Source organism: Bombyx mandarina, chromosome 20 (genome assembly GCF_030267445.1).
Source record: "Bombyx mandarina strain Sakado chromosome 20, ASM3026744v2".
Taxonomy (NCBI): domain Eukaryota; kingdom Metazoa; phylum Arthropoda; class Insecta; order Lepidoptera; family Bombycidae; genus Bombyx; species Bombyx mandarina.
The window spans coordinates 569,845-858,202 of NC_143226.1; the positions used below are offsets into that span (position 1 = coordinate 569,845).

The 288,358-nt window shown below is 37.1% G+C and overlaps 15 protein-coding genes, 1 long non-coding RNA gene and 1 other non-coding gene across 24 annotated transcripts; 8 read left to right on the top strand and 9 right to left on the bottom strand.

Moving 5' to 3' along the window:
- Positions 1-49,522: 49,522 nt before the first annotated feature.
- TfAP-2 (transcription factor AP-2) lies at positions 49,523-148,249 on the top strand. 4 transcript variants are annotated; one of them, XM_028177026.2, is made up of 11 exons: positions 49,523-49,794; positions 76,770-76,884; positions 122,355-122,501; positions 122,864-123,022; positions 126,422-126,535; positions 129,871-129,925; positions 133,872-134,061; positions 143,034-143,152; positions 144,535-144,677; positions 145,352-145,519; positions 146,368-148,249. In XM_028177026.2, the coding sequence occupies exons 2-11, from the start codon at positions 76,831-76,833 to the stop codon at positions 146,473-146,475; spliced, it is 1,257 nt and encodes a 418-aa protein (XP_028032827.1). In that variant the 5' UTR covers positions 49,523-49,794; positions 76,770-76,830; the 3' UTR covers positions 146,476-148,249. The 4 variants fall into 4 exon arrangements, with proteins under 4 accessions (XP_028032827.1, XP_089591803.1, XP_089591802.1 ...); XM_089735676.1 differs by lacking the exons at positions 49,523-49,794; positions 76,770-76,884 and adding exons at positions 81,424-81,842; positions 82,071-82,875; XM_089735677.1 differs by lacking the exon at positions 49,523-49,794 and having other exon boundaries at positions 76,765-76,884.
- On the bottom strand, positions 111,425-111,496 carry TRNAD-GUC (transfer RNA aspartic acid (anticodon GUC)). Its single transcript has one exon. It is a non-coding gene; the product is annotated as a tRNA-Asp (tRNA).
- Positions 148,250-152,488: 4,239 nt separating the features above from the next.
- Positions 152,489-155,328, top strand: LOC114245045 (uncharacterized). Of its 2 annotated transcripts, none has more exons than XM_028177047.2 (2): positions 152,489-154,713; positions 155,113-155,328. In XM_028177047.2, the coding sequence occupies exons 1-2, from the start codon at positions 152,638-152,640 to the stop codon at positions 155,215-155,217; spliced, it is 2,181 nt and encodes a 726-aa protein (XP_028032848.2). In that variant the 5' UTR covers positions 152,489-152,637; the 3' UTR covers positions 155,218-155,328. The 2 variants fall into 2 exon arrangements, with proteins under 2 accessions (XP_028032848.2, XP_028032849.2); XM_028177048.2 differs by having other exon boundaries at positions 152,489-154,086.
- Positions 155,329-156,895: 1,567 nt separating this feature from the next.
- On the bottom strand, positions 156,896-160,759 carry RpL7 (ribosomal protein L7). Of its 2 annotated transcripts, none has more exons than XM_028177049.2 (7): positions 160,606-160,759; positions 159,783-159,951; positions 159,307-159,426; positions 158,923-159,012; positions 158,182-158,325; positions 157,382-157,531; positions 156,896-157,057 (listed from the first exon to the last, which is right to left on the bottom strand). In XM_028177049.2, exons 2-7 carry the CDS (start codon positions 159,945-159,947, stop codon positions 156,917-156,919), a joined length of 810 nt encoding a protein of 269 aa, XP_028032850.1. In that variant the 5' UTR covers positions 159,948-159,951; positions 160,606-160,759; the 3' UTR covers positions 156,896-156,916. The 2 variants fall into 2 exon arrangements, with proteins under 2 accessions (XP_028032850.1, XP_089592248.1); XM_089736122.1 differs by having other exon boundaries at positions 160,511-160,654.
- Positions 160,760-161,733: 974 nt separating this feature from the next.
- Positions 161,734-169,746, top strand: Zmynd10 (zinc finger MYND-type containing 10). Its single transcript, XM_028177080.2, has 10 exons — positions 161,734-161,940; positions 162,254-162,362; positions 163,075-163,188; positions 163,663-163,802; positions 164,708-164,830; positions 165,534-165,688; positions 166,163-166,314; positions 167,968-168,129; positions 168,933-169,171; positions 169,487-169,746. The coding sequence occupies exons 1-10, from the start codon at positions 161,837-161,839 to the stop codon at positions 169,554-169,556; spliced, it is 1,368 nt and encodes a 455-aa protein (XP_028032881.2). The 5' UTR covers positions 161,734-161,836; the 3' UTR covers positions 169,557-169,746.
- On the bottom strand, positions 169,628-174,842 carry RpS12 (ribosomal protein S12). The gene is made up of 6 exons (XM_028177081.2): positions 174,717-174,842; positions 174,546-174,583; positions 173,911-174,045; positions 172,683-172,785; positions 171,489-171,590; positions 169,628-169,748 (listed from the first exon to the last, which is right to left on the bottom strand). Exons 2-6 carry the CDS (start codon positions 174,560-174,562, stop codon positions 169,686-169,688), a joined length of 420 nt encoding a protein of 139 aa, XP_028032882.1. The 5' UTR covers positions 174,563-174,583; positions 174,717-174,842; the 3' UTR covers positions 169,628-169,685.
- On the top strand, positions 174,834-187,453 carry LOC114245041 (uncharacterized). Its single transcript, XM_089735743.1, has 15 exons — positions 174,834-175,508; positions 176,061-176,236; positions 177,005-177,146; positions 177,513-177,642; positions 177,812-177,937; positions 178,560-178,612; positions 178,719-178,906; positions 179,922-180,012; positions 180,102-180,228; positions 180,307-180,390; positions 180,506-180,656; positions 180,943-181,134; positions 184,882-185,036; positions 187,024-187,091; positions 187,302-187,453. The coding sequence occupies exons 1-15, from the start codon at positions 175,132-175,134 to the stop codon at positions 187,342-187,344; spliced, it is 2,103 nt and encodes a 700-aa protein (XP_089591869.1). The 5' UTR covers positions 174,834-175,131; the 3' UTR covers positions 187,345-187,453.
- On the top strand, positions 181,298-183,093 carry LOC114245053 (NADH dehydrogenase [ubiquinone] 1 alpha subcomplex assembly factor 4). The gene has a single exon (XM_028177055.2). The coding sequence runs from the start codon at positions 181,432-181,434 to the stop codon at positions 182,077-182,079; it is 648 nt and encodes a 215-aa protein (XP_028032856.2). The 5' UTR covers positions 181,298-181,431; the 3' UTR covers positions 182,080-183,093.
- Positions 187,454-188,579: 1,126 nt separating the features above from the next.
- On the bottom strand, positions 188,580-203,507 carry Mettl3 (methyltransferase like 3). Its single transcript, XM_089736123.1, has 13 exons — positions 203,005-203,507; positions 202,553-202,739; positions 202,024-202,154; positions 201,675-201,766; positions 200,913-201,039; positions 200,620-200,815; positions 199,921-200,003; positions 194,744-194,848; positions 193,545-193,689; positions 192,723-192,870; positions 191,446-191,557; positions 190,494-190,560; positions 188,580-189,964 (listed from the first exon to the last, which is right to left on the bottom strand). Exons 1-13 carry the CDS (start codon positions 203,186-203,188, stop codon positions 189,838-189,840), a joined length of 1,704 nt encoding a protein of 567 aa, XP_089592249.1. The 5' UTR covers positions 203,189-203,507; the 3' UTR covers positions 188,580-189,837.
- Positions 203,508-204,349: 842 nt separating this feature from the next.
- LOC114245101 (NADH dehydrogenase [ubiquinone] 1 beta subcomplex subunit 9) lies at positions 204,350-206,644 on the top strand. Its single transcript, XM_028177111.2, has 3 exons — positions 204,350-204,467; positions 205,889-206,034; positions 206,464-206,644. Exons 1-3 carry the CDS (start codon positions 204,373-204,375, stop codon positions 206,640-206,642), a joined length of 420 nt encoding a protein of 139 aa, XP_028032912.1. The 5' UTR covers positions 204,350-204,372; the 3' UTR covers positions 206,643-206,644.
- Positions 206,645-207,378: 734 nt separating this feature from the next.
- Dpit47 (DNA polymerase interacting tpr containing protein of 47kD) lies at positions 207,379-210,652 on the top strand. Its single transcript, XM_028177042.2, has 4 exons — positions 207,379-208,208; positions 208,576-208,766; positions 208,996-209,293; positions 210,076-210,652. Exons 1-4 carry the CDS (start codon positions 208,056-208,058, stop codon positions 210,586-210,588), a joined length of 1,155 nt encoding a protein of 384 aa, XP_028032843.2. The 5' UTR covers positions 207,379-208,055; the 3' UTR covers positions 210,589-210,652.
- A 625-nt stretch (positions 210,653-211,277) lies between these two features.
- LOC114245096 (uncharacterized) lies at positions 211,278-219,803 on the bottom strand. Its single transcript, XM_028177106.2, has 10 exons — positions 219,655-219,803; positions 219,112-219,279; positions 218,604-218,681; positions 217,817-217,949; positions 216,642-216,873; positions 214,891-215,080; positions 213,677-213,776; positions 212,715-212,828; positions 212,166-212,287; positions 211,278-211,465 (listed from the first exon to the last, which is right to left on the bottom strand). The coding sequence occupies exons 1-10, from the start codon at positions 219,715-219,717 to the stop codon at positions 211,325-211,327; spliced, it is 1,341 nt and encodes a 446-aa protein (XP_028032907.2). The 5' UTR covers positions 219,718-219,803; the 3' UTR covers positions 211,278-211,324.
- A 2,195-nt stretch (positions 219,804-221,998) lies between these two features.
- Positions 221,999-226,999, bottom strand: VGAT (vesicular GABA transporter). The gene is made up of 4 exons (XM_028177056.2): positions 226,317-226,999; positions 224,726-224,891; positions 224,471-224,600; positions 221,999-224,387 (listed from the first exon to the last, which is right to left on the bottom strand). Exons 1-4 carry the CDS (start codon positions 226,453-226,455, stop codon positions 223,203-223,205), a joined length of 1,620 nt encoding a protein of 539 aa, XP_028032857.2. The 5' UTR covers positions 226,456-226,999; the 3' UTR covers positions 221,999-223,202.
- Positions 227,000-229,190: 2,191 nt separating this feature from the next.
- On the top strand, positions 229,191-241,914 carry LOC114245103 (uncharacterized). 2 transcript variants are annotated; one of them, XM_089735950.1, is made up of 9 exons: positions 229,191-229,529; positions 230,253-230,330; positions 232,223-232,364; positions 234,160-234,391; positions 236,975-237,164; positions 237,850-237,949; positions 238,858-238,983; positions 240,330-240,451; positions 241,729-241,914. In XM_089735950.1, the coding sequence occupies exons 1-9, from the start codon at positions 229,422-229,424 to the stop codon at positions 241,882-241,884; spliced, it is 1,254 nt and encodes a 417-aa protein (XP_089592076.1). In that variant the 5' UTR covers positions 229,191-229,421; the 3' UTR covers positions 241,885-241,914. The 2 variants fall into 2 exon arrangements, with proteins under 2 accessions (XP_089592076.1, XP_089592077.1); XM_089735951.1 differs by lacking the exon at positions 230,253-230,330.
- On the bottom strand, positions 235,002-236,219 carry LOC149500571 (uncharacterized). Its single transcript, XM_089736018.1, has one exon. It carries the CDS (start codon positions 235,888-235,890, stop codon positions 235,006-235,008), a length of 885 nt encoding a protein of 294 aa, XP_089592144.1. The 5' UTR covers positions 235,891-236,219; the 3' UTR covers positions 235,002-235,005.
- Positions 241,915-247,865: 5,951 nt separating the features above from the next.
- Positions 247,866-259,095, bottom strand: LOC114245075 (BSD domain-containing protein 1-B). Its single transcript, XM_028177079.2, has 9 exons — positions 258,670-259,095; positions 257,634-257,736; positions 256,384-256,500; positions 254,546-254,603; positions 253,627-253,724; positions 252,545-252,759; positions 249,966-250,085; positions 249,485-249,579; positions 247,866-249,210 (listed from the first exon to the last, which is right to left on the bottom strand). The coding sequence occupies exons 1-9, from the start codon at positions 258,678-258,680 to the stop codon at positions 248,837-248,839; spliced, it is 1,191 nt and encodes a 396-aa protein (XP_028032880.2). The 5' UTR covers positions 258,681-259,095; the 3' UTR covers positions 247,866-248,836.
- Positions 259,096-270,093: 10,998 nt separating this feature from the next.
- Positions 270,094-273,855, bottom strand: LOC149500572 (uncharacterized). Of its 2 annotated transcripts, XR_016324781.1 has the most exons (3): positions 272,871-273,855; positions 272,733-272,781; positions 270,094-271,622 (listed from the first exon to the last, which is right to left on the bottom strand). It is a non-coding gene; the product is annotated as an uncharacterized LOC149500572 (long non-coding RNA). The 2 variants fall into 2 exon arrangements; XR_016324780.1 differs by having other exon boundaries at positions 272,733-273,855.
- Positions 273,856-288,358: the final 14,503 nt, after the last annotated feature.

The window sequence follows — 288,358 nt, forward strand, 5'->3', positions numbered from 1 at the left end:
GTTTATATTGTGGTAAGTGTATTTATACCTAATATTTAATTGAACTACGTAATTTTTTATTCAGACAAAATTAATAAAGGATACTCAGGAAAAGATACTCGCTATATAACTTATTAACAAATATTTGTTAATAAGTTATATAGCGAGTATCAAAACGGTTTGACGAATTCTTAAATATTTTTACAGCTTCACATAAATTATATTGAATTTAATAAAAACAACTTTAAACGAAAAAGGAGGAGGAGATGTCTGATAGTTTAAAATTTATTTTTAAAGCTTACGTGAAATATATTCACGGATGCTCACGAGTGCTCACGGTTTTGAGTAATGTATTTATTACAATTGTTATTTTACTAAAAGCATCTGCCAATGTAGATTATTAATGATAAATTACAAATATATTTTGACAGTTTGATGACCGACTGGTGGTAGGACCTCTTGTGAGTCCGCACGGGTAGGTACCACCACCCTGCCTATTTCTGCCGTAAAGCAGTAATGCGTTTCGGTTTGAAGGGTGGGGCAGCCGTTGTAACTATACTTGAGACCTTAGAACTTATATCTCAAGGTGGGTGGCGCATTTACGTTGTAGATGTCTATGGGCTCCAGTAACCACTTAACACCCGGTGGGCTGTGAGCTCGTCCACCCATCTAAGCAATAAAAAAAGTTTAATGTTAACGAACAAACAAAACATCGTTGATACGTTTGAACCTTATGTTATTATTAGTTAACCTAAACAAAGAGTTATTATTTCTATTAAAATCTCACAAAAATATAATTATGTACCTAAATTCGGAGGCAGACAAGCCGAAAATCTTTAGTCTTCTTTGAAAAAAGTAAAAGCAATAAAGAGTTTTTACCCCATTATTCGCGAGACTTATAGCCGGCGGCAAGACCGAGAGCTTTTCGCTCAGGGCGGGGCGCGCACACAAACGCAATTCTCCTATTACTATACTATATATAATATAACTATATACTAGTATACGTTTGTATTATGTACGATAATCTAGTTCCTCGAGTTGAGGCAAAGAAAATAAAATTTCGTGTAGGTATCTCAAAGCCGGGGATTGAGCAATCTTCGGGGTGATTGGCAAATTGCACGTGTCTCTCTGTCTAATCATAGATTGACAGTTAAGCTAATCTGTGACGATGATCTTGGCGGGAAATCTCTAGTTGTCTAATTTTAGTGTAGATATGATTTCGTTGCTTCAAATTCACGGACTAAAATAGATTACTGAAATTGAATTACGAAAAATCCGAGTTTGAAACTGAACACTTAAGTATCTATAAATTAATACGTGAAGCAAAAACTTTGTACCCCTTTTTACGAAAATTGCGCGGACGGAGAAATATGAAATTTCCCACACTTATCGACAATATAGGGAAGGAGTGCAGAATGCTAATATATTTTTAAAGTTATGCATTAATAATACATTAAATCAATAAAAAACATTACACACACTACAATATATTTGACACACTCACGTATGCATACTATTTGTTTATTGTCAAACTTTTGTTATTGCGTAAAATCTGCCCGCCCTTGCTTCGCTTCGGAAACATTAAATTTTATTATTGATAGCCGAGTCCCGCGATGCTACCCGTGATTATTGTCGTACCGCGGGTGAAGCAGCGGGGCGATGCCAGTCTAAAAAAAGTAGCCTAAGTTACTCCTTATATCATCAGCTACCTATCAGTGAAAGTCCCGTTAAAATCGGTCTAGCCGTTCCAGAGATTAGCCGGAACAAACAGACAGACATACAAAAATTGTAAAAAAAATATAATTTTGGTGTATGTACCGTATATATATTTATCTGTATGTCGTATAAAGCGGTTATTTCAGTATTACAAACAGACACTCCAATTTTATTTAAATGTATAGATTGTTTCCCGTGTATGAATGTCAATGACCTTAGATATTCGTTACCGATCGCGTTGTAGCTGAATGACTTGCACAAACTATATTAGATATGAACAGAATGTAATATTTTAGTCTTTTCAAGTTGACTACTAGATATATTCCAGAGAGTATTTAATTTTGATTTAAACAAGTCATTTCGTAAAGTGAATAAATATTCAAACTTTTCAATTAATCTGGCTGTTTGTAAAACAAAGCTTCAGCCGCAGAGCTCATTAAAATATTATGTAAAAAAAAAAAACAAAAGGCAAAAGGTAATCATCATTTCGCGTAATCTTGTTACTGGAATATTTGCCAAAAATAAAGGAGCTTAATTATTTAAAAAATTCAAGTAACAAAGGGAAGCCCCACCCTCGTGGGGCGGTGAAAGGGCCCCCTTTGTAATTATTTTTCTTGAAAACTTTCCTGGTTCGAGTTTTGTTTCTGCGTTGTAAGAAAAAATTACACTAGAGCTAACATGGATGTACCTGCATTAAGTAGTAGGTGTGTCTAAGTTAAAAATTTACAGCTCAATAATAAATTGTTACTAGACGATGATACACAGAATGATGATAATAATAATACACGCCAACGATACCTTCGGCAATATACCTATATCTTAGTAATTGTTTCCACTTGGCTTGGCTGTATCCTTTGCACTGCCGATGTCTATGAGCGACGTTAGCCGCTCACCATCGATGGATCGTATCCTCGTAGAAAAGCGAATTCTATTGATTGCTTATTTCTTAAAAATAATAAAAGATAATCAGAATCAGATTTTCCAATACCAATTCGTCAATACAACCAAAGAGACAGCCGTTCACTCGTTTTACTTATAAAAAAAAAAACTAACATAACGTCTAAGGTTTCTCCAAGCGCACCGTCCAGAAATGGAACATCCACAGAAACCGAACGTCAACACGAAAACGTCTTGTAACAAAAAAAAGTTTGAAACAAATACACGGTCGCTGGCATAGCTTAGGTTTTATAAAAATAAATAAATAAATAAAACAATTTCATTCTGTTTACTTTAATAACTTTATGAGTAAACTAGCCGTACTCGCCCGCTTCGCTGCGTATTAACATTATTATTTATTGTCATTATTAGCCTATCCATTAAGTACCTGTATTTTCTACATGGATATCAAGTTTCAAGTCAATCGGATGCATGTTCAGTGTTATAGCGGAACATCCGTAAAAACCACTGTAGATTTATATATTAGTATAGATACGCTGTTTTCTTATGGACATGTTATGTAGAGTTACTGTCCGACCACCAAATTAATTAGATCGATCCAATATGAATTTAGAATTCTCATCTCTAGTTGACACAGTGGTTTATTTTTAAGCGATGTTGTAGAGCATTCAAGCAACATTTTTTTTTAAATCATAAACTGACTCTTATATCTGCTTCAGAAATAAATATCTATTTTAAAAAACTTTATTCGCTGTTTAGTTCTATTATACACAAAATAAGTGTAATACTTAAGATTACTTAAGGAAAGTCGTGAACTAAAGAATAAGACGCCCTGTGGGTTCGTATCGAGCGATGCGGCTGTGCCGGTGTTCGAATTCAGCAAGCGAGTATCGTTTTTTTTAAATGAAATACGTAGATACTTGAAATATGTTCTCAAACGAATTCCATGATGTAGAAACCATACCCGATTCTATGACCGAATGCTAAATAGTCGACGTCGCCCTAAACACGTCATTACGGATCCTCCCGATCTATTAACGATGCTTTTAGGTACCTCAAGCATTGGTCACCGTCCTCGTCGAACCGACGAAATCGACGAGTAAATTAACACATAAACGCAGGTCTTAGAACTCATATCTCAAGGTGGGTGGCGGCATTTGCGCTGTAGATGTCGATGGGCTTCGGTAACCACTTAACCGAGCGAGATTCAATCCTATATTTAATTAAAAGCGGAACATCCGTGTGCTTCACGACAGAAATTTAGGAAAGTGTCACCTACCCGGCCTAGTAAATTGTAACCGCCAAAAAAACTACTAATACAATAGGCAACATAAACTTAATTCTCAATTTAAAAGCTCTCACATCCCACAAAAGCTTAAATAAACCTTCCTCAAGCACCCAGGGCCGCGGTAAAGTGAATTTGTCGAGACGGAAGCGGCGGAGCAAACTAAATAGTGGCGCCACCTGTCCAACCGGAAATGCGCTTTATTGGCGGAAATGGAGCGCCCGACCGGATACGGCAATTTACACGGCTTTCCTCCGTTACTCTCAGGAAATAGGAGAATTTCTTTATTTGCGGTTTAGCGGGAGACTTTCGAGGCTTTCACACATTGAGTTACGTTAAAAGTAAAAGCAATTGAAAAAAAATTTATTAAAACATGAAAATTCGGCAAGTTTTTCACAAATCTTTCTTATACGTTTTAATTCGATAAAATACATTTTCACATAAATTTCCAGTGCAACTCCTTTGCCTATGGAGATTTTTCACTTCAAAATTAATCTCCTGTCTTTCTCCCAGTGACTTGGGGTTGGCGCAACATGTTTTCTCTTTCCATACTCCTCTATCACATTATACTATACCATTTCTCTCACTCCACTCTTACACATATCGTCTACCATCGCACCGCCCGCCACCGGAGTAGAGTTCATCCATACTACTTGGAGCCACTGCGGTCATCCACAGTGCGTTTCCATAGGTCTTTTTTGCCACGTACCATCCGGCTATGGAATGAGGTCCCCTCTACGGTGTTTCCCGAGCGCAGTGACATGTCCTTCTTCAAACAAGGCTTGTGGAGAGTATTAAGCGGCCCCTGGCATTGCTGAAGTCCATGGGCGACGGTAACCACTCACCATCAGGTGGTCCGTATGCTCGTCTGTCTGCAAGGGTAATAAATAATTAAAAAAAAACTTCCTCTAAGACCTTCCACATTCATAGTTAAGACTCTCGCCACCTCCAACCTCATTGTCATTTCGTCTCATCACAAATTTGAATTTTATTATATTTTTTACTTCATACGTACTAAAAAAATCATACGTACATTTCTCCTAATACGTAATACGTAAGTAATAAAACATAGAAACTTAAACAATGAAATGTTCATAATTCACGGAACGACATTAAAACCTTTATCGGCGCGAACTAAATAATTCTATTACTCGAATGAAATCACTCGCCCTGTGCTCCTAGTTTCCAAGTTTTCTCATCACAAACTTGCGAAGACTTTATAGAATCAATTTAGTAATAACAATGTTACGACACTAGAGTTTTCCATCTACGCGGCTAACAGGCGTGAATGATGTCCTTAGAGATAAACGAACGGCTTGGTACGTTTAAAGAATGGGGGGGTTTCGTGTTTTGGGCCATGTTATTGGAAACATGAAGGCTTTTTTTATTGCTTAGATTGGTGGACGAGCTCACAGCCCACCTGTTGTTACTAGGTTACTGGAGCCCATAGACATCTACGACATAAACGTGCCACCCACCTTGAGATATCAGTTCTAAGGTCTCAATTATAGTTACAACGGCTGCCCCGCCCTTCAAGCCGAAACGCATCATTGCTTCACGGCCGAAATAAGCAGGGTGGTGGTACCTATCCGCGCGGACTCACAACAGGTCCTACCAGTAAAAAAAACAAGTATAAAAAAAAAACAATGCAGGATTAAATTGATTTTGCGCTGTGAAATGGTTTTACAGCTATAAGAAACTAGGGGTTATTGGATCGGGATTTGATATGCTTTTGAATTATCTAATTTCCATTGTTTGTTTTATTTTCGCTTAGGTGACGTGCCTACGAACGACCTCATTTATCTGGTTTAAAATGGATACCCGATTCATCAGGTATTAACGCGACTACTGCCGTCCATCTTGAGAAGATCCCATCGTTCAAAGTGAAATGTATGAAGGCTATCCCAGCAAAATAATCAGGGTTATGATAGTATTTGCTATATAACATTACAGCAAATACTTTATTTAATGTTACTTAATTTTGTATTGTTAACGCATTTGTTTCCTATGCAATTTTTGATTGAATAAATTAATGTTCTAATTTAACATAATTTCAAACTCGAAGATGCCAATCCCCGCGAGGATCCTCTTGTATTATAGTGACAGCTATCTATACTAATATATAAATCTACAGTGGTTTTTACGGATGTTCCGTTGTAACTACTGAACCATGCATCCGATTGACTTGAAACTTGGTATGCGTGTAGAAAATGCATGTATTATTAATGGATAGTCTAATGTTTATATGAGTGTTGGACTCCCTAATGATAATGACAATAAATAATAATGTTAATTTTAAATGCCAAGCGAAGCAGACGGGTATAGCTAGTAACTCTATAAATTTCGCATCCATGTAACGCGGCCCGTAACGGTTAAATATTTGATCATAAAAGTCAATGACAACAGACAGACATTATGTTAATGAACAATGTTTTTTATACACTTGGCGACTCCTTTCTCCGTGTATTTTCGGCGTGAGCAGTCGTCTTACTTTGGTTCACTTGCCCCGTAACCATGGCAACGAGTCAACAAGATCAATACAATCTCGCTCACGGAATAATAACCGTCCTTATTCAGCGCACACTGTTTTCATCCGATTAACGAATTTACGGACAGTACAAACATAATCTCGCGTTTGTATTAATATTTTTCTCAATTGCATAAAGGTTACTGGAAGTTAAGATATTGTTGCAAAGAAAAGTATACTTTGAAATAAATACATATAATGTATTATTTTCTTTACATCAAAATACAGTTTAGCCTAGTAAAACTCTAGCACAGATTGAGTTGATCTATAAAGAGAAATAACATTTAAAGCTATTGTTTCACCACTTTTTCATGTTTTTTAATTTCAATATTCCAAAATTTTTTTATATTTTTATTGTTCCTTCTTCTAATATTTCAATATTCAAAATTCAATTTATGTCATCTTTATAACATATTAATCTCTTTTAAGCACTCTTTTAATATAAATCGTAAAGAGGTTACATATATTTCGAATATTACAATACAATAAAAATATGTTTTTATAATATATACTATTAGTGCCTCACAGTAGTTTTAATCGTATCGACGCTTGAAAAGCAAACGTGACTAAGCCACAATAACTGCTTTGTACATAAATGATAGGCAATAACCATATTTGATGCGCAAAAAAAATATATTTCTAGGTCTATTAAAATCATTTCAATCCTACAGCTACTAGCTAGATTCTACTACAGCTAGTTTCGTTAAAATAAATTTTGTTTTCAGGTATTTCAACTTTAAATTAGTCTACTGTAAAATTCACGCATTGTCGCTTAGTCACGTTTGCCTTTCAAGCGTCGGTATGTTTGTAGTATTTCTTTAAAGATTTTCCTATGACATCGAATCATGATTTTTCTTAGGAAGGTAGGTAAAACAGAGTTTGTAGGACGTAAATTTTTAGCATTTTCTTCGGTGTTCGTGAATCGTAAACATTATTAAAACTAACTAAAATTCGCGTTTTAATCTGTGTAATCTATATAATAATCATCTTAACTTCAATAGAGAATATGGTCGATGCTTATCGAACACCTAGGATCTTGTTAAGTATGGAAAGTAGTCGACGTCGCCCAAAACACGTCATTTCGGATCCTCCCGATCCACTAACGGTGCTTTTAGGTAGGTACTTCAAGCACCGGTCACCGTTCTCGTCGAACCCGTCGCTTGCGACGAAGGGCTCGACGAATAAATTAACCCTCAGACACAGCCCACTGAGTTTCTCGCCGGATCTTCTCAGTGGGTCGCGTTTCCGATCCGGTGGTAGAGTGGTAGATTCTGCGAAGCACGGCTCTTGCTAGGGTTCGTGTTAGCAACGTCGTCAGGTTTGAGCCCCGTGAGCTCACCTACTAGTTAAGGTTACGCTGGAATAGCCTCTCAAGGCTACCAGCTTAGGTAGGAAAAAAAAGGATCCTGTTATCGTGAAGATCAAGAGCCAATTCAAACGAAATGTCAAAACTCAAAATACTATTGATTCGTTCTGTATGTAATGAAACGTAAAATTAAGTAATAGAAAAATAGACGGACGTTCGCACAATACTCGTGTGTCGACTTATAATACCTTAGTTAGATCACGGGACCAGGAAAGCTGTAGTATTCAAATCGAATTACTGGTAGTAGGACCTTTTGCGAGTTTGTACGGGTAGGTACCACCACCCTGACTATTTCGGCCGTGAAGCAGTAACGCGTTTCGGTCTGAAATGTGAAGCGGCCGTTGTACTATAAAAACCGAGACCTTAGAACTCATATCTCAAGGTAGGTGGCGGCATTTACGTTGTAGATGTCTAGTTGGTTGTCTGTTGGTTCCAGTAACCCCTTAACACCAAATGGACCGTGAGCTCCCCACCCACCTAAGCAATAAAAAAACCTATAATCAATTGTGCAAATAGGTACGCCAAAAAAACTCTAATTATCATTAAAGATCTTTTGCGTCATTGCATGCCATGGTCTATGTGCCATTTCGAGGGGCTATTCTGGCTTTACACTGATTAATGGGCGAGCTCACGGGGCTCAGCGTCAATTTGCTAAGATCTGCTATAGCGAGAACAGTGAGAAGATCCGGCGAGAAACTCAGTGGGTTGTGTCTATGGGTTAAGATGCTCGTCGAAGTCTCAATCGACAAGTTCGTCGAGAGCTATATTCTTGACTGGAAACTTGACGGATTGCTCATCCTTCACTAACCTTCGCATTAAATAGAGATAGAGAATCGTGCCGAACCAATCCGTAGACCGGAATAATATTCGCCCTGACACAATTTGGGTCTTCAGTCAATACTGACAATTATAATAGAGCCTTTGATCAATGCTCACACCTATGACGTTACAATTGACGTCCAAAAATACCTACACACACTGTACGCACGTCTGTTACGTGGTACACTGGAGAGATTTAAAAATTTGAATATGTATTTTTGAATGTGCCTCAGTGTACGGTATGGTACAACGCAGGATCGAAGCCCCCGGCTACGGGACCAGCTGCCGCGCCGGTAATGGACGCAACCTGTGCTCCTGCCGCTTGGACAATACAGGGTGTGTTTTTGTTGAAATATATTAATATTTTTTTTTAGATTTGCGTTCTTGTGTCTATCTATCAGTAAGTACCTTGTGGACACACGTTATTACGGATCCTCCCGATCCATTAACGATGCTTTTAGGTATCACGAGCACCGGTCATCGTCCTCGTCGAACCTGTCGCTTGCGAGGAAGGGCTCGACGAGTAAATTAACCCATAGACACAGTCCACTGAATTTCTCGCTGGATCTTCTCAGTGGGTCGCGTTTCTGATCCGGTGGTAGATTCTGCGAAGCACTGCTCTTGCTATGGGCAGTGTTAGCAACACTCCCGGTTTGAGCCCCATGAGCTTACCTACACGTCAAGGAGAAGCTGAAATAGCCTCTCAAGGCTATCAGCATAGGTAGGGAAAAAAGTACCTCGTGGACATGTTCATGTGAGATCCTTCTTTATGTCGAATGATAGATGTCGAATGCGTTTAGGAATTGGTTTGATGTCTCACACACGGACTGGAGGAAGCTAGTAGTAGATAGCAGCAGGGATAAAGACAGATAAAGCTTGGCCCGTTTCTAAGGACGTCACTGCATTTATATTCAGCTTTTTAACTCTTAAAAATTTAACTTGAGAAATTTAGATCGATAAAACAGAAATCTTATACCTACCTTTAAACGAGCAATTCTTTTATATATGTCGGCGCAAATATGACTATTTACCTACTGATCATCAACTAATTACTCTGTGATAAGAAATTGATGTTAAACAGTTCCTTTTATTGTAATTTCAATACTTTAAAACGTGTTTGAAAAACGTGTAAACCCGCTCACGTGTTTGAAAAACGTGTAAACACGCTCACGTGTTTAAAACGTGTCAACACGCTCACGGGTACGAAGCCCCATACATACGGCCGTGCTGTCTAACACTGTAGGATTCATGTCCGAGCCGTTGTACTGTACGGATATCTCTGTAACGTTGTTATGCTTCTCGTGCAATATACGAAGTTCTCGTGAAGTTCTCGTGAAGTTCTCGTGAAGTTTTGTTTCGGAAACCCAAACATGAGTCATTCATCAAGAAAGTAATGACCGCGACGTCGGCGGTGCTGACGTCACTCTTTTTAAAAACAATACGGACGTCCTTACTCCGTCATCAGAAGCGGGATCACACGCCGCCTCCGCTCAGCAACAACCTGGTGACCAGATAACCGTATCGGCGGATAATGACTACCCTCCAGCATCAGCCGATAAGCCTGTACCGTCTGCTTCACAAACCAGCATGGTCGAGCGACGGAATCAACAATCAACTGATCAATGAATACAAAAGATAAGTTTTTATTTTTGATTACTAAAATTTCACCACAAAATTCATCTGCAGACCATGATATCCTTACACAACGAACAACACCTTACACATTCTTATCCCACCTTCAATAAATCTACGAGAACCTCCGAGAAATCTACGAGAACCTCCGAGAAATCTACGAAAACCTCCGAGAACCCTACAATAAAATCGCATTAATAGCCTCAAACTTACATAGTTACAAGTAACGCAAGTATAACAGATGCGCTACTCAGATAAACTTTTTATTCCTGCAGATCAATGGGAATCAAAGAAAACCTACGAGAATCAACGAGGCTGGTGCAGAGCGCGCACCGCCCAAGTGGGATCACATGCCGCCTCCGCTGAGCAACAACCTGGAGACCAGATAACCGTATCGGCGGAAGAAGACTACCCACCAGCATCAGCCGATGAACCTCTACCATCTACTTCACAAACCAGGATGGTCGAACAACAAAATCAACAATCGGCATGAGGATAAGTTTTTATTTTTGATTAATAAAATTACGCCACCATATGAGTACCACAGTGTACGCCACCACATGAGTACCACAGTGTACGCCACCACATGAGTACCACAGTGTACGCCACCACATGAGTACCACAGTGTACGCCACCACATGAGTACCACAGTGTACGCCACCACATGAGTACCACAGTGTACGCCACCACATGAGTACCACAGTGTACGCCACCACATGAGTACCACAGTGTACGCCCACTACATAAGTACCACAGTGTACGCCCACTACATAAGTACCACAGTGTACGCCCACTGCATAAGTACCACAGTGTACGTCCACTGCATAAGTACCACAGTGTACGTCCACTACATAAGTACCACAGTGTACGCCCACTACATAAGTACCACAGTGTACGTCCACTACATAAGTACCACAGTGTCCGTCTACTACATAAGTACCACAGTGTACGTCCACTACATAAGTACCACAGTGTACGTCCACTATATAAGTACCACAGTGTACGTCCACTACATAAGTACCACAGTGTGCGTCACAATATAAAACTACACAAAATAAGTTACTTTCAAAGTAACATAAAAAGGTACACAGATACCAATCTCAGAAACAGACATTCCATTGTTTCAGATGGACTCCAAGAACTCTCTGGTGATACACCATACATGGGCGGCTGGTGCAGAGCGCGCACCGCCTGTCAGTATGGCCGTGTCGGCGCAAATATGACTATTTACCTACTGATCATCAACTAATTACTCTGTGATAAGAAATTGATGTTAAACAGTTCCTTTTATTGTAATTTCAATACTTTAAAACGTGTTTGAAAAACGTGTAAACCCGCTCACGTGTTTGAAAAACGTGTAAACACGCTCACGTGTTTAAAACGTGTCAACACGCTCACGGGTACGAAGCCCCATACATACGGCCGTGCTGTCTAACACTGTAGGATTCATGTCCGAGCCGTTGTACTGTACGGATATCTCTGTAACGTTGTTATGCTTCTCGTGCAATATACGAAGTTCTCGTGAAGTTCTCGTGAAGTTTTGTTTCGGAAACCCAAACATGAGTCATTCGTCAAGAAAGTAATGACCGCGACGTCGGCGGTGCTGACGTCACTCTTTTTAAAAACAATACGGACGTCCTTACTCCGTCATATATATAATCTGAATCTCGGAAACGGCTCCAACGATTTTCATAAAATTTAGTATACATGGGATTTCGGGGGCGATAAATCGATCTAGCTAGATCGATTTATTTTCAGAAAATGTTGTTTTATTCGTGTTTTCAATAATCAACTCTTCGCGACATCTATTGGCGAATAATAATACTATTTTTCTTAATTGAGGGCAACTAACCGCTTTAAAGACACAACAAGATGGCGTTATTAAAAAAAAATCGGTCATCATCTAGTAAGAATAACGTAAACATCCTTTATACTGTTTATAATCTAGATTGAACATTGAATCGGAACGTTCTGTGCCCGGTATGTGCACATTAAGTATGCAGAACATAATAAATGTATCCGTTTAATTATTATTTTGAAAATATCCGCGCCCCGGGCACGAAGCGCCGTCGCTGTCCACAATAAGAATAGGACTGCAGCTGTATACCTGTGTCCGAAACATAATCTGAAAAGTCTTGTGATATTGTTTGGTGTAGGTATGCATTTTGAGGTTAGAACGCGATTTTGGCGCGTCGAGCGAACGTTAGAAGTGCGTAATGATGGTCGAGAATTGAGGTTCGTTTCTTTAATCTCTAATTATGTTAAATAATGATTTGTGGGTTCAAAATAGTAGTTGATTTAAGTAAGAAGTAAGATGCGGTCACATCTGACAGCCTAGTATATTTTTTATTTTTATTTAAATACGTACCTACGGACTTCCTATATTAAGAAATTTTCTTAATCGTTTCACTCTTGACAGAGTGGTGGTTGTGTAGCCTTGAAGGAGACATTGACGCATATTAGAACAATTAATATCATCAATATAAAAACATAATGATGATGATGAAAAACGAACTTATAAATTTTCTTGTGTTTCATTAGTGGCGGGTAAATAGAGACACGTGCCGGTGTGCACAATCAGACCTAATATTTATATGATGAAGCATCGTGTGTTCAGGTCTGAAATTGGCATTCGATATACAATAAAATTGAGGCTTATACGCCGTATCTATGATTACTTATCACCAAAAAAATCGTGAGTTTGTCCATATGTATCTTGAAATTAATGCCGGACTGATGTCGTTTATTAGAGAACTCCAAAGATCTTACTAGTTGCTACGTAATGAACAAGAATTCGTTATTACCGATAGGTAACTCGTAATAATACAGTTTTGTGTGGGCAGCGCGACACGCCGACACAATACTTCGGCTACAGCGAGAGGGATAGACAACCCTTTGATTACCACAGATCTAATAATGCCGGAGATTTCCTTAATTTGTTGAGCGAATACAATTATCGGAACGACATAATCACAAAATATAAATGTCGGTATAGGTACAATATTATCACGGTGTCTATTTCTATCTCTTCATAGCTCTTCATTCCTCATAGTGGTGGATTCAGTTCTCCTTATCATTCTCCTCCACTTCACTATTTCTTCAAGCTCATCGTCAGTTATATTACATTCGTTCTTGTCCTTCAGCACTATTCCACCTTGTCTTGGCTCTCCCTCTAGATCTCCGACAAGCAAGGTCGAGCAGCAACGCTGAATTTCCATACCATATTATCATGCTTGTAGTCTCTAATTGTAGGCCCAATGCAGGATTCCGGGTGAAAAAGTAATGTTTTTGATATTTAGAGTTTTACAATTGATCACAATATGCAAAATAAAGGTCAATTGTCATCAACTCAATAGCAAGGTAGAATCTGCTCGCCACTTTTGTTTAGTTCTACCCTACTTTTACTTTTCGACTCTGTATACACAATGTTGGTGTCTCGTTTAACAGTTTTACTCATTATCGGAATTCGACCGATAATTGAAACGAAATGATAAGAAGAATCGACTTAGTTCGATTAAATAAAGAGTGCTGTTTGAAATTTATAACCCGTGCTTAACGACTTCTTGCTTTTATGACCGCTGAGAAGCCCACTATCCAAATTATGATTGGTGAAGTATTGACGCGAGCAGTACCTATATTATTATGAATACCTACTATCCCGGAGCGATATTTTATAAATTTGAAACTTTATTTACTGTATATTTTGAGCTATATAAACTTTGCTGCCCATTCTCTATGCTATATAAACTTTAGCATTGCTGTCTATTTTTTTAAAAATCTCAAATGATTCAAGCAAACGTGAAATCCTCATGCTACTCCAATCAATGATTTAAAAAAAAAAACTACTTTTGCAGATCGTTTAAAAGGTGACATCCGATATATTTTGTTGGCTCTGTCTGGAGTTCACATTCGAAAATCAGAAAAAGTGCATTTCTATAATTTCATTGGTCTATGTGTGCGGTACGTAAGCCGGCGAGTCCTCCCTCTCGAGTCACGGGGGCTATTGTTGTCGATCAATAGATCCTCAACATTGAGCACAGAATACTCGCTTACCGTTCACGAATACAAGAAAATATCATAATGCAATTTTAAATTGAGCCACGGGTAATAATAAAATACAACCTTTATCCACATAATTAATATTCGACATGAATACTTATAAACATGATACGGCTCTTGAGTAATCGTGAGCAGAACTCATTTAAGAGCGCTATGACGTGTTCTTCTTTGAGCTTGTGAGCTCAGCCCAGACATTCGTGAATTCGTGATTTGTAATTTTCAAGATTATCTCGAAAACGTCAGTAATGCTATTCGTGTTATATTTTGCGATTGTCAATATGCTCTTTGTCTGGATTCAAGCAGCTACTTGTTGTTACTCAATTTTTATTTATTTATTGCTTAGATGGTTGGACGAGCTTACAGCCCACCTGGTGTTAAGTGTTTACTGGAGCCCATAGACATCTACAACGTGAATGCGCAACCCATCTTGAGATATAAGTTCTAAGGTCTCAGTATAGTTACAACGGCTGCCCCACCCTTCAAACCGAAACGCATTACTGCTTCGCGGCAGAAATGGGCGGGGTGGTGGTACCTACCCGTGCGGACTCACAAGAGATCCTACCAGTAAGGTGATGCTATTTGATACGATTCTGATGAAATTTTAATACTGCTTCACGGCAGAAATAGGCGGGGTGTTGTTGGTACAGTATTATTGTTATTGAAATGGAATAATACGTCTACGGTATACCTTATATCGTGGTAGTTCTAGACACAGATTACCACAAGGCGAACTGTAAACTAGTTCAAAACGTAAGGCAATTTATGCAGCGTAGAAAAAACAAAACTTATTTATTATAATAAAATTATTATTTATGTCATTAATAATGCATAATAATTATTACCATTACATTGTACTACGGCTTGAAATATCCAATTAAAACGAATTACAGCGTTCTTTATTACACGAATAAACAGCACTGAAACATTATATTCAATCCGTTTATTATATTTTCAATACGATAATCGACTCTATTGCCAGTCTCAATAAGGTTCTGCTGAAAATTTAAATTGATAAAACAATTTTATGTGAAGCAATTACGTAATTATACAAAGTTCAACATATGACATTCACGTCACGAATTTCCACTTAAGGCGTTTTAAGTGAAGAATTAATTTAAATTTATTGTTTTTATTATGTTGTTTACTTGTTTAATAAATACATAGAATGTAATAAGAATTTAATAAGTTTATGTAATATAGTAAAAAAATGGACAAGTGTTTTAGTTTTTTTAAAAGCCATGGTCGACTTGACTTTTTAGTCTTCGTTTTTCTGATACAGACGAATATATTCACACAATAGGTACATTAAGAAAATCTGGTGTTTTATTTTGCTGAGAAACCACCGTGGAAGCTATCATTGAGCTGTAGTTAAGCGAAAATGTAACAATAATTTGCATTAGACTTTTAATAGATTGACAGAACACTTTGAATTATCTATAACGCAGTAACATTGATATGGTGTCTGAACTTTTTGGCGGGAACGCGAGGAGTGAAGTTGTGTAATTAGTTTTATTTTGTCTATTTAGTGTTTCTTCAGGCTTAAATGTGTAATAACGGTGGTTTATTAAGTGTTTAATATCTGTGAAAGTGCACAAATGTTAAAAAATGAAACAAAGCCGCTGGACGTAACTTCTCGGGGTCCTCCAAAAAGTCCACTGAAAAAATGTAATTAAATGACCACCATTTTACTGAGATTATATTTCGTCCCATATCATCTCATTTCATTTAATTTCATCCCAGTTGATTAATGTTTCAAATTAGTCATCTTTATTTCATTTCACTCTATATTATCATTTTTCATAAAAATAAGAATATAAATGAAAATAAGACATGACTTAAAGGTCTTAGTTACCAGGTCATAAAATCCCTTAAAAAATATATTGTCTGTGATAAATAGGGCCATATTTAAACATATCGGTCGGCTACTTCTCTCTATAAGAGAACGTCTTGTTCGAGGTAAGGTTTGTCCGTATCGGATCGCGTCTGCAAGTCTAATCCGGGTTCTGTGAGTGCTGTTAGAAATTTATTAGGGAAATATCCTAAAGTTTAGTATTGAGTAATCAATGAATAGCGAGTTCTTGTGTTCAAAGAGAACGCGTAAAATTTGAGAGACTTCCCCCCTGGCCACAACCGGGAGCGGTGCTAAGAACGCACTTATTTCAAGGTAATATCGTGCCACTTTTGATAGGGACATTTGATTGGGCTCTCTAAATATATGTACCTCTGATGCCGCCGCCGTCGCAACTAGTCTAGCTGTGGCATACCCCCGCAAATCACGCCGCCCGCCGTGCCTTGCAACGAACCGCAAAACGCACCGCCAGTAGCTGTGGCCAGGCCCTTAGTCCGCTTCACTATGAAAGCGAAGAGCCGTTTCCGAAGGATAGCAACATTACAAAATGACTCGAAACATTCCCACAGATCATCATTGGTAGCATTCGTAAAAAATCGAGCTATTTGACGTAATTAAAGTCGGCACGTTGTTATGAGGTGAGTCGAAACGTCTACTGAACTGAACGCGGCTAATTGTGCATTATCGAACTCTGTCTTGGGGCGGTCATGAGCTAGCTCCGCGGTCCACACGACCGCCCGCCGGCGACCAGCCCATTCAAATACACGAGAAATAAATACATACTTAGATTACGGTATGTGAACCAACCTTAATGCAAGATTTTCAACGCTCTTTTATTAGCTTGTTATGTATGTTTGGTTATCTATCTATCTATATATATATATATAAAAATGAATTGCTGTTCGTTAGTCTCGCTAAAACTCGAGAGCGGCTGGATCGATTTGGCTAATTTTGGTCTTGAATTATTTGTGGAAGTCCAGAGAACGTTTAAAAGGTAGATAAATATTAAAATGCTCGGAATTAAATTAAAATAACAATTTTGTTTTCTCTTTGATGTGCCTCCGTCGGACGGATTCCTTTTGTTTGTTTTAAGTTTATTTTATACAAAAAGTTAGGTCTTTTATTTATCTATTGAGACACTACGGAGTCTGCCGGGTCAGCTAGTATATAATAAAATCTTTGAACCGATCATCGATGTCGATATAGTAATTTTGTAACTTGTAATTTTGCATTGATTAATTGTTTTGTTATTTCCGTTTGATATTTTCGCCTGTTTTTATTAAGTTCCAAAACTACACATATCTATTTAGGTTGGTAAAAAATAACAATTATGAATTTAAAATTAATATTGTTAGTCTAAATCGTGAGAAATTTAAAAACGAAATTATGATTAAAATTCTTGTGCTCATAAGCTCTGGTACCCAGGCCGCGTTTACCTATCTAAAAGAAAAATGATTAACGTGACATAACCATAGTGTGTTTACGAAAGAACTTTAAAAAGTACGTTACATTTAATTCGATGCGTGTACGAGAAATGCCATGAATTTCGTGTGCATATTTCGAGAATTTTCACTTTTTTTTTTTTCGTGTATTTTGGTACGTTTTAGTCCCTCGAGCGTTCTTTATGTGATTTTTAGGAATACAATTCACGTAATTTAAGTGTAACTGAAATTCGATGGGAAAAAAGTTAGCTTTCAAATTGTTTATGTAGTAGTTATGTGTGGACAACCGTTTTTTTTAAACCGGTGGTAGAGTTAACATTGTCTATACTTAATAATATTATAAAGAGGAAAGATTTGTTTGTTTGTTTGTTTCGAATAGGCTCCGAAACAACTGGACCGATTTGAAAAATTCTTTTTCCATTAGAAGCCGACATTGTCCCTGATGAACATAGGCTACTTTTTTTTATTTTTTTTTATTTTTATTTTTTGTTTCATGTGTGTTTTAATGTTTCCGAAGCGAAGCGAGGGCGGGTCGCTAGTTATTTATATTTTGACATTCAACAAGTGTGTCATACTGACATCTAAGTTGAAATAAATGATTTTGAATTTGAATTTGAATTTGCATATGCTATTTATGTAGCTTTTTTTTGCGTCACCCGACTTCAAATTGGAGATCAAAGATTCAACGGTACCTATGCTGTTGCTTAGACGGGTGGATGAGCTTACGGACAATTGCGTATTAAATAGTAATCAAAGCCTATAGACATCTACAACTACCTTCAGATTGCTTACCGAAGTTGGAAGCTATACGAGAACGCAGCAAATCCCGTAAAACAGTCGGCCTGATCCATCGAATTCTCCTTTTTTTTCCTATCTAACTTGATGGTCTAAATATCAGCGTAACCTTAACTAGTAGATGAGCTCACGGGGCTCAAACTTGACGATGTTGCTGACACGAACCCTAGCAAGGGCCATGCTTCGCAGGATCTACCACCGGATCGGTTACGCGACTCACTGAAAAGAGCCCTTCCTCGCAAGCGACGGGCTCGAACAGTAAATTAACCCACAGACACAGTCCACTGAGTTTCTCGCCGGATCCTCTCAGTGATTCTCAGTGATCCTCTCAGGTTGAGCCCGTGAGCTTACCCACCCTTCTGAGTGTAGCTGGAATAAGCCCCTTGAACTATCAGCGAATAGGTTGGGGAAAAAAAATCACTTTTCGTGAGCGAGTTACTTAAACTTCTTCTTACGATATAGTATCGCGTTTATATTGTGCTAACTATCTCCTGTTAATAGTTTAAAAAGTAATAGTAAAAAGTCGTCGTGACTTAAAGGATAAGCGTTAGCAACTTCGTCAGGTTCGAGCCCCGTGAGCTCACCTACTTATTAGGTTACGCTGATATAGCCTTTCAAGGGCTATAAGCTTAGGTAGGAAAAAAAATATCTAACAATATGTGTAATCTTGGTATTACAATCTAATTTTGTTATTTTGATACATGGAATAAAATGTAAAGCCGGTTTCCCTTCTCAAAAGCATGGGCACAATAATTTTCTGTTCCAAACACGCAACTTTGTGATTCGGTCAGTTTTATTGTGACGGCTATTGTTTGAGTTAAGCGTGAACGTGGCGAGGGTCATCATTTTTTTAAATCGTACTCATAAAGTTTTTGGATGTACGTACCTACCCATAATAAATTTTCGTTTTATTTCAAAATACTGGGCTACTTGGGATTTCGATTTAGAACAGTTGTTCCTTTTCGTATGTTACTATTACCCCTACTACTTTTAAGGGAAACTCATTTTACCCCCAAATGACGTTTGGATACATAGGGGTTTTTATGCTCGATCCTATAGGTATCTATGTTTCAGGGAGTGCTGTAAGTAAATATTTTAAATGATTCCAGCATGTGTTTGGAAACAAATTTCTCTCTCTCTCTCTGTCGTTCTCTCTCTCTCTCGTTCTCCCTCTCTCTCTCATTCTCTCTCTCTCTCCCTCTCTCGTTCTCTCTCCCTGACTCATTATTTTACCATTGCATCACCCAGAACAGCTTTAGAACAGACGGGAACAGATTTTTCTTTACTACACTCTGTGAAGACACTGTTCAAAGTAATCAGGTCCGGGGAGTACTTGACGCAGGATCGCGTCACCGCGTTGCCGGTGTGCGCGGTGCCAACAAAGGGTGTGTGTGTCTGCTGTGTACCCCATGACAGATCAAAGAGCAGGGGCCGCATCCAATATGCCGGTGCACTGACGCGATAATAGTGACGCGCTGGAGATATATTTCGATTGGTGTTGTTTTTTTTTTCGAAAAACTAAAACTATGACATTAAATGAACATAAATGCTTAACCGAAATATTACCTTTCTAAATCCAAAAAATATTTTTTTAATAGCTGCTAAATTTATTTGAATAGGTACAACATTAAGACCACTTTCAGTTTTTTTGTGATATTGCGTGTAGCCTGTAGATTTAACACTGGAAGCAGCTTAATAAATTATTTGAAGTACTATTCATTCACTAAATAATTTTATTTTTGAATATAATTCGGTAGTGAAAACTACTATAGACAATTCATTGTATCGACTTTAAGTCACATCACTACGAATTAAGTGAATGCATTCAGAATTTCGTTTTTAATCGACCTCAAATTGGGCGCGAAATGAGTTCTTAATAGTGTGACCCGGTCCCCATGCGCCGCCATTTACGAATATCTTCATTTCAATTACGAATTCCAAAATTCATCATAGGTTCAGTTGTTTAATTAATTCGCGATTTATGAGGCTCGGTATTACAGGTTTTTTTTTGAATTTTAAGTCACATGTGTTAAATTTTGTTTTTAAAAAACCCAGCCGCCATTTTGAAATTTCGAGTACTAAAGTATATGAATATACAATAATATAACAACGCCGGATTTAACTGACCCTATCATTATCGTTTACACATTATTTTGGTTTGTTTTTTTAAATCCACGAAACATTTCTTAGGTTATAAGTATTTGTTACAAAATGCTTGAAAGGGAATGATGGATATATGTACATATACATATTAATAACAGAATATTTGCGCAACAGATCCATTGAAATTATTTCCTATTTAATAGTCAAAAAAGATCCGATCACATCGTACTTATAAACTACATGTTACATAAACAAACAATTATCTACGTATACTCGTAAAATAAACTATTCTTACCGCGTAATTTTTCACAACCTAACCATTTGATAATCGACTGTTTCCCTCCGAAATCTGACAGCTCAATTACAATCACCGTGACGGGTGACATTTGTTCAAATTGCTTGTTTTTTATGAACATTAATACGATCTTTAGCTAATCCGAAACGCTCTTAGCTCGTTGGTATAAAAACTAAATTCGCATTCAATACAAAATGAAGGTCGCAAAACCTGTAAAACAACCTTATAACGTAGATATTGAGTTCTAATTCGTACAAACGATTTATATTGTTGACAAGTAGTATATTTATTTTCAATAATTTTAACATACAAACTCTTTTAGTAGCATTATAATAAAATTGTGTTTCGTTTAACACAGCTAATGTTGACGGCAAGTTATTTTGTTTAAAATGACGCTTTATTCGCTCCATTTCGCGTTTAATACGCGTGTAAATGAGTTCTTTATCGCGGCGTGCTTTAAGCATTCTGTTTGTATAGTTTCATTCGTTGTGGGGTGAATAAATTAAAGCAATAAAAAAAAAACGTTAATTAGGCGTTTCGCTTTCGGATTCGCTATGGCGATTTATGAATTTAGTTTCATCTGTTGTTTCGGGTGATTCACAGGCGTATCTACGGAACACGAATTTTAAGGTTCAAAATGCTCTGTTATAATGTTATAAACCACCGATATATTATTATATCTATATATTAATACGTGAAGCAAAAACTTTGTATCCCTTTTTACGAAAATTGCGCGGACGGAGGACTATGAAATTTTCCACACTTATAGAGAACATAGAGAAAAAGTGCACAATGCTAACATTTTTTTTTTTAGAATAATGCATAAAAGATACATTAAATCAATAAAGAAAACATTACAGACACTACCATATATTTGACACAACACATATATATAAATGTACTCTTTGTTTATTGTCAATTGTCAAACTTTTGTTAGTGTTTAAAGTCTGTGGTCAAATTGAGAATAGATGAATATTATTTGTCTTTATTATTATTTTACTGGTGGTAGGACCTCTTGTGAGTCCGCGCAGGTGGGTACCACCACCCTGCCTATTTCTGCCGTGAAGCAGTAATGCGTTTCGGTTCGAAGGGTGGGGCAGCCGTTGTAACTATACTTGAGACCTTAGAACTTATATCTCGAGGTGGGTGACGCATTTACGTCGTAAATGTCTATGGGCTCCAGTAACCACTTAACACCAGGTGGACTGCGAGCTCGTCCACCCATCTAGCAATAAAAAATGTATAGTGTAGTTTTGGCGAAATCTGTGATTATATTAAATAAGTATTTGACAATAGAACCATAATAATGCTTAAACATCAAATTTCAATTGATTAAAGTCGAATTTCGACTACTGCGCGACTACTAATATTAATGATATCTTGATTTGAATAGTGAAATAAATTTCTATTATTCAAATTTATTTTGCGCGCTCACAAACAATGAATAACACTTAAATTGTCATTTATTTGCGATACGTACCCCGCTGTACATAATATATTATATTTTACATAAAGACGTTTCTCATTCAATGCACCTGCCCCTCAAATCACGCCTACAGTACTTAAAGCACGCATAATGCCCTCAAGTTGTGTATTACGTTAAGCATTAATAATCTTTATAGCAACGTGGTAAAGACGAAACTGGTGTGAAGTGTATTATCTGTACTAAGAAAAGGCATCTGCCATCTGAAAGTCTTGGTCAAAGAATTTGAAAGTGACAGAATGTTTTTTACATTTTGTGGATGCCTTGAATTTTTCTCAGCTAAAATTACTTAGTACCGTTTCGGAGAAGACTACGCTTGTCAGGGTCACGTTTGGTATTTTTTTTCCCCTACCTATTAGCTGGTAGCCTAAGGGGCTATTCCAGCTACGTCCGGACGGGTAGGTAAGCTCACGGGCTCAACCTGAGAGAATTTCCTAACACTAGCCCTAGCAAGAGCAGTGCTTCGCAGAGTCTAGCACCGGATCGGAATTGCGACCCACTGAGAAGATCCGGCAAGAAACTCAGGGGGCTGTGTCTATGGGTTAATTTACTTCCTTAGCCCTTTGTCATAGGCGACGGGTTCGGCGAGGATGGTGACCGATGCTTGAGAAGCCTAAAAGAACTTAGAGTGAATCTGAGGGATCCGACAACACATGTTATAATTACCTAATTAGTGAACTTAATAGTCAAAGTAGTATTCGTGATATTAATAGTATTAAATGCACCAGTGGATAGCCGAGTTTACAATCCATCTAATATTAGGCGGCCATTGCAATAGCCAAACAACCAAAGCCAAACCATCAAAAGAGTCTAACTCGCTATCATGCCACATAGTCTTTTGGCCATGTATTTCATGCGATACCCACACTAAAGAGCTACGTCCATTGTACTATTTGAACGTATGATATAAATAACCCAATTTTTTTCGTTGCGAAAGTACTCCTTCTATGTGGGAAGGTACTGCGCTCACCTGTGTCGTACAGTTAGCGTAGTGGCGGATCGTAAGCTGCCGCCCCGAGCTATCACGACCGACTGCGCCTTTACACGCGCGCACACTCCACATGTAGGTACCAACATCTAAATAAGATGTAAAAAAAAAATTTTTTTTTTAAATTTCATCGATGTGATTGGCCACTTTTAACTCACCATCACAGAAACTTTTAGTTTCACTATCCGAAATATATTAAAATTTTGATTGTCAGATTTGGTTTATAATTTACTAGATCATCCTTGTTGCACTTTTTAAATATTTGATTCTTTGAAAAATCTTTGCGCGTCGTTCATCGTAAATTGTTGTGAATGTGAAATTAACATAAATCTTTCCGGACGTGCCAAGAATCTCAGTAGAATATTAAATGCTAGTGCACAAAAGACGTCCGAACCTATGCAATAAAACACTAGACAAATCTTTTATTATCTGATGACATTAAAGTTGAACTTTCGTCAATCGAACTTCTTGAGTAAAATACCATAGATAATATAATTAAATGACAAATGGTTTCCAGTCGCGAATCGTGAATAAGCATGGCATTATTATTTTTCAGAAATTATACCAACGTATTCAAAACTAAAAGGCTTTCATGTCATTGTGAATTTAACCAGTGATTGTATAACACGCTTCCGAATTAAAGTCCCGGATACCGATTCCGTATTCTTTGCTCAAAGCATTTGGCATTTGGAATCAACATTCTCCTGCCCTTCTCCCAGTCACCTGGGGTCGGCGCAACATGTTTTCTCCTTCTATACTCCTCTATCATATATCATTTCTTCGCTCACTCCCCTCTTATACATATCGTCTTTCACGCAATCCATCCATTGCTTCTTAGGTCTACCTCTTCCTCTGTATTTCATAATATACTCTGTGCTATTATTCCTATTTATCGCAATACTATTTATATGTTAACAGACATTTACATGTTCCGTAATAAGTGACTTTGAAGTTTAAAATTTTATAAAAATGTTTTTGCAAATCCGTAATTGTGAAACACGTTTTTTTTTTGTTTTTTTTTAATATGTAAATTGTGAATGTTACAATTTTTCTTATTATTTTTATTAACTGGATAGTGGAAGGGCGCCTTTCGAGCCCAAATAGATAAGTATAACCACTCTACCTATCTCTGCGTTGCACTGTAAAACTGAGACATAGAACATACATAGGTCTCGAGGTGATTGAAGTTGTAGATGTCTACAGGCTCCGGTGACCATTTAACACCAGGTGGGCTAATAGTTCGTTCAAGCCTTAAAAAAAACCTAATAATAAAAAACTATGGTTTTAGCAATGTTGACAACCAATGTATACAGATATAAGACTAAATTTAGAAAATAAATGTAGGATTGGTAAGAACGGAACGTATGAAAACAGCGTGGAATGGAACGTTAAGATGTGAGTGAGAGATAACGGTAAGAAAGGGAAAAGAGAATGACAGAGAAAAGCAAGATGGCGAAGACGATTGAATGAGCAAGGCGTAAAAAAGCTGTCAGCTAATTTTTTATTTTAACGGAATAGATTTTGGAAGCAATCAATACAAGTGCAACAATAGAATAGCTTTATTTCATGCTCCACAATCTTAATTCTACATACATGTACTGAACAATTTTCATATTTACGGCACCCGCGTCATAGGGGTTATTTCAAGCTGGAGATCCTTTGAGGTTTTATTAAATACAGTTTTTAACCAGCCAGTGCTAATGGATGTGAGTTGACCGCCGTCTGTCATTACCATGGCGCCTGCCGCTAATTGTGCCTCTAATATTATTATCGTTTAGGATTTCTGTCATTCACTCGTCTCGAATATGCACAGGTTCCACTGTTAAGACAATCGAGAAACTTCTACGTACATTCCGTTGATTTTCAACAGACGTAATTTCTGCAGTTACCTTACAGTTAATTGCTATTATATAGATGTAGATAATTAATTACAATATCAAGTATTTCAACCAAATAAATATGTTTACTTAACTTTGAGAAGAATACCTCTGCTTCGATTATGTAAAGTAATGTTTTAAATTTTACGGCTTCAGGAAGTGCTTCTTTGACTTTTGCTATACCTAATCGACAATATTTACTAATTTCTTGAAACAAATTTATGAAGAAAAGAAAAACATAAAAGTGACATTGTAAATTGTTATATCGAAAAAAAAAAAAAAAACTTTCAATGTTAGTAAACTTTACACGTCACAAAATTATAAGCCTCCAGCAGTTCGCGACTAAAAATACGAGTTTCCTTTTTTCTTTTTCTTTATTCATTTACAAATAAATACGTAAATATATTATTATGTTGAGGCGCTTCGAACTGAGTCCCTTCTTTATTTCAAGTGAAAGTCGTGTTTTTCGTTCAACTTTTAATTAACACCACAGACGACGTAACAGCAGCTTTATTTTGCAGCGGTTTACATGGATAAGGTTCTTTTCATTTTTGGCGGTAATTTTTTTTTTTAAGGGTTTTTGTGACCTGGTAACTAAGATGTTTAAGTCATATCTTATTTTATGATTTTTTTTTTATGAAAAATGACGAAATGAAACGAAATGAAGATGATTAATTGGCGGCAATTATAGGTAATAATGTTACAGACTATCGCCCTACGAACATGTCATGCGTTCCGGATCACGCATCATAAAAAGGTAGGGTTCTTAAACGACACTTGCAGTTACCTGAAGAAGCAATTGTGAATCGATTTCGCAATAATGCATTTCCTACCTATGCTGACAGCCTTGAGAGGCTATTTCAGCTTTTCTTTGACGTGTAGGCGAGCTCACGGGGCTCAAACCGGGAGTGTTTCTAGCACTGGCCCTAGCAAGAGCAGTGCTTCGCAGAATCTACCCCCAGATCGGAAACGCGACCCACTGAGAAGATCCGGCGAGAAACTCAGTGGGCTAAAATAATGTATACACACACAATCGAAGAATACGCATCCGATACTAACGTGGCGTGTAAGACTACAATATACGAAGGCAACAGATGAAAGGCTCGGTTTAAAAAATAAAAACAAGTAAAGATCATAAAGAACAAAAAGCGTTATCATGGATGTAGGGAGTCGAGGCCGCGTATGGGCGGCGCGGCCCGGTCGTTTATCGTGACGGCCCGGGGCGCGTGCCTGCGCACTGACACTCGCCCAGTAGTGTCCCGACTGCGTATCCGAACAGCCCGAAGTATCCGCAGAAGACGGATATTACGTTACCATATAAGCGAAGTATCCGCACAAGTCGGATATTACGTTATACTCGACGGCAGATAGGGGCAATCGGCGTGGAATAATCCGGAACAGACTTTAGTTTCGAAGAGGTGGTCATGACCCTCAGTATTGAGGAAACCGAAGCGGGAAGAAGAAGAATAAGCAAAGTATCCGCAGAAGTCGGATATTACGTTAACAAACCTAATTAGATTTAGAACGCACGAACTAAGCCGTCACCGTTAAAAGCAAAGCTGTTTAATCCGTTATTATCGTCGAGTGATGAACAGATTTGTTTGAAGTTTAATTTCCTTGTATGTACTTATTTTAAAGGTATAGATGATTTGGAAATACGTGACTTTCTAATGGTTATGCCTAAAATTTTATTTCTTTCGGATATGTAGAAAATATCCGATCAGTCACGGATCTACCAGAACAGTGGACCGTCGTGATCTGACCATAACACCGCACTATATTACCTTATAAGAAAATACTATTCACTATTTACTTAATGATATTGATAATTTGACTTCATTATTTAATATTGTCTAATGTTTTTTTATTTATTATGTCCTACATTCTGGCGAAACGTACGTTCAATGTAAAGTTATCGGACAACATCGCAAATCACTTAAAAAGGCTAGGTACTAATATGAATACTCGAAAAAAAATCTCGTGTCTATGACTCACTAACAACGCAAAAAACGTACGAAATTATTGAAACCAAAACTCAAATAACTAAGCCTAAACTTAACAAACCTCAGTCGGCTAGAAACACCCAAAAGATTCCCGAAAATAAAATAAAAATCATGAATAAATTCAACGAAACAAAAAACGAAGCGAAACTTATCGAGACTTTGAGACAACTAGCTAAAAAATGAGGGTTCCCCGGACCCCTATATTATATCGACTATAACCAGAGCGTACCCTATCGTTTATATAGTATCGGCCACAAATCTAATATGAATAATGACAACGTTTGATGCAGCCTAAAAGATCTATTTAGTAGGACGGACTTGCACTGTGTCATGCTGGTGATTTATTAAAAAAAAAATGTTTAAAAAAAACGCATCAAAGTTGATGGCCGATTTTATAGTTATTCTTTCAGTCTTCTTTAAAAAAACATTCTGTCGAATGATTTGAAATCTATATACTAATACGTGAAGCAAAAACTTTGTATCCCTTTTTACGAAAATTGCGCGGACGGAGCAGTATGAAATTTTCCACACTTATAGAGAATTTAGAGAAGAAGTGCACAACGCTAATATTTTTTTTAAATAATGCATAGAAGATACATTAAATCGATAAAGAAAACATTACACACGCATGCATACTATTTATTGTCAAACTTTTGTTCTTGACGTCTGTGGTCAAATTGAGAATAGATTAAATATTATTTGTCTTTGTTAATATTTTTTATAGTGTAGTCTTGGCGAAATTTGTGATTATAGAAGTATAAAATACAATCATAATAGTGTACAAACTTACAATTCCAATTAATTAAAGTCGAATTTCGACTATTACGGGACCTCTAGAATAAATATGGCACTAACTTAAAAAAAAAAGCAACATTAAATAAGTTTCGTATGTTTCGATGGCACATCAAGATTGCAATTACGAATCGATTGAATCGAAAATCGATTTTATTAAATTAAAACACACATAATTTACGCCTACACTATTACTGTTAAAGTACGGGACGTGTTTTTTTAAATAGATCTCAAACTAACATTTTGATTTTAGATCGCATTTGACTTTCTAGTCACAACACTTCAAGGCGCGTTAAAATTATAATATGTCCGACAAAAAATAACTGAAAAAATAAATAAAAAAAACTAATCAAACTACAATTTATGCTACTATTTAGTAAACTGAACTTCAAAACTTTTGGCGCTAAACTTGTAGAATATTCCCTGCGTTCTGCCTATTTCTACTATCTAAATTGTTTTATGGTAAAATTTGAAGAATAGGAGATCATTTATTTCACGTCTTTGTATGTATATACGCTAAAAGTCGTCGTGGCCCAAAGGATAACACGTCCGGTGCATTCGTATGTAGCGATGCAACGGTGTTTGAATCCCGCAGGCTGGTAGGTACCAATTTTTCTAATGAAATAGGTACGTACTTAACAAATGTTCACGATTTATTTCCACGGTGAAGGAATCGTGTAATAAAAATCAAACCCGTAAAATTATAATTTGCGTAATTACTAATGATAGGACCTCTTGCGAGTTCGCACGGGTAGGTACCACCACCCTGCCTAATTCTGCCGTGAAGCAGTAATGCATTTCGGTTTGAAGGGTGGGGCAGCCGTTGTAACTATACTGAGGCTCCAGTAACCACTTAACACCCGGTGGGCTGTGAGCTCGTCCTCCCATCTAAGCAACATTTTTTTTTATCAAAAACTAAAACAGCATCTTGCGAAAACACGTAAAGCATCTTAGGACCATCTTAAACCATCTAATTCCGTATTGAATTGAATTAATGAAATGATTACACCATATTAGTTAATAAGTCATTTATAAAATCACACATCGAAGACAGGTACTCCTGTGTGAGGAGTCAGCACACAGCATGCACGCTGTGACTCACCGCGGGACGCCGACTCACCGATGCTTACGTAACTGACCTAAAAAATACAAAGAGTTTTTTTTTGGAGAGATTTTATGACCTGGTAACTAAGACCTTTAAGTCATGTCTTATTTCAATTTATATTCTTATTTTTACGAAAAATGATAATATGAAATGAAATGAAGATTTTTAATTTCAGACATTAATCAACTGGGATGAAATGAAATTAAATGAGATGAGATGATATGAGATGAAATATAATCTCAGTAAAATGGTGCTCATTTACTGAGACTTTTTCAGTGGAATTTTTGGAGGATCCTGAGAAGTTCCGTTCAGCGGCTTTGTTTCATTTTCCCACATTTGTGCACTTTCACAGATATTAAACAGTTAGTAAACTACCGTTATTACACATTTAAACCTGAAGAAAGACTAAATGGACAAAATAAAATAAATCACACAACTTCACTCCTCACGTTCCCGCCAAAAAGTCATACAAAGAGTTAAGGATCTTATAATACAGTATTACTAAATTGTAATTGTGAACCTAAAAAATGGATCGATTCTTGGATAGCCCCAAAAGACACATCGTTTTTCCGACGCAGAATTCACATACTGCGAGAAAGATGGGAGAAAGTAGTCGCTAGAGTAGTAGTCGCTTTGTTCCTTATAAATTTAAATAAACCTTTTATTTTGAAAAAGAAACAGCGAGAACTTATTCAAGGTCTTAATAAGATATTCATTATTGAATACTCTATAATGGAGAAATATAGACCGGATTAATAGGTTCCGTTGGGGCTAAATTCCACAAATATCAGATACACAGTCCAGACTGAGATACGAGATGACAGATGATGTGATGATGATGGTACATGATGATACGAAATAAGCAACATAGTAACTACATACTGGCAACCCTATGGCCTCAGAATAAGCCCTACTATAACAAACTATATTTGTAAAAAAAGGAGGAAGCTATGTAATGTTTATTCATCCTTCTCATTCAGTCGCGACTCCGATCCGGTGGTAGATTCAGCAAAGCACTGCTCTTGCTAAGGGAGATGCTAGCCACGTTATTCAGGCTGAGGTCCGTGAGTTGGTCCTCCAGTCACGACGAAGCCAGAACAGACGCTCGAGGCTAATGGCAGGAAAAACGCAAAAAAAAAAATATCGGATTTTTTTTATTGCTTAGTTGGGTGGATGAGCTCACAGCCCACCTGGTGTTAAGTGGTTACTGGAGCCCGTAGACGTCTACAACGTAAATGCGCCACCCACCTTGAGATATAAGTTCTAAGGTCTCAGTATAGTTACAACGGCTGCCCCACCCTTCAAACCGAAACGCATTACTGCTTCACGGCAGAAATAGGCGGGGTGGTGGTACCTACCCGTGCGGACTCACAAGAGGTCCTACCACCAGTAGAAATTCCTTTAGACGTTCGTTTGATCGTGATGAAACTCAGTGACGAAGATATTTTTTTATAGTGTCACAGCCACGTTGATGTCAGTATGTTGCGAAAAACATTGACGAAAACATTTCGAAAAAAAAAAAAAACTTACGCCTTTTTTTACCGGTATCCCTGTGGTATTATTTACGATTTTATTACCCACGCTAATTAACGAAACTCCTTATAGCGCAGTAATGTATGGAACATGTCAGAATTAATAAACTGCCAATATCAAGTGTCAGCACGCGTCATAAAATGAGCTGGATGTTTTTTATATGTAGCCACCCCCTAATGTGTGGCGCGTGCACGAGAGAGTATTGTGCACGCGCCTTAATGTCGAGTGGTCGAGGGAAAACATAGTAATTTTATTAATAGAAAAATTGGTAAAACGCATAATAACAATGAGGTATTGAAATTCGAACCTTGATTAGGTGCGTTTTTGTGATTGATCTTATTTTTACATTAGTGGACCGTGGCTTGGTTTTATTTTTATTTTTTATTGCTTAGGTTTGTGGACAAGCTCATGACGCACCTGCTATTAAGTGGTTACCGGAACCCATAGACATCTACAACGTAAATGCCACCACCCACGTTGAGAAATGAGTTCTAAGGTCTCAGTATAGTTACAACGGCTGCCTCACTCTTCAAACCGAAACGCATTACTGCTTCACGGCCGAAATAGGCAGGGTGCCGTGCGGACTCACAAGAAGTCCTACCACTAGTAATAAAGCTATCCATGTAACGTAGATTTTTCCATAAGGATAATAGTACATTTGATTTTCCCGCCAAGAAGTAAAATTCGATGCAAATATGCATAAGGCACGCGCGACTGCCGCCAGTTCGAATTTGAATTTGAAATTCGAATGCGTTCGAAAGTTCTCTGTAATGCGATTTGTGGCGTATGAGCGCTCGCGAGCGACGGAGGGTTCTATTACGGAATCGATCCTTGAGATTACATTCAATCGGCATTTTATTCCGATTTCGAATCTTTTGATGTTTTTGTTTGAAAAAAAAAAGAAACATGGAATATTGGAATGAAGTTCCCTTTTTTTTTTTCATTTCATTTGTAAGTTAACGTGCTTATACGTTTTACGCTTTACGTAACGTGAAGAGTGAAAAAAACGACTTTAATTAAATAATCTAGTCTTAAATGAAAATAGTGATACTTCATGACTTACGAAAAAAAAAAAAATACACGCTATAGCTTTATACTTGCGTTACTATCTCTGAATTAAATTAAAAAAAAAAAATCTCGATAACAAGTCGACAGTATTCTAGGCTGTTTGTGGTATTAACATAAAATAAATTCAACATCTCAATTTTATATCATTTAATTTTAATTAACTAGAGATTGGTGGATGACATTAATTTATAAATTCTATTAAGAAATATAGATTACATGTAATATGATTTGTTAATTTATTCCGGCTATGATGATGATATTAGTCGTAAATGTCATTTTTTAAATGAGTTCGTAACTTCTAGAATTCAATTAAATTCAAAATTGACATATATTCGAATATGTCATTTTGGCGTGACCAAGTAAAATATATATTTTTAAATAATTTAAACTGTTTCATCGACTCTTTAATTTTTTCAATTATTTTTTATTGCTTAGATGGGTGGACGAGCTTACAGCCCACCTGGTGTTAAGTTGTTACTGGAGCCCATAGACATCTACGACGTAAATGTGCCACCCACCTTGAGATATAAGTTCTAAGGTCTCAAGTATAATTACAACGGCTGCCCCAACCTTCAAACCGAAACGCATTACTGCTTCACGGCAGAAATAGGCGGGGTGGTGGTACCTACCCGCGCGGACTCACAAGAGGTCCTACCACCAGTAATAAGTAATTTATGAACGAGTTACAATTTGTATTAAAACAATAGTTACATTAAGCACTACTTTTATAGGCGTAGGTATAATTATTATTGTAAATAGCACCTTAATACTTTTCGAAATATTCTAATATTAATTAATCATATTTAATTCATAAATGGGCAGTGTAATGGAAATTCTCATAACTGAATCTCTTGGTCAAATGTTATATCAGCTTTCATTGTCTCATGTCCCTCGGGAAAGGGAGGAGAGACTCAATATTCATTTTCCTAGGCCTATTGTCTTTTGGTTTAATTCGTTGCAAGATATAAGACAAATTAAATTTCACTCACGTAACCTGAATTTTGTCTTCAGAGCATTATCGTGAGGTTTCGCTGTGGATCCTGGCTACAGAGCAGTTGCAGTGATCGAAGCCCTAAGTACGTCATTAGGGATCCTCCCGATCCACTAACGGTGCTTTTAGGTACCTCAAGCACCAGTCACCCTCTTTGCCGAACCGGCGACGAAGGGCTCGACGAGCGAATTAACCCATAGACAGCCCACTAAGTTTCTCGCCGGATCTTCTCAGTGGGTCGCGTTTCCGATCCGTTGGTAGATTTTGCGAAGCACTGCTCTTGCTAGGGCTGGTGCTAGCAACACTCCGGTTTGAGCCCCGTGAGCTCACCTAAACGCGCTCGCTGAAATAGCTTCTAAATGCTATCCAGCATAGGCAGGAAAAAAAAAGTGATCGAAGTGGACGGCGAGAAAGAAAACCGACCGAATGATCATTGTTCTATGCTCTTCGTATATACTGTGTTACTTATAATATTTTGTATTCAAGTTTAACAATATTCGCTATGTGTATGTGCATTACTATAATTCTCATGTTGTATTTGTTATTTTAGCTGATCTACACACACTCATCACTTTTAATTATTATTCTCATAATCCTCTCGCAGGTCTGCTGGAAGAGATTTCTTAAAGAAATAAGCAGTGCAGTAATTTTCCTATTACTCTGTACTATGTCTTCTTTTTTGCGTATATGTTACCGGAAATGTATGAAATCAAGGAATTGTATACAAATCCTAGGAAATGTGTACAATTCCGATACTATTTAGGAAATGTATAAAATATTGTTTGAAAAACTATTTAATGCATAGATATCCTAGGAAATGTATAAATTTCCTCGGAATTGTATATAATTCCAATATCGTATTAGGAAATGTATAAAGTAAATGCTTTCTGTAATAAAACACGTTGTTAATAATATTTTTTTATTATAACACTTATTGAGACAATCGGGTAACAGTCATACCGTAAAATAATAATAATATATTCATATTATCTTACTAATTAAAACTTCTAAAATCAACTATCTATTAACTTTTAACGTATCACAAAATCAACTTATATTTATTCTTATTATATCAAATTTTCATTTGGCAAGTAATCAGTCTGATAATTAAGTAATTATAAATGTCAAAGTATAAAAGTAATCTTTATATTATAATACTTTATCAGTCCATATAGCTATTTATTTTTGCAGGGTAAGCTCGAATGGCATTTGGAAGTACATAATACTTTATTTTTAAAACACAGACATCTTGATGTAGCACAGTTTTTTTTGCAAAAGCACTTCTTAAATCCCTGGCCGGTTCCAGTGGATTGCAAGTTGGCAACTGACCGTAGTGCAAGACTCGTCCCGCTGTCCCCGCGTACCCATCAATATCTTAAATGTTTTACATTTCCGATTGCTATTTAGGAAATGTATAGATTTCCTAGGAAATGTGTAATGTGTAGATAAGTATAATATAATTTATTTCACACATTTCCGTGCGATTTTAGGAATTACATACATTTCCTAGGAATTGTATACAATGACGGATTACATACATTTCCGTTAACATATACATAAATAAATAAATAAAAATAAACATTTGACAGCGATACGTATACTACATGTAAATGTATGGATATGTATTTCGGGCATAATTCACGAAATTCGTGCCAATAAATCACCGGTTTAATGTCGAGCGCAAATCAACCTAATCGTCCTACGTTTAGATCGGCTCGCTTGCTTTAGGCCGGCGCACACATAGTTAGCGACGATATTTAGCTAAGTAGCACCGTCAAAATTACGTGCTTAAATTTATATTTACGCACGGGCACTAAGAAGTTTCTTTATAGACGCTACAGACGCAAAAGCATTTTGAAATCGAATTAAATCTGTCGAAGTTATCATCTTATGGAATCCCCGAAGGACTTTGCTAGTGGACCGTTAGCTTTTTGGATAGGCGAAGCATCACAGTCGTCATAGACGGCTGCTGCTCCGATACCATGACCATTAACCCTGGTATTCCACAAGGTGCTCTCCCCCACGCTTTTCGTCCTTTTTTATGTTTAGAGATTACTGTTGGCCCGAAGGCCTTTCCCGTTTCACTAGGACAGGTGGGCGAGCAAAGGCTCAGGCAGGTCTCGTCGGATCTTCTCAGTGGGTCGCGTTTCCGATCCGGTGGTAGATTCTGCGAAGCATGGCTCTTGCTAGGGTTCGTGTTAGCTACGTCGCCAAGTTTGAGACCCGTGAGCTCACCTACTAGTTAAAGCTACGCTGATATAGCATGGGAGAATCGCAGTATATCTATCGGCCATTAGACTATTCCTGGAAGCGTGGTGCAAGAAAGACGATCAAAACTTATGTCTGAAGGGAAGAGCTTGGGCGACTCTTCGGGTGGGGTGAATTGAACTTAGCTCAATTGTTATTATTTAACATAATTCTATTAGCTTATAGTTTGTGTGCACAGGCTTCGTTTTGGTCCGCGAAGCGCACGATAAATCAATTTGGGGTAAATATTTTTAAATTGTTCAACATTATGTTATTTAGAGTTCGCGTTAATTTCGTAATGTAATTGTGCATCTATCATTTATCCGCTCGAAGGCACATCGCTAAGTTCTCGTTCTGTTTCTATTTCTTCTTCTTGCTTTTATCCTACATTATGTAGGATCTACACAGCATGCTCTCATATCATTTTGTACAGGGGCGACCGGCCACCTGTCTGACATCAACCATCCTTGGGTTATATCTTCAGATATCCTTTGCAACGTGTCACAAGGGACTATTCTATTACTCCTTTAGTGCTTCTTTTATTTCTACCATTTTCGGTTCTGTGCACTCGCATTTCATTATTATAACCAATTACACTATAATATAATTTTTAAATACTAATAATATAATAGCAAATTACATTTGTATTCGTTTTTCTGTATTATGATTGAATAAAAAAAAAAACTTGTTTCTTAATTTGTTTGATTCGATTCTTTTAAATAGGGGTCTTTCCATGAAATCAACGAAGAAGGTTTTGATTGATCGGATGTGATAAAAATGGATGCGTTAGATTTTTCGTAGTTGAATGAAAGCGGCTTAATATAAAATAGGAGTAGTAGAGTATGTTTTATTACGATCATAAATAAAATCCAAATAAATGAAAAACACTAAAGATAAAATGTCCAGTGGGTGAGTTTTATCGTTGGCGATCTCTTCCAGATAAACATTAGAACAAGAATCATCTAAGGAAAGAAATTAGTCGCTGTATAGAGACATTAAAAACCTAAATATCGGTAAATAACCACAATTTTACTAAAAAATAATTTTATCTCAAACTTGGTAATACATAGACTCAAATAAGTCAAGTTCTTAAGAACATGTAAGTATTTAAAAATACAAACAAACAATATGGCAAACACCGGCATCGCAAGAAGCCAATTTCCATATTTAAAAAAGGAAGAATGCTGAGATTGCCAGCTCTGGTAGGTATCCCGCATATGTCCTTAATATGTGTCCAAGCTTATCTTCTCAGCTATCCCAAAAAGTAGCACGTTTTATTGATTTATTACGTAACACATTCCTATTAAATACACATTTAAATCAAATCTTTACCGGCCCTATTATAAAAAAAATTATTTAAAAAAATCGATTTAAATTTTCTGAATAGGTATCGAAAAAGATTTAGTTCTTCGCGTGTTTTACTTTAACATTTTCCGTTTCACAGCGATCGATCAGTCAAATTATATTGTCTAGAACGTTCGAAAACGTCTCTGGTCCCGAAACCCGACTCCAATCTATATAATGCCACGATTAAATTGTTACAATCAATTTTTACACTAAACATGGAACCCTTTGTGAATTTAGCTTCGAAGAAAATAAAAATCTTTTATGTTACAACAACATATGGGCAATTTCGTATCGGACAAATCATAGAAGGAACTTCATTGGTAAGTTCTTCGAAATGTCACGATTGAAATTAATTTTTTTTTTTTTATATTAAACTTTGTGCACTGTTCTTTCACCATAAATATCACACATCAAAGTCTATTCAACTTCTTTTATACATTTTTTTCCACATTCAACATAACGGTAGGCAGCGGATTGTCTCTGCCCCTAGTATTGCTGACGTCCATGGGCGACGGTAATCACTCACCATCTCAGGTGGGCTGTACGCTCGTCGTCTACAAGGGCATTAAAAAAAACTTTTTTTTTTCTTATTTAAACACTGTTTTAGAAGGCACCACATTAGTTTTACGGATGATACGCTGACAACACTCGAAATATCTGGCTTTTCACCAATTGTTTTCGTCACCTTAAATTAACTGTACTAAAGTTTTCATACTATCACACGTTTGATACCTTTTTTAGTTAAAACTCCATTCAGCTGAGATTCTAAAACTTTTGTCTCATACAAATCATATATTTCGATACCTAAAAACATACCTAGTAAAAACAAAATACCTATCTGTGATTTCGATTTAATTCAAGGCTGCATGCAACGTATACCTGTGCTCAGAGTTTTCATAAAAAGTATGATCCACCATCGCGGCAAAAAACTCGTTCAATCACCCAATTATCGGATTACATCGGAATGATCCTCGTACGAAATTATAATAATTTACGTTAGCGCTACAACCCGTGTTTTACTTTAAATTACAAACTAATAAATTGTTTTAAGATTGTTCCTCAAATGTGTCGCTTTTCGAATTTGATTTTCGAATAAACGTTTTTTTTTTTTTTTATGATAAAGCTAAGGCATTACGAAAATAGTTTTGAAGTTGTTTCAGTTAGTTATCTGTCAAGTTAAGTTGTCTGTATATTCTCGCTACGCTAATTACGTCAAGCAGAATAAAACAATATAAATGTAATTTAAATAAATTGGCCACAAATAGGCAATAAAGCAACAGACTAGCAATAACAATAAGGTCTATTGTTCAAAGATATAACATGTTATAAACAAAAAAAACATGGTAAAGGGTTTTCTCGGATTTTGAAAATATTGGTTTTGCGAATTCCAAGTAACATGGTTATTAGAACAATTTACTGAAAAATTTACATAAACTTCAGTTATTTATACATCCCGTCCGGGTATTTGATTTTTTTTCTTAACATTTGAGAGAATTTGCTAACACTAGCCTTAGCAAGAGCAGTGCTTCGTACAATCTATAGTAACCGGCAAACATCGTGAGCAAATGACCTTGGCTGCGCAGAACCGAATTTTAGATCACTTTGGTGGTGAGGGTGAGGCGCGACGGCAGGGGAAATCGTATCGAGCGCGTTATTGGTAGATCAGTCGAACCTTGCGTAAAGTACGCTTGCGTACAGTGAAAAATCTATCGTTATTAATCGTTAAGTTATATTTTATTATAATTGCTTGTTGACTTTGTTGCCATTGCTATTTGTTGAGTGTTTGTTGATTTTTTATAAAAAATACACTATGCCGCGACAAACTGGTGGAGTATTCAAAAGAAAGAGTAGAAAAATTGTGTACGACGTATATTGCTTCATTATAAAACAGGGGAAGAATGATATTATGGAAAAAGTAAAACAGACTTCGGAAGCAACAAAAACATCAGTGAGTACTGTTAGGTGCATTATTAACGAAGCTAAAGGCTCTGGCTTGCTCATCGTGCTTGGGACTCCGGGTAAGAAAAGATCAGGGAAGAAGAAAGTTACCGGAATGGATAGTTTCGTTCAATCTGTAATAAAAAGGCTTCGAAAATTTTAAAGAAGATATACATTTTAATGGCTCGGAATGAAGTTTACGACGAATTATGAAAGAGCTAGGCTTCAGATGGAAAAAAAAAACAGAAAATAATCGGAAGCTGGTAATTGAAAAAAGTAACATTCGATTACTACGAATCGAATATCTTCAAAAAATAATTAATTATAGACAAAAAAGAAGATCGAACCGACCGAGTCGTAAACTACACCGATGAGCCCTATGTCGACTTAACACGATGATGGCGACTCGGGTGATGAAAACAGTGATGATGATAATGGTCAAGATTATGATAACGAAAAAAAAATTACAAATACCAGCTTCGCTTCAACTGAACGAAGACCTGGCAACAGCTCTAGTTTTGACTTATTAGAAGGAATATCTATTTTACCCCAAGATTAAATTATTACAATTATTAACCTACATTTTTTGTTGATGTTCTAATAAATATATAAATAAATACATATGTTGATTTTAATAATTTAATTGCATTATGACGCAGAGTAAATAATATTTTTGCACGTGAGTGTACCATGCGCAAACTTACCCCCACTACGTCAACAAATGCTCAAGAAGTTTGCCGGCTATTATACCACCAAATCGGAATCGCGACCCACTGAGAAGATCCGGCGAGTAACAGTGGGCTCAAGAGCGGCACAGTATTATTACCAGCAGTATTAATACATTTATTATAATTAGATCCTAAAATATTTTTTTTTTTTTTTTTATAGTTTAGATGGGCGGACGAGCTCACAGCTCACCTGATGTTAAGTGGTTACTGGAGCCGATAGACATCTACAACGTAAATGCGCCACCCACCTTGAGATATAAGTTCTAAGGTCTCAGTATAGTTACAACGGCTGCCCCACCCTTAAAACCGAAATGCGTTACTGCTTCACGGCAGCAATAGGCAGGGCGGTGGTACCTACCCGTCCGGACTCACAAGAGGTCCTACCACCAGTAATAACAGTAATCTAAATACAATAACATTGTTGTACACATTGATGAGTGCTAGTGGTCGCCCAGTAGTCGAAATTCGGCCATAAATAATTGAAACTATAAGTTTGAGCATTATTATGGTTCTATTGTCAAATAATATACTTCTGTAATCATCGATGTCGCCAAGGCAAATAATATTAAAAGCAAACAATATTAATCTACTCTCAATTTGACCGTAGACTTTAAACAATAACAAAAGAGTAAAAATGCGTGTGTGTGTGTCAAATATATGGTATTGTGGGTGTAATGCTATTTTATTGACTTAATGTATTTATTATGAATAATAATAAAAAATATTAGCATTCTGCACTCCTTCTCTATATTCGCTATAAGTGTGGGAAATTTCATATTCCTCCGTCCGCGCAATTTTAGTAAAAAGGGGTAATTACAAAGTTTTTGCTTCACGTATTAATATATAGATTCTACAGATATATAGATAAAGGTCTATGATAAAACAGAAGAAAAACAAAAATTTATTTCACAACATTAACATAGTTTGGTGTTTTTTCTAAGAAACACTCTTAGAATTATTTAATACACATGACCACAGGGTACGGGTCTAATGTCTCCCTTATAATTATGATGAGCCCAAACTTAAAGTTCGACGACCACTAAGCGTTTCAGGTTAGCGCAACGAAGTTTTATCATACCTACATTGTTATTTTTAAAAGCGAACTAAAACAAGCAATAACCCGAAATTCGACTTTGTTTTTACTGGTGGTAAGACTTCATTTAAAATGCTTTAATATGCCTATTCTTGTCTCAAAGCACTCATGCTTTTTGTTAACTTACGATAGTCTTTATACAACACAATGGAGATTTCGATCTCATGCTTCAAAGTGGGCGACATTCACGCTCTCATCAGCTTATAGCTTTCAATAACCAGCTGACTCGTATTGTTACAGTTGCTGTTAAAAAAGTAACTCATACGATTAATACAAATAACAAAAACCGTTGAGAATTTTTGTTTGAGATTGTCACTAAAATCATTGCCCTGATTAATCTAAAACAAAAACATATCTGACTATGTTCTTATTGTCTCCAATGCCACAAGGCTTCTTTCAAACGTTGTTTGAAAACGACGCTATGTGGGCGTCAGTACCCTATCGTATTGATGGACGCTATACCTTTACAGTTCAAGCACGATACCGATCTCGTAATATTAACATAATTTCATATTATAATACACTATAATTACAATGTACTATTCTTGAAATAATTTGAGATATATATTTTTTGCGTGTGACGCTGACATCATCATCGTGTCACAGCTTCACTCTTTTTTGAGGTGTCAATAATGAGTCAACACGTGAGACTAGCTTACGAGATGGCTCTGAATTACTAATATATTATACACAATTAGATGTGGTTACAGGCTATTATGGTCACATTCCCTGTGCCAGAACTGGATTAAATAAAAAGCCCAAAATAATAGAAACATACAGGAACTTTTCGTATTAACAAGATCGAATTTTGTGAGTCGGCAATGAAACGCGTAGTGGCCATCCCGCACTCCCTCGCGAGACTTGACCTCGCGTGTCAGTTCATATCAGATCATATTAAATTGCGTGTATATGTTTAACACACAATGCAAAGTCGATATTGGAATGTAACTTATCATTGCTGGTGTTTAGCGGTCTCCGAGATGTGAGGTCGAAACCAAAATACTGTATATTACCTGTCTCACTATCGATAAACTGGAATACTTCCCGGCAGAGCGTCAACCTATACTTAGGGGTCATTGAAAGCCTTGACTGTTGTATAAGTTTTTTTAATTTTTTTTTTTGCTTATATGGATGGACGAGCTCACAGCCCACCTGATGTTAAGTGGTTACTGGAGCCCATAGACATCTACAACGTAAATGCGTCACCCACCTTGAGATATAAGTTCTAAGGTCTCAGTATAGTTACAACGGCTACCCCACCCTTCGAACCGAAACGCATTACTGCTTCACGGCGGAAATAGGCGGGGTGGTGGTACCTACCCGTGCGGACTCACAAGAGGTCCTACCACCAGTGATTACGCAAATTATAATTTTGCGGGTTTGGTTTTTATTTCACGATGCTATTCCTTCACCGTGGAAGTCAATCGTGAACATTTGTTGAGTACGTATTTCATTCGAAAAATTGGTACCCGCCTGCGGGATTCGAACACCGGTACATCGCGTCATACGAATGCACCGGACGTCTTATCCTTTAGGCCACGACGACTTCAAAATATTTCTACAATCGTTGTGGAGACACCAAGCGGCTTGCAAAAAAAAGAAACGAACAAACAGAAAGTCTGTTACGATTTGTTTACAGTACCCGGCGATAAAAATCGCACATCGGTCTTCGGAAAGAGACCATCGGCTGATTCCGGCTTCGTAGAGCACTATCTTTTTCGATGCTTTAAGGCTCCGCCTTGGTTCGAGGCCTCATGAGGTTTTCTTGGGAAAATACACACCGGTTCCTGCGTTCTTCCACGTCAGTATTTTTGGAGATTTCGTTCTTCGAAGCCGCTGACGCCTTATTTGGGTCTGGCTAATGTGTCGTGACTACGAAAACTATAAAGCATTCAATTATTCCGAAACAATGTAATGACATTAAAAAACGCGATATTAAAACTATTAGTGGTCCCGCAGTAGTCGAAATTCGACTATAATTAATTGAAATTGTAAGCTTGTACACTATTATGATTGTATTTTCAAAGACTATTTCATAAATCACAAATTTCGCCAAGACTACACTATAGAAAAATATTAATAAAGACAAACAATATTTAATCTATTCTCAATTTGACAACAGACGTCAAGACAAAAGTTTGACAGTAAATAAATAGTATGCATGCGTGTGTGCGTCAAATACATGGTAGTGTGTGTAATGTTTTCTTTATTGATTTAATGTATCTTTTAGGCATTATTTAAAAAAAATATTAGCATTGTGCACTACTTCCCTATATTCTGTATAAGTGTGGGAAATTTCATACTCCTCCGTCCGCGCAATTTTCGTAAAAAGGGGTACAAAGTTTTTGCTTCACGTATTAATATATAGATTAAAGTAGTTTTGTTTCTAGCCGAAGATAACGATATATATGTAGTTCAACTATTATTTTACTCTTTATGTTTTCATCTATCAGCCCTTCTATTTGTACACAAAAAAAAGAAGCTCTAAACCACAATGGCACGCCTAACGAAACGCAACCCAACAATTATAAAATTAGAAAAACATAAATAAAATTAAAATAAATCTAATAAATAACAACAACAACAAAAAAATCGAAATCATTGTTTCCACAAACAATACCGGCATTTAGCCGACATAAAATAAAGAAAATTACTATGTTTGTGTCTACAATTAGGACGAGGCGTCGTTCTCGCTCGCGCTCGCCGCGGCACTAGGACGTGCGAACGAGACGGATGCTACATCTAACAACCATTTCGCTTGTGAAACTTGCAATTAAAAAACGTTTTGTGAATGTATCGCTAGTGTCAGGTCGGGTCAGAGATACGTTTTAATGTTATTTATAAGTTATCTTCACGCCTTCGAAACGTTAAGGGACGGTTAGATTTATGTTGTCTTTGCTTTAGAAAATTACCTAACACATTTGGAAGCGTACGAAGAGATGGAAAGTAAGTTGATTATGTGAAAGTCAAATTTCGTTTTGTTGCGTAAATTTTTAGTCGTTCTATTATTGATAATTCCCGATAATTAGTTTAGGAAATGTCATAAGTACTTTTTTCATGATAATTCCCGATAATTAGTTTAGGAAATGTCTTAAGTACTTATTTCATTAGAAAAATAGGTACCTCTTTCCGGGATTCGAACACCGGCACTGTCGCATCACTCGATACGAACGTACCGGGCGTATTATCTATAAGGCCACGACGACTTATTTCTTTACTTATTTGAAAAATCGCAACATTAACGACCAAGGTGTTGAGTGATTGATATAATTGAAATGAGACCACATGAAAAGCACCAGGTTTCAATTACGAAAGAGTCAATCAAAACCGGTTCACCAAAAAAGCGAATTGAAAACCTCTTGCTTTTTTAAAGTCGGTTAAAACTTAGCCGGTAGGTTCCTAGTAGCTGTTTGGTCCTTCGAACCGAATTCTACGCCTGTAACACGCAAGATCCCGCTTTGATTAATTTAAATCCGATCAATGTAGACTTATATTCAAAATGGTGCCTAACTATGATAGATTATACTACATAGATGTGGAATTAGGAGCATATCACATAATAGCATAATGGAGCTCATCGCGTGCTGACCGACTCAGAGATCCCAGTGAATGGAGATACAGTATTAAAAGTGTTCTAATTCACGAGTTATTGATTATTTTCGTCTGATTTTGCAAGTCGTAGACAATAAAACTACTTTTATTGCGTAGATGGGTTGCGGATTGCCCACCTGTTGTTAAGTGGTTACCGGAGTCCATAAACATCTACAGCATAATTGCCACCATTTTCTGGTGGATTATCAGGCGGGTACCAATTTTTGTAATGAAATACGTACTCAACAAATGTTCACGATTGACTTCCACGGTGAAGGAATAGCATCGTGTAATAAAAATCAAACCCGCAAAATTATAATTTGGATAATTACTGCTGGTAGGACCTCTTGTGAGTCCGCACGAGTAAGTACCACCACCCTGCCTATTTCAGCAGTAATGCGTTTCAGTTTGAAGGATGGGGCAGCCGTTGTACTGAACTGAGAACTTAGAACTCATGTCTCAAGGTGGGTGGCGGCATTTAGGTTTTAGATGTCTATGGCCTCCGGTAACCACTTAACACCAGGAGGGGCCGTGAGCTCGTCAACACACCTAAGCATTAAAAAAATTAATAAAATTAAAAGCTGTGACGCGACTTATAAGGGGGAACGAGGCAGTTGTTATATAATATACTCGAGACTCTGATACTTTGTCTAATGCTGGATGATATTCACGTTGTTCACGTCATATATCCCGATCACCACTTGAGACCAGCTGTCCTCGTCTGCCCATTGCAAAAATAACTTTAGAAGTTTAAAAAGCGCCATACTATTCTCCCTGTTTCTCGCGTCCAAAGAAGATTTGTCTCGTTCGAAATACCAAAGTAATTGCAGTGGACATAAATATAAGGTGAAATGCTTTGAATATTTCTCAAATTATACATTCTAGGAAATATTTCGTCGTAATTTAGATGCCTCGTTGTTACGTACGCTCTTAATGGCTTTTGGGCTATCTTGGACCGCGTGACGTATTGGATTCGTTCTTTTTTTTTGAAATAAAAACTTCTTTAACGCCATTGCGATTTGGACGTCGATGAAACAAAAAAAAAATTAAACTAAAAAGAGACAGACGTCTACAAGATTTAGCATGCGCGAGAATGAGATGGAATACTGCGAATGTGTTTGCGCGCAGTATACTTTATTTTTAACCGACTTCAAAAAAGGAGGAAGTTCTCAATTCGACTGTATGTTTTTTTAATTATATTTAAACTCTTTTACTGTTTTACATGTACTTTATCTCTATTTGTTTTTTTTATTGCTCTTATAGGCAGACGAGCATACGGCGGCCCACCTGATGGTGAGTGGTTACCGTCGCCCATGGACTGCAGCAATGCCAGGGGCAGAGCCAAGCCGCTGCCGCTGCTTTCCTCTCTTACGTTTCGGGTAACTAAATTTGCAGCAGCGGCATATTGCGGCAGCTTTGAAACGTGTGGCTCGCAGGAGTCAATCCGAGTCAAGATCAGGAGGTTAAGGATGATTTTTTATTAAACACTTGAGATTAAAATTACCCGCACAGGTTTGTAGCGTAATGCTATTTTAATCCATCGCGGAGGAATATGTGGCGGTAGCAATCATATATTAGAACACAAGATATTTGATAGATAGATGCTTGAATTTCGCTCTATAAACTCCGACCTTGATATAATTCAAAGGCAGCGCTGTGCTCATACCATTACTAACGCATGAGCGACGGTAGTCACTCACCATCACGGACCGTACTCTCTGTCTACACAGACCAAAAAAAGAACTCTCTGTCTACAGAGACAAAAAAGAACACGGGTTCTGATCCCAATAGTTCAGAATCTCCCGTGCTGAGCTGAAGAAACATTACTCTATGTCACACTCGATTGAGATAACAGTACAACGTTTCACTTAAATCCTTTAGACCTTTTTAAAAACCAAAGGACTAAAAGCCACGATAATTAAGAAATTTAATTTAAAAAAAAAAAAAACCTTCCCTTAATGTTATCTAACTGTAGATTTGCCAGCGTCACAAATCGATAGACAGCGGTTTGAAAAAAAAAACAAAAAGAAATTAATCAAACACGTTCAAAGTCCGACGACAGAGTAACGAATGAGGACTCAAAAATAAAATTATAGAACTTAACTGTTTTTTTAATAGAAATATTTTTTTTCGTAGCTTTCTTCGTCTGCAGAACCCGTAGGGGTGGGAAATCATAAAAATCCACCGTAGATTTTTTTTTTATTGCATTTTGAAAACTTTTTTTTTTTTTTTATTGCTTAGCTGTGTGGACGAGCTCACAGCCCACCTGATGTTAAGTGGTTACTGGAGCCCATATACATCTACAACGTAAATGCGCCACACTCCTTGAGATATAGTTCTAAGGTCTCAGTATAGTCACAACGGCTGCCCCACCCTTCAAACCGAAACGCATTACTGCTTCACGGCAGAAATAGGCGGGGCGGTGGTACCTACCCGTGCGGACTCACAAGAGGTCCTACCACCAGTAATTACGCAAATTATAATTTTGCGGGTTTCATTTTTATTACACGATGTTATTCCTTCACCGTGGAAGTCAATCGTGAACATTTGTCGAGTACGTATTTCATTAGAAAAATTGGTACCCGCCTGCGGGATTCGAACACCGGTGCATCGCTTCAACACGAATGCACCGGACGTCTTATCCGTTAGGCCACGATGACCACAAAACAAACTGACGAGCGCAAGACTCGACAGACGCTCATGGATATTAGCAATTCCAGAGCCGCTACAATTAGACTACCTGTACGATAGACTCTCTTTTTCTTCTACCTATTATTCTATTTCTGTGAAGTCGTCTAAAAGTCGTCGCGGCCTAAAGGATAAGACGACCGTTGCATTCGTATGTAGCGATGCACCGGTGTTCGAATCCCGCAGGCGGGTATCAATTTTTCTAATGAAATACGCACTTGACAAATGTTCACGATTGGCTTCCACGGTGAAGGAATAATATCGTGTAATAAAAATCAAACCCGCAATAATTATAATTTGTGTAATTACTGGTGGTAGGACCTCTTGTGAGTCCGCACGGGTAGGTGCCACCATCCTGCCTATTTCTGCCGTGAAGCAGTCATACGTTTCAGTTTGAAGGGTGTGACCGCCGTTGTAACTAGGTATACTGAGACCTTAGAACTCATATCTCAAGGTGAGTGACGCATTTACGCTGTAGATGTCTATGGACTCCGGTAACCACTTAGCATCAGGTGGGCCGTGAGCTCGGCCACCCATCTAAGCAATAAAAAAAACGCAATATATAATAAATATTCTCTACATTTCATATGGAATGAGTTCAGGGATGTAATTGGTACCGCTAATATTTTCTTTCCATCAGCGTAATTTACGATCAGTAAGAATGTAAAACTAAGAAACTCCCTTTTTTAAAGTCAGCTAAAGCAGCTTGAAATTCATCACACATCCGACATCGGGTCGTCACGGTTAATAATTCTAAATTAAAACGGACTAATTCATTATTGTTTTTTGTTACGAGTCATTTTTACTGTACCAATTTTCCGATTTGCTTTTGCAATTTTCAAGTGTGACTAATAAATACGTGTTTTGGATCGGAGTTAATTTATTTTATTGCTTCCATAACGAAACGCGTGCTAGCTTCCTTATGGATCGCCATCGTTAGGTGTTCAAACCGTACGTGTGCCATTTAATTTTGAATTTCAACAAATTGTGGTAAATTAATTAGACTTGTGTTAAAGAAATACCAAATGGTATCTTGGTAAAAGTCGCCGTCGCCCTAAACTCGTCATTTTGGATTCTCGTGAGTCACTAACAGTGCTTTTAGGTACCTCAAGCACCGGTCATCGTTCTCGTCGAACCCGTCGCTGGCGACGAAAGGTTCGGAGAGTAAATTAACCCTCTGTGTGTGGTTTAATTTTCGTTCTTTGGATATAAGTTGTCGTTTCAGGATTAAAAAAAGCAAATACATATTATACATAGGTACATTTTAGGTGCCTTAAGTTTTTGAAGTTACAACGCGAGTACTTGATTGTTTTTTTTTTTGTACCTACCTAAGCTGGTAACCGAGCGAGTAGATGAACTCACGGGGCTCTAACCTGAGTTGCTAACACTAGCCCTAGCAAGAGCAGTGCTTCGCAGAATCAACCACCGGATTGGAATCGCGACCCATTAAGAAGGCCTAACGAGAAACTCAGTGGGTTTTGTCTATGGATTAGTTCGCACGTCGAACTTTTTACGTCGGACGTTGATCGGTGCTTAAAGACCTTAAAAGCACCAAAAATTGTTACTATAGTTTTTCTTCATCGTCGAGTTCCAGTCGTGACCGGTAAAAAAAAGTTCATATTAAAGCATTTATTTTCACAGACTTGCGTTGTGTCTCTTTGGAATCGAGGTATAGTGGTCCAACAAAAACCTCACCTACACCCTGAGGGCTGTCAAACTGACATCTGTCAAAGCATTGTGTGTTCTCGTGAAATGTCGTGCGTTGTGGTGACAACACATCTCTACTCACAAAGGAGGATGTAATTTGACGTACCTAATTAATTTTATATTTTCGATGCATACATACCCTCGGGGTTTGACAGAAGGTAGACGAGAGGCCAAAAATTTTCCTTGACTTTTTTTTTCACTTTAAATAGAATGAAGTTGAAAGTTATGTATGTAAAGTTTTTTTTTAATAATCTTCATAAGCAAAGGAATATGGAAAAAAACTACACAAAACGTATGAAGGTTAGAAAATTAGTTTAGGTAATTCATTCTTACTAGTTTTAGGGCGTCTTGTGATGATGGGTAGGTACCATAACCCTGCATATTTCTGGCGTGAAACCAACTTGAAGTTCCACTTTGAAGGGCGAGGCAGCCATTGTTCGAAGTATTAAAAAATACTTAGCGAAGTATTAAAAAATTACCAGACTTAAAATTCATGGCTCAAGGTCGATGACGAAATTTACATATTATGTTGTTGTTGTTATTGTTGTTGTAGGTTCCGATAATTATTTAACATAAGGTCAACTGTGAGTTCGTTCACACTTCTAAGCAATAAAAAAGAAAGAAAAAAATCTTGAGCTTTCTCCCAGAAAATTCATAAAAGAGGATCCATTTATTCGGTATAATACGGTCAAAAGTGTTCAATCTTTTTTTTTTTTTCAAAAACATACGTCGCGTTTATAGAGTTTGCTGAGTTTTGTAGGTATATAGTTAGTAGTAAGCACGTACGTAGTAGTAATGTTTAGTAGTAGGTATATAGTAGTAAGCACGTCACTTCATGAAACAAAAATCGATACTTTCGATTTATTTGTCATCCAAATTGTTAACGTTGTTTAGTGTATTGCTGTTTTTTTGGCTGTATTCAATAAACTGTGTAATAAAAAAAACAATGTTGTTTAAAATAAACACCAAAAGGATTAAAATGAAACATTTTCAAACAAACTAAACAGGCATTCCGCGTTTACGCTGTAATCGAATTCTGAAAGAGATCATCGCCCTTTCGCAAAATGCTATTCAAAATACGAATCACGTTTTTATCGACTCCCGTCTATACCTTGTGACGTTTAAAGAAAACACTATGAACACAAAAAAAAAAAAAAAAAAACTAAAAAAAACATAAAGCATAAAGCATTACATCGAATGTGTTCCTTTGAGCCTCTTCAAATATCGACAAAAACTAACAACAGAACAATGAGATGCGCTCGCGCAAACCCGCCGCTCTACACGGAATAGGAACTCAAACATTAAACCATTTGAACGTCACATGTAACTGCTCACTTAACCCTACAATGGCCATAAAGAATTACAATTAATCGCTGCGACGAGAAATGCCACCGCGCGGGAAAAAACGTCAAAATATTGTCCGAGAATGCGACCGCGAGCCCCCGGTGGGGGCTACCGGGGAGCCAATGGGGAGGCGTCGCGGGGACCCGCTACCGCTTTTTGGCCAATGACGTTACCCCGGGGCGGAGCCTCGAGCTACGCAGCGCGTTTCGCCCCCAGCGAAAACCTTTTCGCCTGCAGTCGTTTACAGATAAGCCCGCGGGATGGTCGATTATTATTACATTTCGTACGCGTGATCCTGTGCTCTACGCGAACCGCCCGAGGCGTTTGTCGAATCGATAGCAATGCACAAAGCCGAGAGCCGGCCAATAAGTTCCGAATGTTTACAACCTTCGTCGTTTCTGTGATATGGGAGAGATATTTTGTGCTTTCTGTGATATATACGTTTGCCTTCGTTTAGATACATAGATTAGCGGCGGCATGAACTTATACATGCAGTGTCATCGTGAGGTAAGTTTGTTCCGTAATTTTCCTGTAGGTACCTATAGTTTCATTGACACTGTTATTAACTAAACTAAGAATACTTTTTTGAAATGTGTAATGTGACCTGTATTGTGCATTAAAGAGTGAAATGGAGATAAGCAAGTATTTCTTCAGTTAAATTAACAAATTTAATTAAAAAGTTTCATTATTGTGTCAAAAGTTATTAAATTATTTACTTTTTTTATATTTTTTGTATCAGAGTTGTAAGCTTACGATACAATGGAACTAGACATTCTAGAAGAAAAACGCTAAGAAATTTGAAACATCAAACTTAAGTCGACGACAATATCCGATTAAACCACATTAAATATTACACACTATAGTTTATAATTAATATTTTTTTATATAATTGAATCCGTCGCTACATTTTACGACATTAGCGTACCTACATGTTTTTTAATTAATAAGTATTGAATATCTAAGAAAAACAAACAACGACGGCTAGTGACTGTTATAGAAATAATTTTGTAATTAAAATCCTATAATATGTATTTCGGTTAATATTTTTAGTTTATATGTAACTTAAAAAAACTTACCTCCGAACAATACCCCTAGTATCAGACTTCGGTTCAGTAAGATGGACCTTGGGAGTTTTAGTAAAAAATATTTTATATTCTTAAATACTCTAGTAATCCATCTAAAACACACTGGTGGTAGGACGTCTTGTGAGCCCGCACGGGTAGCTACTAACCACCGTCCTGCCTATTTCTGCTGTGAAGCAGTAATGCGTTTCGGTTTGAAGGGCGGGGCAGCCGTTGTACCGTAAAAGCTGAGACTTAGAACTTATGTCTCAAGATGTTAACATGTTAATCGTTCCCACCAATTTGCGTAATAAATAAAAAAAACAACAAAAAAATTGTGGTTCTTAATATGCATAATATGACATTCTGTTAATTTTTTTTTTAAAGGCATTTTATGACCTGGTAACTAAGACCTTAGGTCCTTAGGTCATGTCTTATTTTAATTTTTAAGATAATTTTTATGAAACATGATATTATGGAGTGAAATGAAATGAAGATGATTAATTTGAGACATTAATCAACCGGGATGAAATGTAATCTCAGTAAAATGGTAGTCATTTACTGAACATTTTTCAGTGGACTTTTTGGTGGATCCCGAGAAGTTACGTCTAGCGGCTTTTTTTCATTTTCCCACATTTGTGCACTTTCACAGATACTAAGCAGTTAATAAACCACCGTTATTACACATTTAAACCTGAAGGAACACTAACTAGACAAAATAAAACAAATCACGCAACATCATTCCTCGCGTTCCCGCCAAAAAGTCTGGATGAAATATAAAAAAATAAAAACACCACAGATAATTCATAGACATTAAGATACATAAATTAATTACAGTGTTCGGTCTTTAAGAAATGAATTTAGCAAATTAAATAAATCTGTAGATAGTTACATTTGTTTGTCTAAGTTCGACCAACAACTCTATTTTGTTCTATTATCGGAATTTATCTGGTATACCATTAATAAGAGATCCCATTCCACGACGCCCTACATGCGGCCAATGATCGGAGGCGCTGGCGGGACATTACAAGGAGCAAAACCCTGTCGACATACAATGGTCACGACCCTCAGCAGTGAGGAAACGATGCGAAGAGAGAACATTAATAAAATACATATGAAAATATAAATGATGTTTTGTGTTACTAACATAGAAGTTACGTTCGGCTGAGTTGTGTTTAAGATTGAAAAATCAGCGTAAGTTTAAGACGACGATTTAGATACTCAATTATACAATTTATTTTTAAATCTCAAAGCTCGTGCATGATTGGAATTAATGCAGTTGTAATGTTTTTAATAATATTGATCGATCCAATCGACTAATTTTGTTCTAAAATCAAGAAAAAGTATTTGTAATCGACTCTTACACGATCAGATTGCCGCCATTTTTTATTTTTCATTCACAAATTTCAATAATAATCGTTAGCGCTCAATACAGTACGTGCGTATCGAGGTAGTTATTGTCAACGCTTTGAGCTGCTTTCAGATTACGCTATACTATAGTGCCATATAGTAATGCATAGTAAGCCGTATAGTAAGCCAATAATATATAGTACAGTGTGAACGTTGTTGTGCTATGATCTTTATACTATATGCTATTATAACTAGTCAGGTCATAAGTATTGTCACACAGTAAAAACTTTTCTTTTAGAATGCTGGCCACAAAAAAGTTTATTGAATTCGAATTTCCAATTGTTCATGATAATAAAAATGTATACTTTTAGAATTTTACTCATTTTTAAATATGGAGTGGACGCTTAAAGAAGACCGTGTTGCAGTTATTGCGTTGCATCGTTGCGGTTACGCGCCATTTCAAATTTTTAACATACTGAAAAATTTTAATATAATCAAAAGATTCGTTTATCGTACCATCAAACGATACAATGAAGACTCTAGTGTAGATGACAGGTCAAGAAGTGGTCGCCCTCGGTCTGTTAGGACTCCAGCAGTGATAAAAGCTGTGAAGGCGCGAATTCAAAGAAATCCCAAACGTAAGAAGAAACTGTTGGCCCTTCAGATGGGGTTAAGCAGAACCACGGTGAAAAGGGTGTTAAATGAAGACTTAGGGCTTCGGGCATATCGAAGAAAAACAGGACATCGTTTGAATGCTCGTCTAATGGACCTGAGACTGAAGAGATGCCGCGCTTTGTTGAAGCGGTACGCGGGAAAAAAATATCGGGAAATTCTTTTTTCGTATGAAAAAATGTTTACCGTAGAAGAGAGCTACAACAAACAAAATGATAAGGTGTACGCACACAGTAGTGAAGAAGCGAGCAACCGTATTCCGCGTGTCCAACGAGGTCATTTTCCATCCTCGCTCATGGTATGGTTGGGAGTTTCTTATTGGGGCTTAACAGAGGTACATTTTTGTGAGAAAGGTGTAAAAACGAAAGCAGTTGTGTATCAAAATACAGTCCTGACGAACCTTGTGGAACCTGTTTCTCATACCATGTTCAATAACAGGCACTAGGTATTTCAACAAGATTCGGCGCCAGCTCATAGAGCGAAGAGCACACAAGACTGGCTGGCGGCGCGCGAAATCAACTTCATCCGGCACGAAGACTGGCCCTCCTCCAGTCCAGATTTGAATCCGTTAGATTACAAGATATGGAACACTTGAAGGAAAAGGCGTGCTCAAAGCCTCATCCCAATTTGGAGTCACTCAAGACATCCTTGATTAAGGCAGCCGCCGATATTGACATGGACCTCGTTCGTGCTGCGATAGACGACAGGCCGCGCAGATTGAAGGCCTGTATTCAAAATCACGGAGGTCATTTTGAATAAACTTTAGTGTCATAAGAATCTATGTTTTGTTAAGTTCATTTTGGTATATGAATGGTTACATAATGAATAAACTTGTTTCAATTATTTTACTTTAAACATGTGACAGAATTTATGACCTGACTAGGTATTATAGCGTAGTCTGAAAGCAGCTTTAACATTAGCGTCGATTTTTATTAAACAACTAGCTGACCCGGCAGACTTCGTAGTGCCTCAATCGATAAATAAAAGACCTAAGCTTTTGTATAAAATAAACTTAAGATAAACAAAAAAAAACCGTCCGACGGGGGACACATCAAAGGGAAAACAAAATTGTTATATTTATTTAATTCCGAGCATTTTCATATTTATCTACCTTTTAAACCTTCTCTAGACTTCCACAAATAATTCAAGACCAAAATTAGCCAAATCGGTCCAGCCGTTCTCGAGTTTTAGCGAGACTAACGAACAGCAATTAATTTTTATATATATAGATATATAATTCTGGTTCCTTTATAATATTTGCCAAAATCAGCGGGGGCAAGTTGAACGCAACTGCCGACCCGATTCCAACTGAGATATCCCCTTCCCCTCGCCATCCTACATAACCGACCGTAGATGCTCTGAACCTAAAGGAATCTGTACCAATTGCCTATTTCTGCCGCGAATCTACAATTCGACTTCACAGCAGACTACACCACATGCCACCTTGAATCTATTTATAGATCTGCGATGTTATAAACGGTTTTTCAAATATTAACTTGAAGTCATTATTAATGTGTGCTCTAAATGTGTGGATTAATAATACTATTAAATGGATGTGATGGCATAACGTAAGAAACTTAGTTCGCTTCACTAAGCAAGCATAAATCGAGATGTCTTTTTTTATTGCTTAGATGGATGGACGAGTTCACAAATCGCGTGGCGTTAAGTGGTTACTGGAGCCCATAGAACGTCTACAACGTAAAAGCGCTACCCACCTTGAGATATAAGTTCTAAGTATAGTTCCAACAGAAATAGGCAGGATGGTGATACCTGCCCGTGTGGACTCACAAGAGGTCCTACCACCAGTAATTACGCATATTATAATTTTGCGAGTTTTATTACACGATGTTATTCCTTCACCGTGAAAGTCAATCGTACACATTTATTAAGTACGTATTTCATTAGAAAAATTTGTACCCGCTTGCGGGATTCGAACACCGGTACATCGCTAGATACGAATGCAGGACGTCTTATCCTTTAGGCCATGACGACTAGTAAAACTGACTGTCTATAGGATTACACATGTTTTCTCTTCTTGGTTGCTTGAATAATAAACAATTGACACCACACACTCTATATCTACCACGGTAATTCTCTTATATCCCATTACGATAGTGATTTTATGAATAAGGCCCTGAGGTGTCCTCCTGGCAGGGTCGCCATGAGGTGTGGGGCCTAGATGTTGTTGATTAAAACACGTATTGTCTGTGCGACGACTTTAATTATACTGAACTGACTTACACACTACAGCCCGATTTATGTGTATCGCAAGGCGTAGACACAATTAACCTTATAAGCGCGAACCGTCGATAGATCGACTCTCTACTAATGTTTATCAAGTGCGGAGCGTCGGTATACCGACTATTTGCGCGGTTTGATATATCGACCAGTTAAGTAAAGCATTGATTTTTGTTTTTCTTTTAAGCTTAAAGATTCTTTTAAGGTATCTACTACTTTTCATAAATGCTTTAGTGATTTCTGCAAAATATGTGAAAAAAAAACTCACCACTAAAAGGGTTAAAATTACTTTGCGATTTAATCATGCGTTTCTCATTGTCATCATTTTATTTCAAATGTTTCAAATACAGTTCTGACATTCGCCTTACCACAAGCTACTAATTGCTCCTTCTGTGTGAAATGAAACGTAAAAAAATCAAGGAGTTATTCTCCATGGAAAACCAGACGGTAGATCACACAATATCAAAATTACCACAAGAGCAGCTTTGTCATTCGCGACCATGAAAACTGTAAAGTAATCGAAATATCGGCAATATTGCCAAGATTGCAAAAAAAACGCAAGATTAAATCGTAAAAGGTACTTTTAAATATATTTTACTTACGGATCGTAAGCCTTTGGTATTTCGGTAATATACGTACCTACGCATATATTTCTTTGTGGAGGTTTCATTTTTTCCTACCTGTGCTGATAGCCTTGAGAGGCTATTTCAGCTTCACCCTAACGTATAGGTGAGCTCACGGGGCTCAAACCGGAGTGTTGCTAACACTGGCCCTAGCAAGAGCAGTGCTTCGCAGGATCTAGCACCGGATCGGAAACGCAACCACTGAGAAGATCCGGCGAGAAACTTAGTGGGCTGTGTCTATGGGTTAATTCCCTTCGTCGCAAGCAACGGGTTTGACGAGGAAGGTGACCGGGTTGTGGAGGTAATTCATGAACCAAGTACGTATTTCATTAGAAAAAAAAAATGTAGTACCCGCCTGCGAGATTCGAACACGCGCACTGTCACATCGATCGATATTAACGCACCTGACGTCTTATCCTTTAAGCCACGACCACATCCCAAAAAACTAATTATTAATATTAAATTTTGTGTCTACAATTGGCAACCTCCCTCAGATCCGGAATTATAAGAATCCTTCTGTAATTACTAGACCTGTTACTACAACTAGCGTTCTTAGAAGTGTCATTAAAACGAAAACCCGCCACACTGTTACAATGTGAAGTTCTGCTAAAATATGTATAAAACTGTAGGCTGTCATTAGGGATCCTTTTTATTACTCAAGTTGTTATTCGAAACCTTATAATTGACGGTTCACGACGATTATTATTACACTCTAGACATCTCTAAAGGGAGTTGAACAGAAACATGGCGTCACTTTGTGTTAATTAATACTTTTATTGAAATGTGGTCGGAAAACTCGTACCATTCAATATGAATGGTGTTTTCAATGTTATTAATTATGGTAAAACAAAGTTAATAAAAGAAGCAAGCGTATGGAAAAGTATGGCAGCTGTTGAACTATAGTAAAAATGAGACTTAGAACGGTACGAATTTTACTGGTGGTAGGACGTTTTGTGAGTCCGCGCAGGTATGTACCACCTCCCTGCGTATTTCTGCCGTGAACAAAAAACTCTCTGACTTTAGAACTCTAGTATCGAGGTGGATTGCGGCATTTACGTTGTAGATGTCACAATTGTTACATTGGTACGCTTAAGCCTGAAGTAACAGTGAATTAATAAAATAAAATAATTCACACAATTTCCCTTATAGTTTTTTCCCCCTAAATGACGGGTAGGTGAGCTCATTCTCTCAACATGAGAGAATTTGCTAACACTAGCCCTAACAAGAGCAGTGCTTCGCAGAGTCTACCACTGGATCGGAATTGCGACCCACTGAGAAGATCCGGCGAGAAACTCAATGGACTGCTCCTAGCGTTTCAGCCAAAAGTCCTAAAGATTCTCGTAAATATGAGTTAGCCAAGGATACAACATGATTTTCGTCTGTATAGTACCTTCAACATTTACAAAGTCCAAGCCTTTTCTTTTTGGGCCGGGGGCCGAACCTCCCACGAGGTCCCTGCGCCTATGAGGCACGCGGGGTATGTGGGACTTGACGATCTGCAGATGTTGGGAGCAGACCGCAGGCCCAACTATGTCTTAGGGCCTTAACGCGCTAAACGACTCCAAGGTCCAAGCACTGCACTATCGTTTAATATTGCACAATATTAGCTATAACAACTCTCTTTTCGAGATAAATCATGTAAATTACGCAGTTAGGCTTACGGTATTGAAGGCGATATTTTTTCTCTTACTTTTTCTATTGGTTTTTTTTTAATCATTTTGTTGCCTGACCCCACTGTTTTATTTGAGACAAAAGAGCGAAAGGTATTTTTGCAGGACAGTTATTGGAGTGGGAAAAAAAGAACATCGATATAGATGTTGCTTTTTTTGGTAGAAGTTTTCGTTTTCTATCGACAAAGGAAATTATTTGTTAGTTTCCGAAATTGAATATCCCGATCGGTGATGTTGTGGTGCAATTTTTTGATCAGTATTCAATGATGTTTAAGTCAACTTCAATTCGCGTCAATACAGCTTTGTTTGAAGTGGAGTCGTTTGGTGTGGAAGGGCCCTAAAACATCCGTGGGTTCTTGGTCTGCTCCTAATATAGTCGCGGGCACCTCAGAGGAGGTTCGAACACCGGAGTGAAAAAAAAGAGGGTTTGTTATGAGATGCGATGACATAATAGGTTGGGAAAAAAGTCTTTTCGCATTATAGTATGCGTGAACTTGTAATAAAATCTCTTTGGCCATACTAATTGTATCTGGCTGGTTTTGGTATCATTAAAAGTTTAAATTTTAAAGAAGATAATTCCAAATTCAAATTAGGAAAATGTGTGATTTTTATTTATTTTTCGTTCTGTCAAGATTAGTGAATCTAATTAGGAAATTCGATACATTTTAAAATTTTACTACAAATAAAGGTAAAAATGCTACCTAAATACTTTAGTTAAATGTAAATAAATTATATTAAAAAAACGTTGTGAATTTTCTTAAAAAATGCGAAGAAACTTTTCCCCAACCTATATGCGGGAGAAGGCACAGAGGCAGAAATTCAATGCGCTGGTCGGGCCAAATACGCTCCACTCTCAATACCTCAGTCCACGTTGCTATCCACACAGCCAAGGACAGGCAGGAATGGCGCAAGATGATGCAGGAGAAAGTTATTAGAGGAGGCCACGACCCTCAGCACTGAAGATTATCGACGCCGGGAGGAGGAGGAGGATATTTACAGAAGTTAAGTCAGTAAGAAATATGTATGTCCAGGGGTGAAAGGTTAAATTTTTTTTTATTGCCTAGATGCGTGTACGAGCTCACAGCCCACCTGGTGTTAAGTGGTTACTGGAACCCATAGGCATCTACAACGTAAATGAGCCACACACCTTGAGGTATAAGTTCTAAGGTCTCAGTATAGTTACAACGGCTGCCCCACCCTTCAAACCGAAACGCATTACTGCTTCACGGCAGAAATAGGCGGGGCGGTGGTACCTACCCGTGCGGACTCACAAGAGGTCCTACCACCAGTAATTACGCAAATTATAATTTTGCGGGTTTGATTTTTATTACACGATGTTATTCCTTCACCGTGGAAGTCAATCGTGAACAATTGTTAAGTACGTATTTCATTAGAAAAATTGGTACCCGCCTGCGGGATTCGAACACCGTTGCATCGCTATATATGAATGCACCGGACGTCTTATCCTTTAGGCCACGACGACTTCATAAAGTTGCAAATATGTCGCTTAAGCCAAAACTTTTCATCTGTCGATTTATATATATTTTAGTTTACCGTCTGTCACAGAACATCATTTGTTAAGAAATAAAGGGGCGAATCTCGGGTGTTAGATAAGCAAAAATTGATTTTCACTGAGGAACACACGAAAACAATCCAAATCGAAAATAAATTTCCAAAAATAAACTTTAAAAATAACGACAAATTCAAGTAATCTATAATAATAAACTCTAAATTAATTAAACGCGATCCGACGTAATAAAGGTTGGGGATAAAAAAAGAAACGAAGCCTCCTTGAAAAATGATAAAAGCAAAAATTGACTTAGAATAACTTTCTTTTAAAACAACCGATGCGATCCCATTAAAGCGCTGTCATCGTTCGCTTGATAAGATTTAAATTGGCCGCCAACAATAAACCTCCTGTCAAATCCGCCATTAATTTTCGAAGTGCGGATTTTGATTTTCGAACGGGAGTCCTCGTTGCCAGGCTTGAAAATTTAATTTGTATACATGCAAGAACCGTTCGTAGCTTAGTTCTTCGCAAATCTCTTTGTAAATAAAACTCTTTAACTAAATCGAATTATTATATCATAAATTAAATTTAAAAAAAAAAAACATTAAAAACGGGTGACTCTTCTTTGTGTGTGTTTTTTTTTATTTTTAGTCGATAGCCTCTTAATAGTATTTAATTTTCTCTGCCATAGGTCATTGACTTCAGTAATTGGCAATACTTTACTTATTTCAAGTGAGTTCAAATTGTTTGAGATAAAACTTTATATAAAAAGAAGTAACTATTGGAACATGTAACTAACTGATTTAAGGTAGAATCGTTTGGGCAGCAGATTTTTTTTTTATTACTAGTATCGGTGGACAAACTCACAGCCCACTTGCTATAATTGGAGCCCATAGACATCGACAACGTAGACGCCACCCACCTTGAGATATGAGTTCTAAGATCTCAGTATAGTTACAACGGCTGCCCCACCCTTCTAACTGAAGCGCATTACTGCTTCACGGCAGAAATAGACAGGGTGTTGGTACCTACCAGTGTGCAAATTAGAATTTTAGCGGGTTCGATTTTTATTATACGATGTAGTTTCTTCACCGTGCACGTCAGTAGTGAAGATTTGTTGAGTTTGTCTTTCATTAGAAAAATTGGTACCCGCCTGCGGGATTCGAACAGCGGCACCGAACGTCTTATCCTTTAGGCCACGGCAACTTTCTCTGTGAGAACTCATGCTTTTATGATATTTACAATAATTTCTATTGGTAGTAGGACCTCTTGTGAGTCAGCGCGGGTCCGTACCACCTTTTTTTTTTACCACCTGCCTGCCTATTTCTGCCGTGAAGCAGTAATATGTTTCTGTTTAAGGCTGGGGCAGCCGTTGTAACTATAGTACTGAGACCTTAGAACTCATTTGTCAAGGAATGAAAGGAAGCCGTATTGTAAGCATGTACGACTTGGTACCATTACCCAAAGCCAAAAACCATTTGTTATTCTTTTGAAGCGTTGAATAATCGTTAATACTACAATTAAAACACGCAACCTCTGTGAGCTTCGATAACCACTTACTGCCGGATAGTCCGAGAGCTCATCTATCCATCTGCATCAATAAAGAATTTATTCGACGAACAATAAAATCTATTGCACCGAAACCAGATCCGATCCATAAACAAGATCGGCCGAGTCTATGGTTAACCTAAAAAAAAAATTGAGAGCCAATTACGAATGCCGTGTGTTGTGTAATTAAAGAACATTAATTACAGAGCGCAACGTACAACGAACTGATTACATAATTACGATTCATAATAGATTTTGTCAAAAAGATTTAACGACATGTCACATCGCGTACCGCCCACGGCCGCCCGGGCAATCCATAACGTTACTGGCAACAAACCTAATTGGCTATTTCGGAATAACTTTTTTTCAATAACCATTGCCGATACTTTTAATAGGCATTAAGACCGAGGATTCGAAGACTTTTTTTATTATTATTTTTAAATAAAAGGCACGGGGTAATGAAATGTGAGTCCGTTTTTTTTTCTTTTTTATTATATTGATTTATAAGCAATGGATTTTTCGAATGTTAATGAAGCATTGAGGTTGCAATATCGGAAGTTCTTCGACAAATCACATAATATAGTTTTATCGATATCAAAATAACCAGACGAATCCTATTACTGAATTAGTGTTGAGCAAACCTAAGGATGTTGTAGTTTCAATTCCGAAGCCTACTTGGCGATAAATTTTGAAGTCATAATTGCGTTGGAACAAGGATTATTTTTACACAGCACACCGATGGTACTTACACTCCTAATTGTACCAGATCATTTTGGAAGAAAAAAAAAACTAACATTCTTACTTACAACGACAATAACTCTTGCTTTAGAAAATATCACAGATAACAGCTGATATACCGATACACGCTACCTGTTCTCGAATAAAATAATATCGTCACTAATTAGTGTTGCCCAGCGAATAACAGATGGCGTTAATTACGTTATGTAATGTGAAGTCAATTTTATATAAGCATTTCGTATGAAAGCTACACATGTCACCACACCACTGACCGAGAAGCCAGACTTAAATCGTCCAGAAAACGCTTTACAGTCCTAACATTTAGATTACGAGCTGTAAAATTATATTTAAATTCCCAATTTGCAGTTAATAATTATTGTATTGCTTCAAGAGTTATAAAACTTTACGATTGCGAGTGGTAAAGTGAAACGATTTCATATATCATATTATTGTTTCTACTGTTTGGAGTTGTTGTTGTAATTGGATGAGATTTAGCAGAATCATCTAAAGCTAAGTAGGTATTTTCATTGGAACGATGAGGGTTTGAAGAATTTGAGATGACCCGTTCATCTCCTTTTTATGAAGGCATCGGAGCAGAACTCTTCTTCGTTACTTGGAAGAGGCTAATTCGCGATCCGATACTAGGTATAATTTGTACCGCGTATTATCCGTCTTTCACACTTTTTATAGGACGTCCTCTTTGATGCCAGCGCCCTAGCCTTTCATAGCAATTTCAGGATGACGGTAACCATTTACTACCAGATAAAAAGTTTTCTGTACCGTTGATGGTAATAAAAGGATTATCGCCTATAGGAGTCATATTTTAGGCTGAATGTGCATAATTCCTTGAATAAAAATTATTAACGCGGTTCTTTGATCTGGTATCATTAAAAAAAAACAATTTAAGAAATATTATTTATATAATAATATTAGTTACCGAAAAAGTCTATAATACCATTTGAATAAACCAATAATCATTCAACAAAACGTACAACTAGACGAAAATCGAACGAAATACACACGATCCAATATTTCATCTCATCATTTTAAACGACTGTTACAAATATAAGGTATTGTGAGTCCACAGAGGTCGGAACCCGCAACCAAACAAATTTATACCCAACATTATTCATATTACGGACCTCGAGTTGTTTCCCCCTAATTAGAATCCATTCAACCGTAACCCATTAAAACTCGTCTAAAATAAAAAAATAATAATAATATCGAATAACTTACTAACTAGACGTATAAATCATGGAAAGACAATAAAATATATCGTCGAAGTCAACTCGAATGATGCAAAGGCGAAACTCAATAATGAACAACAATAAGGATTCGAAATAATTAAAATAAACTAATTTCTAAAACTGGCTGAACGTTTTATGAATGAATCCGTTCTCTTTTTTATTCTTAATCTGGTAACATTTCTCATTTGACGTCAGGCGCTCTGACAGTTCGGTTGTTTTTTTTTGTTTTTTGTTTTTTTTGTATGCGACCTCTCTGCAGGACGTGCATCCGTTGTGTATTCGAATTATAGCTTTTTTATTATTATTTTGTAATCAATACCGCGCTTTTGTCTTTTATTTAATTTTTTGTAATCGCTTAAAAATCGACACTTTATAATTTACAACTTGAGATCGAAGTGAGATCGGCTACCGCTAGAATTAATATTATTATGAGTCAACAATATAAATCTTTTTTGTAAATAATTGCACAATTGTTGGAAGGCTCAATTATTAGTAGATCTTATTTTAATCACAGTATCCTAAATAAATGTCGTATATCTACTGAACGAGACATCGCTTGGAAACTAGCAAGCTAATTTAAAGAATCCCCGTCATTAAGGATGTAAATAACATAGCCAATAGTCGTTTGCACTTGTATAATAATGATACTGTAGTCTCTTTTTAAAATGGCCGGCGTATCTAAGCAGAAAGGTAATTCAATTGAACTATATCCATCACGAAATTATTAAAATCTTCGCCTGCCTTCAGAAATAAAGTCTCACAAAGCATACTGTCCCTTCAAACTAGTTGTAGCTAATTGTAGCTGTTGCTAGAACTTAAGTAATCATTAGTACCTTAAAAACTGTTCAACTGTGAGTTTATAAGAAGTCTGAAATAAATAAATAAGCGCACTTCGCCGAAACGATTCAGAACGCAATCCGTCTAAACAAACTTTCTCACGCGAACACAAATGAATTTGAATTCAGACTGCACTCCCACGAATTAGAGAGTAAAACATTTTTTTATTTTTTATTTTTGGCAACATCAAATCGAGATCGGTAAATCGGCGATCATAATTACAACGTGCGTTTCGGAATTCGAGTAAAAGAATGGATCGAGCCGCGCACAGTAGCGCGGTAACTTACAATTTAAATGTTTCAAATATTGACGTGTCTGTTGTTGTTGTTGTGTTGTTTTTCACATTGTTCGGAATTTTTGGCGGGAACGCGAGGAGTAAAGTTGTGTGATTTGTTTTATTTTGTCTACTTAGTGTTTCTTTAGGTTAAAATGTGGAATTACGGTGGTTTAATATATTTGAAAGTGTACGTAATTTCTGGGGATCTTCGAAAAGTCAATTGAAAAATCTCAGTAAACCACCATTTTACTGAGATTCTATTTCATCTCATATCATCTAATCTCATTTCATTTAATTTCATTCTAGTTGATTAAAGTCTCAAATTAATCATTTTCATTTCATTTCATTTCACTCCATATTATGATTTATCATAAAAATAAGAATATAAATTAAAATAAGACATGACCTAAAGGTCTTAGTTACCAGGTCATAAAATATCTTACAAAAAAAAACATTGTTCGCTGCCTCTTTCACGCGAGCCCTTAGATGCTCCCGTTCATACTCTCTCTGCGCGTTAATAATCAATAGCATTCTTAAGTAATATTTACACATATCGTAAACATTATTAAAATTGTAGTTTAATTTCGCGTTTATTTTTCTTCGTGCAAAAAATGGCCCAAGTTTCACCTGAGGATTTTTTTTTTGAGAAGATCATCGTCTCGTTTTTCATCAACGTTATCTCGAACCGGTGCTTTCATCATCACAGTGCCTCACCAGTGATCTTCTTTGCTATGTGCTATCTTTGGGTTTTTCAATGAACTTCCCACTTCGATGTTTTCTGGATGCTATAACAAATAGGGTTTGCGGAGAGTCCTCTGCGGTAGACAACGACCTGGCTGCTCCTCTGGTATTGTCATCTCAGCCTGTCCACTGTCCACTGCTAAACATAGGCCTCTCCAATCAATGTCTCCAAGCAATGTGGATTGCAGTTTATATCGTTTCGGGGTGAGACCTGGTTCTACAGTGGAATGAGAGGTAGCAGCATATTGTATATCCTTTCGCAGGCCTCAAACTATTTCCGTATAGAATTTCGAGTTCAGAATTTGTTGGTTTGGGCGTAAAAACTTAAGACAAGGGTTAGCAAATGACAATAACTTTTTTGATAAATGTTACTTTTAATGTAACAGTTTTCTAGATTTTGTTTTCTTCTGATTCTGCTCTAATATAATCTATGACTACGTGTGAAAATTATATGAAATTCCATATAATAATTCCGGAGATGTGCCTTTACAAATAGACAAAGAGAAATTTCTGTATACATGTGTATATATATTTAAAGTCGTCGTCGGGAAGTGGTTGGACGCGGAAGGCGGAGGACCGCATTATGTGGAAGGCATTGGGGAAGGCTTATGTCCAGCAGTGGGCAGATAAAGGCTGATGATGATGATGATGATGTGGCCTAACGGATAAGACTCCGATGATCTATCTACTCGTACAGAGCGATGCTACTATGCTAGTGTTCGAATCTTAGGCATATACTTAGAACCTTAGAACTTAGAAACTTTAATATATGTAATGAAATGCTTAACTCGTATTCACGAATTTCTTCCACGATAACAATCAAACTGGTTCAAATCATAATTTACTTTATTACTGGCGGTAGGACGTCTTGTGAGTCCGCATGGGTAGGTACCACCACCCTGCCTATTTCTGCCGCGAAGCAGATGTGCGTTTTGGTTTGAAGGGTGGAGCAGCTGGTGTAACTATACTGAGATCTTAGAACTCACATCTCAAGGTGGGTAGCGCAATTTACGTTGTAGATGTCTATCGGCTCTCGTAATCTCTTAACACCACGCGTGGGTTCTCGTGCACACGTCTAAAAAACCATCTTTCTGTATCCGTTTCTCAATAAAAAAGCTCTTATTGTATCTCGCACCCACGAGTCCTAAACCACCATCGCCAGTCGCAGTACCGCCACCGTCTCACGCGTCACGTATCGAGAAATAACGAGCCGCCTATAAATTATAAGGTCTCGTACTCAACAATAACACGTTACATCCAACCTTTACTTTCATATTAGGAGAATTAATTTGAACGCTTCCTCGCGATTAAAATGAACGCACCTCTTTATTATTGTTTTTTAATGCCCTGACTCCTTGTCCTTTAGCCAAAACTAAATTTAGTATTATAATTTACTTCGATTACAAGAAAATGAATTAGATCGGAGTGAAATTATGTTGATTAATTCGTAATTAAATAATTTGTAAGAAAAATCTGAAGTTATTGTGACGTTAATAAAAATTTTTGGAGATCCCGCGAAGCCACGTTCATTGAACCCTATTTTATTTTCAAATGATTGTTAATGAGTCATCGTTATTACACATTTAAACCGGAAGAAACATTAGATTTTATAACAAAAAATAAATCGCCGCCTGATTTCCCGCCCAAAAAATATTTATGAATCGAAATGAATGTTGCCAGCTTATGGAATTTGCAATTTACTAATTGATGTTGATACACTCGGAGTTTTGGTTACATTAGGAGTCTAAAATTATAAGTTGTATTTTCAAGGCAATACGTACTTAATTTTGTCAAAGATAAACTCCCATAGAGTTTCTCGCCGGATCTTCTCGATAAGTCGCGATTCTGATCCGATGATAGATCTCAGGTTATGTCCCTGACCTAACTCACACATCCACGCGAACCTGGAATAGCCCTTAAAGCTACCAGTGCATAGGTGCAGAAAAAAAAAACAATATCCTATGCATGAGTAAAGCTATGTAAAAGAATTAATTGTTCGACTTTTTTATTGATAGCCACTAGAAGCCAAGGCACAGACAGTTTTTTTTTTCCTAAAATGGGTGGACGAGCTCACAGCCCACCTGGTGTTAAGTGGTTACTGGAACCCATAGACATTCACAACGTAAATGCGCCACCCACCTTGAGATATAAGTTCTAAGGTCTCAAGTATAGTTACAACGGCTGTCCCACCCTTCAAACCAAACGCATTACTGCTTCACGACAGAAATAGGCGGGCTGGTGGTACCCACCCGCGCGGACTCACAAGAGGTCCTTCCACCAGTATCCTATGCATGAGTAAAGTTATATAAAAGAATTAATTGTTCGACTTTTTTATTTATAGCCACCAGAAGCCAAGGCACAGACAGGGTCTTAAAACAAAACCCTACAAACGCTCGTAATTAATACACGAAATATGCAATCAATCAAAGAACGCCGACGATGAAACGTTTACACTATCCCCACCCCGTAACAGTCGAAAAATTTAAATTACTTTTTAATTTGAGCCCGACACAAGACGCCTTTGCCCGTAAAATAACAAGGTTTACGAACACACCGTGTTACGATAGAGGCGGGAACGACCACGAATCGAGCTACCGATTTTACCGATTTCATTTCATTACCGTCACGTATGCACGCAGCGATTTTAATAAGAAATCTATAACTATGTAGGGTATGTCAAAGAATAAATCAATGCTACCAACATAACAGTATTTCTAATACGAAAAGCATTGTACCAATTTTTTTATCTATCTATATATACTAGAGGTCCCGCAGTAGTCGAAATTCGACTATAATTAATTGGAATTGTAAGTTTGTACACTATTGTGATTGTATTTTATACTTCTATAATCACAAAATTCGCCAAGACTACACTATAAAAAATATTAACAAAGACAAACGATTTTTAATATATTCTCAATTTGACAACAGACGTCAAGATCAAAAGTTTGACAATAAATAGTATGCATGCGTGTGTGCGTCAAGTACATGGTATGTAGTGTGTGTAATGTTTTCTTTATTGATTTAATGTATATTTTATGCATTATTTAAAAAAAATATTAGCATTGTGCACTTCTTCTCTATATTCTCTATAAGTGTGGAAAATTGCATACTCCTCCGTCCGCGCAATTTTCGTAAAAAGGGATACAAAGTTTTTGCTTCACGTATTAATATATAGATAAAAATGAATTGCTGTTCGTTAGTCTCGCTAAAACTCGAGAACGGCTGGACCGATTTGGCTAATTTTGGTCTTGAATTATTCGTGGAAGTCCAGAGAAGGTTTAAAAGGTGAATAAATATGAAAATGCTCGGATTTATATAAAAACATACAATTTTGTTTTTCCTTTGATGTGTCCCCTTGATGTGTCTTTTATTTATCGATTGAGGCACTACGAAGTCTGCCGGGTCAGCTAGTATATTATAAAACTTTTAAATCTAAACGTCGGCTACAGAATCTACAATAACTATACTGTCTTTACTAGCCGCTGCCTCATCACAAAATTAACATATAAATAAATTAAAAAAACTGCGTAGATCTAAATTAATGTAATCTTTATAAATGCAGCATGTTTAATCTGTTCCCGTTGCCAAAAACATCTGAAAAAAAAAAGTCACGGCGTTATATGTATTATAATTAAAAAAAAAACATTGACAAGCCAACGGCCTCAACACGAGAATGTGTTGAAAAACCTTCAATAAATCTCGCTACACCTCCGCATTTCATTAACACAACCTCAAAGACTTAACTATAAAATATATTAAAAACTTAAATTTGCCTACCGATCTTGAATATTTAATCCACGCCATACCTTTTTTTTTTATTGCTTAGATGAGTGGACGAGCTCACAGCCCACCTGGTGTTAAGTGGTTACTGGAGCCCATAGAAATCTACAACGTAAATGCGCCACGCACCTTGAGATATAAGTTCTAAGGTCTCAGTATAGTTACAACGGCTGCCCCACCCTCCAAACCGAAACGCATTACTGCTTCACGGCTGAAATAGGCAGGGAGGTGGTACCTACCCGTGCGGACTCACAAGAGGTCCTACCACCAGTAAAACCTATTCTAAAATTAAAAGTTTAAAATGTATATTGTTACGCGCGTAGCTTTTATAATTTGACGGTTGATAATAGGTAGTCAAGATCCTTTTTACTCGTAAGTCGTATGTAGCTAGTACGACTTTTAATATAACGCGCGCGCCAACATCCATCATACAACCACGCCTCTAAAGCGAGCTATTAACCTACCAACATTTTTTATATATATATTTTTTAAATAGACAAAGGTCAGAAGATCTTGTACACATGTTAATAGTCTAACCAAAGTTGGATTATTAATCAGGTTACCATAGACTGCTCAAATTCGAAAGACAGGCAGACATTTTTTTTCTGTAGAAATTACAAATTAGAAATTACACGTTCACAAATGCCTTCCATAATGCAGCAATAATGTTGTGTAATTAAAAATTAAATTCGTATAAATTCTAATTCACGTGAATACTAATAGTAAAAAAGGTAGAATTGTGAGCCCGCACGGATAGCTACCACTATCCTATTATATTAATTATTTTTGTCACGATGCAGTTATATAATTGATACTTAGACTCATTGCTCAAGGTGTGTGACCATATCCAACGATATTCATAATAGGTTAACTATGGATATTCATAGTAGGATATCTCTGGATATCTAGTAGCAACTTACCGCGTTCGAGCACAGAAGAACAGAAAGCCTTTTATTTCCTACTAAATATTTTAACAGTTATTAACAAGTGTGACCATATAACTAATTTAATACACTTTGGCAGTTTTATGTAGAAACCCCATATTGGGCAAAGGCTTCCTCCAGAGATGCCCCATTGTCTCTGTCCTGTGCAATCTCTTTCCAATTTGGACCTGCCGTCTTTGTAATCTCATCTTCTCAAAGAGTCAATGCTCAACCTCTGTTAATTTTACCTAGTGGGCCTTTCCAAAACGGTACTTTTATGGTTCATATCTCATCCTGAAGCCTCGCGACGTGACCAATAACGTTCAGCCATACAAGTAGGTAGTAAATTCAATCAGTAGTTTATTCTTTTCTAATCTAACCTTAAATTAATTACTTAATACCTACCCCCCTTGGATTCGATGGACAGATCGGTCCGTCAAATATTTCAAAACCTATAATTCCCAACGAATGCACACGTCAGGGAGGTGGCTTGAAGGGCCTATAGTAAAATTGTCAGCTGAAGTTTCTTCCACAGAAATAAAACAGAACTAAGACCTTTAGGTCATGTCTTATTTTAATATATATTCTTATTTTTATGAAAAATTATAATATGGAGTGAAATAAAATGAAGATGATTAATTTGAGACATTAATCAACTGGGATGAAATTAACATAAGGGCAATAGAACTTATGCGACCCATAGTAACTCAATAACTATAAACATTATTTTTATTTCTTTATGGGTTGAGTTTGTAAAACTTAAACTGCAAAAAATATAGCAAATTTGATTCTAAAATGATTAATAGTAGTTGTCATCATCGAAATTCATATTTTTTTCCTTCAAAAAGCTCAACTAGCAGAATCAGATAAAAAAAATATTACAACGCCTACTGTCAAACCAAAGAATAGTTAATATGAATGAATTGTTTTTTTTTAAATACATAGGTACGTACGAAGGCTTCATTCACAAACTATGACCGTATTTTTTTTAAAATACACAGACCAACTATAAGAACTGGCAGGTAATAATAAAAATAAAAAAGAACACTAGCAATTTAAAAACCACCAGAATTAAAAAAGAAAAACAAGACAAATTGGAATGTTGAAACGTAACTGAGCTACCACTTTTTTAATTTGAATTAGTTTTTTGTTTTTTTCAAAAATCAACCCTATCCTGAATCGATAGATATGTTATTACTTTGACAGGACCATTGATGTGGTAAGGCTTTAGTTGATAAAAATATTGAGGAACTTCCGTTTTTACGTACACGTGTTTTAAATTCAATTTTTTTTTAATTATTGTAGGTAGATACACAATCGCGCTCTCCCCTTAGAATTGTTTAGTGTTTTAAATAAGGATTTAAACTGGAATTTAGTATTTGATTTGGAATGTTTTAAATAGGTCATTATGCAAAAATATTTCATTATTCATACATAATAAAATATCATAATATTATATCATTTATTTAAAATAATTATATTTTATTCTCCTTGTTCTTATCCTACATTATGTGGAGTCGTCGCAACCTAAGGAGGGATCCTTAGGTTATATCTCAATCGGGAGAGACTTTTCCATTTCTTCTTTTAATTCTCATTTTACTTCATCCGTTTTTGGTTCTATGATTTTCGTTGGCTCATTATAAACACTAGACGATGACCGTTAATTGCCCTCAATTAAGAAAAATAGTATTATTATTCGCCAATAGATGTCGGGAAGAGTTGATTATTGAAAACACGAATAAAACAACGTTTTCTGAAAATAAATCGTAGCTAGATCGATTTATCGCCCCCGAAATCCCCTGTATACTAAATTTTATGAAAATCGTTGGAGCCGTTTCCGAGATTCAGATTATACATAATAATATGTATATATTAATATACAAGAATTGCTCGTTTAAAGGTATACCTAAGATTAAAACTAAAATTTAGTTTATCAAACACCAAAAACATGATAAAATTAGATTTTTATTAATTTATACTAATATATAAATCTACAGTGGTTTTTACGGATGTTCCGTTATAACTACTGAACCATGCATCCGATTGACTTGAAACTTGGTATCCACGTAGGAAATACATGTACTTAATGGATAGGCTATAATAATATATAAATGAGTGTTGGACTCCCTAATAATAATGACTATAAATAATAATGTTAATTTTAAATGCCCAGCGATGCGGGCGAGTACGGCTTGTTTTCTATATAGTTGCAACTCTCAAATTACAATTATTTACATATAGATTTTATATATTCGTCGGCTTTTTACCGAAGCCAGTACCCACGGTCGTCAAATAAATTAATTACTTGTGAAATGTTAAATGATTGAGTTTGTTTGCGTATCGCTTTGGGCTATTGAATTATTTAATGGAAGCCTAGTTATCGTATAAAAATCGTCGGACTATTAATCTGATTTCTATATGGAGGGGTGAAAGGCTATGGTTATGTGTGGCTTCGTTTAATACGCGACATTTATATTTGTAATTAAAGGTGCGTTTTATTTGGTATTAGCATCAACAGTTCGATGTTTTTAATTGAACTTCAATTTTTCAAATTTTTACTGGTGGTAGGACCTCTTGTGAGTCCGCGCGGGTGGGTTTCACCGCCCCGCCTATTACTGTCGTGAAGCAGTAATGCGTTTCGGTTTGAAGGGCCGTTGTAACTATACTGAGACCTTAGAACTTATCTCAAGGTAGGGGGGCGCATTTACGTTGTAGATGCTTATGGGCTCCAGTAACCACTTAACATCAGATGGGCTGTGAGCTCGTCCACTCATCTAAGAAATAAAATAAAAAATTCTCCATTCAAATAGCTGAAGAGTTTTTTTTTTGTTATAATATTTTTTTCAAATTAAAACTTTAAATGGCTCGCCTGTAAAGATGCAAAAATGTCGCTTAGACCCAATAGCATTGCACACGTCGATATCAAGAGATTTCTACAGTGCTATACCAACATATACATAGGAGTGATTTGTAATCATCAATCATCATTCTCTTGCCCTTCTCCCAGTCACCCGGGGTCGGCGCAACATGTTTTCTCCTTCCATACTCCTCTATCATATACAATTTCCTCGCTCGCTCCCCTCTTACACATATCATCTTTATATCGTCATCATCACTATCATCATCATCATTCTCCTGCCCTTTTCCCTGTCACCTGGGGCCGGCACAACATGTGTTCTCCTTCCATACTCCTCTATCATATACCATTTCTTCGCTCACTCCCCTCATACACATACCGTCTTTAATGCAATCCATCCATTGCTTCTTAGGTCTACCTCTTCCTCTATCTATATGAGTAAGTTGCAATGTTGTGAGAGAATTATGTTAATATTTAATCCAGACTTTAGAACTTGACAATGGTAGCTGATATAGTGACGGGAATTATGGTGACTAGCTCCAATTGAAAAACGTCTTAAGTATTTCATGATTTTTATTTGTATCATCTCTCTTACCTCTCTCACCGCTCTATGTTTTTTCGGGAACTTTTTCTTGGTTCGTCTTGCAACACTCGTACGTGGGGCGATTAAGATTTGATAGTCTACTTAAAAATCACGCCGTATATCGTATGTATGTATTAGTGAGCCCGCGTATTGATTTATCGATGGTCACGCTGCGACAGGCTAATTGTTACCACTCACCATCTCGCACGTCAGCCCGCGCGGGACTAATCGAATTTTTTTCTTGATTTATTAATTTTTTATTCTTTATCTTTTAAATGTCGGAGACGGTCATTAGTTTGGTAGCTAAACGAAACGCAGCACGTTTCCCGAGAGATGGCAGCACGATCGCGGTATCATCGGAACTCGGCTGACTTCGTGCTACGACAGAGCCTAGCCGATGGAGGCGCGTAGATACTATCACACTTACCAACCAGCCTTCTTGAAGAGCGGTGCCTCCGTCTTAAGAACTGTCATACGTTTTCATTTGCTAACGTCAAGAGAGAGAGAGAGAGAGAGAGAGACAGAGAGTATTCTTTATTTTACACCAAAAATAAATAAACAATGCGATACATTAAATAAAAATAAAAAAACAATTGGCGGTCTTATCGCTAAGAGCAACATCTTCCAGACAACTATCAGGTGGACAAGAATCATTTGTAAACGAATTACGCGCGGTGTACCAATCCAGTGAAATATATACCTACATACATACCTACCTACACATAAACATACATATACCCGTAAGTATACACACAAATACACAGTGTAATGTATAATCTATATATTAATACGTGAAGCAAAAACTTTGTATCCCTTTTTACGAAAATTGCGCGGACGGAGGAGTATGAAATTTCCCACACTTATAGAGAATGTAGAGAAGAAGTGCACAATGATAATATTTTTTTTAAATAATGCATAAAATATACATTAAATCAATAAAGAAAACATTACACACACTACATACCATGTATTTGACGCACACACGCATGCATACTATTTATTGTCAAACTTTTGTTCTTGACGTCTGTTGTCAAATTGAGAATAGATTAAATATTGTTTGTCTTTGATAATACTATTTATAGTGTAGTCTTGGCGAAATTTGTGATTATAGAAGTATAAAATACAATCATAATAGTGTACAAACTTACAATTCCAATTAATTATAGTCGAATTTCGCCTACTGCGGGGCCTCTAGTTCTAATCTAAAACGTCTTCCTTTTCCTATCCTCCAACTCTTAGTACAGTTACATCCTAAAGATACGTTATAAAGAAGGCGCGTAGTCTATTGACAGGTAATTTGAACGTATGCCCCATTATTACATGCGATCCTAGTCAGATTTCAGACATGTATGCCTTAGACCGGTCGTACACAAACTACAGAACAGTACAGAAGGCTCAATTTGGGTGACTTAAAAAAAAAACCAATTTAATTTAGAATTATGACAGCAAAATTGAGTTTTAAATAACATTTTGAGCCTACACCGAATAGGGTCGTTCGTATTATCAGTAGTTCCGTTCTCGGGGCGCGTTTGGAGTATCTGGGTCTGCGGAGGAACTTTGGTTCTCTCTATGTTTTGTACAACGGACTATATACCATGGGAATTGCTGTGTGGAATTAGGAGGGTAAGCCGCTTCGTTACGTAACGCGTTATGGCGTCAGTCTCTCACGCATATGGTGGCGGTACTGAAAACGTATGTAACTCCTAACTAAATTTAGATTAGAAAGTAATCATGTTCATACACAACATTTTAACTAAGAATAAAGTATATAATACAATCAATAAAATATTTTATTAATAAATAACCTTTTTCCTTATATTATCATATTAATATACATAAAATTTAAGTAGTAACCTCAGCTTTTCTCAAGTATAACAATTTCAATATGAAATAGTTCAACCTAGATTAGTTTAAGTTGTCAATCTATACTAATATCATGAAGCTGAAGAGTTTGTTTGTTTGGTTGAACGCGCTAATCTCAGGAACTACTGGTCCGATTTGAAAAATTCTTACAGTGTTAGATAGCCCATTTGTTGAGGAAGGCTATAAAACATATATAGGGTATATAACATCACGCTAGACCAATACGAGCGGTGCACTAATACAGAATGTTAAAAAATCGGGGTGTTTTTTTCCTTTTGAGAGTTTCAGCTGAATGTGCTGCGGAAACGGCTAAAGTTTAAACTAAGTGTAAACTAAAATAATCTATGACAGAATTGTTTCTCTTTAAAGTTCTAAAAAAAGTTCGCGACAGCATTTGTCAATATTTTTAGGTTGGATATATGACCTATTTATACTAACCAAATTAATTCTAAAATAAAGCATTATTTGTGAAGGTGTTTTTATAAAGATGATATTAATCCTTATCGAAATAAATCCGTTATTCATTACAAATATCAAAAAGTCGTCGTCGTGGCCTAAAGGATAAGACGTCCGGTGCGTTCGTGTTGAAGCGATGCACCGGTGTTCGAATCCCGCAGGCGGGTACCAATTTTTCTAATGAAATATGTACTCAACAAATGTTCACGATTGACTTCCACGGTGAAGGAATAACATCGTGTAATAAAAATCAAACCCGCAAAATTATAATTTGCGTAATTACTGGTGGTAGGACCTCTTGTGAGTCCGCGCGGATAGGTACCACCGCCCTGCTTATTTCTGCCGTGAAGCAGTAATGCGTTTCGGTTTGAAGGGTGGGGTAGCCGTTGTAACTATACTGAGATTTTAGAACTTGTATCTCAAGGTGGGTGGCGCGTCTACGTTGTAGATGTCTATGGGCTCCAGTAACCACTTAACATCAGGTGGGCTGTGAGCTCGTCCACCCATCTACGCAATAAAAAAAAATAAAAAAAATATTTAATTTAAAGGAAAATCTCCCTTTACATCATGTGATTACAATGAGTGCCTTAGAATGTGTCGCATATTTTTAAAATAACATCGCAGCAAAATAATGATCAAGCGCGTAATAATGAAGCCAGCCGGTGCGCGACGGTACAGAATAAGAAGAATAACAAGAAACACCCAAATCATTTCAAGATAGTCTTTAAAAATTTTAGACTTTTCTCGATTTCTCCGGCATTCCATCATCGGATACTGATCCTGATGATTACAGGACCATTTGGGAAGTCTCTACTTTCGAATAAAAACAAAGAAAAAAGAATTATCAGAATCCACTGTACCCAAAGTAACTATTCCACGCGGACGAAGTTGCGGGAAAAACCTAGTAGATCATATTGTTGTATATTTATATTTAGTTATTCTAACTATAACTACGTATTTCATATTGTTTTTATTTTATTAAAACACGCTTGTATAATAAAAGCAGCTTAGAATATAATTATATTGTGGCACTCCAACCAAGTAAAAATTTTTGAAATTTAAGCACAAATAATGTAAGCCCATACAAGAAAAAAATATAAACTAAGTAATTCAAATCCGAGAACTCTGTACATGATTTTATGTTGTGACCGTCCGAGCGCGCGGCCCGTGCCACGCCTGAGGCGCTCATGCTCGGAATTCAACACAAAAATGTCACGAACAACACACTTTCTAAGTTACTGTTCTCATAATAAAGCCGAATTTCGTCTGACTGCAACTAATCCACACTGAACGATACATAGCACAGAACTTTCACTAGTATCATGTGGAAAATAAAGGTTAAAATAGCATAACATGTGATTTTAGTTTTTTTTTTGTTCGCTGACCAAAGATGAATTTATGCTTCATTGTTGTGTGATGTGGTATCATTACGATGTTTTTGAAGATTGGATCTGGGTTATTTTTGTTGGACAGTTTACATTTTTTAAGTTTTAAAACCTTCTGAACTGCAGTTTTATGGTCATAGTTGACCAAAATACAACCAATTGAATAAAATTATTTGTTATCAAATTTTAATACAAAAATTCGATTAGTCAATTTTGGTAGCTAGTAAATTTTATAGTAGTAATATTTAAAGGATTTCAATATTTTTTTTGCTTATATGGGTGGACGAGCTCACAGCCCACCTAGTCTTAAGTGGTTACTGGAGCCCATAGACATCTACAACGTAAATGCGCCACCCACCTTGAGATACAAGTTCTAAGGTCTCAGTATAGTTACAACGGCTGCCCTACCCTTCAAACCGAAACGCATTACTGCTTCACGACAGAAATAGGCAGGGTGGTGGTACCTACCTACCTGTGCGGACTTACAAGAGGTCCTACCACCAGTTTTGCCACGAGTTTTAATAATTTCATTCATAATTAAGAAACAATTAAAAACAAAGATTTTTTTATTACTAAACATCTTATTATTACCTGTTTCAAATGACTTTCTATTGTGTAAAAACTGGGCGAGTTTTTTGAGAGTATACGTGAATGAATTATTATTAGAACTGTTAATTAGAAATTAGAAATGTTTCCAGGTGAATTGTTTTTTTCTTCTTTTTCTTTATTTAATCTTTAGGAGTCTATCGGCCATTCCTACTACGCACGGACCGGGTGGTGAGGTCACGGTGTTCAACCTAGGAGGATGAATAGTGAATTTTATTCTTCACGTAATGCTATTTATGACCTTTGTGTGCTTAGTCTGAGTTTTTTAACGTTCTCGATAGCGTAAAAGTTAACTTGAATTTGTATGGGGAGTTGGTGCGTTTGCCTACGTTTGCCGCTAGGGGCGCTGTTCCAACTGCATACAAATTTGAGTTAACTTTTACGCTATCGAGAACTGTAAAAAATTCGCACTAAGAACACTGGACTTATCGCATTATCAACAAGTAACACACATATGCAAATGATAAATGTTTATTGTATCACTAAGTTTGTGTTTCGTTTTGTTCTAGGTAAGCTGTGACAAATAGACTGATTTTATACATTAGACAACACATGCTCAGAAATTTTCCAAAAAGATGACATTTCGATGTGTTCCTACATTTCAAACGAATGAAAGCAACGCCACCTGGGTAAGTTTTCTGACAACATTTATATTCACTATTTGACGATAGGTGGCAGAGTGAATCAAAAGTGTCTAAAAATTCTTGATATTCACAATTAATAAAACGCATCGTTTTTACGAACAAAAAGTAGTAGCGTGACATAGTTTATTTCATTTTGAAGTTCAATCATTAAAAATCTTTTAAAGCGCCATCTATACAATTTTCCGTGAATTATTTGGACCTTTATATTTTTAGCTTTGGTTCCGCTACTTCACAATAGAGTGCATTAATAAAAAGACAAAACCTATGTACAACGGGAAAAAAATTATCTGAAAAAATTAAACATAATGTGTTTTGTGATTTTGTGGTTAAAGAAAAAACTTAAGAAATCGATACAACTATACCGGGTCTATCATATGTAACGGATGCTGCTAATACGATCCATATAATAATGTGTATGCCTCTCATAGTGAAGTCGCTAGGTAGAGGCCATTAGTGTCGCGATTTCGATCCGGTAGTAGATTCTTTCGCGAAGTAATTGCTCTTAAGTTGTTAGGTCTCCTTCGGAGGCGCTCGGGCAGCTGTTAGCAAATTCCACCCCTCCTGCCTGAACCTGTGCTTGCCCACCTGTCCTAGTGAAACTGGAAAGGCCTCCGGGCCACCAGTAATCTTTCAATCATAAAATGTCTTAAAATTAACGCTAAGTCTAAGCTTAGTGTAAGCTAAGTAAGGTAGATGGAGTGTAATATTGTTTAGGCCTAGACATCGCTACTGACACGGGCGATAGTGTAAATCCCGAATAATTTTAATCAATATTTATAGAAAAAAATGTATTTGTGTTTCTCATGAAAATTCCCAAGCCATTCATCCGACTTTAATGAGACTTGGTATAGTTGCTGTTAGCGCTTCAGGGAAGCTTTTTGTCATAATACCAAAAACGTACCATAGGTGGTGCGCGACTAGTTTCCAATAATAATTAAATAGGAATTGGCATAGGTTTAGCTGGTGTCACTACTAATGTTATATTACGAGACGTAAACGTGTTGACCTGTGTGCTCAGTGCGAGTTTTGAACGTTCTCGATAGCGTAGAAGTTAACTCAAAGTTCTATGCAGTTGGAACAGCGCCCCTAGCGGCAAACGTAGGTAAACGTTTGGCAAGGCAACGCAAGGCTTCTCCCACGCTACAAATGCGACAGGCTTAGGTAGAGTAGAGTGGTAAAACCCGTCTGAGGTCACAGTACAGCTTATTTTACATTATTCGACGTTTTTTTTTATTGTCCTTGTAGGCACACGAGCATACGGCCTACCTGATGATGAGTGGTTACTGTCGCCCATGGACTTCAGCAATGCCAGGGGCAGAGCCAAACCGCTGCCTGCGAAATCATTCGTGAACACGTCGTTTTTTTTTATTATTGCTTAGATGGGTAGACGAGCTCACAGCCCACCTGGTGTTAAGTAGTTACTGGAGCCCATAGACATCCACAACGTAAATGCGCCACCCACCTTGAAATGGATGCAGGATGCGTGTTTTTTTTTTAGAAAAGCGGTAACTGCCAGCGAGGTTAGAGCTCTGATGTAGTACTTCTATCCCTCAAAACGAGCTCTCACCATTTCAACTTGAGACGATTGAAACTGCTAATTCGACATTTGCGAACTCCGAATTGCACACATTCTACTTCACATAAATACCTTCTCGGTGGATCGCGATTCCGATCCGGTAGTAGATTCAGTGAGGCACCGCTCTCGCTTTGGCAGCTATTAGCTAAACCTCTAATGCCGAGTCCCGTGACCACTAGTCCGGTGAAACCAGAATAACCCCGCGAAGCTCACCTAAAACCCGTAACTTAGGGTGACGAAAATCTGCTAATAATAATACCGCTAGCGCACAATAGATGGCGCTCGTTTAACTTAAACAAAATGTCTGTTTTTTATTCAGTAACAATACTGACAATGACAACGGCGCGCGGCCTGAATTCGCTGACATGTAACAAAAACATTACGTACTTGTAGGTATGTGCCGTCAAAACAATCAGATAATAACATTATAAACATTAAATGAACCATTACACTAATATTAATGATCGTTTGGAACAATCGGACCGCCCGCCTTGAGAATTTGACCTTTTACTTTTCGTAAGGTCTTTTATTTCTCCTACCTCTGCTGATAGCCTTGAGAGGCTATTTCAGCTTCACCCTAGTGTGTACGTGAGCTCACGAGCTCAAACTGAAGGTGTTCCTAACACTGGTACTAGCAAGAGCAGTGCTTCGCAGAATCTACCACCGGACCGGAAACGCGACCCACTGAGAAGATCCGGCGAGAAACTCAATGGGCTTAGTAAGCTCGCGAAAGCCCGTGGAACTACCTAAGTTACCGATGTCAAAAGGGAAGACCGGATTTAGTTCGGAGTAAAGATTTTACGACATACGACTTTGAAAAAAACGTCTACAGCACAGTCCGAAGTGGCTCTTCTAGAAGTCAGTTAAACGTCAATAAAAACAGTAACAAACAAACAGAACAATGTTCGTTTGTAATTCGTATGTCTATATGCATGAATATCATACAGTTAATTACTTATTCATATAGTTTATACTATAATACTTAAATAAGATTTAAATCCGCATGTTTATTTTTATTATTATCATTTTATTCCCGATGTTTCGAATTTTTAACAGATTAAGCCTTAAAAATAATATAAATTTTAATAAATATATTTACGACTCGCGACAACCGAAGGAATTACTATACTTATTCATAGTTATCAAATTCGCTTTATAATAAAAAAAATTTAGATACTTGCTAAGTCTTTTTCGGAATTTCTCTAGATCAAAACGGCTCTCTGGCAGAGATCATTATTAGCGATAAGACCGCTGATTGAACAATTATGGCTGCCTGTTGATTGTTTTTCAATGTTAATTGTGTTTTGGTGCGCAATAAAGTATCTACTATCCTAAGCGCTGGACTGGTCAAGTGAGAGATCTTACTAAAACCCCACTTAACGGGTGCGTGCGCCAAGCCTTAGTTCGTTAATTATAGAGAACAGCTGTCAAGACTTTGATAAACAATGATTCCACATGACCACGACTACTCTGCCTAGAGTAACAGACTATGATGATGAATGATTGAAGTCATCTTGGCCTAAAGGATAAGACGTCCGGTGCATTCGTATCTAGCGATGCAACAGTGTTCAAATCCCGCGGGCGGGGGTACTAATTAATACGTTTTTATTAGCTGCAGTCGTTTGTATGTAACAGAATCTTTGAACACGATTTTGACCCCCTTCAAAACGTCGGATTAATTCAAAATTTGGTATACTTATTAAGGACCGATGACAATTCAATATTAAAAAAGTATTGAAAAAATTAAAATTCAACTAAAAAATGAAAAATAAATAATAGTTTAAAAAAACTAACAAAATATGCTTTTTATACAAAATCCAACTAAATAGAAAAAAAAAATAAAAAAAATTGAATTAAAAATAGTGTAAGAAAAAATGAGAAAAATCTGCCGTGCCGACCCCACCTAGTGGGATAAGGCGGAGAGAAAAGAAGAGTTTCTATTTTACTTTTATTGCATAAGAAGTCATTGGAGGAAATCAACCACGTTATTACCGTCGCCCATATCGAGACACGAGTTCTAAGGTCTCAGTTTTTACAGTACAACTGCTGCCCCACCCTTCAAACTGCATTAAATTACTGCTTCACGGCTGAAATAGACAGGGTGGTACCTACCCGTGCGGACTCTTAAGATACCCTACCGCCGGTAATGATAGATAGATAGTGCACGACTTAAAAAAAATTGGTTATTTAGCCTCATTTGGGAAACTCCTAAATCAGTAGGTACTCTACTTAAAACCGGCGTTCGTTCTAGAATTTCTGATGTCAAACACAGCTCATAAAACTCACGAAAATATACCTTAAATCTATTTAATAAAGAAAAAGGAAATGAAATCGTTAGTTTGCTAAAATCATTAAGCGATCAAACCTTCTTTTAAATAACCGAAGATCATACGACACTCACACACGCGAAAACCCATGAATACTTACCGTCACGCACACAATCAAAGCTCACAATCAAACCTGATATGAGAAGAACAATGTTATAGATTCGCGCCGCGAAGCCGTTTGGGAGCTTTCTGTGTAGTATACTGAAGGCAAACAGATGCGACTAAGTACAAAGAAAATCATTAATAGGCAACAAGTCACACTTGAACGAGTGACACGAAACAAGGATCATCTTTACTGTTAAAATACATTTTAACGCTAAACATGCAGTCCTGGTTCAGGTCCAGTGTTACTGGTGGTAGGACGTTTTGTGAGTCCGCACGGGTAGGTACCACCACCCTGCCTATTTCTGCCGTGAAGCAGTAATGCATTTCGGTTTGAAGGGCAGAGCAGTCGTCGTCGAGAAACTCGGCGGGCTTGTGTCTATGGGTTAATTCACTCGTCGAGCCCTTCGGCACAAGCGACGGGTTCGGCGAGGACGGTGACCGGTGCTTGAGGTACCTAAAAGCACCGTTAATGGATCGCGAGGATCCGTAATGAAGGTTAAATGAATATTAATATCGCACTCAAAATAAAATTTACCAGTACGGATATTAATTTCACAAAAGAAACCAGCATGGCAGCAGTAAAACCTGTTTTGTAAATGGCATCTGTAAACTTAACGTATACTGCGAACTCCCCATCTTTTATCATGTCTGGAGGCTGCGAGGCGCGCGAGCACCCACTCCATGTGATAGCCTCGAGCGACGCGCGCTCGCTCACGTGGTCGCCGCAGTACTAACTAACCGCACGCGCCAAATTTAAATTACGGAATTAACTTTTTTTTTAATCATCTTTTTTTTTTCGATTTCGATTCTAACGTGCCAGCCAGTGTTCGCGTTATGTTAAATTCGTAGTTTCTATTCAAGAAGTTTCGATCGAAATTGAAACGTAACAGTGATGTGCAATTTTAGTGCTGATTCCGAGTTCTTTATTTAAAACAGTACGTATTGGCATTTCGGTAAAGATCTATGAATTTAGGTGTATTCGCGTCGTATATATGATTGCCCGATTAACACGTACGAAATAAAACAAAAAAAACGAATGAAGTTATTACATTTTGGTACATGATCGGTCCGAGATAATCACATATCGAATGTGAAGAGCATCAATTTCCTTACAGCCATCAATAATAACGGACCGAGTAAACAATAACATTATTTGTTGTCAGACAGTGACGGAAGCATACAAGAGAGCGAGACGTAACTACACTCATCGATCTAAGAAAATAGAATTCTCATACGAAATGTAATGGCGGTACGATAATCGTGTAAAAGTTCACGATAGTTGCCCAACGCTCTGCGGTAACAATACAACACGTCCGGCTCACGTGGAGCCCGGACAAATCGATTTACGAACGGGCCACAAGCGAAATTAGAGATCCAATTACGTCGGACGCTTAAATCGGTCATCTCGGCCAATAGATAATGATCTGTCGATGATTTACGCCGCGTTAAACCGACAATGCCACGAGATAACCTCGAGTCCGCCAGCACAATGCGACCAATTAGATAAGACGGGCTCCTCTCGGCAACATGACTAAAATGAACAGGACCGATATGAACGAACACGGTTTAAGCGTCGACGATATTTTCAGCGAGAACTACAACGCCAAACGAAAGAGGATCCAGTTGGAGGGCTTCGACGGGAAACAATTGACGAAAATCGATTCCGGCATCGAGAAGTCCGACGGACCGCCGCGAGAAGAACTAAAGGCGAAAACGAAAAGCTACGACGATACCGAATACGACATCGATAAGATCGTGCAAGCGAATATGATTATCGATAAAGAATCGAGTAAGACGATACGATTGGAGTTGAGGCAGCCCGGAGACGGCGGCACCTCAGATATTGACGTTCAGGCCGTTGAGAACTTAGACCCTAATAATTACACAGTTAAAACCGACAGCAGACTCGATACGGGAAATGAAAAGAACGTAGACTACAACATGAACGGATGCGAAAACGAGAATAGAGTAAGTATTTATTATAATAAAGATTTGAGTGACATTTGAAACTTAAACATTTGACGTATTAAGGCCGTTAACCCGAAACCATAGCCCGAAACTGCATTAGATGTCACATTTTACATTATTGTGACGTTAAAAGAAATGACATCTGGGTTTGTTTTGACGTAGAAAGAGGCAACGGTATCTTACGGAAACTATATAAAATACAAAATTCTTGAATTCGAATTCCAAGACGTCGTGGCCTAACGGATAAGATGCCTGGCGTATTCGTATCGAGCTAAGCGAGCTATTCGTTCCTACTGTGTCGGTGTTCGAATCCCGTAGGACAGTACCCTTTTCCTTAAGAAGCGTATTTAAAACTTATTCAGTGATGTCTCAAGGTAGATGGTGGAATTCATAGTTTATATCATATGGGCTTCGGTAGCGGTTTTACTGGTGGTAGGACCTCTTGTGAGTTCGCGCGGGTAGGTACCACCACCCTGCCTATTTCTGCCGTGAAGCAGTAATGCGTTTCGGTTTGAAGGTTTGCAGGGGCAGCCGTTGTAACTATACTTGAGACCTTAGAACTTATATCTCAAGGTGGGTTACGCATTTACGCTGTAGATGTCTATGGGCTCCAGTAACCACTTAACACCAGGTGGGCTGTGAGCTCGTCCACCCATCAAAGCAATAAAAAAAAGCTACTTAACACCAGATGGGTGAGCTCTTTCACCCATCGTTAAAAAAGAATTCCCTAATTTCTTTTTCATTAATAACCCAAATACAATGTACCTATACTGTGACATTTTCATTTTACGCATTTCAAATTTAATTAAAAATAATTTGATTCAAAACTAGATAACCTTTGGTTATCTTTATCGTGGATCGCTGAGTCCGTATAAAATAGCGTGAAAAACCAATGCAATTTAACTAACTGTGAACGTTAAGCTCACAAATACTCACGCTCGTATTGTTAACCTCCTAAAAGATATAACCATTATTTATATATTGAATTTTATTAAAAACTAGCTGACCCGGCACACTTCGTAGTGCCTCAATCGATAAATAAAATACCTAAACTTTTGTATAAAATAAACTTAAAACAAACAAAAGGAATTCGTCCGACGGGGGACACATCAAAGAAAAAACAAAATTGTTATTTTTATTTAATTCCGAGCATTTTCATATTTATCTATCCGTTAAACCTTCTCTGGACTTCCACAAATAATTCAAGACCAAAATTAGCAAAATCGGTCCAGCCGTTCCAGACTAACGAACAGCAATTCATTTCTATATATAAAGATAGATGTTCTACTAGTAAAAGAAAACTTTCCCGCCATCAACTTAATATAGGTTAAGAATTTTTTTATTTTATTTTCACGGATCATAAATATAATTAAAATAGCTTTTACTGTTAAACTGGCGTATTTTATTGTCATTACATATAAAATACACGATATATTGCCACAAAAACTAAAGAATTCTAAATGTCGCACATGATATAAGGACAATGCGAAATTAAACCGGAAATCTACTTTTGATATATATAAGTTAATATTAATACGTGAAGCAAAAACTTTGTATCCCTTTTTACGAAAATTGCGCGGACGGAGGAGTATGAAAATTTCCACACTTAAATTTATGGTACTCTAAACTACTGTAACAAGTTTCATCACTCCCTAACCTAAACATCAGCTCGCTGAGTTTCTCGCCGGATCTACTCATCGGGTCGCGATTCCGATCCGGTAGCAGATTCAATCGCGAAGCAGCTACCCCTGAGTTGTTAGGTCTCCTTTGGAGGCGCTTGGGCAGCTGTTAGCAAATCCCACCCCTCCTGGCTGAGCCCTTGTTCGCCCATCTGTCCTGGTAAAACTAGAAAGGCCCCCGGGCCACCAGTAGCCTCTCAAACATGAAAAAAAAATAGTTTCATCACAATCGGATGAACACACACAAATTACTAATAATACTTGGCATGTTTCGAGATGGGCCCTATGTAAGCTGTGATGTTTTGGCAAATTGTGAATTTATACTGAGACTAGCGACCCGCCCTCGCTTCGCTTCGGAAACTGTAATTTATTATTGATTTCTTCACTGTTTAATGGATGTTATTATACATATAAACCTTCCTCTTCAATCTATTGAAAAAAACCGCATCAAAATCCGTTGCGTAGTTTTAAAGATTTATGCATACATAGGGACAGAGAAAGCGACTTTGTTTTATACTATGTAGTGATTTCGACCTCAAAGCAGACATTGAGGTTGCAGTTATCAGAGGCACACACACGGGCGAGAGAAATGCTCTGTTATTTTAACTGTAATTTTCTGTTTCAATTTGTCTATTTAAGGTTTTCGGATCGCTTCGATAGCTGATGAACTAGGATGTTTGTAATTATTGACCATAATATTGACCTACATGTAATTAAAGCTATTAGGTGAAAGTCTTTCGCCTTATAGCATAGAAATATCAACTTGATGATTTTAAATTGTATACAATATAAACGTTAATTCAGCTTAACGTTTCAAGAAGTAGATATAGTTCGTATGAAGTTTCAATTGCATTGTACAAAAGTTATCCTTCATATCGGAAACCATCTACTTCGGAGAAGATAGCAGATCGGTGGAGTTTTGGAACCTGGCCAATGTGGCGGAAATTCCGCTCCCAAGGATGTCGGACATCAACGTACGGCAGTCTGTCACGTAACAACAGCTGGTACGGTTATTGTCTTTTTTTTTTATTGCCCTAAAGGCAGACGAGCATACGGCCCACCTGATGGTGAATGGTTACCGTCGCTCATGGACGTCAGCAATGGCAGAGGTAGAGCCAAGTCGCTGCCTACCGCTTAATACTCTCCACAAGCCTCGTTTGAAGGAGGACATGTCATAGCGCTCGGGAAACACCGTGGAGGGGAGCTCATTCCATAGCCGGATGGTACGTGGCAAAAAAGATCTGTGGAAACGCACTGTGGACGAACGTAGTGACTCCAGGTAGTATCGGTGAACTCTACTCCGGTGGCGGGCGGTGCGATAGTAAAAACGAGATGACGGTATCATCTCGAACAATTCCTCAGAGCGCTCTGGGAAAACCCTACTGAACCAAAACCAGTAGGTCAGAGCATCGCCACCCGGTTGCTCTTCCACGCAGTAGTTCCTGCAGCCACAACTGCTGGAACTGCGAAGAACTGCTGTCATGCAGCGCTCTAGAATACTGTCTGGTATCGCGCCGCGCGGCTTCGCCCCTTCAGGACAGTGAAACCTAACCATGCGGACTCATAATACGTATTTATTTATTATAGGTATATAATACTTTTTGTAACGTGCTAAATGTATATTTTTATAATCAAATATTATATTCAAATACAAAACCATCAGTGTATTCATCAAATGATCTGATGATGGAGCCGGAGGATTGGTTTCGAATCCATGAAGATTGAGGTCAATCGATTTCTCGTAACAAATATACTATTATTATTCATAAAGTCATTTCTTACGATGTTCTAAATAATGTTCTAAATTTTGCTTCTCTTATGGGAAAATAATTCGGAAGTTATTTTTAACAAGCGCCAAACTCATCTCGATGTAACACATAATTAATTTCTTCGTAAGCTTTGTGTATCAAGATCTCTAAGGCTATATTTACGTCATAATTTATGAGTTAAATTAAACATCAAAGAAATATTGTGAATGTTGAATTTCTAGATAATTCAATTTAACGACACAGAAGTATAACTTCTTACGTGCTTGTATAAAGGTATATGGATTTATTCATTGTGATTCGAAAAGATTTGTCTATACCAATACTAATATGAAGTCGTCGTGGCCTAAGCGATAAGACGTCCGGTGCATTCGTGTTGAGCGATGCGCCGGTGTTCGAATCTCAGGCGGGTACCAATTTTTCTAATGAAATATGTACTCGGCAAATGTTCACGATTGACTTCCACGGTGAAGGAATAACATCGTGTAATAAAATTGAAACCCGCAAAATTATAATTTGCGTAATTACTGGTGGTAGGACCTCTTGTGAGTCCGCACGGGTAGGTACCACCGCCCTGCCTATTTCTGCCGTGAAGCAGATATATACTAATACTAATATAATATATATAATATAATCTTATAAAGAGGAAAGATTTGTTTGTTTGTTTGTATTGAATAGGCTTCGAAACTACTGAACCGATTTGAAAAATTCTTTCACTGTTTGGAAGCTACACTATCCCTCAGTGACATAGGCTAATTTTTTTTTTTAATTATGGATCCTTGCTAAAACACCAATAACGTAACGCAATGTTTAAAAAAATTATCGAAAATAGTCCTTACATCGCGTGCGCTGCGAAAACTAGTTTTTAATAAAAGCATCAATCTCGATCTATCTCAGTCGAACTGGATTATTTTTTGTTTACTACGGGAAACGATTAGGCTATGGACTTTTTACTTTACTGGTGGTAGGACCTCTTGTGAGTCCGCGTGGGTAGGTACCACCACCCTGCCTATTTCTGCCGTGAAGCAGTAACGCGTTTCGGTTTGAAGGGTAGGGCAGCCGTTGTAACTATACTGAGACCTTAGAACTTATATCTCAAGGTGGGTGGCGCATTTACGTTGTAGACGTCTATGGGCTCCAGTAACCACTTAACACCTGGTGGGCTGTGAGCTCGTCCACCTACCTAAGCAATAAAAAAATAAAAAATAAAAAATGGACATGTGATGAGAGAAAATTCATGTGACTAGGAGACGTATGGAAATCGTAGTGCAAGGTAGAGGGGGAAGAGGTCGACCGAAGAAGACATGGATGGAGTGTGTGAATGACGATATGAGAAAGAGAGGAGTGAGTGTTGAGAGGACGGCTGATAGAAGAGAATGGAAGAGAAAAATTAGCTGTGCCGACCCCACTTAGTGGGATAAGGTGGAGAAAAAGAAGAAGAGAGATACGCGACAGAATCAGGCGGGTTAGTGGTGTTAACTCGTGCGATAGGAATATTGCCTATAAAAACCCTGTTTTTATTTATTGCTTAAGTGGGTGGACGAGCTCACGGCCCACATTATGTGAAATGGTCACCGGAGTCCATAGACATCTACAACGTAAATGCCGCCACCTACTTCAACATTTGAGTTCCAAGGTCTCAATTTTAACAGTACAACGGCTGCCCTACCCTTCAAACCGAAACGCATTACTGCTTCACCCGCACTTACCCGTGCAGACTCACAAGACGTCCTACCACCAGTAATTACGCAAACTACAATTTTGCTGGTTTGATTTTTATGATTTGGGGCCTTACGGCAGGCTTGGAGGAGATAGGGATTTTGCTGCGCGACCGAACTGAAAAAATGTGATAGTAAAACCGTAAAAAAAAGTCCGTGGAATAAAACCGTTAAATGAGACGTGCGCAGGCGCGACAGTCGTATACACAAGCGAGTAGTGTATAATACCTTTCTCTTTCTCCTTCTTTCTTTTCGTTCTCTCATCCCTTCTCTCTCTATTTTGTAATTATTTCTATTTCTATGTAATTTTATGTTGTCAAACAAAAATAAAGAGACATATTTTGTTATTTTAATTGAATTACGATTTTTTTTTTATTTTACGTAATTTATTATTTCCTAAAATCCTGAATTTCCTAAATACTTTCCTGTACTTAAATAAAAACTAATCAGCAAAATTTAAGAGAAAAATCAAGAAAACCAACATAAAATTGAGCACGATTTTTTTTTTGCAAATTGTGTCGATTCTACATTAGCCGAAGGAACTTCGTTCCTACCTGGTGACCCACGACACCACATCTTTTTTTTAATTACTTTTCGTTTGAAGTTTTGTGATAGCTATCCGTTAACCTATCGCAAACTCGGCCGGTTTCTTCGTTTGCCCAAACAATTAAGTTCGCATCTACGGTAAAATTTAAAGTAATCATTTGAACGGGCAACGTCCGAATTTGGCGAGAACTTAATTATGTCATTAACGGGATATCGCTAAATAAGGTAACAGTTTGATCACTTTGACCCATCGTTCTTCACATCTGTGACCCATACGAATGTTTACGTTGACTGAGATTAAGATTATTGTGAAAACAATACTGTTTTTTTTTTTATACTTATGTAGTACATAACTTATTCACATATCGCATAAATGTTACAGTCCAATATTTTAATTAGCGAATTAAAAATACGTACCGAAATCGAATGGTACTACTTCCTTAAACACAACCCACTGGGTTTCTCGCGCGATTCTGATCCGGTAGTAGATTTTGCGAAGCACTGCTCTTGCTAGGGCTAGTGTTAGCAAATTCTCTCAGGTTGAGTCCGTGGGCTCACCTATCCATCCGCGCGTAGCTGAAATAGCGTCTTAGGCGACCAGCGAACAGGTAGAGGAGAAAATTTCCATATGTACGTCCGAATTCATACTTAGGACCGCTACAATTTTACCTTCACGTCCTTACAGATCCACCCGATCCACTAAGGCAGATATTCCCCGCCCGGGCGTAGCTGGAATAGCACCTTATGCTACCAGCGAATAGGTACGGAAAAAGTTCTGATGTCTTTTGGCTCCGGTTACCTCTTAAAACCGGGTAAGCCGTTAGCTTATTCACTGGCCTAAGCAAAGAAAAGTTGAATCTAATAAAACAATTGCAATTGACTTGGAATCCAATCAGAATCGCTAGCTATCATCGCTGTTAAACGAATTTCTGTCCGAAATCCAGGATGCTGATGTGTTTGCCGATAGTTGGGGAATACTTTTTTTCCAAAATAATGTTATTTTTAGCATAATAATAATAATTAATAATTTTTATAAAGAGTCGGGCATTTTGGTGGAAAATGTAAGCCTGACTCTGTATTGAATGGAATAAATAAAATAAAATAAATAAATAGCATATCAGGTACAGATATGAACGGTGAATGCAGACATTATGAAAAAAGACAAAATCACAATTTCCCGGGTATGTGTGACCCGGGAAATTGTGATTTTGTCTTTTTTAGTTTACATGTACATTTAGTTTGATGTATAATACGACTCATGATTATATTAACAAAATCCAAATTTTAAGGCATCACCGCGACACGTTTTATGTTGTGAGTAAGGCCGTGGTTATTACCCGATTTTGTTTTAAAGTTTCGCGATGACATGATAATTTCTGTAAAGCCGTTTACGAACCGCACTAAAGTTTTATGACCGGTAAATTTTTATTGTTATCGTTTCAATAAACGCGGGATAAATACGTTATTGTAATACAGACGGAAGTGTGAATATTTTACTTGCTTCGAACGTACTTAAGTATGTATCATGGTTCATACTTAGTTCGAGTAGAGGTGAATTTTAATTTCATGCTAAAGATAGACAGAGAGAAAGAGAGAACGCTCTGTATTGAACAAAATTAAATAGCTCTAATATTCGCCACAAATAATTCTAGGGTCCCTCGTGAATTGCTTCGTGTCTCCATAAAATATATACTTGTCCTTGTGATGTTCCGTTATATCTACTGAACTATGCATCCGATTGACTTGAAACTGGGTGTAGAAAATACATGTACTTAATGGATAGGCTAATATTTATATGAGTGTTGGACTCCCTAATCCAGTTGCGGGGGCGTTAATGATGAGAATCTTTGTGGGGGTGAGAAATAATAATGTTAATTTTAAATGCCCAGCGAAGCGGTCGGGTCAAGCTAGTACTTTATACGATTCATCTCAGAACTATACCAAGCGATGTAAATTAGCTTCTCAACATCTGTGTATGATAATACTTGAAAAAAAAAACGGTAGCAAGGTGTCTTCTCACGGGTAGTACCACCAGCTTGCCTTTGTCTACAGCGAATCAGTGAGGCATTCAGGCTTGAAGAACGAGGTAGCCACAGCCTATAGAACTTAGAACTCGTGTGATAAGGTGATTCAGGGCATTGGCGTTGTTGATGTCCATCAGCTCTTGTAACCACCAGACGGGTCGTGAACTCTCACCTTTCTTAGAAATAAATAAATAAAGTGTCTCAATTCGCGGCGGTATGTTGGGCCAACGTTCTACCAAAATTCAACTTGGAGCAATCCAGATTTCCGGTTTGAAAGACAACACAGGCGTTCCATCTGTACAATTGAAGCTCTTTTATCCATGGATTTCGGCAACAAAACAATAAGGAAATGAACCTGTATAAACCTAAACTGACAATACATATTTGCACGAATCTCGACAAACACAAACAAACCTATGATTACTAAAACGAACTATCAATATTATTAGTGTTTTAAATGAAGTACCTAGCCGAAATCGGTAGCCGCGTTGCGTATGTTTGCATGAGGCCAGAGTTTGACGACCTTTCGACACAAGTAAATGTGTCATGCGTTCGACCACCGAATGTTGGTTTGTGTTTTTTCATCTCGCCGAAACCTGAATACAATGACGGGCGAGTCGCCTTGATCGATCACCGTTGCTCAAATACTTTTATAATGTGAGCTTGAGCATCATTGAGTACTAGAGGTCCCGCAGTAATCAAAATTCGACTATAATTAATTGGAATTGTAAGTTTGTACACTATTATGATTGTATTTTCAACGCCAAAACTACAAACAACATTTTATCTATTCTCAATTTGACAACAGACGTCAAGAACAAAAGTTTGAAAATAAATAAATAGTATGCATGCGTGTTGTGTCAAATAAATGGTAGTGCGTGTAATGTTTTCTTTATTGATGTAATGTATCTTTTATGCATTATTTTTTAAAAATATTAGCATTGTGCACGTCTTCTCTATAAGTGTGGAAAATTTCATATCCTCCGTCCGCGCAATTTTCGTAAAAAGGGATACAAAGTTTTTGCTTCACGTATACGAGGGCGGCACTGAAAATTTCGGGAATTAACGAAGTGACACAACATTACTATTTAAAAATGTATTTATTGCTTTTCGAAGTATTCTCCGCGAAATTTGACACATTTTTCCATACGATTGAACCAATCATTGAAGCAACCATTCCATTCGGAAATTGGGGTCTCCAAAATGGCCGTTTTGTAGGCGTCCACAGCTTCTTCAGGTGATGAAAATGTCTGTCCACGCAATTTATTCTTTATTTTAGGGAAAGTATAGAAATCATTAGGGCTTAGGTCGGGGCTGTACGGCGGATGGTCTAATAATTGTATGTTTTCTTGCTCTAAAAACTCTTTTGTTCTGTGCGCGGTGTGAGAATTCGCATTGTCGTGATGGAGGATGATGCGGCGGTTGCAGTTCTCTTTACGGAGTTCAGAAACGACCTGTGGCAAACAAATGCTAGCATACCATTCTGCATTAACCGTTCTTTGTCCGTCAAGAGGAATTGTCGTAACATGGCCGGTTTTGGAGACAAACGTGGCCACCATTTTTTTTGCAACACTCCGTGAACGAACAATTTTTGTTGGCTTTAACTCATTTTCGAACACCCAAACTCGTGACTGGTTTTTTGTTTCGGGTTCGTACGCGTATATCCAGGATTCGTCACCTGATACAATGTTGTATACAGCATTTGAGGATCCTGCGTGGAATCTTTCGAGAGTTCTGACGCACCAAGTAACGCGAGCCGCTTTTTGCTCTTCACAGAGCGAATGCGGTATCCATCGGGAAAACAACTTTTTTACACCTAATTGTTCATGCAAGATTATTTGTATTTGACTCATGCCAATGTCTAAAGTTGCCTGAATTTCGCGGTATGTCACATGTCGATCTTCCTCAATCAGCTTACGCACAGCATCAACGTTTTCTTCGGTGACTGCAGTTTTTGGACGACCTTGACGGGGATCATCACTGAGCTTGACACGTCCACGTTGAAACTCAGCAAACCAGCGATAAATTGTGGTTTTGGATGGGGTTTCATCACCAAATGCAGAAATCATCCGGTCAACACACTGTTTTTGTGTTAAACCACTTCGAAAGTCATAATAAATCATCGCTCTTGAATTTTCTCGAGTCAATTCCATTTTCTCAACGACTAAACAAGTTTGACAAAACCTCGTGACAAGACCGAGAATCTTTTTTTAAATAAATAAATGGTATTCGATTTTTAAAACCAAGGAGTTTTCAATTAAAAAGATTTTAATATGACAGGAACAGTGGAAATATTCCATTCCCGATACTTTTAGTGCAGCCTAGTAGATGTTTGATCCAATCGGGGGAGGAGGCTCAATGCCGGAGTGAGTAGTCAGTTTCTCGCTCAATAGATGCCCATTTCTGGCTCGCGGTAATCATGCGTTGAAAGACATGTTGACTTTTAAGTATGTTGTCTCTTTGTGTCGCAAACATAGCTTCGCCAAACTATCTCATCAGCAAAACGAACTAACAATTCATTTCACATTTTAACTCTGTTGATGATGGTCAGGATATTAGAGCGAAGTTATGAAAGTATTGTACACTAGCTTGTGGGATTTAAAAAAAAAAAATACATTTTAGATTCCGTGAAAAGCGCTTGATTTAACGATCGGTTCTCGAATACGAATCATTATTTACAGGGAAGCCTCATAATTTCGGCGCTTTAAGAATATAGTGGTGAGTTCTTGTAAGATAATCGAGCCTCACCCACCTCGAGACGGTCAACAAGATGTCAAGTGACAGACACCCACGGACACACGCCTCGGCTCTGTAATGTTTCGCAATGTACACACGGTCTAACCAACGGTTCTCGAATACAATACGCGAATTAAATATTTCATTTAATCTTTTTCATTTTAAACTTCTTTGGGATAAAAGGCTTCGAAGTTTTTTTATTGCTTAGATGGGTGGACGAGCTCACAGTGTTAAGTGGTTACTGGAGCCCATAGATATCTAAAACGTAAATGCGCCACCCACCTAGGGAGATATGAGTTCTAAGATCACAAATATAGTTACAACGGCTGCCCCACCCTTCAAACTGAAACGTATTGCTGCTTCACGGCAGAAATAGGCAGGGCGGTGGTATCTACCCGCGCGGACTCACAAGAGGTCCTACCACCAGTAAGAAGTCGAGTTAATAGCAACGATGTTGTCTTTCTCGATGTTTTGGCCGTTAAATTAGTTTCGTTTCTATCAGACACACTGAGTGGTTCTTGTTTAAAAACTCAATAGCAATGTTGCTTTTGACGAAAAAATACTTAACTTTTAAAATCAAGCCCATTTTAAAATTAGATTTCAGGATACTTTATGCAAAACCAGCGAATATGACTCACGCTCAAATTCAAATTGATAAAAGAATAAAGTCGTAAATAACTAGATTGGAAAACGAATTAAATTTTGAAACCGGTGGTAGAGGCTCAGACGTTTTAGTACAAAGACCCAATGGTCTAACAACAATGACATATTATGACTAGCACATGTGAAAACTTTCATTGTATTTCGACACATTAATTTTTTAACGAATAAAAGGAATTTCAATCATCAATCACCACACAGAATTTACTAGAAACTTTCTAATGGTTTTTTTTAAGAGCTTAAATGAGTGGGCGAGCTCACCTAGTGTTAAGTGGCTACCAGAGTACATAGATATCAAAAACGTAAATGCCGACATTTATCCTTAGACATAATAATAATAATAACTAACAATCACGCCATGTTAACTGGTCCCGTGATAAGTTCGTAAAGAACTTGTGTTACAGGTACCAGATAACGGAAATAAATGTAAGATTTTTATTATACACATACATATATTTAATATACATCCATAACCCTGGAAAAGACATTTATATTTATCATACAAATATCTTCCCTTGGCGGGATTCGAATCCGCGACCCCCTTGTGTAGTGACCATGTCACTTACCACTACACCAGACGGCCGTTAATGACATGAGTTCTAAGTCTGAGGTTTGAAATATAGCGGCTGCCTCACCCTACAATCTGAAACGCATTATTGCTTCACGGCAGAAATATGCAGGATGGTGGTGATATTGAGATATAAGTTCTAAGATCTCAGTATAGTTACAACGGCTGCCTCACCCTTCAAACCGAAGCGCATTACTGCTTCACGACAGAAATAGGCAGGGTGGTGGTACCTACCCGCGCGGACTCACAAAAGGTCCTACCACCAGTAAGACAGTAACATTAAAAAGTTATAATATTAATCATTTTTTTCTGTTACTCAGTTCGCGATTGTACTCCGCAAATTCCACGCCATCATCTGCAAACCGTGATTCGTCTGCTAAACTTTGTCTTCGTAATATCGATTGCCTTCGAGTCACAAGCAATGCTTCCGAAAAGAATGTGTATGAAAAAAAAGTTTATCTCATACACAAGTCAAAGCTGACGCGTCACCAATAGTTACTGAAACACTTACAGTATGGACTGTGGTAAATTTTTTAACTACCTTAAGCTTTAACGAAGTATCTCGCGGGGAGGGGAGGAACAACTTTCCATGCACGTTTTTTTCTCGTTTTTGGAACGAAGTTCCTTATAGGACGATGCGGAGGGGTACCCTAACCGGGAAAAACGTCCGTAACGTAAGATTTTTATTAGTAATGCACACAGTGTACGACTTAACTTTGTAATAACGTACAAAAATTACATATTTTTTTATCATTCATTGACCACGATCTCAGAGCGTTCGTTTGCGCAATACACTAACTCTTATGCAAACAACCGTGCATGAAGTGTACCACAATAAGTTCGCACGTTACCGAATGACCGTGGGTTGTTGCGAAACCTCCAGTTTTATTTTCTTTATACCTCGAATAGAACTTAAAATTAATGTTTTTATAATAAGGAACTTCGTTCCTATCCGCTGTCCCACGACACAACACATCTTTTTTTCCTCCATGCGTCGATAATCCTCCATGCTGAGGGTCGTGGCCTTATGAGGCTTTCTTGGAAAAATACGGTGGGGTCCCGCGTCACGGCAGTGCTTTTGGTAAAAATTTAGTTCTTCGGCAGGCTGTAAGAAATATAAAGTGTGACGTATGTTTTTAAAAAAAAAAGCAAAATCATGATCACGTCATCCGAATGTCAATTACCCCTGAACTGTGTCTACTGCGTAGGTCCTTCAATCATTTCGCTTTCTATATTATATCGAGGGATGAAAGGCTATTTGTTTTAAGCGATAATACGCGACACGTCTTATCTTCACTACTTAGTATAAAACAAAGTCGCTTTCTCTGTCCCTATATCTGTCTGTCCTTATGTATGCTTAAATCTTTAAAACCACGCAACGGATTTTGATGCGGTTTTTTTTAATAGATAGAGTGATTGAAATGGAAGGTTTATATGTATAATAACATCCATTAAATAGTGGAGAAATACTGTTATTTTTGAGGATTCTAATGTGATGTCGTAAATAATCAATAATAAAATTTCATGTTTCCGAATCGAAGCGAGGGCGGGTCGCTAATTGTAATTAAAAGTGCATTTTATTTGGTATTAGCATTTAGCATTAGCATAACAGTTCGATATTTTTAATTGAACGTCAATTAAGTTTACTCCATTCAAATAGCTAAAGACGTTTTTTTGTTATAATATCCGGAGTAGAGTTCATCCATACTACCTGGAGCTACTGCGGTCATCCACAGTGCGTTTCCAGAGATCTTTTTTGCCACGTACCATCCGGCTATGGAATGAACTCCCCTCCACGGTGTTTCCCGAGCGCTATGACATGTCCTTCTTCAAACGAGGCTTGTGGAGAGTATTAAGCGGTAGGCAGCGGCTTGGCTCTGCCCTTGGCATTGCGGAAGTCCATGGGCGACGGTAACCACTCACCACCAGGTGGGCCGTATGCTCGTCTGCCTACAAAGGCAATAACAAAAAAAAAAAAAATAGCCAAATTTTAAACTTTACATGTTTTTTCCTGCAAAACTGCAAAAATGTCGTTTAAACCAAATATCCTTTTAACCTTCGATATAATCATAATCTATAGGTAATAAATATTAACGAATTATCATCAACAAGAATACTCAATAACGCATGAGATGATGAGAGGCAACACATACCATAATATGAACATCAGTCGAATTCATAATTATTAAACACGCAATCATTTTCTATGAAGGCACTAACTAACTAAAACTTGTACATAAAATAGTTACGTAATAAAAAAATAATTTAATGAAATTCGAGTAATTTATTGCAAAATTAAACAAGTTCATAGCCAAAGTGATCGGACAACATACAAAAATTTCGACAGCGCTGTTACTTATACAACATATACCGTACGTACACGTTTGTACTTATAGAAAGTTGCTCCCAAATCAACTGACATGTCAACGTTAACCGAAATATTTCAGTGCGATTTTCAACTTTAAAACTCACGCAATAAGACCAATCGGTTATCTAGATATAAATGACCCGAAATTATTTTGATTCTAATTTAGTCCTTACGTCACGCTTTTAGAGCTCATTACAGATTAACTGAATCGATAATGTTTTAAAGGCACTTGCGGTTTCTCGTATGACATTACCACAATGTTACCATGATGTGTGGTGAAATTAGGAATGTTTGAAGTGACGTCACTGGTATTTTATAAATTTTTTTAAAATTAGAATTAAGCAATTATTATTTTTATGTGTTTAATTAATTAATTAATTTACCCAACGGAAGTCTGTCTATATATTCTAATAACATTGCACATTTACAGTACTGTTTTTTTTTTTTTTTAAATTATATTGGTGCAAATATTTTGGAAAGCAAAGTTTCTTGGGAATCTTCTCAGTGGTGAAACTGCATTCCGTAAGTCGTGGCCACTACAAAGCGCTTGTAACGGCAGTAAATAAAAGCTTTTCGATTATTTATTCGGCATACTCTACCTCCGAAAAATCTTCTCTGTCTTCTACCTTTCTTTTATTTATTTTTTATTGCTTAGCTGGGTGGACGAGCTCACAGCCCACCTGGTGTTAAGTGGTTACCGGAGCCCATAGACATCTTCAACGTAAATGGCCACCCACCTTGAGATGTAAGTTCTAAGGTCTCAGTATAGTTACAACAGCTGCCCCGCCCTTCAAGCCGAAACGCATTACTGCTTCACGGCACAAATAGGCGGGGTGGTGGTACCTACCCGTGCGGACTCACAAGAGGTCTTACCACCAGAAAAATTATATATAAAAAGTATATAAGTATATACCTAGTATATTAGTCTTCTAAATTCCACCTTTAACTAGTCCATTATTTAAATATTGTTATCACGTAACCTCTCCGTTTTCCAAGCATTATCTAATATGTTATGTTTGCATATTAATAAGGTTGTTAAAATGTTAAAATTAATTAATTATTTGAACGCTCATATTTCTGTAGTTCTGATGGTAACGAGACTTCAAACTAACAACTGTATGTTAGGGTGACATTCATTGTCGTGTCTATGGACAGTAACAAAAGAGTGCGGAGCTCTTTGCAGAACTGTTACTGTTACTGGTGGTAGTAGTAGGACCTCTTGTGAGTCCGCACGGGTAGGTACCACCACTCTGCCTATTTCTGCCGTGAAGCAGTAATGCGTTTCGGTTTGAAGGCTGGGGCAGCCGTTGTAACTATACTTGAGACCTTAGAACTTATATCTCAAGGTGGATGGCGCATTTACGTTATAGATGTCTATGGACTCCAGTAACCACTTAACACCAGGTGGGCTGTGAGCTCGTACACCCATCTAAGCAATAAAAAAAAAAAAAACTTACGTAATCGTTTATTTAAAATCGTACGTAACAATTAAAGTCAAGTGCAGATATTATAAATCGAACGATGGGCGTAGTGGGGAAACATCAGTCCTCCGAAGCTTCCCCGAATGTAGCGGGCTTGTTACTCTGACAAACTGAAATAACTTATCGTTAAGCCCTTCGTGCACTACGCCGTGAGCTACGTGAAGATATTCGGAGATATAAAATTTGAAGACGATTTTTTTTTAGTCAACATTTTTTTATATTTACTTATTTCAGTAAAACCCATGCATTTTCATAATATTACTTACTAGCGACCCGCCTTCGCTTCGCTTCGGAAACTGTAATTTATTATTGATTTCTCCACTATTTAATGGATGTTATTATACATATAAACCTTACTCATCAATCACTCTATCTATTTTAAAAATACGCTTTGTTCTTGTATTGTTGCTTTCTTCTTCTTCTTTCTTCTTGTATTTTTTATTCTTATATGCTTTCTTGTATTTTTTTGCAGGCTTATAATAATAAATAATAAATAAATAAATATTTACTAACAATCACGCCACGTTAACTGGTCCCGTGCTAAGTTCGTAAAGAACTTGTGTTACAGGTACCAGATAACGGAAATAAATGTAAGATTTTTATTATACACATACATATATTTAATATACATCCATAACCCTGGTAAAGACATTTATATTTATCATACAAATATCTTTCCTTGGCGGGATTCGACCCCCTTGTATAGTGACCATGTCACTTACCACTACACCAGACGGTCGTTTAAAACCGCATAAAATCCGTTGCGTAGTTTTAAAGATTTAAGCATACATAAGGATAGACATATATAGAGACAGAGAAAGCGACTTTGTTTTATACTATGTAGTGACAATCTAAGTTAATAACTTAAAAATATAATATCTGACTATTTATTACTTTTTTTTTAATCTTTCCTAAGTGCCTCCTGCAAAGGCTATTAACAAACAGACCCTTAATCTTGCTCGATATTATGTTCAAAAGACTGTTGACATAATATAGCGCGTTGTTAGGAGTGTTACATAATCAGTCTTTTTCTTCAAACGTGGCTTACGGAGAGTTTTGTTTTTTATTGCTTAGATAGGTGGACGAGCTCACAGTCCTCCTAGTGCTAAGTGGTTACTGGAGCCCATAGACATCTACGACGTAAATGCGCCACCCACCTTGAGATATCAGGTCTAAGGTCTCAGTATAGTTATAACGGCTACCCCGCCCTTCAAACCGAAACGCATTACTGCTTCACGGCAGAAATAGGCAGGGTGGTGGTACCTACTCGCGCGGACTCACAAGAGGTCCTACTACTACCACCAGTAACAGTAACAGTTCTGCAAAGTTAATCCGACGTTTTGAAGGGGGTCAAAATCATGTTCAAAGATTCCGTTACATACATACGTCTGAAGCTAATAAAAGCGTATTAATAAATACAAATTTGTTGCATTTATACTACAAAGCAAGGCGTGCTTTGAAATGTTTGTGTAATTTTTTTTATTGCTCTTGTAGACAGACGAGCATACGGTACACATGATGGTGAGTGGCTACCGTCGCCCATGGACTTCGGCAATGCCAGAGATAGAGCCAAGCCTCTACCTACCGTTATACCATTTCAGCGTGATTGCGTATTGAATCTGTCTCTTAACATGTTTACTGCGTCATGCGACTTAAAGGCTTCGTCAAACAGAACGCGTACTTAGAGCGCGTCAGAGCGCTAAACTAACGCCGCGCTATGACGCCGAGATATAAGCGCTATAGCGCTGGCGCTCTGTTTGACGGTATGTTACCATAGTAGTACAACACATCTCGGCGTCATAGCGTAGCGCTCTGACGCGCGCTAATTACGCGTTTCACGCGAAGCCTTAAAACCCCGTGAGCGACTATCGCCTGCTATGCTATGGTTATATTCATAAACGGACTTTAGTGAGACCTATAATGCCTCAGGCACACTATAAAAAAACCTCAAAACCTCAAGACCTCAAGACCTCATACGCGCTGCTTGAAAGTCCCACAAAAATTATACTGCAGTCGGCGTGTTAAAATCTTTTTAAGTTTCCATTAAGCATTAAATTAATTGTGATGTATCGATAGCGAACGAAATGTAGTGGATGAAAACATTTATTTTTATGTACCTACGTTGATTACGCGTATTTTTGGCGGTAAAATTAGTTTTATACGAAAATTTCACCTTCGTGGACCTTCGTACGTACTTTATTTTCTCTGGACATTATTATTTTAAAACCGATACAGGCTCTGACATTTGGTGAGATTTTTGAATTTTTGGAATTAAAATATGTATTCCAGAATATTATTTTTGTTATTACAAAGTTAAGTACCTAAAGGATTTGAACAATAAATAAAAACGATCATGTAATATAAAAAATATAATTTGAATCTATTTCTTCCACTGTGTTGGCATTAATAAAACAGAAAAGCTTATAAAAATAAGACATATAAATAGATAAAAATATTCAAAATAAAATCAGTAGGTACCTAACAAGGTTTGTTAAATTAATGTGTTCAACATTACGTATTCATTAGCAATAGCGAAAAAAAAAAACAAATTCGAATTAAGAACGTCATTAAACATACAGAATTCACATTTCCGGTCCAGAGACTGGCAACACTCGGCACCCCGCCATCTTGCCCGAGGCTACAGGGCCAATATGCGAACATTGTATTAGAAAAAAAATCCATTGACTTATTTTATTTTCGTTCATTTAATACAATAACATTATGCTCTATAGTACTAATTGAATAATGGCGTTTTGATATATTTTACTGGTAAATAATTTACCGACTAATATTATTAGAAGTACATAAATGGTAAATACCCACCAAGTTCGTTCTTGATATAGATAAACGATTTGAAAGTTTAATATTTGTGTTCTTTGTTTTCGCGTTTTCTAGATTCGAGTATAGATTATCTGATGTTGAGAGCTTGCACAGTTGTTGTTAGAATTTTAGAGATGTTTCTCACGGGATTAAAAATAAAATCAAACAAATTCGTGCAGAAAAGTACAAATTTACTTACTAGTTCATCCCCTAAGGGTAACCTTGCATACCCGACATCTAAGGGCTTGAAAACTACGGATATTAAGTGAACGAATTTCAAAATCACGATGGGGGTTTAGAAACAGGGTTGCCAAGCTAATTTCTAAAATACAGTTAATGTTTTTTTATCCGACTTCCAAAAAATGGCAATACTTTTCGAGCTTTCTTAGCACGTTCTACACATTGAAGCTTTTGACTTATGTATGATTGTCAAATACGAGGTATCATTAGGTAGATTGTGGGTAGATTCGTCTCAATGTGAAAGTGACAAAGGATACATAATATGTACTATAATAATACAATAAAAAATATCAAATAACTAGTAAATGTGAACTAATACCTATTTATTTTACTAATAAATAAATAAATCGGAATATATAAAAATAACTGTACTTTTAAATTACACGCAAAAATTATATTTGTTTATTAGCCATGCTTGGTATTATACTAGAGGCCGGAGCCCCAAACGTTGGTCCGACCAGATCTCCGAGCAAACCAGCGGACCACTTAGCGCTGCACTACACCAGGCAACTGACCGGAACCGATGGAGGCTGACAGTCGACAAGCTAAAACGGAGTCACGATCCTCAGCAATGAGGGAGCGATGGAGAAGAAAGGTATTATACATCGATCTATTATCGATGTTGGTATACCTTTACGAACATTTAAGTCACTTGAATTTTTTCGTGATTGAAGGATTACTGATGGCTTGGAGGCCTTTCAGGTTTCACTAGGACAGGTGGGCGAGCAAAGGCTCAGTCAGGAGGGGTGGGATTAGCTAACAGCTACCCGAGCGCCTCCGAAGGAGACCTACCAACTCGAGAGCAGATGCTTCGCGAATAAGTTACTTGAGTGACGATATGGAAGACCTTCGCCATGTTGACCAAATTTTTATTTTATTTCTTTTCAAACTATATCAAAACCGATCCTGGTGAACTGCAACTCATTAATCCATAATTTCGGTAAACGTGATGATATCCTTCAAAGCGGACCGCACGATAGTATATTCAGCGAAGCACCACAAAATCCTTTCAGATTTAGTCCCCTGAGCTCGCACATGGGGAAGACATAATAAACCCATAAATACAGATAGTTAGGCAACAAAAATCGACATTAAATTGAAGACAAGATGGTGCTAAATACCCATACGTCTTGTAATACCCAATATCCAGTTAAAGTAATATTATGGTTGTTTCGAACTGCTCTGGGGTAGACCGGTGATATATAAAATAAAAGAGTGGACTGTGTTATTTGGTAAGTTTATAAAAAGAGTAAAACAAGATAAAACCAAGTAAGTGTCGCAGGCGGCGTTGCTGCACGAAGTGACGAAGCCGGTGTTAATCCGCTACCCCGCGCGGCTGTCCTCCTCCCGGCGCCCGCGCCGCGCGCTCGTCGATGTCCGTGCATCGACAATGGTTTCTTTGATTATTACCTAAGTTCAATAAACACATATGAAGGGTTTAATAGACCGACCACGACGATGGTCCAACCCTCACTGCTTCGCGGTAGAAATAGACAGATGGTGCCAACCCTTGCTGCCATCAATATGCCTCATCAGTACAACCACTGAATTGGTTAGGAACTAGCTTACTTAGGGTTAGCTTTTGAAGTAGTCGTGGCCTAAAGGATAAGACGATAAGACGGATAAGACGTCCGGTGCATTCGTGTTGAGCGATGCACCGGTGTTTGAATCTCAGGCGAGTACCAATTTTTCTAATGAAATACGTACTCAACAAATGTTCACGATTGACTTCCATGGTGAAGGAAAACCAACCTCTTGTGAGTAAGCGCGAGTAGGTACCACCACCCTGCCTATTTCTGCCGGGAAGCAGTAATGCGTTTCGATTTGAAGGGCAGCCGTTGTAACTATACTTGAGACCTTAGCACTTATATCTCAAGGTGGGTGGCGCATTTACGTTGTGGATGTCTATGGGCTCCAGTAACCACTTAACACCAGGTGGGCTGTGAGCTCGTCCACCCATCTAAGCAATAAAAAAGCTAGATAAATACATGAGGTTTTATTAGTGCTAGTTTGTCTTAAAAAGCCTGTGCGAGCACGTACCAAAATCTTGACAATTTCTATCGCGAAAAGTCATGCCTTTCGTTTTTATGGCTGGAACATCCGTAAATATAATTGAAACTTCAACCTTATATCTCAACGGGAGTAGTGACGTTCATAATGTGAAGGCCATGGGGTGCAGTATTCACTTTAGACCAGGTGTATCAGTTGGCTTACCTAAAAATAGAGTATTAGGAGAACATTAGTATTAGTCGATGGTTGAATGCAAATTTTTAATTATTTTCTATTTACTACGTCTGTTTTTTTTTTATTGTTGTTATTTTTGTTATTGGTGTTTAGTTGTTTAGGTTAGTTTTTATATAATTTAAGTTCACTGTCTGTCTTCCAAATAAAATAAAACACGATCGCAGTTTTCTCACAGTCGCAGATCGCAGTGACAGTTTTCTTTGGAAAACTGTGACTAGGGAGGAATGATTTGGAAATAAAACTGCGACTAGGGATGGATGATTTGGAAGTATTTCTAATGTATGGTCACACACATACCTGTCATCTCCGATAACCAAACAGATAGACATGCCGTTCACCAAGGCGCATACTTGACTTATACCATCATATACGCTGTCACGTTTTTTTTTCATAATTCTGAATTCAAACTAAAAAAAAAACATATTAAAGGGTTGACCAATAAATTACCTTCAAAACTGCTTAAAAAGTTATTGCTCCACCTAACATTTATTTTTAGCTAGGGACCGTCAAAACTTAAAACACTAGGTGGGCCGATAGATGTGTCCAGAAGGGTATTACTATATATGTGTATATAAAAGAGAATGTGTGGATGTATGTTCACTCGAAAGCCGTTAACTTAGTATAAATGAAACTTTGCACACATGTAAAGGGAGATAAGACCACTCCGTCAAACATAGTTACGTTACTACCGGATAGGTGACGCTGGTGGTAGTGATGTTTATCTATTGATCCATAAGTTGAATTGATATGAAATCTATTTTTATAAATATCTTACACAGCTAGCTTTCTGAATCGTTTGATGGCTTGAATATTCTGTTTTTATCTGTTTTAATATAAAATTGCATTTTGTTTAAGGGAAGCCGCGGGCGCAGCTAGTTATGAATTAAAACATAACGTTGGATCATGAGAAAGTAACAGAGAATTAATAAAAAAAAATAACAATTTAGTTTCTATATGAAAAATGTAGCCAACGATTTGTTCTAGAACAACGATACAAACTGTCACTAATGAATTGAAAGAATGAAATAGAATGGCACATTACGTTTAATTGAACTATTGTTATTTACTTGAATTGTTCAATGAACATCATACAATGTAGCATGAAGTTCTGAGTTCACAGTTGAGAGGTCGCCAATCGCCGTTCGCGACATATACCTACTCATTAACTTCGGTCTGGGGTGGGAGAAGCACTACCATTTGATATCGATAATAACTCGATCGAAACAAAATCCTTTAAAAATCATCCGAATCGACACCTATAGCTACTTACTTCACAATTAAAAAAAAAAACACTCGAAGTAACTATTCATTGAGAACAATTATCGAAGCTTCTTACTGTCTTTCCTGAACGGTACTCAAGCCCTCGTCTCGCTCGCACTTAAGCGTTTTAACCGTGCGAGATCGAGATAAAAAATTCAAGAGTGACACTGACTGACATCCGATTATACTTGTATACTCGCATCTCGTTAACAGTTAGAAAAACAAGGTTCATGACTCGACCTGCACTTGACACGTTTGTTAATAAGCGAGCGTCTTCTAGTACACTCGTGTGTGACGCCTACGTGGACCACTTCATGATAATTGACATGGGAGAGAGATTTCGTTTCGGAAATCGAGATTTATTCGATTTTTTTTTGTTGCTTAGGTGTGTGGACGATCTCACAGCCCACCTAGTGTTAAGTGGTTACTGGAGCCCATGGACATCTACAACGTAAATGCGCCACCCACCTTGGGATATAAGTTCTAAGATCTCAGTATAGGATCTCAGGTCTGCTGGAAGAGATTTCTTAAAGAAATAAGCAGCGCCTTTGTACATAATTTTCCTATTACTCTGTACTATGTCATCTTTTCTGTGTGTACATAAATAAATAAAAATAAAAAATATAGTTACAACGGCTGCCCCACCCTTCAAACCGAAACGCATTACTGCTTCTCTGCTCTTGAGTTGTTAGGTCTCCTTTGGAGGCGCTCGGGTAGCTGTTAGCAAATCCCACCCCTCCAGGCTGAGCCGTCGCAAGCGACGGGTTCGACTAGGACGGTGACCGGTTTTTTTTTTATTGCTTAGATGGGTGGACGAGCTCACAGCCCACCTAGTGTTAAATGGTTACTGGAGCCCATAGACATCTACAATGTAGACGCGCCACCCTCCAAACCGAAACGCATTACTGCTTCACGGCAGAAATAGGCAGGGCGGTGGTACCTATCCGCGCGGACTCACAAGTGGTCCTACCACCAGTAATTACGCAAATTTTAATTTTGCGGGTTTGATTTTTATCACACGATGTTATTCCTTCACCGTGGAAGTCAATCGTGAACATTTGTTGAGTATGTATTTTATTAGAAAAATTGGTACCTGCCTGCGGGATTCGAACACCGGTGCATCGCTACATACGAATGCACCGGACGTCTTATCATTTAGGCCACGACGACTTCAAGTGAGTATCCGGTCGACTATTAGTAGTAGCGTTTGAAAAGGGCGTCACTCCAATGTAAGGCCGGTCTAACCCCGAGGGCGGGCGCCCTGCGGCAGTCGGTCGCGGACGCGCGTCGTCATAACACGAACGCGATTTAGTTGCTAATCGATTTAACAGCGATAACGCGATTTATGTTTCTTTTTTTTATCTAATGTGTTTATTATATTACGTAGATCGAAGTTCATTAGAGTACAACCGTTTATTTATATCAAACTAGCTGACCCGGCAGACTTCGTAGTGCCTCAATCGATAAATAAAAGACCTAAACTTTTGTATAAAATAAACTTAAAACAAACAAAAGGAATCCGTCCGACGGGGGACACATCAAAGAGAAAACGAATTTGTTATTTTTATTTAATTCCGAGCATTTTCATATTTATCTACCTTTTAAACCTTCTCCGGACTTCCACAAATAATTCAAGACCAAAATTAGTCAAATCGGACTTACGAACAGCAATTCATTTTTATATATATAGACTAGAGGCCCGCTCCGGCTCCGCTCGGGTCTTTAACAAAAATTTCAACGATATTTGACGTTGTTTTAAATATTTTTTTAAATAAAATAACTCTTATTGCGGCATAACTATAATAGTTAGACATACGCTGTCCTTACACTTTTTGTAAATAATAATGTGTTCTACAATGTCGTAGTACATTATTTTATTCTATCGTCAATAGTTTTCGCAGGGCACGCGATGTAAAGAATATTTTAGGTAATTTTCTCACACCTTGGGTTACATTATTGGAGTTTTAGTAAGGAAACCTAATTTAAAAAAAAAAAGATTATACACTATGTCACTCGCGAATAGCGTAGCTTCCAAACAGTGAAATAATTTTTCAAATCGGTTCAGTAGTTTTGGAGCCTATTCAATACAAACAAATCTTTCCTTTCGTATAGATGTTAAGAATTGACTTCTAATATACCGATTAAAAGCATTAGTTATCACGTTGCCCGGCCTAGCCTGTGTTTTTTTTTTTATTGCCCTTGTAGGCAGACGAGCATACGGACCACCTGATGGTGAGTGGTTACCGTCGCCCCTGGACTTCAGCAATGCCAGGGGCAGAGCCAAGCCGCTGCCTACCGCTTAATACTCTCCACAAGCCTCGTTTGAAGAAGGACATCATGTCATAGCGCTCGGGAAACACCGAGGAGGGGAGCTCGTTCCATAGCCGGATGGTACGTGGCAAAAAAGGTCTCTAACGCACTGTGGATGACCGCAGTGGCTCCAGGTAGTATGGATGAACTGTACTCCGGTGGCGGGTAGTGCGATGGTAAAAACGAGATGCCGGTATCATCTCGAACAATTCCTCTTTCCTGTGTTCGTCCTTATCAAACTTAATACTAAAACTAACTTAGCTAGCAGTAACAAAATTAAATGTTTGATATTATCAATACCGAAACCCCCGTTATCAAATTTAATCGTCAATTACTCGAATGAATTGACAGCAGCTTATGAATTAAAAGCGTAATACACAAAAAAAAAACCGTTAAAAGGTGTGAAAAAAAAACATTCCGCATTTTAAAGAACTCAATCGCAATTTTACGACTTCAATTAAATTTTATTCTCCTTTTTGATATATATAACAATATATAGATTGTTGTAACTGTTATTAATTTATGTATTCGAATCAAATGAAATTCGAATCAAAAATCGTTTGACAAAAAAGTTTTGTAACGATTTTCGCTTAAAACACACACGTATACATATACCTAGTCAGGTCATAAATTCTGTCACATGTTTAATGTAAAATAATTGAAACAAGTTTATTCATTATGTAACCATTCATATACCAAAATAAACTTAACAAAACATAGATTCTTATGACACTAAAGTTTATTCAAAATGACCTCCGTGATTTTGAATACAGGCCTTCAATCTGCGCGGCAGTCGTCTATCGCAGCACGAACGAGGTCCATGTCAATATCGGCGGCTGCCTTAATCAAGGATGTCTTGAGTGACTCCAAATTGGGATGAGGCTTTGAGCACGCCTTTTCCTCAGTGTTGCCATATCTTGTAATCTAACGGATTCAAATCTGGACTGGAGGAGGGCCAGTCTTCGTGCCGGATGAAGTCGATTTCACGCGCCCCCAGCCAGTCTTGTGTGCTCTTCGCTCTATGAGCTGGCGCCGAATCTTGTTGGAATACCCAGTGCCTGTTATTGAACATGGTATGAGAAACAGGTTCCACAAGGTTCGTCAGGACTGTATTTTGATACACAACTGCATTCGTTTTTACACCTTTCTCACAAAAATGTACCTCTGTTAAGCCCCAATAAGAAACTCCCAACCATACCATAAGCGAGGATGGAAAATGACCTCGTTGGACACGCGGAATACGGCTGCTCGCGTCTTCACTACTGTGTGCGTACACCTTATCATTTTGTTTGTTGTAGCTCTCTTCTACGGTAAAAATTTTTTCATCCGAAAAAAGAATTTCCCGATATTTTTTTCCCGCGTACCGCTTCAACAAAGCGCGGCATCTCTTCAGTCTCAGGTCCATTAGACGAACATTCAAACGATGTCCTGTTTTTCTTCGATATGCCCGAAGCCTTAAGTCTTCATTTAACACCCTTTTCACCGTGGTTCTGCTTAACCCCATCTGCAGGGCCAACAGTTTCTGCTTACGTTTGGGATTTCTTTGAATTCGCGCCTTCACAGCTTTTATCACTGCTGGAGTCCTAACAGACCGAGGGCGACCACTTCTTGACCTGTCATCTACACTAGAGTCTTCATTGTATCGTTTGATGGTACGATAAACGAATCTTTTGGTAATATTCAAATTTTTCAGTATGTTAAAAATTTGAATTGGCGCGTAACCGCAACGATGCAACGCAATAACTGCAACACGGTCTTCTTTAAGCGTCCACTCCATATTTAAAAATGAGTAAAATTCTAAAAGTTATACATTTTTATTTTCATGAACAATTCGAAATTCGAATTCAATAAACTTTTTTGTGGCCAGCATTCTAAAAGAAAAGTTTTTACTGTGTGACAATACTTATGACCTGACTAGTTATAGTATACCATATATTATAATTGTATATACACTATATTTATACTATATTATATTTATATACACTATATTTACACTATAATTCAAATTTAAATTCACAATTCAAAATCATTTATTTCAACTTAGATGTCAGTATGAAACACTTGTTGAATGTCAAAATATAAATAACAATGTTAACTCTACCACCGGCTCCAAAAAAAACCACAGTCCTGAGAAGAACCGGCGAAACAAACTCAGCGGGCTTTTTTTTTGTTTCTTCTCAAATATTTACTTTCTTTTTTAATAAATAAAAATATTTACAATAAAGAAAAAAACAAGTCAAAAATACAATTAAAAAATAATAACAATAATAATGAAAAATGAAAAGGCCAGGAGCGAACGCCTCATTCCCACGTAGTGCCATCTAGTAAATAATCCTTAGCTTTATAATATGCCTTGTTGCACAAACGTTCCTTGACAGTTTTCTTAAATCTATGAACAGGTAGTAATTGAACGTTTAGTGGGATCTTGTTGAAAAGTTGTACACCCAGCCCCCTAAACGCCCGTGTATATACGTATACCATATATTATAATTGTATATACACTATGTTTATGTACACTATATTTATACTATATATTTATACACACTATATTTATTTTATTAACGAAAATCTTTTCATTTTAAATTCGGAACGTCTGTGATATAGTATCTGCTATAGGTTTAAAAGATCTCGGTATTTGTAAGCCCGGGATGATTTATTTACCAGAATGTTGCATGATTGCATTAAAACATGGCGGGTTTTTTTACGGAATAAAAGTAACCATTAATTGAAAGTGAAAAACGTAATTAGTAAAAAAAGACGCTATCAAAATTTTCACGATGAATTTTCAAATTTCGGTAACCACTTAATACCAGATGAGCGGTGAGCTGGTTCACCAGATTGAACAATAAAAAAAACAATTTATTAAACATAATGTGATTTGATTTTATCACACTAACTTTAGTCAAAATATATCCTTGATTTTAACTTTCCAAATGTAAAATGTCAAATTAAACTTAATTAAGATTTTCCCGAATCCGAAAATGTTGATTAAACTTTACCATTTTATGTAAAAAAATAGCCAAATCGGTCGGGCCGTTTATAAATGATGCGATCACCAACGAACATTTCATATTTTAATTAACACCATAAATCTAAAAATTTGTGTGAGCACACCAATTTCTCATAGAAATGGTTATTTGCGAAACACAGATCCAACTGAATGCTTCCCGCTTCAAGTTTTTTTTTTCTGGCTTGTAAACAGTCCTTTAAGCCTAATCAGTATTTCTGTTTCTTCATCACTTCATTTCACAATAATTATATTGAAAACACTGTGTTTTTAATGAATTTGTCGTTTGAAGTCGAATGAAGTTCGTCCAAGCGGCGGGAGACATTATTAGATAAAATATAGCACATATCACTCGCGAAAACTAAACGATGCATATTTAATTGGGAACACTTGAACATTAAATGGTTAATGTCACAAATAACATTCGAGTTGGCTTCAAGATCTTCACCTAAATAAATATAGATTATAAAATAAACATAGATTATATAAAAATATTGTTTTCCTCTTTGTCTTTGAATCGCGAAACGCAAACGGTATTTCAATCTAAAATACGTCACTAAGCACAATTAAACATTTTACACAGATTTTAGTGTTATATAAACACACTTCAGTTATCGTACCAGTTTTACCTCTAGTCTTATAACTGGTTACTAATACAGCAACGCTCTTAAAGCCCGGTGGTTCTTACTCGATCATCGGGTCGGAGTATACGAGCAATTTAAAAAGTAATCAACCAACGATTGTGGCCGGAATCGCCCGCCATTTAAGGGACCGACTATTATCGATACACCGTATCCAATTTACATATCGATCTTCAGCGAATTCGCTTTTACTTATCCAACTAATAAACGCTATAAAAATGTTGCTAAATAAGCTATTAATTAAAAAATAGTTTTATTATTACAAGCGCACAAACCTCTATTTCGAACTTTTTCTTTTTAATTGATATATGAGTGAGTCTTTGAAATTGGGTCGCTTGAATCTCGATTGAACTGATGTCGTGTGATTTGTTCAGTGTTTTAGTGTGATAAAAGTGGAAAAAAACACCGCCCTGGCTTACGTGGATTTGTCGAGCGTTATCGAGGTGCAGGTAAGAAAGTTTTAAAAAAATTGCAAAAAGAACTCTCCGGCGGGGAATCGAACCCCGGTCTCCCGCGTGACAGGCGGGGATACTGACCACTATACTACCGAAGACTTGTATGATGGTTTAAATTTAAACATTACATTCTAATATGTGTTTTATACGACTATACGAAAAAAATTTTTGAAATGGAAACAGAAATAACATTTCTAAACGAGATTTTAAAATAAATTACTACTTACTCTCTAATAAGTATGTAATTCTATAAATTGTGTAAATCACATATTTTTTTTACACAAAACCATTCTTTGTACTATTGTTATAATGCAATGCAAAAACTCATTGTTATTTTTTTTTGTCTAAAGCCACAAAACCACAGTTGAGCAAACTTTAAACTGAACATTTTAGCATATACACACATCAGTGTGCTGACTTTCTTTATTTATCGATTTAGCGAATCTACCTAATATATTATTATATACTTTTTAATTTGACTCTATTTAATTAAAGCAGTTTAACTGTCTAGTTCAAGAATATAAAAAAAGAGTTTCAATATAATTTGGTACAAACCACCATAAGCCATTGCACCATGTAGGCAGCGGCTTGGCTCTGCCCCTGGCATTGCTGAAGTCCATGGGCGACGGTAACCACTCACCATCAGGTGGGCCGTATGCTCGTCTGCCTACAAGGGCAATAGAAAAAAAAAGTCAATTAACACCATGGAGTTAATAAGATAACTCTATGATTAACACTAAAATACGTATTGCAGGAGTAAGTGTAATAGCAAATACGCCTATTTATAAAATTGATATTAAGAATGCCTCTGGCATTGCAAACGAACCACGTATGAAGGATCGTGACAGTTGCGGCAAATAACATTAAAGTTATTAATTCAAAACAATTAATCAAGACATTTCAAAACAGTGTTGTTACACATCGTATGCTAATGAGACACACGTATCGATATTACGAATCATCGATAAAGACTTCGTTGTGTGGTTGATACGAATTCCGCGATTGATTGATTGCTAGTGTTGTGTAACAGTATTTTTTTTATCGATATAAACTTTTTTATTTGTATCATAATGTTGAGAGACAGTTGTGTGTTTTTTAACTTCCTACTCTAGCTAAATAGTGATGTAATGAAGAAATGAAATAAATAATCACTTTTAAGGAGTCATCAGTTTTCCTTCTGGTTTAAACGTGTGTTAAGATAACCGTGGTTTATTAACCGCTTAGCATCTGTGAAAATGCACAAGTGAGAGAAAGTGAAACAGAATTGCTGGACGCTGCTTATGGAGCTCTTCCAAAAATCCACTATTTCATTTCATTCCCATTGATTAAAATTTCAAACAAAGCATTTTCATCTCATGCAAAACCATTTTACATAAAGCAAAATATGCCTGTTAATTTATTATAATATGATCGCAACAATAGCATCGTCTGAAGCCGATTGCCATACGGAAAAAGTAAAAGTAGAAAAAAAAACACACACACACACACACACACGCACACACACACCAACATTAGAATTGCCATACTGAAAAAAAAAGAAGTAGAAAAAAAAAAACACATACCAATATTAGAATATTAATAACGGTGCATTGCCAATACAACAAAAACAATTTTCCTCATATTTGCAACTATACAAACAACATTAACCAATGCAATGATAGGTTAGAACGCGGAACAGTCTATTTGTGATCAATATAATATAAGAGAGAGCCAGTCCATTGTGTGCTGAGGTCAGATGAGGTCGACAGTTGGGAGCCAAGATCGTTTTCGTCCGTACAATCTTATATAAAGTAATGAAATTCTTGGATATTCACATTCAGATACAATTGAGCTAGGGTTCAACTGTGAAATAAACTGCAAATCAATAAAGGAATTTTACAATAATTGACTAACAATTTTTATTCTGACTTCGGTGTTCCCGTCAAAACCGTATCAGGGTTTCGCCTACATTTTTGATTCAGCAAAGCACGGCTCTAGCTAGTGCTAGTGTTAACAATTCTCTCAGGTCGAGCCCGTGAGCTCACCTACCGGTCCGTCTCAAGTCTCTTTACTGGTGGTAGGACCTCTTGTGAGTCCGTGCGGGTAGGTACCGCCACCCTGCCTATTTCTGCCGTGAAGCAGTAATGCGTTTCGGTTTGAAGGACGAGACAGCCGCTGTAACTATACTGAGAGCTTAGTACTTACGTCTTAAGGTGGATGGCGCATTTACGTTGTAGATGTCTATGGGCTCCAGTAACCACTTGACACCAGGTGGGCTGTGAGGTCGTCCACCAATCTAAGCAATAAAAAAAGAATAACCCCTTAGACTACCAACAATTAGGTAGGGAAAACGTACCTACATTTTTACAATTGATCAGTAAAGCCCTGCCCGCTTTTATAGTAGTAGATATTCGATTAAGCTTTGACTCGATCGCCACCAAAGTCCACATGATCACCCGTTAAGCTAACCTGAAAAATTCATCGAAATCACTCCAGACATTTCTAAATCTATAGGCAATATATGCATACATACACAAACACAAACATCTACTTTAAGAGATCTAGATTTAGAGTTTTTTTTTTGTATGAGAAGCAAACGGATTAGAATCATTGTGAAATGAGAATTTGTGACACATTAGGTTTTTCCCGTCGCGTATTGGTCTGAGTTCGTGGCTCGTCTTGAGACGTGAGGTCGCAGTATCGAACGTGACTACCGCTAGTGATTCGCGGCAGAAAGAGTCTAAATGGTCGTCAAGATTCATGTGTGATCACGCGATCATCAATCGTTATTATCGTGATTTCTTTTACAGCACCCCACGCTTTTTTACAATAAAATCACTTTTTCTTACACTATTTTTAATACAAAATTTATTAAAAAAAATATTATATTTTTTAGTTAGATTTTTTATAAAAGCGTATTTTGTTAGTTTTTCTAAACTATATTTTTTTTCATTTTTTAGTTAAATGTCAATTTTTTCATTTTTCTTTTCATTTTTTTAATATTTAATTGTCATCGGTCCTTAATAAGTATACCAAATTTCGAGTTAATCCGACGTTTTGAAGGAGGTCAAAATCATGTTCAAAGATTCCGTTACATACGTACGTCTGAAGCTAATAAAAGCGTATTAAAAAATCAAGCAATGCGAATATTGACCAGATTGGGAAATGAAGCCGTAGTTTCATGATGGTAGTCAGTCGTGCGCCACCACCACTCAGACGATCACCACAGATAACGAATTCCATATATATGCCATTATACTTTAGGTTACGGAATTTGGTATTGTTTTTTTTTTCCTACCTAAGCTGATAGCCTTGAGAGGATATTTCAGCGGAACCTTAACTAGTAGGTGAGCTCACGGGGCTCAAACCTGACAAAGTTGCTAACACGAACCCTAGCAAGAGCCGTGCTTCGCAGAATCTACCACCGGATCGGAAACGCGACCCACTGAGAAGCTCCGGTGAGAAACTCAGTGGGCTGTGTCTGAGGGTTAATTTACTCGTCGAGCCCTTCGTCGCAAGCGACGGGTTCGACGAGAACGATGACCGGTGCTTGAGGTACCTAAAAGCACCGTTAGTGGATCGGGAGGATCCGAAATGACGTGTTTGGTTTTGGAATATTGAGATAAATTTAATTATTTTCCCTGTAATGATGCAAGAAAAACTACTCTTTATTTAACTCCAATAAAAATAAATTCAATAGCGCGTCATAAAAATGTAATCGAACTCTTAAACACATTTACGAAACATTCCGCTGAGTCACAAACATGATCATACGATTTAACTAAAGTATTTCAATTGACAAAAATATAAAAACTGTGCCATGTCATGATACTAGCACGTCAACGTGTTTCCACGACATCCGGTGTTACAAATTACGGACGAAAAAAAAAAGTAGAGTAATCGATTTCTGTAACTCGTTAAGAGTTTGGTAATTGATACACAGATAATCATTAAAAATTTCATTCTTAAAATTTATTTAACTCGAGAAATTTATTGCTCATATCATAGTATCGAGTTATTTACATAATTTGCGGGTAATAAATCGTGTGGTGCGGCCAGCCGATTAGGAAACTCAGCAAGGCCAAAATAGTTCGATTCCAAAATGGACATTATGGACGATAAAGGTATTTTTAATACGCTTTTATTAGCTTCAGACGTATCATAATATATGTATGTCAGTATGTTAGTATGTAACGGAATCTTTGAACATGATTTTGACCGCATTCAAAACGTCGGTTTAACTCGAAATTTGGTATACTTATTAAGGACCGATGAAAATTCAATATTAAAAAAAATATTGAAAAAATTTAAATTCAACTAAAAAATTAAAAATAAATAATAGGTAGTTTAAAAAAACTATCAAAATACGCTTTTGTAGACAACTAAAAAATAGAAAATAAATTTTAATAAATTTGAATTAAAAATAGTGACAGAAAAATTGATTTTATTGTAAAAAAGCGTGGGGTGCTTTTCAGGATATTATCAAAATGACCCTTCTACTTATACATTTAGACTAATATAATTTTTTTAATTTTTTTTTATTGCCTAGGTGGGTGGACGAGCTCACAGACCACCTGGTGTTAAGTGGTAACTAGAGCCCACAGACATCTATAACATAAATCCGCCACCCACCTCGAGATACAAGTTCCAAAGTCTTAGTATGGTTACAACGGCTACCCTACCTTTCAAACCGAAACGTATTACTGCTTCACGACAGAAATAGGCAGGGTGGTGGTACCTACCCGCGCGTAATCACAAGAGGTCCTACCACCACTAAAATAGATATACCTATAGATACATAGACCTATTTTTAATTGACCTTATTCATTTTAAACGAACTCTGGGTGTTGTAGGATTCTGTAATTATAACCTAGAAGGTATAATCTCTGCTGGGAGACAAGGAGGTCTCCTTGAGATAATTCAATTGGATTACAAGATTATTTGGAAACGGAAAATGGGCACAGCGAACTCATACCGCGAAACACAAAACGCGCTCTGCTATCAATTACAACGATTTAAATGGACATTAGAGAAGTTGACCCAATCAAACCATACGTACATAATGGCTTTTATTTTTTAATTATCCAAAAGGTTGTGTTACAATTTTTAATCGAAGTAAAAGTTGTTTGATTACATTAACTTTGTGTGCGAGTAAAATCTTGTTTTATATTTTTAATGTGCCTACCGCTTCCATTCAATTTGTCAATTTACGCTCTTCGAACTTGGAAAGTGGGATTATCGCTGTTTTATCTATGAAAACCGTAATAGTACGGTTTTCCGTGTATTGCGCGTTAGTACCGGTCTGTACCGGACGCTCACCGGAATTCACACACATTTTGCGCTAGACCTAAAACTTGACGGATCGTTCTCTTAATAGACCAGAGTAGAAAGAAGCCTTTAAAAATAATAAAAAGTGAAAAAAATAAATAGTAGGATGAAACCCATTAGAAAAAGAGGACAATATTATAAAAATGGAAGAAAAAAAAATTTACGGGCTATCTGAGGTCGGGAAGGGGATTAGGGGGTCTTTAAGGCAAAAAAATGGTTTTTCTCGATTTCGGGCAAAACTAAAAGTCCTATGGAAAAAAGTCAAATGGCATGGTAATAAAATATCTAAAACTTATAATATACCATTTTTTATTTTAAAATTTACACTTTAATTACTCGAAAACATAAGATTACATGTTACATTGATAAAAAAAATTACATATCAAAATATACTACTATAATTAACAAACAAATAAGTTAATAAAATTAATATATAATAAGACATCTACAATATTTGGAGAAATTTATCGAATCTTCTTTAAATTATATGCATAGATGCCTATTTATAACTATTTTTAGATAACTTATATACCTGAGTGACCTACGAAAAATTTTAGCCCATCAAAAGGTATTTGAAATATATGAAATATACATGAAAATCGGCCAAAAGTTAGTTATTAAAAAATAATAATCTATAAAATAATAATCATAAAAAATAATAATCATAAAAAATAATAATAAATAAAAATCTGTAAGGAATATCTAGTAGGCCCTGAGAAAGACGAATCTGAAGATACTGAGCACGTATCTACCTATTTGTAAGAGACCTAAAAGACTAAAATTTATATTAGAAACAAAAGAAGGCAAAGGTAGGCAATCCAGACGCTACTTCGATAAGGCTATGCGTCATGATAATCGCCTTATCGTTGCCGCCGCTGACTACTCCCCGAATCCTGATCACGCAGGAGCCAGTCACCGTCGACGCCCTAGACACTTCCTTACGGATCCATCAGATCCAATAACCTTTGCATTAGACGCCTTCAGCTCTAACACTAGGAGCAGGCTTAGGGACCTCGGTAACCGTACTCGTCGAACTCGACAAAGAGTTCGCCGTGCAACCTAACCCATGAATCAGCTCGCTGAGTTTCTCGCCGGATCTTCTCAGCGGGTCGCAATTCCGATCCGGTAGTAGATTCATTCGCGAAGCAGCTACTCTTGAGCTGTTAGGTCTCCTTCGGAGGCGCTCGGGTAGCTGTTAGCAAATCCCACCCCTCTTGGCTGAGCCTTTGCTCGCCCACCTGTCCTGGTGAAACTGGAAAGGCCTCCGGGCCACCAGTAATCCTTCAATCATAAAAAAAAAAAACCAGACGCTTAGTAACAGAAATCGACATAAATACTTCAATGCGCTACTTAGGGCATCAGCCAACTACGTGGTTGTCAAAGAGTTAAAAACGTTAACGATAGTACGACCGGATATTCCCGGGCCGCGACCCACGTACAATATGCGCCCGGGCTTATTCTCGTTTTCCAGAATTTTCTGCCACTAATTAACATAATTCAATAGATAATCGCTTTTAATTACAACTGCAACTCTTGGGAAGTGAAGTAACATTTTCCTATTTGTATGGTCCATTTTCGATGGTTTAATTGGTCCATAGATTAACTTCTGAACTCTTCCTGGCTGATAGCTACCAGGACTATTTCTACCGCGCACCAATCAATACTACGATTCCCTGTTAAAGTGCCGGTGACTTTGCTATTGTTGTATCTCCACAATCAATCGACATCAAGTGAACCGAGAACACTTCTCTAGATTTGCTTCCAGAAACATCTTAGAACATTTTCAGCTTCGAATACGTCAAATCGTTTCTTTTTTCACCGCGTCGCGCCTGAACCATTAATCTATCATATATAAATATAAAATATAAAAATCACATCGTCAAAAATAGATCCTTCAGTTTTGATTTTAATAGACTTTTATATACAGGTAGACATTCCATCACGGACGCATCAAGAATTCGAGAAATTAATTCAAATTGCTATTGATTACACTTCTCATTAGTCCAGCATAAGTCGTGCCTTCAAACTTAATTCGCATATCGCGTGTGATATGCGATTGTGTATTAATAATCTTACGCAGTTAAAATAATCAAGTATATATAATATAGTAATATAAAGAATAAATTAAAAAAATTAACAAAAAAAGAAGATAATTCCAAATTCAAATTAGGAAAATGTGTGATTTTTATTTATTTTTCGTACTGTCAAGATGAGTGAATCTAATTAAGAAATTCGATACATTTTAAAATTTGACTACAAAAAAGGTAAAAATGCAACGCAAGCCGCGAAAAAAAATTACAATTTTTAAGGACCTAGTGCAGTGTCTGTGTGAGTAGCACAAATTTGGTTTAAGTGTTTTCAATCAGGAAATTTTCATGTCAAAGATGCACGTCGCTCTGGTAGCCCTATTACGGATAAAATGGATGCCATTTTTGAAAAAATGGAGCGAGATCGGCATATCAGTAGTTACGACGTAGCTGAAGAACTGGGAATCGACCACAAAACAGTTTTGGCGCATTTAATTTGGCTCATTTAACGCGGTACTTCTACAACACGATAACGCGATTTTTATTTACATATCTTTGAGGCGACGAAAAATGTTTACGAAGCCCTGTGCCGCGGCACTTTTGTGTGCCGCCAAATTTCATTAAAATTTACTAACAAAGTTTTTTGCACTGTGGCTAATTAGAAAACTTAAATCTTTTGTTTGTGCGCCAAATTGTGCGGCTACATTAATTTGTGATAATATTTTCCGTTAACTTTTACACTTGTGTGCTTAGTGCGAGTATCTTAACGGTCTCGATAGCGTAAAAGTTAAGCCATTTTTGTACGCCGTTGGAACAGCGCCCCTAGCGGCAAACGTACGCAAACGATCCCATTCCATACAAACTAGACGATGACGGTATTATTATTCGCCAATAGATGTCGGGAAGAGTTGATTATTGAAAACACGAATAAAACAACATTTTCTGAAAATAAATCGTAGCTAGATCGATTTATCGCCCCCGAAAGCCCCTGTATACTAAATTTTATGAAAATCGTTGGAGCCGTTTCCGAGATTAAGATTATATATATACAAAAATTGCTCGTTTAAAGGTATAAGATATGAGCTAACTTTTACGCTATCGAGAACATTAAAAAACTCGCACTAAGCACATTGTATTTTTGTTCTTGTTTCAATCCCAGAGCACTCTGTATTACCCAAAAAAAAAAAACATACGTGACGATCAATCTAAGATTTCGCTCTTAACAAATTATCCGTGTAATTATCAAATCATGTCTATAATTAATGTAATTCATATTTACGTTGAATGCATTGTCTGTAACAAATTAACTGTCCGTTTAGCGAATGAATAATGGAAGTAGCCGCTTTGTATCAGATGAGATAGTAGAAAAAAAGTATTGTGTTTTTTTTTTCATTTTTACCCACCCTTAGCTTTGAAAAAAGATCGGTGCATTAAATTGGAATAGAATAAATTATTTCCACTTTTTTTGTCTTCTGCAAAAAAAAAAAATACAATGTTTGCTTTTAAATCGATAAGAATAAAACTGCTTTTACTGTTTGATTTTGCGTTTTTTTAGTGTCGACTAAGTCGTCACTGACCACGAAAATCGTTAAATATTGCCCACTTAGTTTCTCGCGGGATCGTCTCTGTGGGTCGCGTTTCCGATCCGGTGGCAGATTCTGCAAAGTACTGCTCTTTTTAGAACTATATAGTGTTAGCAAATTCCTCAGGCTGAGCCCCGTGAGCTGGCGCATTCGTTCCGTGAAGCTGGTATAACCGCCCGGGCCTTCCGGCATAGGTATCCAAAAAAAAGTATCAAGACATTTTGTCGTAAAAACTGACCAGTCGACGACCCACTTGTTGGTTAGTAGATAGCATCGTGAACCTTTGTCAACGATGCCGGGGGGCTGAGCCAAGTCGTCGGAATGTTATGTTACGCTTAACGGACTTTGTATAAAAGGTTTATCTGCACGCCACAATACAAGTACCTAAAACATTTGGGTTCACGAACACACACTCTTGTGAGTCCGCGCGGGTAGGCACCACCACCCTGCCTATTTCTGCCGTGGAGCAGTAATGTGTTTCGGCTTGAAGGGTGGGACAGCCGTTGTAACTATACTTGAGACCTTAGAACTTATATCTCAAGGTGGGTGGCGGCATTTGCGTTGTAGATGTCCACTTAACAACAGGTGGGATGTGAGCTCGTCCACCCATCTAAGCAATAAAAAAAAAGATACATGGATAATTTGTTCACAAGTTACCCTGTTATCAATATGTGTTCTCATTTCCAAAGACGTCGTGTAAACCAATAATTATGAGGGAGATTGCTCATCTGCTTTGTTAGATTAAGTTGTTGGATCATTCCTTGACCTCGGCTTTGTGCTCTGAATGTTTCATCTCCGAGTCTGACAGACTCGTTCGATTCAAATTACGCATTATCAGCTAATTCGTTAATTAACTACTTTAAAATGTATTGTAATTGCTTTTTTTTATTGATCGTTAGGCTTTAAATTTAGAACAATAGACAATAGAGAAGCGAGTTTAATTAGGTGGGAATATGTAGAAGAGATACTTTTCCTAAGGACGAACGTAGGCAAAGGGATAGGCAAGTTGTAGCAGTCGTATATATCTGTCTTTTAATTTACAGCGGACATAAAGAGAGATCCTCTGTCAATATACCTATATGTGTTTCGGTTCGAAGGATGGGGGTAGTCGTTGTAACTATACTGAGATCTTAAAACTTATATCTCGAGGTGGGTGGCGCATTTACGTTGTAGATGTCTATGGGCTCCAGTAACCACTTAACACCAGGTGGGCTGTGAGCTCGTCCATCCATCTAAGCAATATTTTTATAACATAGAGCGGTGAACTAGCTCACGGCCCACCGGATGTTAAATGGTTACAAGAGCCCGTGGACGTCACAAAATGACTGAGCCGCCACCGGCTTTCAAACTTTAGGGTTGTATCAATTACTTTACGTTTTATATTAACTACGAAGAATTTGTTCCCTATTCGAGAAAGGGGCTATTCCAAATACGCGCGGACGCGTAGGTGAGCTCACGGGCTTAACCTGAGAGAATTTGCGAACTCTAGCTTTAGAAAGAGCAGTGCTTCGCAGAATCTACATTCCTGCATCGTGGAATATTTTCGTGGATATGGATTAAATGTGTATTTTATTAGGTACACAGATTTGGTATATAATTGGCTATTATCTAACATTCTCAACCTACAACAAAACATAAATGACGCAATTAAAATCACTTACAGTTTAATACCGCGTTTTTTATTTGTCAGTATATTAATTCCGACGTTTTCAATACTCGTACTATTACAGTTTTCATAGTTAATGACGAGGAAATTATTATACTACTAATAAATTAAAAAAAGGTTTTTCTTGTGCAATGTATTGTACACATTAAGGGTATATCAGGCATCCGTTTCTTTAAATATTTTAATGTCTATTTTTCTATCCTTGGAAATCTATTGACATTCAAACATTTCCTGTAGAGTATCTTTTGTGAATCTTGGAAGTAGGTAATCTTGCTTTTTAAACGAGCAGTATCTCGGCATCTTATTTACGATCAAATTGAGGGTACATTTAAATAATTAATTTTTCTAATGAACTTTTTTTTGCTTTGCTCAGGAGCGTCTCGGCGGCGGCGGGCTAGGTCTGGGCGGCGGCGGATTCAGAGGCGGCGGGCAGCCATCGCTGGCTGACTTCCAGCCGCCGTACTTCCCGCCGCCCTTCGCCCCCGCACCGCACCCCGCCAGCCCTCATCACCAGCAACAGGTAATAATGATAAACTGTTGTGTTTGTTATTATTCTTGATTGCAAACAAAAGCCCCTTTATCTCATCTAATCTCGTTTATTTTCATTTTATCTCGATGAATTATAGTCTGAAATATCAGTCTAAATCAACTTCATATTGTTTCGCTCCATATCATTTTGTATTTTTATTTAACTGAATATTTTTGTTTGATGATCTTTATAAACTTGACACTGGCAACACCGGCGTTGCGAAAAAATCCGGCTGGCATACTTAAAACAAAAGAAGAATTATTATGTACCAGATTTTTTGTTTAATATATTTTTTTACCCAATCCAAAGGTTTTTGTGCTTGATTTTACTTCAAAATCAATTCTTACCACCAGAGTCATGGCATGGAGTACGGAGGAGGCGGTGGTGGTGGCGCGGAATACGCTCAGCACTACGCCCCACAGCAGCTGCTACCACGACACCACGGACACCACGAACCACACGCGCATCTGCGACATCACAGGGACCACCACGACGCTATACATGCACACCATGTGAGTGCTACTAATTTCCTTTTTTTCCCTACCTACCTTTCCTTTTTTACCTTCTACTTTGCCCTGAACGACAAGGCGCTCTATGGAGTCATTTCCTCGCCGGGAAATATGTTCAAAAAATGATAGTATGCGTCCATGCACGAGCGCCGAAAGACGCTGCTTAATGCCGAGTTCTTGAAGAATGGAGGTATTGGTGCAAAGGTCGGTCCATGAAATACCAAGTATAGGCTATGTCAGCGTAACCCTACAGATCAAGTCGAGAATTCTAATAACTTATAGTGCAAATTGAAGAACGGTTATATCTCACTCACTCTTCCCCTGAAACTGAAGTACAAGATTAGGTCTCTAATTTTCATGACATTATAATTTATTATCATTATCTATGTCCAAACGTAGGGTTGTCGTAGGGAAGCAAATACTTTAGTACCAATGACAAATCACATCTTTGAATATATTTTTTTAATAACTTATTACCTTACTTATTTTACTAACTTTATTACCTTTTGAAGTCGTCGTGGCCCAAAGGATAATAGACGTTCGGTGCATTCGTATCTAGAGCGATGCACCCGTGTTCGAATCCCGCAGGCGGGTACCAATTTTTCTAATGAAATACGTACTTAACACATGTTCACGATTGACTTCCACCATGAAGGAATAACATCGTGTAATAAAAATCAAACCCGCAAAATTGTAATTTGCAGTTGTGAGTCAGTTGTGAGTCCGCACGGGTAGGTACCACCGCCCTGCCTATTTCTGCCGTGAAGCAGTAATGCATTTCGGTTTGAAGGGTGGGGCAGCCGTTGTAACTATACTGAGACCTTAGAACTTATCAAGGTGGGTGGCGCATTTACGTTGTAGATGGCTATGGGCTCCAGTAACCACTTAACACCAGGTTGGCTGTGAGCTCATCAACCCATCTAAGCAATAAAAAAAAACATCACAATATATACTAATCGAGGGTTAAACGCTATTTTGTTTAAACAAAGTTTTTGCAGCTTTATGAGAGAGCTATTTAAAGTTTAAAATTTGGAAAAATATCATAACAAAAAAACCTCTTCAACTATTTTATTTATTTATTTATTTATTTATGTACACACAGAAAAGAAGACATAGTACAGAGTAATAGGAAAATTATGTACAAAGGCACTGCTTATTTCTTTAAGAAATCTCTTCCAGCAGACCTGCGAGAGGATAATGAGAATAATAATAAAAAGTGATGAGTGTTAAACTTGAATACAAAATATTATAAGTAACACAGTAACACTCGTATATACGAAGAGTATAGAACCATGATCATTCGGTTGATGAGAGATAAAATTGTTTGACTATTTGAATTGAGCAAACTTCATTGAAGTTCAATTAAAAACATCGAGCTGTTGATACTAATACCAAATAAAATGCACCTTTAAATTACAGAAAAATGTCGCGTATTAAGCTAAATGTCGCTTAAACTAAACCAGATGACCGAGCATTGCTCGTTTTTTCTTTTTTTTTTTGATAACGCCATCTTGTTGTGTCTTTAAAGCGGTTAGTTGCCCTCAATTAAAAAAAATAGTATTATTATTAGCCAGTAGATGTCGGGAAGAGTTGATTATTGAAAACACGAATAAAACAACATTTTCTGAAAATAAATCGTAGCTAGATCGATTTATCGCCCCCGAAATCCCCTGTATACTAAATTTTATGAAAATCGTTGGAGCCGTTTCCGGGAGTCAGATTATATACATATACCTATATTAATATACAATAATTGCTCGCTTAAAGGTATAAGATAATCTTTCACTCCTCTAATTTCTATATTTCTGTTAATTTCTAAAAGTCGTATAAAGTAAGATATACTAATGGGCGATCGCCTTGTGTTCAAGTTTGGTAGTATATAATATATATTAGACATTTATATTTTTTAATAGCCTGCATCATCTATTCGAATAGAATGAAAGTACGTGTTATCTATACTAATATTATAAAGCTGTAGAGTTAGCCTGGTAGCCTTGAGAGGCTATTCCAGCGTAACCTTAACTAGTAGGTGAGCTCACGGGGCTCAAACCTGACGACGTTGCTAACACGTCGACTGCTTTCCATTCTTTTCGCAGGATCGGGAATGTAGTTACCGGCGGCCACGATGAGAGGGTTCTCGTGTCGTGCCGCTTTATCGAAGTGGAAATTCTTTCAGTGTTAAATATTAGGGAAGCCCATTTATTGGGGAAGGCTATATAACAGGCTATATAACAGGCTATATAACAGGCTATATAAATAGGCTATATAACATCACTTGGCACCTTAAATAGCTCCTAAACATTAAACCTTAAATATTCAAAAATATTTTCACTTTCTACGTACCTAAATGATGTCGCGGGTAAAAAATTTAGCGTTAAGCCAAAGTAACTATTCCACGCGGACGAAATCGCGGTCAAAAGCTAGTTAAAAAAATAAAGGACGAAACCTATTTTAAAAATAGGCCATAAATATTTCCTCCGAGAACAGAGTAATGTCAAGCCACTTTAAAAGATTAACCCGGCTAATGTTCCGGCGGTGGGGCCATCACTATTGTGTAAAGAATACGGACGCTGGTCGTATCGGAGACCGCGGATGTTCCGATCGCATTTTTCCTATTGAAACTCTTATTTATGAACTCGGTTTTTATACTCAATCATTATTATTGTTATCTTTAATGCATTTTGGACGTGGAAAAGGAAAAGTATAAGGTTTTTACAATGAATGTAATTACTAACAAGAATTGTTAGTTTTGAAGTTTATAAAGACGTATTTTTCGGAATTCAGAAAATGGTTTGATAAGCAATTTGTAATATGTCTATTAGTGAAATACTGGGGCCATCACTATTGTGTAAAGAATACGGACGCTGGTCGTATCGGAGACTGCGGATGTTCCGATGAAATTTTTTCTATTATTGAAACACTTATTTATGAACTCGGTTTTTATACTCAATCATCATTGTTATCTTTAATGCATTTCGGACGTGGAAAACTAAAAGTATAAGGTTTTTACAATAAATGGAATTAGTTGTAATAACTAAGAAGAACTGATTGCTATTTTTAAGTTTCCAAATACCTACGTTTATTTTTCCGAAGCTCGAAGCTACTGATAAATAAGTACGCAAAAATCGTATGCGCACAGTTAGACTGATGGTAGGACCTCTTATGAGTCCGCGCGGGTAGGTACCACCGCCCTGCCTATTTGTGCCGTGGAGCAGTAATGCGTTTCGGTTTGAAGGGCGGGTCAGCCGCTGTAACTATACTGAGACCTTAGAACTCTTAAGGTGGGTGGCGGCATTTACGTGGTAGATGTAGCGATAAACGTTTAACGCAACCTTTTTGGAAGTCGAATTAGAAGTTTCATGTCGAAAAAAAAATATTATAATACTGTGTATTTTATGACAGCTGTCACACGGAGGCTTCAGTTATGGAGGCGGCGAAAGGAGGGCGGACTACGGCGCTAGGGAGCAACACGAACTCGCACTGCACCACGCGCTGCATTCGACAGACGAAACGCCGGTAATATATTGAATTCTTAATTTAACTTTATCGTTAATGATTTGAAAAATTGTAAAAAGAACATTTACAATCCAAAAATATCCTTATACGTATCGAGGAGTGAATCAGCTCTAACACTAGGAGCAGACTCAGGGACAGCGCTAACCGTATTCGTCCAACTCGACAAAGAGGTCGACGTGCAACCTAACCTAAACCTCAGTCCGCTGAGTTTCTCACTGGATCTTCTCAGCGGGTCGCGATTCCGATAGCAGTAGATTCATTCGCGAAGCAACTGCTCTTGAGTTGTTAGGTCTCCCTTGGGAGGCGCTCGGGCAGTTGTTAGCAAATCCCATTCCTTCTGGCTGAGCCTTTGCTCGCCCATCTGCCCTGGTGAAACAAACATAAAAAAGGCTATTTGGTTTAAGCCACATTTTTTGTAACTTTCCAGAAGAGCCATTTAAAGTTTAAAATTTTAGAAAAAATATCAAAACGAAAAACATCTTCAGCTATTTGAATGAAGTAAACTTAATTGAAGTTCAATTAAAAACATCGAACTGGTGATGTTTGTGCCAAATAAAACGGACCGTAAATTACATAGATGAATGACGTGTATTAAGCGAAATGTCTCTTAAACTAAACTAGAGGTCCCGCAGTACTCGAAATTCGACTATAATTAATTGGAATTGTAAATTGGTACACTATTATGATTGTATTTTATACTTCTATAATCACAAATTTCGCCAAGACTACACTATAAAAAATATTAACAAAGGCAAACAATATTTAATCTATTCTCAATTTGACAACAGACGCCAAGAACAAAAGTTTGACAATAAATAGTATGCATGCGTGTGTGCGTCAAATACACGGTATGTAGTGTGTGTAATGTTTTCTTTATTGATTTAATGTATATTTTATGCATTATTTAAAAAAAATATTAGCATTGTGCACTTCTCCTCTATGTTCTCTATAAGTGTGGAAAATTTCATACTCCTCCGTCCGCGCAATTTTCAAAAAGGGATACAAAGTTTTTGCTTCACGTATTAATATATAGATAGCTTTTCACCCCTCGATATCATTAATAAGTTATACCTAATCATAAAATCGTGTGCTGAACAAAACAATGATGGTAACGAGTTTTAAAATTTCTCACCATCTATCTATCTATCTATTAGCTCTCACAGAGGCCCACTGAGGGACATGAGCCTCAACCAAACCTCGCTCCATATAAAAAATTCTCATCTTCTTCTTCTTCATAGCGTTTCTCGGTCTAATATCAGTGTTTGCTTTCCTACTGACTAGAAACTCATTCACTAGAAAAAAAACTCACTATTAACATTTTATTAGTGTTCCGTTCAAAAAAAGAGAGATCGTAGGAAATTTTGTGCGTCATAAAACGCTTTCGACATATAAAGACCGATAGTTCCACTTGCCATATTTAAAAATGTGACTATCAACCTTGTTATTTTAATTAGGTACCTGAATATTATTTGATGTACGAGGGCGGGATGATAAGTAACTAGCCTCTACTATTTAAAAAGTTAAACTTTAAAAAATATATATGTCATTTTTAAATTCGTATCTCTGGCTACCTGTGTTCTAAATTTGAATTTGGTGGTGTGAAAATTTTATTGATTTTTTGTCATTTGAAAATATATTTCGTCAAGTGTTTTCAAAATGGATAAAATTGAACAAAGAGCGGTGATAAAGTTTCTTCATATTAAGGGCATGAAAGGGAAATATATCTATGACGAGTTAAATAATGCTTAGGGTGAATGTGCTCCTTCTTATGCCACAGTAAAAAACTAGGTGGCTGAGTTTAAACGCGGTCGTACATGTGTCCAAGATGAAGCCCGCCCCGGACGTCCAAAAAGCGTCACGACTCCGGAAATGGTCGTGAAAGTACATGATATAGTTTTAACAGATCGACGATTGAAGTTATCTGAAACAGCTGACACTACAGGTATCTCAAAAGACCGGGTACATTATATCCTAAGTGAGGAATTAAATATGAAAAAGTCATCGGCCCGTTGGGTGCCGCGATTGCTTACGCACGATCAAAAGAGGATTCGGGTGCAAAAGTCAAAAGAATGTCTGGACCGTTTCAGAGTAATAATGCCGATTTTTTACGTCGATTTGTAACAAAAGATGAAACATGGGTTCGTGATTACACGCCAAAATCAAAAATTCAATCAAAACAGTGGACGCAATCGCGATGACCGGCTCCAAAAAAGTCATGGCTGTAAAGTCGGCTGGAAAAGTGATGGCTTCCGTCTTTTGGGATGCAGATGGGATCTTGATGATAGTTTACCTTCCTAAAGGTCAAACGATTAATGAAGAATACTACGCTAATCTTCTAGATAATTTTCATCAGTGTATTCAGCAAAAACGACCAGATTTGGCGAAAAATAAATACATTGGGTTATTCAAGAAAAGAGCATATTCTTATCTGAAGGGTAGGCAACGCACTGGCGTAAACGCTGGTGACCGTGGGCGGCGGTGAATCACTTACCATCAGGTGACCCGTCTTGCTCGTTTGCCTCTTAGTTGTTATAAAATAAAAAAAAACTTCCTCCAAGACAGCGCTAGGGTTCACACATGTGTTAAAGCTATGGCAAAAATCAACGAATTGAAGTATGATTTGCTGTCCCACCCACCTTATTCGCCTGATATAGCGCCATCAGACTTCCACTTATTCCCTAAGCTCAAAACTTTTTTGGGCGGACAGAAATTTACCACAAATGATGAAGTCATAGCCGCTGTAGAGGAGTATTTTGCAGGCCTCGAAAGAAATCATTTTATGGAAGGCATTAATGCTTTAGAACGAAGATGGAATAAGTGCGTAGAGGTTCACGAAGACTATGTCGAAAAATAAAATTAATTTTATCACGAAAAGTTAAGTGTTTTATTGTTAGGCTAGTTACTTATCATCCCGCCCTTGTATATCTGTGCATGAAGAAAAATAATAACAAAACCTTAAGTATTATACATAGGTACATGTAATTAATTACGCTTTTAAATATTATTAATATAGTAATGAAACAAATTTAATTAACTTATTTTGAAGAGGAAATGGAATATAAAACGCCCATCAAAAAAAAAAAAACACAGATTACACAAACATGTCGAGCGCGTTCAAAAATTCCATCCCTCAGAGTCTCGATACTTTATTAAAACCAATAAATAACGGAGGAGCACATCCGTCCATACAAAAGGAATTTAATAACCCGAGAACAAATTAAGCACGAGCTATTATAATACTCCAAAGCACTACGTACCTAATATCAACTGAAATTTTTCTCATTATTAATATCGAACACGAAAATTTAAGGGCAATATTTTGTTTTCGGTTTTAGAACGCCGCGATGGATGACACCACTGGTTTCATGACGGATCTACCTTTATTGAAAAGTGAGTACATTAAAATTCTTTTGTTTATTTTTTTAAATTACATTAATATTCCTTATTTATATTTCTTCACAGTAAGGGTTAGCAGGATACTTTGGCCGATCTCCGGCATGACGTCATCAAAACGTTTCTCAATGTTTGTGGGCCTTGTATAGGTAAATTACGGCAGCAATTAAATTCAAAATAGAAGCGTTAACTTGATAAAACTTCAGAAAAGTACAACTATGGATTGAGGATGTATTAATAGTAACGCGATTAGACCGTGGTAGTTTAACTGTATCTTCTGATAAAAAGCTAAAAATTATATAGCGAATAACAGTAACTATAATTTTTATTTCTGCCGTGAAGCGGTAATGCGTTTCGGTTTGAAGGGTGGGGCAGCCGTTGTAACTATACTGAGACCATAGAACTTATATCTCAAGGTGGGTGGCGCATTTACGTCGTAGATGTCTATGGGCTCGAGTAACCACTTAACACCAGGTGGGCTGTGAGCTCGTCCATCCATCTAGCAATAAAAAAAATAAAAAAAACCTTATAACTTATATCTCAAGGTGGGTGGCGCATTTAAGTTGTAGATGTCTATGGGCTCCAGTAACCACTTAACACCAGGTGGACTGTGAGCTCGTCCACCCATCTAAGCAATAAAATAAAAACAAAAAACTTACAAAAATCTCGAATGTGATGAAAAACATGCACCAAACAAAATTGTATTGCGTAATATCTTAAATCCGAAAGCTGCGTAACATAATCAACTAAGAATTTCAGAAAGGCCAAGAAAATTTTCATTAAGTTTTAAAACCACAAACAGTAAACACGCAACAAAACAAAAATGACATAGGTAAAAAAGTTTTAAACCAAAAATAAATATTGCAATGACTGTCGCTACTTACTAGCTTACAAATAAAAAGCAAGGAAATTAGATTGACACCAAGATCACGTGGTGCGTTCATCTTAAAGATATAGCGAACGGAAATTACCAGTGTTGGTAAAAGAGTTAAATGATCCGAAGTGTTCTGTTGACTCATCGATAATGTCTTTCGTCAGATGTCGAAATGTACGGTTTGAAAACTAATTCAATAAAATATTATCGACGGTAGGAACGCATATTGTAAGCTAAATAGTTACTACTGAATATGCGAAAAAGTTAACTGACAAGTCATTAATATTTCTAAGTTCTTTACGTTTACAATTTAAGAAACCTCTATAGATCTCTAGATATTGCTTAGATGGGTGGACGAGCTCACAGCCCACCTGGTGTTAAGTGATTACTGGAGCCCATAGACATCTACAACGTAACTGCGCCACCTATCTTGAGATATAAGTTCTAAGGTCTCAAGTATAGTTATAACGGCTTCCCCACCCTTCAAATCGAAACGCATTACTGCTTCACGGCAGAAACAGGCGGGGGGTGGTACATACCCGCGCGGACTCACACGAGGTCCTACCATCAGTAAAAATTCGATTGGTTTTCCATATTATACCATTGCATATACTAATCTTGAAATTAACAGTACAAGATCAAACTTGATATAGAACTACCGTCATAATCAAGATCAGCTGAAGATCCATTTAAAATAAAAGAGATTTATTTTCTGGTTCTTTGATCATATTCAAGAGCAGTTGTATCGAAAAGTCATATTTAAAAAAGGACCCTTTTTCATGGTTATTTGGCGTTTAAACAAACAAAAGGAATCAGTCCGACAGGGGACACATCAAAGGGAAAACAAATTTGTTATTTTTGTTTAATTCCGAACATTTTCATATTTATCTACCTTTTAAACCTTCTCTGGACTTCCACAAATAATTAAAGACCAAAATTAGCCAAATCGGTCCTGCCGTTCTCGAGTTTTAGCGAGACTAACGAACAGCAATTCATTTTTATATATTATTATATAGATAGATTATGTACTTCATTATTTACGTAATATTATATCATTACGAATAATCAAGTAGCGTTAGTGGTTATATTTCGCTGTCAAATTGACAATAACTTGGCACAAAATCATGGTCTGTTTTGTAAAGATCAAAATTACATATAGTATTGTGATTACTAATTAACAATATATGTTTATTTCAACTTATCGCTCAGACCGTACCGTCGTCTTAATCTATAATTTAAATTGCACGAACATCCGACCGACAAAATATGTATTATTAACTTATCAAACATTTTATTGTTACTGTAGCGATGACCCGCCGAAGATAAAACTGTAATTAGGCCTCATACCGCACTTATCGGATAGGTGTATCGATTTTTCTAAATAGATTGTAAAAAAAAGAAAAGAAAAAAAAAACGATCTCATTCAACGGCCGAATGAATCAATATCAAAGAAATAAAAGTATCGATCAATCAAACGTTATTTTAATAAGGTTTCACCGAACCATGTTCAGATGTCGCTACGTTCGCTCGTTCCTAATTTAAAAACTTGACGTTCGTAACAGTTAGCTTATTCCGAATACGAAATTCCAATTTCGAAAAGTCAATAACATAGAGTTGTATTCCGAATTGTAATTGGCCGCTAATATCGGTTCGGCGCCTTTTTCAATGACGGGGTGCTAAATAGCCAGTATGGTGCAGAGTTAATGATACACTAATGTTTATTGTATTAGGGCTGGCTTAAAGGAATATTACAATGAGAATGGTGATCACGCTGAGCGCATGTTTGGGGCGGGGCAGCGATTGTTAGGAGCGCCATTGTTAGTTTTTCGAAGCTAAAGATTTCGTAATCACCCTGATTTTTTGTATCGTGACTTTAGCATTACAATTGGCTGCGTCTACTTTACTGAGAATAATTTTTGTATTAACGTTCGCGCTGCTCGATTTAGAGACTTCCAATTTTCAAACGCTACACTAATTATAATTGTTTCGTGAATCACATAATTAGCCCGTAACGAATTCACGGATTGAAGGAAACGATTATGCAAATATCGATAAACTGAACCTAGATCGGCCGAGATTTCTTTTTTTTTTTGCTTAGATGGGTGGACGAGCTCACAGCCCTCCTGGTGTTAAGTGGTTACTGGAGCTCATAAACATCTACAACGTAAATGCGCCACCCACCTTGAGAGATAAGTTCTAAGATCTCAGTATAGTTACAACGGCTGCCCTATCCTTTAGACTGAAACGCGTTCCTGCTTCACGGCAGTGATAGGCAGGGCGGTAGTACCTATCCGCGCGGACTCACAAGAGGTCCTACCACCAGTGAAATCCGAATTAGATAGTCCATTAAAATACTATTGCGATTGAGTTTTTATTGATCGCAAAAACCAGACTTACCAACAGCGAATAATTGAGAAAAGGGAGCACGTGCAAATACATTAACAGTCGGTACTAAAAAAAACAAAAGGCCAACAATTGAAAGATAATTAAAAACGGATTACACAAAAACAGATTAATAAGCCAACGGGTCGTCAGCACTATTCGATTCTAGTCGAACTTTTTCGTTGTATTCATAATAAAAAATCGACAAACTTGTACTAACTAGTAAATAGTATTTAATTTTTTTTTTATAAATCTAATGCATCTCTATTCGGTTTTATATAAACTTTTTCATGAGTAATAGAAGTTCTAGTTATTTATTTAGAATATTTATTTGGGGCAATAAAATAATTGTAATTATTATATTTCTATAATAGGACCATATATGTTTATTTTTTATTTTTTATTGTTTAGATGGGTAGACTTGTTCATGGCCCAGCTGGTATTAACTGGTTACCGGAGCCTGTAGACATCAACAAAGTAAATGCCGCCACCCACTTCGACACGTGAGTTCTAAGTGTCAGTCTCTAAGAAATCGACTCACTTAGACGATCCGGCGAGAAACTCAGTGGGCTGTGTCTGTGGGTTAATTTACTGGCCGAGCCCTTCGTCGCAAGCGACTTGTTCGATGAGAAGCATTTAGGCCGCGACGATTTCAATGTGATTAATTTATTCATCGATCTTGTCCAGCAATGAAAGGTCGGGACGGCATTGGCGGAAGCGGCAGCTGCGCTCCCAACGACGTGTTCTGCTCGGTTCCCGGTCGGCTGTCTCTCCTGTCTTCGACCAGCAAGTACAAAGTCACCGTGGCGGAGGTGCAAAGGAGACTGTCTCCACCGGAGTGCTTGAACGCTTCGCTACTCGGAGGGGTGCTAAGGAGGTAAGATAGTTTCATTATTTGCGTAGCCTTATACGGGGCAACGAAAAGCCGCCGTCGCCGAAAACATGTCGGATCCCCCGAATTCACTCTCGATGCTTTTAAGCCTCTCGAACACCGGAAGAGTTGGAAGCGAACTATCCCATAAACACAGCCCACTGAGTTTCTCTGATCTTCTTAATAGGTCACGATTCCGACCCGGTGGTAGACTCTGCGAAGCACTGCTCTTGCTAGGTCTAGTGTTAGCAAATTCTCTCAGGTTGAGCCCCTGAGCTCACCTACCCGTCCGGACGTAACTAGAATAGCCCCTTAGATTACCAGCGAATAGGTAGAGGAAAAAAGTTTATGTAATTGCAAACGAAATCGACGCGCAAAGGGTGCCTTGGGACTTGAAGTCAAAGTCCTTACCCGGAGCTATCGTTCAAACCGAAATGATTAGGCCATAGTAGGCAATCTATTTTTTTATTTTATTTTTTATTGCTTAGATGAGTGGACGAGCTCACAGCCCACCTGGTGTTAAGTGGTTACTGGAGCCCATAGACATCTACAACGTAAATGCGCCACCCACCTTGAGATATAAGTTCTAAGGTCTCAGTATAGTTACAACGGCTGCCCCACCCTTCAAACCGAAACGCATTACTGCTTCACGGTTGAAATAGGCAGGGAGGTGGTACCTACCCGTGCGAACTCACCAGAGGTCCTACCACCAGTATTTACGCAAATTATAATTTTGCGGGTTTGATTTTTATTACACGATGTTATTCCTTCATCGTGGAAGTCAATCGTGAACATTTGTTAAGTACGTATTTCATTAGAAAAAATGGTACTCGCCTGCGGGATTCGAACACCGGTGCATATCGTTCAACACGAATGCACCGGACGTCTTATCCTTTAGGCCACGACGACTTCTAAATGAAAATAAATCTAGTTATGTATTTTCAAGCTGTACCATACCGCATCTAATATATCCATAACGGTATCAAACACACCTTACTTAATTGCAACATTTCCATCATAGTAACCAATGGCATAGACAAAAAAAAAACTTCACTTTATAATTTAATTAGATGAGCAACTTTTTTAAATCTTTCATTGTAAAGTGAAAAGGAGGTTATGGCCTACCAGATGGTAGATTAGCAATGCAGTAACGCCAATTGCTGTTAGTCTAAAGCAATTGAAACTTTTAAGTTTGATTCTCGCATATTGTCTCCGAGTCCTAGTGAACACTTAACAGCGGATAAATCTTTAAGTCGTCAGCGTCAACAGCAAAAACAACCAACATTCATTTATTTTATGAATAGCAAAACATTTTGTAGTCATCGTGGCCTACAGGATAAGACGTCCGGTGCATTCGTATCTAGCGATGCAACGGTGTTCGAATCCCGCAGGCGGGTACCAGTTTTTCTAATGAAATATATACTTAACAAATGTTCACGATTGACTTCCACGGTGAAGGAATAATATCGTGTAACAAAAATCAAACCCGCAAAATTAAAATTTGCGTAATTACTGGTGGTAGGACCTCCAGTGAGTGCGCACGGGTAGGTACCACCAGCCCACCTCTTTTTGCTGTGAAGCAGTAATGCGTTTCGGTTTGAAGGGTGGGGCAGCCGTTGTAACTATACTGAGACCTTAGAACTTATATCTCAAGGTGGGTGGCGCATTTACGTTGTAGATGTCTATGGGCTCCAGTAACCAATTAACACCAGGTGGGTTGTGAGCTCGTTCACCCATTTAAGCAATAAAAAAAAACTTTTTTTTCTGGGCTTTTTACCTATAGTCCAAACACTAGACAGAGTCTGCTACATGTTTATTCTAACGACTCTCGACTTCATTTGGCGCAATTGTTCATTAGGTTTATTTGTATTAAATACTCCTTGACTATATTTTGATTATGGCAATCAATTTAAATAGCCAATCGCGAAAGTATTTTTAATCGGTGGTATGTACTGTTAGCAAAGTTGCCTATTTATTTATCACTAGTGGCCGCCCAGTAGTCGAAGTTCGACTATAATTGAGGACTATAAAATCAAAAGCAGCTAAACGCCGTAATGTCGTGAAATGGATTAACAAAGGCGCTATCTTGTTTAGTTAGTTGGACACGCTTTAGTGTTTTCATGTTATAACAAATACAGCTAAATCTCTGACAGCTAAACTTAATGTAGTTTATGGTTAATTATAGTAGAATTTTGAAGTTGACCGGTTGATGTGTTTATTTCGACTTTCGATTAGCTTATTGTGCCGAGATAGGTAATCATTAAGAAAGCCATGCCGCGACCAGCACGATCAAATCTTTCCCGACGAAACCGTAATGCAACTAGGATTCGAAACATTGCGAGTGAACGGACTGAAGATAATAATAACAATAAAAATACATGGCAAATAAAGAAACATTAAAACGCTTGCTTTTTTTAATTAACATCAATTATCCAAATACAAAATTGACCTCGATAAAATCAAAAGTCTGCTTATTTATTGCCTCTAAGGCGGAACAAAGTTCGCCAGGTCAGCTAGTTCTTTATAAATCTGCTTTAAAATAAAGAATATCGTAGCTATCCGAACAAAGTTATTTTAGCTTCTCAAGCCGGGAGTGTTGCTAACACTGGCCCTAGCAAGAGCAGTGCTTCGATGGATCGGGAGGATCCGTAATGACGTGTTTAGGGTCGATTTTTGTAGTTTACCTGAATATTTGACAGACTTGCATTTAGCTGCCTTTATTTCATAGGCCTCAATTATTGATTAAATTATAAGTTTGAACATTATTATGGTTTTATTGTCAAAGATTTTACTTCTGTAATCACAGATTTCGCTAAGGCTACACTATAGATAAATAATATTAAAAAAAAAACAATATTAACCCAATTTGACCACTTGAACAATAAGCAAAAGAGCATAAGAGAGTGTGGCATTTATTTATTTATATTATTTTTTACGAATAATTAAAAAAAAAAATAGCATTCTGCACTCCATATTCTCTACAAGTGTAGGAAATTTCATACTCCTCCGTTCGCGTAATTTTTGTAAAAAGGGGTACAAAGTAGTAGTCGCCGTGGCCTAACGGATAAGACGTCCGGTGCATTCGTGTTGAAGCGATGCACCGGTGTTCGAATCCCGCAGGCGGGTACCAATTTTTCAAATGAAATACGTACTCAACAAATGTTCACTATTGACTTCCACGGTGAAGGAATAACATCGTGTAATAAAAATGAAACCCGCAAAATTATAATTTGCGTAATTACTGGTGGTAGGACCTCTTGCGAGTCCGCGCGGGTGGGTACCACCACCCTGCCTATTTCTGCCGTGAAGCAGTAATGCGTTTCGGTTTGAAGGGCGGGGCAGCCGTCGTTACTATACTTGAGACCTTAGAACTTGTATCTCAAGGTGGGTGGCACATTTACGTTGTGGATGTCTATGGGCTCCAGTAACCACTTAACACCAGGTGGGCTGTGAGCTCGTCCAACCATCTAAGCAATAAAAAATAAATTAAAAAAAAACAAAAAAAGTTCTTGCTTCACGTATTAATATATAGATAGTAAAATGTTTCTTTGCGAGCAGTAGGTACGTGATCTTGTGACGTCATATGTTAAGCCGCGCTATGTCTACGTCTCAATCATGAGGTCGCAGATACGAAACTACATCCTTAATATTACCACTCCTCTTTTACTAACTTACATAAAGATCGCAGCACGACTTCCGCCGGCCACCTTGAAACTTGAATAGTAGGCAGTGGTTTGGCTCTACCCCTGGCATTGCTGAAGTCCATGGGTGACGGTAACCACTCACCATCAGGTCGGCCGTATGCTCGTCTGTCGACGAGTCTGATATTCAGTAGTACGAATACCAAATAATAATACCATTTCAATTTTACATTGTCTAATTGAAACAAGTTTTATGGCAACACCGTTACAACGATAATAGCAGACAACAGCTGAATACACTTTACATAAGCAATTTGCATATTCTACAATTTACGAGATATCGCCAACAAATTGTTATCGGTAAACGTGTTCATGCTTTTCATTAAAATTGTAATTTTCAAGCTAATAACTTTACTTTCATACAAAACTTTAAATGTAACAATTCAGAATTATTATTGTAATGTGTAGCTTTAAGTATGAACATTTTCAACATCATATTAAGTGTATAAATATTTATACAGTCTTAAAACGTTCCATGTTGGATACGTATAACTAAGATATTGTATGTCTTTGATTACCTACCTACCTAGCATAATTATCTTTGATCTAAGCATTGGTGAGGTCACCAAAATTTTGGCGGGAACATGAAGACAAAGCTTTTTTTAGGCAAAGGGTTTCGTAATCCGTTCTTATTATAATCTTGATAAAAAAGTTCAAAGCCTCAATCTTCTGGGTGTAATAACTATAATAAATTTAAATAAGTAAAGAAATCTAAAGAGTAAGCATCACTTTAACAAGAATCCAATTATCGAGAAATTAAAATTTAAACGCCCATTATGCCTAACACTTAACAGCAACCGTACCCATCAGAAAGTCGTTTTGAGATTAAGCACACGTTTATATTTGAAATTAACGAATTACACAAAGAAATTTAAATTTATCCGTACGCCAATATCAAATACACAAGCCGTAACGGAATTAATCATACGTTAAAAATACCATCTTAATTTAAAAAAAAAAACATAATAATATTATTATAACACGTATGCGGTTTTTTCTTTCGTAAATAGTAAGCTGTCAAAATACGTAAGCCGCTCTAAGATGGCGGCCATTATTATAATTATTCACAAAGAAAACCCACGCTTCGCTACGGTCATTGAAGTTAACTATGCAGAATCGTATTGAATTGATTCTTAAAACAAAATTATTTGTCTGTTGATTTTCTTGACATTCAGCGGTGTTGTTAGCCTATAAATTAATTCGGTTCTCTATAACAGTGAAATTTTAAGAACTAATATCAAATGAAAGCTGTAGATAAATATTAAAGCTATAGACACAAGTTTTTTGAAGTTATACTTCTTTAGGCGCGTTATGAAAAATTGATGAGAGTGAAATTTTACGATGCGCGCGCACCGTGACACAAAATTAACAGAATGAAGTTGCCCACTAAATCGCTCATTACAATACGACCAACGTAACTTGGCGAGTCTGAATATAGCCGCAGGTGAACTTTCCGAACCGTACCGAGAATTACCGAATTTATACGATGTCAAGAAAAAGGATGTCCAATATGCGTGTTTGAGGATGTTGTTTAATCGATTATTTTTCAAATTGATTAAAATTTAAATAAAAAAAAAGAAATAAATTTAATAAAAATAAAGTATAACTTCTTACGCGCGTACATAAGTACACGCACCCTTTTTTTACGACTAGCAACTTGCCCCGGTATTGCACGTGTGAATCAGAATGTATTTTTTCCCTAATATAAAAACTATTAGTATTTGCGTTAGAAAACACTAATTACCATCCTTTTATTAACGCTGGGGAATGCATTTACGTATACCCGGTCGAGGGGGGGATCGGGTTATTTAGGACTCCGGCGCCTCCTGAGAGGATGAAGGGGAGAATAGAAGGACCGAGGTCCTCCACCTCTCCCAATTTCTCACAGGAGCCTATGCCTTGAAAGCCCGCGAGGCATTTGCTCCGCAGAACCGACTACCCACTAAACCCCATCGAGCTCCACCACACCGACTACACGAAACTTACGGTAACGCAGTGCGCGCCGAAAGTCCCGCCTTCACCGGTACCAGTACTAATGATCGGACGGGATCTCATCCCCGGGAAAATCCCGAAGGGCGTCGTCTCGGGAGACTCACCGTGAGCGGCGCACAGGAGCCACCTTGCATGGCTTCACCACCGGACCAACAGTCGAGTGCCGGGCGCCCCCGTACCTGGCACTGGACGGTCCCTGCGGAGGCTGCGCGGCGGCTTCTCGCCCGCGCCATCCACCCCGCCTTCTACGCTGAGGAGCAAGTCACAGAACCCAGCCATGGCCTCCCACGAACTCCGGTCCTCTACCATACGGACAACGACAGCCCGCAAAGAGAGGTCCTGCCCCAGCATCGCGAAGAGGTTTCGCCACGGGTGCTCCCACCGTGGGCACGCTTCTAGCGCTAATTAATTCTTCTTCTAATGACCGTCCTAACAGTATATTATGAACATGATATGTAATTTGAACACAGTCCTTTGCGAGTCCTAGACAATATTATATCTACTTTTGCAGTTTAATCTCGCATTTACTATTTTAATTGTAAAATTTCGGACAATTCGAATGCTTTACAATGTTTTTTTTAGTATTCAAACAATATTATATTGATACTAGATCTCGTTTTATATTAAAAGCCTAAACAAGTTAACGTATTATGAAGTATGAAATAGAAGCATGTAGAAAATCTCAATCTAATAACGATTCCATGGCGGAATTTAATCCGCATACCGCAAAGAACCGGGAGGGTAGAATTGGAACGCGGCAACGCGAAATTATGCTTATCATAAATACAACTTCGACAACCTTCGCCTTAATTATTTACGAAGGAATTTAGTTTCGCGGGGAGGGTCTTTGAGGACTTAAAAATATTGAATATTGAATTTTTCTTAGTGTCTATTTGAAAAGATAAAGAGCGTCCCAGAATAATGAGATCAGTCGGTAATGAATAACCGATATTAATTTTGTTCTGTCAAAATATGGATCTAAACTAACTTCTTCTTCTTCTTACTGGTGGTAGAACTTCTTGTGAGTCTGCACGGGTAGGTATCACCACCCTGCCTATTTCTGCCGTGAAGCAGTAATGCATTTCGGTTTGAAGGGTGGGGTAGTCATTGTAACGATACTGAGACCTTAGAATTCATATCTCACGTATGTTGTTTAATATGCCTATGGGCTCCGGTAACCAGTTAACACCAGGTAGGCTGTGAGCTCGTCCATACATCTAATTTCTCACTAGACCGGTTTCTAGACCTATGGCTTCTTTCCCACTGAAACTCCTCCATTTTGCATCCTTCTTTGGCATCCTTCTGGGTGAGGTTATTCTCCTCCATATCCACCTTTACCACATCCAACCAGCGCTGAGCCTATCGTGGGATCTTGGACCTGGTACGTAAAGTTGAGACATCAGACCTAACAATTTCAAATTTTTTAATCCCCCTAATTTGTAAAAAAAATGAGCTCTCGCAGGAAATCTGTCTGGAAGATTCTGATGTGGAACATTGATATTACTTTGTATATAGGTACAGATGGATAAAAGGATAGCTTACGATAGGAAATTAACTGTTAATGTCCTAATGGAAATACAGTTTCCTCCGTCTCATAGCCCTCCTTCAAACGATAGGTAGTAAGTACACTTAATATTGAACACTAATCATACCAACACTTACTGGTACCTATTTCTGTCATAGCGGGTAGATAACGGTATACGACAAGTATTACTCAAAATAAACAAAACAAAACAAAAAAAAGAGTATAATAACTGTAGATTAATTAAATAATAATCAAATGTGGAAAAGCAACAAGATGATACGTTACATTTTCAATGCAAAAGTTCAAAATGGGTCAATTGGCCCGTTATGATATGTTTAGTGTTAAGACTTAAACCTTCCGACCGTGGGCTTACACCAATAGGTGCCTAATAAATTTATCGTTTTTTTTATTTATTGCCCTTGTAGGCAGACGAGCATACGGCCCACCTGATGGTGAGTGGTTACCGTCGCCCATGGACTTCAGCAATGCCAGGGGCAGAGCCAAGCCGCTGCCTATTAGTATACTTATCGTTTCAATTAAAAGCAAATAATATTCAACTGGTTGAACGTGATTTGGATCGATGAAAAATTCCATAATCTCATTCCAGATTCAACTTTTCAAACGGTCAATAGTCAAGACACCCACTGACTTCCGTCTAAAATCAATCAAATTACGAAACAATTACGGTATACCGAATACACTCTCATTTGTTCATAGATAAAGTTTTTTTTTTTTATTATTTTTATATTGTGCTAACGGAATTTAGAAACCTATAAACTTGATTCTCGTTGAGTTTGATGTATAGAGTATTAAAAAAGGTACTATTAAGAAAAATCCTTTTTTGATGCGTATGTATGATGTATTTATTTTTGTTTAAATCCCTGAGATTATTTAATTTTAAAATATATTTTTTGGGTTTGTATCACTTATATCAAGTCATTGATATAATTAGAACTATTTGTCATAAATTGTGTGATATATACTATATTAACTACTATTAATTACACAATATACTAATAATATTAATAACAAACGTATTAACACTCTAGCTTTTCTAGGGTTGTTGAAACTATGATATTAGAATCAAATTTATTCCTAAATATTAAGTGGATAAGGCATACTTTTAATATTGCTAATCGATAAAGAATGCTCGAATGCATTCTATGCGTCAATCACTATGATTTTGACAGTAATCGATACGTTATCTGTAGCTCCATCTCGCGGTCGGTAGCAGTACTTGACATGCGACCTGTCACATTTATCTTTTTATTTTATTTACTTAACTACGTGTCTATGAAAAAAGGTTGTTACCTACTTGTCTTGCTTAAAGGTCAATGACGCGGAATTCTTGATGAACACAAATAAACGGTCATAAATTTTGTTCATAAAATGTGCGGTTTGGGTATTTTTGTAAATTGCATTAAAATTTTACGCATTCATTTTTTAATCCTCATGTAGACTAAGGAATTAAAGAATACAGAACCTAAAAACAAATACACAGTTATCGATCACAACTCCGAACATAAATATGAAAATTGATATTTAAACGTTGTTCTGTCGTAAAACTATCTCAACTAGTAATACATTTTTTGTAGTAACTTAAGCAGCAGTTAAGTATGTATTTCATTAGAAAAATTGGTATCCGCCTACGGGATTCGAATACCGTTGCATTGCATTGCTTGATACGACTGCACCGTATGTATGTACGTCTTATGATTTAAGCCACGACGACTTTACTTCATTTGTTTCTTTCTTTTCAGAGCGAAAAGCAAAAATGGCGGAAGATTACTTCGAGAGAAATTGGAGAAAATCGGCCTGAACTTACCGGCGGGGAGACGAAAAGCCGCTAATGTTACGTTGTTAACCTCTTTAGTTGAAGGTACGGTCTATGTAAAAATCCCTTCATAATTTTTTGACCTTTAAACTTTGTTGTATTTTTTCTATAGCTATTAACTTACAGTACATTTTGAAATTTGATTAAAAAAATTACCTAATTGCAGGTAGTCAGTAATTTTCTGTATTCATACTTAAAAAGACTTTTTGGCGGGAACGCGTGGAGTGAAGTTGTGTGATTTGTTTTATTTTGTCTATTTAGTGTTTCTTCGGGTTTAAATGTGTAATAATGGTGGTTTATTAACCGTTTAATATCTGTGAAAGTGCACAAATGTGGGAAAATGAAACAAAGGCGCTGGACGTAACTTCTCGGGATCCTCCAAAAAGTCAACTGAAAAAATCTTAGTAAATGACCACCATTTTACTGAGATTAGATTTCATCTCATATCATCTCATTTAATTTCATCCCAGTTGATTAATATCTCAAAATAATCATTTTCATTTCATTTCACTCCATAACATCATTTTTCATAAAATTAAGAATATACATTAAAATAAGACAAGACTTAAAGGTCTCAGTTACCAGGTCATAAAATATCTTAAAAAAAATCATACTTAAAAAAACAAACGCACGATTTTTAATTGAATATCTATTTGATAGTACCATTAGCCTGTGACCTAATGAGGTATACACTACGATCTGTTAAGTTATAACTGAAAACCGGATTTTATATAATATTCTTGGTCGGTCTTTTTGTTAGTTTGTGTATTACACGTAAATCACTAACGATTCCAATTAAAACATTGCCGTTAAAAATTTAAGGTTACCATAAAAACTTTGGTGCATATAGTATAGTAGATATAGCGGTGAAATTCTATTTGGGTTAAGGGACATTTCGCTTAATAAGCGACATTTCGCTTTGTAATTAAAGATGCGTTTTATTTCGTATTCGCAACAACAGTGTGAAGTTGCAAAAATGTTGCTTAAACCAAATAACTAATACCCCTCGATGTATCTCGGTTAATGAATGGAGTTAAAGATAGATGATATTCGTATCGAGAACACTCCACACGGGACCAATATACGATTACCATATGAAATTCAATCGGAACGTCTTAACAAAAATCGCTGCGAATCAACCCTAACTTTTTTTGATTTTTTTTGCTTAGATGTGTGGATGATCTCATAGCCCACCTGGTGTTAAATGGTTACTGGAGCCCATAGACATCTACAACGTGAATGCCGCCACCCACCTTGAGGTATAAGTTCTAAGGTCTCAGTATAGTTACAACGGCTGCCTCACCCTTCAAACCGAAACGCGTTACTGCTTCACGGCCGAAACAAGCGGGGTGGTGTTACCTACCCGCGCGGACTCACAAGAGATCCTACCACCAGTATGATTAATACATGGCATTCTGAACGAACAGCCGAAGCGGTACACCTGGCCAGAGACTTCGGTTACGTATGCGAGACGGAGTTCCCGGCGCGAGCCCTAGCCGAGTACCTCGCGAGGCAGTACGCGGAACATGACGCCAGACGACGCCGAGACCTGCTGCAGGCCACTAAACAGGCATGTTCTAGAAAAAAAACTTATGTGTGTGCCTACAGCTTTAATATTTATCTATAGCTTTCATTTGATATTAGTTCTTAAAAATTCACTTTCATATAAAATGTTTTTACTCGCTAATTCAAAATAGAGTTTTTGCACATAGCAGATTTTGGTTTGACAGCGACGTTATTTTTAATATTCAGCTACCCGTCATGGAATCTGTCAGTGTCACAGAATAGACAGTATAAAAAAAATTTTGGACTTTTTGGCGGGAACGCGAGGAACGATGTTTGAATTGAAAAGTGAATTGTTTTATTTTGTTGAGTTAGTGTTTCTTCAGGTTTAAATGTGTAATAGCGGTGGTTTATTAACTGTTTAGTACCTGTGAAAGTGCACAAATGTGGGAAAATGAAACAAAGCCGCTGGACGTAGTTTATCGGGATCTACCAAAAAGTCCACTGAAGTCTTAGTAAATAAACAAAATTTTACAGAGACTATATTTCACTCTACATCATCTCATTTAATTTAATTTCATGCCAGTTGATCAATATTTCAAATTATTCAACTTCATTTCATTTCGCTCTATATCATTTTTCATAAAAAAAAAATTATTAAAAAGATTAAGCGGTATGGTATGATGCCCTTGCCTTTCCAGTTGGAAAAATATAACGTCAACATTTTTTTTTTAAATCCAGGTAACGAAAGAACTTATGGATCTGCTCAACCAGGATCGGTCCCCGTTGTGCAACACCAGACCCCCACACTTACTGGAGCCGGCCATACAGCGACACCTCACACATTTCTCACTCATATCACACGGGTTCGGAGGGCCGGCTATAGTGGCTGCGTTAACAGCAATACAGGTAAATATCAAAGGTCTCGTAAAAATAAACTGAACTTTCTCAAGGAGGCTGTTAGTTGTAAAGCTATCTGTTTGTTTTAATAGCTTATATGTTTTCGCCAGCTACCCATACATAGTTTAGCAATGCAGCCGGTCACAGTCACGTAATACTAATTCGAGGAATCCACAGCAAGAGTACAGGAATTTGACTGCAAAAATACAATAACACGGGATGGACTGTACTGACTGACTGACTTATAAGCAACTGTTATTTAAAAAAAAACAATACTTATAGACAAATTGAAGCGTCAGTTTTGATGCAAAATAAAATCCGGACAAGTCTTTATTATCGATATTGCATACTGTAGTTATATTCATTACGCTTGAAGTCAATGCTTCATATCCGATCCTGTGGACCGAATGGTAAACAGTTGACGTCGCCCTTAGCACGTCATTACGGATCTTCCCGATCCATTAACGGTGCTTTTAGGTCCCCCAAGCACCGGTCACTGTCCTCGCCGAACCCGTCGCTTACGACGAAGGGCTCGACGAGTAAATTAACAGCCCACTGACTTTCTCGTCGGATCTTCTCAGTGGGTCGCGTTTCCGATCCGGTGGTAGATTCTGCGAAGCACTGGTCTTGCTAAGGCCAGTGCTAGCAACACTCCCGGTTTGAGCCCCGTGAGTTCACATACACACCAAGGAGAAGCTAAAATAGCCTCATAAGGCTATCAGCATAGGTAGGAAATGATAGAAATAATAGAATAGAATAGAATAGAGTAGAATAATAGAATAGAATAGAATAGAATAGAATAGAAAAAATCAATGCTTGTGAAGGGTTTTTGATTTTCCAATTCAATTTTCTTCCAGAACTTTCTCAACGAATCGCTCAAGCATCTAGACAAATTGTATCCACAAAGCGGTATGGTCTCGTCTTCGATGGACAAAACAAAAATGGATCCCGACATCAAGAAGTAACAAATAATACGCGACGGCGGCGACGTCCGCTATCGTCATGTTACCGGTGAACGAAAACGGTGACGCGGGTCCGCGCAGCACGCAGGAACGAAGCAACGAAAACACGAGTTTCGATTTTTGAACGTCAATCGAGAATGTTCTCGGTGTGCCATTTTATATGATACAGCCAAAACTAAATCAACAATCACTGAGATTGTGTTCGTAATAAAAAAGAATGACACAAAAACAAAACCGAAATAATTATATTAAAACTATTAAAAATGTTCATTAATTTCATATAAAGGTTGATTGCACGATAGTTTTTTTTTTCGTCTCCATTGAAAGAGTACAAATAAGAGAAAATTATAAAAAAAAAATACACGCGACGATCGTGCGATCCGCATACAAATAAAGTGCAATTATAATACTCATGATTGTGAGAAAAATCTGTAAATATAATTATAGTAATTAAAAACGTCTAGTATTAATTTAAGCATTTACTATAGAATTTTATTATGCCCGTTGGTTAAGTGATTTCTTAGGTAAAAATCAAGGAACAAACTGTTATCTCGATAACTCCGTAGGTGCTTCGGACATTATGAGAAAAATGGCGAGGAAAAAATGAATTTGAAATAAGAATAAAGAAATTACAGAAACGAATGTTTTCAACTATTTAATTATGTATCTCTTAAGAGCGTAAATAAGCAAAGTTTATGTTTTTCTAATGGTTAAGAAGAAAAACGGATTGAGTTTAGTGTTAGCAACTAAAAATATTACCGTATTTTCTCCAGGCGAAATGACCATAGATTATACACTTAATAGGAAATGACAATAAAGCAATAATTTTATAAATTATAGACACCGGCCTAATGATAGACGATCTGGGCAAAAAATGTATTGACTTTGTAACTTCACGATGCAGCTACGGAGTTAAATATTTATTAGGGTAAAACGACCGCAATAAAAACATATCAAACAAATGTAAATACATACAGTAACAATTTATAGTTTTTCACAAGTTTTCAATACAAAAAGATTTTTAGATCAGCGTCTATTTGATTAAATTTTCAGTAAAAAAAAATCAGTTTATTTTGTATAAATAAACAGGCGAAGGAGTTTAATCGCCGACTATTCTCGTTACACTTTTACTGATGGAACCTCTTTTAATTTGTTTTTGTAATTTAGACGTTAGTTTGCTAGTGATTCAATGTGAAAGTGTGCCAATTAGTTCGTAAATATGAAAATGTCTGTCTTTCTGAAGGTTTTTTAATAATTTATTTATTGTGGCTTGTAAATAACTCGATCGAAATGCTACATCCTTGCCTGTGTTTATTCTTTTCTATTATAATATTGTAAATTAAGGCACGTTTACTCCTATATTTTAATGTTTGTTGAACATCTGTACTTTCATTTTCATTTTAACATTCAAGCAACACAATGCTATCACAAGATTTGCATTATTAAAATGTTGACTGATTAAACTTTGTGACGTGAAAAATGTTAACTGAATAACTCACTACGTAATCAATTTGTTGTTCATCGAACTAATTTTAAGTTAGTAAATCGCCTAAATCCTTTTCTTTCTCCATTACATATACAGTATTAGACCCTCTCATAAAATCATTTGATTGAAATCATTTGACAAGAAATATATTTTTATTATTATTTCAAGATTGTGGACAATAAATGTGAAAAATGCTGTATTATGATTCAAAATTGTCATTTATTTTAAATTATGTATTTTCGTTTCTAATAATTTAATGTTCATCTTTTCGAGGAGTAAATGGTGTCAACATACTTTGAAATTTATTTTACCTAAACTTTTTTGTTTTATGTATAAGAAACTCTTATCCGTGTTTCATCATGATTTACAGCTAGGCAGAAAGGTTTCGCACGGTTCGACATGACAGGTCCTGTGCTGGATTCCCACGACCTTCAAAAATTCGTCGGTTAGCAGTTATTCGTCCCTTATAAGGGTTTTTTTATCCAGCGGCTATATGTTCTACTAACAATGCCCTCTATCACTGCCACTTCAATCTGGTAATCCCTCAGGATATACCTGTTCATCTAGGAATCTCTTTGGTCCTGACTTGAGCTCCCAGCGTAGTCCTTTCCATTACTCTTTGGGTATTATTGAACCTTTTGATAAGGCTCAATTTAAGTGATATACATGAGTGAGCGCATGCCAAGTAGGAACCCATCTTATTATGAATGCTGCCGCCCACCATGAGACATGAGGTCTAAGTCTCAGTTGTAAAGTATAACGGTTGTGCGTTCCGCTCCGTGGCAGAAAGAGAAATAACCAGACTATCAACCTGTACAGATTAACGAACCACTTTACAAAGTGTGTAAGCAAATTTTAATTTTGGCTGATTTCATTCGATGTTATTCCGTCATCTTGGATATCCGTTGTTAATTTACATTTTACATGCTTACCTACGGGATTTCAGGAACGGCTATGAACTTATCAAAGGGCCTAGGTATTTAATTTTTTTTAAATGGTAGATGTCTGCTTGATTTGAACACTGGCACAGTCGCATCGCTCAATACAAATACGGGCGTCATAGGCTTAGGACTTTAGGACATCATTAGAAACACATACTGGTCAAGGAATTTCGTTTTGAAACACTGCGATGTTTGGAATGAGATTCTGAAGAACTCCCCGATCACCACCCATTGAAATAAGGTCCGACGATTGAATTTTTTCTCAAAGTTGGACCAAACTAGCAGGACAGTTTGCCCCAATGATCAGTATTGCAGATAGATTTCTGCTGAAAAATTTTTTTTTAGATAGAAGTAATACGATACATTTGATACTTCACTTAGAGTGAATCAAATTAATCATGATGTATCAAATTAATCATGATGTAATATTTCATTTTAAGCCAGATGATATTGTGATCCTAAAAACCGATTATGGGATATTTATCTTTATTGCTATTAAAGCAAATAGGTATGCTGAATAACTTTTCAACCTTCTTAATACGAAAAGCGAGGTGTGAAATTATGCGATTATTTTGTATATTTATTTATTTATTTATTTATTACACTTCATGTAAAATTTACATTGGCGGACTTAATGCCTAAGGCTATTTATATTTAGTGCTATTGTTATGCGTGATTAGCGCGATTAGCGAAGTTGTGTGAATTGTTTTATTTTGTTAATTCCTTGTTTCTTCAGACTGCTGTTAAGCATCTATGTCACTGTATAAATGTGCGAAAAAAAAAAGTCGCTGGACTTGGCTTTTTTTTATTTTTTTTTATTTATTGCTTAGATGGGTGGACGAGCTCACAGCCCACCTCGTGTTAAGTGGTCACTGGAGCTCATAGACATCTACAACGTAAATGCACCACCTACCTTGAGTTAAAAGTTGTAAGGTCTCAAGTATAGTTACAACGGCTGCCCTACCCTTCAAACCGAAACGCATTACTGCTTCACGGCAGATATGGGCAGGGTGGTGGTACCTACCCGCGCGGACTCACAAGAGCCCCTACCACCAGTAATTACGCAAATTATAATTTTGCGGGTTTGATTTTTATTACACGATGTTATTCCTTCGCCGTGGAAGTCAATCGTGAACATTTGCTGAGTACGTATTTCTTTAGAAAAATTGGTACCCGCCTGCGGGATTGGAACACCGGTGCATCGCTTCAACACGAATGCACCGAACGTCTTATCTTTTAGGCCACGACGACGGCTTCTCTGGTTCTTCCAAAAAATCAACTATTGTCTCTATGAATAACTGCCATTTTACTGAGACTTTATTTCATCCCATCTCATTTAATTTCATTAAATTTTATCCCAATTGATTAGTCTCAAATCAATCAACTTCATCTCAATTCATTCATATTAATACAAACTCCAAATTATTATTATTTTTCAAGACAGAATTTATAAAAGACTAGTATACTGTATGGTGTGATACCATCTCCTTCGAGGCGGCGTGTGTACTGGCTGGGACGCCGCCTTGGGTTCTGGAAGCGGAGGCGCTCGCCGCTGACTATCAGTGGCGGGCTGACCTTCGTGCCCGGGGCATGGCGCGTCCCAGCCCCAGTGTGGTCAGAGCGCGGAGGGCCCAATCTCGGCGGTCCGTGCTGGAATCATGGTCCAGGCGGCTGGCCGATCCTTCGGCTGGTCGTAGGACCGTCGAGGCGATTCGCCCAGTCCTTGTGGATTGGGTGAATCGTGACAGAGGACGCCTCACTTTCCGGCTCACGCAGGTTCTCACTGGGCATGGTGGCTTCGGTGAGTTCCTGCACCGGATCAGAGCCGAGCCGACGGCAGAGTGCCACCATTGTGATTGCGACTTGGACACGACAGAGCATACGCTCGTCGCCTGCCCCGCATGGGAGGGGTGGCGCCGTGTCCTCGTCGCAAAAATAGGAAACGACTTGTCGTTGCCGAGTGTTGTGGCATCGATGCTCGGCGACGACGAGTCGTGGAAGGCGATGCTCGACTTCTGCGAGTGCACCATCTCGCAGAAGGAGGCGGCGGGGCGCGTTAGAGACGCGCAAGCCCGCCGCCGTCGAGCGGGGGCCAGGGAGGCGGATATCGCCCAAGCCCTGGCCCTCTAAGTGTTTCGGGTCCCCCTCATATGTCGGTCTGGGGACCGGCGAGGGGGACCTAAGAAGACGTCGTGCAAGCTGCTCTGCACGCGTTTTACGCAAGAGCATCCGGGTGATGGAAGGCCGGCTATCCTCGACCCACGCTGGTTCTGACCCAGCGGGGTATTCCGTAGGATAGCTCACTCTAACCGGCGCCATCTAGGCGGGCTCCGGATAGCCTGCCGACCGAGAGGGCTGGTGGTCGTGGCGCCGACGACCGCCAGTCCGGCGTCCCGAGGGGGAGGGTGATGGGAGAGATGTGCTCCGCACTAAACACTTCACTTTCCCCCCTTTGCCTTTTCATGAGTTCTGTCTCATGTGAGGTTTGGACGTTGGTTGTTGAGCGACAGGAGGTTTTAGTCGGTTCGACTCCGACATGCTCCGCCCGCCGTCCCCAGTGGAGGGCGAAAGTCCGGCGATTTCCTCCTGATCAAAAAAAAAAAAAAAAAACAAAAAAAAAAAAACAAAAAAATGTGTGATATATACCTTCGCCTTTCTGTTGAAAAATAGAACTATAGCATAAAATTCAAAAACTTGTTGGACTTTTAGACGGGAACGCGAGGAGCGAAGCTGTGTGAATTGTTTTATTTTGTCTATATTGGTTTATTAACTGTTTAGTATCTGTGAAAGTGCACAAATGTGGGAAAATCAAACAAAGCCGCTGAACTTAACTTCTCGGTATCCTCCAAAAAGGCCACTGAAAAAGTCTCAGTAAATGACCACCATTTTATTGAGATTACACAACTCTACAAAAAAAATTCGTTCTTTGTCTTAACGTTTATACTAGGTTTTACCGGTTAATTATTCACAAAAACGAAAATAAAATACCTTTTTTTGGTATAAAGTTTGCTTTTGTGATAGTTATAGTAATAAAACTCATTTTTAAATTTTTTTATAAATTTGAATTAATTTTAATACTTTCAAAAAAACAGCGCTATTAGAGTGGGGTGTTTAAGTTTACACAGTGCCACTAGATGGCACTCGAGTCATAAACAACGATCAGTGTTTTGTACAAGCCCAGAAATACTTAAAATGTCACGAAAGTGTAAATACGCTGCTGATGGATTTTGTTTCATATGTGGTCAATTTATTAAAGTTCAAAAGCAAACTGTTTCATGCCATGTATTTTTTTTCGTCTAATTACGATCTAAAATACCGAAACTTTATGCTTTGCAATCAAAGTCAAATTTGGTGTTGACCCGTGTTATATTTCATCCCATATCATCTCATCTCATTTCATTTCATGCCATGTTTCATATTAATCAAATTCATTTCATTTCTCTTCACATTCCTTTATATCCCCTTTATATAAACATTTTTCCTTTATAATAAGATAAATTAAAATAAGGCATGACCTAAAGATCTTAGTTACCAGGTCATAAATTCCCTTAAAAAAAGCTCTTGTTTATATGTCGAAATGTCTAAAGTTGAAAGTTGAAAGTTTGAAACTGTTGAAAGAAAATTTAAAAGCCACAAAGTGCCTACCATGTGCCTACATACCTAGTCAACGTTACATTTGTATTATTTAAATTCTAAATGAATTATCCTTATTTTGAGTTACTTGTGCCATAACAAAGAATGACATCTGACGATAACATTATGTCGAGACACAATTTCAAATGTGAAGAATCAATAAGTTCCTTAAACGTAAAATACAACCAATGTAATTCCATGTTAGTCTTTTGGAACAAAAATCAAATATTTATTTACGACAATTTAAAGTTTCCAAATCCAAATTACTCTAAATATATTTTACCGCAATATCATATACACGACTTGTTAGTCTACAACAATTACATCGTCTGTTTGGATATAAACGGAACCGTCCACATAATATCTCTGAAATTCAAGAATACAAATGTGTTAATAAGAAATATGTTTTTACCGTTAGAACAGAATATCATAGCAATATGTAATTTTACTCCTGAGACTATATTGTTTCTAAAACAAAATTCGGATAACTGCTTACTATCTATTCATAAAGTAAATTCTGAACTACAACCAGAGAAAAAAATGCTTCTTTCTGTCTCTACAGAGAATTTTTGCACAAAAAACATTCAGACGAAATGTATTTTAAAGACATGCGGATTAAGCTTAAATAACTTCAATGAAATAAAAAAAATATTTCATTCCAATGAAAACATATACAAAAATCACAATTTACTATTGATAACTTTTGATAGAATGACAATATATGGAGCTGTTTTTAATAATCAAACTGAACAGATTTCACTACAAAAAATTTACTCGTGTCCATCGTTAATATGTAATATTGAAATAAACCAAAATGATTTACAGATAGTTGTTGCATTAAATATAGGCACTATCATAAAATTTTACCTGAACACCGAGGAGCATAATCAAATTCATTTGAACACTGCTATACATAAAATTACTGTAATGAAAGACACACTAATATATACAGATGGTTTAACAATGTGGAGAGCCAATTTAAGCAATGATGGAAAGTTCAAAAGATATTTTGCAAGACAAGTTTACGATTTTGTAATAATTGGTGATCAGATTATATGTACAACTTTTATGAATATAATATACAGTTTCTCGGTTGAAGATTATAAACACAACCGTCATTATGATGAAAGTCATATTCTGGCTGACATCATATTGAGTAATTCAGAATGTTTGAATCAGATTTTTGAGGAAATTGAAAATAATAGTAAGATTGCTAAGAGAATTAAAGAGGAGGAAACATACATAAGTTGCATAGCATTGGCCAACAGACTGGACATAATGAATGAAGTTTTCCAAACTAATATTAACGTATACACAAATTATGATGAAGTTCAAAAAACACATTCTGACATGTTTCTAACAGAGAAATTGAAAGAATATTTTGAAATAGACACAATATTACTCTCTGTAGAATTATCTACAACAACAGTGCATCATACAATAAAAAATATACTTACAAATTTAGTTGAAAATTTAAGAATCTATACCACTTTATCATCTGGTAATCAAATTTTGAAGACTGTTACTATAAAAGTGAGAGAGTATTTGAAGAAAGTAAAGTATTTGATACCACTTAAATCAAAATTAAACAGAGTTAATGTTAATATCAAATTGGTCGTGAAGTTACCAGGAGTCCATGACAAAAATGATTGTGTTTATACAGTTTTGTATACAAAGAATGTTTTGTTAACTGCAGAACATTTTATCAAAATTCACAAAGATTCTAGAACAATATGTTTGAAGCAACCAAATAAAACATTGCAGAAATTAGTACAAGAATCATCTGAGCTTTTACATGGAAATCTTTTTAATATCCACACTGCTAATTTTATAAACAATCATTATTCTTTCTATGTAAAATTACCCAATGATTACAAAGAAATATTTAAAAACGAAACGTATTGTAAAAATAAGGTACAAAAGGAAACATATGAACATTTATGTAGTCAATATACTAGTGATGAGTTTTTAAAATCTAAGATTAAATTAAATCTTGAAATTGGTGATTCCAAAATTGTTGTTGAAGTTGTAAATGATGGTTTCTCAGAACCTTTACTAAAAATTAGTGGAGGTAATATGAGTATAGGAAATGATATAAGAAATTTTTTTGCTAAAATACTCTACAACGAGAACAATTCTACCAAACATGAAGTGAATCATACTTTTTATACTACAGTTGAGGTAATTTAAGTTTTCATTAATTATTCATTATACACAAAGTCGCTCTAAAAGTTAAATTACTCTGTGGAAATAAGTTTAGTTTGTCAGCAGACTAGGTACTCAGTAAACGTGAATACGTATCTTGTCTCTTAGTGGTCAGTCTGGTGTACTTAGTGAGTCTTTTAACGTCCTCGATAGCGTAAAAGTTAACTTAAATTTGTATGCAGTTGGAACAGCGCCCCTAACGGCAAACGTTCCAACTTATAGATTTAAGAAATAAACAAATAATATCTAAAACTCGATATATAAGATAAAAGTGCAAACCAGCTTTTATCACATATATTGTTCACCACATTACTTTTTTAGTTTAGTTATTACTTAGTTGCAAACATATCTAATCTAAGTTCAATATTTTTTCAGAATTTACAGAAAACCATTAAAAACTACATCTTTGGTTCGTTTGAAGATTTCACGTTAGTGTTTGAGCAATTCGAAAGAAACATTATCGGAGGTCTACCATTCTGATTCCTAAATTGCTAATTAAACGAGTGAAGATTATTTCGAACTGAACGAGTATTTGTTCACTTCGTTTGAAGACTTTTTTGAAGTTACACTAAATCGCTCATTACAATACGACCGACGTAACTTGGCGTACCGAGAATTACCGAATTTTTACGATGTCAAGAAAAGGGATGTCCAATATGCGTGTTTGAGGATGTTGTTTAATCGTTTTTTTTTTCAAATTGATTAAAATTTAAATTAAAATAAAAGAAATAAATTTAATAAAAATAAAGTATAACTTCTTACGCGCGTACATAACTACACGCACCCTTTTTTTTCTAAATATAGTCTATGGTGGTCATATTTGCTGGAGTCATGGTCCAGACGGCTGGCTGATCCTTCGGCTGGTCGTAGGACCGTCAAGGCGATTCGCCCGGTCCTTGTGGATTGGGTGAATCGTGACAGAGGACGCCTCACTTTCCGGCTCACGCGGGTGCTCACTGGGCATGGTTGTTTTGGTGAGTTCCTGCACCGGATCACAGCCGAGCCGACGGCAGAGTGCCACCATTGTGGTTGCGACTTGGACACGGCAGAGCATACGCTCGTCGCCTGCCCCGCATGGGAGGGGTGGCGCCGTGTCCTCGTCGCAAAAATAGGAACCGACTTGTCGTTGCCGAGTGTTGTGGCACCGATACTCGGCGACAACGAGTCGTGGAAGGCGATGCTCGACTTCTGCGAGTGTACCATCTCGCAGGAGGCGGCGGGGCGCGTGAGAGACGCACAATCCCGCCGCCGTCGAGCGGGGGCCAGGGAGGCGGATCTCGCCCAAGCCCTGGCCCTCTTAAGTGTTTCGGGTCCCCCTCACATGTCGGTCTGGGGACCGGCGAGGGGGGCCTAAGAAGACGACGTGTAAGCTGCTCTGCACGCGTTTTACGCAAGAGCATCCGGGTGATGGAAGGCCGGCTATCCTCGACCCACGCTGGTTCTGGCCCAGCGGGGTATTCCGTAGGGTAACCCACTCTAACTGGCGCCATCTAGGCGGGCTTCGGACAGTCTGCCGACCGAGAGGGCTGGTGGTCGTGGCGCCGACGACCGCCAGTCCGGCGTCCCGAGGGGGAGGGGGAGGGTGATGGGAGAGATGTGCTCCGCACTAAACGCTTCACTTTTCCCCCTTTGCCTTGTCATGAGTTCTGTCTCATGCGAGGTTTGGACGTTGGTTTTTGAGCGACAGGAGGTTTTAGTCAGTTCGACTCTGACATGGCCCGCCCTCTATCCCCAGTGGAGGGCGGAAGTACGGCGATTTCCTCCTGACAAAAAAAAAAGGTGGTTATATTTGCTTTAAAGATTGTGGAATAGTTTATGAAATGAAAATACTACAAAAGATAAAGGTTCTGTCGTCGCCAAACAGAAAAGCCCTAAAAACATTTCGTCTGACACACTACTTGAGACCTTAGAACTTGTATCTCAAGGTGGGTGGCGCATTTACTTTGTGGATGTCTATGGGCTCCAGTAACCACTTAACACCAGGTGGGCTGTGAGCTCGTCCACCCATATAAGCAATAAACAAAAAAAATAAAAAACTGGACGATAATCGTTGATCAATCATCACGACTTGCAGTCTTAGTAAACTGCCCTATTGAATATCTATACACCCACAAAATTGGTGATTTTTGTAATTTATTGTAAAAATAAAACGAATAAATACAATTATAAATCTATTTATTTAAACCATCCTCCTGAGAAGATCGTTGATCTTGTCTTCGCGGTTACCAAAGTCTCCGCCGTCGACGTAATGAATGGTCTTCTTGCGCCAGCCACCAGTTGGATTGTTCAATTTGAAGGGCCATAGGAAATTACTCGCGTACTGAAAATATGTCCAAATATTTTCAGATTAATTTTATTATCAATTAAACAGTTTTCTAAGTGAACAGGTTAAATTCCAAATAAAAATATTTAGAACCAAATTTGGTTGTGAACAGCCAAACAACAGTCTCAAAATTTCAAATATACCAATTTCATAATCAATTTACATATTAGCTTAAATTAAGTTCAAATTGTATCCGTCTAACATAAAATATAATTTTCATAAATTCTAAATCATCCCATAATTCTGACTAGGATAAAACAATTTTAGTTCAGCCTTTATAAAAAGTATGTTTTGATTTTTAAACTATATTTTACTAATTACCTTGAACTTTTCTCCAACAGTGAAGATCTCATGGATGAGGTCCTCAACACAGATAATGTTGTGTTTATGGAGCCTCTTCTCAACAATGCTGTTGGAAGTGATTGGTATACGTTGCCCACTCAGCTTGGCGAATCCACGTTTGTATACTAACTACAAAGACATGAGAAAAAATATTACATTACAGGTTATATGCATGTACCCGTGACTTTGTCCATGTGATTTAATCCCTTAGAAGTGCTATTCACAAAACTAATAATGCCAATGGCAGAGTGGTATTGTAAACATGCATTGTTTCTTCAACATTTACAATAAAAGATAGACAAAGATATTGCATTTTTTATTTTATTTTAAGTAGTCAATGACATCTCAACACCCATGGCATTGCTCAGACTAAGGTCCATAAGCAACAGTAGCCACTCACAATCTAGATGGCCTGCATGCTAATCTACTACTAAGGGTAAAAAGAAAGATTAGGTCAAGAGTCTGCAAAATAAGATGGGATGAAACTATCCACATGCTTTGTTTTCCTTCATATTTTAAATAGTCAAGAATAGAAGCTAAGATAGGATAATAAACGGACCAAATGTTTCCTTTTTTTGGTTGTACATTATCTTAATATAGCATTAGCTGCATAGCATTTAGCTGTTTGGTGTAACATTATATTCAACATAGGAATCACTAATTTAGTATAGCAATAAGAACTTTATCGCCCCCCTTACTTTGGATATTATGTGGTATGAAGAAGCGTTTTGGAGCAATACCACATTAATTAAATAAACTATTGTCAGCAATTTACTTACCTCACGGACACTCTTTAAGTTGGGGTATCCCCAAGCAATGTAAGGCTCGGCGATACGTAGCATATTCACCGTAGCCTTATTCAGACGTACAAACACACCATTGTTTATTTGGCGCAGTCTAAACAGTTGCAGAACTTTACGGACCTGTGTGAATTAAATCATTTATCATGATCATTTGTTAATTGAAAATTAATATCATAAAAGTTTGAATATTTATTTTAATTACAAAATCGTTTTAAGTTTGGTTGCAAATTAACCATTTAATATTTAAATGCATAATTTACTAGCTACTTAAAGTGATTGTGATCTCATTTGAGTACTATTTGCAGATGATTTACTTTATTTTCCAATACAGGCACAATGACCGCTGTAGCTCGTATTGAAGTATTTTGTAATCATGATATGCATTGTTTTTTTTTTAATGATGCATATTCATTGATTATATTTCATTGAAAAAGACTGTTTGAGTGATAGGAAAGTTGTCAGAGCATATTGCACGACACCATAGGGTCACTCGGTTTATCTGGCGCCTACTGTAGCCAACTAGCTCAAGAAAGCCGTCGGTGTGCGAGGCGCACTCTATGTTTTTTTTAATATATGAATTTCTTACTATGCATTGCTACATATGGTCAGTGTATTTCAATGTTTTCTTCCAATTATTCTTTTTATTATTGTTATTCTTTATGAATCTTAAAATGTTTTTTTTAATGAATAAACAATCGTAAATTTATTATAGCTCACCTTCGGTGAAACTTGGTTGATACCACGGATTCGGATGACAAATGCCAATTTGGCTTCTCCGGGAACGTAGTAGTTGCCACGATTGCGTGCCTGTAAACAAGAACGTAATTGTTTTTTTAGCTCAAAGCTCTGAGCTATAATGTATTGTGGCAGGGCAAAGCGGTAGATAAGCAGCTTAAATTCTCTCTGCTTAGGCAGTAGCAGGTTTAACTTACAAATTTTCATTAAGTTAAGCATGGTTAAAAGAAAACATGCGGTCTTAGAGGAATGTACATAGCATAGATAACATGACAAACAAGTCTTCTTTCACTGAAAAATTTCTGTAGGTAAAGTCATTTCGATGTAAAACTCATTAAATAGCTACAATTTGAAAAAAAAACATACTTGTCTGGCTAGTCTGATTTCATCACGTTCCTTGATGCGGTATTCTTTGACGTACTGTTCAGCCCTCTTGAAGATTTCCCTCTTCTTCTTGATGGCAGAAGAACGCCTCTTTAGCGTAACCTTGTCAAAGAAAAATAATAATATAAATTGTGTATTATTATCATGTTTAGCTACTTTATTTTTTATTTTCAGATTAAAAATGAACAGCACCATAATTATATCAGATGAACTATGCCTTTTAAATTTTGTATCATCATTTGATTGAGTGATAATTTAGAATTAATATTTTTAACAAAGTCTCCACTTAACATCAGGGGTCCATGGCCCATTACTCTGATCAGATATTCATTGTTCTCTCAAATTATTCATTTTATTTAATATGAAACACATGATTTAACAGATTTTGTTGAAATAGAACAAAAACTCAAAAATGGTCCTATAGATATTTTTTATAGTTCCAGTGGTTGTGGTGGTACCTGTAATCTCCTAGTGCGAAGAGCCTCTCTCCTCTTACGATGCTTGAGCACTGACTCTGGTACAGCAGGCAACTTCTTACTGTCTTCTTTCCCTTTGACGGGCTTCTTCTCAGCCGCAGCCTTCTTGTCGGTAGCCGCAGCCTTCTTTTCTGTAGTCGCAACCATCGTGCTGTAAAATGTTTTTTTTATTCATAGGCACTGCTTACTTTGTACAAAAAAGACAAATTAGCTAAGAAATAGAGATAATCTGTTAAATATTTCACACTTTATAATAATCCTTTTTTCTTAAATTGTGATCGCAATCTTCCAAGTTTTTAGCTTTTTTATTGAAAGGTGGTATCATACTGAGGCATATTTCGAATAGCTGAAATCAACAATGCATTTTAAGAATCACACTACTCAATTTGAATCTCGTGAACAATCATACCTATTGAGTTTAATACTATGATTATCAGTTTAATGGAACGGAATCCAATGTATGCCCGATCACCACAGAATCGTGAAACTAATTTAGGTTAGGTCACAACAACAAAACAGCAAACCATCCAATATCATTGTTGAACAATAAAAGAACATTGTGATTTCCCTATATTAACTTATTCTAACGACTAAAACTAGCTTTAAATTGAGGAATTTAAGAAATAAAGAGAACAAGAAATATGCTATGAGTGAGGCGGCATGTCATGCTTCCAAGTCGGACAAATTTTCACTTTTTCACCAAAACTCACAAATGAATTTATCTTAGCACTTGTTCTAGTCTTTCTTAATGTTTTATAAATGATTAAACCTAACTTTAAAGATATTTTAGTAAATATTCAGTAACCTGCGAGGTAAAACTCCACGCGGCACGTGTGTCAAGTTATCAAAAAGACAGAGAAAATAGACTTCCGCTAGTCGCCATTTTGTGATATTTTTCAGTCTAGTAACACCACTAAGCCCTGGCACTTGTTGATTTAAGGGATCGGCTAAATCGTGTCTCCTCTACCGCTTGAAGGCACACATTCTATGGCTTAGTTTTTGTACTGGAAAGTGGAAATCCTAGACAGTAAAAACATAGGCATCACACTATTAATTATTTCGACTGAAAAGTGAATTGTCTACGATAATGCAAAAAATAAACGAAATGGTTGCACTTCGTTGAAATACTGAACACACCGCAAAGGAAGCTCAAATCTAAAAAAGTTATGGTGATTCGTCTGTCGTTACTTCGCAGCTGAATTCACTAAAATTGTTTGAGATCCATAGGAACGAATCAGTAGAAACATTAAATTGCTCGAAAGTCCTTATAGTCTGAAGGAAACTATTCCATAAATAATTAATAACATTTAGGATCCGTTCTATGGAGGGTAGAGGTAAGGAGAACCGTCTCTGTGTGTGAAAAAGTGTCCGTTAAAATCTACCTCTACCATCCTTATTCCGTTCGTATCCTTGTAAAAAAAAAGCTGTCGAACCCGTCGCTTGCGACGAAGCGCTCGGCGAGAAATGGACCCACAGACACAGCGCACTGAGTCTCTTGCCGGATCTTCTCAGTGGGTCGCGTTTCCGTCCCGGTGCCGCGGTGGTAGATTCTGCGAAGCACCACTTTTGCTAGGGTTAATGTCAGCAACGTTGTCAGGTTTGAGTCCCGTGAGCTCACCTACTAATTCGGTGAATCCCCCCTCGAGGTTATTAGGATAAGTAGGAAAAACGTAATTTTAAAAAAATTGTCTAACGGTGCGCAATTTTGTATTTCTGCCCGGCTTCACTTGCATGAAAGTAGAAAAAATATATAAATCCTCGGAAATAGTATCTTTTTTCTCAATGAAACCCTACGTCCTTTTTTGTACATCTTATAACGTATATATACAAAATGTTATTATTCTTTGTTTAAACATAGTAGATACCTAATGACAAACTCGCTTTCGTGCAAAAAACATTAGAATGGATTAATAGTTATTGACAAAACGTTACTATAGTTACGGAATAGCGAAGGACGACATTACAGTATATTGCATTTTTATATCGAAAAAAGTACAATACTAAAACTTTAAATTAAGTATTTAGAAATTTTAAAGATGGTAGAAAAAGATCAACAATTAAATGCACTCGATGCAGGCGAATTAGACTTATTCGTCGAAAGTATGGAACCATCTCGTATTGACAGCATTGGCAATCAAGCGTAAGATATACTGATAATTCATTGGTAACTGATATTATTCTCATTGACTAGGACCTCTTGTGAGTCCGCGCGGGTAGGTACCACCACCCCGCCTATTTCCGCCGTGAAGCAGTAATGCGTTTCGGTTCGAAGGGTGGGGTAGCCGTTGTAACTATATTGAGACCTTAGAACTTATATCTCAAGGTGGGTGGCGCATTTACGTTGTAGATGTCTATGGGCTGCAGTAACCACTTAACTCCAGGTGGGCTGTGAGCTCGTCCACCCATCGAATGCAATAAAAAAAAATCGTACTAAATGGTATTTTTTTGTTTAGATGGGTAGATTGGCACATCAGACTCCAAAAATTAAACCAACAAGCTGTTCTAGAAGCATCTTCAATGCGCGAGGAGCTTACTAAAGAAACTCTAATTTCTTGTGGAAAAGTAAGTTTTTTTTTATTGCTTAGATGGGTAGGCGAGCCGACGGCCATTCGGTGTTAAGTGGTTACCGGAGCCCATAGACCCCTATGACGTAAATGTCGCCACCTATCTCGAGACATGAGTTCTAAGTCTCCAATTTAACCGAACACTTTAAGCACTGCTTATAACACACTTTGCAATGCAAAGCCGCCGTCCTTCGAAGCATGCCTTGCCTTCGTCGATCATAACCACTAGCCCATAGACAAAACCCACTGAGTTTTCCCCGAATCTTCTCAGTAGGTTGTAATTCCCATCCGGTGGTAGATGCTGCGAAGCACTGCTCTTGCTAGGGCCAGTGTTAGCAAATTTGCAAGCAAGTTGAGGATGTGAGTTCACCTACTCGCCCGCGCTTGGCTGGAATAACCCCTTAGGCTACCAGCGAATAGGCAGGGGAACACGCTTTTATCAGCTTGGTATGTATTATATTCGTCTGTATGTAAGGGAATCTTTGAACGTCATTTCAACTTGAAATTTTGCAAACGCATCAAGGACCGATGACAATACAATAATTTTTTTCAAAAAATAACTTCGCTCTAATTAGCTGACCGGATAAAATCCGGATAAAAAAAAAACGATACTAATTACTTTTTATGTATTATTGTATGGCTTTTAAACTACATAAATTATAGTCATTGAAATACCAGATGACGCGAGTTAAACATACAATTATTTCCAGCTGCCCGTATTGGTTTATGAAGCGATATGCATTCAAGTGTGGAAAATTAAAATTTATCCGCAAATTGTTAAACTGGAACCAGCACCAAATAATACCTTTGGCCTATATATGGTTGTGAGTATTCTTTAAAACTATTCATTGTGTATAAGTTATGAACAAAAAAATATTATTTATTTGAGATTGTAAACTAATCTATTCTCTTTTAAAATTGTTGTATGATAAAAAAAAATGTATCAATAAGTTACAATATTGACAGAAGCGACAGACGATACAACCTTACCTCCATGGGTACATATTATTGCAGAGGCGCACTAAGGGATTCTAAAATTAAAAAAATTCCTATCTTCAATGGATTGACGAGCATAGTCGATATTGACAGTTACTGTAGTCCTTAGACAACAAATCCACCATCACTACGCGATTTTCTTGCTTTTAAACGCTTTCATCCGAAAGCCGTTTTTTTTAGACATCTTATGCCTATTTTTTGAAGAAAGGCTAAAATCTCTGAGTCCTTTAATTCGTCTACCAGCTAAGGGGTAAACTTATATTCTGCTTTAAGAAATAATAAGGGTTTTCTTACACATTTAGTTGTATCACGAAGCAGCCGCGGTGGGACTGCTGGAAACTGTTTTGTTTCACGAGGACGGCGCGACCTGTATCTCCGAAATCGCCATTGATTTGCTCCAATACGCATTAGATCAGTTAACAGCACTTCTGGCTCTTATTAAGTATGATTAATCATTTTCATAATAAATATCTCCTCTCCACGGTGTTTCCCGAGCGCTATGACATATCCTACCTCAAACGAGACTTGTGGACTTAACGGTAGGCAGCAGCTTGGCTCTGCCCTTGGCATTGCTGAAGTCCTTGGGCGACGGTAACCACTCGTCAAACACAGCACTCGCATTATTTATGATGGGGCAAATGCAAGTTTTATGATTTATTACGATGGATACTTGTTTCTAGACTATGCCGGTGATAGATTCGTCATATTATGTTACACTGCTTACATTTTGTACATTACGCTTAAAGGTGTTTTGTGCATTTCGGAAACTTAATACCATTTTGAAGTGAAAACTTCTTTAGAATCGTTGTGATTTCAAACCGGATGCAACGGAAAAAACGACAGGTAAGAGACACAAATACAAAAATGTGTAGGATGAAGCCAGCAAAGAATGAGACAGAAATATACATACTATTTAATACAGCGCCATCTGTGAGATTTTTTAATACTAACGTGTGTATGAAAGCTCTTGTAGTGAATTTTAATTTAGGATTATACGCGAAATTAAAATATAAATTTACAGAGGGCGCTACCTTACAATTATTTATTAATGACAAAATTTTACATATACTTAAGACGTTTAGGATAATTGTATTTTAATTTTGGAAGGTTTCACTTCTACCACGTGCGAATTGCACACAAGTTTTTTTTTATTGAGTACAAGCCTAAGCCGGGGCCTATAAACATCACAAAGTCTCGATAATCGCTGTCCTACCTACAATGTACCCTACCACGGGTAAAAGCCGGTTGGCTACCACTTGTCTAAATCTTATCTGCGTTTCTACAATTAATAACGCTTAATACGATATTTTAGACTATTCACCTTCATTAGTTTACACTACTTTTCAGCACCGGATATTTGAAACCGATTTCCGTTAATGATATTGAATGCGAATCTCCCATTGAGGAACTTGAGCGGCAAAAACGAGATCTTCAGTTCGATATCAGCATGAGGTGCATTTCTATTGTGCGGTGGGTAGATATTTTGTTAGTGGCTATATGATTTGTGATTGACGCTTTAGGTTGAATACATAGTCCGCACTATAGTTTACTTACGAACCTTTTTTTTTTTTTTTCCTACCTAAGCTGATAGCCTTAGGGGCTATTTCAGCGTAACCCTAACATTTGTAGGTGAGCTCACGGGGCTCAAACCTGATAACGTTGCTAACACGAACCCTAGCAAGAGCCGTGCTTCGCAGAATCTACCACCGGATCGGAAACGCGACCCAGTAAAAAGATCCGGCGAGAAACTCAGTGGGCTGTGTCTGAGAGTTAATTTACTCGTCGAGCCCTTCGTTGCAAGCGACGGGTTCGACGAGAACGGTGACCGGTGCTTGAAGTACCTAAAAGCACCGTTAGTGGATCGGGAGGATCCGAGATGACGTGTTTTGGGCGACGTCGACTGCTTTCCATTCTGTCCGCAGGATCGGGAATGTAGTTACCAGCGGCCACGATGAGAGGATTCTCGTGTCGTGCCGCTTTATCGAAGTGCTTACGAACCATAACTGCGGTTTAGCTACCTGGTCTTATTCACTAGCATATGATAGCAGCAATTATTATCCGATAATAATTATTCACGGTTCACATTCATTCTTTGGGTCGTAACTTTCATGATACGTCTTCTTATGAAGTCTCGAAACAGGTTGCTCAAAAATTAATTTAATCATCTTTTCAGATACTTAGCAGAACATATGGAGGTGGCTGGTATAGGGGCCTCGATATCCACCAATATATACAAAACCCACGATGTACCATCTTTGCTCTGTCACCTCATAACGCAGGAGCCTTGGAAGAGATCTAATGAACAGGGCGAAATGCAGATTTTTAATTGTAAGTTCTTTTAAATTATTTTTATTCTCGAGCGATTCTCGAATTTGAAACGACAACAAGCAAATATTCTCTTCGAGAATCCATAGGTGTAACGAAGGAATTTAGCGGACGCTCTCCCGCATTCCATAGATAATGTGTTTGGTACGGCTCAAGCTTAAGGTACACTAAGTTTACGCGAGTCATAGACATAATTAAAACTACCTTTACAGTATAGTCTGATGTCTTTTTTTTGCTTTATATTATTTCTAAAGTTTCGAATATTTTGCAGTGGTATTGCGATAGATATAACAGGATGTTTCCGCTACGCAACTAATTAGTTTCCTTTTATAAGCTATTTTCTGTTGCACATAAATAAACATTTGCGAAATGAAGACATGATAATAGGAATGAGAAGTTTGCGAATACCCGACATGATTGCTTGTCACAAATAAACATTTACAGAATAGTATAAAATTAATCTATTTTGTTTGCAAGTTGGTCGCTGGTGCAAGCCCACAACTGAGGATTTAACTCAGCTTCATCGCAGCGAAGCGCAACTCTGGCTGTGTCTGCGACAACTATTGTTAGAACCACGCCTTGCTCATCACTATACCATAGATGAGAGTCGTCGTAATACATTTTGTCAGGTCAGTGAGTGAACTAAATATTTTATTCTCCGAGTACGGCCCTGGATTTCAGCTTCAACGAATGTTGCAAGAACTCGGTGTATAGTGAAGAATTCGTGCATTAAGAAAGCACTTTCATTTTTAAGTTTTAATGATACTATGGTGTGGTGCTCGGAGTTTCCCTGCGAGACCAAATCAGAAATGAGGAGATTCGCAGGAAAACCATGGTAACCGACATAGCCCAAAGGATTGCGACACTGAAGTGGCAGTGGGCAGGACACATTGCTCGCGGAACAGATGGCCGTTGGGGCCAGAAGGTTCTTGAGTGGCGACCGCGTACTGGGAGACGTAGCGTGGGTAGGCCTCCCACAAGGTGGGCCGACGACCTATTGAGGTTCGCGGGGATCCGCTGGATGCAGGCAGCGCAGGACCGGTCTTTGTGGCGAGGCTTGGGGGAGGCCTATGTCCAGCAGTGGACGTCCATGGGCTGATAGAATAGAATGGGTGGCCAGCGTTAGCCTTTTAATAAATATAAATATTCTTAAATTAGAGATTATAATTTAATTATGCACAATAATATAAATAATGTAATGTAATAATGATCATAAATAAATAAAATATTGTCATATAATTAAGGCGCGAAACCGTAATTTTACCATTATACAATTTACTCATTAAACTTTTAGTTTCATAAAATTTTACCATGAGACATGAAATCGAAGTAACTAATTTATTAGATTAACTAGATTTTACACTACAACCCCTGCTCTAGCAGGAATACTAGACTCATCCGCAGAAGCGGGCATGGATATTGTAGCCACGCATACGGGCTCACGTTTCTTCCCACCAGCGAACGTACTGGGGCTTTAGGTAGTATATAGTAGGTTTTACATACTAAAACTCTCTTACTCCATACTTCGATTCGATTCTCCATCTTGTAATCTTGTATTGTTATAAACCAGTTGATAGCCCACTAGATAGAACCTAGATACCAAAAAATAAAGGTTGCCCCCCGGTATGAGACATTAAATCGAGGACACATGACCGCTATATGTCGCATAATTAAGTTTTGTTAACAGACAATATAAATATTAGGTATTGAAAACTAGCTATAGCTACTGTACCAAAAAATCTAAATCGACAGGATATAATGTACAGAGCCATCTCACGGCATACAACGTGTATACCGCGACTTAAAGAGTATCGTTCTTCCTTTTGACTTTAATGCCTCAGTTAGACTCTAAAAAGCGTATACTTGGGTATCCATGTAGGTATTTTATAGTAGTATAGCGGTGTCCCAATATACTATGCAAAGTAGTATATTGCATAGTATATTGGGACACCGAAAACGAAGCCAGACGATAGTACTAATGACACCTTTGATGATAGGACGGAAAACAAATTGTTTTTTTTTTTAAATTAAATTAATTATTTTTTTAGAAACTATCGATTCATTTAGCTGTACTAAGATGGTGGAGCGTAAATAATGGTAATAAAACATTTAAAAAAAATGTGTTTTTTTTAAAAATCAGGATCGATTTTTTTCCGTACCATCATCAAAGGTGTCATTAGTACTATCGTCTGTCTTCGTTTTCGGAAGCGGTCTCTTAACACCCAGTATAACATTCTCAATTAAACGTGTATCGTTTATTTTCATGTTCTAATGGTCGGCAGTTACAAGCCAAGCTGACCGAGACGATGCTGGATCAAATTCCACCGCTCGGCGAACTGAAGACGTTCCTTTGCAGGCTTTCGGTGGGCGATTACTCCGGACTTCACAATCGGACCAATGGCGTTAAGAACCCAGGGTGCACTCTCATTGAAGTTGTTCCACAGGTACTTGTCGTGTATAAACTATCACATCTTTTTATTGCCCTAGATCGACGAACTCACGGATCTCACGTTGTTAAACAGTCACAAAAGTTTATAATTAACCCATAGACACAGCCCACTGAGTTTTTCGACAGATTTTCTCACTGGGTCGCGGCTCCGATCCGGTGGTAGATTCTGCGAAGCACTGCTCTTGCTAGGGCCAGTGTTAGCAATGTCTCCTGGTTTGAGCCCCGACAGCTCACCTACAAGTTATGATTACGTAGGTTGTTACGCTGACATACCCCCTCAAGGCTATTAGCTTAGGTAGGAAAAAAAATACTTAGAAATAATGCGTAAAATTATGGAGTTTCATTGCTGTTGCTAGCCGTTAGCTTGCATTAGCAAACTTTCAGGCTGAGCCCTCTGAGCTCACTGACTAGACTATGGCTATAGCTGGAATAGCCCCTTAGGTGGAAAAAATGGCGTTTCCGTATTTTAAATCAATAATTGATATAAAATTAAAGCAACTGGATAACACCAAGCGTGCGTATTTATGCTCTTGTTAGGTACCTATTCTCATGCAGCAAAGCTTTTTGTTTATATAAAAAGGTAGATAATTGTGGTATACTTAGTTTTTCGTCGAAAGTATTTATTTGCATCTGTGTCAACTCGTCTTTTTAGTCAATACTATTTTTAAATTTAATGAATCTTTGAACTACCACAAAGGCACCTCAATTACTTAAATCATTTCATGTATTATTTTAATATGTAATATTAAAATCCTAATATTTATTATTGAAGTGCAACCGAATTTGATAATTTTATAGATAAAGGATGCGTACATGAAGCAGATACACAAACGAACTAAATCATTGGCAAAAACCCAACTCGAATACTTCCGCATGGACGGTTCGGAAGATTCTAGAAACATGGCGAAGAAACTTCTAGATTCATACGCTAGTGACACGGCCCTCGCGCTCGACGGCGGGGGAGCTAAATGCGCTAAATGTGGAGAGAAGGCTTGCAAAAAATGTTCTAGGTGCAAGACAGAGTGGTATTGTGGAAGGTAGTAATATTTTTTAATATTAATCTTATTACTCACAACGAAAATCGGATTATTGATTTATTTTCGGTTTTATTGACCGTTTTTGTTTGTGCAGATGCGGGCCCCTTTAATACAAATAGTATATTACACCCCTTGGGAAGGACAATAATAAAAGCCTAAGATCACACAAACATGTGATCTGTAGGACTGTATTAGTTTTTTGTCGGACAAAGGCGGAAAGCAGCAGCTTTGTTTAGCGCAGCGGGACGAAAGTTGACACTTTCCGCCAGGAGGGGAAAAAAAAATACATTTACAAAATCTAGTTTGTATTTTCAGAGAATGTCAAGTGCAACAGTGGCCGAAGCACAAAGAACTTTGCGACCAATATGCGAAGCTGTGTCTTTAATGTTATTTAAATTATAAATAATTTATCACTAAACATTAATTCAATATAGAAGGAGCATTAAATAAAATAACTTGTATTTTTTTGGGATTTTTAATTTAACTTATATGGATTAGCATTAACACCTAAGGATTAGCTCGACGACTTGAGGTAGTCCTTGAGCACATCCAACGCTGGAGTTTCCTCGCCGAAATCCTGAAAACAATATTACATAACACTAAGGATACAGTTCATAAAATTCATTTTAAATGCAGTCGATAATTGAACTTTATTAAGCACTTCGTCGTTAATCGTCAATGATTAACATGCTTCTTGCTAGAGCCAGTGTTAGCAACACTCCGGTTTGAGCCCCGTGAGCTCACCTACACGGCTATCAGCATAGGTAGGAAAAAAAATGTTTGAGTGATAGGAAAGTTGTCAGAGCATATTGCACGACACCATAGGGTCACTCGGTTTAATCTGGCGCCTACTGTAGCCGACTAGCTCAAGAAAGCCGTCGGTGTGCGAGGCGCTTTTATTAGAGGCTTTTACTAGATCACACAATATTATTTTAAATCAAACTTAATAATGAAACAACTGTGGACATTTTTTTATTAAACTCAGAATTCAGCAGTGGTATTGGGCATGTTTCTTATATCTTTAAACGAGCATCTTGTATATAAATATATATTATAATATATAATCTGAATCTCGGAAATGGCTCCAACGATTTAATTTAGTATACAGGGATTTCGGGGGCGATAAATCGATCTAGCTACGATTTATTTTTAGAAAATGTTGTTTTATATGTTTTCAATAATCAACTTTAACGAAAATCAACTTAACGTAAAATTTATTTTTTTATTAAAAGAAATAATAATATGATATAAATGAATATTTAATTCGTATTTAAATACAGTCAAAATCTGTTATAACGACATCGAAGGGACTGCTCATATTCAGTCGTAAAAACCGATAGTCGTAACAACCGGTGATGTTTAATGTGTATCGTGCAAGTACAAATAAATCGATAGGGAATTATTGGATAAAATATATTTACATAATACGCGATTTTTCTTCAATATTAATTAGTTTTCTTTTTCTTTGCGACATTTTGAAAGTTTCACGAATAACTCCACAAAGTTTTGGTGCGTCTTGTGTATAGATAAGTAACAAACTAACTGAAGAGATATGAAGAAGCGGGCTTTGACTCTACCGCATGCACGTGTTTTGTTTCTAAGAATTAGAAAACTTTCTTTCCTGATTTTAATAGCCATTGAAGACAAATGTGGATACCTATTCAAATTGTTTACAATACAGCTTAGCCGGTCGTTCTAACAGATCTAATTCTCCGAAATATTAGTTAAATGTGGTCGTTTTATGAGGTATGTCGTTATTACCAATGTCGTAGAAAGCAATATTTTTAATAAGGCGGTCATATGGCATTCAGCCGGGACCTTTGTTTTTGGTTATTATAACCGGCATGTTGTATTAAACGATGTCGCAGTAAACGGTTTTGACTGTATAATGTTTAAAAAACACAATTTATAAAAAAAAAGAGCTTGTTCATCCTCTAGTGCAGTGATTCTCGACCTTTTTTTTGTTGCGGCACATATTTAACGATTTCAAAATTTGGCGGCACACAAAAAAAAAGATAAAAATTATTTACTTACTACAACACACTGCATAAATAGTTTATCAAAAAATTTTAATATACGAAATAAACTAACATATACTATACTTTTTTTTTTGTGGATTTAAATATATATTCATGTTTAAAATATTTTTCTTAATGATATAATTTAATAATATTAACATTATTGTATATTCGCAAAATTTGGCGGCACACAAAAGTGCCGCGGAACAGTGGTTGAGAATCACTGCTCTAGTGTATATAATGCAATACACAACAATTGGATGCTAAACTAATATGGTATCAATGAAAATACAACTTACTTTGATGACAACACAGGAGCAGCCCACAATTTTCCTTGCCTTGCCATCCTTGTCAATCTTGCAGAGACCAGCCCATTCTCCAAGCTTTTTGTTGTTGTCAACCTACACAAGTTTTACCAATAGATTACTCTATTAGAATATTATGATCTGGTTCACTATAAATATTGATTATTATTTGAAAACTGAAAGAATTCATTCAATGTATAGCTGCATAATGATTGAAAGGAAAAATTATGATAGGGAGCACGAAAACCTTGCCAACGGTAGTTTTATGGGTTATCCTGGGGATGCCTTCACTTCAGCTTTAAAATCAACTGCCAAAATTTCAAGTTAGTAGTAGTTCTAATGTCATAAACATCACATTAATGAATCACCTAGTAATAAATATGTTTGAGTGCTAGGAAAGTTGACTCCGCACAATGCAGGTCACCATAGGGGCACACATTTCACTCTGTGCTCCTTGTGTCACAGTCAATATTTGATTAACAGGACTCGTGTGGAGCACATTCATAATACACAATTCAACTTTAAATAAAGAACCTCTTGGTCAATCTCAATAAAGAAGAAAAGAAAAAAAGCCCTTTATTCAATGAAATTAATACATTTTTTTTAAAGATATTCATGTTATTATTTTTAATTACTATATGCATAGACCCACACTCTTAGGTGAAGGCCTCCTCCAAAGATTTCCATTTTGTTTTGTCTCTGGCGACATAAATCCTATCCAATAATGTCAATCTTAACAAAATATAATAATGTTCCATCAATAAGAAATTCAGGTAAAAGAATGACCACTGTGATTCAGCTATTACATTAAATAATTTTAATATTTGTTGTCCCACTACAAGCTACACATAATGTATAGTAATAATTCAAATAAGAGTTGTCCATCATTGTGCTGGGAATTAAGGGACTGACTCATTGGAGACTGACTTTGTTGAAAGCCATAAAACTTTTACATAAATACATCAAAAGTATATTTGCTAGCTCATTTTCATTACAAAAATATACATAGCTATAACTATAATTGAGACCTTAGAACTTATATCTCAAGGTGGGTGGCGCATTTACGTTGTAGATGTCTATGGGCTCCAGTAACCACTTAACACCAGGGGGGCTGTGAGCTTGTTCACTCATCTTAGCAATAAAAAAATAAAAAAAAACAAGTAATTTATATGGCAATAAAACAGTTACCTTGACAAGTGGAATCTGATGTTCGTTGCACAGAGCCTGAACAAGTTTTTTGTATGCGGCTTCATCACAGTTCTCAGCCAAAACACATAGTACTGCTTGCCTCCTAATAATTTTAACATTTTTCATATTAATTAAATTTACATCTATCATAACAATAAGTTATATAATATAAAATAAGGATTGCATGGCTATTAATGATAATAATATATAGCTCAGTTACTCTTATCCCTGGACCTCTGAAATATGAAGCCCCTCCCAGTTTCCCTTTCGCCAGGTCCAGAGATAATGCAACCGGGTTGTACATTAGAACCAAACTGGAATCCAAAAAATATAAATATTATAGTAGTGATTTTTAGAATGTTGAAGGGTATTTTTATATTTTATCTGATAATATGCAGTTTTTTCAAATAAAATACACTAATAACCAAACATCGCTCATTTTAGATTTATAACAGTAGGGTTCTGATGTACATCAATCATGATACATTCAATCTCATCAATCACAATAAGTGGATGTGTATGATTTTAGTTTTTCAAGTTGGGTCAGTGTGTTGGTATCCATTGGGTTTTATAGGTGATGGACATCTCAACTATCATGTATTTTATTCAGAAAGAAAATTGCTGTCTTGTAATTGAATCTGTAACTTATGTTAATAATAATATGTACCTCTTTTATGTTATGTTGTACAAAAAGAAGTTTCTAAAATAGAAATTAGTTTCCCATGGAGGAATAAGCAAGCATTGATCACATTATTATTTTATCGTAATTAAAACGGCCCAAATAGATTGTGATTAATTAGAACTTAATGAAGTGTTGCACTCGTGGGAGGCCACAACCCCGATTGTAACAAGGAATGTGGTACTATGTGAGTGCATTGTTATTGGCAACAAAAGTGATCAGCTATAACTTGTGTTATAACTGATATTTCCACACAACACACTGCTAAAACAGAAGTGTGGCATGTGAATGTTTTGTAGGAGTAATGTTGCCAATTTGAACATTGAATTTTTCAATTTGTGAGTCACATGAAAACAAATTATGAAATTCAATTTTTATCACACAACCCTCATAACTAATTCCAATTCAAAATTGTTAACTTTTACGAAGAACCATAGTATAGTCCTAACATCCTTGACTTAGAACCATAGTATGGTCCTAACATCCTTGAAAAATGAAATTATTTTACGAGAACAGTGATTGCATTATTGGTGTATGGATTGAACTTACTTGTCAAGAGCTTTAGCGGCTTCGTGAAGACCGTGCACAAGACCACCGTGGATTAAAGCTGTCTTTAGCACCTCTTGCAGTGCTACATTCACGTCCATGTTGTTACCCGACAAGATGGGGTTGGTGGGGACCTCGCTGAAGTAAAAAGTTTAATATTAATAACAATCTGACACATTACAGTTTGCATTTTGAGATAGATAATTTCAAGTCCATATTACCATAAGTTAGGTTAATTTGGACCGCTTTATTCTTCTTAAGAGACATAAAAAAATGATTGTTTATGTCTAGTACAGCTGCAACTTTTATTTGAAACAATAGGTATAATCTTCAAACCGAAATCAGATGATGAGTAATATTTAGTTAATAGGGTAATTTTGTATTTTTTATGAGCTTTATATCAGATATTACGGCAGCTGCTACTAGGTTAATTTACAATACAACTTTTACTAAGTTTTAGTTCGAGATATAGGGACAAAAATTGAGGTTATGTTGACAAAATATAAACCTTAAATAAATCCTATATCTATATATTAAAGTATAATCGGAAGGTAAACATTAAGTTTTAAAAATATCATTAAACGAAAATTAATTGAATTTAGGATACAATTAATGCAAAACAAGTTTTGTGTACTCACACTTCAACATCAGCCATGGTTGTTGACTATTTGACTGTCTGAAATATGAAACAAAATGAATAGAACGATACACACACATATTATTTAACAAATCCGATTTTGAATACACTAAAAGATTTCATAAATAATTCGAGATTTGAGAAAATTCATCAAACAACGTTTGACAGTTACCTTGCGTACCGGAAAAAGACCATAGATTATCACTCATTTAGTAATTTTCAACAAAAACACCAGTGTTGCTACTGGTGTCAATTTTAGTCTGAATTTGAAATGCGAAATGTACATAGCCTTAAAAACAATTTAGTTGAAAATTCCCAAGATATATTTTTTTAAACCTCTTAGTGTTGTGTAATTTGTGATATCGACTTATATTTGACGATTCATCAAGGTTCCTAGACTTAAAACAAAAGAGCATCAAGGATAATGTCAGTTTTTGACTGTCCATTTTTTAAGATAAGTCTTGTTGTGTTTAAGTGTGTTTTGTATTAAACATAATATTATAATTAACACACGCTAAATAAATAAACTACCTGTGTAAAATCTAGTCAGGAATGCAGTTCATGAATATCAATATGTTCCATTCGTAATGAATCGAAATGCAGATATTATTTTTACAGCAGAATATGTGAAAAATGTTCTTTATTTTGTTATTGTACGAAATGGGAAGATTTTGAGGGAAACTTCCGACGCTCATTATTTTTGTATAGACGATGAATTAGTGTATGAAAATTATTATTCCGACTTCGGACCTTTAAATTTGGGATGTGTTTACAAATATTGTAAGTTATTAAACGAAAAACTAAGACTGTGCTTAAAAAAGAAAGCTGTGGTACATTATACATCAGCTGAACCAAAAAAGAAGACGAACTCTGCCTTTTTGATAGGCTGTTATGGTGTTTTGTATTTTGGTTTTTCACCACGAGATGCGTTGAAACCGCTTCTAACACATGGCCAAACTTACAGGTATATGCAACGAACGTCGCAGTTTAAAATTTTAATTTTTTTAAATTAAATTTATATTTTTTAAACTAAGAATAGTAAGTAGAAAGTAATAAATGTAATTAATTAATAAACTTATTAAAAAGTTATAAACGTAATACTTTGTAGTAATAATTTCGTCCGATTCATGAGTAACACGGATTGAGCACGTATTAATTGAGAGCACGTACAAACTACGAAGTTATTCGAAAGAAAAGCTACCACCATTAACCAAGTTCCTTACCTTAATAATATTTTATAACATTTAATAGAAACAATTTATAGACACATTGTGGTAGTTTTCCAATTACAGCACAAGAGCGCATTATGCGGCATAATGCTCAACTAAGCTTCAACATAATTCGGCATTGTGCGTCACTGAGTCGCATTATGCTCTGTAATTGGAAAACTAATTATTCGTTTTTTCTGTACATTCTTTGTGTATCACAGCAATCACGAGTGGGTGACGGTATTGTTGTGATGTCTACGGTCTTTTCGGCCAACATGTATACTATGTTTGTTTTTTATTCCCTGTAGGCAATTTCAAGACGCAGCTCAGTTTGACTCGCCGTATACCATATCCTTGATGGATTGTATGCAAGCAATTAAGAAAGCGCGTGATTTAGGATTTTTCAATTTCCAAGATTTCGATTGCGGTGAATACGACAGACTAAATTCAATTCAAGGAGGTGACTTAAATTGGATCATTCCAGGTACAGTACGATTCATTGATACAGATCGATTTACGATTCATTGGCAAGCAGCGATTTAAAATTTCCTAAATTTAGTGCCCAGCGTGCTTAGCGGCAAACGTAGGGGCGCTGTTTCAACTCCATACAAATTTGAGTTAACTTTTACGGGATTGAGAAGTAAAAAAACTCGCATTGAGCACACACAGAGCACAGTTTTTATATTTAGAATTTGCGTGTTTTCTTTTTCTTTAACGAACGATATACACACACAATTCACACATCTAAGCTAATCCTAATAATGTCAACTCCTTAATAATGTCGTGTCAATTGGAAATTACTTTCCAATGTAAGTTTAATCAGTACTCAGTTTAGCTTGAGCACGAAATTCATTGCGCATGACGTCACTTGGGGCCAAGACGAACTAAAAGACATCTACATTCACATATGACATCATGTGTTTGTATTGGCGTAATGGGAACAACTGATAAATAATGTTAGAATACAATTTTTTTAAAGTATAAATAATTGATATTTCTTAGATAATTTTGTAAGTGATGCTCGACTGGTCATTTTCAAGGTCAATGTATAGTGGAGCAAAAACTTACCAGATTTAAATGATAATTTATATAATAAAATTTTAGGCGAACAATTATCTTACCTATCTCAAACCTAAAGCTGAATTGATAAAAAATTGAGAATCTTCGATTTCATAATAGGCATCACAATATTTTTAGAACTTATTTGACATTCATTGCCATACCTAATTCTAAGCGGACTTATATTTTCTAGGAAAGTTTTTGGCATTTATCGGACCAGTTGATTCCAGGCTCACTTCATTTTACCATCCTCCTGAGCTCTATTTAAAATATTTTACGGAGAACAACGTTAAAATAGTCATAAGACTAAATAAAAGGTCATACGATGGTAACGTGTGAGTACAACAATAATACGAATTATGTATTTGATGGGCATTTTTATTTGTTTTTATTTTTATTTTTTTATTGCTTTAATGGGTGGACGAGCTTACATCCCACCTGGTGTTAAGCGGTTACTGGAGCCCATAGACATCTACAGCGTAAATGCGCCACCCACCCTGAGACAAGTTCTAAGTAAGATCTCAGTTTAATTACAACGGCTGCCCCGCCCTTCAAACCGAAACGCATTACTGCTTCACGGCAGAAATAGGCAGGGCGTTGGTACCTACCCGTGCGGACTCACAAGAGGTCCTACCATCAGATTACAAGAGCTCTTACCACCAGTTTCACAAGTATTTAATAATGTTATATTCGTTAAACAGATTCAACAATGCCGGCATCGCGCATTACGATTTATTCTTTCCCGACGGTTCCTGTCCACCGAAGCATATACTATTTAAATTTCTTCAAATCAGCCAAGAATCCAATGGAGCTATAGCTGTACATTGCAAGGTGTTCTGAAATTTATATCAGTTATTTCCTGTTCCGATACTTATGTAAGAAATTCAATGTTCGAATTCGCGATTAGTTATTCCCGCACAATTCCATTGACAATGCCAATAAGCTGCCAATTGTAACATTTGTTTAGACCACGAAGGCGTAAACGAAACATTATTTTCAGGCTGGCTTAGGTCGCACCGGATCCTTGATTGGTTCATATTTGATTAAACATTATCGTATGACATCTCATGAGGCTATTAGTTGGATGAGGATATGCCGATCTGGGTCCGTTATTGGTCATCAACAGGTAAATAAATCCTAAATCAATTATTTATAAAAAAAGTAAAAAAATGTTGTGTGTTTTGATTTATGTTTATTTTCATGGCACAAAATAATTATAACAAGATATCACTTTTTTTTTATTGCTTAGATGGGTGACCTCGGTCACGGTCCACCTAGTGTTAAGTGGTTACTAGAGCCCAAAGACACCTACAACGTAAATGCCGCCACCCGCCTTAAGATATGAGTTCTAAAGTCTCAGTGTAGCTATTTACAACGGCTGTCCCACCCTTCAAACCGAACCGCATTACTGCTTCACGGCAGAAATAGGCAGGGCGTTGGTACCTACCCGTGCGGACTCACAAGACGTCCTAGCACCAGTAATTACGCAAATTATAATTTTGCGCGTTTGATTTTTATTACACAATGTTATTCTTTCACCGTGGAACTCAATCGTGAGCATTTGTTAAGTACGTACCTACCTACATATTTTATTAGAAAAGTTGGTGCCCGCCTGCAGGATTCGAACACCGGTGCATCGCATGATACGAATGCACTGGACGTCTTATCCTTTAGGCCACGACCGCTTTAGGCCGTGTTGCGCATTTCAAATAATCGTGCCTTATGTTATTAGTTTTTTTTATTCCCAGGAATGGCTGGAACAAATAGAATCATGGCTGATAAAACAAGGAAACCTATATAGGTAAACAGGTGAAGATTTTCTTATTGAGTTTTAATGAAAAAAAAAAACTTGACGATTTTATTTCTAATATATGAATTTCATATAACATACTTGAAGTTTACATCAGGAAACACAAGTACCAGGACACCGAAAGACTGCCAATACACGAGTTCGGAATATACTCGATCGCGGAAAGAAACTTTAGACAGAAGCCAGTTTTACTGCAAAAATCACCTTCTCCACCACCTCCGATGCAAAGACACTTACGACCTGATATTGCGGCTCCAGTAAGACCCCAGGCATCCAAAGTTCGAGGTGATATATATTTAATTTTGAAAAATCTGTTATCTTTTGATAGTCCAATTGGTTAAAAGTCTTGTTGTTTGAAATCTTCAATCTTTGACGTAACGTGCCGCCAATTTTCTAGTAAAAAAGTGTCGACTTACAATAATAATTAAATTGCACTTCTTTATTCAAAGAATTGCATCAACTATCGCATATTTTACGCACGGTTCGATTAATGGAAGAAAGGTCATTATTAAGTAAAAAAATATGTACATTTTCGTTATCATTTTTCTTTTCACTTAAAAAAACCTAAAAACACAAAATTGAATATGAAAACATGATAATCAAGGAAAGCAATCAACAAAGGCAGGCGTTCATACCGCACGCACTCAGAACATTAGTATTGAATGAATCAAGGAATTTTAAAGCTCCGATTCACAAGAATAGGATAAGTTAGGTATTAGAATTTATTTAAAAAAAAAAATCTGTAATAAAAATTTAAGAGAGATTGATTTTAATTTCTGATAATTTACTTAACTATCTGGACTATATAAATTATACGTCTGTGACCAGTATTTTTCTACGTCTAGATAATTGCGACGAAGAAGACGAGATATTTCTAACGTCGTGCGATTTAACAGTTACTTCTGAAATTCCATTGACTCAAATGAAGGGTTGTATTATAAAAAGTAATATCATAATAGAAGACGAAAACGATAATGGCCATTTAGATAAATGGAAAGATTTTTGGAAAAACTTTCTGTGTTGCAAGCCTTGTATTCAAATTTGCAATGATAGCTTATGGAAGTTGTCGGTGCGTTACGCGAAGTGTTTCCCCAACAATTATCAATTAAACAACTGCTGCAATTTTGTAGACACGGTTGGTGTTTTGTTAGACTATTACTATATTCAAGGTAGTGTTAATCTATATTTAAAGTTCTATGAAATGCACTTAATATCATATTTTTTTAAAATAAATATCTATCCATCTCATTTCATCGTCAAAATGTTGGGACAACGAACAAAATTTCTTTGTTAATTTTAGATATTAACAAGACTGTCAAGAAAGAACAACTCGAGGGGCGAATAAAATCAGCTAAACCTATTTCATCGATAAATAATATAAAAAATAAAGGGTAATCACATTTCTGAACTTATTTAATGAACCGTGGGGTTATTAGGGTACTGTGTCTATTAAACCGTAGGTCACATGGATTTGTTACAGTGATTTCACCAGTGATATTATAGCAAAAAGTGATTTAGAATCTGTCTCTACGAGGTCTCCTCGTCATCAATCGCGAACTTCGAGCGCTCGTTCTAATTCTACGATTCAGCCAAATGTAAAAAGTAAAGTAAGTATTTTCGGCCCTGGACACAGTTTCGCAAAGTTTCGCAAATTTCCGTCTTTTGATTAATTGTTTTAATTAAAGGAATCTACCATAAAATCAACGTATCGTATTTCTTCAAACGAAATGTATCCTGTTCACATGGTGAAAAATGTACACGACGCTAGGGTAAGAAAGGTTTTTTAATATGTAATTATTCTGCTGGTCAATAAATTGATTTTTATGTTGTTTAATAGATACATACATAATTAAGGTAGATTATCAATGTTTCTGTGATATTCAGAATTTTTTGATGCGGAGTAGTATATTTAATGATCACCGAGGAAGACAGTTGAGTTCAACAGTCACAGTAACACCGGGGTGCACCATACGAATACCAACGAATACAGCTCCTAGCTACGCAGCTCACATGACACCGTCGTTTTTCAATGCTGGTACAATTTTCAATGTTATTAGTATGGAGTATAATTTCATTTCTAATGTACATATGAGAAACACTTTTTTAACTACATAAGCGCCACCTGTCGTATATTTCTGGTACTTTGACAAAAATGTTTCTGGAGTGCCAAAAATAAATAAAAATTAAATCTAATCAATGAAGAGATACGCGAATGCTAGTAACATTTAACAAATATACAAACTTGTTTTTTTTTCTTCATAGATGGTAGAATCCGTCAAATTATTTTTATTTGTAAACTTGCAGTAAGTTTCAATTTACAGCTTCTAACACGACACAAAAGGGAAATTTAACACAGAACAGACGTAGGCTCGGACGTAGCCCCAGTCCATCGCCTACTCGTGTATTAAATAAACAAACACGGGCTACGAATACGCCTCCTTCACCTGCCGAGAAGTCCGTTGAGAAGGGATCATCGAGGCTCGCGTTAAAAGAGGCTCTATCAAGACTCAAATGTTAGTACATTTAATAAATACGATTCAATGTATGTATGTAGATAACGGTCTTTAAGTACGTAAGTCATAATACGTGTTCAATATAAGCACTTAAGAGAGTGCTGGTGCTTAATAGTTATTTAAAAAAAGAACTGATTGACAGTTACGGTATTTGTCAAAAACATTTTTACATGTCAAAATGCTACCTAACCTGCTGCTGTATTTGTGATGAAATAACAAGTAATATTTTAATTAAAATGATATTTTTATGAAAACGTAAAACTTTAGAGATTATTAAATGAACTAAAGCCATCTGAGATGGGTGCTTTAGTAGCGAAGGCATTAAGACCGGTCAAAGCTTTTAACATCGAGAACAGAGCTCATCGTGTGATTTCAAAAGAAAAACCTACACCGGCCCCTAGATATCCAGGAAATATCGAAGATTTGAAACGAACTTTAGAATCTGACCCGAATATTGACGAAAAACTAGATAAAAAAGATCCTGCGCTTGACGATAGACTGAAGGATGTTTATGTAACATCTTACGGTCGGTCTGAAGATGACGTTACGCGGGAACTACGAAAAAAACAAAGCGAGGTAAGGCCCTTGCCTCAGGACCGGAAATTAGTCGAAGATTTTGAATTTGGATTTAGAGAACCGGAAAAAATTAAATATGGATGCGCTACACTTAGACAAGTGGTAACCTTTATTTCCGCTCATCAAATAGACAGCAAAGAAGCTAGTCCAGATAAAATAGCATTTGAATATAAATTGAAGCTGGAAGACGTGGAAAGCATATTAAAATATTTTAAAACTTTTGAAATTTATATACCTGAAACCAAGAAAACTCCAGCAATGTTTGCAGGACCAGCTCATTTGAAAAAAGAACTTATCGAATCACAAAAGAAGGCAATTGAAGAAAAAAGTATGTTGGACGCTAAAACATTAAGACAAAGGAAAAGTTAGGTGTTTTAATACATTCTTATAAAGAAGTTAATGTTACTCAGTTGAAAAGCTTAAATTGATTAATAAATATTATTATTTCTTGTAAGATGAACAAAAATATTTGAAACAACAGTTTGTTTGAAACATTCCGCTTGGAACATTTGCATGTAAAAAATATAAATAAAACTTCAAAGTTCTATCTCAGTTTGTTCTGAAAATAAAATTGCAATTACTTACATTGACTTTTTTCAGATACATTTCAATATTTATTTTTAGTTACATTTTGAAATGAAAACCTTTGCATTTAATATCAAATAAAACCTACTTGAAATTTTATAAAAGATAAAAGTAAAAATGCAAGGAAACAATAATTAAAACCAGTGGACGCCTATAGGCTGAAAGATAGATAGAAAGATATAAATAGGAAACAATATTAATGTGCTAAGCTAAGCAAAAACATTTATCTTCTTTTCATTAAAGTGAACCCAAAAAATTTTTAAAAGGTGATTGCTTAATGCCACTTGAGACTATAGACCTTGCAAGTGACTTGATTTTCAACATACTACATGCCACAGCTCAAAAGCATAATTTCAATGTTAATTTTAGGTTGAAATCATTTTGAGAGGTGAAAGAAAGGCTATTTAGTTTAAGCAACATCTAGGCTCATATTGAGTTATATACATATTCGGAATCAGGGGATTTTTCTCCATCGATTCACGAACAATTGTTTTTAATTGAACTTCAATTATGTTTATCCCATTCAAATAGCTGAAGAATTTTTTTTGTTATAACATTTTTTCTAAAATTTTTAACTTTAAATAGTTCTCTAGTAAAGATAGATACAAAGATGTTGTTTAAGCCTTTCACCCCTTGATTTATTATCATTGGGCCAGGTAAACTACCTTTTCAAGGATGGCAACTATTGTTATTCAACCAAATTTAATTTCTTATACCATAAAATTGTTGTTAATTTATTTGTTAAATCTCTAGTTGTATGTAGACAGTGATAAATAAAATGAATTTCTTAGCATAAAATGATTTTTATTCAAAGTGACTCATTCAAAATGCTCACTTATCCCCTAGTAAATCTAAGTAAGACAATAAGTGGCTCATGAATATTAAAGGTTTTATTTAGTATATAGGCAGTAGTTTATCAGTAAGCAATAGAGATGTTTATTTTTATATTATTTTACTTAAAAGCTTTATCATAAGTAGCACACGATTAGAATCTGTTAATTTTTCGTCTGGATTTTGCCTGTATGGACTACATTTTATGCTAAGGTTGTTTTACCTTGAAATGGTAAGAGTAGGTCAGCTTAGAAACAATGCAGAAAAATATAGTACCATCTATTTTAAATCATTGTACTTGAAACCAGAAGTTTATCTTCACAGTGGGTGTTTCCTTCTTAGTAAGTCCCAGCAAAAGTCAATAGAGAATGGAGCGTGCAGTAGAAAATTGATTGGGTCGTTCTTCAGCAGACCAGAGTGTTTTGTCGCGATGTACTAAAAAAATTGTTTGCGTGTTTTTGTGCAAGTATTTCCATATTGAATTATTTTTTTCGTCGTTTCCCAACCTATTCGTTGGTAGCCTAGGGGGCTATTCCAGCTACGCCCGGACCGGTGAGCTCACGGGCTCAACCTGCGAGAATTAGCTGATACTAGCCCTAGCAAGAGCAGTGCTTCGCAGAATATCCACCGGATCGGAAACGCGACCCACTGAGAAGATCCGGCGAGAAACTCAGTGGGCTGTGTCTATGGGTTAATTCACTCGTCGAACTTTTTGTCATAATCGAAAAGTTCGACGAGAACGGTGACCGGTGCTTGAGAGGCCTAAAAGCTCCGAGAGTGAATCCGGAGATCCGACAAGACATACCTATTTAGGGCGACGTCGGCTTTGCGTTACCCCTCATTAATAAATTTAGGTCGTCGTGAACATCTACATTCCTCACATACCACGGTGCTCCGACGGCTATCCTGCAGAAACGGGATTGGATGACCTGGAGGGAGTTAATGTGTGTATGGGCCACGTGAGCGAACAATACACTTGCATAATATGTAATGGCAGAACGTATGCAGGTTTTGTAGAGTGTCACCTTGTTATGAAGGGACAATTTATCTCGCTTGCAGATCATGGGGTAGAGTCGACCGAGAAGGAACGCGGCTTGGTGACGTACTGGCTTAATGTGGGGCCCGAATGTCATCCCCCTGTCGAGAGTGACGCCTAAGTACTTAGCCTTCGAAGCCCACGATATGGGCCTGCCAAAGATTTTTATGGCAGGAATGGAGTTACTGCGTCTAATTTGTGACGAGATACTAGCAGTAGTTTTATTTCGGGAATGGACTTACTGCGCCTAATTTGTGACGAGATACTAGCAGTAGTTTCGGGAGGATGACCCCTTTTGAAGAGCACGGCTGTGCTTTTCGTGGGGTCGGTGTCAATGCGCCACTTATAAAACCACTGTCCTAATTGGTGGCCGCGACTGAAGTTTATTATGCATGAACGACATATTCCTACTCTAGTAGTAGATAGACGTATTATCCGCGAAAAGGATTAAGTTGGTCACCGGCGACCAAGGGCAAATCATATTATATAATGACACTCACCATTCCAACCGGAAGGCATGCCTGCTTTGTCGTCGAATCGTAGTGGTACCCGCACTGACTTCAATAGGTACGCTCTGTTCTCAGTAATGTTTAGTACGTACAGATGTATTGGTTAATTATAAAAAAAAATATCCATAAGCCCATCCATGACTATTGTTTATAATGTAGAAAACCTCAAAAGTTTTAAAACCTTTTTTTTTTTATATTATTATTTTGTAGTAAGCAACCCGAGGGACGGGTCTATAGGGGCAGCATCGGTTGGTGCCGCGTCCCTGGGGGCCCGACGTGAAGCGCCGGCGACCAAACGAGCGCCCAGCGTACGGTCGGACGAACGCCATACTGCCACACAGGGAGATATGCTGAACAGCATTAAGGTATATACCTGTAGTGTAGTACATATAAGTCATGTAATCTATCTTCTATCTTCTATATATTTAAAAATGAATTGCTGTTCGTTAGTCTCGATAAAACTCGAGAACGGCTGGACAGATTTGGCTAATTTTGGTCTTGAATTATTTGTGGAAGTCCAGAGAAGGTTTAAAAGGTAGATAAAAATATGAAAATGCACGGAATTAAATAAAAATAACAAATTTGTTTTTCTTTTGATGTGTCGCCCGTCGGACGGATTCCTTTCGTTTGTTTTCTTTTATAAAAAAGTTTAGGTCTTTTATTTATCGATTGAGGCACTACGAAGTCTGCCGGGTCAGCTAGTTTGTAATAATAAAGTAAGTAGTATTAAACCAAGACTCGAACAAGACAGGTGTTTTCATTCGAACTAGAAACTCCCTTCATGGCGACCCTGCCATGTAAGAAAATTGGGCAGTACACAGAATAATCAAGATGTTAAAATTATACAAACTGCATCAGGCGGAAGTAACGGCGCGTTGCTCAATTTAAACAAGGCAGGATCGCCATGAAGGGAATTTCTAGTTCGAATGAAAACAACTGTCTTGTTCGAGTGTTGGTTTAATACTACTTTATTATTACAAATTACATGACTTATATTTACTACACTACATACCTATATAGACCTAACATACCTACCTGGTATTAGAAGACAATCAAAGAAAAGCTATACAAATATGCAAGAAAGCTGTTGTCTGCCGGTTACTCTGAAAGTTTACGATGACTATGAACTAGTCGTAGGTAACCAAAAGGTTATGAATAGGTATCGAGAATTTGATATGAATAAGAATTGGTATGGTGGTGGTTACTCAGTTAACATTATTTCATTATTAATTATTGTATTAGTTACTTTATTAATTTTATATTCGTAGTTGACAAATTTTAATTTTAATAATTTTGATTCGGTTTCATTTGATTTGGTTTCATTTTTGTTTTTAATCATTCTGATAAATTGTAATTTTAATTTTATTGTATTTTGATTGAAATATTGTGTAATTGTATCTGAAATTTTATGGGCTTAAGTTGCCTGAATTAAACGCATTTCATTTCATTGTTCAAGCGATGCGACTATGCGATTCAAACACCGCAGGAAGGTACGAATTTTTGTAGGAAAATGCGCGCTCGCCATGTGCGTGCGGATTATTTTTACGACGGAAATATTGTGTGATAAATTAAATCTGTAGAAATTAACAAAATATGTGTAGCTCGCGCTTTTGTTTGAGAGCAGTGCTTCGCAGAATCTAAGTACCCCGGATCGGAAACGCGACCCACTGAGAAGATCCGGCAAAATACTCAGTGGGCTGTGCTTCTGGGTTAATTTACTCGCCGAGCCCTTTGTCCCAAGCGACGGGTTCGGCGAGGACGGTGACCGGTGCTTGAGATACCTAAAAGCACCGTTAGTGGATCGGGAGGATCCGTAATGACGTGTTTAGGGCGTCGTCGACTGTTTACCATTCGGTCCACAGGATCGGCTTTGGTAGCTCGCATGAGTGCGTAGTGGTAATACTACGTAGCACGTTTTTTGGAAATACATTACAAGGGAGACTTCGGGCCTCATGTTAGCAGGGGGTGTCGGCATTCTCGTCAATGAGTTCCGGTGATCGCGTGACACCAAGCTAGCCCTGAACTCGTTCTCTTTACAATAAAACAAAAGAATCAGTAGTAATCCATGCTAATTTAAAAATCTACAGTGTTTTTTACGGATGTTTCGTTATAACTACTGAATCATGCATTCGATTGACTTGAAACTTGATATCTATGTAGAAAATACATGTACTAATGAGAGACAAATATTTATATGAGTCCAACTCCCTACATCAGTTGCGGGGGCGTTAATGATGAGAATCTTTGTGGGGTTGAGAAATTATAATGTTAATTTTAAATGCCCAGCGAAGCGGAGGGGTACAGCTAGTTGTATATAAAACTAGATAAAAGTATTACGTAATGTTCATTTAGTTCCAAAGGCGACTACGGGAAACTTTGAACACGGACAGAATTCGTAACGTATTTCACGAGAAAATTAGGTAAGTTTATTTGTGTGTATTGTGATAGATTATTTATTGATTCGCGATAAATTGTCATTCACCTCTCCGTACTGCTCTAATATTTCATATTATGTCTTCCCCATAAAATTCGCCTCATGTTCAGACCTAATTTGTATATTTAATAATAACTATTTGTATTGTCTTAAATTTTATTTAAAGGTTACATTAATGTGTTAATATTTTGTATAGCGCTCATCCATCTAAAGACAGATCAAATATCAAGAACTCTTAAAACAAACTGCCAAAAAAAAAGATTTCGACAATGTCACAAATCAAACACCTCCAGTTTGGTAAGTATTTTAGGACTTTCTTCCTTGACGTAATACTTTAGTGCAGTGATTCTCAACCTTTTTTTGTTGCGGCACATATTTAACGATTTCAAAATTTGGCGGCACACAAAAAAAAAGATAAAAATTATTTACTTATTCCAACACACTATATAAATAGTTTATCAAAAAATTTTTATATACGAAATAAACTAAATTATACTATAATTTTTTTTTGTGGATTTAATATATATTCATGTTTAAAATATTTTTCTTTTAAAATGATATAATTTAATAATAATAACATTATTATATATTCGCAAAATTTGGCGGCACACTTTTTAAATTTGGCGGCACACAAAAGTGCCGCGGAACAGTGGTTGAGAATCACTGCTTTAGTAGTTTGGCAACATTATTCAATATAATAATATGTATAAATAAGCAAAGAAATACAGATATGTACCCACAATTCTTTGCTTTGGTTTTCAACCGATTTCCCCTTTCAGCTATTGAGTTTGTGTTATATATGTGTTATGAGTTTGTGTAATAATCAGCTTTTCTTTTCTGAAATATCAGTAGTGAAACAAAAGAGAAAATACAATACATAAAATGAATTATAACATGAATAACTTTAAAATTATTTTGATTATTCTGTTGGTTCTAATTTGGTATAGTTGGTGCTAATCGGAGACTCAGGGTTTTTTCCATAATGCCACCAGCGCACTACATACAGGTGACGCGCGTGTAGTTTCAATAAATGCACGTCTTTTTACTGGTAGTAGTAGGACCTCTTGTGAGTCCGCGCGAGTAGGTATCACCGCCCTGCCTATTCCTGCCGTGAAGCAGTAATGCGTTTCGGTTTGAAGGGTGGGGTAGCCGTTGTAACTATACTTGAGACCTTAGAACTTATATCTCAAGGTGGGTGGCGCATTTACGTTGTAGATGTCTATGGGCTCCAGTAACCACTTAACACCAGGTGGGCTGTAAGCTCGGCCCCCATCTAAGCAGTAAAAAAAATGTTTTATAATTTATTAACAATTTCATTTCTCTAGCATCCTCATAAGATTTACAGAGCAACGTTTGAAGACGAGTAGGTTTGATATAAATGTATTTTTTACTTTTGCATTTATTTATAATTTATCTTTTAATTTTACTGTCATATTTTTGTAAAATATAAATTTACCATGTTGAATAAAACGAATTTTACAATTGTATATAAGTTTTATTTATTTACAATAATGAAAAAAATGCATAGGTACATACCGTCAATCAAATAAGTTTTTATGTACAAAAATAGTATTTAATGGAACACCTACAATTATAAATACATTAACGTCATTGTTTTTGAAGTCAAGGTCATTCAAACATCCCTTAATGTAATATTAGCGACAGATCAATAAAAATTCGAATATATTGTGTAATACTAAAAATGCATCGTTTATAAGGTTGCTTCATACACGTTTACTTTTGCTCGAAATATTTTAATCCAATAGAAGAAAAAAAAAAAAACCTAATAAAAAGGTCATTTTTTTTTTTTTTAAATTACTTCGAGATACCAGTATGCTTAATGCGAGTTTCTTAACGTTCTCGATAGCGTAAAAGTTAAGCCAATTTTGTATGCAGTTGGAACAGCGCCCCTAGCGGCAAACGTAGCCAAACGTCCAAACTCATTGAGTTAACTTTTACGCTATCGAGAACGTTAAAAAACTCGCACTAAGCACACTGAAACGAGTCGGACTTATTTGACGTAAGAGATTTTGATATCAATACGTGTTTATTTTCATGTAGTTTTCTTATGGTCCTGGCTATAGCACAGACACATATCAGCGTAACCGGGCGAGTAGGTGAGCTCACGGGGCTTAAACCTGACGTTGTTTCTAACAATGTTTCAATGCAGAGTATAAGTGACTTATGAAACAAATTATTATGTCAAACAACGAATGGTCTAATCCTTTAGTACCTAAACAAAAAATTCTATCTATTGAAATTATTAATGGCATGCAACGGACTCAAATTAGCATTTTCTCCTGTGTTACGGGCACCGAAAATACGAGACTACAAAAAGTGCACACAATTCCTGATTAAATAAAAATGATATTATTATGTACAAAATTCAATATATTTTTTAACTCACCAAGAACTGTTTTTTCGGTAGCTTTTCTAATATATTTTTTTCCTGCCTAAGCTGACAGCCTTGAGAGGCTATATCAGCGTAACGTTGCAAATCTGACGTTGTTGCTAACACGAACCCTAGCGAGAGCAGTGCTTCGCAGAATCTACCACCGGATCGGAAACGCGACCCACTGAGAAGATCCGGCGAGAAACTCAGTGGGCTGTGTCTGTGGGTTAATTTAGAACCATGACCGGTGCTTGGGATATTTTCCACTAGTGTACTTAGCGAGCCACAGATGATCTTGATCGAGTTAGTTTTTTAGCAATAAAATAAGAGCGGAGCGATGCTAAGTGAGTCCCGGGTCGGGCGGCGGCGGCGCCATGCAGTTGCCGTCCGGATAACGTTTCTTGAAGGCGACTATCAGGTCCGGATCCACCAGGTTCACGCCGTCCACCTGGTTCCCCAGAGTTATCCTGGAAACGGAGATATAGCTGTAAGGTAGGCAGCGGCTTGGCTCTGCCATTACTGACGACCATGAGCGACGGTGAACACTTACCATCAGGTGGGCCGTATGCTCCTATATCAAGAAAGGCAATAAAAAATAAAAATAAAAACACTCAAGTGTATGAACCGGGATCTTGTTATTGCTTCACGGCAGAAATAGGCAGGGTGGTGATACCTACCCGCGCGGACTCACAAGAGGTCCTAACACCAGTAATTAAGCAAATTATAATTTTTGTGCGTTTGATTTTTATTAGAAGATGTTATTCCTTCACTGTGGAAGTCAATCGTGAACGTTTGTTAAGTATGTATTTCATTAGAAAAATTGGTACCCGCCGGCGGGATTCGAACACCGTTACATCGCTAGATATGAATGCACCGGGCGTCTTATCCTTTAGGCCGCGACGACTTCATCATGAGTTAAGTTACTGCTTCACGGCAGAAATAGGTAGGTTAGTGATACCAACAGTAAATATAGGTTATATATATTCAAGTACATACCAATTCGGCTGAACGTTATGTGGGCGACCGAATAATTCGATCTTCCTTGTACCCGGACTGAGCCTCTCTAAAAACACAAGTCAACAATTAATTAACAATAACGTTTCTATATTATGTGTGAATACAACAATGTTAAGATATATCTTATTTAGGGTACTTAACATAATAATAATAATTATTAATTATTATATTATAAATTATTTATATGTACATAAATGGCCAAAGTACCTACGAGTTTTTACAAAGTACTACGTGTCAATAGATTTTCTTCTTTGTTCAGTAGACAGTGACGAGATTTGGAATTTTAAAAAAAATGCTGCAATGTTACCAGTAACAAAAAGTTACAAAAAAAACAACAACGTAGGATGTGAAATTATTCTCAAACTTAAGACGTCAGTGATTAAGATCAAATTTCGATTATCGGATGAGCACTAGTTAAGATGAAACGGTTAACAATAAAATTAAAGACCAACATGATTAATCATGCAGCCTGGCAATACTGACATGTCTATTAATCGTGCGTGGCCTATGGTCACGATGATTTTTTTTAATTACTAAATTATACAAAACAAGGGCATCCCTATATTTATCATTTATTATTATATTTGATATAAATATATATTTAATTGCGAACTTTTTTTTTTTAAACAATCACGCCACGTTAACTGGTTCCGTGATAAGTTCGTAAAGAACTTGTGTTACAGGTACCAGATAACGGAAATAAATGTAAGATTTTTATTATACACATACATATATTTAATATACATCCATAACCCTGGAAAAGACATTTTTATATTTATCATACAAATATCTTCCCTTGGCGGGATTCGAACCCGCGACTCCCTTGTGTAGTGACCATGTCACTTACCACTACACCAGACGACCGTTTGACTTTTTTTGAATTTTTTTTGAATACTATTTAATTCGTTAGTTACATGAAATAACAACCAACCGATAATGCCGTATATCTCGTCGGGTTTGTGTGAAGTCGCCCTAACTTCGGCTACGATGACGTCACAGTCCAGACCCCGATTCAAATTCTCAGGGCTGCCTTTCATGCCAACCTGAAATAAAAGATAAAAAATAATATAAATAGTTGTATTTATATCGACATTAAATATACTCCATTCAAATAATAGTTGAAGAAGTTTTTTTTTGTTATGATATTTTTTCTATATTTTATTTTATTTTAAACTTTATATGGCTCTCCTGTAAAGATGCAAAAAGTTGTTTAAACCCAATAGCCTTTCACCTCTTGATATAAATTTCAATGACGTAAGTAGACTTTTTGGGCCCTAAAGCGATTTACAATAGGCTAGATGCCCCTCTTTGCCTATTGTACAAACGAACACGGTCTATCGAGTGTTGGACTCGAAGTCGGCTAGTCAGCAGCAGACACCTGAAGGCTGGGTTTTGTCTGGGCTGACTGGGTTAAGTCAATTAAGACTGAAATTGCAATTATTTTTGTCTCGAGTTGTAGCTTATCCACATACAATCCCAATAGTATAATAATACTAGCTTTAGCCCGCGACTCCGTCCGCGTGGAATAGTTACTTTGGCATATTTTTCAATGCAATCGTTTAAAAATCAGAACAAAAAAAGGATTGTGTGGTTTTATGAAACCACGGTAAAAGTGAAACTTCTTTTCACATTATAGACATTTAACTCTGACAAACAACATTTACATTAAACATTGACAAAAACAAACATAATAACGTGGAGAACTGGCACAAATGAGTAATAGTCTATACAATACACCAGCGGTCGGGGAACTTTTTTAATTATTACCTCAAAATATTTTTGTGTAAGTTGATATTACCCCATCGCGAAGAACAAAAAAAAAACCAAATCGCTTCTTTTTAGCATCTTTCATATTATATCCCCCATGATAATTTGAAATCACAACGATTCTAAAGAAGTTTCACTTCAATATATACTTTTACTCACAAGTTTCATTTTTACCCCCCAATATTTCATTTTACCCCATTTGGGGCAATTTACCCCGGTTCCCCGACTGCTGAACTACACGGTCAGCTGCTGCGAACTATAGGCGCCGCCATATTGGCCTCAGCTGCTCTGACGAGCGCCTTTCACTTTATCCCTACTCCGCGGTCGACCGTCACGCGACATGTAACACGCAGAAGAAAAAGTTTCGCTTTAAAATTTAATAAAGTAAAAAAAGTATTTTTTTTCATCCTCTTTATTTATGTGTATTTTAATTTTACTTACAAGACAATGTTCTTTCCCGTGGTTCAGCCAGTGCCCGGTCCGGCCGGTTCTGATGATGCGTTGCAGTTGATTCGTCTTCACCCATATCAGCTCGTCGACGCGCTCGTAGCCCCACAGCTTGAGGCATTCGCGACCCAACTCCATCGCTCTGTGGGTAGGTAATCCATAAATAATACTGGTAGCCCTGACTTTTTGGCGGGAACGCGAGGAGTGAAGTTGGGTGATTTGTTTTATTTCGTCTCTTTAGTGTTTCTTCAGGTTTAAATGCGTAATAACGGTGGTTTATTAACTGTTTAGTTAACAGTTAATAGACCACCAACCACCACCAACATAGTAGTTTAGTTATACACATTCTCTTTTTTCGTCTTACGTATTTTCGGCGGTAAAAAGGTCTCGTGTCACAGACTATCTTCAATTTTTCACTTCTCGTGCGTTCCGGTTTACGCATCATAAAAGGGTGCATTCTTAAACGCCACAGACCTATCGAAATGGTTTAATCTATAGGCCCCGAGTGAGGGTAATGTAACATTTTAGGTTACATTACTCTCATTAATAGGGTAATTTTTACTGGTGATAGAACCACTTGTGAGTCCGCGCGGGTGGGTACCACCATCCTGCCTATTTCTGTCGTGAAGCAGTAATGCGTTTCGGTTTGAAGCGTGGGGCAGCCGTTGTAACTATACTGAGACCTTAGAACTTATATCTCAAGGTGGGTGGCGCATTTACGTCGTAGATGTCTATGGGCTCCAGTGACTACTTAACACCAGGTGGGTTGTGAGCTCGTCCACCCATCTAAGCAATTTAAAAAAAAACATCAGTCACCTGCCCGTGACCCACAAGAATATAAGTCCGCTGTCCTGCAGCTGCGGTATCCCGAGGCACCGCATCTCGTCGTCCGACATGGTGCCGTAGGGCAGCTCCATATGGATATCCCAAGGCGGGTCAGCCATTATCACGGCGAATTTACCTGAAACAATCGAACGTGCTGTATGTTTCAACTTTGTTATACAGGGCGTTCGAAAAGCTGAGGCAAACTGAGACAGACTTATCGTAGCCTGGTGGGTCACGACCCGTATACGAATTCTCAATTATTGTATGGACTTTTTAGCGGGAAGTGAAGGCCGAGGAGTGAAGTTGTGTGATTTGTTTAATTTTCTATATTTAGTGTATCTTCAGGTTTAAATGCGTAAAGAACAGTGGTTTATTAACTGTTTAGTTTAGTGGAAGTGCAAAAATGTGGGAAAATGAAACAAAGCTGCTGAACGTAACTTCTCGGGATCCTCCAAAAAGTCCACTGAAAAAGTCCCAATAAATGATTTTACAAATATTATTATTTCATCCTATATCATCTCATCTCATTTCATTTCATGCCATGTTTCATATTAATCAACTTCATGTCATTTCATAATATCATTTTTCACTCATCATCATCATCATTAAAAAATTTTGCATTAAAATTAAAACAAGACTTGACCTAAAGGTCTTAATTACCAGATCACAAAATCCCTTACAAAAACCATTATTGTTTAATAAATGTCTTACTTTTCAAATTAGAACGCATGACTGCGTCGCAGCCGATACATGCAATATAACCTACACGTCATGTTAGGTCGCAATATTGCCTACTTAAACTCATGTTGGTAATTACATTTTGACTATAAAATATCTCTATAAGCTTCGACGTAGACTTTGACTATTTTTAGCTATCACAATTAAAAAAAACATTGTCTATGAGCGTGCGGCTCCCATGTCTAAAATAATAACAGTATTTGAGCGCTCCCACCTCTAAAATATTAACAGTATTCAATGATGAATCAATATAAGTTTAGGATTTTCTTCGACTTTGGTGACTCGTAGTCATAATACTACTTTTGCTATTCAAATTTGAGCTTTTTTTCGTCTCCAATAAGACATTAATTGTTCTGAGCTTAATTCGTACACGTGATTGCCTGTTGTAATTAGTTTGTAAATTAATATAATTTACTAGATTCTTGACTGACTTAACAATAAAATGGCCTTACCTAAGAACGTCATGTCCAAATATCTAAGGTCGCACTGTATCCACTGCGGAGGCGTCAGAGTCAAAACACCGTCTGTATTCAAGCACTTCGATATCGAACTTGTACCTGTAATTAATACACCCTTTACATTTATTCTTTATTAGCGACCCGCCCTCGCTTCGCTTCGGAAACTGTAATATAATATTGATTTCTTCACTATTTAATGGATGTTATTATACATATAAACCTTCCTCTTCAATCACTCTATTTATTTAAAAAAACCGCATCAAAATCCGTTGCGTAGTTTTAAAGATTTAAGCGTACATAGCGGCACAAGCATATATCCCTATATAGGGACAGAGAAAGCGACTCAACGAGTTCAACCTGAGAGAATTTGCTAACACTAGCCCTAGCAAGAGCGATGTTTCGCAGAATCTACCACCGGATCGGAATCGCGACCCACTGAGAAGATCCGACGAAAAACTCAGTGGGCTGTGTAACTCTGCCATTGCCGGTCCCAAGCCCGGATGAGAAAAGAGGAGGGTTGGCCGTAAACGACGAAACATGCAGGACATCTAAATAGGTCGGCCATAAAACTTGTCAACGCCGAGTAATGGGCGGCGGTCAATTAACCCATCAATGTGGCCATCGGAGGCCATGAGTGACTAAATACCCTCAAAAAAAACCGAGGGCAGGTACATGGGGAACACCTGCTACTACTCTCCCACCTTTTTTTAATGGAATAATGGAAAAAGAAATATGTGATTTGTCATGCGAGCCGGCTAACCCCCGGCGCCATGAGGTACCCGGGCCTTATGGTGTGAAATCTGCTACCGAAGACTGTGCAGGAGTGGGTAACCAGGCTCCCGTACCAGTGAATGCTACTGGAAAACGATATATTCAACAGGCCTTTCATCCTAGTCTGTTCACAAGAACTAGATGCTCGTCACTGGGAAATACTCCCCCGCTAGAAACTACCACAGCATTAGAAGACAGTAGTTCTGATACTTTTGTACCAAAACCACCAGACTGGCAAAGGATCCCTGGAATTAGAAACCAAAAGAGAAAAAGACAAAAACTACAGTCACCCTCACCAGAAAAAATCACAACTAGCAATAGATTTAGCGAATTACCCCTTGATTCCAAAGAACACACGAAGGAGCCAATGGAGAAACGACCTAGTAAGCCACCTCCTATAATATTATATGGAGTAGAAGATGTCAACAAACTCGTGGAATTGTTGGAATCTACAGTAGACAAAGACTGTTTTACATTAAAGATTGTCAATAGAAATCAACTGAGAGTAGTCTGCGTGGACACAGAAATATACAAAAACGTCATCACCTTAGTCCGGAAAAAAGGCCTTATAGGGCATACTTTCAACTTAAAAGACCAACGCTGCTATAGAATAGTCATCAAACACCTGCACCATACAACTCCACACAGTGCAATCAAAGAAGAAATTGAAAAGACGGGAAACAAAGTCCAAGGTGAAATTATAAACTCTAAGTTTGGACCAGACAAAAAACCAACCTCCACTTTCTTTATTAATATCGAACCAGGAGTGAACAACGAAGCAGTGAAAGACATTAAATATATATACCATCAGTCAGTTATAATCGAAGATCCAAAAAAAAGAACCACGTTGCCACAATGTCAAAGGTGCCAGCAATATGGTCACTCTAAAAATTATTGCATGAGACCATACCGATGCGTGAAGTGTGGCCAAGGGCATAAAACCGCGGATTGCCCAAAGAAGGACCGCAATACACCAGCAAAATGCGCCCTTTGCCAAGGCGCACATCCGGCTAATTATAAAGGTTGTGAAGTTTACAAAGAAATTCTAAACAGACGTATGGCTAGGAATCGGACCTCCAGAACTAAAACACAAGTGACAATCAGGACTGTCCCAATAGACATTCGACCACAACCTCTCGAAAAAACACAAGAAAAACTTCTCTACTCGGATGTACTTAAAAAGGAAGAAACCCAGCCAACTACTACAATTAGCGTGAATAACAAATTAGAAGAATTACTCATCAAACAATCGGAGAAATTCGAATTAATCCTACAACAGATGAGCACTCTCATGAGTCTCATAGCTACTCTAGTCGAAAGAATATCAAAATGACCGCACTGAGGGTGGGTACCTGGAATATTAATGGTCTTTCATCGAGCAAGACCGAATTGGAACTGTGGATGAACAATAACCAGCTTGATGTTGTACTTGTCTCTGAAGCTCACTGTACAAGTAAAAGCAAAATTAGCATCAAAGGATGCCACATCTATGTGACTAATCATCCTGATGGAACTGGCCACGCGGGAACAGCCGTTGTGATAAGAAAATCAATTAAACATCAACTGCTGCCAGAATTTAGGACAAACCATATCCAAGCTACCACGGTTGCAGTCGAAACCCGCTGTGGACAATTGAATTTGTCAGCGGTATACTGCCCACCGAGACATACAATTAGCGCAACAAAGTTTACAGATTACTTCGCTACACTGGAGAGGAAATTTGTGGCTGGTGGAGACTGGAACGCCAAAAATACATATTGGGGCTCAAGGCTAACAACAACTAGAGGCAGACAACTAAAGCTAAGTCTCGAAGAAAACGGCCTCAGCACTGTCTCGTCTGGAGAACCAACTTACTGGCCTACGGATACAAATAAAAAACCAGATTTATTAGACTTCTTCATAGTAAAGGGACTCTCGAGAAATTATCTCAAGGCAGAGACTTGTCTAGACAGTAATTCTGACCACACACCTGTTCTCTTAACTATTAGTACGACGATTATTCATTATGACAAGCCTGATACCCTCTACAACAACCGCACTGATTGGGAAGGCTTCAAAGATTATATTGAAAACAATATCGAATTGAAAGTATCGTTGAAGACACCTGATGAAATAGATGAAGCAACTCAATATATTACTAACCTCATCCAAAAGGCTTGCTGGACTAACACACCCATTCCAAGGAAAAATTCTCAAGTGGTTGGAAATGTACCTCTCGAAGTAAAACACAAAATTTTAGAAAAAAGAAAACTGCGTAGAATATGGCATCAAACTAGAAACAAAAGCGACAAGACTGCACTTAACAGAGCTATTAGAGAACTGAAAACCCTAATAGACGATGTGAATAATGCCACGCTACAAAATAATCTGGAAAACCTAACGGCCACAAAATCAACGGACCATTCACTCTGGAAATTTACAAAGGCACTGGTCAGACCAAAACAATACAAATGTCCCATTAAAACTGTTTCTGGATGGGCTAGGACAAGTACAGAGAAAGCGAACATGTTTGGAAAACATCTAGCCAACATCTTCAAGCCGAATGATAGCAATAATGTGGAGTTTGAAAATGAAGTGGAAAGTACACTGCAGCAAGACCTGCAACTCTCCACCCCACCAAGGCCAGTTACGATACAGGAGCTGAAAAGGACCATAATTAAATTACAAAATAAAAAAGCCCCTGGATTCGACCTCATCACCAAAGAAATTGTCACAGAGCTTCCCAAAAAGGCATTGGTCTTCCTGGTGACTCTCTTCAATAGTGTGCTTAGAGTGCAACATTTTCCCAGATTATGGAAAGTATCCATAGTGACAATGGTTCACAAGCCTGGAAAGCCCCCGGAAGAACCCACATCATACAGACCCATAAGCCTGTTGCCTGTGCTGTCCAAGATGTTTGAGAGGATTCTCTTGAGTAGAATATTACCCATACTCAATGAAAACAAAATTGTACCCAGACATCAATTCGGTTTTCGACAACAGCACTCTACCATAGAACAAGTGCATAGGGTCTGTGAAAAAATTCGATCATCCCTTGAAAACAAAGAATACTGCTCTGCCGTGTTTCTGGACATCCAGGCTGCGTTCGATAAGGTGTGGCATAAAGGCCTACTATACAAAATAAAGGCATTCCTACCCCATAGTTATTATCCACTGATGAAATCATACCTGATAGATAGAATTTTCCGGGTGAGAGAAGACGGAGAGCTATCAAATATTCACGATATAATGGCGGGAGTCCCACAGGGTACTGTGCTGGGACCCGTCTTGTACACCATATATACTGCTGACCTTCCTGAAACACAAGGCGTTACCACAGCTACATTTGCGGACGACACAGCACTACTTGCAAGCAGCACGGACCCAGCTGTTGCCTCTGCTACCTTGCAGAACAACCTTGACAAAGTGACTGAATGGCTCCAGAAATGGCGAATAAAGGCTAATACTACAAAATCCGTCCACATAACATTTACGCTTAGGAAAGGAAGCTGCGCATCGGTAAAAATGTGTGATATCACCCTGCCACAATGTGATACAGTCAGATACCTCGGTATGCACCTGGACAAAAGACTGACATGGAAAAAACACATCCAATCAAAACGAGATGAGCTAAACATGCGGTTCAAAAACATTTACTGGCTGATGGCACGTAACTCGAAGCTTTCCACTGACAATAAGCTCCTAATCTACAAAATGATCCTGAAGCCAATATGGACGTATGGATTACAACTGTGGGGAAGTGCATGCGACTCCAGTTTAAATATAATGCAAAGAATGCAGAATGGCATCTTAAGAACCATAGCAAACGTACCATGGTTTGTGACAAACACTGAGATCCATGAAGCCATGAACATGAGAACTGTTAAGGAAGAGATAAGGTTGACAGGGACTAAGTACAGAACTCGGCTGGAAAACCACCCAAATACCCTAGCTAATGCGTTGACAAAAGTCAGTTACATCAAACGACTGAAACGTCATGATATACAGGGAGTTGGTGACAGATGGTGATTGATGAGGAGTCTCCTGGTGAGGAGCCTCTTCGACGCGATGGCACACGCAACGGATCTGCTCATAGTCCAGGACTGATCGCAGATAGGCACATAAAAAAAAAAAAAAAAATAAAAAAAAAAAAAAAAAAAGTGGGCTGTGTTATCCCATAGATTAATTTACTCGTCGAGCCCTTTGCGATGAACTTAACACGTGTTACACGTTATAATATATTGGCTCGGTATATCGAGGTTACAAAATACTTTATCGTATGGAACTTTTATATATGTAACCTTACGTATCTATATTTGTAAATGTCGTTAGCGCGATTCAGATTCGCGACGGACGCGACGGACGGACGCGCATTCATTTGGAACATAAATAAATACTCACAAAAACAATAATATATTTACCATTTTGCACAGACTTCGTCAGCGCCTCCACTGACTTAATGTTCGCATTTGGATCGGTGTTGTCGACTTCGTAATGAACGTACCTGTTTGAGAAACTATTACATTAGAAACTAAAGCAGGCCATATACGTCTGTTACTGGTGGTAGGACCTATTTATTGTGAGTCCGCGCGGGTAGGTACCACCACCCCGCCTATTTCTGCCGTGAAGCAGTAATGCATTTCGGTTTGAAGGGTGGGGCAGCCGTTGTAACTATACCTGAGACTTTAGAACTTATGTCTCGAGGTGGATGGCACATTTACGTTGTAGATGTCTATGGGCTCCAGTAACCATTTAACACCAGGTGGGCTGTGAGCTCGTCCACCCATGTCTATATATATAAAAATGAATTGCTGTTCGTTAGTCTCGCTAAAACTCGAGAACGGCTGGACCGATTTGGCTAATTTTGGTCTTGAATTATTTGTGGAGATCCAGAGAAGGTTTAAAAGGTAGATAAATATGAAAATGTTCGGAATTAAATAAAAATAACAATTTTGTTTTTCCTTTGATGTGTCCCCCGTCGAACGGATTCCTTTTGTTTGTTTTAAGTTAATTTTATACAAAAGCTTAGGTCTTTTGTTTATCGATTGAGGCACTAAGAAGTCTGCCAGGTCAGCTAATAAGCAATGAATAAATAAAAAAGAATTAATTTCCATACGTACTTGCAGCTGTCCATATGAAAGCATGTGTTCAGGAATGAACAGTCACCCAAGGTTTCGTCGGTGTGGCCCTGTATGATCTTTTTGAAATGTAACTTTTTGCAGGTGTTGGTGGTACCGTCTTGTGCACTGTTAGGGCTGATAGCTCTACCACACTCCGCTCTGGTACCGTGGGGACAGAACTCCATTACTTGAGCACCTGATGACGAAATCAAAGGTGTTCTATGTTTTATTTTAAAATTTTCAGGTTTAAAACCTCAAATAGTTTTTAAAATAGAGTAGAAATAAAAACAAACCTCCTTGGCTTTTGAATTTGTCAGCTAAGGACCTCTCTTTAGCTGTGGGCTTGCTCAATAAATCCATTATTTCCTCACCGACTCTCTTCACTGCTTTCTCTCTACTTGAAGGCATCGCTAGAAGGGACTGAAGTAATAATGAAGCTTTTAATTACACACACACGCACACACACACATTATAAATTACAAATATTATTCATTAAATATTATAAATTAATTATTAATATTACACATTATAAAGTTGACTATAGAAAGGGAGACATTAATTTTGAATTAGAACAGCATCATCTCTCTCTTCAGTGTTTCAGTTTAAAGGATTTGACAGTTGTAATATAACACAGACTTCAAGTCTAGCTGAAGGTGTATGATTCCTATAGGTCTTTCCTTTTTTTTCCTACCTAGGCTGATGCCCTTGAGAGGTTATTTCAGCTTAACCCTAACAAGGTGACCTAGCGGGGCTCAAGCCGACGACGTTGCTAACACTAGCCCTAGCAAGAGCAGTGCTTCGCAGAATTTACCACCTGATCGGAAATGCGACCCACTGAGACGATCCGGCGAGAAGCTCAGTGGGCTGTGTCTGTGGGTTAATTTACTCACCGAGCCTTTCATCACAAGCAATGGGTTCAACAAGAACAATGATCTATATATGTCCTGATGGCCATTTAATTTAGTGTACTACCTTTCTCTAACAATATGTATCCTATTTAGTGAAATTGCACTATCAGGTTCAAAACAAGATTTGTGAGTTTATTTTATGGTTACCATAATATCTGTGTCGCTCTTGCCAGACTTCTTTTCCTCGGTGGACATCTTAGGAGCTTTTGTAATTGATGTATCTTCAATGGGACTCTCACCTGTCATACAGAGTTAAACTGCTGTTTAATCATGAATAAACTGAATATAAATTTTACAGCACTTCACAGTATTCACAATTGACTTTCTCACTTTGCTTTCTATAGGTGATCTGTTTGTCTAAAGAATGGTATGTTCATTTTCATCACTTCATTCAACAGTCGTATTGGAATGAGTTCTTTAGACCTATTTGGAAAGGATATCGTCATTATTTGCTTGCAGAGGCAAACCTTTTTGAAGATAAGCATTTGACATTCACCTTTTCTTTTGTTGCTAGTTGCCGTGGTTTCTTCTTCCATCAGAGCTGCAAGAACGGCCGCAAGCCTCCCTGACTCTGCACTCACTACCTCAACGTCAGCATCTGTTGTTACTTCCGTTTTTTCTCTTATACTGTGTAAAAACACAATAATGTAATGTTTGTTTTTGTTATACATTCCATTCATTTTGTTTTTACATGTTCCCAAACCAGTGTTGCACGTCTAAATGGCTATCATTTAAAACCACAACTCTTAAAATGATTAAAACACTAATCTCTCAAATATAATAAAAAAGTAGCTAATCTGTCAATTTTTATCTCTTTTTAATAATATTCTACATCTATTGTAATTAGTTGCTTAAAATTTTACAGTTTATTTTCAAATAATTTATTTTATAACTATAACTTTAGCATCCAATTTGTAGATAAATGTAAATAAAAAATTAAACTGTAATTTGCGAACACTTTGGAAAAGCCTGGAATGACTTATTTTTAAACACAATGTCAATATCCTGATACCTTAAAAACTTACGTGATCAACTTCTGTGTTGCAAACTTCTGTAACAGGTTTGCTACAATCTCCGTGTCCACATCTCCAAGTCCTGGTAGCAGAGCACTGGCAGTAGCAGGTAACTGCAATTGCATGTCTGATAGAACTTGTAATAAACGCACCTCCAATGATGCCGGTGGAACTATTGGTTTTGACTTTTCTTGCAAAGCTGGAATAATAAATCATTTTATTTTATTCTAATAGCATTGGTAGAGACTAGTACTAAAGTTTGTTTTACTCTTTGGTGTATAATTAGGTATATAAGGGACTAAGATACTTTAAACTATAGTTTTTCCACCTGTGTTTCGGCTTAGTCTTTGTATTTGCTTTGCTACTTTCTCTGATACTGTTCAGTACCGATATGAATACTATTTTTAGTGAATCCGATATGCATTTTTAACAGAGTAAAATTTAAATATAGTTTATTTCTTTACCTTCTGATTTTGAAGCCGGGCTACCAAGTGATCGATCTTTATTGGGAGAGGCATCAGATTTCTCGCCACTGACCAAACTAGAGCTCAAGATACTTTGGCGTTCCTTTTTTCGCTTCTCCAACTTTTCTCGGAAACTTTTCCTTTTGCTTTTTACAGCTTGTATTTCCTCCCAAGCGTCCGACATAGTGAATATTTGTTTTTTATTTTACGCCCTAGTAATGTGATTTTCACTAGCTATTTCATGGTTATTGGGTTATTTTTTGTTATTTTTTGAGATAATATTTGCTAATTCGCTTTAATATTTAAAGTAATAATCTTACTTAAACCAAGCAAATCTTAATCGCAGATTAAAAGTTAACTTATAAAAATTCTTGATACATAATGTACATACTTTTGATTCATAAAATTAGGTTTAAGCGAGTTATTAAACTATTTTATCTCACAATTTTATTTGTCAAACTGCAAGTTTGTTAGTTTTTTTACTTTTTTTACGGTAAGTACCATAGACTTGTCAAATGTCAATTGAGCCATTTGAGCTTCTTTTTTTTACAGACTGCGATATTTAGGGCAAGGGCGCAGCGAGGAATCATTTTTATACGTTGGCTCTGGGTCGGAGGTTGCCTGGACTCTGTAACAATTTATAATTATTAACATAGAAGTAGAAACACAATCATAATTTGCATCTGTGCTTGAACTAGGTGATAAAACCTGTATCTTAAGTAAAAATACAATTTTAGTTATTTAAGCATGTTGATTTAATTAATAAATTAAAAATGTATAATTAATAAATGACCGGTGGTATTCCTGTGGCAGTCCCAATAGGCAGACTAGATTATAATAACGATTTCATATACTATATTGTAGTGGAAAAAACTACGTACATTTATATTTTATGGAATGTTAATGATGAACGCAAGCTAGAAAACTATTTAAACTAGTAATTTTTTCTTTTTTTATTGCCCTTGTAGGCAGACGAGCATACGGCCCACCTGATGGTGAGTGGTTATCGTCGCCCATGGACTTCAGCAATGCCAGGGGCAGAGCAAAGCCGCTGCCTACCAAAGCCGCTGCCTACAAGTATCAAACTGCAACTTTGTAATTTCTTACTATTTAGGGTGCTTCAAAATCATGATTTGTAAAAAAACTGCATCTTTGCAACAGCCGTAAATTTCATGAAATGTCAAGTTGAAAATTGCATTTAATCGTTTTAATTTGAAATAGTTCCAAAAAAATTAAGCGATGGCACATTTGACATATAACAATAGGTCTGCATCAAATAATATTGATACACGTCATTTACGTATAAGTAGGTGTCTTATTGTTTGACTTTATAGGTGTATTTGTCGTTCGTTGTCTAATATTACAGAAATGTCTTTTGCTCCTGAACTTAGAAGCCATTCACAAAAAGTATGTAATTTTTACAAACGAGCCATGAGAACTCTTGAAGCTTATCATGTTGCAAGGTAAGCTTCTTCCGCATGTAAAATTTTGTCTTCGGCGTATGTTGTTTTTACGTATCATTATAAAGTAAGTTTTTGGCTTGAAAACGGTATTGATTCAATTTTATTGGTGGGTGGGTTCAGGTGCATCACTTTCATTATTTGAATTTATTTGTGCGACCGCTTGTCGATAACTTTTGTTAAATGAAACTATACGTAATTATTAATTTAAGTTATTGCTATATCATATTATTTGCACCATAATAAATCCAAACCATTTCCATGTCTTCATAATTTGAATGAGTTCCATACTAATGACTCTACGACAATAGGGCTAAGCGCGCACTACGATTAAAATTCGGTGCTAAAAAATATCGCAAATCTGTGAACAATAGAAAAACACTACAATCCGCGCCCTACGAAAATAAATCGTTTGCGATTTAAAATTGCAGATACGAAATCGTATGTATAGTTTGTATCGTATGAAGTGACACCAAATGCCGCGCATTGCGAAAAAATAAAAAAATCTTCAAACTTCGGTTACGTAGAAACAAGTACATAGCTTATAATGGTAACTTTCTTCTGTAAATCCATGTTTCCATGTACACTTATCAACAATATAGATATAAATAACTGCCTCTAAATTATTTTGCCTACTTTGTCGGGGATGGACTTTATCGGAGATGTCACTATCATGACCGCATCTTGTGCAATTGTCGAATATTACCCTCAAACACAGTCTACTGAGTTTCTGGCCGGATCTTCTCAGTGGGTCGCGTTTCCAAGCCGGTGGTAGATTCTGCGAAACACGGCTCTTGCTAGGGTTCGTGTTAGTAGCGTCGTCAGGTTTGAGCCCCGTGAGCTCACCTATTAGTTAAGGTTACGCTGATATAAGCCTCTCAAGGCTCGCAGCTTAGGTAGAAAAAAAAAGTATACATTTACAGCGTTTGAAGGAAAGCACACTACGCAAAATAATTGTATTTAAACCTAATTTAAACCTATTGTTAAATCGAAGTAAGCGGGTCGATCAATTTGTAATGCTCGTATTAGTGATTAATGAAGGAAGGAGGCTATGAACGTCGGATGGTTAATTACGATGTTTGGGATACGAAATTTTATTGACATCGAAAAAAAAAACAGACCTTTTCAAAATTTATTGAGCAAGCATTGCATCTGACTAACTGGCATTGATGTATTAAAAATATACTAGATGATGATGATAAATCGTAGCTAGATCGATTTATCGCCCCCGAAATCCCCTGTGTACTAAATTTTATGAAAATCGTTGGAGCCGTTTCCGAGATTCAGATTATATATATACATATACATATATATATACAAGAATTGCTCGTTTAAAGGTATAAGATTTGAAAGCTAGTACTAATTTTATTTTCGATTGATGTTTTATTATGCGAAATTAATGTCACCTTAATTCTTATTGGTAGATATGTTATACGTTACCATCAAGTTATTTTACGTAACGAATTGGACAAAAATAAGGCAGTTTGCGACCCTAAAGAACATCGTCGATTATTGAGAGTGGCAGAAAACGAATTGTTTATGAGTCAGCATCCTATCCCGGTGGCTAAATGTGCGTATTTTTGTCAAATCTTTTATCATAATTAAGCCCATTTAAATTTGTTTCACTTTTTCTCTGAACAAATGAATGAATCAGCTCATTTGTTAAGAAATGGTCACAGAAAACCATAGATACTATGTTTTGAATATCGTCACACAAACCGCTAGTTTCAAAATTCGATGTTGGTTTTTTATAAAAAATCGGTAATTGTCAGTTGTCCAGATTTAATTGTTGTGTGTATTATGCATAATTCCTATTTGATTATGAACATAGTTTTACGTGAATATCAAAATGCTAGGAGGTAAGAAGAAACGATTTCAGTACTTATTAAGAACATAAATTTAGACCTTAATATTAAGCTTTTGTTTAATGTCAAAAGTGGTACAAATTGACAAGCTTTAAGGTTCTCCTGCTAAATAATTTTAACAATTTCATTACCAGTTGCTAGATCGGTGGGTATTGCCGGCGGTGTAGCCTACGATCGTGTTCAAGTGATACCTGATTGGGTAATGGATTATTGGCATCCTCTAGAAAAGGCACATTATCCTGAATATTTCAAGAGACGCGAGTGTAGGAAATGTGAATACATTAAGAAATGGAATGATGGTGAAATACGTTAGTTGTTTTTGTAAATAAACTGTGTTAGTTTAATAAAAAATATTGTGTTCATTTTAATATTTATTTTGAATATATTACTAAAGTTTTTCAATAGATAATTATTCAAAAAATTATAAATATATGCTAGTGCTATTATGTCATAATACCTATTATAACTATTTGACATTTTCTAGCTGTAAAAGCTGTTGTTATGATGATGCTATTGATATGCAGGATCAAGAATGTGGGGGTGACTATCGAACCTTGTGGAACGTTCACGTTTGTCCCCGTTTGATGTTCTGATATCAAAGCAGACCCCAGCCGCATCCCGGATTCACTCTCGGTTTTAACTAACTAATCCATAGACACAGCCCACTGAGTTTCTCGCCGGATCTTTTTAGTGGGTCGCGATTTCGATCCGGTATTAGATTCTGCGGAGCACTGCTCTTGCTAGAGCGGCAGAGTACACCAGGACGTGAATGGCTTCACTAGATTATAAAAAATGGAAGCTATCGTGATAGGTTTATATCTTGAGTGATGGTGAAAAATTCATAATATAGGTAATATAAACGAGGCCATAAGATTCATTACTATCTACCTATTAATTTAACTTTTAATTATGGTAGGGAGTTTAGAGTAGAGAACCTTAAGTACATGTAGATTTAAAATATTATCGATCACATGTCACTTTTGAAACTGGAATTCATGACTGCTGCGTCAAATTTTACTCATTCCTATTAAGGTTCACGGGGATCCATTGGATGCAGGCAGTGCAGGACCGATCTTTGTAGTGAGGCTTGAAGAGGCCTATGTCCAGCAGTAAACGTCTGTGGGCTGATAGTGTCAGAAAGCATGGTTGTTCCTTGAGTGGGTTTATAATATGGTGATCTACTTACAAAGATAATTTCTATTTTTTTTATCATGTATGCACGGAAAAAACCTCAGTTGGGAATTTTTACGATAATAACTTAACACTTACAAAAAAATACAGGTATTCTTGGCTTTACCATATGGTTCAATATGCAAATATGTCGACTAAGTATAAACGTTAGGTGTTCCACAAAATGCCGAAATACAAATTGAGAACGGTTTCGAAATTATTCATTTTGCCACGAAGCTTTTGTGTTGGAAAACTACGATTTATTGGAAGACAATAATTGGAAACGTCAAGCGTCAACGTTGAATTTTGTCAAATGTCTGAAAGATGGAATAAAATTTAGGTTATTGAGATTTATAAACATTGAAAATTATGTAGTTAAATAATAGGGTTATGTTTATGAAACATTAAAGAGCATGTTCGTTTAATAAAGTAATTTTCAACAAAAAATACATTATTGTCATACAAAATAATGAACAAGTTCAATATTTAGCGAGCAGATTTCTGATATTCATGAGAAAATTTTATTAAACTATTGTATTTAAAAAGCAACTAAATCATGGCCGAGGCTAATAAAAGTGATGTAAAATCCCCAATGACCGAAGAGGAGAGATTAGAGTTGTGCCAGAAGCTAGACAAAGAGCTAGATGACTTTATAGACAGCTTAGAAAAGAGGAGGTATACTGAGGGTTGGCCTGAAGATAGATGGGAGGTAATATGTGTCTATTTTGTTTGCTCTTTTTAAAGTGTTGTTGTTATACAGGAGAACGTGAGTTGTATTGTAATCAAATATATTTTGATTGGGTTAATTGAATTTTATAATACAATAAAATAAACATTAAAATAATTTGCAACGGTATACTAATTGTTACGTTTCTGAGTAATGTATGCTGATTGACGAAAACAAAAAAACTAATTTATATTTCATAACACACTATATGTTTAGGAACTCAAGATATGTTGTTTTTTGATGAAAAAGTTCAACGTATATTATAAAACATGTATTTAAAACATTGAACTTTTAAACAATTATTGTACCAAAAGCCGATTCTAATAGGCTATTTACTCAATTTATTTAGGAGGAAATGGACAAACATCCATTTTTTATGAAGTCAACTCCTGAAAATGGTGAGCTTTCTCCACTGGCAGAGGGTCTCGCAAATCTCAAGTTTGATCCAGAAGAAAACACACCTGTTGAACTAGCTAGTAATTACAAAGAGGATGGAAATTTCAATTTCAAACACAAGAATTATAGACTTGCAATATTAGGGTAAGTTGTAATATATAGATCTCCTTTATGAAACTAATTTAATTCAGAATTACTTAACTGGGATTATTGCATATATGTTTTTTTTGTTTTAATGTGTCTTTATTAAAGCCATGACTTGTTTGGTTAGTTTAATGGAATGTTATTACAGATAAGGGAGTTAATCTCTTGAAATTTAAGATAAAATGTTAAATTTTATATATTTATATTTTAGTTTTGTATTCTACCTTAGGTACACCGAAGGTATAAAACAAAGATGTGATAATGCTGAGATTAATGCCAGTTTGTACAACAACCGTGCTGCTGCCCACTGGCATTTAAAGAACTTCAGATCTGCACTCGGAGACAGTGAAAAAGCGTTATCTTTCAGTCCAAATCATACTAAAGCTAAAATACGAGCTGCTAAGTCAGCATTTCAAATAGCAAAGTACCAGACCTGTATAAAATACTGTGAAGAAATCTTAGAAAATACAAAGGATAAGGAAATTTCTGAACTCCTGAGTAATGCTAAGAAAAAGAAAATAATAATGGTAGTTATTTTACTTTCATTAAAATTTAAAAATATTAATCCTCATTGCTTTTTAAGTTGAACTCTAGTATCAATACAATATTTATTTGCAGTAGAAATAAGCACGAGATGATACCGTTATAATCTCATCAGCTCTTAAGCTTACTGGTGGTAGGACCTCTTGTGAGCCCACACGGGTAGGTACCACCGCTCCGCTTATTTCTGCCTTGAAGCAGTAATGCGTTTCGGTTTGAAGGGTGGGGCAGCCGTTGTGACTATACTCAGACCTTAGAACTTATATCTCAAGGTGTGTGGCGCATTTACGTTGTAGATGTCTATGGGCTCCATTAACCACTTAACACCAGGTGGGCTGTGAGCTCGTCCACGCATCTAAGCAATAAATAAATAAATAAACTTGCAACACATAACCAGTAAAATTTTAATAAAACACTAAATATTTATTAGGCAAACTTCATCAATGGATTAAATTAATGAATTTTTTTAGTGTATAATATGTTCTGTAAATACGCCACGAAACATAGACCATGAATTTACATGTATTTACATCTATGGGATTATAGGGGATAATTATCTTCCTAGCTAATATCATTTAACAACATATTATAGGCATAATTGTAATAAGGTCTATTTTATTTATTTATTAGTCCATTTGACGATGCTCTTACAAAGAATATTCGGTTGGATACCTACATATTGTAATCCTTTTTATCGATGTGTATGTACCGTTTTCATTTAGAATTTTTCAAATTCTTTAACGTATGCTACAATAATATTTTTTTCCAGGAAAGAGATCAAAGGAAACAGGCTCGTAATATACAAAATATTACGGAGCAAAAAGACGCGGTACTCAAAGCCATAATAGAACGAGGAATCAAAATATCCAATTGTGATGACGAAGATGACATTGAACTCTCGAAACTTGAGCCAAGTCTTCCTGGAGCTCACGATGCAATAGTACACGTGGAAGATGGATTACTAAAATGGCCTGTGTTATTTTTATATCCAGAATACCAAATGACTGACTTCGTACGTGGTTGCCCTGAGAATGTGCCGCTTTCTTGTCAGTTGGAGCAGCTATTCCCAGCTCCGTGGGACGAAAAAAATAAATACAGTGTTGCCAGTGTAAATGTTTATTTCGAAGGTTACGATAAAATGCCGCACGTCATTGATCCGTCAAAGAATTTGGGGGATCTGCTAGTAACGAAATATTTCGAATTGAGAGCCGGCACCCCAGCGTTTTTCGTGTTGCCGCGCGGTAGCAAGATCGAAAGTCGATTTTTGGAAAATTATATTTAGTGTTATTTACTATTTTATATTTCATGTTAATTTTATTGCAAATTAATAAACGTTTTTAACAAAATTAAGATTTTTTCGATTTCATCAAATTAAATTAAAAACAAAATATTTATTTAATGTTTAATACTTAACCATTACCATTATGTCTGTATTGTCAGTACCAAAAGTACAATATATTTAGTGGGTTTTGTGTACTCAGACCACGACGAATAACATTTTATTCGGACCATTGTTATGGCCATCGACGAATACAACCTTATATACATACCGTACATAAGGTAACGTAAATCTTGAAGGCTGGCTATCGAGTTTACTGGTGGCACGATCTCTTGTGCGTCCGCACGGGTAGGTACCACCACCCCGCCTATTTCTGCCGTGAAGCAGTAATGCGTTTCGGTTTGAAGGGGGGATAGGCAGTCGTAACTATACTGAGATCTTAGAACTTATATCTCAAGCTGGGTGGCGCATTTACGTTGTAGGTGTCCATGGGCTCCAGTAACCACTTAACATCAGGTGGGCTGTTAGCTCGTCCACCCATCTAAGCAATAAAAAAAAAAGTAGGTACTATACCATGTAATGATCCGTTTTCGTATCGAGCATTCGATATATTTACATTACGAATTCGATAGATTCTCGTGCTTGACGTAAAGTAAGAATTATAAAGCGCTTTCTGTATTTAAAATTCAAAGTTTATATTTTTAAAACGAAATTTTATTTAAAAGTGTTAATTTCGATTTTAATCTACATCGTCGTCCATGTCATATCCTTTCTGGTGGGGATAGTAGGCGCCGGGATGGGAGAACGTATCCTTGTCATCTATCGAGGAGTACGGCTGATGGGGAATGGCGCCCATCCATTGTGGATACCAATAAAGACCCTGACAAATAAAACGTTGAAGTTATTCAAAGGCCTCAGATTAATACTGTAAAAAAGTAATGGCAATTGAATCGATTATAAGCTGTGTTCAAGTTCAAGAACAAAGTACTTAATTATTATAAGAATATTGAACATTTATTGATGCCTACGATCTTTTGTCGTCGGAGAAGCAATCTTCTTGGTAGAAATTTAAGACAATACATTAAGGGACTGTGATATCAGATAGTTACTTCCAAGTATGTATTTTCTAGAGATTTTACCTACTAAGTTTTTTTATTTTTTATTTTTTATTCTCCTTGTAGGCAGACGAGCATAAGGCCCACCTGATGGTTAGTGGTTACCGTTGCCCATGGACTTCAGCAATGCCAGGGGCAGAGCCAAGCCGCTGCCTAAAAAGCCTAACTTAAGTAACTAAAGAAAAACCAAAATTTGCTGACGTGGCAAGAGTGAGACTTCCCATTAAGACTCTAGAAAGATGCGGTGACGTAGAGCTCGGAAACCAGTCCGTTTTCAAGATTCAAATTATAATTAAAAAAAAGGGAACTTTCTCAAAACAGCAGTAAATAATCTTTACATTGTGGCTTCACCGGATGACCACCTATTGTTTCTCGTTAGAGTAGCTAATTGGCTTTCACGAGTCATATATTTGACAATAGTCACATTGCATACCAAGATTTACTAGATTCAAAATGTTAACTTACTTTATTCCCACCGGCGTTACACGTAAACCTGTCGTCGTGTAAATCTACCGGATCTAAATAGCTCTTGCCTGCTATCGAACCGTAGTTTGGGGGGTACATGAATAAACAACCGTCCAGAATGTCTGAAATATCAGATAAGTGATGAGAGAGGGTTTTGCTCGTTTGTGGCACAGCAGTGGACAAAATTTTCGAATTAGGTGTCTTCAACAAATTAATAACCTACTTTGTTTTACTATTGTAATCAAAATGGGAAATGTTAAGAAAAAAATTGGAGAAACTAAAATAGGTACCCTAAAACAATGACATTAACTAAGAAATTGACGAAATCTGAGAAAAAGGATCAAAGTAAACTCGGTACTCATATTAAGCAAAATTGAATCGGTGCAAAAATAATGTGGTTCAAAGAGGACTATCTCATCTTGTCGCCGGTAGCGATTTCAATAACCCAGAACATTATTGTTAGGGCTAAATTATCACGTCAATTTATATGTCATCATCATTTTTGGAAAGTCGAAGGTAAAGTCGAAAACATAGTAATAAAGTTCTCACAAGGCACAGTTATGTTGTCGTCTTCCACTGGTTCATCTGGTTTGGGCGTGGGCTCGATGTAAGGTGGGACTGGATCGATTCCAGTTCCAGGATCGCCGGGTATTAGAAATGGACCTGAATTAGAAACGGATGTGTATAAGATTAACGGATTACGCGTTAAAGTGAAGTCATAGGCGTCTCTAGTTAGGGCCCATGTGCAATCATTATCCTTGCGCCCTTAGCGAATAGTGTCGAGGCCGACGTCCCTTAAAGCCGCTGGTACCGTAACCAACCGTAGATCGGTTGTTAAACTTTGAATCCAACTACAACAGTGTGCTTAGTGAGACTGTTTTAATGTTCTCGATAGCGTAAAAGTTAACTCAAGTTTGTATGGAGTTAGAACGTTTGCCAACGTTTGCCGGTAGGGGCGCTGTTCCAACTCCATACAAATTTGAGTTAACTTTTACGTTATCGAGAACGTTATAAAACTCGCACTAAGCACACAAGATATTAAGGTTGGGATAATCGACTGGCTCGATGGTGCAGTAGTTAGCGCCACTAACTGTTGCACCGAGGGTCGTGAACTCGATTCCCACATCGGTCAAACATTCGTGAGATGAACGTTTTAAATAATGTTGTTTGTTAGCCCTTTATTTATGCGTATATTTAAACGTTTATAAGTATGTATATCAGTCTCCTGTGTCTATAATAGAGGGAATCCTAATGAACGTGCGTGATTTTTTTAAAAATAGAAACATAGTGTTGGTACGTTTTGTCTTTGTGTGTTCATTTAATATCTTTGGAAATAATCACGCGTCCGAATAGTAATTTTGAAATTTCAACTTCACATTTCGAAGTGAGCGATGAAGTTCACTGATATATTGTCGATTTGAGGGCTCCCGAACTATATGTTCAGGTGAGGTGTGAATTAGCGACCGTATTTACTTTAAAAAAATAAAAACTCCAAATAGATTTATATTCACCGCCATAATGATTTGTGTAGTTCCATTCGCAGACGTGGTGGTCGCAAATAAGCGGCGAGTTTGGTTCCTTAGTGTAGTACGTGTAACCGTTTGGTACTGTCTGAAAATATACTATTATCTTTGGATTTGTGCACCAAATATTGTAATAGTTCACAAATAAAATACATACGCCAAACACATGAAACTGTAAATGGTAAATTTAGTGTCGGTTCTGTGTCAGAATTTTTGATTTTTAACCTCACTAAATCAGTTGTAGGTACTATTAGCCGATGGCCAGAAATAAAATAAAAAAGCTCTTTATTCCATGCAATTACGTTTTTTTTTTGGATGATTTGGCATACACTAATATTATAATTATGTATCAATTAAAAACAAAACATTTTAATAGAAAAATGAGAGGGTGTGTTTTTCTGTACACAGAATAAAAAAAGCAATTATCGGTAAGAGCGATCTCTTCCGGAAAATCATATCGGTTTGTTAGTTTGTCGTCGGTTTCGTGTATGTCTTATAAGAAAGCATTGAAAAGAATGACCACTACCAAATATAATTAACGTCCGTTCTCGTTCCAATTCTTATCTTTTCGAATCACCTGTCGAGTCTCTCTCTTAGTCTATGTCTAAGTCTTGACAGGTCGTATGTCCTGTCAAAGAGGTTGCACGCCACGACAGGTGAACAGCATAGACCTCTATATACTTCAGTGGCGAACAAGAATCATTAAATACAAAATTTAATTAAAAAAAAAAAAGTGTGTGTGTCCGCTCCGACGCACGACTGGAGTTTACTGGATATAAAAAATTAAACGAAACAATACGAGAAATAGTTCTATATTACGACAACACGATACACTACAGATTATTAACAAATTAACGAGACACAAAACAAACGACTAACAAATATATGAAAATACAAAATGAGAGAAACGCGCGATCAGTACGAGGCTTTGTGGCGGACTGCCGGCGCAGCAGCCCGGCGCGCATTTCGTGTGACATGCGCATAACGCATTTCGTGTGACATGCTAGTACGATTTTGGTCCCCATAATTTTCATACCCCGGGCCTATATATGTAAATCGATTCTAAAGGAGTAAACTCCAAAAATTAAACAGATATTTATTTAATTACCACTTTTTATCCCGTTGATACTAGATAGGTTATGTACTAGCTAGTGTGAAAAAAGTGTCGTAGTAATAGTAGCAAAAATCCAAAAATACTTTACCAATAAATAGTCGTAGTGGCGATACCGCAAGCCTTGGATATTGAAGTCTAGTATGAAAGATCCCGATGTGATGACACACGAGGTGGCGGTCAGTGGAGGCAGCTTGTACATGATCAGACCACACTTCACTATGGCCTTCGGCAATGTTACCACATCGCGTTCGTTCTGAAGGAGTTTCTTAAACGGGAAGCTGATTGTAACGGAAAAATACTTTGTTAAAACAAATAAAAAAATAAAAATAAAAAAATTAAATAAAATTCATTTAATTCAGACCCTCTTAAGTCCATATGTTGTAAGTTGAATAATACTTAGAACTATGTTAGTAAAATTAAAATAAATAAATAACTTGTTATTTTTTATGTAATCCTAGTGTATAAATAAAACGGCCGTCTGGTGTAGTGGTAAGTGACATGGTCACTACACAAGAAGGACAGGAGTTAATGGAGGAACATAGTCCTAACAAAAGTGCTCAGTAAAGGTCACGGCCCTCAGAACTGAGGAATACGACGCACGGAGGAGGATTTATTTATAAATGTGTATTAAAGGTCTGTATTAGAGGAAGAGTTAGACCTAAGAAGAAATGGATGGGTTGCGTGAAAGACGACATGTGTAAGAGTGGGGAGTGAGCGAAGAAGTGGTATATGATAGAGGAGTATGAAAGAAAAAATATGTTGCACTGATCCCAGGTGACTGGGAGAAGGGCAGGAGAATGATGATGCATTAATGGTATCCATTCAAAGATGTGCTGAACGATAAGAGGAAATGCAATGCTACTGATGAGGATGTTGAAGACAGAGCGAAGTGGAGGAGTAGAATAAGAAAAGCTGATCCCATCACCATGTGTGACATAAATAGCTAGGAAGAGAGAAAGAGATTAAAGGTATATAAATATTTATGTCAGTCTCCGGTTCTAATAGTACAGGGAATTCTAGTTGGAGGCTAGATGAGCGTGTGTGACTTGTGTCAATTTATTATTATTAAGTAAAAGTTTGACATATTTCATGGGGGTGCTCTGAGGATTTTTGTGGTATGTGCTCATCATTTCCCTTTTACCATCGAACATCTACCGTCACAGCAAATTTCACCCACCATTCCCAGTTCGTTAGCAGATATTTTTTCAGCTAAGTACCAATCGACTCAAGATTGTGTCCATTGTTCCTGGGCGCTTTTTTTTTCCTTACTAAGCTGATAGCCTTGAGAGGCTATTTCAGCGGAACCTTAACTAGTAGGTGAGCTCACGGGGCTCAAACCTGACGACGTTGCTAACACGAACCCTAGCAAGAGCCGTGCTTCGCAGAATCTACCACCGGATCGGAAACGCGACCCACTGAGGAGATCCGGCGAGAAACTCAGTGGGCTTCCTGGGCGCAATTATATACAAATGGTCAGGAGTTACATACGTTCTTGGTACCGCTCTGCCGTATGCGTGAGAGAAAGGGAAGCCAGACAGACTTGTGTCGTAACGCGTTACGTAACGAAATTGTTTATGAAGTTCTTCCTTTCTTATGAAGTTATCACCCCTTCTTCTTCTTCTCAATCGTTTCACTCTTGACAGAGTGGTCGTGATCGTCATGTAGTGTTGGAAGGGGCAGACTTGATGCGTCTCACGATGTCGCGCCATCTCTCCCTGCTCGAGGCCATTCTACTGCACTAATTTAGGGGACCTCCCACTGCAGTTTTAATTTGGTCACCCCAGAATACGCAATATCAATCAGTTGAAGAATAAATTGAAATCATTTGTTAAAACTCACCGAAATATACAGATACCGATGTGACACTCCAGTCCGTGTAAATAGTTGTCGGTGGGGAACGAGATGCTTGGGTCGTCGAGCAAATAGTACTTTTGCTCGTCGTGGTAATGCAGGAGCCCGAGGAAGACGAAGGACCTGTCCTTGCAGTAAGGCGCAGGACCGCGTCCCATGTTGTAGATGTCGCTGTACAGCTCAGAGACGAAGAGGTACACGTTCTTGCCGCAGTAGAACTCTGGGCAGATGACGAAATCAAGGCACATTGAAATGGTTTTATGATTTATTTCGGGCTTAACAGAATATCGCGATGATTAGCTGCACTGAAAATAATAAGTTTAGTAGTAAACAAGAATAAAAGAGTAGCTACCAAATGTTATAATAATATGCTCTGCGTCTAATGGATTTCGACTGATAAACTACTGTTTCTTTTCAAATTTTAGTTTATGACATTCACGCTTTTAGCGCTTCTGATATTTATTTAAGCCACATGTTAAATAAATCGTTTTAAATACATAATTATAAGAACACAGCATGGGGATTTCTTTGTCTTAGTAAGGATTGATTTATCGATTTACTTACTGTGTATAAAACCTATCGTATCCAGTATTGTGTTAATTGGTAACGGTAAAAATGATTCTGGACTAGACCTTTTGTATGTTTAGGGTTTATATGGAATAACATCGTGAGAGTCGCTTAAAAGATTTCGGTTAGCAGCGGCTTCACTTTGCCCCTGCTATTGCTGACGTCCATTAGCGACGATAACCACTCATCAGCTGGGCTAGCTCGTTTGCCTTTTTTTTTATTGCTTAGATGGGTGGACGAGCTTACAGCCCTCTCGCTGTTGTTTGGTTATTGGAGCCCATAGAAATGACGTAAATGCGCCACTCACCTTAAGATATAAGTTCTAAGGTCTCAGTATAGCTACAACGGCTGTCCCACCCTTCAAACCCAAACGCAATACTGCTTCACGGCAGAAATAGCGTGCGGACTTACAAGAGGTTCTACCACCAGTTGCCAAAAAGGACACTAGCTTGGACTTTTTGTGGTTCGACTTTCATGTAACTATGCTCCTAGCTCAACGAACGGAAAGAGTTCCCGCAACCAGAATGACATTAACAGAATATGAAAATCATTCGTTAATTATTGTCCCATACATTCCGCATATCGTCAAGGCTTACCTTGACTCAGATAAAACTCCATAGGAACAGGTCCACCAGTGTACGTAGCTTTTCGTTCGGCAGCTATAGAGTTATGGTTCTCGTACATCGTGAGCATGTTGTCTATGACGTCGTCTAAGGTGATCAGCAAAACCTGAAACAATACGTTGTTGCCTCATCACTCATCACAAAACTAAGTGCATTTACTTGTTTCAGTGATGGATTTAGGCTTGATACCGCCCTAGTTTTTTTTTATCGCTTCGATGGGTGGACGAGCTCACAGCCCATCTGGTGCTAAGTGGTCACTGAAGCCCATAGACATCTATAACGTAAATGTGCCACCCACCTTGAGATATAAGTTCTAAGATCTCAGTATAGCTACAACGGCTGCCCCACCCTTCAAACCGAAACGCATTACTGCTTCACGGTAGAAATAGGCAGGGCGGCGGTACTCACCCGCGCGGACTCACAAGAGGTCCTGCCACCAGTTAATAGTTCCTGTTTATCGCGACTATTCGCGACGCCCTTGATGTTAGAATAAATTTGTGAAAACAATATTACCTAGGATTCAAGAAAACCGCGGTATTTGTTATCAACTTAAAATTACTTTTCAAATGGCCATTATCGTTAAACTGCAAATTCATAGTCAAAAGGCCTATTAGTAATACTTTTGTACGTTGATTGATTGTCGTTGATGTTTGGTGTGTATAGTGTACGTCGAAATGCAAAAAAAAAACAATTTGAGTGTTGGTACATATAAAAAAAAAGCTGTCAATGTCAATGTCATTGAAATTAAATTTTCGGTTACCTTCAATTCCTGAATATGGAGCTTAATAAATCTTCCCAAATGATCTGTGGCCACGTGGATTCGTTCGTTTATCAGATACTGGAAAAATTTTTTGATCGATAATTGCAAGACTAATGTCAAGTAAGCCAATGCGAAGACACGTTATTTCGGATCCTCCCGATCCATTCACGGTGCTTTTAGGTACCGCAAGCACCGGTCATCGTTCTCGTCGAACCCGTCGCTTGTGACGAAGGGCTCGACGAGTAAATTAACCCACAGACACAGCCCACTCAGTTTCTCGCAGGATCTTCTCAGTGGGTCGCGTTTCCGATCCGGTGGTAGATTCTGCGAAGCACGGCTCTTGCTGGGGTTCGTGTTAGCAACGTCGTCAGGTTTGAGCCCCGTGAGCTCAACTACTAGTTAAGGTTACGCTTCACTCTGACACTCCAATTTTATTTATATGTATAGATATGAATTTATGAATATTCAATTAGATGCTAAAAATATTTTGGTATAGTGGAATCGTTACCTGATCTTCTGCTGTTTTGATCCTCAGCATCTCGTTCTGGTATAGCCACAGGTTGTCTAATTTGTCAGTAGGATCGTGACCGTATATTTCGAAGGCGTCTATGATCATCGCTAGGGTCAGGTTCTCGTTTGGCTCTTGACAGCATGGGTGATTGCGGATATTGTATGCCTATATTAAAATACATTATGTACTACTAATGGCTACTGCCATAACATTATAGGTACCCAAAAATTAGCCTGTAGGGCGTTTAAGTTTTAATAATAATTCGTCATTGCACTTAAAAGGAGAAATAATCTGATTTATAATTAAAAAAATTAGATATGTTTTTTTTTAAAGTCTTTGCGTTTGCGCGAATGATCCGTTTGTCATGAAGTTTAAAAACATTTTAACTGATGTCAAAAAAGCGTTAATACACTAACCCGATTTAGGTGAACCACTTGCTTTCGGATTTTTTACCTTAAGCGTGGCCACAAATATGATACATCAACTCTATTTTTATATCCGCTATTATTTATATGTAATTATAAATTAATTAATACATACTGTTATCCGTATGAAGAGTGAACATATTGCAAGGAGCGCACATACTCGAATAAGGCGGTCCATTTTGCTGTCATGGCGGCCGTGAAAAAAAATTGGCGCGCTAAAATAACCAATTAAGTAAAATATTGTTGTAAATTGGCTTGATGTTTTATTGTTTTCTTAAGGAGTAGTTTCGCAAACGTTGAGTTAAAATATTATTTTTACGAAAGAACGGGACAAAGGGTTAGAATAAAAAGTATTTTTTTGCGGTCTGTTGTTTGGTAACTGTCGGATCGATTATAGTCATGTCATAAGTCGGTCTACACAGTGGTTGAATCATAATTTGAAAAGTTACATCGCCGCTTTTTTTTCAAGTACCCAATTTCGTTCGAAACCAGACTGGACGAGAAAGGAAGTTCGTTGGGCATCGCCGTGGTTTTGTATCCGAATTGCCATTGTTCCTTAAGATAGATAGGACGTATCGTAGTCTCGTATGGAAAGGTACAGCCCTGTCTATTTCTGCCTAGAAGCAGGCATTCCGGTTTGAAGACTACGAATGGGGAGTAAATTAGCCCACACATTTCTCGCCGGATCTTCTCAGTGGGTCTCCTTTCCGATCCGGTGGTAGATTCTGCGAAGCACTGTTCTTGCTAGGGTTAGTGTTGGCAATGTCGTCAGGTTTGAGCCCCGTGAGCTTACCTACTAGTTAAGGCTACGCTGAAATGATCACTCAAGACCATCAGCTTAGGTAGAAAAAAATCCTTTACACAAATGCAATTGATAATTTGATCTCATTTCTCAACGCGGCCGTTTTTTCCTATTTCTGTGAGCGCTGCACTTTATAGCGCGTTTCCAGTTTCATTTTGGCATTTGACCATTCAGCCATGGTGTGGATTCTCTTTCACGATGCTTATAACCTGAACGCTATGACGTATTGTTCCTCAAACGAGACTAATGGTAACCTTTCTCGATAAGTAAAGCCTTATCTGTGTCCCTATCATTTTTGGGCTTCGTGCATGACTTATTTTTAGTTGTCTCGTTCGCCATTACAGAGGTAAAAAAAAATTGAAATAGTCTATTTCAAACCAGTCTTAATCGGAGTTATGAATGAATCCTTCACAAAACCCGTTTCCTAAAAGAAAATAGTGAAAATAAAACATAATCAAGAATATGGAATAACATTTTATATTATTTAAAATACACACCTAGATTATTATTTTATTTCGATCACAATAGAATAAACGATTAATTAGATTTATAATATGTATATTTATACAATATTATTGCGTTTGGATACATCGCTATTATCCCACATCTCTATTATTGACTTGTAAGCATATTATAACGTAGGTACATATAATTGTACAGTCGACTCGGAAAGCACAATAGATTGGAAGCCCAAATATTTTTTTTAATTCGTATTTGGATATACAGATATCCCCAAAATAATCCGAACAAAAGTAAATAATATATTTACTAAAATAAAATTATTTGAAATTGTGTTCGATAATTATTAAAATGCATTATTACATTGGATTAATTAAACAAAAATTGTTTCGGTAACATATTACGAGTAGTAAGTTACTTTTTTTAATTTATCATACGTCAATGTCAAACCGTAGCTGATTTGTATGTATTCATTTTTTTATTCCATTATTACATTCCAAAAGTCCATTCCATTAGACAAGCACAGTATATAAATAAAACTAAAACATATTCGAAACGCCAGAAATAATGTAATGGCAAATTATACCGTGAAATGAAACCGTAAATGTATGTATGTACTTTTAATTACGTCTGCGCCTTGCGAAAAAAAAAAAAAAAGGAAAGTGTAAATCTTTAAGAATTTATCCGTTTCCAAGTCATAGTTGTGTAATTAATAAGATAATCTGTATACTCAAATACATTTTCTTTTTAGATCACCGCCCATACACTTAAATATTACACGACTAATCTAACGACAAACATGTTTAATAACATTATCTAAATATAATCAACAACAATTTATCATATAATTTATGGAAGACATTGTGATTAGTTATTACACATTGATATAATCTAGTTATATATATTTGAAAAGTAAGCACGCATATTTTTTCTGTAATTAGGACTTGAGACCGATTTTAAATTGACAGGACTAGTATTGAATTTGACCGTCAATGCCTTGCGTAAAATGTAAATAAACAATCAACACACTTTTCTTAATGTAAATTCAATATAATAATACAATATAAACAATATTAATTGTTCTATAATAATAAAAAATATAATTTAAATTAGCTCTATATAATATAAAATATCTTACTAAACGAATAAAATAAAGAAAGTTAATAGTAAAAGTTATAATTTAAATCTAACTTCAAATAAGTGCCCATAAATTATTATCGTTTTTAATTAATGTTTTTCATGTAGGTACTACTACATCCTACATTAGTATATATATATATATTTTTTTGTAAATATTATCCAAATATAATATTGATTAATTAAATTATCATAAATAAAAGTGGAAGACTTCGTTGTTAAAAAATATACAATTCATGAGCATTAAATTTATAATTGGAAGACATTTGTTTATATTTTTTAAAACTACAATAATAATTGTAATACTTAATTTTTAAAACGCCATCTTTTTATATTCATCACAGGCATAGGCATTCTTGTATTTGGAAGATTATATCTGATTCATGTTCATAGGTAAGAAGTTATTTAATTTTGAAACTGTTTTCGTTTTTGCATTGTTCAAAGATATATCGTCTATATGCATTTTTTACACAGTTTTCATTTAATTCTTATTTAATCTATTTATTGCATCATTGGTTGAACGAAATTACGGCCCACTTAGTGTTAAGTGGTTATCGTAGCCCGTAGACATAAAAAACGTAAAGTCCGCCACCCAACTTGAGATATGCGTTCCAAATCTCAGTTTTACAGTACAACGGCTATCTTCAAACCGAAACGCATTACTGCTTCACAGTAGAAATAGTCAGGATGGTGGTACCTACCCGAGCAGACTTTCAAGACCCCCTACTACTAGTTGAAGTGTAAAGTAGTTATAGAAACATGATAGACATCAATGTGGACTCCTTCATCCGTCCGGAGATACGAGGTCGCATCATTGCTTCGGGGCAGAAATAGGCAGGACGGTGGTACTTACCCTTACATGCTTCCTATTACGGGCCCTACGAGTAGAAGGGACGACTTATCAATTTTTGGATAAAAACGGAAAAATCAGTGAATACTTTTTTTTTACTTTTAAGCTTAACGAAATTCCCATAAGAATAACGTTAGGTACGTATTTTGGATAGAGTCTCATCGGGCTCTTTATTAGCATTGATAACGCTTTTTAAATAATGATTTTCCAATCTCAAAACGAAGTCACGCCAAAGTTGTCAACTACATTACCTAAACAAAGAAAAAAATATTTTTCTTTTGGAGTCGTTTAAAAAAAATATTAAAAAAACTCCGCTAACTATATTACAACATTTAATGCCGCGAAAACTGCGATACCGATATGATTAAATCTATAAATAGTATAACAACTTATTGTCATTCGTGAAGATTGCTTCTTAAAAAGGCAATCCTATTTTGAAAGCCCTAACGAGGGCCGAACCGGCATCGTACATTCCGATGATACCAAACAGGAATCCTAGGCCTATAATGAAATAATCGTAGGCAATTGTCTTACTTTCTAATTGACTTCCTTTCAGTTTCAAATGAAAATAAGCCGGCCAAATGAAACTCAACATAGTGCCCGTGAAACTACCGATAAATCCCATTAGAATAGTAAAATGTGGAATGAATATCGCCATCAAAATTGTGAACATTATCACACCGAGTCTCCAAGCGAGACCCCATACCTTCAATTCCCCATCCAAAGCGTAAATTACGGGGAACAGAGTTTTCGGTTTGCCCCTAAAAAGAGCGCGTTCCAATAGATCGCACGCAGCGTAATAAGGTAGAGGATAGCTAAGCACTGCTTTGATTACAAGGAAAAAATTTACAAGACCTTTGAACCCTGAAGAACGAAGGTTGTTCGTAATAACCTGTTGAGTGTCGTTTTGAAAGGTCAAGAAGCAGACGTATCCAAAAACAGACTTGAAAGCCGCAGCTGCGATATGAGACCATTTCAGCATCCACTCAAATCTAGATCGATCCTCCATATTCCCTTCCAGAGTGGGCAAGAATATTTGAGATGTGTACGAGAAGACGATCACGCCTAGACTGATTGGGAAATTTTCAAAGTCCAAGTTCCATTTGACTTTCGACCATCCCCAATCGCCGATATAGAGAATGCAGTAGCCTAGTACAATCGCGTTTATGATCAAGTGACTCATGGTGCACCAGAACGATAGCATACTCACGCTCTTCAAAGACTTCAGGAAACCAAGGGGCAGCAGGAATATTCCGGTTAGCATCATCCACGAACGAGTGTCTATGGAGCCATCGGGGAATGTACCAATCATTAAGTCCCCACAAACGACAACGTAAAGAATACAAGTCATGAGTAGTTCGATGATTTGGGCCAAGTTTACGATTCTGGCGCCATATTTCCTGCCGAAACATTCTTTGGCGATACCGACGTATGAGTCACGGACGCGGACCCGTTGCCCAGAGACGGGATCGTCTTCATAGAGGCACTCCACTAGGATCCTACCAGTGTAGCAGCAGATATGAGCGATGCCGATCATAGCGGCAATTGCCCAGTAGCCTCCTTGAAGAACTGCGAATGGGAGGGACACCACGAACATTCCCTGTAAAACGATCAAGATTATTTTAAATAATATAAAGTCGGAATCGTAAAAAGCGTTTTGCGAATAGACACAGGTTCAATTACCTGAATAGCGTTAGTCACGTTCCATGCAGCTTGAAACTCGTTGATTTTAGCTCCCGGCTTTCCACCGCATTCTTCGAAACCACCTTCTTCAGACGACGCATAGAAATCAACACTTTGCATGCTCTGGGTTCTGGAATTTTGTTAATAAACTAAAAATATCTACTGTTTTTAAGGAACTCTTTTCTATTACAAACTGTATTGTATAAATTCATATTATGGGAAATTATTTAAATATTGTATCCAGTAACAGAATACCTTGGAGCAATTCCATCCTGTTGCGGATAAGTGTTTTGGTAGCTGGTGAATGAATCTTCTGCTTGTAATTCACCACTAAGGAATGGATTATTCGGATTTGTCGACTGGTAGCTTGGAGATGTAGTTTCGTTCATGGTGGACAGTTCACAGCTCTCACCCATGTTGTCTAACATGAAAATTAATTAGCAATTAAAATTAATTAACGTGAAAATAAATTAAAACAAAAAAAAATTGAAATGCAAACAGAAGAAGAAAAAATCAGTAGCGTATTACCAGATATTCCATATGCTTGGTAGAATTATATTATTATACAAAGTATTATCCTTATTCGTCCTTATTTCAAATAGTTTTGAATTTGAATCAATTCAAGACCGATAAACAGTGTTTGCAAATTCGAAATACAACCAAGTTTATATTAAATAAGCGCACTGTACATTGATGTGCGTTGTCCAAAGCATGTGTAGAAACGGGCAGTTGCACATACCCCAAGAACTATAGTAAGTCCTACAATTTAGGATGTTATGCATCACTCTTCCAAGAGGAGCTAAACTAATGCATGAGATTATGAAGAAATTACACCTATCTACATAGTAGGGACAGTTCTCAAAGTACTGATGACTTATAAGGGCGAATCCGTGTTGATGCCGGAGTGCATTCGTACTATAAATCAGTTTAGCGTCAATTCGAGTCAGTATCAAGGTAGTTTTTGTTAAGTTTTGAAGTTTAGTCATTACAAAAAAGTTGCAGAAGCTTTGTAAGATTAAGCTCAGGTAAACTACTTAAGGCGCTGGATACTGGACACTTTAGTACTGGACAGTATATTTCCAAGCTGAACTTAGCTAAAGACCCTACTTGCATAAGTCGTAACGAAAAGGAACAAAATCATTGTCTGTGAATGTAATGATCTATCAAGGTTCAAAATAAACGTCCTGGGTAATAACAACACGACTGATATGTATCGTATCCTTCAAAGCTTTAGCAAATTCATTCTATTCGTGTTTGAGGAAGTGGAATAAAAGATCTGACACAAAAGACCCTCAAAAGTCGAGGCGTCGAGCGGTTCGTTCAATCAGTATTTAAAAAACAAGACAATATGCGTTCAGCGAATTACATTTTACACGCTTTATATTAGCTTCACTTGTTTGTATGTTTGTAACTGGCTCCTTTAGACGCGATTTTGACCCATTTTAAACGGCCAGATTTCATTCAAACTTTATAGATTTATCGAGGACCGATGACAATACACTAATTTGTAAGATTATTCCATTATTCAATTTGCAAAATAAGATTTTTCCAATTTATATAATTTTTATCTATAGTCGATAAGGCAGGAATTGATGTTAAAGTACTTAATAGTTTTAAAAATACACTTTTATAGAAAATTTAACTAAAAAATGAAAAATAAATAATAGTTTAAAAAAACTGAAAAACTCGTTTTTTTACAATAAAATATATTTTACACTATTTTCAATTTAAATTTATTAAAATTTATTTTCTATTTTTTAGTTGAATTTTATATAAAGCGTGTTTTTTAGTTTTTTTAAACTATTATTTATTTTGGTTTAGATTAATGGATTATTAAAGTACTCACCTAAGTTGGCGAATCTGACGTTCTGCTGGGGACGGGGTGGCGGTCCTGGTTTATCAGGCATCTGCTGCCTGACGGTCTGCAGAGCTACGTCTAGGGCATTTTTGATGGGAGGTATCTTAAAGCGGCCCAGATTAAACATTTTTGATAATTGTTTTTTTTCTTCTTTTGGGGCACGCTGTAAGCTTCGACTTTTAATTACGTAATTACTAATTATTTGTCTTCAAACTAAATTGTTTGAAGTTATCCTTTATTCTTCATGTAAATCGTTAATAATTCAACTATATTATTATTATATAATGTTGATTTGTTTTGAATTGACTATAAATATTCTTTCACGGCAAAATTACAACTACACACTAATACCGCTATTTTGGAAGACTTCTTTACACTAAGCAATTTTATTTTTACATTATTATTAAAATTCGTATTTCGTTTTCAAAGCAGCCATTATAAATGACGAAATTCAGATTTATTTCTCCGACATCACTATACGTAGAATTTTCATTTAATTTTGGAAAAAAACACTATTATTATAAAATATATTGGTTAATAGTCTATTTTAAGCTATTTCGGGGTGAATTTCGTGGTGTTTTAACATTTTTTCGTTTTATTCTTTTGTACAATGGCTGCTCTGAGTTTCTGAATCGCGAGGGGTGTGATGGGTCACGGCGCGGAGATGATGCGCAGTACAAACATTGATCGGTGTGCTCAGTGCGAGTTTTTTAACGTTCTCGATAGCGTAAAAGTTAACTCATATTTGTATGGAATGGGATCGTTTGAGTACGCTTGCCGCTAGGGGCGCGCAAATTACATTCATCTCGTAGAATCGACGTGTGTATTTCACTATATTTTTTATATGGCTTGCAACTATTAACCACGTGCTGTTTGCATAACGAACATAATACTTGTGCTAAATAGGTCGTAACTGACTTTTTGTCATTAATATTGGAATTAAATTCCCTGACGGTAACCGCTCGCCACCGACCATTCGTTTGTAGTTGCACCGCAATAAAAAATGAAATGAAATTATGTTATATAATTTATGATTGTAAAATAATTTTAATCCATTGCTGTTCATTTACTTCAATATTTACTTACATATTTTTAACTTTGTGGCAGGACCACTTGTGAGTCCGCGCGGGTAGGTACCACCGCCCTGCCTATTTTCTGCCGTGAAGCAGTAATGCGTTTCGGTTTGAAGGGTGGGGCAGCCGTTGTAACTATACTGAGACTTTAGAACTTGTATCTCAAGGTGGGTGGCGCGTCTACGTTGTAGATGTCTATGGGCTCCAGTAACCACTTAACACCAGGTGGGCTGTGAGCTCGTCCACCCATCTAAGCAATAAAAAAAAATTCCTGGCTTCCCAAAAGGCACGCTTGACTTTAAATAAATTTAGTTAGCATTTTTTTAATTGTTGATAAAACTAAATGAATTTCGATAACGAGCCTACGGTACTACTATGCCGGTGATCGAAACGCTGGGAAGCGGACGATATGATTGTTACTTTAAAAAAAATCATTTTAGTTCTTACATTGAATATTGAATTGTGTTTTGTGGTAAGTATTATGGAAGTATTATTTGTAGGCAGCGACTTGACTCTGCTTCACCATTCACCATCACGGGGGCCGTATGCTCGTCTGCTCACAAGGGCCATCAAAATAATAATAATATAAAAGTCCTTGATGGACTACTGATGATGGTGATGGTTTAGTGAACTATTGAGATCGAGATATGGATTGGTGTCTGGCATAATTAAGTGCAAATATAAATAAATAGTTATGGAAATACATTTGCCCCTCCTGCTTTTTTTTCCTTCCTATGCTGATAGAGATATGCTTGAGAGGCTATTTCAGCTTCTCCTTGACGTGTAGGTGAGCTCACGGGGCTCAAACCGGGTGTGTAGCTAGCACTGGCCCCTGTATTATCTGTTGTGTAGGAACATCGTTTCAAAATTTGATTGTGCTTCAGAATACGGGCCTCTTATTCGTGAAATGTAATTCGGCACACTGTTTCTGAGTCAAATTTCATGTCACCCTGAGACATGAGTTATAATTTTCAATTTTACAGTAAAACAGCTGCTCCGCCCTACAAACCGAAACTGCTTCACTACAGAAATATACAGGGTGGTGATATTTACCAGTACACGTTCGCAAGACGCCCTGTCACTAGTAAAAACCAGTAATATCTACTTCTATCTATATTGAACCTTAATAAAGCAGCATGAGTTATACAGGGTGTCCCAGAAAGAATGAATAATCCGAAAACACCTCATAGTAGAGCTATTGGGGACACCAAAAAAAAAAAAAATTCTCAGGTTGTACCCAAAATACGTATTTTAAAAAAAATGTTAATGTTTTCCATACTGGAATATACGACAGCTACAAATAAATGAAATCTATAGGCTTTTTGGTGTTATAATATTCTATATGGACTATAATATACTGAGGAATATGCAGGAAATCGTATGAGTAGTTAGTGTAATCTTCTATATAATCTCTATAGGTATATATAAAAATGAATAGCTGTTCGTTAGTCTCGCTAAAACTCGAGAACGGCTGGACCGATTTGGCTAATTTTGGTCTTGAATTATTCGTGGAAGTCCAGGGAAGGTTTAAAAGGTGAGAAAATATAAAAAAAAGCTCGGAATTATATAAAAACAAACAATTTTGTTTTTCCTTTGATGTATCCCCTTGATATGTCTTTTATTTATCGATTGAGGCACTACGAAGTCTGCCGGGTCAGCTAGTTTTTTATAAAAGTTTAACTGAACTTAAATTTTAATCATGAAATTTGGTATTTTTTCTTTATTTTTAATGTAGGTACTACCTAAGAAATACTTTTTTAAATTTTTTTTGAGTCCCTAATAGTTCTGCTATGAGGTGTTTCAGGATTATCCATTCTTTCTGGGACACCTTGTATAACGTAGCCTAAGCTAGCCTTCGAGTCAGACAGCATGATCTTCCCGCAGAAAAAAGTCCCAATCTCTTGACAGCTCCTTATTACAACTATCAGCCTCTTTTTAAACGAAGCCAATATTACAGAAATGTTACGTCATAAGCAACCACCCTTGTTGCCAAGAGCCGAGCGAGAACCTCACCCTAGCGATGGTGATAGATGCCTACGAGATATACGGCCACGATCCAACCGACAAACTCGACCATTTGGCCCATTACCAAATCGAAATGATGAAGATTAAGAGAGCTCCCGATCAGGTAGATTGTGTACTGAATTAATTAAAATATTTAGCCTGCGACTTTAGCTGCGAAAGCTTCAGCAAAGATGCTAAGGTATCGAAGCCCGTGGATATTGCTCTTAGCGATAAGACCGCCAATTGTACTTTTTTGTATTTAATGTATCGCACTGTTTATTTGTTTTTTGGTGTACAATAAAGAATACTCTCCCTCTCTCTCTCTCTCTCTCTCTCTCTCTCTCTCTCTCTCTCTCTCTCTCTCTCTCTATCCCGAGGCGGTTACTACCACTAACCTTGAGATGAGGTTGAAGCCTTAATTGCATTATTATGTTCTATTCTTCTTCAAACCCAAACGTATGCTGGTAGTAGATTTTTTTAATCAAAAAGGTACAATAGCAAACTCACTAATAAACGAAGATATTGAGATAATTATAAATATGCTAAGTATAACTTTGTACATCAATTGTTATGAAATGATAATAATATTGAAACGTCTAAGTATTTAAGATTATGAAAATATATTTTTTATGTCTTTTTGAAAGTTTTTATGAAAAATATCAATGTCTTCACCGTTTAATGTTTGTATTGAATTAACTGATTATTAAATGCAGAGTATTGGGAATTATTTAACCCATTCTCAACAAAAACTATTTAGAATTACGTTGATTGTCATCATTACTAGCATTGTAATTAGATTCTTATAAGTGTTACAAAAATAATAATTAAAATGTTTTTTTAATGGCAGTTTATCATCAATGAACACATCCACATCGCAACGGACCATTTAGCAAGATTTATTCATTTGCATATCAAAGAATTAAAGGTTAGTGCCATTTTATGTTCATATCAAATTGAATTAACTATTTATATGATTTTCGCGTGGACTATATAGAAAGTGAATCTACGATTCATCACGGTAGTTTTCCAATTACAGCACAAGAGCGCATTATGCGGCATAATGCTCAACGTTGAATGTTCCAACTACAGCAACGCTTCGCACAATCGAGCACTCTCAAAAGTACTGCTCTCGCGTGATACTCGCAATCGATACCGACTCAGTGACAGAAATTTGACAAGTGTTTTTTCTTTAAGTTGGGCATTGATCGAAATTTTGTTTATATTATCGTTAGTAATATTATTTAATGTTGAAAAAAATTGTAAGGCTTTCGTTTCGTCGTAGTTTCTTAGAAATAATCAATGTTAATTAAAACTGTGCTAACTTAGCGCACTCTGCTGATGCATTTGAAAACTAATTCACGTTCCAATTAAGCTTCAGCATAATTCGGCATTGTGCGTCACTGAGTCGCATTATGCTCTGTAATTGGAAAACTACCCATGTTTTCGTTTTTGGAACGATGGCCAATAAAATATTTACAATATCCATCGTTTCCTAAATATACTTAGCAGTTTTGTTTTCCGTAAGACTAATACAATATTTACAATCATAGATTTTTCTGGATAAATCCTTTCATTAGCGCCATTTTTAATACGCTTTTATTAGCTTCAGACGTATGTATATTATGTTAGTATGTAACGGAATCTTTAAACATGATTCTGACCCCCTTTAAAACGTCGGATTAATTCGAAATTTGGTATACTTATTAAGGACCGATGATAATTATAATTAAAAAAAAAATATATTGAAAAAATTGAAATTCAACTAAAAAATAAATAATAGTTTAAAAAAACTAACAAAATACGCTTTTATAGAAAATTCAACTAAAAAATAGAAAATAAATTTTAATAAACTTGAATTAAAAATACTGTAAGAAAAAATGATTTTGTTGTAAAAAAAAACCGTGGGGTGCATATTTTATGAACAGATATGAGTAGAAGGGTTATATATATAACACTTTAAAAGGCTGAGTAGATCAGCGTAGTGAAATGGAATAAACCGAGTAAGCGTTCATTTATTTTCTTAAAATACTGCACATAAACATAATTTAAACATATAAATCTTCCACGTTTCTTAGCGTACATACATATTTCATCAATCCTAAATCAAACTCAATAAGCTCCAACAGTAATTACGTCTTTTAGTAAGACTAGTAGAACAAAATAGTTAAAAGGATCTTGCTTTTCTTCCTATTTGATGTTTTGTGGGTATCTCTCTAGGTTGTCAGAGAGTTTTCTTGCTATATGACCAAAGTATTGGAGCACTCTATATGGGCATTTGGTGGATAGCCTCTGGTCAACTTTTAGCTCGTTGAGGATCGAAGCGTTCGTCCGGAAAGCCGTCCAAGGGATGCGCAACATGCGCCGCCAGCACCACATCTCAAATGCGTCTATGCGTCGCCTGTCAGACTCTTTCAAGATCCAGGTCTCAGCCCCATACAAAGGGATTAAGAAAACAAGCGTCTCAACAATTTGCACTTTCGTCTTCTTCTTTAAGTGGCTACAAATTACAAAAAAAAGGGTCACAGGCGGGCGCATAACGATGCTCAGCAATGAGCGATCGACTGAAGGAGGAGGAGGAGGGTAGCTCAAGAATATCTATATTAATCATAAATGGTTATTCGAAGCGTGGTTCCATGTTTAGAAGCAAAATGTATAATCTTTGTTTTTCTATGTTGCACCAAGCGCTAAAAGGACTTCCATAAGAGAACAAAAAAAGAAAAATGTAATTAATATAATATATAAATATATATCAATTAGATGACTCTGTTAACTATCTGAGAAAAAGTTCTCGTATGTAATGAAATTGTTTTTATTCAGGTATTACTGATAGCATTAGATGACGCCATAGATAATATGCTGACGATGTACGACAACCACAACGCTATTAAAACTGAGAGAGTCACAACTTACAATTCTGTTTCCGGCGGGTCGGTTCCGGCGGAATTCTATTTGAGTCAAGGTACGTTGCGTATCGACGAGAAGCCATAAAATCAATGTCAATTTAATCCTATGATGACCGATTTTTTTTTTTTGATAACGCCATTTTGTTGTGTCTTTAAAGCGGTTACTTACCCTCAATTAAGAAAAATAGTATTATTATTCACCAATAGATGTCGGGAAGAGTTGATTATTGAAAACACGAATAAAACAACATTTTCTGAAAATAAATCGTAGCTAGATCGATTTATCGCTCCGGAAATCCCCTGTATACTAAATTTTATGAAAATTGTTGGAGCCCTTTCCGAGATTCAGATTATTTGAGATTATTTCAAGAATTGCTCGTTTAAAGGTATAAGAATATCGAGAGGTGAAAGGCAGTTTGGTTTAAGTGACATTTTTGCAAATTTACAGGAGAGCCGGTTGAAGTTTAATATTTGGTAAAAAATATGAAAACAAAAAAAAAATCTTCAGCTATTTCAATGGAGTAAACATAATTGAAGTTCATTAAAAAAAAATGCTTAGATGGTTGGACGAGCTCACGGCCCTGGTGTTAAGTGGTTACCGAAGCCCATAGACATCTACAACGTAAACGCTGACACCCGACTTGAGATATAGGTTCTAAGGTCTCAGTATAGTTACAACGGCTGCCCCACCCTTCAAACCGAAATGCATTACTGCTTCACGGCAGAAATAGGCAGGGAGGTACCTACTCGTGCGGACTCACAACAGGTCCTACCACCAGTAATAAAACACGGAACTGTTGATGCTAATACCAAATAAAACGCACCTTTAATTACAAATATAAATGTTCGTGACATTTAGCGAAATGTCACTTAATCCAATTAGCTTTTCGCCCCTCGATATTCGATTAGCAGGCAGCGGCTTGGCTCTGCCCCTGGCATTGCTGAAGTCCATGGGCGACGGTAGTCACTCACCATCAGGTGGGCCGTATGCTCGTCTGCATACAAGGGCAATAAAAAAAAAAGGCTGGATAGAAATTTTGATTGTTCAGAAATTTTTTTGCCATTTCGTTCATTAATAATAAATACTCTACAAAAAGCGTCAACAAACGCATTCGCATATGGTTGAACACGTAATAAACATTTCGACGTCCAACTGAATCTGATTGATCAAAATTTGTAACCTAAATCATACTATAATACTTGACAATAATTGTCTTGTTTGTCGTAAAACTCATGATCGCTCATTGGGACAAAATACTAAACTGCCCAATTATACTGTCATTTTTATCTTCACGCTTTTTTTTTCCGATAAATTCGTAGCATGAAAGAAAATATGTTAATATAGCATAAAAATATTTTTATATAATTTTTTGTTATCTAGATTTTGGTTAGTCCTACTCCCGATCCATTAACGGTGCTTTTAGGTACCTCAAGCATTGGTCACCGTCCTCGCCGGACCCGTCGCTTGCGACGAAAGGCTCGACGAGTAAATTAACCCACAGACACAGCTCGCTGAGTTTCTCGCCGGATCTTCTCAGTGGGTCGCGTTTCCGATCCGATGGTAGATTTTGCGAAGCACGGCTCTTGCTTGGGGCCAGTGTTAGTAACGCTCCCGGTTTGAGTACCGCGAGCTCACCTACTAGTTCGATGAATCTAGAATAACCCCTCGACGTTACTAGAATAGGTAAAAAAACAAAAACCAGGAACAGCGCGAACGCGGCCCACTAGCGTCAAGTTATGGCTGTATTCTGTACTGCTAATGTCCCATTGTACCGTTAAGACTCAAACACATAGGAACGTGTATAAAATCATGTTTCATTTCATTAAGCTGTATCATTATGATCAATACAGAGTTCTATTGCGGGAAAAACGTGTACCTCTTTGTCTCGGAGTTGTACAGCGACATCTATAACATGGGTCGTGGTTTTGCGCCGTATTGCAAGAGTCGCGCCTTCCACTTCCTCGGCTTCATTCATTTCATGGACGACAAGCATTATTATCTCGAGGAAGACCCTACAGTCGTGTTTCAGATGGACAATTACATACACGGACTAGAGTGCCATCTTGGCATATGTATTTTCAGGTAAGTCAATTGTTTCTCTAAAATCAAAACAAAGACTTAGATAACGCTAATCTATACTAATATATAAATCTCCAGTGGTTTTTACGAATGTTCCGTTATAATTACTGAACCATGCATCCGATTGACTTGAAACTTGGCATCCATGTAGAAAATACACGTACTTAATGGATAGATCCCTACACCAGTTGCGGGGGCGTTAATGATGAGAATATTTGTGGAGGTGAGAAATGATAATGTTAATTTTAAATGCCCAGCGAAGCGGACGGGTACAGCTTGTAGTAGTATAAAGGAAGATAAGGTCCTCCATCAAGACGGAGTCGTTTGCTCAATCTGTAAATCAGAATGTTTTTCGATATTATTGCCTTAGGCAGATGAAGTATTGACTATACAAACAGACAGGTCTTGATGAGAAATCCGCCGTGAATTTTGACGCGTAAGATTAAAGTGTCGGCTACATTCAAGTAAAAATTCCAAACATAATATTCATATTAAGAAATTTTTAAGAAATGTGCTAAGCAAACTGTAATGTCCTATAATATAATTTCTTACACTACGATACTGTACTGTGTATTGTATTGCATAGCCGTGAATAAATAATCTACATATTTAACACTTCAAACTATCTGATCATTGTGCGTACAAGTTTTAAAAAGTAGGCGATAATAAGCCCTTACATCTGTGAACACTAACACCCCACCTTTCCCTTTATTCAGAGAAAAACTGCCTATACCATAAACGGTACGGTTATAAACCAGGATAGCACCAGAAGCCAAGTATTCGTATTCGTAAATATTATTTACGCATATAAAATAGCCCCACTGTCGCGGCAGCCATTGGTCGCAAGCCACTAAAACATTATCCTCTGGATCATACTTCGTCGATCTTAACTGATGATTGGTAAATATTTGTTGATCATCTATGTGACCTAAAGAGGCAAATTTGATGTCTCTGCCTATGGGCTGATCGGGTTGTGCGATCTGAGTCAGTAATGGTCCGGCCTTTCTTTCGCTGATTCCCTTTGTGTTGTACAAATCGAAGGAATATAATTTAGGATTCGGATCCAGAAAGGTTACTTTCTTATTTATACGTATGACCATAAGGTCGTGGATTGGACTGAATGTGCGATTTATTCCGTGCCATAGATCGTTTGGTATATCCGAATCTCTCATTGGAATAACTTGTCGCGCACACGCTATGTTTCTGTACATAATTGTATATTGTACTTTAGCGAAATTTATAAACTTCCTCTTCACGAGTATGCTAATTATCATTGACTTTCGTGCCGTCTTTATCTTTGTTAAATGTCTGAAAGCATTGTAAGAAGTTAGGATCAGTCTGTTGGTGATGAATACACCTGTGGCTACAGTTACGTGGTCTTTCTTGACGTTTTTTCCTGAATGGTCTGGAAGGTCTAGAGATATAGCAACGGCTCTGTCGAACCAAATGTCCATATCGTACAACTTAGATTCTTGCAGTCCAGACAGATCGATCCATCTCATTGCGTTAAAGGCCCAAGGAAAACAGGATACAGTGGTCCATTGGTACACTAAAATAAACACCAAATTTTTCCTGTAAGACAAAATGAAAAATTATGAAAGTTATAAATTTGAAGAAATATTGATCAAAATGAACACCAGATATTTACATCATGTTCGATCGGATGACGTTAAAATAATGTTGTTAATGATGCAACTGATGTTGACAATCTTCGTTTCGTATGTTATATAAATTCAATAAAACATTTGTCGGTTTGTTCAAGTGATAATAAACAAATAATAATTACTAAACACGACACGACGAAGCCTGCCATTTTTAGGACCATTTCATAATCCCAAGGTGTGTCTCTCGAGACGACGTCCTTCGGGATATTCCCGGAGATGAAATCGCGTCTTATCATCAGGACGGGTACCGGCGAAGGCGGACTTTCAGCGGGCACTGCAGTACCGTAGGTCTGGTGTAGCCGGTGTGGTGGAGCTCGTTGGGGTTTAGTCGGTAGTTGGTTTTGCGGGACGCGCGCCTTTTTCAAGGCGTAGTCTCCTGCGAGGAATTCGGGGAGGTGGAGGACCTTGGCCCTCCTCGTCTCCTTCTTCCTCTCGGGAGCCGCCGGAGTCCGACATAACCCGGTTTGTTACCCCCCGGACCGGGTATCCGTAAATCGATTCCCCAGCGTTAAACATTTCATAATGCGTCATGTCTGTTTAGTACTGTGTCACTTTATACTTTTTACAAATTTCTAGGTAGCAACTTGGTTGTGCACTAGACTTTGCTGATATCCATTAGCAACGGTGACTTCTAAAAAAAGGCAAAAAAATAATTGCTAATAATTAAGAACCATAAAATAAAAAAGGAAGCTAAAGAAAAGACGAAAACAAAAAGAAATTGTAAACGTTAATTCCGACGGAATCTTCTACTGTGTCTGCTGAAAGCCAGTAGCATTCGGAATGTCTTGTTTTAGTACTTCATGAAATCATAGTCTACTCTTTATACTCAATGTTGTGCCAACAAAAAAGGGTTACTTGTAGTTGCCTTTTACATTCAGCATAAATAATAAATTTCCTTTGTAAAATTCAAATTGTCTTTCAGGTTTCCGTTCAAGAAAGGCCTTCAACACGTCCGTGATATCTCTACACTTCCCAAAGCAATAGTGAAATGCGGTACAGAAACTTACAAACTACCTCCGTTGACTGCAGCGTCTTGTATCATAACGTCGGGCTCTTTCATACTGGACTTTAACATTCAAGGAATACGGTTCAGGCATTATGATTATTTATTGGTATGGGATGTTTCAAACTTTTGTTTTTGTTCAAATGTCTTTCTGTTCCTTTTTTTGGAAGTCCTCTTGTAGGGTTATTTAGTGTGCTCAATTTCCTCTCGCCACATGTTATTCCATAGTCTCATCGGGTGGAGTGATCTGGTAATCTCCTCCTCGCGTAGTTACCTTACTACTGATGGTCGTGGCCATCATATTTCGACAGGATTTTACTCCTTGTTTTTTTTTATTGCCTTTGTAGGCAGACGAGCATACGTCCCACCTGATGGTAAGTGGTCACCGTCGCTCATGGGCGTCAGCAATGCCAAGGGCAGAGCCAAGCCGCTGCTTACCAAATATAATGTCCCTCCAGCGCCTCCGATCATTGGCTGCATCAAGGGCTTCGTGGAATGGGATCTCTTAGTCTGGTGCGGATTGGATCGAACCACCTTATCGGACTGCGCCCGCGTGGTCTCTTTCCCTTGATCTTCCCTGTTACGATTAGTCTCTCTAGGCTATCGGGTGTTTTCCGAGCAATATGACCGAAGTACTCGATTGTGTGGCGAAGGCAGTGTCCTGTCTTGATCAGCAGTTGGTCTAAGATGATACAAGCTTAATACACACTCTATTAGCGTTGTAATTCGGAGAAGGTTTTGGCTTCCGTTATCAGAGACCGGCTTTAAATTGCTTTATTTAAACAAATTTGCAGTCACTCCCCAACGGTCACACTTATTACACAAAAGAAAAATCATCACCATTGCAATGTGATCATCACGTATGCGAATGGAACAACACCAACTTCTATGGAGGTATGATGATTTATTCCTTGATACTTCTACACTTTACTTTGCATCTTATACTGGTATGAAAAAAGGAATTAAATTTCGCACAGAAATTTTCTGTACTAATTATCAATAATGTTAAAATATTCGTAATACAAAGATCTAGCAAATAGGAAAAACTGATCTCAACATACTGAAATAAAAATATTATCGATGTAATCTAAGTTAACGAAGCATGCATACATTAAGTAAAAACAAAACCACAGGTTAGATCCCGATAAAGTTTATTTTTAAATTTCTTAATAAATTGGGACCACATGAGATGTAACAACTTTTAAATTAAAATAGAATCATTAACATCTCTTCACCTATAGTCTAAAGAATAGTTTGAGGTAACACACACAAAAAATACAGTTCGGCTTGCCATAAACTTCACATATAATTTATTATTGCAATACTTGGCGAATTATTTCCGGGATAGTTTATCAGAACTTTGAAGGATATTAAGACCCTGATTCACTATCCAATAGCCGTTTTTCATAAGCATAGTCGATATAACAGCCCAAAGTAACTGATAAATAAATTTAGAAGTTACCAAATAAATATTTATAAAATATCCGAAAGGTTTAGCAGAGCGAATATTTTTTTAAATTTAGTGTGTTCACTGGTGGTACGAACCCGTATGGGCAAGTAGTCATGCGTTCCAGATTGTATGACGGGTTAGCCATAATACGATACAATAAGGACTTTAATCTTATGTCTGAAGATGGGTGGCATTCACGTCGTGATAGTTGAATACTGAACACCGTTTGGGTCGTGACCTCATTCATCTACCAAGTACCTACAATCTGAATTCCTACTTTATCAACTGTAAGAAAGGCATATCGGACTTCGTAACATCCCGATGCCCAGTGAAATTGTTAAACTTTTGATAGGTCCATTCATTATACCCGGCGATCCTGGGAGGGGTCTGTCTCCTATACCTCCTTTCATTGAACAAACAACCGAAGCGTTCCGAGTGACAACGGACCCGAACACCGACTTCAACCCCAATATCACTTGTAAGTTGGATCGGCAATAATTCAGCGAAGTTTCTAAAATATTTGTCGATATCTTTATATCTAAAATAATCTAAACTAATATATAAATCTACAGTGGTTTTTACGGATGTTCCGTTATAGCTACTGAACCATGCATCCGATTGACTTGAAACTTAGGATCCATGTTAGTAAATACATGTACTTAATGGATAGGCTAATATTTATATGAGTGTTGGATTCCCTAATAACAATGACATTAAATAATAATGTTAATTTTAAATGCCCAGGGAAGCGGGCGAGTACGATTAGTTATCTTATCTGTTCTAGTATTAAGAAGTTCTATCTTTTGTGATATTAGTTTTTTATTAAGAGTTTCTGGTAAAACATATTACAATAAAATATCTTCTGATATTTCAATCACAGTCTTCACTGTATTTTTATGAATATTTATATTTAAATGAATATGTTGGTGTGTTTTTGTGATTCCCACCAATAATAGGAATTGATAACATTAAAAGGATATAAGAAATGATAAAGAAACAAACGTAAATGTACAATTTTTGTTATTGTTTTACACTAAAAGTTTTATATTTAAATGAATATGTTGGTGTGTTTTTGTTATTCCCACCAATAATAGGAGTTTGGTTGGAGGAATAAAAGGATAAAGAAAAAACCATAAATTCCAATTTTTGTTATTATTTTACAGTAAAAGATGCTTGTTAAAACCGGAGTATATTATGTTCAATAAATATGCCACGAATAGAGAAACCGCGAACATGGAAAAGCGTGTTAACAAATGGAAAACCGCGTTGACAAACTATATTCGGTTGGATATTTACATTTTGGAATCCTTTTTATAAATGTATTATATTTGTACCGATGTATTGATTAGATCCGCGAATAGAGAAATCTTTAGCCGCGAATAAAGGAATTGGGTCGTATTTTTTTAATCCATTAATAGTTAAGATGTTAATTAAGGAAGCGGGAATAAGGAGCTTTTACTGTAGTGTCCATTTCTGCTGTACATTATACACGGCATCCCATTGAAACTACCATCTCGTGTCTGAAAGTCAACTTAACTGTGGTACTAACGGTGGTTTTATTGATGGTAGGACCTTTTGTGAGTCCGCGTGGGTGGGTACCACCACCCTGCCTATTTCTGCCGTGAAGCAGTAATGCGTTTCGGTTTGAAGGGCGGGGCAGCCGTTGTAACTATACTTCAGATCTTAGAACTTATATCTCAAGGTGGGTGGCGCATTTACGTCGTAGATGTCTATGGGCTCCAGTAACCACTTAACAACAGGTGGGCTGTAAGCTCATCCTCCCATCTAAGCAATAAATAAAGCTCCTGCAATTCTACATTTTAGATTCTCTCGATGGTTGCTGGTTCATGTTCCCGCCAAACTATGGATCGATAGCCGGCGTCAGCTACTTGGATCCGTTAACTGTCAATGAATACAGATTTAGCTGCCAAGGTGCAGCGAATAAGGTAGGTTCATCAAAACAATCTATACTAATATTACAAAGCTGCAAAGTTTGTTTGTTTGAACACGCTAATCTCAGGAACTACTGGTTCGATTTGAAAAATTTCAGTGTTAGATAGCCCATTTATTGAGGAAGGCTATATAAAATCACGCTATGACCAATACAAGCGGAGCACCAATAAAGAATGTTTCAAAATTGGGTTTTTTCCCCTTTTGAGAGCTCTCGCTGTGTGCGCTGCAGAAACGGTGAAAGTTTCGCTAAAATAATGTATGACAGAATTGTTTCCCTTTAATAGACTTAAAAAAAAGTCTGCGACCGCATATGTCTATATATTAAGGTTAGCTCACTATAACGTTTTTATGCTAACCAAATTTGTTCTAAAATAAAGCATTATTTGTGAACTATTCCACGCGGACGAAGTCGCGGGCAAAAGCTAGTAAATAATATATATTGCCTACCCTTTCATTTATTTATTTTACCGTAGCATTTTCAAGTTAATTGTACTTTTTTGTATTTAATGTATCGCATTGTTTAATTATTTTTTGGTGTACAATAAAGAATACTCTCTCTCTTTTAATGTTAGCCTTCATGGCGCAATGATAACATACTGTAACATACCTACATATTCAAATATCTCTGACATACCTACTATCTGTAAGTACATACATCGAGACTGCAAACATGAAATTTTGGGAGTGATGACCTTTTGTCTTGTAAGCAAAATAATATTATAGCGATATTATCATAAATCGATTACATATATACTAATATTCCCAATAATGTGTCGGTTTGTTACTTACCTACGATGATTGACGTTTATTAAATACTAGTTGACCCGGCAAACTTCGTCGTGCCTGAATCGATAAATAAAAGACCTAAACTTTTGTATAAAATAAACTTAAAACAAACAAAAGGAGTCCGTCCGACGGGGGACACATCAAAGGAAAAACAAAATTGCTATTTTTATTTAATTCCGGGCATTTTCATATTTATCTACCTTTTAAACCTTCTTTGGACTTCCACAAATAATTCAAGACCAAAATTAGCCAAATCGGTCCAGCCGTTCTCGAGTTTTAACGAGACTAACGAACAGGAATTCATTTGTATAATACTTATATAGATAGATGATTCCTTCATTATCGAGATGTTAGGTAAGCAATTAGAAAAGAATGGGAAGTATTTTCGCTAGGATAGCAACACTGGCTTAGTTAGACAAAACGAGTACTTTTAGCTATTAGGCTAATCATACTTCATTTCGTTTAATCATTGTTCTTTTTTCAGGGCCTATACTGGTATCCACAATGGATGGGTGTTCCGCCTCACCACCCGTACCCGCAGTCCGGTGACGTACCGGACCTGAAACAAGGGGCGCCGCCAATCTTCTACCCCCACCAGCAAGGTCCACAGCCCGGTCCAATAAAACCTTTAGGCTCGTAACAAATAAAACAATAATCTATCTACTATGTTTTCGATTGTTTTTTTAATTCTTCACATCGCGTTTCAGACTCTTTTTTTTTCTACCTCTGTTGATAGCCTTAAGCTATTTCAGCTTCTCCTCGACGTGTAGGTGAGCTCACGCCCACGGCGCTCAAACTGGAAGTGTTGCTAATACTAGCCCTAGCAAGAGCAGTGCTTCGCAGAATCTACCACTGGATCACTCAGTGGGCTGTGTATATACCTATATATGGGTTAGTTTATTCGTCGAGCCCTTCGTCGCAAGCGACAGGTTCGTCGAGGACGATGACCGGGTTTCGGACTATAGTTGTTGCAAAGTACAAGCGCGCGTGGCCTTTATATGTAGTTGTAATCGTAAATACACATTTTCGTTAGTGTGTGTACCAGACGGAGCGGTTTTTATTTTTCCTACCTATGCTGATAGCCTTGAGAGGCTGTTTCAGCTTCTCCTTGACGTGTAGGTGAGCTCACGGGGCTCAAACCGGGAGGGGAGCGGTCAATAGCTACATTATCTACATATAGCCTACACTGACGCGTATACAGATTGGTCACTCACACAACTAACGGCAGTGCGCAATCTTACTTTGCAACAACTATACTGAGGATGGTTAATCATAAGGAACCATTTTATGATTGAAGATGCTATGTGTCAAATATTAAAGGAGGTCGATGTATGCTTCGTGATAAAATTAAACGTTAAGAGAAAGTATATCTTATGCAAAGTACAATAGGCTGCCTTATAGCTAAAAGACAATAGTCAAGGAAAGGATAGTAGGTACCATTAAAATATGAGATAGTCATAAAGCACGAATTTAGGGTTGCCATACACAATAAAAAAGAAAGAAAGAAAGCAAGAGAAGAGAAGCAAAGAAACTAAAGAGAGAGTTCACACACTAGTAAGACGGTAAGTGTAGATCAAGATATACCTAGTCAAGTCATAAATTCTGTCACATGTTTAATGTAAAATAATTGAAACAAGTTTATTCATTATGTAACCATTCATATACCAAAATGAACTTAACAAAACATAGATTCTTATGACACTAAAGTTTATTCAAAATGTCCTCCGCGATTTTGAATACAGGCCCTCAATCTGCGCGGCCAGTCGTCTATCGCAGCACGAACGAGGTCCATGTCAATATCGGCGGCTGCCTTAATCAAGGATGTCTTGAGTGACTCCAAATTGGGATGAGGCTTTGAGCACGCCTTTTCCTCCAAGTGTTGCCATATCTTGTAATCTAACGGATTCAAATCTGGACTGGAGGAGGGCCTGTCTTCGTGCCGGATGAAGTCGATTTCACGCGCCGCCAGCCAGTCTTGTGTGCTCTTCGCTCTATGAGCTGGCGCCGAATCTTGTTGGAATACCCAGTGCCTGTTATTGAACATGGTATGAGAAACAGGTTCCACAAGGTTCGTCAGGACTGTATTTTGGTACACAACTGCATTCGTTTGTACACCTTTCTCACAAAAATGTACCTCTGTTAAGCCCCAATAAGAAACTCCCAACCATACCATGAGCGAGGATGGAAAATGACCTCGTTGGACACGCGGAATACGGTTGCTCGCTTCTTCACTACTGTGTGCGTACACCTTATCATTTTGTTTGTTGTAGCTCTCTTCTACGGTAAAATTTTTTTCATCCGAAAAACGAATTTCCCGATATTTTTTTCCCGCGTACCGCTTCAACAAAGTGCAGCATCTCTTCAGTCTCAGGTCCATTAGACGAGCATTCAAACGATGTCCTGTTTTTCTTCGATATGCCCGAAGCCCTAAGTCTTCATTTAACACCCTTTTCACCGTGGTTCTGCTTAACCCCATCTGAAGGGCCAACAGTTTCTGCTTACGTTTGGGATTTCTTTGAATTCGCGCCTTTACAGCTTTTATCACTGCTGGAGTCCTAACAGACCGAGGGCGACCACTTCTTGACCTGTCATCTACACTAGAGTCTTCATTGTATCGTTTGATGGTACGATAAACGAATCTTTTGGTTATATTCAAATTTTTCAGTATGTTAAAAATTTGAATTGGCGCGTAACCGCAACGATGCAACGCAATAACTGCAACACGGTCTTCTTTAAGCGTCCACTCCATATTTAAAAATGAGTAAAATTCTAAAAGTATATATTTTTATTTTCATGAACAATTCGAAATTCGAATTCAATAAACTTTTTTGTGGCCAGCATTCTAAAAGAAAAGTTTTTACTGTGTGACAATACTTATGACCTGACTAGGTATAATAGTCGTTTTTGGCCATTGTGATTTAGTATTGGAAGTCGGGCATAATGATCACATATCCAAAAATTCGAGGTTGGACAACGGAATATACCCTGTAAAGTGAGCTCACGAGTGCTCAGGCTTCGCAACCTCTTAACATTCGATTGGCACCGTGTAATAAAAATTAAAACACATCTTACCATTTTTTATAACTTTTATTCATAGTCATAATTTACACAAACATAACGATACCTAAACATCAAACTCAGTGTACATTGAGTGTTGAGACGTAACCTAAAATATATTTATTTAGATGAAAACAATGTGGCCGAGAGCTAAATCGTACATTATTTTTATTGCACAAGATAATTTTATATGCGACAGCCAAAGATTTTGAAGTTTAATGCAGACATATACGTTCTCTCAATGTTGTTAGCGCAAACATTTTTAAGGCACTTTATATAAAGCATTGCTTTTTTAAAACTGGTTCTATAGTCGTATTTTTAATTAGACGAAGCCAGCTGACAGTAGCTAATGTCACTCTGTAAAATAATGTTGCCATATTTAAAGTAATAGTGATGCGTTCAGTTCTCGTTCAATCACATGAATGAACAATGAGTGTGAAAAGTTAATCATTTCAAACTATAAAAGAATATTTCTATTTTACAATAAAATTGTATTAAAGTGCTCCAATATATGTTACTAGTAGTATGTAACTACAATCAGTTTTTTTTTTATTTTCATTACCTACCTATAATTGTTATATTTTATACATCTATAATTTCAACTATATGATGTATTGAAAATAGGACAATCTTACAATTTTCCTCGCTATGTTTTCCTTAATGTTTAAAACACTCGGTATACTGAATAATAGGTAGATACTATAGGAATATAATCGTCGAAAACTCGTTAGTATGTACAAAGCACGACTAAAATTCGAACCCCGTACCCGATATCGGCAGTTCGGCACACTAACTGTTCACTAGACAATCGAGGCAATTTCATTAATTCAGGAGTTTTTTCAATCATTCACTTTGTCACAACACTATTTTTGTTTCATCAAAAACTGACAGCACAGTAAACGTCAGTTGACTTCGTCTAATTAAAAATTCAACTATATGAACAACCTCCATGCAATATTTTTTTTTTAAATCATAGTGATAGAGTAACAACAACAATTCACTTCATCATAGCTAAGACAAGTGAAGCTTATTAATGTTGCAACTGTTAACGATGATTAAATCGAACCGGTGTGCTTAGTGCGAGTTTTTTAACGTTTTCGATAGCGTAAAAGTTAGCTCATATTTGTATGGAACGGGACCGTTTACGTACGTTTGCCGCTAGGGGCGCTGTTCCAACTGCATACAAAATTGGGTTAACTTTTACGCTATCGAGAATGTTAGAAAATCGCACTAAGCACTCTGTAAGTATTTCTCGAACGTATATGCACTACATATTTTGTTGTAAAAAAAAAAAACTATTCATCTAAATTTGTACGTGAATATACAAAACTTTTTTTTTTTATAGTTTACGAAAAGCAGTCCTTTAATAAACGCTGATGGGATATCACACTTCGAATGCCGAGTACCTAAATTCAAAACAATAAAACTTCCTTAATGATAGGTACCTACACTAATTACTAAAAAAAAATTGCATCTAGGGCTTAATTCGTTAACTATCGTAATGAAACCTAATTAATGACAGGAATTGAACATGAGACATTTATTGTAATAAATATGTTGTCCAATTAAAATGTAAACGTGAAAATTATGTTTTTATCAACAACAACAACAACTATTGTATGGAATGGCTTATTGTAAAAAAAAAACAGATAAACTATAAAAAGGTTAGTAATTCAATAATTATTTTTGTCCATGGTTGATTGTCATTTATCGATTCTATATTTTTTATTGTCGATGTTTAAATGTAGTGGCAGTTTGCGACTGTATTGTAGAAATAATTCATTTATAATATTTATTAGTTAACCAAATTGATTATAATGTTAGTTAAAAATAAAAATACTTTTCGTTTTAAACAAGCAATATTTCATTAATCTGCACAGTGAAGAAGATTACACCAAGGTTCGTTGACCTGACGCACCAGTTCATTTGTTTTTGTGTTACACTGCGCGCAATGAAAAAGCCGTCAATGAATTGTAATTTTTCAATCGCCATTTTTAATATGGTCGTATTAGGAAGCATCTTGGCTTTGCGTATTTGAGAACGATAGCTTTACACCCCATCCGATATATTTACGTTCAATAAGGTTTTTTTTAAAATCTAATACTGATTTGGAAATCTTCACGTAAATGCATTAAAATTTACACTTTACATGGTTACGGTAGATCATTTTCAACGTTAGTAGAAATGTAAACAAAAAAAAAGCGCTCAGGCTTTAACACTGAATAAATTCTAATTCTACCATGGACATATTCTTTTGCTGAGACGCTTAAATAAATGCCGTAGGTAGGTAGGTACAAAAACTTAACATTCTAAATTTTAATGTGCACTTAACACTTTCAATGCAGAGTGTAAGTGACTTATGAAACAAATTATTATGTCAAACACCGAACGGCCTAATCTTTTAGAACCTAAACAAAAAATAACATCTACTGTAACTATTAATCGTATGCAACGGACTCAAATTAGCATTTTTTCCTGTGTTACGGGAACCGAAAATACGAGATTACAAAAAAATGCACACAATTCCTGATTAAATAAAAAATATATGTACCAAATTCAATTTTTTTTAAACTCACAAAATACTGTTTTTTCGGTAGCCTTTCTAAATGTTTTTTTTCCTGCCTAAGCTGGTAGCCTGAGAGGCTATGTCAGGATAACGTTGCAAACCCGACGTTGTTGCTAACACGAACCCTACCAAGAGCCGTGCTTCGCAGAATCTACCACCGGATCGGAAACGCGACCCACTGAGTAGATCCGGCGAGAAACTCAGTGGGCTATGTCTGTGGGTTAATTTACTTGCCGAGCCCTTTGTCGAAAGCGACGGGTTCGACAAGAATCTAACTTTACTGGATGGGTATCTGAATGGGTAGCAAATGTTTTTTTGGGGTCTTACCGAGCTACTATAGATTTACGTACGATTTCCCTGTTGAAGATATATCATTTGCTATTCGACAATCGGTGTTTTATTATCGCTTATATGGGGGAATGAGCTCAACCCATAGACATTACAAGGTCCGTTTTCCGTCTTGAAACTTAACTAACTTGATCGAAGTTTTTATTGTGCAGTATAACCGCTAACAGAGTCTTCGCACCGGAACGCTTCGACTGCTTCGCGACAGAAACGGCAACTAGAGAAAAATCTACCGCAAGCAATAATTCCTGCATACAGTAGACTTTGTCTGTACAGCCCACTGAGTTTCTCACCGGATCTTCTCAGTGGGTCGCGATTCCGATCCGGTGGTAGATTCTGCGAAGCACTGCTCTTTCTAGGGCTAGTGTTAGAAAATTCTCTCAGGTTGAGAAGAGCCCGTGAGCTCACCTACCCATCCGGCCGTAGTTTGATTAGTCCCTTAGGCTACCAGCTAATAGGTAGGATAAAAAAATATATCTATCTGTATATGATTTCGTCTCATATCTCATAGGCAGTGTATGTCGCCGGTACCTAAGGCGGCCTAAAGTGGAAGTATACAAGAAAAAAAAAAAGTAATCATCCCATTTTAATGGTACCAAATGCAATCTTGTATCATCCGAATCTTTACGAGAGGCGGTTTTAGCGATTCTCTCTTTTGCATTGCATTTCATAACACATTTCCACTCTGTACATTTGTAGAACGTTATAATATATTGTTCATCAGTCATGCAGCTTGCCTATATAAGTAATGTCCTTAACGCACTACTTATAAGTTCGAGAATATTCAAAATACATTTTTTCGATATTTAAGAATGGCTTTTATTTTATTTATATTATACATACGTCGATGGAAGCCTGTATGAATGTTAGTTTAGAGGTTGGGTTTAAATGTTTATAATCTTTCAATTTCTTGCTCGCATCGGCAGAGACTAAAGTTTGCCATACGCGTGTACCGTCAAATGTGCATTATGGCTGAGCTTTGATGAGGCAACCACAAAATATATAATACAAACACACAAACTTTTATTCGACCGCTTTATTAATATTGTCGATTACTCTTATCATACCTAGCTCAAATTTTTTTTTAGTCTTAGATACTAATGGAGTATGTTGCCAGCCCTCATTCTGCTTATTTCCAAGGTTCCGATTTGAATTACCCCTTTTGTACAATCACAAGAATTGAGAAATATTTTTTTATTTATCAATGAAGGCAAGGTCTCTCATTGTGAGGTCTATGGAAACGGCAATAACATCATATCATTGAAAAAAAAAATGCATAGTTGAAACTGGACACGCAATTTAATTTCGAGCCAAATTAGTTACTATTTGTTGCTCTCATGATTCTTTAGAATCTGTAGAAGCTTCTCGAATATGAGCGGCCGATAAATGAGGAACAATCTTGTCTATTGTTAAAAGTGTCATTGCTTTTCGCAACTCGGTGAGTGAGTGACGCTAATATCTTTCATAGTATATTTTGATCATCTGTCCAACAGATTTGTTTATAGATCGCTCTTGTCACTAGTGTTTCGATTCGAGTTCCCTCTTCTAAATCCAACATTCATACAGACTTATAGACATATGTGTGCGGCCGGCATCATTACTACAACACTAGGGCTGGAATTATTCATGCTTTCTGTTTGACATCGTCAATTTCGAAATCTTTCTCCCAGCTCTCGTCCGAATTGGCACTGGCGTCATCTTTGACTTCCTTGTCAGCGAAATAGTCTTCGACCAGATTGTTGCCGCACGGGTCTAGTTTTCCCGCCTTTTCCGGTGAGCGGCCATGTTTGTTTTTGTCTATGTTCCTGTTGTTCATGTTATCTGTGGTCTTGTTCGTGGACTTTTTCGTTGGATTGTCCGCTTTGTTGTTGTTGTTGTTGACTAAGTCGCATGTCGTGTTCTGTTTTGCGAGTTTTTTCGAAGCGATCTCCCTCTCGTATTCCTCTAGAAGCAGAGTTTGCTGTTCCTCCGTCAGTTCTACGTCATGAGCGAAGTCTTCTGTGGAGTTATCGGAAAAAGAAGCAAAAAAAAAGAAAATCTGAGGTTTTTAAAACGACATCATCGCGTCCAGTACAAACACAATGACAAGAAAAAGCTATGGAATAATGATACAAGTTTTATTTTGAGAAATTAATATGAGTTACATAAACAAATTTCAAGTAAACAAAATTGAAATTAAATCAAATTTTCGTCTCCTACATGTCGATGAAATAATAATAAAAAAAAACCGAAACGAAACAAAACTAAATATTTTATCATTGTTTATTCTTACCGTCCTCCCAGGTGACGACGTTGTCTATGTCTTCGTTCTCGTAATTCTTTTCGTTCTCTATGATTGGAACTTTTTCTGGAACTTTTTCGGGAGTTCTGAAAGATAATAATTTAATTCGCACATCCATATCTTTATACATATTAAAGTTTAAAATTTGGAAATAATATTAAGAAAAAAAAATCTTCAGCTATTTGAATGGAGTAAACTTAATTGAAGTTAGATTTTAAAAAAAATGAATTGTTGATGTTAATACCAAACAGCGCGGACGTTTAATTACAAAGATAAATCTATCTGTACCAGCTCATAATACCATCAGTAATCACGCTTTATGAATCTACGAGAGTTTCATCGAATTATTCGTGAAATTGAGTCCAGTGTAAAATTCATTAGACAAATCGATAATAATTTGCGGAATTCAGATAACACAATGTCCGTTTCAGGCTTTAGGCCATAGACAACAAAGTTCAGAAAAAAAACTTACTGCGGCTGTGATTGTAGTGGTAAATTCGCCATTACGGGGTCATTGGTGGGTTCCTCGATGGTTTGCTTGCGAGAGGCTGCGGCCAGCTTATCTTGAAGTAGGGCCACACGGAATAAATACCTGTGAAAGAATATTAATAAAACTCACATAAAGTGGTGCTAGGACCTCTTGAGTCCGCACGGGTAAGTACCACCGCCCAGCCTATTTCTGCCGTGAAGCAGTAATGCGTTTCGGTTTGAAGGGTAGGGCAGCCGTTGTAACTATACTGAGACCTTATTTGTGCCTTAGAGCTTATATCTCAAGGTGAGTGGCGCATTTACGCTGTAGATGTCTATGGGCTCCGGTAACCACTTAACACCAGGTGGGCCGTGAGCTCGTCCACAAACCTAAGCAATAAAAAAAAAGCGTATACTAGAAGCTGGAAACTGTGCATATTGCTAGGCCGCTTGGGTGAGTCGTTTCCATATCTATATCTAAACGGCAAGTTTAGACAAGAGAGGAGCAGCAGTTATACAACAAAATTGAACTTGCAACCGAATGTCTCAATGTATAGATATTAGTAATAAAAAATAATGTTATCCATACTTAGGGAGACCCTCTTTATCTCGTCACCGTAATGTCGATAGTTTTGGTGACTGATTTTACTTTAGTATTAAATCTTTTATAGCGTATAGTTACCTAGGTACTCAAATAATCAAAAGACAGACGAGACTGTTCGGTGTATGCCTTTGCGCAAGTATAATCAGTATGACTAGTATAGTAATCGGCAAACTTCTTGAGCAAATGACCTTGACTGCGCAGAACCGAATTTTAGATCACTTTGGTGGTGAGGGTGAGGCGCGACGGCAGGGGAAATCGTATCGAGCGCGTTATTGGTAAATCAGTCGACCCCTGCGTCCCGCACCGCGCCCTCATTCCGCTTGCTCCCAAAAGTACGCTTGCGTACAGTGGAAAGTCTATCGTTATTAATCGTTAAGTTATTTGTTATAATTGCTTGTGGACTTTGTTGCCATTGCTATTTGTTGAGTGTTTGTTGATTTTTTATAAAACATACACTATGCCGTGACAAACTGGTGTAGTACTTAAAAGAAAGGGTAGAAAAATTGTGTACGACGTATATTGCTTCATTATAAAACAGGGGAAGAATGATATGGAAAAATTAAAACAGACTTCGGAAGCAACAAAAACATCAGTGAGTACTGTTAGGTGCATTATTAACGAAGCTAAAGGCTCTGGCTTGCTCGCCGTGTTTCGGACTCCGGGTAAGAAAAGATCAGGGAAGAAGAAAGTTACCGGAATGGATAGTTTCGTTCAATCTGTAATAAAAAGATGTAATCATAATAACTACATAACAAGCAGCGAAACTCCGTACCGTAGAAAGGCTTCGAAAAATTTAAGGAAGATATAAATTTTAATGGCTCGGAATGAAGCTTACGACGAATTATGAAAGAGCTAGGCTTCAGATGGAAAAAAAGAACAGAAAATAATCGGAAGCTGGTAAATGAAAAAAGTAACATTCGATTACTACGAATCGAATATCTTCAAAAAATAATTAATTATAGACAAAAAAGAAGACCGAATCGACCGAGTTGTAAACTACGCCGATGAGCCCTATGTCGACTCATCACGATGATAGCGACTCGGGTGATGAAAACAGTGATGATGATGATGGTCAAGATTATGATAACGAAAAAAAAATTACAAATACCAGCTTCGCTTTAACTGAACCAAGACCTGGCAACAGCTCTAGTTTTGACTTAATAGAAGGAATATCTATTTTACCCCAAGATTAAATGATTACAATTATTAACCTATATGTTTTGTTGATGTTCTAATAAATATATAAATAAATACATATGTTGATTTTAATAATTTAATAGCATTATGACGCAGAGTAAGTAATGTTTTTGCACGTGAGTGTACCATGCGCAAACTTACCCCCACTACGTCAACAAATGCTCAAGAAGTTTGCCGGTTATTATATAATCTGTGCTACGGTTACAGTGTATTTACTAAATGGACTTTTTGGGGGGAACGCGAGGAGTGAAGTTGTGCGATTTGTTTTATTTTGTCTATTTAGTATTTCTTCAGGTTTAAATGTGTAATAACGGTGGTTTATTAACTGTTTAATATCTGTGAAAGTGCACAAATGTGGAAAAATGAAACAAAGCCGTCCGAAAAAAGTCCACTGAAAAAATCTCAGTAAATGACCACCATTTTACTGATAATATTTCATCCCATCTCATCTCATTTCATTTAATTTCATCCCAGTTGATTAATGTCTCAAATTAATCATCTCATCTTCATTTCATTTAATTTCACGCCATATTCTCATTTTTCATAAAAACATGAATATGTAAACATTAAGACATGACCTAAAGGTCTTAGTTACCAGGTCATAAAATCTCTTAAAAAATTATAATAATATAAAGGTTCGTGTCTTCATACATTTCGAATCGCTTTTAGCGATAAGACCATTGTACAAGCGTGGGAACTGCTTGTTGACTGTTTTCTAATGTTAATTGTGTTTTGGTGTGCAATAAAGTATGTCCTTTCTCTCTCTCTCACTCTCAACTCACCGTTCCCAAAACTCATCGTGTGAGACCGCATCCGGCACAAGTTTGTCGTACTGCGCCTTCAGCACGGGATTCGAGTCGAGTCGTCTGGCGGCCGACACCGGCGACACTATACCGGCCTCGGATGTCTCAAGGCTGGCCTTCCAAGCCTCAAACTCTGGACTGTAGGCCGGCACTATGAAGGTAGCGTCCACGCGTTGTAGAGCTTCTAGTTCTTTCTATAGTGTAATGAAAAAGTTAATTTAACTTTTGGCCCTTGTCAATTAAGCTCTTATCAATTAGTTATAAGGTTTAGACAGAACCATATCTGGCTTACTAAATGTAGGCCAGATATGGTTTTACTACTACTATTACTCACTATTATTTATATCACTTACGACTCGCGAGTACATATCGACGCTTGAAAGGCAAACGTGACTAAGCGACAATAACTGCTTTATACATAAATGATAGGCAATAACCATTTTTTTTTTATTGCTTGGATGGGTGGATGACCTCACAGCCCACCTGGTGTTAAGTGGTTACTGGAGCCCATAGACATCTACAACGTAAATGCGCCACCCACCTTGAGATATAAGTTCTAAGGTCTCAGTATAGTTACAACGGCTCCCCCACCCTCCGAACCGAAACGCATTACTGCTTCACGGCAGAAAATAGGCAGGGCTGTGGTACCCACCCGCGCGGACTCACAAGAGGTCCTACCACCAGTAATTACGCAAATTATAATTTTGCGGGTTTCATTTTTATTACACGATGTTATTCCTTCACCGTGGAAATCAATCGTGAACATTTGTTGAGTACGTATTTCATTAGAAAAATTGGTACTCGCCTGCTGGATTCGAACACCGGTGCATCGCTCAACACGAATGCACCGGACGTCTTGTCACGCACGACGACTTCTAAATTTGATTCGATGCGCAAAAAAAAAAAATTTCTAGGTCTATTAATATCGTTTCAATCCTACAGCTAGATTCGTTAAAATATAATTGTTTTTCAGGTATTTCAACTTTAAATTAGTCTACTGTAAAGTTCATTGTCGCTTAGTCACGTTTGCCTTTCAAGCGTCGATATGAATAACGCCTTACCTTGTACGTTGACAGCATGGTAGTGTCACCGGAGGACAGTATAACTTCTGTGTCGTCTTCATCATCTGGCTCCGGATTCAGGACCGTACTCACTTGACCTAAAATTTAAATTTTAGTATAATCAAAGCGTTCCAGTTTGCAAGGTAGAGAGATGACTGTTATGGAATAAAATTAAAACTATAAATAGGAAGACCTTTTCTCGCCAGTATTCCAGCACACAGCTTAAACGCAATGAGTGATCATGAGCATGTAATATTGTCAGTTCATCTTATACATATATACAGTGGTGGTCATAAAAGTAAGTTTATTCACAATATATACCCACTCTTCACATTAACGTGATTTATTTGGTCTAAGTTTTATATAAAACTACCCTAGATCACTTTATTAAATCGTTCTTAATTGTTTCCCTAGATACATTGCTATTAGAGTTTTTCCTAAATAGAAAAAGTTAATTTGCAAAAAAATTCGTTAGCGATTACATATTTCATTCTTTCCCCACATTCATTACTAATTGAATTTTTCTTAAATAGTAGAATTAAATTTGCAAAAAATTCTTTTAGCGATTTTATTCCTAATCTCGATTGCTTTCGTGTGGCTATTTAACAACAAAATTAGTTATGTCTAAAAACGAAAACATAACTAGACATGATATAATTTTGATAAAAAAAATCTAGAACTTCAAATTGTTCTTAATTATAAGACCGCAACAGATATAGACAGGGCATTCATATTTCTCAACCAATATAATGAAGCTAATATATATATATATACTATTATTATTACATTATATACTATTATTTCAGATACTTTCAACTTCACTAATTTCAACTGTACAATTACTTTCTACAAAAGAGATGTGTAGTTTAAGATTTTGTGTGAGATGAATTAATAAATGAGAAAAAATGAGACATGTTACCGATGAATGTGCTGATACTCTTTTTCATAGCATTAGCAGGTGACTCTGGTACATCCAACTGAAAAAGAAATGACATAGCTTCAGTTAAACAAACTGAGACACTCAACAATATTCTAGGCTAATATTTGTACAGTTTTATAAGTAGTTCTGTTGTTAGTTTTTCTTACGTTGTGTAGTCCCAATTTTAGCTTAAAAAATTTATATTGTATGTTACCAATACGTCTGTATCAAAGAAATAAACTAATTAATACCTGTTCCATAATATTTTATAAGAGAGCCAGAGACAGAGCACAATATTCAGTAATGATATCATTATATTATAATTGCACCTTAGAAATTTTAATGTATGCGTTTGTAGACATTAAAATACTAAGCATGTAAAATACTTTACAATAAATTGGGTGGACGATCTCAGAGCCCACCTGATGTTAAGTAGTTATCGGAGCCCATACCCCGTCAACTGACCGCCGGAGTCCCGCAAGGCTCCGCGCTCTCCCCGTTATTATTTAGTTTGTATATCAATGATATACCCCGGTCTCCGGAGACCCATCTAGCGCTCTTCGCCGACGACACGGCTATCTACTACTCGTGTAGGAAGATGTCGCTGCTTCATCGGCGACTCCAGATCGCAGTAGCCACCCTGGGACAGTGGTTCCGGAAGTGGCGAATAGACATCAACCCCACGAAAAGCGCAGCGGTGCTCTTCAAAAGGGGTCGCCCTCCGAACATCACTTCGAGCATCCCACTCCGTAGTAGGCGCGCAAACACCTCCGCCGTTAGTCCCATCACTCTCTTTGGCCAGCCCATTCCGTGGGTCTCGAAGGTCAAATATCTAGGCGTCACCCTCGACAGAGGGATGACATTCCGTCCCCATATAAAAACGGTACGCGACCGCGCCGCGTTTATTCTAGGACGACTCTATCCAATGCTTTGTAGTCGAAGCAAACTGTCCCTCCGTAATAAGGTAACTCTCTACAAAACTTGTATACGCCCCGTCATGACGTATGCAAGCGTAGTGTTCGCTCACGCAGCCCGCACCAACTTGAAATCCCTTCAGGTTATTCAATCACGATTCTGCAGGATAGCCGTCGGAGCGCCTTGGTTCCTTAGGAATGTGGATCTCCACGACGACCTGGAGCTCGACTCCCTTAGTAAGTATCTACAGTCGGCATCGCTGCGCCATTTTGAGAAGGCGGCACGACATGAGAACCCTCTCATCGTAGCCGCTGGAAATTACATACCCGACCCAGTAGACCGAATGGTAAACCATCGACGTCGCCCAAAGCACGTCATTACGGATCCTCCTGATCCATTAACGGTGCTTTTAGGCACCACAAGCACAGGTCACCGTCCTCGTCGAACCCGTCGCTTGCGACGAAGGGTTCGACGAGCGAACTAACCCATAGACACAGCCCACTGAGTTTCTCGCCGGATCTTCTCAGTGGGTCGCGTTTCCGATCCGGTGGTAGATTCTGCGAAGCACTGCTCTTGCTAGGGTCAGTGTTAGCAACTCTCCGGTTGAGCCCCGCGAGCTCACCTACTAACGTTAGGGCGAAGCTGAAATAGCCTCTCAAGGCTATCAGCATAGGTAGGAATAAAAAAATAAAAAAAAAAAGGAGCCCATAGACATCTACAACGTAAATGCTGCCACCCACCTTACAAACCGAAACCCATTAATGTTTCATGGCAGAAATACGCAAGGTGGTGGTACCTACCCACATTTGTGATGTGCCTATCTGACAAATTATGGAAAAAAAAGGTAGTCTCTCATGGGTACAATACAATTCGCAATTGCACTTATATGTACTTTGTTCTATATTATTACTATGGAGTCTTACCTTCAGAGTCTTGCCTATAACATTGGATGTGGTGCTGAAAACATGACTTGCTTCGCATTTCACAGCACTGCCTATCTCGTCGAGGTCTTTCTTCACCATTGTATACACTTCTGCAGACTGAAACATTAGAGAGAGAGAGAGAGAATACACTTTATTGCACACCAACACAATTTACATTTTTAAAAAACAGTCAAAAAGCACATATGTACAATAGGCGGTCTTATCGCTAAAAGCGATCTCTTCCAGACAACCGTTTAATTTACAGAAATTCTGTAAAATATAAAAAATATAGCAGGTATGTTGCGGTGTACCATATACAATACATTATTATAGAAAATATATACATATAATAAACAGATATATACCGTTTACATAATATAATATATACCAATATACATACTTACATACAATACATACTAATATACTTACACACACATAATAAATCAACAGTATGGAAATTATAAATGATAATGATGCAACAAACAGCACTAAGCAGATAAGTAGTGTTCCTTCAACATTCTTTTAAAACAGTTTAAAGTTGGAGCACTTCTCACTGCATCCGGCAGAGCATTCCACAATCGAACCGCCTGGACGGTGAATGAATTGTCAAAGAATGATGATGAATGCACCGGCATTTTCAGTCTCAGGTTATCTGATGATCTCAGAGAAAAATTATGTGTATCACCTAGGAACTCGAAACGTTCTTTGAGATATGTAGGGGTATGGGGGTTAAAGAGAGTACAGTATAGTAAAGAAAGGACATGAGTAACATTAATGATATACAAGTATTATTATATTGATTACAATTACTGGTAGTATGAAGTTTCTGAATTCCTAGTGGTAGTACTGAATATGATGAGGGGTTTTATAATTGTAGTCAAGAGTCTCAATATTTTTATGGCAAATAATAATAATTAATTAATTGGTACAATAAAACTGAAAATTATAATTATCAATTGGAGCACATTGTATGAATAATTGTCACTATGCGTCATTAAGAGTTAACTATCTACTTTGTCTTTGTTATTTATTAGACACAAAGAAAAGATTTTTCATATTTTCAAATAGTGAGATTGTATTAGTATGAATATTATATGTGAATATTTCACACTGGAGTAAACGAAAAATAAAACTTTATATAGTAGTAGGTATAGGATAAATAAGGTATTGAATCTTTTAAAAGGTTTTGTTTCCATTTTTCTTTCATCTATCATATTATTGTATTTATATAGTTATTTTCGAGGACTTACTTTAGTTTTAGCAGATGACAACCAAGAGTCCCACCAGTTACCGGACTGCTTCTCATCGCTGATTTGAGAGCTGCTTGCCTCACTCACACTTGAATCAGTTGATCTGTCCAAAGTTATTTTTGCATTTACTAAAGCCAAAATAATAATAGCATAGAGAGTCTGCATGTGTAGGTACTACAATCCAGCCTCTTTTACTGCAAAGTAGTTGTGAAGTTTGCAACGTACAACAGCTGTTAAACATTCAAAACCCAAAACTGTTATGGGTCTCAGAAATACTAGCGACAAGAATAAATACAACCAGATCCTGACTGCTAACTGATCAGGAACAAGACTAAAATCTGTAGTATTCATGTTTGAATCTCTGAAGTTGAGACTTATATTTCTCTTTGTGATATCTATGGGTTTAATTGGAGTTAAAATAAGGAACACGATAATATTTAAATTGAAAAACTGAAAAAGGAGCTTCCCTACTTCTTGGCAAAGTTAGTACAATATAAAGGAAGGTCACTAATTAAGTCAAAAAGTTTCTCAAAGTAACCTTTGGTTGTGCAATAGTTTGACACCTGTCAAAGTTTTTGAAAAAAGATCCTGTTCATTCTAAAATTCGATCCTTTGTTTAATCATTACATTTGCATTTATATCTTTATTAGACAAAGCAACTTGTGTAATTGTATAAAGTTTTTAGATGAATTTTTAAAAATTAAGTTCAAGGTGATTGGGTCTATAAAACAAATTGAAGACAAAATTCATCAGCTGCCAGGGTCGTAGTTTTACGTCCAATATCTGGTGTAAAAATACAGTGGTATGAGTTGTATCGCAAAGCAACTTTTATTTTTACAAGTTTTGCTTAATAAATAATAATACAATAGCATGAAACAGTACATGATACCAGTTTTTTATTCAATAATGAGCGTAATAGAAATAAAATATTTTCTGTTTACAAATAAGACGTAGAAAAACAAAACTCTTTTACAATCACGATTTTAATGATAAGCTATGTTGACATCAATTTTGTGAATTTAAAGGGGTCACTCACTTTTCCGCCATGTCGCTTTTCTCGTATTAAACACAGGAAATTTCGGTGTTCATGGATCACTGCACGTTAAATTTCAAGTTAATTTGAAATTGTTATTGTTTTTACATTGAATTTTGATTAAATTTTGACACAGAGGTACAAAATTTTCTATGCGTTTGACATTAGGATTTGACGGGTTCTGTTCCGTTATACGTAGCAAGACTGGGATCATAAATGGATTTACACTTAACCTGCGATAAAGTGATTGATTGCAATGGGACATAGTTGTAGAGTTTAATGAAAATATTCGGTTTGAATATCGCAAAAAATAAATAAAGCCCTTAGCATAATTTTATATTTGACACATCTCCAAAAAATACATTTTGTGATGTAGGTAAATACCGAATGTATCAAACGGGACATAGCTATATGGTTCCATTTTCTACTGTTTTTAGCTAGAAATTTTTGAGTTTTTCGTCTGATCGTACTAAATCGCTAATACTAAATAAAAGAGTTCTCTTTAAATTAACTTAGAGTAATTGAAATTGAATTAGAAGGTTGCACAAAAATGTCCGAAAACCAGTTTAATTTGTGCAAATAAAATCACTTTATGAAATTTTTTATTGCACTTCTAGGCAGTCCTGCTCGATACCGTCCCCCTGATGGTGAGTAGTTACCGTGGCGCACGGACTTCAGCAATGCCAGGGACAGAATCAAGTCGCTGCCTACCGAAGTAACTGTAGCTTACGATTCATTAACGTAATTAAAACTATTTTTATGGCATAATCTCACGTTTTTTATTATTATTTTATTAAATCGTCGTCGGTATGAAATATTTTACACCCTGTAAAAATTTATACATATTTATCAGCAGGCAAATTAATATAAAGTATAGTTTTTCCAATATATTCCGTTAATGTAAAATAGTAGGATGGTGTAGTTTATGTTTGTTTTGATGTATTTGAGAAATTTTTTATTTCACTTTCCTTATTAATTAAATGTTTGATAAAATGGATAAGAGGCATAAAATTCCAATGCCAAAAGCATTTTATACTTAGTGTAAGTTCTCAATAGATGGCAGTGTACCTTTTTGTTGAATTGGTTGAATTTAATTGACTAAAATGACTGGTATTCTCTGCAAACAACAAACACTAGGTACTTTGTACCCGTAGGAAACATAACTTAGGTATCGAAGTCCAGAAGGTAAACGAATTTTCTATTATTTGTAAGCAACTGTTTTATTTCCCATAGCTACGCCATCTTAAAGTCAAAAGTAAAATGTGCAATTCTTCGTTTTATGAATGGATTTAAAAATTTTGTTGTATTCTTTCATAAAATGACTCACAATCCCGCACTAATATGGGGAAGCAAATCCAAGGCGAGGTAATTAAACTGGCCGACGTGATAAATTGATTTAACAACTATAGCAATATTTTAATATTTTTTTCTCTGTAGTCGAGTTAATCTCTTGATTATTTACTTGATTACAGGTTAATGAATTATAAATCATTGTGGAAAGTTACTTTAGTGGTGGAAAAACTAAAGGATTTTAATAATTAGACATACCTCATGACAAGAGGAAGATGGAGGAAATTGCAAGTGTAGGTATTGATAATAGCTGTCGCACACATCAAACCTGACAATTTGAGTGCTTCGCGCCATAAATAAGGAAGATGGCCGTACCTACTTAGTGGGGCTAGAATAAAGCGCTAACAATATGTACTTATGCATTTGAAATAAATCTAAAGAAATGGAGCTCTGAAAACTTCAAATACGCATCGCGCTACGTCATGGTTAGGAATGACAGACTCTCCGCCCGCAAGGGCGGGACTGTCATTTACTATAGGAGGGCCCTGCACTGCGTCCCTCTCGATACTCCCTCGCTCTTACATATCGAGGCGTCAGTGTGCCGCATCGCGCTGACGGGACACCAGCCGATCGTCATCGCATCCGTTTATCTCCCCCCTGACAAACCCCTCCTGAGCAGTGACCTCGAGACACTGTTCGGTATGGGGGACGCGGTCATCCTGGCAGGCGATTTAAATTGCCACCACACTAGGTGGAACTGCCATCGCACGAATGTGAACGGTAGGCGTCTCGACGCGTTCATAGACGACCTCACATTCGAAGTATTCAACCCCCCGACCCCCACGTGCTATCCGTACAACGCCGCGCGTCGTCCGAGCACAATAGATCTGGCACTGCTGAGGAACGTAACTCTGCGCTTACGCTCCATCGAGGCAATGTCAGAACTCGACTCAGACCACCGACCTGTCGTCATGCAGCTCGGTCGCCCACTCAACCGCGAACCAGATACGAGGACCATGGTGGATTGGAAGAAGCTGGGCACGTGCTTAGCTGATACCGCTCCACCAATCCTCCCTTGCGGCCCGGATTCAACTCCATCCCCCGAGGATACCGTCGAATCCATAAACATCTTCACTGATCACGTCTCGACGGCGATCATAAGATCCTCGAAACAAGTCGATGTGGAGGACTGCTTCCACCGCATCAGACTTTCCCCCGAACTTAGGGACCTCGTTAGAATTAGAAACGCGGCGATCCGGGCCTACGACCGATATCCCACGGATTCAAACCGGACTCGGATGCGTCGCTTACAGCGGGAGGTCAAATCCCGCTTAAGCGACGCCCGAAACGAAAACTGGGATAGTTATTTAGAAGAACTCGCGCCCACCCACCAAGCATACTGGCGACTAGCTAGGACCCTCAAGTCCGAAACTATAGCCACTATGCCGCCTCTCGTACGCCCCTCAGGCCAATCACCGGCTTACGATGACGATGACAAGGCAGAGTTGCTGGCCGATGCACTGCAAGAACAGTGCACCACCAGCACTCAACACGCGGACCCCGAACACACCGAGTTCGTCGACAGGGAGGTCGAGCGCAGAGCTTCCCTGCCGCCCTCGGACGCGTTACCCCCCATTACCACTTCCGAGGTCAAGGAGGCGATCGATAGCCTACAACCACGGAAAGCTCCCGGCTCCGACGGCATCCGCAACCGCGCGCTAAAACTGTTACCAGCCCAACTGATAACGATGTTGGCCACGATATTAAATGCTGCTATGACGAACTGCATCTTTCCCGCGGCGTGGAAAGAAGCGGACGTTATCGGCATACACAAGCCGGGCAAACCGAATAACGAAACCGCGAGTTACCGCCCCATCAGTCTCCTCCCGGCGATAGGCAAATTATACGAACGGCTCCTTCGTAAACGCCTCTGGGATTTCGTATCCGCGAATAAAATTCTTATAGACGAGCAGTTTGGATTCCGCGCCAGACACTCGTGCGTCCATCAAGTGCACCGCCTCACGGAGCACATCTTACTAGGGCTGAACAGGCGGAAACCCATTCCGACAGGAGCCCTCTTCTTCGATATAGCGAAGGCGTTCGACAAAGTCTGGCACAACGGTTTGATATTCAAACTGTATAACATGGGAGTGCCAGACAGACTCGTGCTCATCATACGAGACTACTTGTCGAACCGTTCGTTCCGATATCGAGTCGAGGGAACGCGTTCCCGGCCCCGTCACGTCACAGCCGGAGTCCCGCAAGGCTCCGCCCTCTCCCCGTTACTATTCAGTTTGTATATCAACGATATACCCCGGTCTCCGGAGACCCATCTGGCGCTCTTCGCCGATGACACCGCCATCTACTACTCGTGTAGGAAGAAGGCGTTGCTTCATCGACGACTTCAGACCGCAGCTACCACCATGGGACAGTGGTTCCGGAAGTGGCGCATCGACATTAACCCCACGAAAAGCACAGCGGTGCTCTTCAAAAGGGGTCGCCCTCCGAACACCACGCTGAGCATCCCCCTCCCGACTAGGCGCGTCAATACCCCCGCCCCCGCCGTTCGCCCGATCACGATGTTCGACCAGCCCATACCGTGGGCCCCGAAGGTCAAATATTTAGGCGTCACCCTCGACAGTAGGATGACATTCCGCCCCCACATCAAGACGGTACGCGATCGTGCCGCCTTCATTCTAGGACGTCTCTACCCGATGATATGTAGGCGAAGTAAAATGTCCCTTAGAAATAAGGTGACACTCTACAAAACTTGCATACGCCCCGTCATGACCTATGCAGGTGTAGTGTTCGCTCACGCGGCCCGCACTCACTTAAAGTCATTCCAAATTATTCAATCCCGTTTTTGCAGGATAGCCGTCGGAGCCCCGTGGTTCGTCAGGAACGTCGACCTCCATGACGACCTGGACTTAGAGTCCATCAGTAAGTATCTGCAGTCGGCGTCCATGCGCCACTTCGATAAAGCGGCACGACACGAGAACCCTCTCATCGTGGCCGCCGGTAACTACATTCCCGATCCTGCGGACAGAATGGAAAGCAGTCGACGTCGCCCAAAACACGTCATCTCGGATCCGCCCGATCCACTAACGGTGCTTTTAGGTAATTCAAGCACCGGTCACCGTTCTCGTCGAACCCGTCGCTTGCGACGAAGGGCTCGACGAGTAAATTAACTCTCAGACACAGCCCACTGAGTTTCTCGCCGGATCTTCTCAGTGGGTCGCGTTTCCGATCCGGTGGTAGATTCTGCGAAGCACGACTCTTGCTAGGGTTCGTGTTAGCAACGTCATCAGGTTTGAGCCCCGTGAGCTCACCTACAAAAGTTAGGGTTACGCTGACATAGCCTCTCAAGGCTCTCAGCTTAGGTAGGAAAAAAAAAAAAAAAAAAAAAAAAAAAAAAAAACGCATCGCGCAATTATAGTCTCTCAACCCTATCAATTCACGAAAGCAAATTTAATTGACGCGTGGGCTCTGGCTTAAATTTACATTATGTTCATTAATTATATTAATTTCGTTGTACAAAATATTAATTTGCGAGAGCTATACTCGTATCTGTCGGATCTTCCGCCCGCGGATTCAATGAGGCGGTTTGATATTTTTATGAATAAACACGAGGTAAAGCCTTAGCGCAAGATGTCTGCGCTATGATACAAGCTGTTTGTTTTTGATGTACAGTTGACGACATCATTATAACTTTATTTTAATAATCACTTTGCCTAAATAAAATGTACTTAAGCATTGCAAATAATTATTTGTTTTTTACTAAGGTTGTAAAATGGACAATAACTTTATTGTGGCAAAGTAATGTTTATAATAAGTGTACACTGTACATATTTTTAATTTTTCATTGCCAACAGTTTTTCAACTACACTCATCTCATGCTATTAACTGAATGATGAATATGTATGTATACGTATAACATACTAATTTGTTGAAAGTAATAATATGTTGCTTAGCACACTAAATAAGTATCAAGGATATTAATATAAAGCTTAAACAAAAACGATAGAAAAAAAACGATAGTTAAGTTTTTTGAACAATCACAGGTTTTGACTTTTTGGTGGGAACACGAGGTTGTGTTAAATGTTTTATTTGGTTAATTTAGTGTTTCTTCAGCTTTAAATGTGTAATAACGGTGGTTTTTTAATGCATAGCATCGGTGAAAGAACACAAATATGGGAAAATGAAACAATGCCTCTGAACGTGACTTCTCGGGTTCGTCCAAAAAAGTCCACTTGATACATTCACATATTTTATCTCATCTCATTTCGTTTTATTTCATTTTATCCCAATTGAATAAAGTCTCAAATAAATCAACTTCATCTCATTTCGATCCATATGATATTCCATAATATTATATAATATGAATGTATGTATTTAACAATTTTATTAAAGGTTATAGATAAGAAGAAGATGAAACACAGGTTTTTCTTAGTTTAGCTAAAGTTGACTTTCGTGGAGAAACGAACTGTCATAATATAACGTGTTGGCATATCTATTATTGGCCACACTGGCTTATTAGAAGGGACCCACGACCTTACGAATCCATCAGATCCAATAACTTTTCCTTAGACGACTTCAGCTCTAACACTAGGAGCAGGCTTAGGGACCCCGGTAACCGTACTCGTAGAACTCGACAAAGAGTTCTACGTGCAACCTAACTCATGCATCAGCCCGCTGAGTTTCTCGCCGGATCTTTTCAGCGGGTCGCGATTCCGATCCGGTAGCAGATTCATTCGCGAAGCAGCTGATCTTGAGTTGTTAGGCCTCCTTCGGAGGCGCTTGGGCAGCTGTTAGCAAATCCCACCCCTTCCTGGCTGAGCCTTTGCTCGCCCACCTGTCCTGGTGAAACTCGAAAGGCCTCCGGGCCACCAGATGTCCTTCAATCCTAAAAAAAAGAAGGGACTGAACGAGTTTGCAGTTTAAAAATTATTTCGTAACACTTATGTGCGCGACGATACGAGCACACCCACTATTGGTTTTTGATGAGAGATTCGGTGGAGCTTTCTTCGCGTTATTAATAAGTGCTTGCGAACGATGTTGTAACGGCCATCACATATACAGCATGATTTGTATACGTAAATAATGACTATAATTCAAATTAAAAAAAAAAGTCACCGTAATCTGTTATTAGAATGATAACTGCAGACGATATTTCGTTCATTAGAAAAAAGTAATCATAAATATTGTCACTTTGAAAAAAAAAAATTGTAATTAGTAATTAGGATTTCTGTTTTCATTACGCTGTATGGTTATCTCGCAAGAGGCACACAAAGCCTTGGTGGCCAAAAAGCTTTATACCTAACACGCCGTTGAGATTCGGATAACTGGACGGGTATTAATAAAAAAAGTGGATCAATGGAGATAACGACTGCTATTCTACACCAAAAATAAGGACTGTACAACAAAAGTTACAAGTTTTATATGACACAAACTTTTTGTAAGACTTACTACAGCCAGTTTTAATGTAAAAATACCGAAATCAATTATTAGTTCATTAATCTCAAAATATTCTTATTTGAAATAGGTATTTTTCCAATTATTATTTTTCTATAATTTTTATGGTAAAATATTCAACGGTTTTAATATACTTTAAAATCATTTTTACGATTTAATCTTGTGTTTGACAGTTTTCCTGGTCACGTACGTTTTTAATGTCTTTGCATCGATTAGGTGCGCTTTTAAACTTACAAACACGCGCTGTATAAGGTAATATGAATGGATAATCCTCATACCTTTAATAACATGGCAATGATCGACGTGCCTTCAAAGTTCATCGCTCAATCACGGAGCTTCGGGCTGTGACGTCATCGTTCGTGAGGTGACCCGCCTCAACACGAGATGGCGCTTCACTCCTAACGCTCGCCGTGTGTGGTGGCTGTAGCGACGGGTTGACGAACTTTGAGAACGTTTTTGGCGAAGGGTCTATAAGACTTTTTTTTTTTTATAGATGCTCCGAGTTAAGTGGCTATAGGAATTAAAGAAATCGCAACCTGCCTAGTTTCGCGGCAAAAATTTTTGATGTTTTTTTTAAACTGTGCATAGTACTAATAAGTATAAAATCAGCATCGTGCGTTCTAATTCACAGGGCGGGTCAACTTTTAAAACTCATCTATAAAGGTAGGCTTCGATACTCAGATTGAGGTGTCTACGGGCACCTAAAAGCACTTAGAACTAAATGAGTCTTGAACTTGTTTTAGAGAAATATATAATAATTCAAGCTGCAAAAAATCGTTCATCGCATTCCTCAGAGTTCTGCAATTATGGACATATTTTCGGTGTAATTATAATAATATTCTGGGAGGCCTTCTCAACCGCGCGTTTTGGTGCGCAAGTCAAGATTTTTTTCTATTTTTTTTTATTGCCGTATAGGCAGACGAGCATACGGCCCACCTGATGGTGAGTGGTTATCGTCGCTCATGGACGTTGGCCATGCTAGTGGCAGACCCAAGCCGCTGCCTACCGTTTAATACGCTCCATAAGCCTCGTTTGAAGAAGGACATGTCATAGCGCTCGGGAAATACTAAAGCACACTTAAAGGTGTCATATGTATAATGCAATCCACTAGAATTATTTACTGGTGGTAGGACCTCTTGTGAGTCCGCACGGGTAGGCACCACCGCCCCGCCTATTTCTGCCGTGAAGCAGTAATGCGTTTCGGTTTAAAGGGTGGGGTAGTCATTGTGACTATACTGAGACCTTAGAACTATATCTCAAGGTGTGTGGAACATTTACGTTGTAGATGTCTATGGGCTCCAGTAACCACTTAACACCAGGTGGGCCGTGAGCTCGTCCACCCATCTAAGAAAAAAAAGAATTAAATAAGACGGCATTACTTAATTATGCAGACTCAAACCGCGTCTTAACACAGGAACTGAGTGAAATTTATGGCGCTAGACTAATAGCCCATTTCAAACTGATCAGACGAAAGCGAATCGAAATGTTAATCTATGATAAGTTTGTAAAAGTCGAAACGACTTTTTCGAAATAGAAGAAGACACGAAACCTTCAGTTTGGCCTAGCGAATGATACTGTGAAGTTTTTATATCGATCAAGTCAAATTCAAATAAAAAACTAAATCACCAAAGCTGGCGGGTTCGACTAGTAAACAATAAAATAACAAAATTAGTAAAGACGAAAACGTTTCTCGATAAAAATAATTCACCGTAGCAGGTTGCAGCGAGATGAAGTACCTAAGGTCACAGTTAGTGAAATATTGCATTATTATTGTTTTATTGCTTTCAGCTATCGTTTTATTGATCGCTCGGAAAAATCGTGCCCAGGCGGTTAGGGCGACCATGTAATTCAAATATTGCTTTACCCTTTTTTTACACGCTTTATATTAGCTTCACTTGTATGTATGTTTGTATAGTAACCGGCAAACATCGTGAGCAAATGACCTTGACTGCGCAGAACCGAATTTTAGATCACTTTGGTGGTGAGGGTGAGGCGCGACGGCAGGGGAAATCGTATCGAGCGCGTTATTGGTAGATCAGTCGAACCTTGCGTCCCGCACCGCGCCTTCGTTCCGCTTGCTCCCAAAAGTACGCTTGCGTACAGTGAAAAATCTATCGTTGTTAATCGTTAAGTTATATTTTGTTATAATTGCTTGTTGACTTTGTTGCCATTGCTATTTGTTGAGTGTTTGTTGATTTTTTATAAAAAATACACTATGCCAACTGGTGTAGTATTCAAAAGAAAGGGTAGAAAGATTGTGTACGACGTATATTGCTTCATTATAAAACAGGGGAAGAATGATATTATGGAAAAAGTAAAACAGACTTCGGAAGCAACAAAAACATCAGTGAGTACTGTTAGGTGCATTATTAACGAAGCTGAAGGCTCTGGCTTGCTCATCGTGCTTGGGACTCCGGGTAAGAAAAGATCAGGGAAGAAGAAAGTTACCGGAATGGATAGTTTCGTTCAATCTGTAATAAAAAGATGTAATCATAATAACTACATAACAAGCAGCGAAACTCCGTACCGTAGAAAGGCTTCGAAAATTTTAAAGAAGATATACATTTTAATGGCTCGGAATGAAGTTTACGACGAATTATGAAAGAGCTAGGCTTCAGATGGAAAAAAAAACAGAAAATAATCGGAAGCTGGTAATTGAAAAAAGTAAAATTCGATTACTACGAATCGAATATCTTCAAAAAATAATTAATTATAGACAAAAAGAAGATCGAACCGACCGAGTCGTAAACTACACCGATGAGCCCTATGTCGACTTATCACGATGATGGCGACTCGGGTGATGAAAACAGTGATGATGATAATGGTCAAGATTATGATAACGAAAAAAAAATTACAAATACCAGCTTCGCTTCGACTGAACGAAGACCTGGCAACAGCTCTAGTTTTGACTTAATAGAAGGAATATCTATTTTACCCCAAGATTAAATTATTACAATTATTAACCTATATTTTTTGTTGATGTTCTAATAAATATATAAATAAATACATATGTTGATTTTAATAATTTAATTGCATTATGACGCAGAGTAAATAATGTTTTTGCACGTGAGTGTACCATGCGCAAACTTACCCCCACTACGTCAACAAATGCTCAAGAAGTTTGCCGGCTATTATAACTGATTTCTTCAGATGCGATTTTGACCCACTTTAAGCGGCCAGATTTCATTCAAACTTTATTGTAGATTTATCGAGGACCGATGACAATACACTAATTTGATAAGATTATTCCATTATTCAATTTGCAAAATAAGATTTTTGCCAATTCATATAATTTTTATTTAAAGTCGATAAGGCAGGAATTTATGTTAAAGTACTTAATAGTTTTAAAAATACGCTTTTATAGAAAATTTAACTAAAAAATGAAAAATAAATAATAGTTTAAAAAAACTGAAAAACTCGCTTTTTTTACAATAAAATATATTTTACAATATTTTTAAGTTAAATTTATTAAAATTTATTTTCTATTTTTTAATTGAATTTTATATAAAGCGTGTTTTTTAGATTTTTTAAACTATTATTTATTTGCCTCTAACTTCAGTAGTATCAAGGGGCTATTCTAGTTTCACCTTGGTAGGCGGTATTATAGGGATCAGCCCGAGAGATATTCTCGAGCTCTAGTATGACCAGTAGAATATACTAGCTGACTGGAATCGCGACCCACTGAGAAGAGCAGTCGAAAAACTCAGTGAGCTGTGTCTGTGGGTTGTTTGAGGTTTTTGTCTGTTGTAGGTCAAACTTTTCGTCACATTCAAGTTTTTTGAGTTCGTTGAGAAGGTGAAAGGTGCTTGGAATACCTAAAGGCACCGAGACTGGATCTAGGAGGTCCGATTTTTTTTTAAATATTTTTTTAAGGATATGTAAATTGAAGTACACTCAGACAAAGCTACTGCATAATGCTAAGAACCTACACGAGTAGCAGTTTTTGTTTTGACTAACCATCAGCATTAGATCAACACCAGGTTAGAGCCCTCTGAGCCCAGGTTAGAGTCACCTACTCATTCTGTGAATCTACGAGTAGTATAACTAACTAGCTCGTCGAGTTTTTCACTGGTGGTAGGACCTCTTGGGAGTCCGCACGGGTAGGTACCACCACCCTGCCTATTTCTGCCGTGAAGCAGTAATGCGTTTCGGTTCGAAGGGTGGGGCAGCCGTTGTAACTCTGCTGAGATTAGAACTTATATCTCGAGGTGGGTGGCGCATTTACGTTGTATATGTCTATGGGCTCCAGTAACCACTTAACACCAGGTGGGCTGTGAGCTCGTCCATCCATCTAAGCAATAAAAAAAAAGAAGGTAGAAATAAAACTACTACTCAACACACAAAATGTAAAAAAATTAAATAAATAAATAAATAAAAATCTACTTAAAATACACTATGTACCAAAAGTCGGTCTTGTCGCTAGCTAGGCGATGAGAACCAGAGAAAGCGGTGATTTCACAATTTAAATTTAGCTAAAAAAATATCCTAAAATAAAATGGTCACCATCGACCACATTATCCACCGTGGGCGAAGCGTGGGTGCGCTCGCGCATCTCTATGTGATGCACATTAAATTTGATTGTTTCTACAACCTGCGCAAAGTATATGTCGGCGTTAAGCCAGGATTTACACACATAACTTCTTTTACAATGAAAATACAATACAATTCTATAAAACTTTAACATTACTTGTTTACAACAAAAAGCCACGCCTGAGTTATTCAGTGGTTTTTACACAATTAGCCATTTTGTGTTGGTTATAGCAACTACAACTTCTTTTATACAAACAAATGTAATTACTGCGAAACAATTCACAAAACATAGCTTAATATTCAAAATACATATTTTAGTGATTTTACATGACTCACATTTAATTTACTTTACATGAATTACTTTTAAGTAATATTAACTAACATTGTTATTATCCAGCCTAATAATAGATGGCGCCAACAACATAATTGCATAACAATTACAATACTGAATTAAATTATTAGTAGTGTTAATTATAATATAAATTATTATTAATATTTGTGCTTTATTCATATTTAATCATTTATACAGTCATTTGGGTTTTTAAACAATAATATAAACATTAAACATATTCTGAACATTTTCACATCAAAACAGTGTCTGCTAATTATTAAATATGGTAGAATAACAGTTTTGTTGCTAATAATAAATAAATATTAACATATAATAAACTAATCTATATATTATTATGTTAATTATTGCCAACAGTGGCGTTTGCGCCCATACGGCCATACTGATTCCAGCGCGTCCCTTGCGCTGTTTTAGCATTTCACATAACAGTAAACAAGGCATATCCCCTACTGGGATCTGCCCAACACACAAGGCACCATTCACCCTTACGAGATCTAGCTAACACACAAGAGGATTACCCAACGGGATTTACCAAACACACAAAGCATCACCCATACGAGTCTAGTTAACTCGCAAGCCATCACCCTTACAGGATCTAGCCAACTTACCAGGCATCACCCTTACGGGATCTAGCCAACACACTCGGCATCACCCATTCGGGATCTAGCCAACTCACAAGGCATCACCCACTTGGGATCTAGCCAACCCACAAGGCATCACCCTCTCGGGATCTAGCCAACCCAAAAGGCATCACCCATTCGGGATCTAGCCAACTCATAAGGCATCACCCATTCGGGATCTAGCCAACTCATAAGGCATCACCCATTCGGGATCTAGCCAACTCATAAGGCATCACCCATACGGGATCTAGCCAACTCATAAGGCATCACCCATACGGGATCTAGCCAACAAGACCAGGTTTAAGGATTCGCATGGTGGCCCGCCAGCGTTTTAGGAAGGATAATTGGATAGGAAAATAAAAGTAGATACCATAACAAATTATAAATCATTTTACAGCAGAACAAATCTCTCTGCCCATACGGTCAATTTGTCAGTTATCAGAATCCTCTGACATTAAGAGGATAGATTTACCTATATCAAACCGTTACCATTACTAAACCTTTACCTTTACCAAAACACATTAGATGACAGAGACCGCTCGTCCATCCATTTTTTACCAGCTGATTCAATTTCCCCTAATTCATCATTCAGCGGACCATTTTCAATTTGCTTTATTTTAATGACTGGTAGGGAACATCATCCTTCTAATGCCTCTGCATTTTTGTTTTATTGTTGTGCTGCAGCTTTTAATCAACTGTAATTCTTAAAGCTGCCTGTCAGATCTTATTAATTGATATTTTACAAACATGTGACATTTATGACCCATCAATAAGTTCAGCATGCCTGTTGACCATGCTCGCTCTCTTTGCAATAATGTGGTACTGAATTTCATATTGTTCACAAGTTTTTGAAACTCCTGAATTATCTTTTATCTTGGTGAATTTTTAAAAGTGACAGGTTTCCAAAAATGGAACTAAGATTTTAAAAACAGAAATCACATAGAGATCTGTGCCATCCTTTTTCTTGACTAATAATAAAGCAGCACCCCCACTAGAAACCTAGGGTGCAGAGAGTTAGCTGCTGAACAGGGATGAGCTGTCTCTTATTATGGCATATTATTAAAAGTTTATTTTTATTTTTATTGTAATATGCTTGAACTCCTCACAATAAACAGGAGACATACAGTATGTACAGCGTTGTACTATCCTATCCAAATTAATTATTTCAAATCCAACTTTTATCTGCCTGATCACCATCTATGAGACATGATTTGCAAAAGTTACATGATGATTGAATAATGACTCCAAACTTGAGCATTCACTGGAGAGAAACTTATAAAAATAGATAAGTTCTCCTCAAAGAGTGCAACACTGAGAAGTTATTTTTAAAAGATTAAAACCTATTAGGATGTCAGCAAGACTGTCAGTATTACCATATGATTATGATTACCATATGAAATTCTATAATAGTTCTAGTATTTTTCTCCATTAAAAGTCACAATGCTTTGTTTTGAAATCAGTTGACTCCTTATGCTCAAAAACTTTACATGAAGTTGTTTAGCTTACTAAACTAGATCTGCAATGATTTAAGTCTTAATTGTGGTGATACGTTTGTCATCTTGACGGCGGTAACAAGTTTTCTCGAAATGACGCAAGTGACGCAGTAACCACATTTAAAACCTTAGTGTTACTAAAAGTGCCACGAAAACTGAAGGAATCATTATGTGATTGTGATAAAACTGAGTTATGTTTAGATTATTAACATTATATAGTTATATTTACAAGTTATATTTACAGTATATTTTCAATTTGACGCTTTCGGAACGTTTTTAGAATCGATATTATTTAGGAAGCGAAATACATACCACAGCGTATTTCTCAATAACTTGGATCGAATAAATTTAAGATAAATACCTGAAATCAGTATTTTTACCATCTCAGCGTCAGTAGCTTTTCCAAAACATCCACGGTCTAGAACTCATTTTAAATATCCACAACTTTACTGAATGCATGGATCAGTTCGTCCCTCACTTGCTCCAATGCGGTTCAATACAAAGACCAGATATCGGCTTATGTCTTGCTTGCTCTTTTGAACTCGATGTTCATGCGATGAAACAATTAGCTTCATGATAGTTTCGTCCACATTTCCGCATCGGTCTTGATGTCACGCCCTCATCGGAGTTGAACGGCGGCAAATAAAAGTTATAATGCCACTACAAGGGTACAGCATTTGCAGCTATCATCACTTTTCGCCTTTTTAATACAGGTTGAGAGACCCATCACTTGTTCAACAGTGGGCTACTTCATTCGGAGGCTTACGATTAATTTTGGGGCTGTGATCCCACTTCTGATGTCGGCGTTAAGCCAGGATTTACACACATAACTTCTTTTACAATGAAAATACAATACAATTCTATAAAACTTTAACATTACTTGTTTACAACAAAAAGCCACGCCTGAGTTATTCAGTGGTTTTTACACAATTAGCCATTTTGTGTTGGTTATAGCAACTACAACTTCTTTTATACAAACAAATGTAATTACTGCGAAACAATTCACAAAACATAGCTTAATATTCAAAATACATATTTTAGTGATTTTACATGACTCACATTTAATTTACTTTACATGAATTACTTTTAAGTAATATTAACTAACATTGTTATTATCCAGCCTAATAATAGATGGCGCCAACAACATAATTGCATAACAATTACAATACTGAATTAAATTATTAGTAGTGTTAATTATAATATAAATTATTATTAATATTTGTGCTTTATTCATATTTAATCATTTATACAGTCATTTGGGTTTTTAAACAATAATATAAACATTAAACATATTCTGAACATTTTCACATCAAAACAGTGTCTGCTAATTATTAAATATGGTAGAATAACAGTTTTGTTGCTAATAATAAATAAATATTAACATATAATAAACTAATCTATATATTATTATGTTAATTATTGCCAACAGTGGCGTTTGCGCCCATATATATTATAATGCAACCGAACATTTAACACGTTGTTAAAGGTTTTCTCAGTTTATTAATCACGGCAAAAAGTGAGAGGCAAGCTGTACATAGATACCCACTAGAATAGCTTATTTAATTCAAGAACATTTTAAAGCACTTATGTCTAAATTTTTACCACACAGCATTATTGAAAACCGAATTTGAATATAATTCTGGAAGACTTCCCTCTCAAACATTGTAAAAATAATATTTTGTTTCTTTGGAGCAAAACAAATGCGGCGGAATTATTGTACCAGGAGCGCAGACATTGGCGGCGGTCGCAAAGAATGTCGTACGAGAATTTATGTGAGCGCGCGCGACCGATGACAGCGCTACAGCGGCCACTTCCCTACGCGTTATGCGCCCCTAGTACTTGTTGGTATTTAAATTCCATGATACTAATAAGAATATTTTGATCAAAGTAAGAAGATATATATATAGTTAGTTATTTTATTTACCTCGGAAATTCATAAAATGGATATTCTGTTCTTTCTCTTAATCTCAGTTAAAGAGTTTGAAAAAATATTCCGATTGTCGAAACACCAATATTGACAATAGTTTTTTTTACTTATTTTTTAATCAATCACTACTACAAAACTTTTTACAAATATTTAGTTAGGTTAATATTAGGTTACAAATATTTAAGTAATATCATATAAAATGTCTGTGCTGTCTTTCAAGCATTGTTGGGCAAATGTATTTCATAACAAAGGGATAAGTAGCAAAGCATAAGTAGTTCACAATGGGTTTCCAGAGATCTTTTTTTCCACGTACCGTCCGGCTTTGGAATGATCTCCCTTCCACGGTGTTTCTCGAGCACAATGACATGTCCTTCTTCAAACGAGGCTTGTGGAGAGTACTAAACGGTAGGCAGCGGCTTGGCTCTGCCCCTGGCATTGCTGAAGTCCACGGGCGACGGTAACCACTCACCATCAGATGGGCCGTATGCTCGTCTGCCTACAAGGGCAATAAAAAAAAAAGAGATCTTAGAACTTATATCTCAAGGTGTGTGGCGCATTTACGTTGTAGATGTCTATGGGCTTCAGTAACCACTTAACACCAGGTGGGCTGTGAGCTCGTCCACCCATCATGGAATAAAAAAAAAATTGAACTAGAATCGCGTCTTGTTTCCGCAGGTGTTCATAGGCATGGTGACGATGCAGTACCAGGCGTAGAGGACATGGTGGAGCTGATAGAGCGACAAGAGCGGGCCTGCATACGCTTCGTCCACTTCAGCAAGGAGAACGAGCTCCGGTCGAGGGTCTTCAGCGAAAAGATGGGCTTGGGTCCATGAGCGACGGTAACCACTCACCATCAGGTGGGCCGTATGCTCGTCTGCCTATGCGGCAATATATATTTATATATAATTTAATAGTGTGTAAAGAATTTGCATGATATTTATAGCGGACTTGTAAGTACATTCAGTATACACAGATTTTCAAATGCATCTCAAAACTGAACAATACGTTCTCATAAGTTCGATCTCATAATTCGCATCAGTAGCTACTTAAATATCAAATAAAGGGAAAAGCCGCCTTTACCGAGCGAGTCGGGTCGAAAATAGTGAAATAACAGCGACGTGAGCCCTTAAATCTGTGCACACGTCATTTGTTTATTAAGGGCTTTGCCGCGCGCCCTTTTACCATAAATACTGGATTGCACAGGAACACTAACTGGGTATATTTATTTTTGTATTAGCATTGCGAATACATTTCTTAGGTTCATGGAAAAAATATACTGTTCTGTTAAAATAAATCTTAAACATAAATAAGATATTACAATTGAAAAGCAATCGTTTAAAGTTTAGGTTAACCTAAATCTTAACACTCATCGGCAATCACTCAAGATGTCCGACATTTTATCGGATTTCGAATATGGCAGCTACTGGGTACGGCCGTTTTAAATGATAAATCACTGGCTGCGTCACTGGACTCGTCAAAATGAACTTATTTGTCAAACTTAGATCATTGTCAAGCGATAAAGTGTACAGGAAATTGAAATTTGTATCACGGGACGAAAATCGGGTCCGTCCGCCATCTTGGATGCTAATCGTCACGACTTGTAATTTAAATGTGGAAGGACTTTATTTGTATAAAAAAAGCAAATGGAAAATTTAGAGTTACGTAGAATTTTACAATAAAAATGTTTTTTTATGCCTGGTTTTAAAAAAAAGTATTTCCTGGCTTGTGAGCACAATTATTTTAATATTATTAGATTAGACAGAAAAAGTAGCAAAGGAGCTCTTTATTGATGTTCCTCATTCATTTAGCAATTACTTTTTATTTATACAGATACATTGTTTACTTACTGTATGACAATGCGCCAGCGCGTTGTTTGCATTCATTATAATAATACATAGTAGCATGGTACTTAAACCAGGGAAAAAGATTAAAAGGATTAAAAGGAGGCTGCAGCCTGAATTCGTTCTTGTTCAATCAAAATATGAACATTAGAATTTTATTGTAATATTGTAATGGTAACACCTAAGTCCTAACTATGTTGCTAATTTTAAGATTTGCTCATGGCAACCCTCTCTTCCGTTCCAGCCTTTTAGCCCCGTGCATGGCAAGTTGTAATTAAATTATAATAAATGAGTATGTTCATTTTACAAACTCTGCCTTTTATTTACACTGTTCTCTTCTCAAGACCATATTCATGATGCTTGTCGTGACGCCAAGGGCAGACACAGAAGGATCATCATCAAAGGGAAATTCTTCTCTCATCGGGGGAATCACGACTCTCAATAAAGAGGAAGAGACGAGAAGGAGGAATAAGACTCGTCTCCCCCGTAGACACTATTTTACAAATACAAATAGGTAAAAGGTTTTCACGTAAATCTGCTGGTGATTTTACACAGCCCTTGAGTATCGAGATGTGAACAACGTCGCCCACCTCAAGATAGCTATCGATATGGAGTTCGAAACGTATTCAAACTAAGTTTACGTAATAAAAAAAATATATATGCCTCTATGAAATTCCTTTAATAATATACAACGTCCGAATTGGTGTACTGTATCGTTTGCAGAATCAACAGGATGCATAATCTAAACAACAATGACACAAAAAATATCTCCGAAAAATAGTTTTTCTGAGTGGCTTAGCGTGGCAAGATAGTTAGATATATCAAAATTAGTAGTAGCAGTGGTACTGTTTTATTGCTTATGTGGGCATGCCACATTCAAAATGCAAAAAACTTCCACATTGAGTCTTTCTTTGACTTAACAAGAATGAAAGATATGAAGTATTTGATGGCCAAAAGTTTTACTTACGTAATAAGGTTCGATTTTTGAGTATATATTCCGAGGAGTCAAAATAATAATTATAAATATTCGGTTTATGTATTATGGTAGGTATGAATTTATTGGAATTATGTACTTACAATTACTACTTCGAGTTCGGGGAATTTCAAGTAAGACGTCATTCATTATGTTTCAGTATCTTCGACATTTTGAGTCTGATTTTTTAAATTCGAGTTGTCGAGCATGAATATAACATTTTACTGTACTTCTGAAATTTTAGTAAAATCTTTCGAATACAATGCAATTTTAAAATTATAAAATACTATAATTTGGATTTTCACTGTACGGAACCTCTGTACCCATTTTCTTTTTTTTTTTTAATTCAAATGACGAATATCTGGACAGGAAATGACAGTTATATTTGTAAACTGTTTTATTTTGTAGATATCACAGTCGAATTAGGAATGTATAGTTTCTGTTGGAGCGTTCGTGTCTTTGTTTTATCAATTTACTGATTTTACACGGAGCTGATCGACTCATAATGTCAATTAAACTAAGATTCAGTAAATTAAGATGACGAATGGCAACATTATATTGAACATTGAACTATGTACTTATTTTAAATTCTGTTTTTTCATTTTTGTTTACAGATTGTTTTTTGTTTTTTCAGTAAACATTTAAATACCTGTATATCAATTCACAAAGACAGTTCAGTACCATTTTTCAATTGTTTTTAATCCGATTCGATTAACTGATCTTATTTTTTAGGAGTGAATGATGAGCTTTGTTGACAAGTTATTGATAACTAGCCTCAGACATAGCTCACTGAGTTTATCGCCGAATCTTCTCAGTGGGTCGCGTTTCCGATCCGATGGTAGATTCTAGGAAGCACTGCTCTTGCTAGGGCTAGTGATAGCAACTTCGTCAGGTTAGAGCCCTGTGAGTTCACCTACTCGCTCGGTTAAGCTGGCACAACCCCTAGAAGTTACTAGCATAGGTAGAAAAAAAAGTCATTAATTTGGAAACAGTTTTTACCAATAAGAAAACAAAAGAGAAAATGTAATTTATTAAATTATTCAAAAACGGCTCGTCTTGCAGGTATGTCTTTTATTTGGATTTGATGCCGTCGCTACCAAGCTTGAGATCAAGCCGTTAGGCCAATCCGAAGATATTCTGATGATATATATCATCTAAATCAATCCATCCGTTTTCGAAGTCTATAGATAGCATATATAGGTACAGATACATATCGACTTTTGTATGTATATATACAATAAATGAAACTAAATCTTGATATAGTTATGATTAAATTTTGACAACTAATTTGAACTCTAATATTTTTATCTTAATGTCCATAAGGTTAAAAAAATGAGTTTTATTTATTAATAAGTTATAGGTATTTACAGAGAATAAAATATTTGAAAAAAAAAACAACTTCGTTATATTTGGTAAACAATATTAATGCTAATAGAATATTAGTTAGTAGAAATCAGTGTATAGATTAACCAGGACTCCAGGTACCTTACCGATGCCGCCTTAGGGTTGATTATGCTATTAGCTAAACTGTGGTTAAAATTCAGTAATTAACTACTGAAATCGATTTATAATTTTTAATTTGTCTTCAGTAGTCCTTTATTGATTAGTAAATCAGAAGTTGAAATTAATTGCAAAGAAAAACTTAAACATAAAATAAACTTAAACCCAAATTGGAAATCTCCCCCTTTTAATGATGTGTTATTTAACAAAATACGATCAGTAGGCTGTTTGCAGTTTTTTTTTGCTAGCTCGACAGCAGCTGTTGCAATTCTTATTTTAGTTATATTTTAATAATAGCTGTAGAAAAGAGTAAAAGGACTTAGAGCGGAAAGTATTTTGAATTTTTTTATTTTTTTATTTCTTATATGGGTGGACGAGCTCACAGCCCACCTGGTGTTAAGTGGTTACTGGAGCCCATAGACATCTACAACGTAAATGCGCCACCCACCTTGAGATATAAGTTCTTCGGTCTCAGTATAGTTACAACGGCTGCCCCGCCCTTCAAACCGAAACGCATTACTGCTTCACGGCAGAAATAGGCATGGTGGTGGTACCCGTGCGGACTCACAAGAGTTCCTACCACCAGTATCTCAAGAAGTCCTACCACCAGTAAATCCTTCTATAAGCAATAGTATCCACCGGCTCTCTGTATTCCGTAAAAATGTAACGTCAGAATACTACAATTACAGATGATTGAGAGATAGCGACATTAGTTTGAGGAGACTAGGAAATCGCCGGACTTCCGCCCTCCCCTGGGGATGAAGGGCGGGGCATGTCGGAGTCGAACTGACTAAAACCTCCTGTCGCTCAACAACCCGCGTCCGAACCTCGCATGAGACAGAACCCATGAAAAGGCAAAGGGGGGGAAAGTGAAGCGTTTAGTGCGGAGCACATCTCTCCCATCACACTCCCCCTCGGGACGCCGGACTGGCGGTCGTCGGCGCCACGACCACCAGCCCTCTCGGAGATTAGGAACATAATATGTTTAAATTTGTTTTCTAACTAAAACCAGACAGATGTTAGATCGTAATCTCTATATATAAAAATGAATTGCTGTTCGTTAGTCTCGCTAAAACTCGAGAACGGCTGAACCGATTTGGCTAATTTTGGTCTTGAATTATTTGTGGAAGTCCAGAGAAGGTTTAAAAGGTAGATAAATATGAAAATACTCGATATTAAATAAAAATAATAATTTTGTTTTTCCTTTGATGTGTCCCCCGTCGGACGGATTACTTTTGTTTGTTTTAAGTTTATTTGATACAAAACGTTTAGGTATTTTATTTATCGATTGAGGCACCACGAAGTCTGCCGGGTCAGATAGTATATTTTATAATAAAAAAATATTTTTTCTTTATTTGTTTTTTACAATCCTTAGATGTTAGATCTGTATAACAGTGACAAATAAAAGAGCGTGTACCCATAAGTTTAAACGACGGTAATCACATCATCATGAGAAGTTAAACGTATTTTAATCAATGATAATAAATACCGTACTTTAATCAATTATAATATAAGCCGCTTCAACAGCTGCGCTAAGTTTAATTAGTCGTATCGCTAATTACTTACTTGGTCGCTCACGTTGCCGACCTATACGCCGCCCGCTATTTCAACTATTCTCTGATTTATAATCGCCAGAGACGTAATTAGAAATTAAGTTGTGGGGTCAAAATATAAAATACAATGTTAACGTTTTAATCTATATAATAAATTAATACGCGAAGCAAAAACTTTGTACCCGTTTTTACGAAAATTGCGCGGACGGAGGAGTATAAAATTTCCCACGCTTATAGAGAATATAGAGAAGGAGTGCACAATGCTAATATTTGTTTAAATTATGCATAAAAAATACTTATATTAACTTATATCTCAAAGTGGGTGGTGCATTTACGTTGTAGATGTACATAGGCTCTAGTAACCATATAACACCAGCTGGGCTGTGAGTTCGTCCACCTATCTAAGCAATAAAAAAAAGGTGCTTTCTCAGGGTACAATTATATTTCAACCCCCAGTAATTCCTGAATACGTACCTGTATTTCGGACACGAGCTATGTGGATCCCTTGAACTAAGAGAGCTATATTTGGCAACTTGCGAGAGGCGAGTGTTGACCTTAAAATAGTTTGTTTTTCAAACTATCAGATTTTGTTAATCGGTCGAGGAAGTTTTTATTTTTATTTTTATTTCGACGCCTTTGTTGTTGTTGATGCTTTTCGAACGAATATTGAAAAATGATTCGTGAATATTTCTCAGGCTTTAATCATACAGGTTGCACTGGAAAAATCTTGTAGAGGCATATATATACATATAAATAAAATTGGACTGTCTGTTTGTAATATTAAAATAACCGCTTTTTACTACATGCATATGAATATATTATAATATACGGTACATACATCAAAATATATTATTTTTGTCTGTCTGTCTGTTTGTTCCGGCTAATTTCTGGAAGGGCTGGACCGATTTTGACGAGACTTCACTGATTACTTTAAAAACTAAGAGCTTAGCTCGTATCTCGAAGTGGGTGGTGGCGTTAACGCTGTAGCTGTCTATGGGATACGGTAACCACTAAATACCAAGTCGGCCGGTCGGTCGTCAAAATTTTTTTTTAGCATTTACGAAACTAAACAAAACTCATTAAAGTGCAGATGCAGGAGATCAGTCGGCTTAGTTAAATACAAATAAGTATTTGTCGATCGGATCTGTTCGGGTCGTCCCTTGCACGGCGATCGGCGATCCGAGATCGGACGCTGGTAACGATCCCGGCGGCTTATAGTGGATACACCCGTTTCAAATCTTAGATTACGAAGTTTGCTTTTTTGAGATATTATAGTAATTAAATACGTGAAGCAAAAACTTTGTATCCCTTTTTACGAAAATTGGGCGGACGGAGGAGTATGAACTTTTCCACACTTATAGAGAATATAGAGAAGAAGTGCACAATGCTAATATTTTTTTTAAATAATGCATAAAAGATACATTAAATCAATAAAGAAAACATTACACACACTACTATGTATTTGACGCACACACGCATGCATACTAATTATTTATTGTCAAACTTTTGTTCTTGACGTCTGTGGTCAAATTGAGAATAGATTAAATATTGTTTGTCTTTATTTATATTTTTTTATAGTGGAATCTTGGTGCAATTTGTGATTATAGGAGTATAAAATACAATCATAACAGTGTACAAGCTGACAATTCCAATTAATTATAGTCGAATTTCGACCACTGCGGGACCTCTAGTAATAATAAAATCATTTATTGCCTTTCACACAGACTTAGATCAATACGTTTAGATAAATAAAAGAAAAGAAAAAAAGAGAAAGGCAAAAGGAGGTGGCCCGGCTAATACTGTCCAAAGTCGACGAATCGAACTGATTTTGGGTCACCCCTGTTTCCTTTTGGTTCATTGCGGGAATCAAGTACGTGTGTACAGACTTAGAACGTGGTATAAGCTAGTATAAAAATAAGAAAAACAATACAAAAATTATTACTATTAAACTAATTACGAACATTTGTACAGAGTATGTAACTAAGTTTTATTTATTGTTTGTGCATATCTTCGATCGGCCTTGGCGATGTGTTGCATATTCCATGTCGTGTCGAAGAGGCTCCTCAGCAGAACACTCTTAATTTTTACCAACTCCTTGTGTATAATGGCGTTGCAGACGTTTAGTGCTGTATAGATCTGAATGTTGGGCGAAGAAAGTAAAGCATGAAAGAGGAGTGCATACGGCAGAGATCTGAATGTTGAGATGGATGTGTGGAGTGACAAGCATGGACAAGATAAAGAATGAGTATATCAGAGGAAGTGTGAAAGTAGACCCAGTAATCAACAAATTAAAGAGCGGACGGTTAGCGTGGTATGGACATGTGATGCGTAGAGAGAAGATGCAGGTGACTAGGAGGTGTATGGGAATTGTAGTGCAAGGTAGAAGGGGAAGAGGTCGACCGAAGAAGACATGGATGGAGTGTGAGAATGACGATGTGAGAGAGAGAGAGGAGTGAGTGTTACGATGACGGCTGATAGAAGAGAAAAATTAGCTGTGCCGACCCCACCTAGTGGGATAAGGTGGAGAAAAAGAAGAATAATTTTTCTCAAAGCAGTATCTAGTGCCGTTTGGGTGATTTGCTAGCCGAGTTCTATACTTAATCACAGTTATGAGAACTCTAAATTCAGTCGCTGTCAACTACATACTAAAACTGGTATTTTTGTTTCATTTCTCTCTTTTTCTTGCCTATATAGAATAGCTCTATGTGTAATCAGTTGCATTTGAGGTATAAGCTTCTTTGACTCTGTGACTAAGAATTGAATCTCAATGAAACGAAAATATGACACTAAAAAGAGACAAATGCATAAATCTGTTGAATTTCGCCTGCGAGAGCATGGAGGATATTACTTTGGTGTGTTACAATTATGTGTTTATTTTAGTCAAATTTTTATCCAGTAAATCGATATGTTTTTTATTTATTTATTGCGTAGATGTGTGGACGAGCTCCCAACTAATCTGATGTTCAATGGTTACCGGAGCCCATAGACATTTATAAAGTAAATGCGCCACCCACCTTGAGATATAAGTTCTAAGGTCTCAAGTATAGTTACAACGGCTGCCCCACTCTTCAAACCGAAACGCATTACTGATTCACGGCTGAATAGGCAGGGTGGTGGTATCTACCCGTGCGGATTCAGAAGAGGTCCTACCAGTAATTAGGCAAACTATAATTTCGCGGGTTTTATTTTTATTACACGATGTTATTCCTTCACCGTGGTCATAGTCAATCGTGAACATTTGTTAAGTACGTATTTTGTATGTATAATATCAGAGGAATTTAACAGATGTTGGAAAGTATAAGGGTCAAAATCCTAATTTGTTTAAGAAAAGTATTCACCAAAGGAACAAACACATTTGAATTACTGTTAAGTAAATACTTTTAAATCTCTAATTTCGCTTTGAACTCTGTAATACAATATAATGTCAAGGATTAATTTCTTGTATTATGCAAAACTAAAAATGAAATGTTTGTTATTAAATACCCAAAAATATAAAAAAACTAGATCCAACAAAATGTATGCAATTCTAAATATTATCCATACTAACCTTTCGAGGCACAATTAAACTAATTTTTAAATGCCCCATTAGTGTTCTTAATTCGTTAAGCTTCAGTATCGAGAAACACGAGATTCGAGCTGCTATTTCATTTGAAATAAAGCCCTTATTTGATGTTGTTAAAGGTTAAAATTGAACAAAATCATTAGCTTGGAAATTCATGCATGTTTTAATTAGAAAAATCGATGTTCTTACTAGCGCTAGTAGGTACCGCTGATTAAATATTTGATGGAATTTATCGAAAGTATAAATATTGAATTATACTCCTCATCCTCTTCTTCGTGCTTGTAGCATTGTTTCCTCATTACTATGGTCCTAGTGTACCTATTCTTTGTTCACTTATATTCCAGCCACAACCTCTTTCTTCAGCCATGCGGCTAATCAACCTCAAAGATTGGTGTGAACGTGAAGTATGAAGCTATGGACTTCGGAATCTTCTTCCTTGCTCTAATGATCAAATATATTATCGAATGGAAAACAACGTATTTTTTTATATGCTAATATTAAATATTTCTTGTATAGCTTTATATTAGGCGAGCCTCGCCCGTCATGATTTATAATTGCGTTACATTGCGCGGTGGTAAACTAGTAGTAACAATAAAAATATCTTCGATATTCGTTTTGATATCACTGAATTGGAAGGAAGGCTGCAGCCGTGTGTGTATTCAAAAGTCGCGCTCAGTCGCGAATTAGCTGAAAAGAAATGCGATTGAATTTTTCACCTCACTAACGCTTGCCGCACAAACCTAGTACTAAGCAGCCAGTTTCAAGTCTGGCAGTGTATTTATAGAGGTGAGACAGCGAACGGACACCGCGACAGGCGTGTGCTACCGACTGCCGATACTAAATAACAGTGTCGCGAAACCCCTTTGCCGATACCGCCTGGACGGTTTCATACGTCAAAGATTAACGTAAAATAATTTGATATAAAATGTGTTTTATCGTTATTTAACACGTTCACATCGGCGCGTACTACCGATGTCTTACACAAAATTGTTAGGGCATAAATACTGAACATATGAATAGTCTCATTAACGTTAAAAGTATCATCATTATTCTCCTGCCCTTCTCCCAGTCACCCGGGGTCGGCGCAAGATGTTTTCTCCTTCCATACCGTTTCTTCGCTCAGTCTCTTCTTACACATAACATCTTTCACGCAATCCAACCATTTTTTCTTAGGTCTACCTCTTCCTTTAACGTTAAAAGTACATGAAAACCGCTATCCTGGCGATAGCCAATAAGTTCATTCTGCAGTCTTTCAGCACAGCCGCTTATGGGCGAGAAACATGAACTATAGCGCCGGCGTGAACCTGTTAAAAACAGCTTAGCACTGAAAGCTATTGCTGTGGTTTTGTTAGTTTAGTTATGTACGAGAAATAGACAATTTGCTTTGCCGAATTTAGTTTTTGGTACATCTGTTTTGGTATTGGTTGTCTCTGTTAAGTAAATTCTTATGAAATCTTATAATATCTTACTATAACTCAGTCCCTTGCCTTTTTCTTGTGAAAGTGTCTCTCTTATACAGAAAGTTTGCTGTTAATTTAGCAAATTTGTCTCCGACAGTTTCAAAGCTAAAACGTCATTCTCAAATTACCTGATGCTCTTAAGTCTTTAATTTTACTAAGATTTTAAGCCCCGACGGACTTTCATCACAATATTATTTCCCAATTAAGTGCACATCCACGTGCATTTGCAGTACTGACATCATCGGATCAAAAATTCACATATTTTTAAAATTCTACATATTTAGAATAAGGATAAGGATCGCCAACAAAATGTAGAGCGGAACATAAAATGCACATTTAATATTAAAATAGTGGATAGCTATTATTTACAGTAACTCTTAATCAGCAATAAGCGTTAAATAAACGAACCAACAGTAAAAAAACACAAAAGAAAAAATAATATTGAAAATAAGTAGGAATTAGTAGAGGTTGAGTTTCAACCACTATTTATTAATACTAGTGGTCCCGTAATAGTCGAATTTCTACTATAATTAATTTAAGTTATAAGTTTGAACATGATTAAAGTTCTAATGTCAAAAACTATTATACTTCTATAATCACAAATTTCACCAAAACTACACTATAGACAAATAATATTAAAGATAAACCTATAATATGAACCTATTCTTAATTTGACCACAGACTTTAAGCAATAACAAAAGTTTGACAATAAAATGTGTATTACTAGTGTGTGTAATGTTTTTTTTATTGATTTAATGTATTATAAATTCATAATTTAAGAAAAATATTAGCATTCTGCACCCCTTCTCGATATCCTCTATAAGTGTGGGAAATTTCATATTCCTCCGTCCCCGCAAATTCCATAAAAAAGGTATACAAAGTTTTTGCTTTACGTATTAATATAAAGATAATCCAACAAAGCAAGAAGTAAATCGGCAAATACGTCATTTCTTTAAAAATGTAAAGTCATTCCAATTCCATTCCAATATGACATTTTTGTATCAATAGCATTACGTCAAACCTTTTTAAGTTGACGAAGAGGAAAACTTTGCTTTTTTAAACGCATTGGCACATTCCGCATAACACGATCACATGCGAGCACCTTTTTGTAAAGAGGCTGGCCGTATTTCGGCTGCGCGCGTTCGCATTTATCTTCGCTATCATCTAAGATACGGCTATCGGATGCATCTTTATGCGAACGTATCTGTGCGGCCGGCAGATACTGACCAAAGAGCCATTGATTAGACGCATTGCACTGCCATTCGCGATCTAAGTAGTTCATAATTCGCTTATTAGGAAAGTTTGCGATGTAAGAGATCCTTGTTTAATCACTGCTTTATTAATATCAAATTTTGCTTCAAACTGGTTTTATTGCGTATATGGGGATATGGGGTTATCGGAATTTACACCGCATTGTAAATATGGCTACCCAAATTACAGGCATTGTCTATATTGTTATGAATAACGGTTGTCCTAGTTTTCACTGCCAGATTGCTTATATTGTGGATTATACCACCAGTAAAATATACACGGTTATCATCTGAAAGATTTATGTATAATGGCGAATGACCAGACATGCTTTAGGCAACATGTGAAAAGTACCACAAAAAAAGATTTTCGTACACGGATTTAAGAGAGAACTTGCGGGAAACAGAGACATGATTGCATTCCTGATAATTTGAATTTATCTTTGGCCACTTTTTATACGAGATTGCCTTATCGTCTGCTGATTGAGACAAATAGTTTTCCAAAATTATCATACATACATAATAAAACATGTTTTCAGTTAACAGGCGGTAGAAATGAGATGGTCAAAAGTAATTTTTTCGCGTTTCAGATATTTTCGGGTGTAATTTCTTATGCGTCTATCAACAACATGTCTTTTTTCAAGCGAGGTTTTGCGGTCAGTGCTTTTTTTTCCCTAGCTAATCGTCGGCAGCCCAAGGGGCTATTCCAACTTCGTGCGGACCGGTAGGTGAACTCACAGGCTCAACCTGAGAAAAATGCTAACACTGGCCCTAGCAAGAGCAGTGCTTCGCTGAATCTACTACGGGATCGGAACTGAGCTGAGAAGAAAACTCAGGGCTGTGTCTGTGGGTTAGTTCGCACGTCAAATTTTTTCACGAGAACAATGAACAGTGCTTCAAGAATGTCAGTACTCATCCTTAGACAGTGGCTTGGCTGTTTCCCTGGCAATGTTGACGTCTGTTAGCGACGGTAACCACTCACCATTAGGTGGGCTATACACTCGTTTGTAATAAAATAAAAATGACCGAGTCTCATCTCGCTACGCCACTAAAGAAGTCTTAACTGCAACAATTAAAAAGTTTCCAGCGCCGGCTCTTCTAAGTGGGTCGCGTTTTGCGATCCGGTGGTATAGTCAGCAAGACACTGTTCTTGTTAGGGCAGATCTTGGTAAATTGTTTCGGGCTGAGCTCCGTGGACTCACCCACCAGTCACCGTGAAGCCATAATAGCACCTCGAGGCTACTGTTATATACAGATATCTTTTTTGCCACGTACCATCCGGCTTTGAAATGAGCTCCCCTCCACGATGTTTCCCGAGTGCTATAAGTGCTGCTATTCTTCAAACGAGGCTTGTGGAGAGTACTTGACGGTAGGCAGCGGCTTGGCTCTGGCTGTAGCATTGCTGAAGTCCATGGGCGGCGGTATTCACTCACCATCAGGTACGCTCGTCTGCCTACAAGGGCAATAAAAAAAACATAGGTAGGTAAGGTAGGACAAAACTTTAATAGTTCCGACTTATTACTAAGTAGATCGACATATTATCAGTTTAATTCTGTAAGCCTCTTATCGTTGATCTTGTCTCCGCGTTGACTTCATTGTGATCCCCTTAATTAATTGTGCTTTGATTGCACCCGTCAATCGTGTGATCCGGTTTAGGATTGAGAAGGTATCAATGTGTAGATCGGCCGATTGGATTTGTAGTGTCGCTGTGTGGTCCGCGAAACGGCGTAGTCATAATAGAGGCCTTATTTATGTTCTATGTATCTAGTTTCTTATTGTCATTGATATGATTTTAAAAAAAAACGGTATTCTCACCGGATTTCGCAGTGCAGTTATAACCAAACGTAATTTTTACGTTCTCATCGCTAGTTTTTA

Coding starts and splice junctions, on each gene's coding strand:
- LOC114245075 (XM_028177079.2), bottom strand. Junction 256,501..257,633: donor TGTCATCTGCTAAAACTAAA/GTAAGTCCTCGA, acceptor CTAATGTTTCAG/TCTGCAGAAGTGTATACAAT. Junction 252,760..253,626: donor CCATGCTGTCAACGTACAAG/GTAAGGCGTTAT, acceptor ATTACACTATAG/AAAGAACTAGAAGCTCTACA.
- Dpit47 (XM_028177042.2), top strand. CDS start 208,056: ATGGCCGAGGCTAATAAAAGTGATGTAAAATCCCCAATGACCGAAGAG. Junction 208,209..208,575: donor GGCCTGAAGATAGATGGGAG/GTAATATGTGTC, acceptor CAATTTATTTAG/GAGGAAATGGACAAACATCC. Junction 209,294..210,075: donor AGAAAAAGAAAATAATAATG/GTAGTTATTTTA, acceptor ATTTTTTTCCAG/GAAAGAGATCAAAGGAAACA.
- VGAT (XM_028177056.2), bottom strand. CDS start 226,455: ATGTTTAATCTGGGCCGCTTTAAGATACCTCCCATCAAAAATGCCCTA. Junction 224,601..224,725: donor CAGGATGGAATTGCTCCAAG/GTATTCTGTTAC, acceptor ACAAAATTCCAG/AACCCAGAGCATGCAAAGTG. Junction 224,388..224,470: donor ACGTGACTAACGCTATTCAG/GTAATTGAACCT, acceptor ATCGTTTTACAG/GGAATGTTCGTGGTGTCCCT.
- RpS12 (XM_028177081.2), bottom strand. Junction 172,786..173,910: donor GCCGCTAAAGCTCTTGACAA/GTAAGTTCAATC, acceptor TAAAATTATTAG/GAGGCAAGCAGTACTATGTG. Junction 169,749..171,488: donor GCTCCTGTGTTGTCATCAAA/GTAAGTTGTATT, acceptor TATTGTTTTCAG/GATTTCGGCGAGGAAACTCC.
- LOC114245096 (XM_028177106.2), bottom strand. CDS start 219,717: ATGGACCGCCTTATTCGAGTATGTGCGCTCCTTGCAATATGTTCACTC. Junction 218,682..219,111: donor TCAAAACAGCAGAAGATCAG/GTAACGATTCCA, acceptor AAATTTTTCCAG/TATCTGATAAACGAACGAAT. Junction 212,829..213,676: donor CTACACAAATCATTATGGCG/GTGAATATAAAT, acceptor TTTCTAATTCAG/GTCCATTTCTAATACCCGGC.
- LOC114245045 (XM_028177047.2), top strand. CDS start 152,638: ATGACATCTGACGATAACATTATGTCGAGACACAATTTCAAATGTGAA. Junction 154,714..155,112: donor CTTTTTATACTACAGTTGAG/GTAATTTAAGTT, acceptor ATATTTTTTCAG/AATTTACAGAAAACCATTAA.
- LOC114245103 (XM_089735950.1), top strand. CDS start 229,422: ATGGTGATAGATGCCTACGAGATATACGGCCACGATCCAACCGACAAA. Junction 234,392..236,974: donor CTTGGCATATGTATTTTCAG/GTAAGTCAATTG, acceptor ATTGTCTTTCAG/GTTTCCGTTCAAGAAAGGCC. Junction 237,950..238,857: donor CAACACCAACTTCTATGGAG/GTATGATGATTT, acceptor AACTTTTGATAG/GTCCATTCATTATACCCGGC.
- Zmynd10 (XM_028177080.2), top strand. CDS start 161,837: ATGGTAGAAAAAGATCAACAATTAAATGCACTCGATGCAGGCGAATTA. Junction 164,831..165,533: donor AGGTGCATTTCTATTGTGCG/GTGGGTAGATAT, acceptor TCATCTTTTCAG/ATACTTAGCAGAACATATGG. Junction 169,172..169,486: donor ACAGAGTGGTATTGTGGAAG/GTAGTAATATTT, acceptor TTGTATTTTCAG/AGAATGTCAAGTGCAACAGT.
- LOC149500571 (XM_089736018.1), bottom strand. CDS start 235,890: ATGAGATGGATCGATCTGTCTGGACTGCAAGAATCTAAGTTGTACGAT.
- LOC114245101 (XM_028177111.2), top strand. CDS start 204,373: ATGTCTTTTGCTCCTGAACTTAGAAGCCATTCACAAAAAGTATGTAAT. Junction 204,468..205,888: donor GAAGCTTATCATGTTGCAAG/GTAAGCTTCTTC, acceptor TCTTATTGGTAG/ATATGTTATACGTTACCATC. Junction 206,035..206,463: donor TCCTATCCCGGTGGCTAAAT/GTGCGTATTTTT, acceptor TTTCATTACCAG/TTGCTAGATCGGTGGGTATT.
- TfAP-2 (XM_089735675.1), top strand. CDS start 82,435: ATGACTAAAATGAACAGGACCGATATGAACGAACACGGTTTAAGCGTC. Junction 129,926..133,871: donor GGATCTACCTTTATTGAAAA/GTGAGTACATTA, acceptor GATCTTGTCCAG/CAATGAAAGGTCGGGACGGC. Junction 143,153..144,534: donor GTTAACCTCTTTAGTTGAAG/GTACGGTCTATG, acceptor CTGAACGAACAG/CCGAAGCGGTACACCTGGCC.
- Mettl3 (XM_089736123.1), bottom strand. CDS start 203,188: ATGTCGGACGCTTGGGAGGAAATACAAGCTGTAAAAAGCAAAAGGAAA. Junction 200,004..200,619: donor TTTCATATGGACAGCTGCAA/GTACGTATGGAA, acceptor TTTCTCAAACAG/GTACGTTCATTACGAAGTCG. Junction 190,561..191,445: donor CGAGATATACGGCATTATCG/GTTGGTTGTTAT, acceptor TTGTGTTTTTAG/AGAGGCTCAGTCCGGGTACA.
- LOC114245041 (XM_089735743.1), top strand. CDS start 175,132: ATGAATCGAAATGCAGATATTATTTTTACAGCAGAATATGTGAAAAAT. Junction 181,135..184,881: donor GGCTCTATCAAGACTCAAAT/GTTAGTACATTT, acceptor ATTATTTTGTAG/TAAGCAACCCGAGGGACGGG. Junction 187,092..187,301: donor GTATTTCACGAGAAAATTAG/GTAAGTTTATTT, acceptor TATTTTGTATAG/CGCTCATCCATCTAAAGACA.
- LOC114245053 (XM_028177055.2), top strand. CDS start 181,432: ATGGGTGCTTTAGTAGCGAAGGCATTAAGACCGGTCAAAGCTTTTAAC.
- RpL7 (XM_028177049.2), bottom strand. CDS start 159,947: ATGGTTGCGACTACAGAAAAGAAGGCTGCGGCTACCGACAAGAAGGCT. Junction 159,427..159,782: donor TTCGCACTAGGAGATTACAG/GTACCACCACAA, acceptor TTCTTTGACAAG/GTTACGCTAAAGAGGCGTTC. Junction 157,532..158,181: donor ACTTAAAGAGTGTCCGTGAG/GTAAGTAAATTG, acceptor ATGTCTTTGTAG/TTAGTATACAAACGTGGATT.